Source organism: Boleophthalmus pectinirostris, unplaced genomic scaffold (genome assembly GCF_026225935.1).
Source record: "Boleophthalmus pectinirostris isolate CB_2022bp ecotype Guang Dong unplaced genomic scaffold, ASM2622593v1 HiC_scaffold_3, whole genome shotgun sequence".
Taxonomy (NCBI): domain Eukaryota; kingdom Metazoa; phylum Chordata; class Actinopteri; order Gobiiformes; family Gobiidae; genus Boleophthalmus; species Boleophthalmus pectinirostris.
The window spans coordinates 9,145,293-9,433,650 of NW_026571299.1; the positions used below are offsets into that span (position 1 = coordinate 9,145,293).

Consider the following 288,358-nt stretch of genomic DNA (forward strand, 5'->3'; position numbering starts at 1 on the left):
AAGAAAAAAAAACAAAACATCTCAATCACGAAATGTGGGGAAATCTGACAGCTATACTTTTGAATTTTTGACTTTTGATTGAGTTTTACAGAGGAAAACCTAAGAACCAAGTCCCTCGTGTCACCCAGAGCAGTGGCGCCATCTGCTGGAGAAGAAATACAAGAACCAGACCTCCGGATTCACAATACTCAAACACTGAACAAACAGAAATTCCCGCTTACAAAATAACATTGCATTTTTATTATTATTATTTTTTTTTTTTGATGACTGTGACCAAATTTGTGATTTATTGAAATTTCAGATACATTTAAATTGCCTTTATGTAGAATTTATTATTACTATTTATATTTTTTACTCATTGGTATTCAGTGTTGGGGAGTAACAGATTACATGTATCGGAGTTATGTAATCAGAGTACAAATTATGAGTAACTGTATTCAGTTACAGTTACTGTTTCAGTGAGTGGTAATTGGATTACAGTTACTTTGTTGAAATAAATGGATTACATGGAGGTATTTTCCTGTTTTTCATTTTGGGCTATATTCCCCTTTTCTTTTCTTTTTTTTTGTGGTAATTCCACTCATTGTCGGAAACAAAACAAGGTCTAAAACCAGGTCTAAACTAGATCTAAACCAGGACTAAAACCAGATCTAAACTAGATCTAAACCAGGACTAAACTAGGACTAAACCAGGACTAAACTAGATGTAAACTAGATCTAAACTAGGTCTAAAACAGGACTAAAATAGGACTAAAACAGGATGTAACAGAACTAAACCATGCTGGGCGGATGTGTCTCCTCCTCTTCTATCAATAATATTTTTTATACAGTTAAGTAAAGTCTGGGCTTTTTATTTTCTTTTAGCAGACAAAACATCTTATATTACGATATCCTCACTTTTGCTTCTCTACAGCAAATCAAGTAATCCAGAGTATTCAGATTACGTTACTCACTTTGTAATCCATTAAATTACTTAAACTACATTTTGTGGTATGTAATCTGTAATCTGTAGGGGAATACATTTTAAAAGTCACCTTCCCAACACTGTTGGTATTATATCATCTTGTGATATGTGAGATGTTGTGTCCAAATAATTTTTTAATTTTAATAGTAGAAGTCGTATTTGTCAATTTTGCGTAATATGGAACCTTTAAATTTCCTATTTTCAGCCCCAGCCTTCCTCTCTTTTTTTTTATTTGAAATGTTTTACTATTTATGTGTTTTTAAGTGATATAACATGTTTTGCAAGTCACATAACAAAACTATCTTTCTCAAACTTGCTCCAGACCAAACTTGTTCCGACCGTTCACTCCCCTCGGCCAATCACGTGTCTCCGTCGCGGGGCGGGAGGTGCGCTCGTCCAATCAGAGCCCGCGCCGAGCCCCTTGGACCCGCCCCCCGGTACGAGCTGGTTTGAACGGGGCAGTGGTGGTGAAAACTCCGCTCCCGGGTCCAGGTCCCTCCCTCTCTACCTCTGTCCGCTGGTCAGGCTGCTGCTGCTGCTCTCCCTGCCCCGCTGCACACCTCCAAGAACCAACCATGTCCGACAAACTGCAATACAAAGTTGGTAAGTGCCGATTTTGTGCGGTTTTCCTCGAGCTAGCTGCGGCTAAAGTGGCTAAAATCTCATCCAAACGCAGCTTTACGTGTGGTAAAAGCATACGCATGGTTAAAAACATAACTCAAACACCACGAATGCAATCAAAACTATTATTTGAGCAAATCCTGTATTTATTTAGTTGTCAGTATCTTGCTAATGCTATATAAAATGCTATTAACTACCGTGTTTTCCTGTATTTTCTTGCTTTCACTTATTTTGAGCACGTTTTTTTCCGTGTTACAAATCGGGCAACGCGTTTCTTGCAAAATGGCGTTTAAATTTTAACTTTTATCCGTGCTTTTGCTCAAACTTTGACTCACGTTGTCAATGAATCGACATGTTACAGTCGGACGCACACGCCGCTGCAAGCATGGGCTGCTGAGCGATCCAAAATCCACCCTCGGCGTGTCTGGGGATTGTAGTTTTTTAACCACGGTGAAGTCCATAGGCGTTAATGTGTAGCGCGCTGTTTGCGGACTACATTTCCCGTGAGGCATAGCGGCTCTCGTTTCACACTTGACTGACAGGAGCAGATAAAGCTAGTAATCGACACTGTAGTAGTAAAATACACGTGGTGTGCTGCCAGAAGTAACTTAAGGATAAAATGTTGGATTTTATTCTTAAATTATGAGTAAAATTGCGAAATAATTTTATCTTATAGTAGCGTTAAATTATATAAAAACCTTTGGGTTCATCGTAGAATAAATCAATGCCTAAAATTTGGATTTGAAGATTAGAATACGATGTGGAATTTGCAGTTTGACCTGATTTATGGTTAATATTTCAGTCATTACTATCTAGCTCAAATTGTTTTTCTTTGTAAGCAAAAATAAACAGAAGTGAAATTTCAAAATGTTTTCAGGAGGCTGAAAGGTCCTAAAAGTCATATGATTTTAATATGACAAGTTTGTGGAACCAACGAGTTCAAAAGTTGAACATTTGCGGATCTTAAAGCCACAGTATGTAACTTTTTAGCATTTTATTTTCCTTCATTTGTTTGTTTTTTAGTTTAAAACATTGGAAAAACATGCGTACCGACTGTGAGCAGGCTTGAATTTCCACAAACCTGACTCTTTATTTGGCGGTGTCCTGCTTGTCTCCACGGGAATGTTCCTTTTGGCCATAATTTACCGCAGAATGGCATAAAACGAATCTGTCTCAATTGCGAATGTTCCGAAGTATGGTTTTAACTTTCTATTTCTATGATATCATGCAAGTAACACGTAATTTCCACACCCAGGGAGTTGTGTTATACCTTTTTTTTGAAGTAAGTTTGGGTATTTCTGCGTATCATTCACTTGCATACGCCTCTGCCGTCCATCTGAAATTATGACATGAGCTTGACCTTATTTAGTACAACTAGGATAACGATGACTTGCTCTGTTTGGTCAGTAAATATTGTGCATGCCAACCCTAATTTGGATGTATTGGTAATGGAAATGAATCAAATGGGATCGATATTTCAACAGTGCAGAGTTCAGACCAAAAGATTAAAGGTTTGGGATTTGGGGAGTGGCCGTATTTAAGCATTGTAAAACTGTATTTCCAGAAGATCGACCTGCTTCAGTGAGTCTTTGTTCCTTCAGTCTTAATCTCACGTATTTGGTCCTGTATGCTTAGGGTTTAGTCTGCAAGATAAAGTCAATTTGAGTGATCACGATTAGCGGATCACAATGAAAGCAGCTATTTGAACATGTTGTACTCTGCAAACAAAATGCCCTCTCCTGTTATGTTAAAAAAAAAAAAAGTCAACAATGTAGTTTAGACTTACACAAACATGTTTTAAATGAATGGGACTCTCTTGAATGCTAATGTTTCAACTCAAATGTGAATGTTCTATTATTATTTTTAACATAAATTAAAACTCTAATAAAGACGCTGGCCGGTCAGTTGCTACTAGACATTCATTCAAATGTCACAATAACAAATTTTGAAGTACAATTTACTAGGCCTGTAACGATAACAGATTTTGCTGGACGATTAATTGACCAAGAATTTATTGCGATAAACGATAATATTGACATTTTGAGACCAATTTCTACTAATATAATGACCATGGAATAAAAATGCAAACACATTCTCTCAATGATCAATAAACCTTACTTTTTAAATAACATTTAACATAGGAACTGTAAGACAAACAAAAACAATAGGCCTAAATAAAATAGACTTGTTAACATAAGAATAGCCTAATGTAGTCTGGCTCACAGCAAGGAGTTGTTAACAAAAATGCACTTGATTAAACCATTGCTGAACCAAACACAACCAAAACGACAATAAATAAAATGGATTATTAAGTCTCTGTCACAAAATTGCCCTTAAAAGTGATTTTAGTCATTGTCTTACATTGGAATATAGTGGCCTCTCTCTCTGTGGCTGCTGCTGTGGCTTCGTCATTTTGGTCATTTAAATGTTCGTATTAACCCTCGACACAGGATGCTGTTTCGCTATGAGGGAGCCTCTGTTCTGTCTGGTGTCGTGTCGGAGTCCTGTGGGATTTCAGTGGATTTCGGGATCTCCCGGAGGCTAGTTGTGTCACTCGGTTTGGGTTTATCGGCTGTTGGGGTTTGAGACATTTCTTCTCGTCGTTTGCATTTGCTGATAAACACAGCGGATGTTGGTTCAAGCGTCATGATGCTTCTTCAACGAGAGGAGTCAGACCGACAGAAGCGTTCTAACATTCACCCTCTCTGAGAGCGAGCGAGAGCGAGGAAAACAAACAAGCATGCAAATGGAATTTATCGTGTCCGGAAAAGTTATCGAGCTCGTTAAGTTATTGTACGATTATTGGTCGTTACAGGCCTACGATATGCGAAGTACGAGAGATGCGAAGTACCAGAGATAACTGAATGGGGATGAGACGAGACACAATTTTGATAAAACGAGACACAATTTTGACGAGATGAGACCAGACACGAGATTAGGTCCATGAGATTGAGACAAGATTTTCTCATAATCTATAACTTAAAACGTGTGATCCCATTTGCAGTTTTGGTCCAATATTTTTGTATTTAACTTTATTTTTTGTAATTGAAGACCTACTTTTGGAAACCACGGCCTTGTAAGAGATTTAATTTACCAATCCTTAAGTCTTTAATGTCCAATCTAAATGTAGACTAAATGGAAATAAATCTCACGAGATCTTGTCCCATCCTTGTTGCTGAAGTAAATCTAAACAATAATATAAACTGAAACTAATTTATGCCACTGACACAATAAGCAAACGAGCAGATTTAAACCACAAAAACTATTCCAAATGTGTAATATTTAAATAAAATCATGAGCTGTAATAAATAAACAGCAGAATCAAACACTTCAGTAGTTAATTTGCATCGGTAATAAGACGTAGAAGTCATTAATTCAACATATTACTTCTTAAATCTTACCATATTACCAAAAAACAACAAAACAAAAAATTTCTCATTAATGCAAAGAAAATGTACACACGGTAAATATTGTTCCAGATTTCTTCTATTGAGCGATAAGTCGATATAGTATAGTATAGATATAAGCACAATTCGTACACAAAGTAATTTTACAGAATAAGAAATGCATTAAAATCAACAATTCAAACCAATCGAAACATAAATAAAGGTCATAAAATTAAAATGGAGAGAGCTTTTAGCATGTGCCTGTTGTTCAAAGATCAGGTAAATGTAATTACTTAAAACAGTCCTGCCCCAAAGGCTTTTCTAGTCCATGTACCGACACTAAAACACAAGATGGAGGTGATAAGAGGCTCTCTGGTTTGGACACCGCAGATGAATTATACTGGTGATAAAAACAAATATTAAAGCAGCTATGTTTAGTGTTTGACATGGATTTAAAAATAAGTCTTGTGCTTATTTGCTTCATCTGTGGCCTAAGATCGATTTAACTGGTGATGCCGGTTTACATTGGAAGTTTAGGCCAAATCTGTCATACTTACTTTATGAATATTGGAAAAAAAAATAACTAAATGGTATCAAAGAACTTTTTTTTTTTTTTTAAATAAATAATAAATAAACAAATAAAAATGACTAACTCTTAAAAGTGGTCATGTCTGGATTATCTATGTGCAGTTTTTGGGCGCGTGAAATGGCCAGAATCAAATATTTTGTTTTATATAAATTTATTTTCCCTTCACAATATTCAGACAGTTTTATGACAATTTATCAGAAACGTCCTTAAATTGTGAGTATGGTTTAGGCTGAAGTATTGAACAAAATGTACAGCGGAAATATCATTTTATACTACTACTACTACAATACTACTACTACAACGAATACTACAACAATACTGCTATTGCTACAACTACGCCGCCGCCGGCACCACCACCCAGTGTTATAATGTTGCATAGGAAATCAGCTGCAAAGTCTATGGTTAAGTTAATCTATATACATATTAGAGCCCGACCGATATGGATTTTGTTGTGGCCGATATGAAACGGATATAATGGGAGTTGGAGCTGCCGATAGCCGATATATTCACCGATATATTTAGTGATGAAAAAATTCACTGTAAATCTTGAATTGTTTAAAAAACTTAGGTTTGGCTCTAGTGGATTCTAAATTGGGTTTATTTAGGCAACATTTATTGTTGTTCTGACTCTTTGCATCATATTTACATACAGTAGATTGGCCTAATGGCATTTTTGCATCACATTCTAGCTACTAGTGATGGGTATTCCAGTTTTTTTTTTTTTTTTTTTTTTTTTTTTTTTTTTTCGGAGAACCGGCTCTTTTGGCTCGGCTCACTAAAGCAGCTGGCTCTTTCGGCTCCCAAGCGACTCTTGAGATTGTTTTGTTGCAAGCAGGACTAAACCAGAACTGAACCAGGACTGAGTGTCGGGACTCGGTTTCGTATCTCTCTCCTGCACTCGAGCCCAAGATTAGTCCTGGTTTATTCATTTTATGCTGAACTGCAGCCAAATATGCACTTTTTTTTTATCCTATGCACACGCAGATTTCTGAAAGTTTCGTTTTCAGCCGCTGCTGCTGTCAAACTACGGGTCTACATGCAGCTTGAAGAGAAAAAATGAGAAAAAGAGAAAACACGGCTCCCTATAAGAAGCAGGCTCCCGTTGTTCGCTCTTAGAGCCGCTTCGATCGTGACCGACCCATAACTCCTAGCTAGTAAACTATCGCTATTAGCCTTTAGCCGTAAATGCTGCGCACCGTCTGCAGACAGACGTAATAAAACACAACTCCAGGTATGTTTTTGATGAAGTAACCACATTATAAAATGGAATAAAGCTCACAAGATTCACTTTTTCGTAATATGGGACCTTTTTAAAAACGCCATTGATTTCAAATTGCATAGCTGTGTATTTGACCAATAAAATGTCACTCGATTGTAATCAATGAATAGTAGTGAACCAGCGATCTGTTATCAGTTGCATTGAGTATTCATCCTCACGTTCTTCTGCTTTCTGCGGCGTCATAAACGACTTAAAAGAGTTAATCAACGGCTCACGGAAGATAACTCCAACCAAAGTCCAAGCTATCCACGCACACGGCGCTTCACCTCTGCCACAGAAAGCTCCCATTCAGACTCAAAAAAAGGAAAAAAAAAAAAAAACGAAAAAAACTAATCGAGTCATGCTGACACAGATCGTTTAAGTAAACAACATGATAATCCACATCGTGTATTTATTGTTTGAGCTGGATTTTCAAGAGCACTACTGTTATTTTTAAGGCGTGGCACTTGAATGACCTCTTGAAATGAATGGAAATTATGACTTTGCAATATGGAAAATCGATTTGAGCAGTTTCTTATTAATGAAGATAATTACTATACCAACTTGGCAATATACAAGCAATATTATGTACATTTTTTTTGCAATAGTTGGGAGTTTTTGGTTATTTTTTGGGTATATGATGCGATTTAAGGTGTAAAAGTTGGAATAAATAACTTCTGTGACTCATTCTACATCTACAATATTTAAAAAAAAGTATTTTTTTTGTTTGGTCATTAGTAAGAAACTTAAAACAATCACAAAATCAGTATAGGCCTGTCAAGATAATACTATAGCAACTTAGTAATATTGAATGTATATTTTCTTTGCAATATTGGGAAGTTTTTGGTTATTTTTTGGGTGTATAAGATTTAAGGTGTAAAAGTTGGAATAAATAACTTCTGTGACTCATTACAAATAAAAATTAAGGACTAAAATAGCTTTATTCTCCTGTTTTATGTATTGCAGTTCATGTTTTTCTTTCTTTATTATTATTATTTTTTTTAATAATAATAATATTGTAGATGTAGAATATTTTTTCTTTGGTCATTAGTAAGAAACTTAAAACAGTTACAAAATCACTATTGGCCTGCCAAGGTAATCACTATACCAACTTAACAATATTATGTACATTTTCTTTGCAATACTGGGAAGTTTTTGGTTATTTTTTTGGCTACATGAAAAGATTTAAGGTGTAAAATTTGGAATAAATTACTTTAATGACTCATTACAGATAAAAAATTAAGGACTTTAGTGCTTCATTCTCCTGTTTATGTATTATAGCTCATGATTTTCTTTTAATAATATTGTAGTAATTGTGTATTTTTTGTGTGGTTTGATACTGCTTTAGGGTTATCGTGTCAGTTTTATGAATGAATAAAAAGGGATGGGTCAAGATCTTGAGGCAAAATTTCAACAAAACTGTGCACACATGAGGAAAATGATCTTGAGATTTTTTTCCCCTAATTTTTTTCACATTTGTGTAAAAAAAGGGGGTTAACTTTGCTGAGTAACTCCTCTTGAGAAGCTGTTATTCCAAAAAGCAGAGCTAAAATGACACCAAAACTATAAATTATAATAAATAAAATAATTGTGAAGCCAATTTTTTTTTTTTTTATCTGAATGACAGTTGTTAAAAATTAGATCAAAATCTCGTCTTGTCTCATTCTCGTGGACAGAATCATGACGTGTTTCAGCCGTGGGGAAAAAAAATAAAAATTACAAATTCTTTTACTCATTTAAAGGTGCACTATGTAACTTTTTGGTTGGGCGTCCGTCACCTCCTTGTTTCTTTGGAGATGTTTTACTTTACATTTATTCAATTCCAGGTGGTTTTATAGCTCAAAAATACTCAAAAAAACAAACATTCTGACTGTGAGCGGGGTCGCCTCTCCGCAGATCTGACCTGTAACTTGGTCTGTTTTGGTCTCCATGAAGATGGAAAGGTTAAATGCCATACTGTGAAACATTCCAGGCAAAGCAATAACAATTTCGATAAAGAAAAGCATTTGTCAGACCCTCCACCGCCGCAAAACTTACACAATGCACCTTTTTAAACAATTATTGTGACAGGCCTAGATCAGTCTTGGGAAAATATTTATTTACAAATTCTTACACAAAAATAGTCAATGATCAATGTGCGGTCACCTATTCACGGCAGCAACATTTAATCTTTAGTCAAACTCTCGAAATTAAAGGTGTATTGCGTAACATTTTTAGGTAGAAGGTCCACTATTTGTTTGTTTCCATGGTGAAATCCTTGAATGTTGCTTTGCCAGAACGTTCCACAGTTTGGCATTCGACTTTTCGATCTCGATGGAGACGAGTGATGCCTCCAGACCAAGTTACGGGTCAGATTTGCGGAGAGGCAAGCCCGCTCTCGACTAAGACTGCATTTAAACGTATATTTTCAGTGTATAAAAACTGAAATTGAATAAATGTTGGATGGATTCAGTAGTGTAACCTCAGTTGGAAGAGATGCACAGTGCACGTTTTAAGGAAGGTCTTTTAATGTGCTGCTCCTTGAGGCGTTGCAGCCCCCCCTTGTGGTGGTGCTGTGTCATTAGGAGCACAGAGAGACGGTGGAGGTCTGCACTGGGACTCTGTCTGAAGAGAGATCTCAGAGTGAAATCGACACCAACAAACAACATCGAGGAAGCTTTTAAAGGAATATTATATTAGAAGATACACATGTTAAAGGTGCATTGTGTAACTTTTCTGGTGCAGGGTCCATCAAACGCTTTTCTCCATGGACATATTATTGCTTTGTCGGGAATGTTTCACAGTATGGCATTAAACCTTTCCAGACCAAACTAGTACAGGCCCCATCCACACTATTCGGATGCAGTGTTCGTCCACACTAATCTGATGGAAAACGGCTCCAGAGACGGAACGATCTGGTGCCGCCAGCTCCCACGAATTCATCTGAGTACAGATCTGGTCCGGCACTGTGTGGACGCCTGAAAACACTGATTCGCTGATGTAGGAGCTTTTATTTGCGTTCTTATTGGACCATGTCACTGTGACCTGCGTCTTTCTGATTCCCTGGTTTGTGACGTCGGTCATGTGACGCTATTTCGGAAAACAGTTTAAACAAACCATAGAGAAACGAGAATCAGTGGAGCTAGAACAACTATGCTTATCTTTAAAATCCAGTGTTATGTTCAGTACCAACTGAATCTCGTCGTCGATTCACAAAAATACTTTTAATGCTTGCCATCTTCCTTGGCTCAAATTAGCTGCTGCACCTTCAGACTTGATGCTCCACTTGTTTTTACCGCCCACGTGATATCCTAACTTCGTGACACCAGCCTAGTTATGTGACTAGCGTTTCAGGCGGTTTCGTGTTAACTTTATGGATAAGGAAGGCTTTGATTGCGACACAGAAACGACGTGTCTGGACTGGATTCTGTGCTCTCAGAATGTCATGTTTAATGTGATTAGGCCTACCTACTGTCTTTTAAATATGACTGTAAAGCGGCAAAATAACAGTAATTGTAGCCAAAATAAACCCAACTTAAAATCTAATAGAGCCAGACCTAAATTTTATAATCACTTGAATATTTACAGTGAATTATTACGTTATTAAATATATCAGCTATTGTATCGATTATGGGCACCTCCAACTCCCCTTTTATCTGTATCATGTCTGTTCTTAAAAAATCCATATTGGTCGGGCCCTACTCTGCAGCTCAGTGAAGGAATTCTGGAGAATCCGTGTATCATTCGTTTATTCGTTTTTCGATATAAAACCAAAAATAAGAAAATGAAAAAACAACAGTTTTCTTCATTATTTGTCTCCAAAACCAAAATGAAAAAACAGATGATTTGTTTTTTTCAGTTTTCGATTTTGTGTTTAAATGAAAAAAAAAACGGATAATGGCCCGTGACTGCGATGCTGGACTTTTGCGCTGCATACGGACTGAACCAGGACTGATCCAGGTCCGGGACTGAGACCGGAGGGACTGAGACCGGAGGGACTGAGACCGGAGGGACTGAGACCGGAGGGACTGAGACCGGAGGGACTGAGACCGGAGGGACTGAGACCGGAGGGACTGAGACCACGGCAGGGTCAGAGCTTGAAGCTGAGGCTCGGACCCTGCAGAGGCTCTGGTCCCGTTCTGGTCCCGGTCTCAGTCCCGCTCTGGTCTCGGACCTGGATCAGTCCTGGTTCAGTCTGTATGCAGCGCAAAAGTCCGGCATCGCAGTCACGGAAGTCACGTAAATGGAAAATGGCTGTTCTTTGCGTTTTTCATTCTTCATTTAAACACAAAATCAAAAACTGAAAAAATGAATCATTAACAGTTTTTTTTTCATTTTGGTTTTGGAGACAAATAAAGAAGAAAACTGTTGTTTTTTCCATTTTCTTATTTTTGGTTTTATATTGAAAAACGAATGATACATGGGTTCTGGAGGTTCTGAACTTTCACATGTATTCTATCTGCAGGTTAAGGCTCTGGAAACACAGGGTCAGTTGTGAGGCTTGTACATTTTCTACACTGTAAGAGCAGGCTACATACAGATCCATTTAACTAATTGATTTTCATCTTTATATTACTGTAAGAAACAAATCATTTTCTTAAAGGACATTAGTTGTACATAAAAGATAATGTCTAGAAATTTTTTTTATTACATTACGTTATTATATCCACACACCTGCCTGACCTGTCCCCCCTCTGTCCCCCACAGCCGACATCAGCCTGGCTGAATGGGGGCGCAAGGCCATCGACATCGCCGAGAACGAGATGCCCGGCCTGATGAAGATGAGGGAGCTGTACGGCGAGTCCAAGCCCCTGAAGGGAGCTCGTATCGCCGGCTGCCTCCACATGACCCTGCAGACCGCCGTGCTCATCGAGACCCTCACCGCTCTGGGGGCCGAGGTACGAGCGTAGTTCAGTTGGACTAAATCTTCAGAAGTACACGACTGGAAACTCTGATCTATGTTTGTGTTAGTGTTTCCTTGTCACAAACAGACCTGGAGTTTGTGTTTTGTTTGATTCACACATATTTAACACACAAACTCTGCATATTTAGGAGTTCTCTCAAGCAAAAAAACACTACGTTCGACAAGAGAGAAGGCAGAGTCAGATGAAATTAAATGTATGTCATGCATTTTATAAAATCAGAGACCAGGAACTGACATTTCACGTTGAAAGGCAAATTATAGTAATAACAATAGAACAGAGAACAACAGACGGTTAATGTCACATATGAACAGTTCTTCAGATTAAACTATAACATAAACAACAGAACAACTTTACCAAACTCTCCGTCTCACTCCATTCAGTTCTTCATCCTCGGTGCCGCTTCCTCTTCGATGTAGCTGTCGTCGGACTCTGCATCAGTTCCAGTTAGAATTAGGGGTGTGCAAAAATATCAAAATATCGATATATCGTATCGTTGAATGTGATGATACAGTATCGATATCCTGGGCTGCTGAATCGATACATCTCCAACAGTATTTTTTGATATATTTTACCAAATTATTTTGTTACAGTTACAGTTTTATTGTTTGTTTAGAGGAAGGAAACTCATTTATGCGACATATTTGACATTTTGATGATTAAAATGTTTGTGTTTCATATAAAGTTTGCACAAGAAGTGGTTTAACAAAAACTTTTTGTCTTACAGCCATGATTTAGCCTTTAATTTTTTATTGAACCGTATCGAATCGATTTGAAATATATCGTATCGAATCAAAAGTGCACTGTATGGAGATATGTATCGTATCGTGGCCTCTGTATTGAGGTATGTATCGTATCAGCAACTTCTTAATGATACTCAGCCCTAGTTAGAATTATTCCGGCCTTTCTGAATCCCGACAGGATGTTTTTTGTTGTTACTGAAGTCCAGGCTTTGTCCATCCATCCAGTGACTTCCAGGAAAGTTTCATGGTGCATCCTCCCAATTGTCGTGAAGCTGTCCTCTCCATCCCCGCTTTCCTCCAAGTTTCTCGCTCACTCCAGACTTTCTTTCTGCTGCACGATTACAGTTTTTGGCTGAATATTTCACTACTTATAGCAGGACACATACAGGAGACATGAGCAGTAGAGTGAAGTGACAGTGGTACAGGAGGAACAGGAGCAGCAGATATTGACACACAAGACTAGAACCTCTCGTGGCTATCAGTCTGAAAATTTTAATATGTAGACTAGGGATGGGCATGATTAGTCGATTAATCGATAATTGATCATTAAGAATTTCATCGATTATGTTAATTTTAATTGACAAACCGAATGTAGGTTGTTGTGTGTAGTGTGACCAAACAGGTCTGTACATGTGTCTCTGCATCAGAAGGAGCGAGACACAAACATTCGGTCAGTCTGCAACGTACCGAAGCACAAATGTGTATTTAACGAAGACTTGTACAAGAAATTCCACGCTTTCCGTTGTGTCCGGGACAAGTGTGAGTCCGTGTGCACAGTGTACAAAGCAGGCACATATGTTTCAGTGTCCAGTGGGAAAAAGTTTTGCCAGGTGAGAGAAGCACAATGTCGATGACGAGTCCCCACCTCCCTCCCCCCGTACAGTGTCCTGGTTTTGACAAACGCAAATATGATCACACTAACCTGTATTCACTGAGTCATGTCTTTTAATCCGACAGAAGACACAAGAGCTGTAGTTTTATCTTCGCTTAGTTTATGCAAATTAGCGATGCGGTTTTAAGTTTCGTTTCTGTGAGAGTTGCGCAAAACTGCATTAAACACATTATAATGTCAAACGGGCTGATGTGGCTCTAGAGTCGTTACGGTTTATATGTCGTAAAGTTGAATTTATTTATGCAGATTAGTAGTGCAGATAGTAATAATAATGATGATCATTTTAATATAATGATTAATCGATAATCGATCGTTAATTCTTCCGACGATCGATTTAGAAAATTTCATTGAATGCCCATCCCTAATATAGAGACCACCCAAACCATGAAAAAAAAGTGCCAGTTATAGTCCGAAAAATACGGTAACCCAAGTTTTAAGTTCAGCTGGAAGCATGTTTGAGTTTATTTGCTGTGAAGATCGGGCAAAATAATACAACCCCTATGACGAAAGCGGCCCACTGTAACTTCCGGAATAAGGTGAATAAACTCCCAGATTCCAGGTGACGGGGATCGCTGGTTTGTTTGCCTTGAACTCCTCACTCAGGGTCTTATCTGAGTCAGTTTGGGCAGGAACAGACCGGTCCCCTCTGCTCCCTAAATACACTTTAAATACTCCATGTTTACCTGGGAAATAGTGGGTGAGGGACGGCGTTTAAACAGATCTCATTGAAGTAGTTCAAAACATGTTTTAAACAAGGCTTCTATTGGTCTGCAAATAGTCGTAGTAGTTGAAAGTAAGTAGCTCTAAGAAAGAACTGTGTATTTTAAGATTAGACCAGTTAAAAAGTACATCCAAATCGAGTCATGCGTCAACAAGGTTATCTAAATTTGGGCAAATGTACGACTAAAATACAGTGTTGAGTCATGCTCTTGTACTAAAACATAGTTGATGTGGATGGGACAAGATCTCGAGCCACAAGATCGTGCACACGTGAGGAAATTAATCTTGTGAGGCTGTTTTCCATTTAGTTTACGCTTAGATTGGACTTAGAAGGGTTAAGGGCTTGAAAATGACATCTGTTGTGGATCTGTGGTTCCAAAAATAAGGTCTACAGCAGGGGTGTCCAAACTTTTTTCATCAAGGGCCACATATCTAAACACAGATGAAGCAGAGGGCCGATCAAGGGCTGTAGACTGATGCTCAGTACAGGGAATAATTCAAATATGTGCATGTTTAACATGTTAGAATGAGCCATCAGTCTTTATTCACGCTGAGATCCTTAAAACCACAGTCTAAATATTAAATATTAGCTTTATCAAAGTAGATTTTCAAAAAACTTGCAGTAAAAAAGTATTTTTTAATTGATACAAGGTCATTTGGGTAAATTTACCTGGAAGTCTGAGGGCCAAGAAAAATTTGTCTGAGGGCCGCATTTGGACCCCGGGCCATAGTTTGGACATGCCTGGTCTACAGTGTTGCCCACAGACCAAGTAGACAGTGTTTTTATAAATCTATCTCCATCTGATTAATGTTCATAAAATATGTTCTAAAATGTTCTAAAATAAGCCAAACAACCTGTACTGCACTGAAACACTTACTCCTGCGCTCCTTTTATTATGCAAAACTTCAGCCTTCTGTGTGGAACCTGTAGCATAAATTTAGTGAGTCGGGAAGAAAGTTGGGACATTATTTTAATATTAACTTGAGGTCCGAGTTGCTCTTGGGTTGGTTGGAAACATCGGGCCAGTGCAAGTGTTTTGTAAGTCTATGTATGGGAAACACTGGTCTACTACTATTACAACAAAAATATTAAATTAGAGAATGTTAGGCCAAAGCTGCGAACAGAATCGGACATTTATTTTAAGTAATGTCAAAATCTCCGTCTCATTTTTGTGGAAATAATCTTTTGTCTCGAGTTATCTTGGGGAAATTGTCTCGTCCCATCCCTAATAATTGACATAAATATTTAAAATTGTACTAAAAATTTAGCATTTTTTGGGGAAGGTAAATTTCACCTACCATTGAGATATTTTTGCTTTGCCTGGAATTTTTCGCATTAAGATATTAAACTTATTTATTTCCATGGAAACAAGCACCAAGCCAATTTACAGGTCCGATTTGTGGAGAGGTGGTCTGATTACAGGACAATGCGTATTTTTCAAGGTTTTGTTTTATTGTAAGAACATCCTATAATTAAATAAAAAAGCTAGTTTAATGCCATACTGTGGGACATTCCAAAACCTGGTGCTGGACCCTTACTACAAAAGTTACACGGTGCATCTTTAATGGTTTGACGCTCGGCTCAGACATGACAAACACGTGCCTCGTCTCGTTTCTCTTTCCACGCTTCCTTCTCCTCGATTCCTCTTCTCGATTCTGCAGGAAATGGGTGAGGAAGTGAGGAGAGAGGATCTAAACTCCTCACTGAGACCAATAAAGTTTGATTTTATTTATTTTTTTCCTCCAACGTCTGCTCCTGAAGGTTCCCTCTTGTTTACTCCTTTGATTGACAGCGGTTCGAGGAGAGGAATCGAGGAGAAGGAAGCAAGGAAAGAGAATTGTTAGCGGCCAATGTAATACTGAAGTGCTCCTTGAGGCGTTGCAGCCCCCCCTTGTGGTGGTGCTGTGTCATTAGGAGCGCAGAGAGACGGTGGAGGTCTGCACTGGGACTCTGACTGAAGAGAGATCTCAGAGTGAAATCGACACCAACAAATTAATCTTTTTAGAAACTGAATATAAGACAATTTAACTTAAAACAAGAGAATTAGGCTACGTTCAGACTGCAGGGCTTAATGCTCAGTTCCGATTTTTTTGTGAAATCCGATGTTTTTGCGAGGTCGTTCACATTTCCAATTAAATGCGACTTGTCTGTGACTTCAGTGTGAACGGTAAACGGCCCGAAAGTGTCCCGCATGCGCACTGGAGACACGATGACGTCAACCCCATGCGTCAACCGCAGCGATCGTGCTCTGTGTTTACGGAAGTTGTCCAAATATGGTCGCGAGCATTGAGCACCTGGCGATTTTACAGTTCCGGTTTCCGCCTGCTTCAGCGCAGAATAGTGACGTTTGTCGATTGTTGATGACGTGTAGGTCGGATGGATGCGCTTTGGCCGTTCAGACTGAAGTCGCATGTCAAAAGATCGGATATGTATCGGATTCAGGACCACATATCCAAGTGTGCTGGGTCGCATTTGAAAAATTCGGATCTGTGCCGTTCAGACTGTCATTAAAAGATCGGATACAGGTCACATAGAAGCCAAAAAATCGGATTTGGGTCACTTCAGGCTGCAGTCTGAACGCAGCCTTAGACTGTATTGCTATTTAGAACAGATTAACTACTATTTCTGTTACATAAAGTCATTTTAAAGTACCTTTTTACTGCCTTAAAACATGAAAAACTGTTCATTATTATTTGTAGTGATCCAAAGTTTACCCCTCACTTAAAAAATGCTCTGTTCCATCTTGTGATAACTTGAAGATTACAGCTTCATGACAAGCGCTTCCTGCATTATCACACGACATCACAAGGTGGAACAGTGTTTTCCCTTTGAGAGAAGAAGTCCATCTAAATATGCAGTGTTTGTGTGTCGAAGATGCACTGCGCAACTTTTCTGGTGGCGGGTCCGGCACCTGTTTGTCTCCATGGAGAAGTTATTGCTTTGCCTTGAATGTTCCGTTAAACGCATTTATTCATTACGGGTGTTTTTATTGCTCAAAAATACAATAATTCTCTCAGTGAATGGGGGCGACCCTCCACAGAGCTGACCTGTCATTGCTTTGTCTAGAATGTTCCTCAGTAATCATCTCCGTGCAGACGAGCAGGTGACGGACTCGGAAAAGAAAAGTTGCGCGATGCACCTTTTTTTTTTTTTTTTTTTTTTTTTTAAGTGTGAATGAAGCAAAACGCAACTGGTAATGATGTTTCCTCATCAAAAACATACTAGCATAGATCAAAAAATGGTATAATATGAGCCCTTTAAGACCAGATCAGAGTTTTGCCATCACAACGATAACAACTAGCATGCTCACCGTGCACTTCCAGATTCCCCGACATGCAGACAGCACACAGCAGACTTATACTTAGCTGTATCTTAGCCGTATATTGTTCCTGTTTTTAAGTTTTGAGTACAGAGATGTGCATTTTTTTGAGAATGTGTAGTCTCAAAAAGCAGAGCTACAGTGACAGCAGAAATATTTAATAAAGTAAATTGTGAAAAAATTAGAAACTGAATTGCACAATGTATTTATTTTAGCCTAAATATAAAAAAAAAAAAAACTCTCTCGTCTTGTGGAAATTGTCCCATCCCTAAATACTAACCCTTTTTAAATGCAGTGTTTTTGGGCCCTGATGTTTTAAATGACAAAGTTTCATAATACGTACATTTTTTCTTGTGTCGATTCACAGGTGCAGTGGTCCAGCTGTAACATCTTCTCCACTCAGGACCACGCTGCAGCTGCCATCGCCAAATCTGGAGTCCCAGGTAATCTTCATCTGACCGGATTAATGCATCTTTAATCTCACCGCTATAAGAATTTACTCCTATTAGTCTTAATTAGCACTCAGGCTCAGAAAGTGGGTTATATAAGTCTACATGTGAAGTACCAACCAGTTTTAGATTATCTGGTTGCAGTCCTTGTGTAACGAGATGGATTTTTACGTAATTTTAACTATTTTAGAAAAACATGAATGAACAGTAACAACGTATGTCTTTGTAATGTTATATTTGCTTTATACAATTTTTACTGGCTGTTATCTGCACAGCCTTGAATTCAATTATTACTGTATTCTATTCAGTTCACAGAATTGTTATCAAAATACAATTAAAGACACTGTACCTGATTTTTTTGTTTTTTTGTTTGTTTCTGTGGAAAACCACTGGGACAACTTTTCTGAATGTAAAAATGCCAGTGTTTTTTCTTGTGGTTTAGCCTAGAAGTGATTATTTTTCAAAGTCAGTAGACATTAAAGTGGTATTTCTAGTAGTAGTAGTAGTAGTAGGTATTAAATACTGCTCCTTGAGGCGTTGCAGCCCCCCCTTGTGGTGGTGCTGTGTCATTAGGAGCACAGAGAGACGGTGGAGGTCTGCACTGGGACTCTGTCTGAAGAGAGATCTCAGAGTGAAATCGACACCAACAAAATATTCTAACCACAGTGATTTCCTTACAGCTTTTCCCCTTTGACTTTCCTAAACTCCACACTTTGTTGTTTGTTGTCGTCGTACAGTTTACGCGTGGAAAGGAGAGACCGATGAGGAGTACGTGTGGTGCATTGAGCAGACCATTTACTTCAGGGATGGGCAGCCCCTCAACATGATCCTGGACGACGGAGGAGACCTCACCAACCTGGTGCACACCAAGTACCAACAACTACTCCCAGGTACCACTACTGCTATTACTAATACTTAGGGGTGTGCAGAAATCTCAAAATATTGATATATTGCATTGTTTAATGTGATGGTACAGTATCGATATATTGCCAGGAGTATTTTTTGGTATATTTTACTAAATTATTTTGTTAGAGTGCTACAGTTTTGTTGCTTGTTTAGTCACTGTTTTGATGATTAAAATGTTTGTTTCATATAAACTTCGCAAAAGATGTGGTTTAACAAAGATTTTTAGTATCACAGCCATGATTTAGACATTATTTTTTATTGAATTGTATCAAATCGAAAGTGCACTGGATTGAGTTATGTATTGTATCATGGCCTATGTATTGTATTGACAACTTCTTAATGATACTACTAATACTACAACTACAGCTGGTGTTATTACTAGGGCTTTTGATGTGTTCATGCGATTAATCAAAACGCATTGTCACATTTAATTATCAATTATTGTTAATTAATCCTTCGGCCCGTTTTGCCCAAAGAGACACACAAGGCAGGCTGGAGGACTCGCCTGAAGGAGTAACTACGCTTATAAACCTGTTATAAACCTGTTTTTGGTCAAGTATTATTGTTTCCCGCAGAAAGTTGGTTAGACAAGGCACAGAGAAGAAGTGAGGGGTACGGGGGGATTTGTGAAATTATTAAATAAGAACGTTTTCATGAAAAGAGAGGGAAAAAAAGCCCTACTTTAAATTAGAAAGTCTCATAAAAGAAATTTTGTTTTGTAATATGAGTAATAGTTTGGGATACTTCGTGGGTCGCGGTCAAACTACTCCAAACAACTTGGTATAACTACAAATGTCATTACTAGTATTACAAACCCAGTACAACATGAGTACCCCTCTACTACTAAGTATTTTTTACATGAATTAACTGAAAATATTCTAAAAATGTGCACTTTTGTACAGGAACAAACTCAAGAGTTCATTGTAAATGTTATTTTCAACATCCAAATAAATAGCCAACTTAATAAAAATGTAGTAACAGTATTCAACCACTAGATGGAGACATTGACTTGAAACTACTCATCTAAATTTTGCTGGAATTTTGCTGGATTGAGAAATATAGCTTTATTTATATTTGTTAAATCTACAGAATAATTGTTTACAGACATAGAGCCAAAAATGGAAATGAATTAGTGCAGTTGGATTCAATAAAAGCCTCATACAAATCTCCATGTAGCAGTTTTATTGCATAGAGCTGTTTTAAGATTTTACCATAGTGCTCCTTGAGGCGTTGCAGCCCCCCCTTGTGGTGGTGCTGTGTCATTAGGAGCGCAGAGAGACGGTGGAGGTCTGCACTGGGACTCTGTCTGAAGAGAGATCTCAGAGTGAAATCGACACCAACAAAACGCAAAATTTAAAACGATATTTGTAACTAAATGACAAAACGCAAACGCTGTGATCTGAATCTTATATTAAAGCTGCAGTGTGTAACTTTTCTGGAGGAAGGCTCGTAAAATACAGTACTTTTCACCATGGAGATGTTATTGCTTTGTCTGGAATGTTTCACAGTATGGCATTAAGCTTTTCTATCTTCATGGAGACCAAACCAGGCAAAGTTACAGGTCAGATCTGTGGAGTGGCAACCCCACTTCTAGTCAAAATACCGGTTTTTCTCAGCATTTTTGAGCTATAAAACCACTTGTAATTGAATAAATGTAAGTTGGAGCTGTTTAATGTCATACTGTGGAACATTCCAGGTTGACCAGTTGCTCATAGAAACAACCAGGTGACAGACCCTCCAATAGAAAAGTTACACAATGCACCTTTTAAACCGTGAAGCAGCTATGAAAGATTCAAACAAGTATTTTTTAAATGTTGGCCTAAATGTTATCAGATTTTCAAGGTTATTCACACTTTGCCTTTGTTTTGTCGGCTCGAATCTTTTTTTTTTTTAGCTCATATTTTTGATGGATTGGACTAAATGTTGCTCTTTTAAACGTTTTGAGGAATCCGTGGCGTGTCTGAGGAGACCACGACCGGAGTCCACAACCTGTACAAGATGATGAAGACCGGAGACCTGAAGATCCCGGCCATCAACGTCAACGACTCCGTGACCAAGGTGCTTTTTACAGACAGTTATTTTTAAAATCATCCACAGCAGCTTTTACGTTTTTTTACGGCTTTTAAAAACCTTTGCAGATTAATCCTAGAGCAGATGTGGAGTTGGGGTAGAACAGACACTTGGTTGGGGGTCCGTCACCTTCTTGTTTTTATGATTATGTGATTGCTCTGTCTGGAATGTTCCACAGTATCACATTAGACTGCTCTACTTTACATTGTTTTTTATTACAGGTGGTTTTATAGCGCAAAAATACCTAGAAAAACAGGCATTCTCACTGTGAGCTGGGATAACTCTCCACAGATCTGACCTGCAAAGTTTGTCTGGTTTGGTCTCCAAGAAAATAAAAAATGAATGGCATACTGTGTAACCATTTTTACTCCTACTTATGTATACAACAGAAGGGTACCTTTTTACTGTTTTTGAAAAAATTACTGTTTTATACTTCTACTTGAGCAGTGGTATTTTGAAGTGCTTGAGTACAACTTTTGTTTTTTGTTCTGTCCAAATAATTTCATATATTAATCACATTTGAAAACTCCCAGCTCCTCGCCTCATTTAATATTTACCTGTCTGTCTAATAAGCCTAGTAAAATGTAATGAAATGTTATCTTTATTTATTTATTTTTGGCCATATAACAGGTTTACTCATATGCTTTATTATTAAAATGTCACTAAAAATAGTCACAAAAAGTTATTCTGTCTGGGTATTAAGTCCTATAATAATACATAACACTAGTATAGACACTTGCGTCACACAATTCAAAACAGACAAAACACAAATGAAGAACCAGAAATAAATTGGATGCAGTTAAAGGCAGTTTTGAATAGCTGACCGTGTACTGTTCCCATGTAATTTTAGTCGTATATTTAGTCCTGACTCTGTGCTCTCCCCGTGTGTTTTCAGAGTAAGTTTGATAACCTGTACGGCTGTCGCGAGTCCCTGATCGACGGCATCAAGAGGGCCACAGACGTCATGATCGCCGGGAAGGTCGCCGTGGTAGCCGGGTACGGAGACGTGGGCAAAGGCTGCGTGCAGGCCCTCAGGGGGTTCGGCGCCAGGGTCATCGTCACCGAGATCGACCCCATCAACGCTCTGCAGGCCGCCATGGAGGGTGAGACGCTGTGGCTGAGTTTGACACAACATCATCACAATATTCTGTAGCAAAAGGTTTGGCTTGCAGAGTACCACCGGATCAAAACCAGGTCTATAACAGGACTATACCAGGTCTTAAAGTGGACTACATTAATTCCACTGTAGTTCTACATAAGAAATTATCCAAAGGAGGGCAAAAAATAGGTAAAATGAACTGTAATTTAGGCAAACCCACAACCTAAAGAGCTGTCCCAGTGTCACCTGAAGGAGCGCAACACCACAAACTGAGAAGCACACTGATCTACCGGACAGTAATTTATAATACTGGCAGTGCGATTCCTGCTCTAACCCAGGGTTCCCATGGTCATAGAAATCCTGGGAAAGTTATGGAAATTGAAAATGCCATTTTCCAGGCCTGGAAAAGTCATGGAATTTTAGTATCTTTCACGCAACTACAGTGTTCTGTTAAGTTCTCATTAGACTATTATGATTATTTCCAAACAAATGTATTTCTTATTTATTTGTAAAGGGACAGCACATATTAATGAACATTAAAAATGTAAGTATGTAAAGATTATAGCCAGCATGGCCAATTTCCATCTTCAGTCCCTCAGCAGGTTGATGTAAAATCATCTACAGGACGAGGAAAAGTACAGCAAGAATCACACAAAAGTACATAACACCAGCACCCTCTCTCTATATATATAAATTAAATTTCAATCAGTTCATTTAAATGCGCCTTTTGTTTAAAAGGGACGACAATAAATGCACTGACAGTATTTTGAATGTTAAAAAACTATAATATCAAACCATAAAGCTCGGGTCTCTAACCTTTTTCCTCAAGTGAGCTACTTTTACAAAATGAAAATGCCAAAGAGCTCCTCTTCTTAGCGGTCAAAAGAAATTGAGTAAATTTAAGAGCCACTGCCTTAGATGGGGCACAGTTAGATGTTTATACGTTTATAGAGTTGGCGGCAGTAGCTCGGTTTGTAGAGCATTCGCCCACTGATCTGAAGGTTGGTGGTTTGATTCCAGCTCTCGACATAAACATCACAGGTTGAGCGGTCAGATCCACTGACCCACAGGTTGGCTGGTGTGATTCCAGCTCCCACAGATGAATGCTGTCGTTGTGTCCTTGGGCAAGACACTTAACCCACCTTGCCCACAGTGTCTGTGTACACTGGTGTGTGAATGTGTGAGTGGTTCCTTGAGTCCCTTGAAGGTGGAAAAGCGCTATAGAAAAATGTGACCATTTACCATGTAGTGCACAATGTTAAATATCAAATTATACATTTACAATGGTAATAGCCTTTTAATCAGTCCAATTTTAGTTATTCACCTCAATACATATAATTCAGAAATCCCTGAGTGGAAAGGGTTAACATTTCATAATTAGCCCTAAATGTGTGATCAATTCTACACATGTAGGTGCTGTAAAGTCATGAAAAATTCACTTTAGGTCATGGAAAAGTGTTGAAATTTTGTCAGTGAAAAAGACTGGGAACCCCGATGAATGCTGTCTCTGTGTCCTTGGGCAAGATACTTAACCCGCCTCGCCCCTTTATCTGTGTACACTGGTGTATGAATGTGCGTGAATGGGAGAGTGGTTCAGATGTATAAAAGCTGAGACCACCGTCAACATTTCATTAGTAAACACACGTACTAACAGAAACAGATGTTTGGTAGGGTTTTTGTTACTGCAGCCCATGCGACACAGTGTATTTGGTTATTAACAGTGAAAGCCAGCTTGCTGTAATAAATAATTGTTCAGCATCCAGATTTTTGTACGGACAATGATGTTGATGATGAAGTTAGGCAAACATTTCATCTTTAATGTTATATTTTAGTTTCTGAATCAACGTGTAAAGGCTCGTCATACTGATCATATTGTTTCTAAGGTGGAAAAGTGCTCTATAAAAATGTGACTTTTTAATATTTGTCTGTCTGTAGGTTATGAGGTGACCACAATGGATGAGGCCTGCAAAGAGGGAAACATTTTTGTGACCACCACCGGCTGTGAAGACATCATCCTGGGACAGTGAGTCATGTTTGGAGCTTTTAACAATACTCCTTTCCCCTCCTCAAAAACATATGTAGAGTTGTACATTTACTTTAATCCATTAGTTTAAAGTCGTCTTCTCTGAGAACTCAGAAATGCGGTTTGGATTTTTACCTGTGACGAAACAATCCAGGCAAAATGCAGACTTATCCTGTGGACTTTTTAAGACTGTAAACTATCATCAGACAGCAGAAGGAGCTCCAACACCTACATTTTTAAAGTGTTTTCCAAATATAGACATTTTTACCTGGTCCCCGAAGGGTTGACCAGGTTTTGTGTTCACCCTGTGTGTCTGTCCACCTGCGATAATTCCACCATTTATGAACCGACTGTCACCAAATTTGGTACGTGGGTCAAGCCCCCGTGCCCGATGCTGCTGCTGCTGCTGCTGCTGAAAAAAAAAAAAAGTTTGGTGACGATGCGAGGTCGTTTGAGGTCACACGGGTCAATTAAAATGTCACGCCATTATAAAGGATTGGCAATGTCTGCAATTTCTGAACCATCTGCGGGCTAAAATATTCACCCAATTATCACACAAGTTGGCACACACATAACTGGGGTACACTGGATGTTACAGGTTGAAACTGGTCAAGGTCAAATATGCGTTTTTGGTCATAGCTCCGTGAAGGATCGAGCTCGAGCAACAGGAGTGGTCTCAAAATCTCAGAAAAATTATTATCTATTCATAATTCTATTCATTTGTATAGTAAAATATTAATAGTTTTCCAGATAGTCACAGAACAGTTCCTTTCTCTTTCAGTGTTTGCCCTTAAAATTCAAATTGGAACGAAAATAATTTCCATTTCTTCTTTTCTGGTGATACACAACACACTGATCTAAGTAAACACAGACATTCTCACACAAATGTTCATGGGCCTGTACAGATACACACATTACATTGTGGATATAACGATCATGTAATATGGGCTGGGCTCCTCATAAGCTGCTTCTGTGGTGATGAACTGCCCCCACCGATGCCTCATGGGGACCAGGTTGCCGTCTCTGATTGTGCTTGTTTAAAGGTTGTATAGAGGATTTTTTAAGGGAAGTGAAATACAGCGACCATCGTAGAAACATCTCCTCCTCCCGCCTCTTTACTCTAGAAATCACGTTTGTTTACATCCAGTGCATGTTCAGAATTACCGTTGAAGTGACCTGCCTAGAAATATTTTAGCGACCGACGCGTCAGTTTTTAGACCCTTCGGACTTTCTTTTGCGGCGAACTGGTCGTGGATTCTCGTCCACCGTTGCAACAAACTTTGTGCGAAATGCGAGGGAGCTGACAGTATGAAAAAGCCTCTAAGAACCGCCGCATAAACCACATAATCCCCGAGCGCCGACGACTCAGTTATACTAGGGAGTTTGATTGACAACCTAACAGATAAACATCAGCCAATAGAAAATGAGGGAGCCTCGTTTTCTATTGGCTGATGTTTATCTGTCCTCACTACGTCCACAACTGATAGATTTTCATTCTTTTTTTTTCAGTCATCATAATTAAAAAGCTGCTGCGTCTCTGTAATGGCATTTTAAACTTTCAATGACAATTTTAAACAAAAAAAAAAATCCTCCATACAACCTTTAAGTTAGAAAATGTGAAATATTTATCCATACTGTGTTTTTTTTCCTAGTCATTTCGAGCAGATGAAGGACGACTCCATCGTGTGCAACATCGGACACTTCGACTGCGAGATCGACGTGAGCTGGCTCAACAAGAACGCCGCCGAGAAGATCAACGTCAAGCCACAGGTGAAGAAACGTCTACGTAAATACAGCGTGATCGTCAGTGCTGCTCCTTGAGGCGTTGCAGCCCCCCCTTGTGGCGGTGCTGTGTCATTAGGAGCACAGAGAGACGGTGGAGGTCTGCACTGGGACTCTGTCTGAAGAGAGATCTCAGAGTGAAATCGACACCAACAAATTAACACAGAATTATCCACGAGATTTGGATTAAAATGAAAATAATAGTGGGGTTGCCAGGTTGAATATTTAGTGTGAATTCTGTCAGTTTGCAACTTTATGATTAAAAAAATGTCTGTTTATTTACACAAACATGAAACAATCTCTACATAATCTCGGTCCCTCACTAAACAGACTTGTCTTGTTCTCTCCCTCTCTTTCCCTCTTTCTTCCTTCTTTCTCACTCCTTCTCTCTCCCTCTCGCTTTCTCTTTCCCCTTTTCTCCCTTTTTCTCTTTCTCATTCTTTCTCCCTCTCTTCCTTGCTCCCTCTCTCCCTCTTTCTTTCTTTTTCTCACTCTCTCCTTCTTTCTGTCTCTCTTTCTCCTTCTTTTTCTCCCCCTCCTGCTTTCTCTTTCCCTCTTTCTCTCTCCCCATTTCTCACTTTCTCCCTCTTTTTCTCATTCTTCCTCTCTTGCTTGCTCCCTCTCCTTCTTTCTCTCTCCCTCTCCTTTTCCCTCTTTTTTCTCCCTCCCTCTTTCTCACTCTTTTTTTTCTCATTCTTCCTCCCTTTCTTTTTCTCACTCTCTCCTTTCTCCCTTTCTCTCTCTTCCTTTCTTTCTTCTCCCTCTCGCTTTCTCTCCCTCTTTTTCCCTCTTTCTTTCTCACTCTTTTTTCTCATTCTTCCTCCCTTTCTTTTTCTCACTCTCTCCCTCTCTTCTTCCCACTATCCCCCCTCTCCCTCTCCCTGCCCTTTCGCTCCTCTCTTCCTCCCTCCCCTCCCTGCCCTCTTTCTCCCTTCTCCTTCTCTCTCCCTGCTTCTCCTCTCTTTCTCTCTCTCCTCCCTCTCTCTCTCTTCTCTCTCCCTGCCCTCTTTCTCCCTCTCTCCCTCTCTCTCTCCTGCCTTCTCCCTCCCTCTTTTTCTCTTTCTCTCTCTCTCTCTCTCTCTCTCCCTGCCGTCTTCTCTCTCCTCTCTCTCCCTGCCTTCTCCCTCTCTCTCTCCCTCCTCTCTCTCTCTCCCTCTCTCCTCTCTCCTCTCTCTCTCCTCTCTCTCTCCCTGCCCTCTCTCCCTCCCTCCTCTCTCTCTCCCTCTCTCTCCCTCCCTCTCTCAGGTGGACCGTTACCGTCTGAAAAACGGCCGTCACGTCATCATCCTGGCCGAGGGTCGCCTGGTGAACCTGGGCTGTGCCATGGGCCACCCGTCCTTCGTCATGAGCAACTCCTTCACCAACCAGGTTCTTCACACACGTGGACGCGACACAGAGCACCAGACTCTCAGCGCTTTGATTTTGTTCTGTGTGCGGTGATTTTATTATTATTTTTATTTTTTATTTTATTTTCCCGCAGGTTCTGGCTCAGATCGAGTTGTGGACAAACACCGACAAATATCCTATCGGCGTTTACTTCCTGCCCAAGAGGGTCAGTACACACGACTTTTTTGATTCTTACAAAACTGAAATTGTGTGGATGATCAAACGGCAACACTTTTCGAGAAGTGACCTGTAATACAATCTGGATTTGAAGTGTTAGTGATATTTGCCACATTTACATGAGAGCTTTAATTCCGAAAATCATTCTGAAATAAAAATTAATTCCGAAAAAAAAAAAAAAAAAAAAAAATAAATAAATAAATCATTCTGAATAAAAATTAATTCCGAAAAATAAAAATAAAAAATCTGAATAAAAATAAATAAATAAATCATTCAGAATAAAAATTAATTCCGAAAAAAAAAAAAAAAATCTGAATAAAATAAAATAAATCATTCTGAATAAAATTAATTCCGGAAAAAAAAAAAAAAAATCTGAATAAAAATAAATAAATAAATCATTCTGAATAAAAATAATTCCAAAAAAAAAAAAAATGAATAAAAATAAATAAATCATTCTGAATAAAAATTAATTCCGAAAAAAAAAAAAATCTGAATAAAAATAAATAAATAAATCATTCTGAATAAAAATTAAACACCCCTCTGTCACAGAAAGAACACTCATATTCCACTGAGTCGTGTCCTTTAGTCGACAGAAGCTGAACCGCATCAGCGCACAAGAGTTTTTTTTGTTTTTTTTTTTCTTTCTCACTTTGTTTATGCAAATTAGCCGTGCGGTTTTAAGTTTCGTTTCTGTTAGACTTGCGCAGAGCTGCATTAAACACATGATATTGTCAAACGGGCTGATGTCTTTCCAGAGTTTTTATGGTTTATATGTTGTAAAGTTGAATTTATTTATGCAGATTAGTAATAGTAATAATAATGATGATACTTATTATATAAAAACGTTAATGATTAATCAAAAATCTATTGTTAATTCTCCCGACAATTTAATAAAATTTTATCGAATGCCCATCCCTAGTTCAGTAGAGATCAGCAATTCCAGGTCTGAACTTAACCAAATGATTCTACTGAAGTTTAAAAGCACTTCCTGTATTGCCAAATGACACAATCACAGGATCAAATGGAGTGTTTTCCATTTATGGGAAGAACTCAGCTTAAATATGCAGGGTTTGTGTATTAATATGTGTGAAGGAAACAAAAAAAAAAAAAACACTCCAGGTCTGTTTGCGATGAGAAAACATAACATGGATCGGAAAATAGCGTAATATGAACTCTTTTTTTAAATCAACAATTTGCAATGACTGCAAATTTAAAACAAAAATACTAAAAATGCATGATTTAGTTCCTGACTGTTCTAATTTGCACTTTCTGTCTTTCCTCAGCTGGACGAGCAGGTAGCGGCAGCCCACCTGGACAAACTGGGCGTGAAGCTCACCAAGCTGACAGAGAAACAGGCCAAATACCTGGGACTGCCCAAAGAGGGACCCTTCAAACCAGACCACTACCGCTACTGAGCTCCCCCCTCCACCACCCGCGGAAACGACCAGAACGACCATCAGCCAGAGGAGAGGGACAGGAGACAGGTGAGGCAGGGTCAGACAGGGACACGGCGACAGGGGCAGAGCAAAAAAAAAGAAAAAAATGAAAACGTTAACGGTCTTAAATTAATACACACATCAATCAATCCTGTTTATTTTAAGTGTCTTATTACATCATCTACGTTAAGTGCACTTTTCAAGATGAAATGTGTAACTTTTGGGAAGGAGAACTCATGGAATGTTCCGCAATATGGCGTTAAACTACCTTCATATCTTCCATTTATTCAACAAAAATGTATTCTTTACCGTAGACAGAAGGATCGCCGCTCCACAGCTTCGATTTTCTAACTTGCGCTCGACAAGTTTAACGGCATGACATAGACGACTCAGACTGCGCCGGAAAAGTTACGCAGTGCAGCTTTAATTTACAGCTGTGTCTTTCTTCTATTCAAAAAAACTCGCCACATCTGAATGACTTTTGAAGTTTTTTGTCCGTAAATACAAGCCACGGTTTCATAACTTTGTGTACCTTCTGCCTACGTGGTAACAAATCTGGACAATTTAAATTACCGTTTTTCACTATATCAAATTGCTCTGTCCGTTCACTTCGTCTCCTCCCTCTTCTTCTCTATATTTGTCATTCCCTGAGGATCTAAGTGAGCTTTTCCAGAGAATATTTGGCGGAGTTGTTGCTTCTGATTTCTCCGGTTTAACAAAAAGAACTTGAAATTCTCCGATGAATTTCAAAACGCCAAAGCTCGGTTTAATGTGATTTTAAAAAAGTCTTATATTCTGTTTCTTTTTCTTTTTTTCGTTTATGTAATTATTTAATTTGACTTGAAGGGCCAAAATTAAGCGCAGTGCCCCTCCTTTTGAATCTCGTGGATTAATCGGATCAGTGTTGCCGGGTGTGGACGCTAGGGGGCGGTGTGGAGTCGGTTTCAAACGGTTACAGTGGGGTTCAGAAGTGTTAAGATGAAGCTTGATGATGAAATGTGGAATAAAAAAGTGTTGAGTTTAACTGTGTGCTTGTGTTTTTTTAGAACATCGACATTATCGTAAGACTCATTCCAAAAGTTTGTTAAATTACTTTAGCCAAGATACCGAGTTTACGTTTATTTATTATTACAAAATGACAAAATAGACAGTAAAAATAATGTAAACAAGGATGACTAGTGGTTAAAAACATCCAGTAGTGGAAGTACTCAGTTTTGTTAAGTAAAAGTACAGATACTGGTGCAGAGGAGGCATCTTGGAAGGACAGGAATTTAATATAAAAACCTGACTGGAAGAGCACATTGTTTTAATCGATAAGCTCTATTCACACTTGCCAGAAAACGTTTGGAAACATGCGGATGACGACTTCCGGTATAGTTACAACACTGGGAAGTTGATAAAACCATGGATTCAGCAGCATTAAGAAAAAAAAAAAAAAAAAAAGAATACAGTGACTTGTAGATGAAGAAAACCAGATCAGGTTTTCCCAGATTTTGTCAAAGTTACTCTCGCCGACAGCCCAAAGGACGTCATCTTCATGTTTCCAAATTAAATCTTTGGGTTTTGTGACGTAAGCTTGAATAGAACCTATTTATTATATTTTAGTATGAAGATTCAAATATTACATAATTTTGCTGCAGTCTAGTCTGTTTAGAACATTGCTTTTAATATTTGAGTCTAGATTTTAATTTAAATAAGCTAATTACCATGTTTATTTAGTATTTTTCTTTTACAGATAGATTTTATTTGCACATATATGAAAAACATTTTGAACAAAATTAGAAATGACTGTGCAGGAGAGAATTAGAAATGACGTTATTAGTCGTATAAGATCACCTCCCCTATAAACATGATGTTAAGAGCTGTGTAGTTAAGTCCTACATAAATCCATTTAAAAAATTTACATGAATTCAATGGAATGAAGTATGACCCATGAATCTTATCATTTACACTCCCAAACACACTTCAGTGCAGAGCGTGATGACAGATCAGGTTGAAGGCATTTGAGTCAAATAAGTATAAAGTGTAAGTGAACAGGCTCTCTTTTCGTTTACCAGAAGACGTTTAGAAACATGTGGATGATGACTTCTTTTCATTTACAACCTGTCAAAGCTTTCCACAGGGGACGTGATTCTAATCGCATCTTCAATGTCACTTACAAACAGCTGGTTGTAACGTTTCATCTGCTGAACACGATGCAACACAACAATGACATCTTGTTTTAAGTTGGACAGATTATAATACACTAATTAATTGGCAATTTATAAAAGGGAAAAAGAAAATACATTGACATCTAGAGCAGATATGTCAGATTTGGGCCCGGGAGCCTAATTTGGCCCACGAGATCATATCAAATATGTATTCTAGCTGGCCCACTGGCTATAGAGACGTTATTTAAAATTTTGTTATTTTATATTATACTTGTTCTAGATTCAATGTTTAAGCAAAACTATTATCAATCATTTATTTTGATAAGAAAATTTAACTTTACACATCTTGAAAGAAGAGAAAACATGTGGATGTTGTTGAAATTTTTCAATAAGTATTTAGTTTGGCCCACGACTTAGATTCACAGAGGGCCAAAATTAAAAACTGGGACTGAGTTTGACATCCCTGATCTAGATGAAGTAATCCGGGCCATTTTTTTTTAAAGATTTTGTTAGTTACTATCGCCAACAGAGCCCAGAGGAAGTCGTCATCCACATGTTTCCAAACGTCTTTTAGGTTTTGTGACGTGAGCGTGAATAAAGCCTTATACAAGCCTGCACCTGCAACATCTGTGACTGTCCAATCAGATCTGTCCTTCAGAAGCAAACTCGGGTTAAACTCCGGGTTAGAGTTATTTGTTTATTTCATTTATAAAGTCTAACAAGACATTAACAGTGTCAAAGCATTAAACATACAAGAAATGAATGAAACGGAGGAGAAAGAAGCGTCATCTTGTGTTATCTACCCCCTAAAACCTGCTCTGGACCAGGTGAGGTTCACAGTGTGTTATGAAACAGAAAACTCGGACTAGAGAAGAGGCTAACTCAGAGTTTGGCCTGAACCAGCTTCTTGAAACGGGGCCAGTCTGAGCAGCTGCTAAACCTGTACTTAAGCGTTTTTTTGAAATTTGTGTATTCCTTTTGTTTTTCCTCTGCATGTTCATTTATTGTCCATAAAGATGTAGAATGAGGTGGAAACATGAGACCCTTTAAACTTAACAAATCAAAGGGTGCCCAGATGAATTCAAATAGGCGAGTTTCAGCTGACGTCATTGTTATTAAAAGCCCGCGTTGCATGCTGGGAAATATTTTGGTCGGAGGCAAGAAACACGGTAGCGGTCAAACACAGTGCGTAACCTCGCGTATTTATCCCCGATAATGGTAAATTCCCGCTGCATTATCGGATGCACAAATAGAAGCACGGAAGAAGGAAAATGTCTTTTTCGTATTCCAAGCTAACGGTGAATTAAACGGCTTTCAAACATTCACAGAGCAAACGTAGAAGATCCTAACAAACCGTGGACTCCAACAAGTTCAACAACACATCGAGACTCTTGGAGGTTTTCATCTTTTCTGCTGTGAATGGCCCAGGAGTTTCCACCAAGTCATTGTGGATATCGCCCAAGTGAATATTTGTCCAGGTAGTTGGTGATTCAGACCAGAAATTTGGTTTGGTCCACCTTTTGTCGGGGTTGAAAAGGGTGATTTGTCGTCCGTCGATGCTTATGACCAATTTCTGGTCAAATGGTCTTGGGTCCTCTGCCGTTAGAGTGGATAAATAACCGGGATCAATACCCTTTACGTGCTTTCTCGCTCCGTCCGTCATGTTGAATTAGTGTTTCTTGCCGCCGACCAAAATAATTCCCAGCATGCAACGCGCGCTTTTGTCAACAATGAAACTCGTCTATAAAATCACACCAGATTATAAACTTACAGGAGGATGTTGTAATCTTACTGAGCTGCTTGGATTCACTCTGGTCCAAATAAAATGGCAGTAATCTGTTTTTACAAAGGATTTCCAATTTCCCCAACAATGATTTATACACAATGTGAAACCAGATAGAGACACGGGGAATTTATCAAATCCTGTCCAAGAATAAAAAGGCTTTCTCTTAAAACTGTCGAAACATAACGTCTGATTTATAATTTGACGTTAATGTGATTGGAGGGAAAAAACATAACACAATACACCAAAAAATTTATTTTCAAAGGCACAGAAATGAAATCATATATGAATGAGTCAAGCAAGAAACACGAATGTTCAAATCATTTATTTTCAACATGAAACTTTAGTCACTTGTCACTTGCTGACAGTGGAGGAACCAGAACTTAACATTTAAACTCATGTGTTTTTATAAAGCAATAACAGATTTTTTTAAAGGTGCACTATGTAACTTTTCTGATAATGTGTACATAACCAACTTGTTTAGATAAATATGTTGTTAAAATGTTATATAAAATGGCTTTTAGCATCTAATTAAATGCGCTGAAATGCCTGAAAAATCTGCATTCAGGGTCGCCTCTCTACAGATCTGGGGGTTTGTTTACACAAGATTATGAAGACATTTTCCTAAATAAGTGGCCACAAGAGGCACACTCCACCCAAGCTCCTGATTTATAAATCCCCCTCCACACTCCACCTGCAGCTGGAACCTGCACGTGTCAGAACGCCTGAGCCCTCCTGTGGACAATGTAATGAGCTCATGCATATTCACGGGGTTTAAAGTCAGTCCAGTGCGTTTTCCTTTCAACACAGCAGTCTACATGACAACCCCAAAGAGAAAGTTCACAGAGACAGAAGTGGAGGTGCTGGTTCAGGAGGTACATGTGTGAAAAATTGTATTTGCAAGACACAAATAAAGAAAAACTACTGAGTGGGAGCACACAGCTCAAGCGTGCAGTGTCGTCAGTGGGACGGATTGCACCATGGATGAAATTATTTTTTTTTTTATAATTTGCAATTTATTCAGTGCTTTTTTGTCCACATAAATCACAATATACATGCCCTATTTTTTTTCCCCCACACATAATCTCAATATAAATGTAGAAAATAGATAAAAAAATTACAAAAAAACTAAATAATAATAAAATAAATAACATAATAGCAATAATAATGATGATGATACTTAATAATAAAAAGGACTATATATGTATGTATATAATACATACAACTATATATATTTATATATATACATACACATACACCTATACACATACACACAATAAGCATACATACATTATATACACCATACATACATACACCACATTTTATATATGTATATATACATATACACATATATACACATACACCAATATACGCACATATATACATACATACATATATACATACATACAAATAGATAAAATAAATAAATTATAAGCTAATAACTAAAAAGGAGGCAGTCGGGTTACACATACAGTACATTTTAGAATACACATACGTATGGACGAAAAAAAAAAGTACCGGTCTCAAAGTGAAAATGTGTTCATGTCTGGCACTATAGCAGGCCCTGACACTAATGACCCTGGACAAAGGATGGAGTCCATTCAAGGTTCAAGGCCGAGAATGTTTTATGTGACAGAAGAGGAGGGGGACAGACATGCCGACCCAACAGCCAGGTACTGTTTAAGAAACGGTAGCTCCGGGGGAAGAGATTGGTGCTCCTGACGAGGCGGACACAGGGGCAGTAGGCCGTCCTCTGGCCACACAACAGGGATAGTCCAGATGATGCCCGCCGGGTGCTGCTCCTGCCAAATCAGAGGGAAGCCAGGTGCTCACAAATGCAGTGCTGCAAACCCAATGCGATATAATCAGTGCCATCAATAATGTGACAGGGGCTGAGTGAAATCAAGAGAGTTTTAGGGGAAATCTCTAGACACCCTCAAAGAGCTTTTCTAAAAATAAAGTTCCTTTTGAAATGTCTGTGTGAGCGTGTGGGAGTGTGTCTGATTATAGTGAACCTGTGCTGTGTCCTGTGGGCTGAACAGACACAGGGTGAAGTCTGTCACCCACTATGACTCCACAATAGTGAATATTAAGCTACGTTCAGACTGCAGCCTGAAGTGACCCAAATCCGAATTTTTTGGCCCCTATGTGACCTGTTTCAACAACACAGATCCGATTTTTTCAAATGTGACCCAGGCCACTTGGATCTGTGGTCCTAAAACTGATACATATCTGATCTTTTGACATGTGACTTCAGTGTGAACAGGCCAAAGTGCATTCATCCCACCTACACGTTATCAACAAGCCACAAACGTCACTATTCTGCGCTGAAGTAGGCAAAAATTGTTAATGAACTCCGTGTCACTGAAGCGAAGCACATCACCACTCACCACTCTTGGCTACGTCTCCACATCCACACGTTCCTTTCAACGGACCCACTGCCCCACAAAACACCACGACCAAAAACCTCGTCCTTCTCCTTGTCAATCTCCTCCTTAAAACAAGTAAGTTGTTCATGTTCAGGCAACTGCAGTTGACGTCATCGTGTCTCCAGTGCACATGCGGGACACTTTCGGGCCATTTAATGTTCACACTGGAGTCACATACAAGTCGCATTTAAATGAAAATGTGAACGACCTCGAAAAAACATCGGATTTCACAAAAAAATTGTAATTGAGCGTTAAGCCCTGCAGTCTGAACGTAGCCCAAGTGGCCTGGGTCGCATTTGAAAAAATCGGATCTGTGTCATTCAAACTGTCATTAAAAGATCGGATACAGGTCACATAGGGGCCAAATCGGATTTGGGTCACTTCAGGCTGCAGTCTGAACGCAGCCTTAGTAGTAGTATAATAGTAAATTGTTAAATAATAATAGTTGCAGTTAGAATTAACTCTCTGAGAAGCTGACCCGTCTCTGACCGCCCAGCGTGTAATCTTTATACTCCTCTTCTTCAGTATAAATGGGCCGAATCATTCAACCAAATTTGTGATTATCAAACTGGAGTCAAATTATGTAGGTGCGGCTGCTCCTTGTTGGACTTCAGACAGATCCAGGAGCACAGCTCATCGGAGTGTGAATCAGCTCATTAACCATTCATCATCTTCATTGGCCAAGAAACCAAAAGGTATAACTTGGAACTTTTATGTGACAAGTGAATTAAAAATACTCTGCTGTTTTGAGCTGAGGTTTTCACTACAAATAAAGTGCACTGTTTTTTTTTTTTCGGCTGTTCTTCAGATAAAATATGTCAAAAGGCCAGATCTGTCTTTTAGATTATATTTGGTCTCATTGTTACAGGGACCTGAAACTACATCCAGACCAGCTTTCTATTATAAAATGGCAGAATTTGGACTCTCTGCCATAGCCTTTCAGCTCATACTGTCACAACATTCATTGACCATTAAAGCTGCAGTACTTTTTTTTTTTATTCAGTGAGTGAATTCTGGAGGTTCTGAGCTTTCACATGAGGCATGACCTGAGAAAAACGTGTATGTGTCCTCTGTCTGTTGGTTAAAGCTCTGGCAGCACAACTTCATTTGTGATTGTAATGCATATTAGGACCACAGGGTTCAGTAATAGGACCAAAGCTGTTTACCTTTACTACTTAGCAAGAGCCTTAACGGACTTAATTAGACTTAATTAGACTTGTGGCCGTAAATTTGAAGTATGTCAGTAATTGTTTAATAAACCTACCCCAAATCATGCCTTCATTCAAGATTTTAAGTATTATAATTCCTTTACCTTCAGTTTTAAAGAATCCTGTGCCCTACTTTCATATCAACCTTTTGAGCTTATTTTCCCTTCAAATATAACAGCCCTTTTATTTGGAATCTTGGCCTCTTGTGTTGACAGAAATGTAGTAATAACTTGTCATGACTATGCAAAGCCTGTAAGTCCCCAGTGAATTTGGATTTGAGCTGAAAATGTTCAGGCACGATTCCTAGAAAAATGTCCGTGGAATGCCCTTCTCTTCTGAACACATCTGTGGGGATCAGAAAACACTTTAAAGAGTTCAAAAGTAGAAACCTTTTTTTTTATTGATCACTGACCAAGACAAAAACCAGAGCATGGCACTGGACGGATTAGGAGCAGCTTATCTTCAAAATACATCAGTTTAACTTCTGGCAGAACTTAAATCATTTTATTCATTTTCTAAACTTGTTTTGTAGCGCTTCATTACATGTTGCTCACAGGAGTTACAAAGACACGTCGACTTGAACAGCTCGGAGCTATTTATTACCAGTGTTGGGAGTAACGCGTTATAAAAGTAACGAATTACAGTAATGCATTACTTTTTGCTGTAACGCAGTAATGTAAGGCATTACAGGGGAAAAAATAGTAATATTTTACTCGGTACAAATGTGAGTAACGCGCGTTACAGTGTTTTTTTTTTTTTACCTGGATTGAAGTGGTGGGTTTTTCTTCATACAAATTCGCTAAAGTCACCTCGATATCAGCAGCGGTGAAACGCCGGAGATGCGCCCTCATAGACCTTCAGGTAACCGCGGGCGAAAGGACTGACAAAGAACTCCACGCTGTTTAGACCTGGGTCAGTTTTGGTTTAGACCTGGTTTAGACTTGGGTCAGTTCTGGTTTAGACCTGGTTTACACTCGTCCCTCCCTCTATCGCAGTTCACTTTTCGCTGTCTCGCAGATTTTTTATTTTTTATTTTTTGTGCAATTTTGCATGCCCTGTTTTTTTTTTTTTTTTTTACATTGTATGAATGCGTATTGCGTTCCTCCCGCTGCGTCCTGACTGGTCAAGGGACTCCTGTCTCCTGTACAGTACAGTACAGAATGTGTTCAGCTGCCAAATTTAAATACATGTTCAGTCTCTAGCAGTGTGATTCTGAAGTGCTGTACGGTTGCAAGTTTTCTCCCCGACGAAACCCACAACGTCGACGAAACGTTCTGCACCGACAAAGGCTCCTGCGCTCACACCCAAAAGGCAGAGGAAGATGCAAACAATCACACAAAAAGTTGGACTTCTGGACACGCTGAAGGAAGGTAGAAAGTTACGCGCTGTAACAGACTCTTGCACCGGGTCTACATGTACCTGCAAATAGTTGCTGAAATCAGGGTCGCGAGCCCGAGCAGCAGGGTCCATAAAGAGCGATCGGGCGACAGCCGCTCTTACCTCCGTGAGGTGCGGAGCAGAGCCGCTCCTTTCTCCTGCGGTCACCTTCTAGCCCGTCCCGACAGTGAGTCCTGTTTTAGTCCTAGTTCAGTTCTAGTTTAGTCCTAGTTCACTTCTGGTTTAGTCCTGGTTTAGACCTGGTTTAGTCCTGGTTCAGTCCATATACAGCGCAAAAGTTATTTTGGTGAGAGTAACTTAAAGTAATGCAATAGTAATGTAATGCCTTACATTTTAAATGCAGTAATATTGTAATGTAACAAATTACTCTGAAATGACAGTAATAGGTAATAAATAACGCATTACAGTTTCAAAGTAACTTGCCCAACAGTGTTTATTACTTAAATTCAATGTTAAAAAGAGATTCAGGACCTTTAGTGACCTGCTGTATGTAGAAATAATGTATGTATGTCAATATTTTAATTAAGTTGTATTTGTGGTGCTGATGAGCGGCTCCCTCTGCTGGCGATCGGATGTTGGTAGCGATGTAACGATATCCAAATCTCTCGGTACGATATTATCACGATATGCATCTCACGATATGATATTTTAAAGAGACTTATATAATTGTAGACAGTGTTGGGAAGGTTACCTTTAAAATGATTGCAGATTACACACACCATAAAGTAGTTTGTAACGTAATCCATTAAATTACTTACAGTGAATAATGTAATATGAATACTTTGGATTACTTGATTTGAGAATCAAAGACCAGGAAATCTTCACATAAGATGTTTTGTCTGCTAAAAGACAATGAAAAGTCCAGGCTTTACTTAACCATATTAAAAATACTTATTGGTAGAGAAGGAGACACGTCCGTGCAGCATGGTTTAGTCCTGGTTTAGTCCTGGTTTAGTCCTGATTTAGTCCTGGTTTAGTCCTGTTTAGTCCTGTTTAGTCCTGGTTTAGTCCTGGTTTTAGACCTGTTTTAGACCTGGTTTAATTTCCTGCAATGAGTGGAATTACCGAAAAAAAGCCCAAAATGTGAAAACAGGAAAACAGAAATACCGCAGTGTAATCTGAATACAGTTACTCATAATTTGTACTCTGATTACAAAACTCTGGTACATGTAATCTGTTACTCCTCAACACTGATTGTAGATGGGATACGTTTTTGCTTATAAAATCCCCTGACAAGATTTTGGTGTGAATTATTTCCGTCATAATCCCTAAGAATTCACGTAAAAACACATGTATCTTCATGTTGTCTGCGCTGAAATGAATCATGGGATATGTAGTTTCCAATGTTTATACACTATTGCTGCTGTAAAACCGTACATTTAAGCAAAGAAACTTGTAAATCGATCTATTGTGACAGTCCACGATATTATTGTGAGACTTTTGATGATACAATATCACGATATTTCGGTTACTGCTACATCCCTAGTTGTTAGTGTTTGTTTTTTTTTGCATTTTTGTATTTTAAATGTTACTTGGACCTTTTTATGAAGTACCTGCAAACTACTCCCTGGTGTTACTTTGACTTTGCCCAGAGATTTCACGTAAAAATGCTCTTGTAGCTAAATCTGGTCTGTGCAGGACATTTATTGCAATTAAATACAATTTTAGCCTAAGCCAACATCTTATTGAACATTATGGTGCAACAATCTGATAATTAAGGCTCTAAACCAGAAGCACTGATTCATGATAAACTGAAGATGCTGGGTTTTAGGTAGTGAACTTTCAGATCAGAGAGAGACATTTTAGGTTTAAATACACAGAATTTCTAGCCAGGCTGGCATCACCTAGTGCCTCCACTCAATTTCATTTCTCTCCAGCGACTAGGTCAGGAATCGGAATACACTAGACTGTTTACAAGAACCCCGGAAGTGTGAGTCCGGGTACCGGCCAATCAGCGAAGAGACATACATTCTGTGTTGGCAACAATTCCCGAGATCGAGGATTTAAAGCCGGAACAAAGAGAATGTTTGGTGAATTTTATCAAGGGAAAAGACGTCGTTGTCCTTCTTCCTACGGGATTTGGCGCATTACATATGTCACGATCAAATAGCAGAGATTGGTTAAATAAAAAAAGTACCCGCCTACCATCAAGTGACCAAATCCTAATGCTGCGAGGTCAGACGGTTTCCATGAAGTAAAAACGGCTGATGAATCGGGCTACTGAATTTCAGCATTGAAACTGCTTTCTGACTGGATAATCATCTTCAGAAAAAAAAAAAAAAACATCTTACCGAAACAACTTGGTCATCATGTCCAATGTTTTTGTAATTATGAATAAATCAGCATCACTCGTTACCCGTAAATGCTTTTTCACACTTAAATATCGCCCCAAGACTATCCCTAAAACAGTCAGGAACCGTTGAGTTAGTGCTATATCATACCCTTCATGTTACAGTAAAACAAAATAACAATCTTAACATTGACAGTATCTGAAAGTGTGGATGTAAAACCTGAGTAAACCATTAAAACCAGTCTTATTTAAAAAGCCAAATCCTTAAAAGAACTCTCCAGACATGCTTTTTCTTCCAAACAGACAGAGCCTTAAACTCAGTGTGAGTCCCACTCAGATCCACCTACTGCTGCTGCTGAACTTTTTATTGTGTTTGTTTGGGACCAAGAAGAAAGTAGAATCGCCTCAGTGACTCCCAACGACCAGAATCACCCGCACCATTGAACTTCGACTTTGAAATTTACGATCTAAGAAGTTACATAAATTTTACAGAAGATATTGGGTTTTTCAGTGTTTTTTTTTTTTTGCCACCGTTTCAGATAAAGATCTTTTTTTTCTGGTATATGTTGCATTTATACTCATATTCAAGACGTCAACGCATCATTAACCCCTGTAGTTTCTTTCGTTAGGTTGTTTTATAGCCATTTTGTGATTTAAAATGTCCATAATGACCCATAGGAATAATATTTTTACACAGAGGGAGATCAGTCTTGTCGTTGCGTCTGGAACCAATTTTGTTCATGCATGATACAGTATGTTTTTTTTTCACTGGCCACCCATTATTTTGAACTAAATTACTCTTCTCTAATGCTTGGCCCACTGACTGATTCACACTTCTGTAAACTATTGAAGAGGTGTTTGTCCTGGCGCCCAGACAAACTCCTCTATACATCTGTTTGCTTTGTTAAGTCCTTCAAAAATAACCATTAGCTCAAAGTGAAATCTTGGAGCTGGACTGTCCCTTGATAACCCCATGTGTCAGACTGTGAAGGGTTTATTTTGAAAGGCCTCAAAGCAAATCCGGACGAGATGTTTCTTTCGACAAAACTGCAGAGAAGGCCGGTCAAAGTAGAGTTTAATCCAAAGCAGAGACGTTCGGAGCTAATGGAGGTTTGAAAGTCACTGCCCATAGGTCTTTAATCTGCTAAGAAAACATGACTGAATACCCGGGTCATTCTGTAATTCATGTCCACAGGATATAGCTATCAACTGGACGTTTTTTTTTTAATTGGACCCTTGTCTCCTTTAATCGCCTATAAGAACAATAAAAGCAATTTAAAGATGGAGTATTAAGCAAAAACAGACTTTTTAGAGCCAGAGCTTCAGAGTAGGACCAGATAGCAGTTCAATATCTTTAAGAATGTGTGCAGACCTCACATGGTCCTATAGAGGCTTTATACCGTCACGTGACCCCTATAGCAACAGTACCTACGCCGCCATGACACCGGGCACGCTATGCCATTGACTTCAGTAGCATCGGAGAAACATGGGCAGGTTTTGTTGTGTATTTGGTTGTTCTAGACGCTCTGAAAGGGACAAAACGATTCGTTTCTTCACTGTTCCTCTGGAAATTACTCATCAGGAGCTCAAACAAGGAAATTATTGGAAAAAAGACGTGGATTATATCTAGCAAAAATAAACTGCAAAGACATTTCCAATGGTCCCATCAAGACACCCGAAGTTTCATCAAGGTATTTGCTATTTAAATTGTTTCATAGATTATTTAATGAAAGAAGCACATTTACTGAACTAAAATTTCATTAATTTATCCAGGAAAACCCGCACTAATTTACGATTCACGAACCACACTGGGCTCCTATGATCAACATGACGCACGAGTCGAAGACTCTGTGAGCCGAACCCCTTTTTAAATTTTAGTTCAGTAAATGTGCTTCTCTCATTAAATAAGCTATGAAACAATTTGAATGGCAAATACCTTAATGAAAGTGACATGAGTGTGTCTTGATGATACCATAGGAAATCTCTTCGCGGTTTTATGTTCTCTAGCCATAATTCCTGTTTTTTTTTCGATAATTCCCTTGTTTGAGCTCCTGATGAGTAATTTCCAGAGAACAGTGAAGAAACAAATAATTTTATCCTTTTCAGAGCGTCTAGAACAACCAAATGCACAACAAAACCTGCCCATGTTTCTCTGATGCTACTGAAGTCAATGGCATAGCATGCCCGGTGTCATGGCGGCGTAGGTACCGTTGCTATAGGGTCACGTGACGGTGCAAAGCCTCTATTAACAGAATCGAGTGACAGATTATAACTGAAGACACAGTAAACAGTAAATGAGTGTCTCAAAACTCACATAAATCCAAGAGACAAACCAGAAACACAGACTAAATGATAAACTGGCCACACAGGCAAGTAGCCCCAAGCAGGTGTGTGAGGAATCTCCTTGAAGTAAGTTTTTATTTATATAGCACTTTTCACAGACATATGTCACAAAGATGCTTTACTGAGCATTATTTATTCACTCCAGACCCGATGGTGGTAAACTGCTATTGTAGTCACAGCTGCTCTGGGGCCAATCTGCACCATCGGCCCTCCAACCACCATCACTCAGGCACACAACACTTTAATATTAGGCGATTTGGGTGAAGTGCCTTGCCTACAGACACAACAAGAGTTTTTGTGACTGATGCCCAAGCCACGGGGTTTCAAAATGGCTGCCCATTCAAGTCAATGGGCCGAGCTCAATGGCGCATGATCTCAGATTCGCCTTTAACCCGGCGAGGTTTTTCAGGTGGCTGTGGCCCCGTGATCGCGTTGACCAATCAGAGCGAGCGGAGCTACAGCGAGCAGAGCATAGCTGGAGCTAATGATTATAAAGTGTTTTTTAAGACTTAACTGAAGGATTTTAAGCTGAGAAAAAGTTTATGATCTAAAAATAATGAGGAGAAAAATTCAGTTTGTCGACTGGACAAAAGTTAGTTTGGTTGAAGACGTTTCGCAGCTCATCCAAGCTGCTTCTTCAGTTCTGGTCAGACGCTGGTGGACACTTCCTTATATCTGCAGGGAGGAGCTAACTACACTGAAACTAACACACACTTGTTTACACTTTCTGTTTGTTTGTTAGTTCAGCCTATTGACCTGTACAGGGTGTGGGGTCTAATTAGCAGAACAATTCATGTCCATAATGGAGCTTCCACACCTCTGGACCTGACCTGGATACACCTGTTGTTCTCTTGTTTGTTTTGATTTAGGTTTGAGGATGGAGTTGTAAATAGGAGACAGATGGTGTCTGAGGCCTCCATTTCTGTTTAGAGAAGGATTCTCTTCTTTCACTCCCCTCTCAAACCAATTTTTCTCTCTGGCTAAAATTTGTATCTCGCTGTCCTCAAATGAGTGGCCTGTGGCTTTTAATTGGAGATGTACAGCAGACTGAGGTCCACTGTTGCTCTCTCGTCTGTGTTGGTTCATCTTCTTGTGAAGCAGCTGTTTATTTTCTCCAATGTAGCGTTCACCGCAGTCTTCACTACACTGAATGGAGTAGACCACATTGCTTTGTATGTGGCTCGGTGTTTTGTCCTTTGGGTCGACCAGTTTCTGTCTTAAAGTGTTCGTAGGTTTGAAACTGACCGGGATCTCATGTTGTCTGAAAATCCAATCCATCTAAAAATAAGTAAAAAGCGCCAACAAATCCGACATTTTCTAAAGTTGTAGGTGCCCTGTCAGCCAAACACGAGCAGTTTGTGATTAAATTGTGCTCTATGAGAAAAATCTTGTCTCAGCCCAGGGGATTTTTTCCACTGTAGTACCAGTGAGTGTCCACTACGTCAACTGGAGGCAGGTACAAGCAGCAACACCCTATCCAGTTATTTTAATAGATCCATGCTGATGCCCCACTGTGGCACCTGAAATTCCCAGCGGTCTCTCATCCATGTACTAACCAGGCCCTGACGGGATCAGGCTTTGACAAACTGGTTATAGCATCAAATTCGCGGAGGTGACTGCAGGTGTGGCACAGGATTGGCCAGGTGGAGCACCAATCAGAGGCCAGTAAACAGCAGCAGATCAGGAAAACAGTCCTCCAATAGACTATTCACGCTTACCAGAAGACACTGGAAACATGCGGATGACGACTGCCAGTGTAGTTCCCGACACTGGGCATGTGATAAAACTATGGATTCAGCAGCAGCGTCTTCACCACCTGCGAAACCTTTCCATGTGGGACGGGACTTTAATCGCATTTTCCATGTCACTTACAGACAAATTATAATACACAAATTATAAAAGGAAAAAAGAAAGAATACAGTGTTATCTAGATAAAGAAAACCGTGACATTTTTCAGTTTTCGCAGAGTTGCTAAAGACTAAAAGAGCCCAAAGGAAATCATCATCCGCATGTTCCGAAACCTCTTACGGTTTTGTGACATAAGCATGAATAGAGATAATTAACGTCAAGAGCTTAAACATCAAAGATTACAGGTGAAAAGTGAACAGAATTCAACCACATCGGAGAAATACTACAACTCTGTTACGTTAAAATCGGGCACATACCCTTTAACCTTACGAGGATGTTCGGTAGTGCTTTACTCTGAAGTGTAGGGGGAAATGAGCATGACCGCAGCAGTGTCACATGATGTATTTATAGTCTTTTGTCCTCAGACCAAACTGTGCTCCATAAAACTCAGCTCCTATCATCTGGTCCATCTGTGGTCTCTGCTCCTCTGTGGCCCACTGGCGACGTTTACAAGAACACCAAAAGTCTGATTGTTGTCTGATTTATGCACTTAATGTCACAGTTGGGAGGGAATTTGTGAAATATCATAAGGATTGTGCATTTCGGGAAAAGTTTATGGGCCTAAAGTTTTTAAAAATCCATGGATACAAGTTGGAGTGCGTCCCCTAGTGGCCGGTGTACATAAAATCCAAAATGGCCCCTGCCGAAAAGCGAAAAAGTTGTATCTCACCTTCCTTTTGTCCTTAATTGTTGTATAATGACACTTTTTCTACTTGACTTGACAAAAGGAATGTGATTTAAATACTTTCTTCCTATTTTAAGCCCATTTTCATGTCAAATTTATTGTCATGGTCGCTTCTTGCTTTATCTCTGAAATGAAATAACACACTGTATAAAGTTCATTCAGGCCTTTAAACCCACATATTCACCCTTAAAGGTTGTATAGAAGATTTTCCGAGGAAAGAGAAATGCAGCGACTGTTTGTCCTTTTTTAAATGTTGCGTTTCGCTCTTTTTCCCCCTCTCTTCTTCTTTCAGCGACATCAGAAACCGACTTTCTTTTGCGGCGAACTGGTCGTGGATTCTTGTCTGCCATTAAAACTAAATTTGTGCAAACTGAGAGGAAGCGACAGTTCGAAAAAGACGCCAAGAACCGCTGTGCTGGTTGAGTAAACGGCATCAGTGCGTGAGAGGCGAACATAAACCACGCAATCCCAGCGGGTCTGGCAAGTCAGAAACGTAGGGAGTTTGATTGACAACCCAACAGCCAATAGATAAAGAGGGAGCCTTGTTATCTATTGGCTGATGTTTATCTGCCCCCAACACGTCCACAGTTGATGGATTTTCATTCTTTTTTTTTTTTTTTTTTTTGGTCATAATTACAAGGCTGCTGCATCTCTATAATTCTATTTTGAACTTTCATTAACTATTTGAAACAAAAAAAAAATCCTCCATACAGCCTTTAAGGAATAATAATTAACATGTTTCCATAATTTTAGTGTGAAAAATCAAGCGGCAAGTGAAGGAACGGAGAAGTTAGAAACGTAAGTAAAAGTAATTTATTGTTTTATCATTATTCATTTCACGTTGTAGTTCTTCTTCTTCACTTGCCGCTTGATCGGTCGGAAAATAGAGTCCCGCGGTCATTTCCGTTGTGGCTTTTTTTGGTTTGTTGTGGATTTTTGTTGTGTTGTCGCATTTCTGTTTGTTGCGGCGTTTGCGTTTGTTGTGACCCCTCTCGGCTTCCGTACTGTACTTTCCTTAAGTACATTTTAAAGTGGTACTTTTTACTTCTACTTCACTACATTTGAGAGCAGGTATCTGTACTTTCTACTCCACTACATTTTTGAACTGGACTGAAAATTAAAAAGTACTTTTTATATGATTTTACAGGTTATGTTTCCCATGTTTGTGGTAACATCCTGATTGAAGCAGACTTGTTTCTTTTATTAAGTCATTTTAGATCAATATTGTAATTTTAAATGTCCAAATATAACATAATGATTCTAATTGATTATAACTTTATAGCAGACACAAGCATATTATCTGTCTTCTTTAATGTTTATCATCAGATGAACTCCAGCCTAGTTCCAAAATCGCTGAAAAGTCAGAAAAAAATACAATAAATAAAATAAAAACACAGGTCACAGTGAAACGCGACGCTGCAAAGCTTTTCTTCTCTTTACTGCCTGTCAGAAGTTTACGTCTCTCCTCACTTAAAATGCTCGGATTTCATGTTTTTTAACAGAAGTCACTGAATGCATCTCCACACGTTTGAACAGAAAACCACTCAAACTTACGCCATTAAAGATAACTGCCTCGGGACGTCTGGACTGTGTCTCAGGAACCTGTCTCATGTTGGACCTGCTCCAGCTGCGTCTCCTCCTGCCGTTTTGGACCATGTTTTTGTGTTTTAATCTCGACAGGGAGCTACCAGAGTCAGATTTGAGCAGTGCCGTTATTGTGAGAAGAACCAGGTCTATTTTATATTGGTAAATGTTGAATTCAGTGAAAGACACAGTATAAAGGTTTAGTGTTACTAGAAACTAAATCTAAATTAAACATAAATTAAAAGAGTTCAGTGGATAACGAAATAAAAGTCTCACAGCTAAAACAGTATAAAGTTGATTTGTGTAAAATGTTCATATTCACGTGCATCATTGCTGAACTCACCCCAGATTGAGCTGCAAGGCACTCAAAGGTCAAAGGTCACAACAGCACAGCAGGTTGAGTTTGTTTCGGTATTGTTCAGTTGGATTCTTGAGAGTTTGTGAAGTCATCATAAGTTTATTTTGCTGCTCAGGTTAACAGCCCTGTGCCAAATCAAACAATCATCATGATAAGGACGACGCCTGTGGCAACTTCCAGAATAAACTACATTAAAAATCTTCAAATCAGATAAAGGTTTTTGAAGTTCATCCTTTTTTCTTCCACTTTGTTGGGACAGCGGTCAAAACGGAGACGACTGGATTTGATCTCATAAAGAAGAAGACCTGAGGCCGTAGAGACATGATCATATAGTACAGGGAGGACACAGACTCCCCCCAGTGTGTCCTGAGTCTTCCCAGGGGGCTTCTTCCGGTAGGACATGAACATTTCTCCAGGGAGGAGCAGCGGCTCTACTCTGAGCTCCCCCTGAATGACTCGCTCCTAATGTTATTTTTAGAATAAAATTATACATGTGTTATATTTAGGGATGGGCATTCGATGAAATTTTCTTAATCGATCGTCGGAAGAATTATCAATCAATTATCGATTAATCATTAACATTTTTGTATTAAAATGATCATCATTATTATTACTATCTGCACTACTAATCTGCATAAATAAATTCAACTTTACGACGTATAAACCGTAACGACTCTAGAGCCACATCAGCCCGTTTGACATTATAATGTGTTTAATTCAGTTTTGCTCAACTCTCACAGAAACAAAACTTAAAACCGCATCACTAATTTGCATAAACTAAGCTAAGATAAAACTACAGCTCTTGTGTCGCTGATGTGGTTCAATTTCTGTCAGATTAAAAGACACGACTCAGGTGAATACAGGTTAGTGTGACCAGATTTGCGTTTGTCAAAACCAGGACAGCGTACGGGGGGAGGGAGGTGGGGACTCGTCATCGACATTGAGCGACTCTCACCTGGCAAAACTTTTCCCACTGGACACTGACACATATGTGCTGCTTTATACACTGTGCACATGGACTCACACTTGTCCCGAACGCAACAGAAAGCCTGGAATTTCTTGTACAAGTCATCGTTAAATACACATTTGCGTTGCAGACTGACCGACTGTTTGTGTCTCGCTCCTTCTGATGCAGAGAGACACATGTACAGACCTGTTTGGTCACACTACACACAGCAACCTACATTCAGTTTGTCGATTAAAATGAACGTAATCGATGAAATTCTTAATGATCAATTATTGATTAATCGACTAATCATGCCCATTCCTAGTTATATTAGCCAAGCTGATGATAATTGGCGACAGTTTGAACCTTTGTGAAAAATCCCTCAGTCGTCCAGGTAGAATCCTTGGTACAGGAGAAATTCAATTTGTCGACTGGACAAAAGTTTATTTGGTGAAATATGTTTTGTAGCTCATCCAAACTGCTTCTTCAGTTCTGCTTTTTTCCAGTTGACAAATTTTATTTCTCCTTTGCCAGTTTGAACACAGGTTGATGGTTAAATACTCTCAAACTCTCTCTCTCAAACAGTCTGACCCAGAGTTTTAAACTTCAGATGGATTAGCACTAAAATCTGAAACGCCCCAAATGCACTCCTGAAGGCTCTCTGTATGAGTCCATACAGCAGACACAAACACACGCTCGCACGATTCTGTATGTGTTGTTGAGTGTACACATGCACATATGGTGGTCATTATGAAGGCGGCCTGAGGAGAGGTGTGCAGAGAGAACAGATCAGACTTTAGTCCTGATGCATCGTCTCTGTGATGAATGGAGCTGGGTTCACCTTATAAGACCTGGTGTGTTGTGAACAGGAAATCTGACCGAGGACATGAACCACAGACTCCAAAAGCTGGAAATGCAGTCTCGATTTTAATAGTTTTAGACTGAAATCCTCCAAATGATTCTGGTGAAGGTGTATGGACGCTAAAACACAGTGGAGCAGTTCTTGTAAAACCGTGGAACATCACATACTTCTGACTCTTTTAGGGTCAGTAATGGAGTTCTCCAGGGTGGAATCCTGTCTCCCCTTCTGTTTAATATCTATGTTGATGACCTGTCTGTGCAGCTGAATGAATGTAAAATTGGATGTTTTGCTGGTGATTTTCTGTATAATCATTTAATGTATGCAGATGACCTAGTGCTGCTGTGTCCTTACAGTGCAGGTCTGCAGCAGCTTTTAAATATCTGTTCTCAGTTTGGCTTTGAATATGACATTAAGTACAATGCTCGGAAAAGTCACGTGATGATTGTTAAAACAAAAGAGGACAAAAAGTTGTCCTTTCCTGTTTTCTCTGTGTGCGGGAGTGCCCTCCAACTCACAGATGAGGTCAAATATCTTGGACATTATGTCACCAGTGAGTCTCAGATGATAGAGACATGTACAGGCAGCAGTGTAAGCTTTATGGCCAGGCCAATATGCTTGTCCGTAAGTTCTCTATGTGCTCCAGTGATGTCAAAATTGCACTTTTTAAATGTTTTTGCTCACCTTTGTATACTGCGCATCTTTGGCGTAACTATAAGAAAAAGAGTTTGCAGAGTTTGACAGTGGCGTATAACGACTCTTTGAGAATATTACTGAAAGGTTTTGTAGCGCCAGTGAATTGTTTGTAAATTGTGATGTGAGACCCTGTGCTGTCATAATCAGGTGTTGTATTTATTCATTTATGTGTAGAGCTGTGAATCTGAGTAATCAAATCATTGAAGCTCTAGTGTGTCCTGTGAGGAGCTCTGTCAGATTCACCTCTAAGCTGTGGAGACACTGGCGCTCTTGTCTGTATACGTTATAACATGCACTGTAACTTTTTATTCTTACTATTGTTTTTTTTTTTTTTTTTAATACTATGAACCAGATATCATGTGTTCTTAATAAAGATTGAATTGAATTGAATTTCCTCAAAGCTCAATGATTGACAGAAATTGTGTGTGTGTTTTGTAAAGTTTCACACTGTAACTGCTGAAGAGAGGTGCAGTGTTTTGCTCAAAGACACAACAACACAATGCAACCCGACTGAAATCCCCCCTTCCCACTTTATTACAATATGAATGTTTATGTATTTACCACAGATATGAAATATGCATGTTCGTACAGCAAAGCGCCTTGTGTGTTGTATGAGGTGGATTTTTAAATGTAAAAATATTTGAAACCACACCAGAGTTAAACACAGGGTTTTCAAAGTCATACGTGTCGTGCATGACAAGAATAATTCTCATTTCAAATTCTTACAGCAGAATTATTATGCAAAGTGGACTTTTCAGCATGTTACAGTTGTTTCTCCTGGTGGAAGTTGTCATCTTTCATTGCTTATTTTCAAGACGCCATATTACTGACGAACAGCTGCTTTCACCGCCACCAGTGCGCACGCTTTGCTCTCTACTTTTGTCATTCTTCAGTTTTATTTTCTTGTCAGCGTCATTTTGGTAGTGTGATGTGCGGCTCGGGTCTGACAGCTACTCTGCACTTTGTCGTGATGGTTTTTACGGTGACGTCAGCTCCTCTACAGCTCCATCGCAGCTTTCCAAAGGGGAAGTCAGAGGAGTTGTTTCTTTTATTAAGTCGTTTTAGATGAATATTGCGATTTTAAAAAGTGCAAATTATAACACCAGGTTCCACAGGTGTCGTAGATTATAACTATAGAGCCGACACATGCACAATAGATCTGCTTTAATAAAATATACCGTATTTTTGCTCCGGAATATAAGTCGCACCAGCCAAAAAATGCGTAATGAAGAAGAAAAAAACGTACTTAAGTTGTGTGAAGAATCCCTCAGTCGTCCAGGTAGAATCCACGGCGAGGAGAAAATTCAGTTTGTCGACTGGACAAAAGCCAGAGAAAAGAATTGGTTTGAGAGGGGAGTGAAAGAAGCCATTTTTGTTAAGAAAGAGAATCCTTCTCTAAACAGAAATGGAGGCCTCAGACACCATCTGTCTCCTATTTACAACTCCATCCTCAAACCTAAATCAAAACAAACAAGAGAACAACAGGTGTATCCAGGTCAGGTCCAGAGGTGTGGACGCTCCATTATGGCCATGAATTGTTATGATAATTAGACCCCACACCCTGTACAGGTCAACAGGCCGAACTAACAAACAGAAACTGTAAACAAGTCGGTGTGTTAGTTTCAGAGTAGTTTCAGTGTAGTTAGCTCCTCCCTGCAGATATAAGGAAGTGTCCACCAGCGTCTGGATGAGCCGCGAAATGTCTTCAACCAAACTAACTTTTGTCCAGTCAACAAACTGAATTTTCTCCGTGCCATACTTGAGTTGCTTTTTTTTTTTTTTTTTTAGGAAATTTACTTTATAAAATCAGAGACCAGGAACTGATATTTCATCTTGACCGTCAAGTTCTAGTAAAAACAATAGAACAGAGAACAACAGACTGTTAACGTCACATATGAACAGTTCTTCAGATAAACTATAACATAAAAAACGTAAAAAAAATTTTAAAAAAGTTCGAGGATCCCCCATTTTTCTCCAGTCCTTCACTAGTTTCTCGCTCACTCCAAACTTTCTTTCTGCTGCTCGATTACTGTTTTCGGCTGAATATTTCGCTACTTGCATCTTGTAATCTGCAGAATATGATTAACAGTTTATTGCCATGTGATAAGTTATGTTATGATAGTTATGATTAACATGAGTGAGTGGGATACGTCTTAATGACCCGTGTGTGTTACATGTAGGTGAGTGTGTAAATGACGAGAAGAAACGTCTCAAACTTCAGTAGCCGCACGGTGGTACAGGAGTAACAGGAGTGGCAGATACCAGAGGTGGGGACTTGCAAGACTTGACTTGGGACTCGACTCAGACTTGAATCACTGTTTTTATGATTTGAGACTTGACTTGATAAAATGGACTAAGATTTGGGACTCGACTCAGACTTGAAGGTCGATGATTTGGGACTTGACTCGGAGTTAAGCCCTGTGACTTGAGAAGACTTCATACTTTTCCTAAAAATATGTCTTTAGTAAATACTTTTCTCTTTACAGTTGATAAATGTGGTTCTTAATTTCGCAGGAACAAACTGGAACATGCCCCTCCCACTTCCCTGATCGTTACTTTGGATGGAACTGAAGTACTGTGAAGTACTGTGAAGTACTGTGATGTGTATCCTCATATGTACTACAGTAATTTACAGTACAATACATGACAAAATAACTGTTATTTCACTTTTAAATCTGAATTCTTTCTGTTCTGACCGTAATGATTCACACTAAGATCTTGACAAGACGTTTCTACAACTCTTATATAAATACTCATATATAAAAATGACTTTTTAAGTACAATTTAGTTTAAAATTCATATAAATTGTAAAAATCTAAGCTATATTTGGTACTTTTTTGGTTTAAAGACTTGAAATGACTTGAAGCTCAAAGCAGATGACTTGAACTTGACTTAGACTTTTGGGCCAGCAACTCGAGACTCGACTTGGACTTGCCTGTACTTGGACTTGGGACTTGACTTGGACTTGAGGTCAAAGACTTGAGACTTACTTGAGACTTGCAAAACAACGACTTGGTCCCACCTATTGCAGATACCGACACATAAGCCTAGAGCGCCGTCTCGCAGCTGTCGTGTGAAAATAACAAAAATGTGAAATTACATATTTTAATAAATACATCACTCCTGAGTATAAGTCGCAGCACCACCCAAAGCAGGAAAAAATGCAACTGATAGCCTGAAAAATACAGTAATGTAGTGAGAATATGAATTATGAATGAAAAAGCGGAATATATTTACAAGACCAAAATGGTGCACTGGTCTGTCTGTCTCCTCCTCTCAGTCAGGAGGTTGTGGGTTAGACTCTGGGTCCAGTCAAGCAGTAACGGAGGGAAACAAGGGTAGATTTTTAACATTCAAATGTCTCTTATTCAGAAACTAGAGGGACTATTGAAATAAGTAAAGTATCAGAATGTAGGAAAGAGTTACACTCCAACAGGGTCAAGTTAAACCTGTGATATTCTTTCAAGTTGTTGACAAAAAATTTAAAAAGTCATGTCGGTAACGGAGGGAATGAAATATGCAGCACTTTTTGGGCAATAAATCCAAACAGTGATAACTCTTGGTTCTCACTTACATATCCTTAACAAACTGGTTTGAATATTTGCTTCATATAGTTTTCTACCATATGGTACAAGATTAGGTTGAAAAACCTCTTACTTTTTGAGTAATGAGATTTTTTATTAAGAAAGGTCATGGTAACGGAGGGAAAATTGTGCAAACAAGTAGAAGGTGCAGGATTTTACATAATTTGTCACTTTTTTCTTCCAAATACTTTAATATTACTTCAAAATGAAAGGAAACTATTTCTATAAAATATGTCGGTCCTTCCAAGCAAATTTTTATCATTTTAAATACATAAAAAAATAAAATAAATCATGTGCCTTCATCAACAGTTCAAAGATGGAATAACACAAGATATGATGAAATACATCCATTTATTTACATGATTTGCAGATCTTTGAAATTTGGGAAATAATTTTTGTTCCATGTTTCATACATGGTCTGTTTAAAATATATGTAACTTTAGAACCAAAAATGGTACAGAAAAAAGGTGAACAGTTTCATAAACTAGAGTACATATGTATCTGTTCAATACATTTTTATATCAGATGCATTAACTTGAATTTTTGGCCTTGCTGTTTACTTCTTGACCGGGCCCCTCTCTGAAGCTCTGGAGTTTGCATGTCCGCTCTGTCACTGTGCTTATCAAACGTGTATTTTAGTTTCAACACAAGAAGGTGGTAAAATAAAAGTGTTTGTTGTGAGGTCAGATTGATTTACAGTTGTGGACGTTGTTGAGAGGAGAGAGCGTGCGGTCTTCGGTCACGGCTCTCACCACCTGCAGCTCAGGACTAATGCAGCGTGGGAGCAGGGCAGTGTAAACAGACAGGACCTGCCCCAAAAACTCAGACGTAGACCACCGCTGTGAAACAACCGCTGCTCCAAGATGAAAAGCACAAAGAGGAAACAGAGCTGTGGCTTGCGGGTGGAACTGGCTCTTATCGTGACAGATACAAGCTGCTGGAGTTGGCCTGGGGTCTTCCTGTGGTCTGTAGTAATTTGGTGAAATATTTGAGCTCTGATGAATCCGATGAGAAACTGTAACGTGATGTGTGTAACCAGCAGCAGAGGAACAGCTCCTGAACACAGCCTTCATCCTGTCAACCTCATACACACGTGTTTGGTCAAAACCATGTGATTGATTCACACTAATTTAGCCCAATGTGACCATTTGTTTTGATCAGTCACGTGTAGGACTGGGTATCACAGAGAACTTGTATACCTTGATACAAAAGTAAGATACAATACATTCAAATCGTACAACAAGAGCAGCTCTAGAGGCGACTGCTCTGTGCCGTTTAGGAAAAGTGCCTTTGGGCAATTCTCTTTTTCTTATCGAGCAGCTCAAACATGGAACACAGTGTCTGCTCATATACGACAACTTTAACACTGGCAGCATTTTCTAAAGCTTTAAAACGGTGATGTTCAATGGCCAAATATGTCTCCATGTATAACCAAATTACACTGTCCTTTATATTATGGGGTTGTTGGTTTAAAACTCTTAAACTCTTGACTTTGAACTTCAAATGAGCTGTTTGAAATGAACTGTGTGTACGGTGAGTGTGTTGTATGTATGAGTGAGTGTGTTGTGTGTACAGTGAGTGTGTTGTGTGTATAGTGAGTGTGTTGTGTGTACGTGAGTGTGTTGTGTGTAGTGAGTGTGTTGCGTGTACGGTGAGTGTGTTGCGTGTACGGTGAGTGTGTTGTGTGTACGGTGAGTGTGTTGCGTGTTCGGTGAGTGTGTTGTGTGTCGGTGAGTGTGTGCGTGTGTGAGTGTGTTGTGTACGGTGAGTGTGTTGCGTGTGAGTGTGTTTGTGTGTGTGCGTGACGTGTGAGTGTGTTGTGTGTGTACGGTGAGTGTGTTGCGTGTACGGTGAGTGTGTTGCGTGTACGGTGAGTGTGTTGCGTGTACGGTGAGTGTGTTGCGTGTACGGTGAGTGTGTGCGTGTACGGTGAGTGTGTTGCGTGTACGGTGAGTGTGTTGCGTGTACGGTGAGTGTGTTGTGTGTAGTGAGTGTGTGCGTGTACGTGAGTGTGTTGGCGTGTACGTGAGTGTGTTGCGTGTGTCGGTGAGTGTGTTGCGTGTACGGTGAGTGTGTTGCGTGTACGGTGAGTGTGTTGCGTGTTCGGTGAGTGTGTTGCGTGTTCGGTGAGTGTGTTGAGTGTGTGCGTGTGGTGAGTGTGTTTACAGTGAGTGTGTTGCGTGTACGGTGAGTGTGTCGCGTGTACGGTGAGTGTGCCGCGTGTACGGTGAGTGTGTCGCGTGTAGTGTGCGGTGTACGGTGAGTGTGCGCGTGTACGGTGAGTGTGCGCGTGTACGGTGAGTGTGTGTACGGTGAGTGTGTGCGTGTAGGTGAGTGTGTTGTGTACGTGTGACGGTGAGTGTGTTGTGTGTACGGTGAGTGTGTGCGTGTACGGTGAGTGTGCTGCGTGTACGGTGAGTGTGTTGCGGTGAGTGTGTGCGTGTACGGTGAGTGTGTTGTGTACGGTGAGTGTGCTGCGTGTACGGTGAGTGTGTTGCGTGTACGGTGAGTGTGTTGCGTGTACGGTGAGTGTGTTTACGGTGAGTGTGTTGCGTGTACGGTGAGTGTGTCGCGTGTACGGTGAGTGTGCCGCGTGTACGGTGAGTGTGCCGCGTGTACGGTGAGTGTGTTGCGTGTACGGTGAGTGTGTTGCGTGTACGGTGAGTGTGTTGCGTGTACGGTGAGTGTGTTGCGTGTACGGTGAGTGTGTGCGTGTACGGTGAGTGTGTGCGTGCGTGTACGTGTGTTGTGTGTGTGTACGGTGAGTGTGTCGTGTGTGAGTGTGTTGCGTGTAGTGAGGTGAGTGTGTTGCGTGTACGGTGAGTGTGTTGCGTGTACGGTGAGTGTGTTGCGTGTACAGTGAGTGTGCTGGTTTTATGTACTTTTGTGTGATTGTTGTTGTACTTTTCCTCGTCCTGTAGATGATTTCACATCGACACTGGAGATGGAAATGAGCCACGCTGCTATAAACTTTACATATTTACATTTTAAATGTTCATTAATATGTGCTGTCCCTGTTTAAATAAATAAAATAAGAAACGTATCTCGATACAATAGTACGATAAAATACATACCTTGATACAAAAGTGTGATACGATACATATCTCGATACTGTGCACTTTCGATTTGATTCGATACGATTCAATACGATATATTTCAAATTCAATAGTAAATAAAAGTAAAATATACCAAAAAATACCCTTGGTGAAATATCGATACAGCAGCCCACAATATCGATATTGTATCATCACATTAAATGATACGATGCATCAATATTTTGCACACCACCAATCATGCATTAATTCATAAAAGTTGGCAGTAAATGTATAAAACACTTTCATCTTCTATTGATGTCACAATTGTGTTTTTATTGTTAGAGGAAAGATTTTTGAAATTGTTATCGTCTTTGTGTGTCTGAGGTCTCAGTGCAGTTTAACAGAAGCACTGGTCATGTGGTGGCAGCAGGTTTGAGGAGAGGAACAGTCCTCAGGACAAACATGTCTCTGTGTGTCCTGCAGCATCACAGCCAGTGTCCAGGGCGAGCAAGGTCAACAGGAAAACCTTTTATTTTATAAGAGCTTTTCATACTTTTCAGAGACCAGAACAGAGTTTTCATGTGACAGTAAAGTCAGCATGCTAACAGCGCACTTCCTGATTATTGAACAATGTTGTACAGTACCGGTCAAAAATTTTAGAACACCACACTTTTTCCAGTTTTTTACTGTTTACTTTTTACTTTTTGACCAAAACTTATTCTAAACTTTTGATTCATGAAAGTGTCGACCTTTGGCAGATATAACAGCTGAACACACTCGTGGCTCGTTCTTTTCTTACAACAGAAATAAACAAATATTCTTGAGAAAGTTCTTCCTAAGTCTGTGGTAGAAGTTTCCATAAATGTGTGGCACTTGTAGGTTGTTTGACTTTTACTTTTCTGTCCAGTTAATCAAAAACCAGCTCGATGGGGTTTAAGTCTGGACACTGTGCTGGACGCTCCATGTTTTCAAACTTTACCATCTTGTTCTTTTTTCCTGAGGTAGTTTTGGCAGAGCTTGAACTTGTGTTTTGTATCTTTTATCTTTTTTTTTTAACCTCTGTCTGTTCAGTTTTTACCTTTGTACCGTTTCAAACTCTTCATTGGACTTGAATCGCGATAAATAACCGGAAAAATTCAGGTGTTCTAAAACTTTTGACCGGTAGTGTATGTTCTAAATTAAATAATTCAAACCAAAAACATTTTCCAGTTCAGTTTATAATAACAGTGCAACATATTCTGAGCTCTCATTTTTCACAAACAGTTCCCAGTCAAACCGCACGCTTCATTTAGTGTAACGAAGTCATTACACGGCTCAGTCAAAAGGCAAGGCTCCCAGTCCACAGCCGGTCCTTTGTGGAGAGGGGTTTTTACAACGTGGATCATAAAATGTGCGGTTTACAGACTAATCATTTCATCACTGGGCTCCGTGGAAAACAGTATTATTCTGAAAGATTTTGTGAAAGAGCAAAGGTCAGTTTAAGGGGAGAGACTTCAGCGTTTTATTTGTTTTTGCTGATCCTCTCCTCTGCTCCATTCTGGTTTAGTCCTGGTTTAGATCTGGTTTAGACCTGATTTGGTCCTGGTTCAGTTCTGGTTTATTCTTGGTTTAGTCCTGGTTTAGTCCTGTTTTAGACCTGATTTAGTTCTGGTTTAGACCTGGTTTAGTCCTCGTTTTTGACCTGGTTTTTGACCTGGTTTAGTCCTGATTTAGACCTGCTTTGGTCCTGGTTTAGTCCTGGTTCAGTCCTGGTTTAGTGCTGGTTTAGACCTGGGTTAGTTTTGGGTTTAGACCTGGTTTAGTCCTGGTTTAGTGCTGGTTTAGACCTGATTTGGACCGGGTTTAGTCCTGGTTTAGTCCTGGTTTAGACCTGGTTTAGACCTTGTTTAGTCCTGGTTTAGACCTGGTTTAGTCCTCGGTTCAGTCCTCGGTTTAGACCTGGTTTAGTCCTGGTTCAGTCCTTGGTTCAGTCCTGGTTTAGTCCTGGTTTAGACCTGGTTTAGTCCTGGTTTAGACCTGGTTTAGTCCTGGTTTAGACCTTGTTCAGTCCTGGTTTAGACCTGGTTTAGTCCTGGTTTAGACCTGGTTTAGACCTGGTTTAGTTTTAGTCCTGGTTTAGTCCTGGTTTAGTCCTGGTTTAGACCTGGTTTAGTCCTGGTTTAGACCTGGTTTTAGTCCTGGTTTAGACCTGGTTTAGTCCTGGTTTTAGTCCTGGTTTAGTCCTGGTTTAGACCTGGTTTAGTTTTAGACCTGGTTTAGTCCTGGTTCAGTCCTCGGTTTAGACCTGGTTCAGTCCTGGTTTAGTCCTGGTTTAGACCTGGTTTAGTCCTGGTTCAGTCCTCGGTTTAGACCTGGTTCAGTCCTGGTTTAGTCCTGGTTTAGTCCTGGTTTAGACCTGGTTTAGACCTGGTTTAGTCCTGGTTCAGTCCTCGGTTTAATTCAGTGTAAAACATAACATTAGAAAACAGTTCATTAATATAAACATTTCTTCTGACGTCCTGTTTTGAAGTTTCCTGACAGCTCCACATGTTACCGCGTATTTTCTTTAATTTGACGTCTGTGTTCATCGAGAGGAACCATCTGTTTGAGGTCTGAGAACAAATCAGTAAATCACCAATAGACACGAGTTTGGTTAAAATGATTATTTACGACGGAGCTGTGAGTTTGAGGTCCGTGGCAGCGCAAAGAAAGACATAAAACCAAATAAGAAACAGGACCATCGCTGAAGCTGTTTGTCGTCTCCCACAGAGGAGCAAATTGTCTCACTCCAGTCTCCGTCATAAACAGATTTATGTTCAACAGACGGCGGCCGCACACACACACACCCTTATTTGAACTTTTCTAATCTCAAGAGGGAGTTTTGAAGGTGAGAAACTGCTAGATAAAGATAAATAAAAGAATGTTTGTGTAATGTTTTCATTCTGAATCATAGACTGATGTTAATTATATTATTATTAATAATTTCAAATGTTCTGTCCGATTCCTTTCAGAGTTTTTCTGATGCTTGTGCTGCTTCCACACATGTATTTTCAGATTAAAGCATTTGACCAATCACGTTTCAGCCGTCACTTTTTGCCTGGCAGAGTCAAAGTCAAAGAAGTCTGCTTGAGGCCTTCACTATCTGTTCTGCAGGAACTCGAACACAAAATAAATGTCCATGAAACTGTTGCTTCAATCAGTCAGATTTTGAGTTGGTGTCACCGGGGACTTTAGCAGACGTACGATATCACCGGATTCAGACCCGCTGATTGGACGGTCAGAGAGCGAACCAGCCAAAGCAGCAAACTGCATCTGTAGCGGAACCAGGACTAAACCAAGTCTAAATCAGGACTAAACCAGCGCTATTCTTGGACTTGAGAGGGAGTGAGAGAGCGGAGCCGAGCCCTGGCGTGGTCCTTTTCGTCTGCGGTCACCCAACGGTCTACATGGGCGCAGGTTCGGGCCCGTCCTGGTTTAGTCCTGGTTTAGTCCTGGTTTATCACCCCAGTGCTCCTCATTTCTTCTCCGTGCGCGGAATCTCCACGGCTCTATATACTGTGTTTCTGTGTAATAAGATGCTTTTAAAACCATAAAATAGTTGAGGAGTGGATTGTTTCAGACGGAGCACGACTGGAGGCCGAGGTGTGAAATCCACGCTTCACCACTGGATTTCAAATATCTTATTTAGTACAATTAAGTTAAATTTCAAGTCATATTTTGGACTATAAATGTCTTATATATAAATATATATAAATATTTGTATATAAAATATATACATTTATTTATATTTTATATTTACATTTATATATAAAATATATATAAATGTCTTATATATGTCTTAAAATTGCGCTTCAATAAATCCTGTACAATCCTTCATAATATTGTAAAATACATTTTGATGAAATGGCCTTTGAGGTTACAGTAAATCTGTGGATGCAAGTTCATTAAATTAAGTAAAAAAAAAAAAGTCTTTAAGTTTCAGATTAGATGTTGTTGTTTGTATTTTGAAAGAGCAGCCTGACCTGAGAAATAAAGTTTATAATGTAATGTAAAATGTAACACTGAACGACATCTAAAAAGTCTTAATAAAAGGAACAACTCTGCTGACTAACGTCATAGTGCTCAAGATAGTTTTTTTTACTTGGTCTCTTCTCAAACTCAACCAGGTATGGACTCGGTGTTGTCTCGGTCTTGAAGGCGCTTGGACTCGTGGACTCGGTCTTGGACTCGGTCTTGGACTCGGTCTTGTCACAGACGCGAAGTCTAACTCCAGTTAGAAACTTGAAAAAACAGGTTTAAAAATCCTGCCCACTTTCTGCTTCTTTGCAGTTTTCCATAAAGTGGAAGTGGACGTTCTCTTAATTAAAGAAGGGGTTCCAAAAAAGGGGCGCAGAGTGTTTCGGTGCAGTACAGTTTGCTTGGCTTATTTCAATCTTAAATTAAGATTTATTAGATAAAATGGAGACAGATTTATAAAAACATTGCGATATATGAGCCTAAATAACTGTAAAATACAAATAAATATTGAAAATGACAAAGATGGTCTCGATTTGGTCTCGATGGGCTGTGGGCTTTAAAAGTCTTGGTTTTGTCTCGGTCTTGACTCTCACAGGTCTTGGTCTTGTCTCAGTCTCAGGACCCTGTGGTCTCGGACAGGTCTTGATCTGGATTAGTGTGATCTTGATTACAACACTACCCCTGATTTTTGCATTAGAAAACTGTGACGGCCAATGGGAGCTGACGTCTCTTAAACGTCATCACAACAAAGAGCTGTGAAGTTGTCCGCACCTCTGATGGATAGTTGCACATCACCCCCCCATAAATGTTCATAAATATTACAATTTATGAACAAATGAGCTGCACTACACTAATAATCTGTGTGTCATATAACATACCAATGACTAAATACAAGAAATAAAGCTGATTCTTTCTGTGGTTTTAATGTTATGGCCGATCCTCGGTTAGAAGTTACTTTCAGAGCTCTCCCGGTTTGTTTGTGCGTGGATCTGTGCGCCGCAGAGAAACCGTGGAGCCTTTTGAAGCCTTCAGGACGAGATTATTTTGATGGTCCAGGGAGAAACCACATTCTTGAGTGAGCTCTACTCGGGGCAGATCACATGCGACATTATAAACATTATAAAGATTAAGATAAAGGGTTTTGTTTGTTTATGACGTGGTGAAAAGAATCAGCGATGGAAATAACAGTAAACGTCCAAGCTTCCAAAACACTACCAGTCGAAGGTTTGGGCACATCTTCTACTTTAATGTTTTTGTACATTTTAGATACAATTGTAAAGGAAAACTCACCGTCACCGTCTTTATTTTAATGGAAATGTCATTGTTTTTCTATAGTTTACTTGTACAAACACACAGCCACTCTATGATGAACACTTCAACACTTTACTTTTTCCTTTTTTTTTTCAGATTTTAAGAACACTGTGGGCTCTTGTGCAACAGAAAAACATTCCAGATAACAAATAACATTAGCCTGTAAAATTCCTGCTCTCAAAATAAATAATACAACTGCTGCATTATTGAATAACAAAAACATTCCCCTTCTAAGACGATTCTTTAGTGGATAACAGTGATGTAGAAGCAGTGTTGGGAAGGTGACTTTTAAAATGTATTCCCCTACAGATTACAGATTACATACCCCAAAATGTAGTTTGTAACGTAATCCATAAAGTTACTTAAAGTGAGTAACGTAATCTGAATACTTTGGATTACTTGATATTGTCATGGTTTTTAAAATGACATGAATGTACTGACCACATCCTTAAAAGTCTTGTTTGTTTTCTTCAAATTGTCTGTTGAGCCCAAGTCTCCATGAACAGACTTTTGTTTGTTGTAGAGAAGCAAAGACGAGGAAATCTGAACATGAGAAGTTTTATCTGATAAAAGAAAATAAAAAGCCCAGTTTTTGCTTAACCAGATTAAAAATATTATTGATAGAGAAATGATTTTTATATGAGATCACTGCTGCCTTAAATTATGTCCACCTACTCTTATGTGTCATATTTTTTAGACCTGGTTTTAATCCTGGTTTAGTCCTGGTTTTAGACCTAGTTTAGACCTGGTTTAGTTCTGGTTTAAACCTGGTTCAGTGCTGTTTAGTTCTGCTTTTAAACCTGGTTTAGTCCTGGTTTAGTCCTGGTTTAGTCCTGGTTTAGTCCTGGTTTAGTCCTGGTTTAGACCTGGTTTTTTTAGAGTCCTGGTTTAGTCCTGGTTTACCTGGTTTAGTCCTTTAGTCCTGTTTAGTCCTGTTTAGTCCTGGTTTAGACCTGGTTTAGTCCTGGTTTAGTCCTGGTTTTAGTCCTGGTTTTAGTCCTGGTTTAGTCCTGGTTTAGTCCTGTTTAGTCCTAGTTTAGTCCTGCTTTTAGACCTGGTTTAGTCCTGGTTTTAGTCCTGCTTTTAGACCTGGTTTAGTCCTGGTTTAGTCCTGGTTTTAGACCTGGTTTAGTCCTGCTTTAGTCCTGCTTTTAGACCTGGTTTAGTCCTGGTTTAGTCCTGCTTTTAGTCCTGGTTTTAGAGTCCTGGTTTTTAGTCCTGGTTTAGTCCTGGTTTAGTCCTGGTTTAGTCCTGGTTTAGTCCTGGTTCCTGGTTTAAGTCCTGGTTTAGCCCAAAATATGAAAACAGGAAAATACCGCCGTGTAATCCATTTATTCCAACAAAGTAACTGTAATCCAATTACCACTCACTGAAACAGTAACTGTAACTGAATACAGTTACTCATAATTTGTACTCTGATTACATAACTCCGGTACATGTAATCTGTTACTCCCCGACACTGTGCAGAAGTTTGTAGCAGATTTCTCTTTGCTTGTTGGTGATGAGACATTTGTGAGGTCAAGTCCGGACATTTTTTGATGGAATATTGTCAGTCGAGTCGACACGCGCTGGGCTCCGTTTGTGAGGGGAACTCGTGGAGACAGTCGCTCTTTTTCCATTATAACACAAGTTTAAGTGAGGATGAAGCCAGGTAAGTTCCTTTTGAAAAGTTTTCCACCTCTTTAGGCTCCTGGCTCCACTAATGACATCACTGTGTTGCAGGAGTGATGTTGTTGTTGATCTTCAGGCACAGAAACGATTCAGATTCAGTCTTTTCCACAAGGGACACACACACACACACACACACACACACACACACACACACACACACGAGTCTAGTTCAAGGCACACAAACAAAACCAGTGCGGGGCGTTCAAATGCACCTCGTAAAAAACAACAGTGTTCAGAATTTAAAATAATAACACCATAAAACAATAGGGGGTGTTCGTGAACCTCAAAACAATTAAAGTTTAATCATGTATAACTGTAAATAAATGAATCACGTTTCTCCCACTAAACAAAATGTGAACTAAAACGTGTTCAATTAATCCTATTGAGTTTGGAAAAATATCTGAGTAAATTTATATTTTTTGTTTATTATCAGTGTTGGGGAGTAACAGATTACATGTACTGGAGTTAAGTAATCAGAGTACAAATTATGAGTAACTGTATTCAGTTACAGTTACTGTTTCAGTGAGTGGTAATTGGATTACAGTTACACGGCGGTATTTTCCTCTTTTTATATTTTGGGCCTATATCCCTTTTTTTTTTTTCCTTCTTCTTCTCTTGGTAATTCCACTCATTGCCGGACACTAAACCAGGTCTAAACCAGGTCTAAACCAGGTCTAAACCAGGTCTAAAACAGGTCTAAACAGGTCTAAACAGGTCTAAAACCAGGTCTAAAACCAGGTCTAAAACAGGTCTAAAACCACTAAAGGTCTAAAAACCAAAGGTCTAAAACAGGTCTAAAACTAGGTCTAAAACTAAACAGGTCTAAAACCAGGTCTAAAAAACCAGGTCTAAAACCAGGTCTAAAACAGGTCTAAACTAGGACTAAACCAGAACTAAACCAGGACTAAACTAGGACTGAAACCAGGTCTAAACCAGGTCTAAACTAGGTCTAAACTAGGACTAAACCAAATCTAAACCAGGACTAAACCAAGACCAAAGCAGGTCTAAACCAGGACTAAACCAGGACTAAACCTAAACCAGGACTAAAACCAGGTCTAAACTATGTCTCAAACAGGATTTAACAGGACTAAATCATGCTGCGTGGACGTGTCTCCTTCTCTTCTATCAATAATATTTTTAATACGGTTAAGTAAATTCTGGGCTTTTCATTTTCTTTTAGCAGATAAAACTTCTTATGTTACGATTAGGGATGGGCATGATTTGTTGATTATGATCATTAAGAATTTCATCGATTACGTTAATTTTAATTGACAAACTGAATGTAAGTTGCTGTGCGTAGTGTAGTGTGACCAAACGTCCGTGTCCGGGGACAAAAGGGGGTCTGTACATGTGTCTCTCTGCAGGAGCGAGACACAAACAGTGGGTCAGTCTGCAACATGTCGAAGTGCAAATGTGTATTTAACGATGACTTGTACAAGAAACTCCCTGCTTTCTGTTCCGGTCGAGACAAGTGAGAGGCCATGTGCTGCTTTGTGCACGTGTTTCTGTGTCCAGTGGGGAAAGGTTTTTCCAGGTGAGAGTCGCTCAATGTCGATGACGAGTCCCCACCTCCCTCCCCCCGTACGATGTCCTGGTTTTGACAAACACAAATCTGTTCACACTAACCTGTATTCACCTGAGTCATGTCTTTTAATCTGACAGAAGTTGAACCGCATCAGCCAAAAGCGCTGTTTTTTTTCTTCACTTAATTTATGCAAATGAGCCATGAGGTTTTAAGTTTTATTTCTGTGTTGAATAAAACTGAATTAAACACATTATAATGTCAAACGGGCTGATGTGGCTCTAGAGTCGTTACAGTTTATATGTCGTAAAGTTGAATTTATTTATGCAGATTAGTAGTGCAGATAGTAATAATAATGATGATACTTTTAATATAAAAAAACGTTAATGATTAATCGATAATCGATCGTTAATTCTTCCGACGATCGATTAAGAAAATTTAATCGAATGCCCATCCCTAGTTACGATATCCTCGTCTTTGCTTCTCTACACCAAATCAAGTAATCCAAAGTATTCAGATTACGTTACTCACTTTAAATAATTTTATGGATTATGTTACAAACTACATTTTGGTGTATGTAATCTGTAATCTGTAGGGGATTACATTTTAAAAGTCACCTTCCCAACACTGATTATTAGAATAAAATGAATAAAAATATTGGAAGGGACTATTTTGTCTTCCCCAAATATTGGTTGTGACATGTCCCCACCGTTGTCCCTGTGCAAACCTACGCTCTCGTCGCCTCTCCACAGATCTGACCCGTAGCTTGGTCTGATTTGGTCTCCGTGATGATAGAAAGGTTTAATGCCATACTGTGAAACATTTCAAACAAAACAATAACACCTCCGTGGAGAAAACCATCTGACGGACCCTCCACCAGAAAAGTTGCCCCTTTTAAATAACTGTAAATGTGTTTTTTATTTCAGATTCAGATTCCTCAGAGTAGTCACCCTTTACGTCGTCGACAGCTCTGAAACAAACAGCTTTCCCGGTGACGCCTTCTGAAATGTCTGCGTGCCAAAAACATGCCAAAAGTGCAGATCAAGTAGTCGATTTCACACGTAATACAAACACCTCAAAATATGTGTGAAACAGACTTCGAATTTAATGATTAGACTTCAAATGTAGTGGTTTTGATAAAGAATTGTGCTGAACAGAAACAACTAAACTGATTGAACTTCTAATGTCCTAGCGTTTTTTATTTGTATATTAAAGTCTGCTGAAACTCCAAATGTGTTAAAAATAAACCCCTGATACCTGCTTTCAAATGTAATGAGGTAAAAGTAAAGAGTATCCACTTTAAAATCTACCTAAAGGTGCATTATGTAACTTTGTGGTTGGGGGTTTGTCACTAGGCCTGTAACTATAGGATGGGCATGATTAATCGATTAATCGATAATTGATCATTAAGAATTTCATCGATTACGTTAATTTTAATCGACAAACCGAATGTAGGTTGTTGTGTGTAGTGTGACCAAACAGGTCTGTACATGTGTCTCTCTGCATCAGAAGGAGCGAGACACAAACAGTGGGTCAGTCTGCAACGTACCGAAGCACAAATGTGTATTTAACGATGATTTGTACAAGAAATTCCAGGCTTTCTGTTGCGTTCGGGACAAGTGTGAGTCCATGTGCACAGTGTATAAAGCAGCACATATGTTTCTGTGTCCAGTGGGAAAAAGTTTTGCCAGGTGAGAGTCGCTCAATGTCGATGACGAGTCCCCACCTCCCTCCCCCCGTACGGTGTCCTGGTTTTGACAAACGCAAATATGGTCACACTAACCTGTATTCACCTGAGTCATGTCTTTTAATGACAGAAATTGAACTCAGCGACACAAGAGCTGTAGTTTATCTTCGCTGAGTTTATGCAAATTAGCGATGCGGTTTTAAGTTTCGTTTCTGTGAGAGTTGCACAAACTTGAATTAAACGGACATTATAATGTCAAACGGGCTGATGTGGCTCTAGAGTCGTTACGGTTTATATGTCGTAAAGTTGAATTTATTTATGCAGATTAGTAGTGCAGATAGTAATAATATGATCATTTTAATATAAAAACGTTAATGATTAATCGATAATCGATCGTTAATTCTTCCGACGATCGATTAAGAAAATTTCATCGAATGCCCATCCCTACCTGTAACGATAACAAATTTTGCAGGACGATTAATTGACCAAGAGTTTATTCCGATAAACGATAATATTGACATTTTGAGACCAATTTGAACTAATATAATGACCATGGAATAAAAATGCAAATACATCGTCTCATGGATCAATAAACTTGACTTTCTAAAGAACATTTAACACAGGAACTGAAAGACAAACAAAAACAACAGGCCTAAATAAAACAGATTTAACATAGGACTAGTTTAACATGTGGCTCACAGCGAGGACTTGTTTACAAAAATGCACTTGAATAAATCACTGCTGAACCAAACACAACCAAAACAATAAATAAAATGGATTATTAAGTCTCTGTAACAAAATTGTCCTTAAAAGTGATTTTAGCCACTGACTCTCTGTGTCTGCTGCTGTGAGACTCGTCATTTTGGTCATTTAAATGTTCGTATTAACGCGCGACACAGGATGTTATTCCACTATTCGTGTCCTACCACAGTTACGCAGACGACACTCAGATCTACGTCTCTCTGGCAGCAGGAGACTATGGACCAGTGGACTCACTTGGTCACTGCGTCCAACAGATCAGTGTGTGGATGCAAAACAACTTTCTCCAGCTAAACTCTGACAAGACTGAAGTCATAGTGTTTGGTCCACAGAAACAAAGGGACAGTGTCAGCAGTCACCTCCAGTCTCTCTCTCTCTAAAACCTTCAAATCAGGCAAGAAATCTCGGGGTAATAATGGACTCAGACTTGAACTTTAACAGCCACATCAAATCAATAACATCTGCAGCCTTTTACCATCTAAAAAACAACGCAAAAATCAAAGGTTTACTGTCTAAAGCAGTGTCACGGGTTCGTCCGAAATAAATGATGGCTCAGTCAAAAAACTTCACTTAAGTGTTTTTTTTATTCACACCACAGCTCCAAGTGCAGAGTGGAAAAGAGGTGGTAGACAATATGTACAATAATCACACTTACAGTTGCCATCACCCACGTAGTCAGGCCAAATACCAACTCCAAATGACTGGAGCTCCCTCCTTTTATACCCCCTTAGCCCCTCCCCCCGGGCTAACCAATTAACGAAAATGGGGTTTTAAGGAATTAACATAAGCAAAACTGTATTGAGGAACACAAATCAACTTGGAAATAAACATAATAAAATAACTTAAAGAACCCCTCATAAGGTTAACATAAGTTCCATTAAACAACTTCAAAACCCACAAATGACCCCCAAATAGACCACAATGGTTGAGTCCATGATCACATGTCCCCCTTGAGCGCGCCACTATGCGCTATTTAAAGCACAACCAGGAAGTGCCTCGGTTTGGCCCCGAACCCAAGAACGGCGCGGAGGCTGCTGCAGGTAAGAAAGCGGCGTCGGCGTCGAGTGTGCCCCTCGAAACGCACCAGCCGGGAAACCGTTCAGATGTTGGGGGAAAAAAACAGGACCGCGAGACACACGAGCGGTCCTGCATAAACCATCGGAGCTTGGCTCCGCAAAACCGGGAGGGAAGGAAGCGTTGTGCTCTTTGGCCAGATGCAGACGCGCCAGTCGGGAGATGACGGGGCAACACAGGCGCTCCGTCACAAACAGACTTGGAGAAACTTATCCATGTGTTTGTCTCCAGTAGGTTAGATACTGTAATGTTCTGCTCACTGGTCTCTCCAAACGAGCTGTGAGACGCTGCAGAACATCCAGAACATCCAGAACATCCAGAACGCTGCAGCTCGGGTCCTGACTCGAACTAGGAAGTACGAGCACATAAGTCCTGTGCTCAGGTCTCTGCTCTGGCTCCTGTGGCTCAGAGACTTTAAAGCAGCTCTGCTTGTACAAGTGTCTCCATGGCCGAGCACCAAAGTCCATCTGTGACATGTTAGTGTCATATGAACATCTCACACTCTGAGGAGCTCAGGGACCAACTCCTGCTGGTGCCCAGAGTCACGACTAAACAAGGGGAGTCAGAGTTTCAGGTTCATGCAGCTAAAACCTGGAACAGTCTGAACATGTGAGACAGACTCTTCTGTGACGCTGTTTAAATCCAGACTCAAAACATTTCTGTTTAACTGTGCATAAAACTGAAAGGTTTTCATTCTGCACTCTTCTCTCCAATTTATGTCTCTCTTTTTAAATTTTAATCTTCATGATTATTTATGTTTTGATTTGTTTTTATTATGATTTTAATGTATTTCTTATTCTGTAAAGCACTTTGAAATACTTTGTGTACGAATTGTGCTATACAAATAAACTTGCCTTTGAGGGAGCCTCTGTCCTTTCTGGTGTCGTGTCGGTTCGTTTTCAGGATTTCAGGCTCTACCAGGCGCTAGGCTAGTTATGTCGCTCGGGTTTGGGTTTATATCGGCTGTTGGGGTTTGAGACATTTCTTCTCGTCGTTTGCGTTTCGCTCGCTGCATTTGACGTATGTGGATGTTGAGACGTGTCCCGCTCACCAGTGCTGATTCGGCATCGTGACTTGTTTTGGCGATGAACGGAGATGAACAGTTTTGTCACTCTGACAGCGGCGCCAGCTTGTGTTTCTGCACTGAGGCTACGTGCGCTTCCGCTGGGTTGATAAACACGGCGCACGTTGGTTCACGCGTCATTACACTTGTTAAACGAGAGGAGTCAGAGAGCGATAGAACCTTCTAACATTCACCCTCTTTTGAGAGCGACAGAGAGCGAAGAAAACAAACAAACATGCAAAGAGAATTTATCGTGGCTGGAAAAGTTATCGAGCTCGTTAAAAGTTATCGTACGATTAATCGATTTATTGATTATTGTTACAGACCTATTTGTCACCTGCTTGTTTCTATGGAGATGTCATTGCTCTGTCTGGAATGTTCCACAGTGTGACTTTAAACAGTTCTACTTTACATTTATTCAATTACAGCTGGTTTTACTGCTCAAAAATACCTAGAAAAACAGGCATTCTGACTGTGAGCGGGGTCGCCTCTCCACAGATCTGACCTGTAACCATGGATCTGTTAAAATAACTGGAGGGTGTTGCTGCTTGTAGCTGCCTCCAAGTTGACGTAGTGACACTCACTGGTGCTTCAGCGAAAAAAATCCCTGGGCCGAGACAAGATTTTTCTCATAGAGCGCAACAAACTGCTCGTTTTCGGCTGACAGGACACTACAACTTTAGAAAATGTCGGATTTGTTGTCTATTTTTAGATCATAAACTTTTTCTCAGCTCAAAATCCTTCGGTTGTCTTAAAAAATGCTTTATAATCGTTCGCTCCGGCTCTGCGCTGACTCCTCTCGCTCTGATTGGTTAAAGCAGGAGGGTCAAACTCAAATTCACAGAGGCCAAAATTAAAAACTGGGACTAAATCGTGGACCAAACTAAATATTTATTGAAATTTTTCAACAACATCTATATGTTTTCTCTTCTTTCGAGATATGTAATGTTAAACCTTTTCTAATTAAAATAAATGTTTAATAACAGTTTTGCTTAAACATTGAATCCAGAACAAGTATAATTTAAAATGATAACATTTTAAATAAATTATGTCTCTATAGTTTATCTGTAGCCGGTGGACCAGATCTAATACAGATTTGATATGATCTCGCAGGCCAAATATAATTATATTGGGAGCCAAATTTGGACTGAATTTGACATGTCTGGGTTGAAGTGATCGCGTGATGCATGAGTCTGAGCTCCATGTGTGCATAGGTGCATTGGCATGTGCAGTGTTGGGAAGGTGACTTTAAAAATGTATTCCCCTACAGATTACAGATTACATACCCCAAAATGTAGTTTGTAACGTAATCCATTAAATTACTTAAAGTGAGTAATGTAATCTGAATACTTTGGATTACTTGATTTGCTGTAGAGAAGCAAAGACGAGGAAATCATAACATAAGAAGTTTTGTCTGATAAAAGAAAATAAAAAGCCCAGACTTTACTCCAACCAAATTAAAATTAGTATTGATAAAAGAGGAGAAGACACGTCCACACAGCATGATTTAGTCCTGTTAAATCCTGTTTTAGTCCTGGTTTAGAGTCCTGGTTTAGACCTGGTTTAGACCTGGTTTAGACCTGGTTTAGTCCTGGTTTTAGTCCTGGTTTTAGTCCTGGTTTTAGTCCTGGTTTAGTCCTGGTTTAGTCCTGGTTTAGTCCTGGTTTAGTCCTGGTTTTAGACCTGGTTTAGTCCTGGTTTTCCTGGTTTAGTCCTGGTTTAGTCCTGGTTTTAGTCCTGGTTTTAGTCCTGGTTTTAGTCCTGGTTTTAGTCCTGGTTTAGTCCTGGTTTTAGTCCTGGTTTTAGTCCTGGTTTTAGTCCTGGTTTTAGTCCTGGTTTAGTCCTGGTTTTAGTCCTGGTTTAGTCCTGGTTTTAGTCCTGGTTTAGTCCTGGTTTTAGTCCTGGTTTAGTCCTGGTTTTAGTCCTGGTTTTAGTCCTGGTTTTAGTCCTGGTTTTAGACCTGGTTAGACCTGGTTTAGTCCTGGTTTTAGTCCTGGTTTAGTCCTGGTTTAGTCCTGGTTTTAGTCCTGGTTTAGTAGACCTGGTTTCCTGGTTTTAGTCCTGGTTTAGTCCTGGTTTTAGACCTGGTTTAGTCCTGGTTTAGTCCTGTTTAGTCCTGGTTTAGTCCTGGTTTTAGAGGTCCTGGTTTAGTCCTGGTTTAGTCCTGGTTTAGTCCTGGTTTAGTGAAACAGGAAAATACCGCCGTGTAATCCATTTATTCCAACAAAGTAACTGTAATCCAATTACCACTCACTGAAACAGTAACTGTAACTGAATACAGTTACTCATCAATTTGTACTCTGATTACATAACTCCGGTACATGTAATCTGTTACTCCCCAACACTGGGCGTTGTTGGGCGGGAGAAAAGAGCATTACTGCACATGTTCAGTCGGCCCAGAGCCACCAGAAGCTGAACTCTGGAATCATGCACTCACCCCATCGACTTGAATGATCCTGTATCATCACATTAAACGATACGGTATATTGATATTTTGATACTGGAATGTTTAAGATTGTCTGTTTGTGTCTAACCCAGCCTGTCACTTTAATGTTCTGTATGAGCAACTTGTTAAACAGCACAAATCATCTCACCTGTTGTGGTCAGCTCTTTCTGATCACATTTTGTTACAGTAAAGTTCAGGTTAAAGTCTAACAAAGCCTGAGTGAAAAGCATCAATACATCTTTACAGAGTTGCCTTGAAACATTTACAATGACCCTCCCCCTCAACATTTTTAATAAAAGACAAAGAAAAGCGAGCAGACGACCTGAGGCGCAGCACAAACGGCCCACATATGAGACGCATTGTGTAGAGTTAAGCCGCCACTGACACAAGACAGAGCCCACCAACACCACCCGAAATACCACGAGAAATCCTTCCCCGAAATCAAATGTTTACAGAGAAACAATAAAGATATGTCCAGATGTGAGGAGGGTCTGTGTATGTGTGTGTATGTGTAGGATTATGACAGGCAGGTCTGGAGAATGTACTACACAACTGTACTCATGTGTCTTTATGTTCACCATATAAAAATATGTATGTAATATGTACGTTTAGAATAAAAACATCGACTTCTGTTTGAAAATGGCACACTTAAAATGATTTATGTAGTATAAATATGATTAAAAGAGACAAGTTTAAGTTTTTGTCTTGTTCCACTGCAAAAAAACTTGGCCAAAATTCAAGATATAAACTTAAATCTATCAGAAAATGACTTTAAAAGTAGAGAAATTTAAAAAATAAACAACCTCTAGACTAGAATTAATCACTCTCAGAACTAGTAAGTCAATAATAAATCTGAAAATGAGATGGATAACCTGATATAAGTTGTTAAAATCAGAGAAATTTGCAGTGCGGTAACTTCTTTTGTCTAGAAGAGACAAGCCCACAGTGCCTCCAGGCCAAGTTCCAGGTCAGATCTGTGGATTTGTGAATCTCTTTTTGATCATCTACTGCATCCCTTCCATATACATCGAACCTATAAATTAAACCTCGGTTACAAAAAATGAAATTACTTTTAAATGTCTAGAATATTAAAGCTATATAACTTTTTTTTTTCACCACATTATCTCTTTCCCCCTTGGACGCCTAATAGGAACAACATTTTCTGCACTATACGGCGCTCTGGATTATAAAACGCACTGTCATTAAATGGTCTATTTTAGAATTTTCTTCACAAATAAACCGCACCGGACTTTAAACGAAACACAACAGTGTGATGGTGAGTGGTTTTGTTTGCGTTCACGCTCTGGGCTTTGTTCAGTTGAGGCGTGTACTGGGATTTCGGGCCGTTTAACGTTCACACAGGGGATCGCATACAAGTCGCATTTAATTGGAAATGTGAACGACCTCGCAAAAACATCGGATTTCACCAAAAAAAATCTGAATTGAGCGTTAAGCCCTGCAGTCTGAATGTAGACTTACTTGTTTTAAGGAGGAGATTGAGAAGGAGGACGAGATTTTTGGCATTTTGGGCAGTGTGTTGAAAGGAACGTGTGGATGCAGAGATGTAGCCAAGAGTGATGAGTGGTGATATGCTTCACTACAGTGACACGGAGTTCATTAACAAATTTCACCTACTTCAGCGCAGAATAGTGATGTTTGTGGCTTGTTGATAAAGTTTAGGTGGGATGAATGCGCTTTAGCCGTTCAGACTGAAGTCACATGTCAAAAGATCAGATATGTATTGGTTTAGGAGCACATATCCAAGTGGCCAGGGTCACATTTGAAAAAATCTAATCTGTGTTGTTCAGACTGACATTAAAGGTTGTACAGAGGATTTTCCAAGGAACGAGAAATCCAGCGACTGTTTGTCCTTTTTCAAATGTTGCGAATGCGTGAAACCAGCCCCCCTCCCCTACAGCTCCTACGTAGAAACGCCTCCTCCCTCCTCCTCTTTTACGCCAGAAACAGGTTTGTTTACAGCCGGTGCTGCACATGACTTGTAAACAACTAACTACAGTGTTGGTTAGGCAAGACGGAGAAGTGAGGAGCGGGGGAGCGGGTGCGCGGACATTTCGTTCGCGGACGGAGAGTGAGGAGCAGGGAGCAGGGAGAGAGGAGCGGGTGTGCGGAGATTCCGTGCCCGGAGAAGTGAGGAGAAGGGGGAAGAGTGGATCGGGCAGCGGGGACAGGAGCAGGAAAGGGGTGCAGAGAAGGTTGCGCGGAGATTCAGTGCGAATGAACTAGCTACAACACGCAGCAGCAAGCGGACTCTTTCTTTGCCTTGAAAATTACGTTTTCAGACATAGGATATCGCTTTCGTGTCCTGAAAAACGTTTGTCTAACTCTTGGAAATAAAGTACGTTTTCATAATAAGCAGAAGTTTCCTGTCCAGGAGTAATTTGTGGACCAGTGCGTCAGTCTTTAGACCCTGCGTCTGCTTCAGTCGCGCCATCGCTGGAATGAATCTTCAAGAATCACCTTAGTTTGGCTTCGCTGCTTTTCCCCTTGTCTTCTTCTTTCAGCGACCTCAAAAACGGACTTTCTTTTGCGGCGAACTGCTCCTGGATTCTTGTCGCCATTGCAACAAACTTTGTGCGAACTGCGAGGAAGATATAGGTAAAAAAAAGCCGCTAAGAACTGTTGCGTTGGTGGAGTAAACAGCGTCTGTGCGTCTTGCGTCTGTGGACTGCGTGACAGTCGTACGTAAACCACGTACCGGCGGCGCAGGCAAGTCAGTTACACTAGAAACGTAGGGAGTTTGATTGACAGCCTGTCAGCTCACAGATAACGAGGCAGTGTCGTTATCTATTGGCAAATGTTTAGCCCCACCACGTCCAGAGTTGATGAATTTTTATTCTCTTTTTTTGGTCATCATAATTACAAGGCTACTGCATCTATAATCTATCACTGACAACTTGAAACAAAAAAAAATCCTCCATACAACCTTTAAAAGATCAGATACAGGTCACATAGGGGCCAAAAAAATCGGATTTGGGTCACTTCAGGCTGCAGTGTGAACTTAATATAAATAATTTAAGCCCATTTGCTAATCGTGAAAATTCTAATTATGAAATCGATTCAATTGCGATGCCTCTTTCAGACTTATGTCGTAAATGATGCACGTAGACCCCAGGTGCGGACAGGTTTTCCATCACTTCTATGGACTCGTTTTTCTTTCTGGACGGTGCATTCTGATATTCCGCTCATTATTTTTGATTCACAGACACGTTAAACTACCTCCTCTGTGACCACCTGCCATTTCTGGTCTTGTAGCTCCAGATTCTCCAGCTCCATTTCGTCTTTCCCCAACCGAAATGTGTTTTGGGTTTGCGCTCTCCCCCGTTATTGGCCCAGTTGCCGTCTGACAGTGCAAATGTGTCAGCCGTTATGTAGTCTGTGCCAGGAATGTGGTGAGGGCTAATCGAGGCTCTCAGCTAAATGACTTCATTCACAAACCAAGACGCAGAGATCACGATCCTGCACGAAAATATTAGCGTTGAGTCAATTTCGAGCAATGTGTTTTGGTTTGGGACAATGTTGTTTACAATAGTTTGAAGGTTCACGCAGTGTTGGGGAGTAACAGATTACATGTACTGGAGTTATGTAATCAGAGTACAAGTTATGAGTAACTGTATTCAGTTACAGTTACTGTTTCAGGGAGTGGTAATTGGATTACAGTTACTTTGTTGAAATAAATGGATTACATGATGGTATTTTCCTGTTTTCACATTTTGGGTTTAATCCCTCTTTTTTTTTTTTTTTTTTTTTTTGTAATTCCACTCATTGCCGGAAACTAAACCAGGTCTAAACTAGATCTAAACCAGGTCTAAACCAGGAATAAACCAGGACTAAACCAGGTCTAAACCATGTCTAAACCCAGGTCCAAACCAGTTCTTAACCAGGTCTAAAACAGGTCTAAAACCAGGTCTAAACCAGGAATAAACCAGGATTAAAGCAGGACTAAAGCAGGACTAAAACCAGGTCTAAACTAGATCTAAACCAGGACAAAAATCAGGTCCAAAACAGGTTTAAACCAGGACTAAAACCAGGACTAAACTAGATCTAAACTAGATCTAAACCAGGTCTAAAACCAGGACTAAACAGGACTAAAACAGGACTAAAACAGGTCTAAAACCAGGACTAAACCAGGTCTAAAACCAGGTCTAAACCAGATCTAAACCAGGTCTAAACCAGATCTAAAACCAAGTCTAAACCAGGACTAAAACCAGGACTAAAACCAGGCCTAAACTAGATCTAAACCAGGACTAAAACCACGACTAAAACCAGGACTAAAACCAGGCCTCAACTAGATCTAAACCAGGTCAAAACCAGGACTCAAACCAGGATTTAACAGGACTAAATCCTGCTGTGTGGACGTGTCTCCTCTTCTTCTATCAATAATATTTTTAATTTGGTTCAGTAAAATCTGGGCTTTTTATTTTCTTTTAGCAGATAAAACTTCTTATGTGAAGATTTCCTGGTCTTTGTTTCTCTACAGCAAATCAAGTAATCCAAAGTATTCAGATTACATTACTCACTTTAAGTAATTTAATGGATTATGTTACAAACTGCATGTTGGTGTGTGTAATCTGTAATCTGTAGGGGAGTACATTTTAAAAGTCACCTTCACAACACTGTTTGTCCGTCACTTGCTTGTTTCTATGGAGATGTCGTCGCTCTGCTTTGTCTGGAATGTTCCGCAGTGTGACATTAAACAGCTCTACTTGACATTTATTCAATTACACTCAGCTCAAAAATACCTAGAAAAACTTGAATTTTGACTGTGAGCGGGGTCGCCTCTCCACAGACCTGAGCTGTAACTCGGTCTGGTTTGGTTTCCATGAAGATACAAAGGTTTAATGCCATACTGTGGAACTTTCTAGACAGAGGAATAACATCTTCATGGACAGAGGAATAACATCTTCATGGAGGATCCTCATATGCCAGAATACTGTTCATGGATTTTAGCTCAGCATTTAATACAATATTACCGAGCATTCTGCTGAAGAAGCTGTTAGATCTGGGTGTTAACAGTCATGTTATTAAGTGGTATTGGGCATTTCTTACAGGGAGACAGCAACAAGTTAAGGTTAACTCAGCACTGTCAGATATTCAGGTTGTCAGCACTGGGGCACCACAGGGCTGTGTTAGCTCACTTTGTACACCAATGCATGCAGGAGTAGACAGGTAAACAACTATATAATTAAATTTTCTGATGACACAGCTATTCTTAGTTTACTCAGTAAAAGCACAGATGCCATCAGCTACAGGACAGGAATTGATGAAGTGGTGCATTGGTGTGAGGAGCATAACCTTGTCTTAAATGTGGAAAAGACAAAGGAGATCATTTTTTGATCCCAAATCTGTCGGGGACCACAGCCCATTAATATCAGGGGGAGGGACATAGAGCAGGTGACATGTTATAAGTACTTGGGTGTGTTATTTGATTCTCAGCTCCAATGGAGCCAGCAGGTACAGTCTGTCTGCTCAAAGAATCAGCCAGCGTCTCTATTTTTTAAGACGACGGCTTAGGTTACATGGAGTTGACACCAATGTAATGCTGTTGTTTTATAAAGCATGCATAGAATCTATCTTACGCTATGGCATGTCAACAGTGTTTGGTAACCTCTCAGTCAAACTTAAAGCACAGATTTTTACCTTGACTAAAAGAGCAGGTAAAATAATGGGTGTGGCCCCAAGCTCACTTCAGCAAAATTTTTGAGGAGACTGTTAGGAACTCAGCAGGAAGGTGATCAATGACCCAACCCATGTTCTTCACAGTCAGTTTTGAGTTGATGCCATCAGGCAGAAGGTTCAGGGTCCCAAACTGTAAACTGAACAGATTCAAACATTCTTTTGTGCCACTAGCTGTTAAACTGCTAAACTCAGATAATGCAGTCAAAAAATAATTATAAAAGGCTTAGGGATTGTGCAATCAAAACTGCACATAGGTGTAGGGAATGTGCAATTAAAGCTACACATAGGCTTAAGGAATGTGCAATAATTAAATCTGCACATAGGCTAAGGGAATGTGCAATAATTATAACTAAAACTGCACATAGGCTTAGGGAATGTGCAATCAAAACTGCACATAGGCTTAGGGAATGTGCAATAATTATAACTAAAACTGCACATAGGCTTAGGGAATGTGCAATAATTAATAGAACAGAAGAATGCAAGGGTTTGCCTGTTAAGGATAATTTAAGGGTCGTGTTGGTGCATCACTCGTGGTCATACTGGTCTCATATTTACTTTGTTTTATGGTGTTTGTTTATGTGCTGCTTTTGTGTTGTGTTGTCCTGTTTTTTTGATAAAAACATGTTACCCCCTGTCCCAAGACAAATTTCTCCCATGGGAGACAATAAAGGATTATCTTATCTTATCTTAAAAGTATTTAATAAGAGTTGTATTTTAATTGATTCATGCGTGTTTGAGTAATCCTGCTTTTTTTCTACTTTTGAAAATTGGCGTTTTCACTTCTGCCATGTTCGAACAAGAAGTCAACAGACAGTGTTGGGAAGGTGACTTTTAAAATGTAATCCCCTACAGATTACAGATTACACACACCAAAATGTAGTTTGTAATGTAATCTATTAAATTACTTAAATACTTAATGTAATCTGAATACTTTGGATTACTTGATTTGCTGTAGAGAAGCAAAGACGAGGAAATCTTCACATAAGAAGAAAATGAAAAGCCCAGACTTTACTGAACCAAATTAAAAATATTATTGATAGAAGAAGAAGAGACACGTCCACACAGCATGATTTAGTCCTGTTAAATCCTGTTTTAGTCCTGGTTTATTCCTGGTTTAGACCTGGTTTAGACCTGGTTTAGTCCTGGTTTAGACCTGGTTTAGTCCTGGTTTAGACCTGGTTTAGACCTGGTTTTAGACCTGGTTTAGTCCTGGTTTAGACCTGGTTTAGACCTGGTTTAGACCTGGTTTAGTCCTGGTTTAGACCTGGTTTAGACCTGGTTTAGACCTGGTTTAGACCTGGTTTAGTCCTGGTTTAGTCCTGGTTTAGTCCTGGTTTAGACCTGGTTTAGACCTGGTTTAGTCCTGGTTTAGTCCTGGTTTAGTCCTGGTTTAGTCCTGGTTTAGACCTGGTTTAGTCCTGGTTTTAGACCTGGTTTAGTCCTGGTTTAGACCTGGTTTAGTCCTGGTTTAGTCCTGGTTTTAGACCTGGTTTAGTCCTGGTTTAGACCTGGTTTAGTCCTGGTTTAGACCTGGTTTAGACCTGGTTTAGACCTGGTTTATTCCTGGTTTATTCCTGGTTTAGACCTGGTTTAGACCTGGTTTAGACCTGGTTTAGTCCTGGTTTAGACCTGGTTTAGTCCTGGTTTTAGACCTGGTTTAGTCCTGGTTTAGACCTGGTTTAGACCTGGTTTAGACCTGGTTTAGTCCTGGTTTAGACCTGGTTTAGACCTGGTTTAGACCTGGTTTAGACCTGGTTTAGTCCTGGTTTAGACCTGGTTTAAGACCTGGTTTAGACCTGGTTTAGTCCTGGTTTAGTCCTGGTTTAGACCTGGTTTAGACCTGGTTTAGACCTGGTTTAGTCCTGGTTTAGTCCTGGTTTAGTCCTGGTTTAAGACCTGGTTTAGACCTGGTTTAGTCCTGGTTTAGTCCTGGTTTAGACCTGGTTTAGACCTGGTTTAGTCCTGGTTTAGTCCTGGTTTAGTCCTGGTTTAGACCTGGTTTAGACCTGGTTTATTCCTGGTTTAGGGTTTAGTCCTGGTTTAGTTCCTGGTTTAGTCCTGGTTTAGACCTGGTTTAGTCCTGGTTTAGTCCTGGTTTAGACCTGGTTTAGACCTGGTTTAGATCTAGTTTAGACTTGGTTTAGTTTCGCCTTAGATCTTAATCCCGTGCGAATGCTCCATGTCTGTAATTTGTAAAGTAAAAATTCCACCACAAATTACTGACTATATTTCACCAAACACAAACTAGTCCCGTGTGAATCTGCATCTCGGTGTTTGTTGTGATATTTGCCTCGCGCCTTTTCTGTCTCTTTCTGGCTTGAATATGGAGGCTGTGGTAGAAATTTTGATTAGCAGTTTTGAGCTTTTCAGGGGCAAATTCTAATACGGCCCCATGTCGCACTATATGTAAATCAATCTGCAGAAACGGGAAGAGATCCAAGAAGGGAGCCAATTCTTGCAGGATGATGGTCTGGATGACATGTGTGGCAAGTGGTAAGGAACATTTTAAATAATATAACTAATATAACTTCATATCGGGGGGCGGGGCTGATCTAGTGCCCACTAGATCCACACTGAGAACCGGGGGAGGGGAACGATCTGCACAACTTGGCCGCTAGATCGACACCGGTTTAGTCTTGATTCAGTTCTATACCAGTCCCGGATTAGTCCTGATTAGTCCTGGTCTAGTAATCGTCTAGTCCTGGTCTAATCCTGGTCCAGTTGCCTTTATACTAACTGCCCTTCCTATTTTTATAGCTGATGTTACAACATATCCGGTCATATTATCAGTAAAACAGAGTCATTTACAGACTTGGTTTGTCCCGTGCGAATGCGCTGCAAGTAACACAGATGTGGGGCGGTAATTTACAAATTATGCATGCGAATAGGGTTTTGGTAGTTGAAATAATCGTTCAGTTTGTGGTACAAGCATCAGATTTGGAGTGGAGATAGATAATAACACGGTCTTTATGAAAAGTCCGTGTGGTGGTAGTGTACACTGGATTTGTGTAAAAAAGTTATGGAAAGCGGTTGCATGCAATAAAATTATGTTTAGGCTTTGAAACATCACTTTTTCATGTTGATGAAATCTGATCAAATCATGCTGAATATGTATATTTATCTCATGTTACCTTATTGTGAAATGTATAAGTATGTATAATTTAATTTAATTGATCTAAATTCTGTACAATAATACAAAAACAGTCTTTAGTTTTCCACAGTTCTGTCTTGTCTTAAACAGAATCAAACACACAGAGAGGCACAAGTACAGAGACACACAGTTTGGAGCTGGACAGTGTGAAGATTTATTCCAGTGAAGAAGCTCTGGTCTCTGTGGACACAGGAATAACACATGATGATCACATTCTGATGATCTACTCTGTTCTACATGTTTAAATACATTTAAAGTACCTATAATGGACCAGAACAGAATCACAAGAACATTAGAACTGTATCTGCAGAAACAAAACTCACCGTGTGCTGCTTTTCTTCCTCTTAATGCAGTAACAGGGAGGGCATCTGGTATAAAGTCTCCTAGTGCCACATCACCCTGTAGAAACATGATAACTGTTTCAATAGAAGTTCATTTTGAAAAATTTGTTTAAAATCATTTTAGTTGGTTTACTTACTTTGTTTGAGAACCAACAAACCTCTGTGTTTTGTTGGTTCTCAACATCTTCCTTTTTTCCTGAAACATCAGCTGTAACATTCATGAACTTCCCCACAGCTCCAGCAGAGCTCTGGACGTCACTCTGTGTTTGTAGACGACTCTGAATGCAACACATTTAAATCTGAGTACAACTGTCACACTTGTAGATGGACAGTCAAATACAATTTGTTTCATGAAAACAGTCCTGACATTAACTCTAATTTCAAATAAAACACCACAAACATGTTTTAATAATGACGACATTCTAGTCCGGAGAAACATATAAAATCTTTGAAAAGCCTCACCTCCAGATGAGCTTCATAATCCTCCTGCTCCACACTGTGTTTCCTCTGCTCCTGGATCTGTCCTGTGTCCTGTTACACTTGAATTTTCCCTCTAAAAGTTTTGAGGAGGAGAATTCCAGAGGGAGGAGCTTCACCAGAGATTAAATAAAGTCATGTTTCCTCAACTTGATTAAAACATGCAGGTCTAACATCGGCCACAATCAAGTGACCTTTGTAAGATTTAAACATGCTGGACAGAGAATCATTAAAAAAGTCATGTTATTGTTGTAATTTTATTTTTTTTTGCAATTTGAGCAACCCCTCTCGGACCATTTTTTCAGTGTAGTGCAGTAGTATATATTGGTATAGTAGTATAGTAGTATAATAGTAGTATAGTAGTATAGTATAGTAGTATAGTAGTATATTGGTATAGTAGTATAGTAGTATATAGTATAGTAGTATAGTAGTATAGGTATATAGTAGTATATAGTATATAGTATAGTATAGTAGTATATAGTAGTATAGTAGTATATATTGTATAGTAGTATAGTAGTATATATTGGTATAGTAGTATATAGTAGTATATTGGTATATAGTAGTAGTATAGTAGTAGTATATAGTAGTAGGTATAGTAGTATAGTAGTATATATTGGTATAGTAGTAGTATAGTAGTATATATTGGTATAGTAGTAGTAGTAGTAGTATATATTGTATAGTAGTATAGTAGTAGTAGTATAGTAGTATATTTGGTATAGTAGTATAGTAGTATAGTAGTATAGTAGTATATAGTAGTATATAGTATATAGTATAGTAGTATAGTAGTATATATTGGTATAGTAGTATATAGTATAGTATATATTGGTATAGTAGTATAGTAGTATATAGTATAGGTATAGTAGTATATAGTATAGTGTAGTATAGTAGTATAGTAGTATATAGTATAGGTATAGTATAGTAGTATATAGTATATATTGTATAGTAGTATAGTAGTATATAGTAGTAGTATAGTAGTATAGTAGTATAGTAGTATAGTATAGTATAGTAGTATAGTAGTATATATATATAGTATAGTAGTATATAGTAGTAGTATAGTAGTATAGTAGTATATAGTATATATAGTATAGTAGTATAGTAGTATATATTGTATAGTAGTATAGTAGTATATATATATAGTATAGTAGTATAGTAGTATGTAGTAGTATAGGTATAGTAGTATATATTGGTATAGTAGTAGTATAGTAGTATAGTAGTATATGGTATAGTAGTATAGTAGTATAGTAGTATAGTAGTATATATTGGTATAGTAGTATAGTAGTATATATTGGTATAGTAGTATAGTAGTATATATAGGTATAGTAGTATAGTAGTATATATTGGTATAGTAGTATAGTAGTATATATTGGTATAGTAGTATAGTAGTATATATTGGTATAGTAGTAGTATAGTAGTATAAGTATATAGTATATAGTATAGTAGTATATAGTAGTAGTATAGTAGTATAGTAGTATAGTAGTATATATTGGTATAGTAGTATAGTAGTATATATTGGTATAGTAGTATAGTATTATAGTATAGTATAGTAGTATATATTGGTATAGTAGTATAGTAGTATATATTGGTATAGTAGTATAGTAGTATATATTGGTATAGTAGTATAGTAGTATAGTATATAGTAGTATAGTAGTATATATTGGTATATAGTAGTATAGTATAGTAGTATAGTAGTATATATTTGTATAGTAGTATATATTGGTATAGTAGTATAGTAGTATATATTGGTATAGTAGTATAGTAGTATATATTGGTATAGTAGTATAGTAGTATATGTAGTATATAGTAGTATATAGTATAGTAGTATAGTAGTATATATTGGTATAGTAGTATATAGTAGTATATATAGTAGTATAGTAGTATATAGTAGTATATATTAGTATAGTAGTATATAGTATATATTGTATAGTAGTATATATTATATTGGTATAGTAGTATATAGTATATATAGGTATAGTATAGTAGTATATATTATTGGTATAGTAGTATAGTAGTATATAGTTAGGTATAGTAGTATAGTAGTAATATATAGGTATAGTATAGTATAGTAGTATATATATAGTATAGTAGTATAGTAGTATATATTGGTATAGTAGTATAGTAGTATATATTGGTATAGTAGTATAGTAGTATAGTAGTATATATTGGTATAGTAGTATAGTAGTATATAGTAGTAAGTAGTAAGTATATAGTAGTATAGTAGTATAGTAGTATAGTAGTATAGTAGTATAGTAGTATATATTGGTATAGTAGTATAGTATATAATATAGTAGTATAGTAGTATATATATATAGTATAGTAGTATATAGTATAGTATATATATAGTAGTATAGTAGTATAGTAGTATATAGTATATAGTATAGTAGTATAGTATTATAGTAATGTAGTATAGTAGTATAGTAGTATATATTGTATAGTAGTATAGTAGTAGTATAGTAGTATATATAGTATATAGTAGTATAGTAGTATATATGGTATAGTAGTATTGTATATAGTATAGTATGTATATTGTAGTATATAGTTAGTATATAGTAGTATAGGTATAGTAGTATAGTAGTATATATTGGTATAGTAGTATAGTAGTATATATTGGTATATAGTAGTATAGTAGTATATATATGGTATAGTAGTATATAGTATATATTGTATAGTAGTATATATAGTAGGTATAGTAGTATAGTAGTATATAGTATGGTATAGTAGTATAGTAGTATATATTGGTATAGTAGTATATATTGGTATAGTAGTATAGTAGTATATATTATAGTAGTATAGTAGTATATAGTATGTAGTATATTTAGTATAGTAGTATAGTAGTATATATATAGTAGTATAGTAGTATATAGTTGTATATGTAGTATATGTATATAGTAGTATATAGTATATAGTAGTATATATTGTATAGTAGTATAGTAGTATGTATTGTAGTATATATAGTAGTATATAGTATAGTATAGTAGTATATATTGGTATAGTAGTATAGTAGTATAGTAGTATAGTAGTATATATAGTATATATAGTAGTATAGTAGTATATAGTATAGTAGTATATATAGTATAGTAGTATAGTAGTATAGTAGTATATATTGGTATAGTAGTATAGTAGTATAGTAGTTATAGTAGTATAGTAGTATATATTGGTATAGTAGTATAGTAGTATTGTAGTATATTGGTATAGTAGTATAGTAGTATAGTAGTATAGTAGTATATAGTCAAAGCTGTCAACAGTTCACCAAATGTGGTTGTAAAGGAGACTGTTGTGGTCGGTGTAAATGTTTTCATCTGGGTTTAAATTGCACACAGCTTTGTGGTTGCAGTTGCAATGATTAAGGTCAACAAGCAAAGTTTAACAAAAATGAAGAAAAAAAAAACGTTATTGTGTTTTTTCGATTGTTAAGCACATACAGCACTATGAATGGTTCTATTTTAATGGCTCTATTTTTGAAATGAACCTGTCAATATGTTAAATTTTATTTTAATTTTGCTTGTTTTTATTTCTACTTTATTGGGATACTTTTGGTTTCAGACTGCGAGAAAATTTTATGAATTTTGTACAAAATTAAATATATTTTGGTGTAAAATTTGTTGAATACCTGACATTGCATTACTGTATATGTATATATTTGTGATTTATTCCATTAATTTTGATTAAGAACATGATGACTTATTGTCTTTTAGCTCATACTTATATGAAATCAGTTGTTTGGCCATGTTGAATATTTCAGGTGGGTTTTTCTAAAAGAGCCTTGGAGACCTAATCTGCTCCACTATTTAGACACTTAAGCCCTATTTTCATTGCATTATTATTACCCGTAGACCTCTGGTGAGTTATAATCATTGCAAGAGATTCCTGAGGAGAGGTGGTCAGTCGCGGTCAGTAATTTGCAAATTACCAAACATCAGCAGGTTGTATTTCTCCCGTGCGAGTAGGGCTTTAGATTTTAGACATTCGCGCAGGATAAGTACAACCTGGGGACGTCTGAGAATTAAATTACCGCCCCTTCTCCGTGTTACTCGCATTCACACGGGGTAAGTGAAGTTGGTAAATTACTCTGTTTGCTTCTGTGGTACATCGTCGCCCAAATCGCCCATTTTCCAGTAAGTGTGGCTGCAAAATAATACAGCATGTTTCAATGATTTTTGGTTTTACATTTTATTGGCAAATATCTGACTAGTATGACTGGGGCAATTCAAATCCAGACAAGTCGAGAATGAAGACATCACTTTATTTAATTCGTTTTGTGACGATACAAGCTCAGTTGCATTCATTTTCACACTGCTAAGATCCCGTTTATTTCTGTTTTGTATTAACTGTCTAATATTGAAACACACCCATTTTTTTGTTTGAGAGTTGAAATCGCTCCAGAACCAGAACGGCCAAATTTACAGTAATATTCTTCTTCTAAAGCGGCCTTTTCCTTTCATTGCCAGATGTTTGATGAGTTCCTTTACTGGAATAGACAACTGGATTTTTATATTTCAGAGATTCAGAGACTTTTTGTAATCTGGACAATTACATTCAAGATAATTCAATACAGGGTTTTATGATTTGAGTTTTAATCCTTCTCCATGGAACAAGGCAAAGGCAGACGTGTGAGATAAATAAAACTGTAGAAAATTAAATCCATTATAAAAAGTTATTCTCCTGTTGGACTGGTTGGTTTGTTTGTTACAAGAATCCGTTTTTTATTGTCACATATAAAACCGCAATGATATAAAGTTGGCAACCACAGTTTCATTTTATAGGGCCCATCTCATGCCAAATCAACTTCTCAGAGCTTTTTACCTTCTAAAACGCCTTGACGCCTCTTTGGACGCCTTTGCATTTGAGTTTAGACGCCCCCGACGTCCGTTGCCCTGGAAACAAGAGCCCGGTCATGGTCTTTTCCCGAAACGATGTCAGACCAGACTGAGAGAGACTTTAGTGTTTTTATGATTTAAAACATCAGTGGAGGAGATCGAGTCGATGACTGGGGTGTATATATATTTATACTCTGCTAATGACACTGGATCAGTCCTGGTCTAGTCCTTGTTTAGTCTCGGTCTAGTGTCAGTCTAGTTTTTGTTTAGTCCTGGTCCGGTCCTGGTTTAGTCCTCGCGATCTGCTTGGTGATTGTGGCGTATATATTCATGCTCCGCTCATGTTTGTGGTTCTCGCTCTGGTTCTCGGGTTTTTCTTCCTGATAATAACGTCGCTGCGTCACTGGATACTCGTCCCTGATTGGTTGACGCGGCGCTTCTGACGCGAAAAGTTAAGCATTTTCAACTTCTTGACGCTGACGCCTTGGACGCGCGTCTAGAGCGTCCACGTCGACGGCAGATTCGCGCCGCGCTGACGCAGGACGCTCTAGTCACGCGTCCACATAGACTTTACATAGAAACTGGACGCTTTGACGCTCTGGTGTGAACGGCCCTTAAGAGTGATGTCTGGGCCTTGTATTTGTCGCCGAAGTGTTTTTAGATTGATTCGGCGTTTTAACAAATTGCAGCGTATTTCTGCCACCCTCCCACGTGACTACGAACTAAAGCTGCTACAACGATGACGCGGCAGATACACCAATGACGAGTCTGACGTAGCAGAAAGCGATTTGCACCCGCCCCACTCCCCCGCTCCACCGCCTCCGCCCCACATCGGCGACAATTCCCACATGAACACCTAAACAAAAGCGACAGCATGAGCTCATTGTTCTACACTGCAGTGAACACGATATAATAAGTTTATCTACTCGTGTTTATTAATACTTTACCAATCAATAATGTTCAGCTGATGTCGACGCGGTGCTTGTGCTTCATGCAACTCCAAGTCCTCCTCCGGGTCCAACACATAAGACTGAACATGCTGTATCACCATGATGAATAAAAGTTTATTCCTACTAGGGATGGGCATGATTAGTCCATTAATCGATAATTGATCATTAAGAATTTCATCGATTACGTTCATTTTTAATCGACAAACCAAATGTAGGTTGCTGTACGTAGTGTAAGGTGACCAAATGTCCATTTTTCTCTGGACATGTCCATTTTCCATGTCCTGTCCTGGCCGTCCGTTTTTTTTTTTTTTTCATAAAGTGATGCAAATGTCCGTGTTTTCATGATCTTTCATTGGTCCATTAAACTGAGCGGCTCTTGTAGCTCTCTGCACTCAGAAGGAGCGAGCAGACACAGTCGGTCAGTCTGCCGAAGTTGACTGCATCAGTGCACAAGATCAGTTTTTTCTTCGCATAGTTTATGCAAATTAGCCATGCGGTTTTAAGTTTATTTAAGGGGTGAGCAATAGTCGGCCTTTCATAGTTCCTGGTCTGTGACGCCTCCAATAAATCAGTAAGATTTCATAACTATCGTGTAATGGATGTTCCAAAACCCAAATTGTGCTTGTGTATTTGCAGAAGATCCAATGTGAAAAGAGTTATTCTACATGAGATGATCCATCCATCCATCCATCCATTTTCTTCCCCTTATCCGGGGCCGGGTCGAAGCAGGGACTCCCAGACTTCCTTCACCCCAGACACGTCCTCCAGCTCCTCCGGGGGGCAACCGAGGCGAGACATAGACCTTCCAGCGTGTCCTGGGTCTTCCTCTGGGCCTCCTCCCTGTGGAACATGCCTGGAACACCTCCCGAGGGAGACGCTCAGGAGGCATCAGGAACAGATGCCCGAGCCTCCTCAACTGGCTCCTCTCGACGATGAGATGGGCCCTTTTGACTTAAAAGTTTGGACACAGGTTTTCATTTAAGTTTCTTGTTTATTTCCATGGTTATTTACAGTTTAGATTCTCACTGAGTGCGTATACATGCACATCAGTAACCCGGTTATGATCGGGTTTTTTGAGTATCCCGGTTTCTTGATGGTGCATGTAAACGCAGTAACCCGGTTTCAGTAACCCGGTTATGGCAGTATCCCGGTTATTAGAAACCGGGTTACTGTAGCTGGTTTATTCCGATAGTAACCGGGTTACTTGTGGCATGTAAACGCAGTACCCCGGTTACTGCAACATAAAGTTGAGTGCGCATGCGTCCAAAAGACACTTTCCAGCCTTTCACCACAACAGTAGTCACATAAATAAATTGACCAACATAAATAAAGTGACCAAACGAGTGAAATGACTGTAAAATAAAGAGCTGCGCTAAACCTGCACATGTACAATCTGCACTCGTACGACCTGCACTCGTGTGACGCTGAAAAGCTAAAACATGAACTATCTCCTATACTCTATACGCACGGAACACACTTACCATCATTAGCGCCTCTTCTGTCACAGAAATAACACACATAATCCACAGAGTCGTGTCATTTAGTCCAAAAGAAACTGATCACATCAGCGGCGCAAGGAGCGAGTTGTTTTTATCGCCGCTAACAGTTTATGCTAATTAGCCAAACGGTCTTAAGTTTCGTTTCTGTAAAACGTAAACAAATGTGATCACAGCTGAATTATCTGATCAAACGGGCTGATGTGTCTATAGTGTTTATGGTTTATATGTTGTAAAGTTGAGTTTATTTATGCAGAAGATTTTAATGAAGAATCTGCACAGTGGATTGTGGGAGATCTCGTAGCTCCTTAGCTTCTTATGCTAAAGGAGCTCACGGTTTGTATTTTTCCTGGTTTATGAAATTGATTTAAGTTAATTTTTGCGCCTGCGCATTTGTAAGATTATGTCAAGAAACCGGGATACTCCATTTGATCATGTACACGCGGATATGAGTGTCCCGGTTTCTCATGCGCATGTAAACGCAGTAACCCGAATACTGACATAACTGGGGTATGGCTAATAACCGGGTTATTGATGTGCATGTATACACACTCACTGAAGATGTCTAAACTATGTAATGTAGGAAACAAAAAATAAACCAAAAAAATAACTAAAAACCTGTTTTAAAACTGTCCTTTGATGACTTTGGGTGAAGCAAGACACTTCACCCACACGCCTGGTTTGAAGAGTGGTGTGAGCTGAATGATGTTGGTGATTGGAGTGTGGAGAGACTGAATAATGCTCTCGAAAAGGGTCCAAAACAGCACTATAGAAATCTGATCCATTCACTGGAACAGTTCATGTGAGGCTGAGGCATCTGACACATCTGGACTTCCCTGGCGTTCTGCACAGAGTCCAAATTAAGTCATAAACACCAATTAATGTCAGCGAGCTTTCTCCTCTCTCTGTTTTTCCTATTACCATCAAAAGCACTCAAACAAGATGCTGTTTTCGAACGTTCCTCGCCAAAAAATATAAAAAACCAGGCAACGGTTGTAAATAAATAGTGTTTAGTACAAAGGTTAATGGTGAGATCTGGTACTCGCCGTGTGGAGCAACATTACATTACAATTTATTTAACAATCAAAACGGTCTGAGCGCAGCCAGAGGCACGAATCCTGCAGGAAGAGAACGAGTTTTACTGGATTGAATTTTGGGTTGTAAAACAGCACGACAAAGTGTAGGAGATTAAAAAGGACAGTTGCAGTCCAGCGAAAATGAATGAAGCATTGTGTTGGGAAGTTTCCTTTTAAAATGTGTTCCCCTACAGATTACAGATTACAGATTACAGATTACAGATTACAGATTACACACACCAACATGTAGTTTGTAACGTAATCCATGAAGTTATTTAAGGTGAGTAAAGTAATCTGAATACTTTGGATTACTTGATTTGCTGTAGAGAAGCAAAGACTGGGATGGTTTAGACCTGGTTTAGACCTGGTTTAGTCCTGGTTTTAGTCCTGGTTTAGCTCTAGTTTAGACCTGGTTTAGATCTAGTTTAGACCTGGTTTTAGTCCTGGTTTAGTCCTGGTTTTAGTCCTGGTTTAGATCTAGTTTAGACCTGGTTTTAGTCCTGGTTTTAGACCTGGTTTTAGACCTGGTTTAGACCTGGTTTAGACCAGGTTTTAGTCCTGGTTTATACCTGTTTTAGATGTAGTTTAGACCTGAATTTAGTCCTGGTTTAGTCCTGGTTTAGACCTGGTTTTAATCCTGGTTTTAGACCTGTTTTAGTCCTGGTTTTAGTCCTGTTTTAGTCCTGTTTAGTCCTGGTTTAGACCTGGTTTAGATCTAGTTTAGACCTGGTTTTAGTCCTGGTTTTAGTCCTGGTTTAGATCTAGTTTTAGTTCTGGTTTAGATCTAGTTTAGACCTGGTTTTAGTCCTGGTTTTAGACCTGGTTTAGACCTGGGTTTAGACCTGGTTTTAGACCTGGTTTAGACCTGGTTTAGACCTGGTTTAGCTCTAGTTTAGACCAGGTTTTAGTCCTGGTTTATACCTGTTTTAGATGTAGTTTAGACCTGAATTTAGTGCTGGTTTAGTCCTGGTTTAGACCTGGTTTTAGTCCTGGTTTTAGACCTGTTTTAGTCCTGGTTTAGTCCTGTTTTAGTCCTGTTTAGTCCTGGTTTAGACCTGGTTTAGATCTAGTTTAGACCTGGTTTAGATCTAGTTTAGTCCTGGTTTTAGACCTGGTTTAGATCTAGTTTAGACCCGTTTTAGATGTAGTTAAGATCTAGTTTAGTTTCCGGCAATTAGTAGAATTACTGAGGGATAATTTGTACTCTGATTACTTAACGCCGGTACATGTAATCTGTTACTCCCCGACACTGGTGAAACATTGTGGAACGTTTTGTGTTTGGTTTGAGGAGATGTTGAGAGATAATCTGGAGGAGAGTAACGTCCTGCTGGTTTGTTGTTTTTCTGGTATGGGGCAGTTGTTGTCTGACCATAACCGCTCCACAAACCGCTGCAGCGTGCGATGTGATTGGTTGTTCAAAACGGCGAGGGAAGAGGTCGTAAAAAAAGACACATTTCAGAGGAATTCTTCACATTTATACTTGTTGGTTATTTACAATTACATTTAAAGGCAGCAGTGACCTCAGAAAAATCATTTTTCTATCAATAATATATTTATATGTTTAAGGAAAGTCTGGATTTTTTAGTTTTTCTTTTAACCCTCTCCAGGCAGACGTTGCAGATTTGCAACAGCTAAATTCCAATTACCTACTTACTCCACATCCATATTTTATGAGCTTTTTTTTTTTTTTTTTTACTCAGGAGCCTTTTCTCCCATCGGTGCTGATAAACGTGGATGATGCATGTGTAAGAATGACTCCACGCAAACGGCCAGAAGTGCAAAAAGTCACAAAGGATAAAAAAGTCAGGATTGTATATTACATATTATAATTTTCCCCAAATATCTGATTTTTCCTGATACTCAAAATTTATTTGAGCCTGAGAGGATTAACAGAAAAAATATCTAATGTTCAGATCCTCGTCTTTGCTTCTCTACAGTAAAACAAAAGTCTGTTCATGGAGACTTGAGCTCAACAATTTGAAGAAAACAAACATGAATTTTCAGGATGTGGTCGCTACATTCATGTAGTTTTAAAAAACACGACAATATCAAGTAATCCAAAGTAATCAGATTACATTACTCACTTTAAGTAACTTAATGGATTACATTACAAACTACATTTTGGGGTATGTAATCTGTAATCTGTAGGGGATTACATTTTAAAAGTCACCTTCACCAACACTGGACAGGGGGTTAGAGGGAAACAGGAGATTTTTTTTCTGAGCACTGAACCCTGTGTGAAAGATCAGAACCTCCAGATTTCTGAGATCAGAGTGAAGCGTTTTAGGTTTAAACACGCTGGATTTCAGCTTTGAACCTGGCAACCCAAATAAAAGACTCGTGTGAGGCTCCGTCTGCTTTCTGATTGGATAATTGTCTTGTACCAAAACACCAAATAAATGACCAATCTTTTTGTAATTCAGAATAAATCAGTGTTACAATTGTTAGAGTGTATGTTATATTGGACTGGAAGGTCTTTACCTCGTGCAGTGTTGGGAAGGTGACTTTTAAAATGTAATCCCCTACAGATTACAGATTACACACACCAAAATGTAGTTTGTAACGTAATCCATTAAATTACTTAAAGTGAGTAATGTAATCTGAATACTTTGGATTTTGTGATATTGTCGTGCTTTTTAAAACGACATGAATGTAACAACAACATCCTGAAAAGTTCTTGTTTGTTCAGTGTTTATTTGACCAGATTAAAAATATTATTGATAGAGAAATGATTTTTATATGAGGTCACTGCTGCCTTCAGTTATGTCCACCTACTGTTAGTGTCATATTGTGTTAGTTTAGTCCTAGTTTAGACCGGGTTTAGTCCTTGTTTAGTGCTGGTTTAGATCTAGTTTAGACCTGCTTTAGTCCTGCTTTAGTCCTGGTTTTAGTCCTGGTTTAGCTCTAGTTTAGGGATTTCGCCCAAAATGTAAAAACAGGAAAATCCCTCTGTGTAATCCATTTATTTCAACAAAGTAACTGTAATCCAATCACCACTCACTGAAACAGTAACTGTAACTGAATACAGTTACTCATCATTTGTACTCTGATTACTTAACTCCGCCCACTCATCTGTTCTTATGTTTTCTGTTATCAGTTCACTTGAGATCGAATGTTTTTTCAAATGTTGGGGGAGAATAAAGTCCGGCGCAGGTGGACTGTTCTCCTGGTCTCTGGTCTGGTTCTGTCTTGTGTCCTCTTCTCTAAATGTGAAGCGTCCGTGTGTAGAAATCATTTGGACATTTCTTTTTAAGCCTAAACCTTCCCACCGGTGAAACATAAATTATCAAAATGAAGTCATTGGAAAAAGAGCACGGAGCGAACTCTCGTAAATCACTGCACATGTTTCAGACGGACGGAGCCTCCACCTCAGCAGCGACTTCAAAGAGTGTTTATTTTGACGTCACGAGCGCTGGTATTTATTATTTTGATTATATTTTAGGTTTGGTTCATTACACAGCTCATCAAAAAGCTTTTCTGCAAATAGTTTTTGAGCTTTTAAACGAGTTATGTTGTTGTCACTGTTGGGCAACTGACTTTAAATCTGTAATGTGTTATTTATTTATTTATTTATTTATTTATTTATGACGTGTTTCTGTCATTTCAAAGTGATTCGTTAAATTATAATATTAATGTGTTGGTTTAAAATGTGAAATATTACACGACTATTGCAGCACTTTCAGTTACTGTCCAACAAAATAACTGAAGAAGCTGAAGAAGCTGAACTTTTGCGCCGTGTATGAACCAGGACTAAACCAGGACTAAACCAGGACTAAACCAGGACTAAACCAGGACTAAACCAGGACTAAACCAGGTAACTAAACCAGGACTAAACCAGGACTGGAACCGTGACTAAACCAGGACTAAACCAGGACTAAACCAGGACTAAACCAGGTCTAAACCAGGACTAAACCAGGACTAAACCAGGACTAAACCAGGACTGAACCAGGTCTAAACCAGGACTAAACCAGGACTAAACCAGGTCTAAACCAGGTCTAAACCAGGACTAAACCAGGACTGAACCAGGACTGAAACCAGGACTAAACCAGGACTAAACCAGGTCTAAACCAGGTCTAAACCAGGACTAAACCAGGACTGAAACCAGGTCTAAACCAGGACTAAACCAGGACTAAACCAGGACTGAACCAGGACTAAACCAGGACTGAACCGTGGACTGAACCAGAACTAAACCAGGTCTAAACCAGAACTAAACCAGACTAAACCAGACTAAACCAGGTCTAAACCAGGTCTAAACCAGGTCTAAACCAGGTCTAAACCAGGACTAAACCAGGTCTAAACCAGGTCTAAACCAGGACTAAACCAGGTCTAAACCAGGACTAACCAGAACCAGGACTCTAAACCAGGACTAAACCAGGTCTAAACCAGGTCTAAACCAGGTCTAAACCAGGACTAAACCAGGTCTAAACCAGGTCTAAACCAGGACTAAACCAGGTCTAAACCAGGTCTAAACCAGGACTAAAAACCAGGTCTAAACCAGGTCTAAAACCAGATTTAACAGGACTAAATCCTGCTGTGTGGACGTGTCTCCTCGTCTTTTATCAATAATATTTTTAATTTGGTTCAGTAAAATCTGGGCTTTTCATTTTCTTTTATCAGACAAAACTTCTTATGTTATGATTTCCTCGTCTTTGCTTCTCTACGGCAAATCAAGTAATCCAAAGTATTCAGATTACATTACTCACTTTAAGTAATTTAATGGATTACGTTACAAACTACATTTTGGTGTGTGTAATCTGTAATCTGTAGGGGATTACATTTTAAAAGTCACCTTCCCAACACTGATTACAGTACTTCGTTACTTTTATAACGCGTTACTCCCCTCGTAAAAAACAGACCCCAGATCTGCGGGGGGAGAGTGCGTTTTTATTTCCAGGTATTTCTGAATAATAAAAACACTTGTAATTGAATAAACTAAGGTTCATTGTGGAACATTCCGGTCCAAGCACATTCCCGCGGAGATGGTGTAATCCTCGGTTCGTTCAGGTCCCAGTGTCCGACGCCGAACGCTCCTGGAATCGTTTCTTTCGCTGGGGCCTAATGACCTTTAATGATGTTCTGTGTAAACGAGGTGGGTGCAGTTTCACTCTGAAGCTTCTCCCTTTGGAGCTGCACTTCATTCACGTAATGAAAGTGGAATAAAGTCCAGCGCCTCGGGCCGGAGCCGTCGTGAAAATGACTTCTGAACGGAGCCGCTGCAGCTGGAGTCCAGAAACAATGTCCAGATGACTTGAAGAAATCTTCTCTACGTGAATCACCATAAAAGTTACACAGTGCGGCTTTAGTCAGACTCTGAGTGTTTGTCTTCTTCTTCTTGTCCCGGTGCGTGAACGGACTGTGTGTGTAAATGATCTGAACATGTCTTTTTCTTTTTAAGCCCGACTCGTCTCACTGGTGAAACGTAAATTATTAAAATGTTGTTTGAGTACTATTTTAGACCTGGTTCAGTCCTGTTTTAGTCCTGTTTAGTCCTGGTTCAGTCCTGTTTTAATCCTGGTTTAGTCCTGTTTTAAGTCCTGGTTTAGTCCTGTTTTAGTCCTGGTTTATAGTCCTGTTTTAGTCCTTTTAGGTTAGTCCTGTTTTAGTCCTGGGTTTAGTCCTGTTTTAGTCCTGGTTTAGTCCTGTTTTTAGTCCTGGTTTTAGTCCTGTTTTAATCCTGGTTTAGTCCTGTTTTAGTCCTGTTTTAATCCTGGTCCTGGTTTAGTCCTGTTTTAGTCCTGGTTTAGTCCTGTTTTAGTCCTGGTTTAGTCCTGTTTTAATCCTGGTTTAGTCCTGTTTTAGTCCTGGTTTAGTCCTGTTTTAATCCTGGTTTAGTCCTGTTTTAGTCCTGGTTTAGTCCTGTTTTAATCCTGGTTTAGTCCTGTTTTAGACCTGATTTAGTCCTGTTCTAGTCGAGTTTTAGTCCTGATTTTTAGTCCTGTTTAGTCCTCTTTTAGACTTGTTTTAGTCCTGATTTAGTCCTGTTTTAGTCCTGGTTTAGCCCTTTTTTAGTCCTGGTTTAGCCCTTTTTTAGTCCTGTTTTAGTCCAGTTTTAGTCCTGTTTTAGACCTGTTTTAGACCTGGTTCATTCTTGTTTTAGTCCTGTTTTAGTCCTGGTTCAGTCCTGTTTTAATCCTGGTTTAGTCCTGTTTTAATCCTGGTTTAGTCCTGTTTTAGACCTGATTTAGTCCTGTTCTAGTCGGGTTTTAGTCCTGATTTTTAGTCCTGTTTAGTCCTCTTTTAGACTTGTTTTAGTCCTGATTCAGTCCTGATTTAGTCCTGTTTTAGTCCTGGTTTAGTCCTGTTTTAGTCCTGGTTTAGTCCTGTTTTAGTCCTGGTTTAGTCCCTGTTTTAGTCCTGTTTTAGTCCTGTTTTAGTCCTGGTTCAGTTCTCTTTTTAGTCCTGGTTTAGTCCTGTTTTAGACCTGATTCAGTCCTGATTTGGTCCTGGTTCAGTCTTGTTTTAGTCCTGGTTTTAGTCCTGTTTTAGTCCTGTTTAGTCCTGTTTTTAGTCCTGTTTTAGTCCTGTTTTAGTCCTGGTTCAGTTCTCTTTTTAGTCCTGTTTAGTCCTTGTTTTAGACCTGATTCAGTCCTGATTTGGTCCTGGTTCAGTCCTGTTTTAGTCCTGTTTTAGTCCTGTTTTAGTCCTGGTTTAGTCCTGTTTTAGTCCTGATTCAGTCCTGTTTTAGTCCTGTTTTCATCCTGTTTTCATCCTGTTTCAGCCTTTACCTTCCTTCTTCTTATTCCAGTTTTTATTTCACTCTTCTGTTTCTTCTTCTTCTTCTTCTTCTTGTGTCTAATCCTGCTCGTCACTTGACTGTCACACAGCGTCACCCTTGGGCGTCTCTGCGGTGGCTTTTTTATCTCCTCGTCCATCACATGCCTCACCAACGCGTCCACACTCGCTTAATCCAATCTGGGTCCGTCCATAAACCTAGGCCCGCTGCCCGCATTGTTGTTGACGCCGTTGCCGCGGAGACGGACACGCACACGCTCGCCATCACATGACTCTCTCTGAGTCGGGGGCAAATAATAAAATAAATCGATTTCGAAAATGGATTTATGTGTGAAGGAGGAACAAAATGTGTAGGCTACGTGGGGTATTTTAAAGGACGCAGATGACCCCAAATAATGTCCTAAATATATCGTTGTTGCACTGTCTTCCCCTGACCTCTTGTAGATTTTATATTTTTATTTTTGTATGTAGCTCAGATTTTATATTTTATTACTTATTTTTCAATGTTATTTTGACTTTTACATAATTATGCCTTATTAATCCGTGTATCATTCCTTCATTCGTTTTTCAATATAAAACCAAAAATAAGAAAACGAAAAAACAACTATTTCCTTCATTATTTGTCTCCAAAACCAAAATGAAAAAACAGATAATGATTTGTTTTTTCAGTTTTCGATTTTGTGTTTAAATGAAGAATGGAGGCGGGACCTGGTCTGGTCCCCGGACAAGCAGAAGAAAATGGATGGATGAATGAATAGATGTAAATTATTTGAATGATTCTAGTGAAGGTGTGCGGAGTATAAAAACATGTTCGAGCACTTCCTGTATTGCCACATGACATCACAAGGTGGAACAAAGTATTAACTGTTTGAGAGAAAAACTCTGTCAGCCTAAATCTGCAGACAAACACGTTCTGGAACACACGGGATTCTTGGATTAGTTTAAAAGTTAATATTTCGGTCTTAAAATGCGTACTTTAAAACATATATTGCAAATCCAATCACAATACTCAAAGTATTGTGATTGGAAGGAATACTTTAAGGATGTCCTCAATCCCACAGTCATGTCTTCCGAGGAGGAGGCCGAGGCTGGGGACTCGGAGGTGGACTCATCCATCACTCTGGCTGAAGTCACTGAGGTGGTTGGAAAGCTCCTTGGTGGCAAGGCTCCGGGGTTGGATGAGATCCGTCCTGAGTACCTTAAGTCTCTGGATGTTGTGGGTCTTGGCTGACACGCCTCTTCAACATCGCGTGGCGGTCGGGGACAGTACCTCTGGACTGGCAAACCGGGGTGGTGGTCCCTCTGTATAAGAAGGGGGACCGGAGGGTGTGTTCCAACTATAGGGGGATCACACTTCCTCAGCCTTCCCGGTAAGGTCTATGCCAGGGTACTGGAGAGGAGAATCCGGCCGATAGTCGAACCTCAGATCCAGGAGGAGCAGTGTGGTTTTCGTCCTGGCCGTGGAACACTGGACCAGCTCTACACTCTCCATCGGGTGCTCGAGGGTTCATGGGAGTTTGCCCAACCAGTCCACATGTGTTTTGTGGATCTGGAGAAGGCATTCGACCGTGTCCCTCGTGGTGTCCTGTGGGGGGTGCTCTGGGAGTATGGGGTCCGGGGCCCTTTGCTAAGGGCTGTCCGGTCCCTGTATGACCGGAGCAGGAGCTGTGTTCGCATTGCCGGCAGTAAGTCAGACCTGTTCCCGGTGCATGTTGGACTCCGCCAGGGCTGCCCTTTGTCACCGGTTCTGTTCATTGTGTTTATGGACAGAATTTCTAGGCGCAGTCAGGGGCTGGAGGGGGTCCGGTTTGGGGACCACAGGATCTCATCTCTGCTGTTTGCAGATGATGTTGTCTTGTTGGCTCCATCGAACCAGGACCTGCAACGTGCACTGGGGCGGTTTGCAGCCGAGTGTGAAGCAGTTGGCTTCAAAAAAGGTGGCTTGCCCTCTCCGGGTGGGTGGGGAGTCTTTGCCTCAAGTGGAGGAGTTCAAGTATCTCGGGGTCTTGTTCACGAGTGAGGGGAGGACGGAACGTGAGATTGACAGGTGGATCGGTGCAGCTTCGGCAGTGATGCGGTCGCTGTATCGGACCGTTGTGGTGAAGAGGAGCTGAGTCGAAAGGCGAAGCTCTCGATTTACCGGTCAGTCTTCGTTCCTACTCTCACCTATGGTCATGAGCTCTGGGTAGTGACCGAAAGGACGAGATCGCGGATACAAGCGCTCGAAATGAGTTTCCTCCGCAGGGTGTCTGGGCGCTCCCTTAGAGATAGGGTGAGGAGCTCAGTCACACGGGAGGAGCTCGGAGTAGAGCCGCTGCTCCTCCACGTCGAGAGGAGCCAGTTGAGGTGGCTCGGGCATCTGTTCCAGATGCCTCCTGGGCGCCTCCCTCGGGAGGTGTTCTGGGCATGTCCCACTGGGAGGAGGCCCCGGGGAAGACCCAGGACACGCTGGAGGGACTATGTCTCTCGGCTGGACTGGGAACACCTCAGGATTCCCCCGGAGGAGCTGGAGGACATGTCTGGGGTGAAGGAAGTCTGGGAGTCCCTGCTTAGGCTGTTGCCCCCGGCCCCGGATAAGCGGACGAAAATGGGTGGATGGATGGATGTTGTACAGTTGTAGGGAGTATTATCTGTTACATCAGGGTGAGATGTTGTACAGTTGTAGGAAGAAAACTAAAAATATTGCCAAACTGGAAAAACAAAAAACGCTAATGCATTTTTGTAAAATTTTAAATATGACGATTTTAATTGTGTTTTAGTCCAACTTGTCATAGGCATTTTAAGTCCGTTTCTAATGTTCGAGTTGTGTTTAGTTTGAGTCACAACGATCAGGAAACAGCGTAATATGGGCCGTGTTGGGGAGTAACAGATTACATGTACCGGAGTAATCAGAGTACAAATTATGAGTAACTGTATTCAGTTACAGTTACTGTTTCAGTGAGTGGTAATTGGATTACAGTTACTGTGTTGAAATAAATGGATTACATGGCGCTATTTTCCTGTTTTCACATTTTGGGCTAAATCCCCCTTTTCTTTTCTTTTTCCATAATTCCACTCATTACCAGACACTAAACCAGGTCTAAAACCAGGTCTAAACCAGGTCTAAAACAAGGTCTAAACCAGGTCTAAACCAGGTCTAAACCAGGTCTTTAACCAGGTCTAAAACGGGATTTAACAGGACTAAATCATTCTGCATGGACCGTGTCTCCTTCTCTTCTGTCAATAATATTTTTAATTTGGTTAAGTAAAGTCTGGGCTTTTTTATTCTCTTTTATCAGATAAAACATCTTTTGTTACGATATCCTCGTCTTTGGATTACTTGATTTGCTGTAGAGAAGCAAAGTATTCAGATTACATTACTCACTTTAAGTAATTTAATGGATTACGTTACAAACTACATTTTGGGGTATGTAATCTGTAATCTGTAATCTGTAGGGGAGTACATTTTAAAAGTCACCTTCCCAACACTGAATATGGGCCACTTCACACTCATTTGTAACACAAGTGGCGCAGCAGTAGCTTGTCTCTGTGGACGTGTTATGGTTTTGCCTGGTATTTTTCCTTAAAGGTAATTTTTTTAAGGTCCAAAATGCGGAGAGTTCAGCATCGCACGGACTTTCGAACCGTTGCAACAAACTTTGTGCGAATCCATAAAAACCTTTTTCTAATTCGTGCTTGTCATAATTAAAAAGCTGCTGCGTCTCTGTAATGGTATTTAAACTTTCAATGACAATGACCAGCGGACATCGAAATCATTTACCAATGATTATTTAATGGACCAGAAACAATTACGACATCGGGACATCTGACTTAAATGAAGTAATTACCGACCGACTTGCCGCCCCGCAGACCCGTCTCCACATCTGAGCCTTGATCTTCTTCAGAAATACCTGCGTTTAGTCAACTCTTCATCGCTGTTGATTCTGTATTTTACATCTGGACACAAGAGGAGTGAGTCTGTGTGGGGCCCAACTCAAATCAGAGAAATAAGCGGTAGATTGGTGCTCAATACAGCGAATAAATGAAATGTTTGCATGTTTAACACGTTAGAATGATCCATCAGTCTTTATTCATGCTAAGATCTTTAAAACCACACACTAAATATTAAATATCAGCTTTATCAAGGTGGATTTTCAAAATACTTGCAGTAAAAAGTATTTAAATTGATGCAAGATAATTTGGGCCAATTTACCTGAAAGCCTGAGGGCCAAGAAACATTTGGGCCATAGTTTGGACATGCCTGTTCTGTGTAGTTCCTTGTTTTATTGTATATTACTGTATTGTACTGTACTGTAGTATATATTACTGCAGTACACTTCATAGTACTTCATAGTACTTCATAGTACTTCACCTAAAGTCCCAAACAGAGAAGTGGGAGGGACATGTTCCAGTTTGTTCCTGTAAAATTAAAGGTTGTATGGAGGATTTATTTTATTTTTTTTTTTTTTGTTTCAAATTGTCAATGAAAGTTCAAAATAGAATTATAGAGATGCAGCAGCCTTGTAATTATGACCAAAAAAAATAAAAAAAGAAAGAAAATCCATCAACTGTGGACGTGTTGGGGGCAGATAAACATCAGCCAATAGATAACAAGGCTCCCTCTTTATCTATTGGCTGTTAGTTTGTCAATCAAACTCCCTACGTTTCTACGTTTCTGACTTGCCGACCCGCTGGGATTGCGTGGTTTATGTTCGCCTCTCACGCACTGATGCCGTTTACTCAACCAGCACAGCGGTTCTTGGCGTCTTTTTCGAACTGTCGCTTCCTCTCAGTTTGCACAAATTTAGTTTTAATGGCAGACAAGAATCCACGACCAGTTCGCCGCCAAAGAAAGTCGGTTTCTGATGTCGCTGAAAGAAGAAGAGAGGGGGAAAAAGAGCGAAACGCAACATTTAAAAAAGGACAAACAGTCGCTGCATTTCTCTTTCCTCGGAAAATCTTCTATACAAACTTTAAGCACCACATTTATCATCTGTAAAGAGCAAAGTATTTTATAAAAACATATTTTTTTTTTAGAAGCATCGAGTCTTTTCAAGTCACAGTCTTCGAGTCCAAGTCAAGTCTCGAGTCTTAGTCCATTTTATCAAGTCAAGTCTCAAGTCCTAAAAAAAATAGTGACTCAAGTCTGACTCGAGTCCAAGTCACGACTTGCAAGTCCCCACCTCTGGCACTAGGGGTCAGTCTGTCCCAGGGCAGCTGTGGCTACAATAGTAGTTTGACACCACGGGTCTGGAGTGAATAAATATGATCTGTAAAGCGTCTTTGAGTGTAAAAAAAAGTGCTTCATAAAACTGAAACACAGTGTTGGGGAGTAACAGATTACATGTACTGGAGTTACGTAATCAGAGTACAAATTATGAGTAACTGTATTCAGTTACAGTTACTGTTTCAGTGAGTGGTAATTGGATTACAGTTACTTTGTTGAAATAATTGGATTACATGGAGGCATTTTCCTGTTTTCATATTTTGGGCGATATCCTTTTTTTTTTTTTTTTCTCAGGAATTTCACTCATTGCCGGACTAAACCAGGTAAAACCAGGTCTAAACCAGGTCTAAACCAGGTCTAAACCAGGTCTAAACCAGGTCTAAACCAAACCAGGTCTAAACCAGGTCTAAACCAGGTCTAAACTAGGTCTAAACCAGGTCTAAACCAGGTCTAAACCAGGTAAAAGGTCTAAACAGGTCTAAACCAGGTCTAAACCAGGTCTAAACTAAAACCAGGTCTAAACCAGGTCTAAACCAGGTCTAAACCAGGTCTAAACCAGGTCCAGGTAAACCAGGTCTAAACCAGGTAAACCAGGTCTAAACCAGGTCTAAACCAGGTAAAACTAAACCAGGTAAACCAGTAAACCAGGACTCCAGGTCTAAACCAGGACTCTAAACCAGGTCTAACCAGGTAAACCAGGTCTAAACCAGGACTAAAACCAGGACTAAACCAGGTCTAAACCAGGTCTACTAAAACCAGGAAACCAGGTAAACCAGGTCTAAACCAGGACTAAACCAGGTAAACCAGGTAAAACCAGGACTAAAACCAGGACTCTAAACCAGGAAACTAAACCAGGTAAACCAGGTAAACCAGGACTAAACAGGTCTAAACTAAAACTAAACCAGGACTAAAACCAGGTCTAAACCAGGACTAAACCAGGACTAAACCAGGTCTAAACCAGGAAAACCAGGTCTAAACCAGGACTAAACCAGGTCTAAACCAGGACTAAACCAGGTCTAAACCAGGACTAAAACCAGGTCTAAACCAGGTCTAAACCAGGTAAACTAAACCAGTAAACCAGGTCTAAAACCAGGTCTAAACCAGGTCTAAACCAGGAAACTAAACAGGTCTAAACCAGGTCTAAACCAGGTCTAAACCAGGTCTAAACCAGGTCTAAACCAGGTCTAAACCAGGTCTAAACTCTAAACCAGGTCTAAACCAGGTCTAAAACCAGGTCTAAACCAGGTCTAAACCAGGACTAAACCAGGTGGTCTAAACCAGGTCTAAACGGTCTAAACCAGGTCTAAACTCTCCTCCTCTTTTATCAATAAACCAGGTATTTTTAATTTGGTTCCAGTAAAGTCTGGGCTAAACCAGGTTTTTATTTTCTTTTATCAGACAAAACATCTTATGTTAAACGATTTCCTCATCTTTGCTTCTCTACAGCAAATCAAGTAATCCAAAGTATTCAGATTACATTACTCACTTTAAGTAATATAATGGATTACGTTACAAACTACATTTTGGTGTGTGTAATCTGTAATCTGTAGGGGATTACATTTTAAACACTGGTAGTTGGGCCACACGCACAGACTCGCTCCTCTCGTGTTTAGACGTCAAACACAGAAGTGACACAGGTTTTACTGACGTGTTTTTACAGCACAGAGGAGAAGAAGAGACGGACACTGCACCATCGATCAATATTCAGTTAACTGCTCGATCAACGACGATGAAGATGAGACTAAATAAACACGAGTATTTCTGAAGAAGATCCAGGCTCAGGTCTGGTCTGCTGGCTGCACGTCGCTCGGTAATTACTTCATTTAAGTCAGATGCCCCGATGTCGTAACTGTTTCTGCTCCATTAATAATAAGGCATCAGTTTTATAAAGGTTTTTTTGGGATAGTCAAAGGTGGAAAACTGCTATTGTAGCCACAGCCGCCCTGGGGCAGACTGACGGAAGCGAGGCTGCCAGTCTGCGCCATCGGCCCCTTGTACCAGAGTTGGGGACTTGCGAGTCGTGACTTGGACTCGAGTCAGACTTGAGTCACTATTTTGAGGACTTGAGACTTGACTTGATAAAAAAGGACTAAGACTTGGGACTTGACTTTCATTTGTTTTAAAGTTATGATTTTTGAAAATAGCCTCACGTGGCATTTCTTGACCCTGAAGTGGTAAAGCAGTGAAGTAAAAACCATTTCAGGAGACTGTGTACACCTTAATAATAATAATAATAATAATAATAATAATAATAATAATAATAATAATAATAATAATAATAATGATAATAATAATAATAATGATAATAATAATAATAATAATAATAATAATAATAATAATAATAATAATAATAATAATAATAATAATAATAATAATGATAATAATAATAATAATAATACAATAATAATAATAATGATAATAATAATAATAATAATAATGATAATAAGATTGGGAAGGTGACTTTTAAAATGTAATCCCCTACAGATTACAGATTACACACACCAAAATGTAGTTTGTAACGTAATCCATTAAATTACTTAAAGTGAGTAATGTAATCTGAATACTTTGGATTACTTGATTTGCTGTAGAGAAGCAAAGATGAGAAAATCATAACATAAGATGTTTTGTCTGATAAAAGAAAATAAAAAGCCCAGATTTTACTGAACCAAATTAAAAACATTATTGACAAAAGAGGAGGAGACACGTCCACACAGCAGGATTTAGTCCTGTTAAATCCTGGTTTAGACCTGGTTTAGTTCCTGGTTTAGACCTGGTTTTGGGTTTAGACCTGGTTTAGACCTGGTTTAGACCTGGTTTGGTCCTGGTTTAGGGTCCTGGTTTAGACCTGGTTTAGTCCTGGTTTAGTCCTGCTTTAGTCCTGGTTAGTCCTGGTTTAGTCCTGGTTTAGACCTGGTTTAGACCTGGTTTAGACCTGGTTTAGGTCCTGGTTTACCAGTGTCCTGTTTAGTCCTGCTTCAGTCCTTTAGTCCTGGTTTAGTCTGGTTTAGACCTGGTTTAGACTGGTTTAGTCCTGGTTTAGACCTGGTTTCCTGGTTTAGACCTGGTTTAGAGTCCTGCTTTAGTCCTGTTTTAGTCCTGTTTAGACCTGGTTTAGAGTCCTGGTTTAGACCTGGTTTAGACCTGTTTTAGTCCTGGTTTAGACCTGGTTTATCCTGGTTTAGACCTGGTTTAGTCCTGGTTTAGACCTGGTTTAGACCTGGTTTAGACCTGGTTTAGACCTGGTTTAGACCTGGTTTAGACCTGGTTTAGACCTGGTTTAGACCTGGTTTAGTGTCTGGTAATGAGTGGAATTATGGAAAAAGAAAAGAAAAGGGGGATTTAGCCCAAAATATGAAAACAGGAAAATACCGCCGTGTAATCCATTTATTTCAACAAAGTAACTGTAATCCAATTACCACTCACTGAAACAGTAACTGTAACTGAATACAGTTACTCATAATTTGTACTCTGATTACATAACTCCGGTACATGTAATCTGTTACTCCCCGACACTGTCAACTACATAAAACTAAATCACTCAGAGAAATAAGCAGAGTTTTTCATCCTAATAATAAACCTGCTGATATTTTCACCGTGTGTCCTCGATCTAATGCACATTGTAAATAAATAAATATAGAAAAGTGAAACAGAAGGATGTGGTGAAGCGCAGTGAGCACAGCAGCGCCCTCCTCTGGCACATGATGACACTGCACACAGATCTGCTCGTCTGGACAAACAGCAGAGAGACGTGTGCTCTGCTCTGTGGCTCAGAAAGTGTCACGTCTGAGTGTAAAAGTGAAGCGACCGTGTACAGACAGAGTAGTTCTTCACGTCTGAACTGAAATCTGAACATGCAGGTTTGAAAACTCTCAAAATCTGGTGATAGCAGCGACTAAACTGCTCCTGAAGAGGTGAAGCGTGGGTCAAACGCAGAGGACAAATTTTCTGACGTGGAAGGTAAAGAGCACCTCTAGCCAAAATATTTAATAAAATAAAAGCGTGTTTGTTTTTTCATTCTGGGTGTGTTTATTTCTTTCTTCGAACCACCAACCTTAAGAGTAAAAAATATAAATGGTAATAATAAATTCTAAATAAGCAGCAAAAAGAGACAGGTGCCAAGTAAGACATGATTATATAAATGTAAATGTACAAGTAAAAATAAAATAGAAAGATAAGTAATAAAAAATAAAAATCTCAAGATAAGTAATAAAATAAAATATACAAATTTTAATAAAATAAAATATAAAAATTAAATAGAAAGATAAGTAATAAAAAATAAAACTAGATAAATAATAAAATAAAATATAAAAATAAGTAATAAAATAAAATATAAAAAAATAAAAAATAAAATCTCAAGATAAGTAATAAAAAATAAAAATAGATGAGTAATAAAATAAAATATAAAAATCTAAACTAAAATAGAAAAATAAGTAATACAAATTTTAATATTAAGATAAGTAATAAAAAAATAAAATGTAAAGATAAGTAATAAAATAAATATAAAAAATAAAAAATAAAATAGAAAAGATAAGTAATAAAAAATAAAAATAGATAAGTAATAATAAAATAAAATATAAAAATGTAAAATATAAAGATAAGCAATAAAAAATAAAAATATTAAGATAAGTAATAAAAAATAAAAATCTAAAGATAAGTAATAAAATAAAATATAAAAATAAAAAATAAAATAGAAAGATAAGTAATAAAAAATATTAAGATAAATAATAAAAAATAAAAATCTAAAGATAAGTAATAAAATAAAATATAAAAAAATTAAATAAAATAGAAAGATAATTAATAAATATAATTGCTGCCTGTCTCCGGGTCCGGTCGACATTGTCATCCCCGTGTATTGTATTGTTTGTTTGTAATGTACGGATGGGGAAGATTTCCAATTTTCCAATCATTCATTCATAAAAATAACAGCTTTATACATAAATACTGTCACTGTGTCCTTGCGCAAGACACTTAACCCCCCCCTCGCCCCCGGTTTCTGCGTACTCTGGACAATAGGGGAGTAATTCCTCGTTGTAAAGAGCTTTGAGTCTTGAAGGTGGAAAAGCGCTGTATAAAAATGTGTTTTAACTTAATCGAGAATCAAGAGTTTGGATTTTGATGGAAGAAATCATCTCTTGTGTTAAATGGTTTTGATTTAAAGTCTGTATTGTTTTGTGTATTGTTTAGGAAATCAGTACTGAATCATTTTATTATGTTTTGAAAAGAAATAAGAAACTGAATCAGAAAACAAGGCTGGTCATTATGGGAGTGTTTTTAAAGAAAACTCAGTGACGCACAGTGTTTCTCTTTTGATTTTTCCTCGAGGGAAGAAGCTCTGAGGGACCGAAACGTCGTACCAATGAAAGAAAAATACTAATTTCTGTGATTCTTGTATTTACCTGACTGGGCGACAGGTGCGCTGGAGGAAATACGGTCATTAAAAAACTCAAAAAAACCCCAAAACAAAACACTGTGGTACATGTTTTTGTCATGTTTTTGCCCTTTTACATTTGTATATCTATTCTGTAAACTCTTCTCAACTCATTTACCAAAAGACTAAACAATTGTGATCAAATATGTTTCAGTATTTTACAAATAATATTCTGTTTTGTTCAAATTTACTACTACAATTTTAATTCAGTGTTATTTCTTTTAGTACTAGTAGTAGTTTATTTGATCATTTTGCAGCACTACAAAACAAAACAGAACAAAACATAAACGACAACCGCATGGATCATGACCGAAAGGGTTAAGGCTGAAGTAAAAATATTTATAACACCAAACCCTGTTAAAGAATGACACAATTCCAAGAAAGAAATCTTTAGTTTTACCACTTTTCTACGTTTTTGATTCTGAAGACTTCATCATGGTGCAAAGACGAGGTGGGACCAAGTCGTTGTTTTGCAAGTGTCAAGTGAGTCTCAAGTCTTCGACCTCAAGTCCCAGTCAAGTCCCAAGTCAAGTCCAAGTCAAGTCTCGAGTCACTGGCCCATAAGTCCAAGTCAAGTCCAAGTCGTCTGCTTTGAGCTTCAAGTCATTTCAAGTCTTTAAACCAACCTTAAAACAGATTTTTGCAATTTATATTAATTTTAAACTAAATTGTACTTTAAAACTCATTCTATATTTGTATAAGAGTTGTAGAAATGCAATATTTTTATCTTTGTTAAATGTTTTGACAAGATCTTAATGCAAATCATTAACGGCAGAACAGAAAGAATTCAGATTTAAAAGCTTAATAACAGTGATTTTGTCATGTCGTCTGCACTGAAATGGAAGGATCGTGGTTTATGTCAGCGGTGTCCAAACAAGGGCCACATGTCTAAACACAGATGAAGCAGAGGGACGATCGAGGACCGTGAATAACTGAAACATGTGCATGTTTAACACGTTAGAATGAGTCATCAGTCTTTATTCATGCTAAGATCTTTAAAACCACACACTAAATATTAAATATCAGCTTTATCAAGGTGGATTTTCAAAATACTTGCAGTAAAAAGTATTTAAATTGATACAAGGTACTTTGGGCCAATTTACCTGAAAGCCTGAGGGACAAGAAACATTTGTCTGAGGGCCGCATTTGGCCCGCGGACCATAGTTTGGGACATGCCTGTTCTATGTTCCTTGTTTTACTGTATATTACTGTATTGTACTGTACTGTACTATATATTACTGTAGTACATTTGAGGACACCACTTCACAGTACTTCACAGTACTTCACAGTACTTCACAGTACTTCACAGTACTTCACAGTACTTCACAGTACTTCACAGTACTTCAGTTCCATCTGAAGTACCAAACAGAGAAGTGGGAGGGACATGTTCCAGTTTGTTCCTGTCAAATTAAACACTGCATGTACCAACTGTAAAGAGAAAAGTATTTTCTAAAAACATATTTTTTTAGGAGACGCATCAAGTCTTCTCAAGTCACAGGCCTCAAGTCAAGTCCCAAGTCACTGACCTTCAAGTCCAAGTCAAGTCCCAAGTCACTGACCTTCAAGTCCAAGTCAAGTCCCAAGTCAGTGACCTTCAAGTCCAAGTCAAGTCCCAAGTCAGTGACCTTCAAGTCCAAGTCAAGTCCCAAGTCACTGACCTTCAAGTCCAAGTCAAGTCCCAAGTCTGTGACCTTCAAGTCCAAGTCAAGTCCCAAATCACTGACCTTCAAGTCCGAGTCAAGTCCCAAGTCAGTGACCTTCAAGTCCGAGTCAAGTCCCAAGTCACTGACCTTCAAGTCCGAGTCAAGTCCCAAGTCACTGACCTTCAAGTCCGAGTCAAGTCCCAAATCTTAGTCCATTTTAAGTCAAGTCAAGTCCCAAGTCCCAAGTCAGTCCAAGACCTTCAAGTCCAAGTCAAGTCCCAAGTCAGTGACCTTCAAGTCCGAGTCAAGTCCCAAGTCAGTGACCTTCAAGTCCAAGTCAAGTCCAAGTCCAAGTCAGTCACCTTCAAGTCCGAGTCAAGTCCCAAGTCAGTCACCTTCAAGTCCGAGTCAAGTCCCAAGTCTTAGTCCATTTTATCAAGTCAAGTCCCAAGTCAGTGACCTTCAAGTCCAAGTCAAGTCCCAAGTCACTGACCTTCAAGTCCAAGTCAAGTCCCAAGTCAGTGACCTTCAAGTCCGAGTCAAGTCCCAAGTCAGTGACCTTCAAGTCCGAGTCAAGTCCCAAGTCAGTCACCTTCAAGTTTGATTCAAGTCCCAAGTCTGTGACCTTCAAGTCCGAGTCAAGTCCCAAGTCAGTGACCTTCAAGTCCAAGTCAAGTCCCAAGTCACTGACCTTCAAGTCCAAGTCAAGTCCCAAGTCAGTGACCTTCAAGTCCGAGTCAAGTCCCAAGTCAGTCACCTTCAAGTTCAATTCAAGTCCCAAGTCTGTGACCTTCAAGTCCGAGTCAAGTCCCAAGTCACTGACCTTCAAGTCCAAGTCAAGTCCCAAGTCAGTGACCTTCAAGTCCGAGTCAAGTCCCAAGTCAGTCACCTTCAAGTTCGATTCAAGTCCCAAGTCTGTGACCTTCAAGTCCGAGTCAAGTCCCAAGTCACTGACCTTCAAGTCCAAGTCAAGTCCCAAGTCAGTGACCTTCAAGTCCGAGTCAAGTCCCAAGTCAGTGACCTTCAAGTCCGAGTCAAGTCCCAAGTCTTAGTTCATTTTATCAAGTCAAGTCCAAGTCACTGACCTTCAAGTCCGAGTCAAGTCCCAAGTCTTAGTCCATTTTATCAAGTCAAGTCCAAGTCAGTGACCTTCAAGTCCGAGTCGAGTCCCAAGTCAGTGACCTTCAAGTCCGAGTCAAGTCCCAAGTCTTAGTCCATTTTATCAAGTCAAGTCCCAAGTCAGTGACCTTCAAGTCCAAGTCAAGTCCCAAGTCAGTGACCTTCAAGTCCGAGTTAAGTCCCAAGTCAGTAACCTTCAAGTCCGAGTCAAGTCCCAAGTCAGTGACCTTCAAGTCCGAGTCAAGTCCCAAGTCAGTGACCTTCAAGTCCGAGTCAAATCCCAAGTCTTAGTCCATTTTATCAAGTCAAGTCCCAAGTCAGTGACCTTCAAGTCCGAGTCAAGTCCCAAGTCTTAGTCCATTTTATCAAGTCAAGTCCCAAGTCAGTGATCTTCAAGTCCGAGTCAAGTCCCAAGTCACTGACCTTCAAGTCCGAGTCAAGTCCCAAGTCTTAGTCCATTTTATCAAGTCAAGTCCCAAGTCAGTGACCTTCAAGTCCGAGTCAAGTCCCAAGTCACTGACCTTCAAGTTCAAATCAAGTCCCAAGTCAGTGACCTTCAAGTCCGAGTCAAGTCCCAAGTCAGTGACCTTCAAGTCCAAGTCAAGTCCCAAGTCACTGACCTTCAAGTCCAAGTCAAGTCCCAAGTCTTAGTCCATTTTATCAAGTCAAGTCCAAGTCCTAAAAATAGTGACTCAAGTCTGACTCGAGTCCAAGTCACGACTCGCAAGTCCCCAACTCTGGTCCAAGGGGCCGATGTCGCAGACTGGCAGCCTCACTTCTGTCAGTCTGCCCCAGGGCGGCTGTGGCTACAATAGTAGTTTTCCACCACCGAGTCTGTCCAAAAAAACGCTTTATAAAACTGATGCATTATTATTATTATTATTATTAAGGTTTTTATTTCACTGCTTCAGGGTCAAGAAATGTCACATGAGGCTATTTTCAAAAATGATAACTTTAAACCAAATGAAAGATAAGTAAGTAAACACGTTTCTTTGAACACAAACTGAATGTTGTAGACTCGAAATAAAGTCAGTCACAGTTTTGATGCTTTGGTCTGGTGTTGGATCAAACTTCTCTTTAGTCCATACATCAGAATATATCAGCCCCCCCCCCCCCCCCCGCCTTCTGTCTTTAGCCCCGCCCCCTGAGCTCCGGTCTGATCTGGGACTAGGACGTGAGCTCTGAGGTCCAGACGAGACCAGACGAGGAGCGGAGACACTTCAGCAGCACCGACTCTGCAAACAGCACAGGTACGAAAACACACTCGGACTTCGCTTTAAATCTTAATCTCGAAGCTGCAAACTTTTATAATAACCACACAACAGCTTAATCATCCTTAACTCAGAACGAAGAAAGAGTTTAGAAAGGTTTTTGTGTAGTTATTATTTTTTGTTTTTGGGCAGTTTGGGCTCTAAACACACAAACTTCACTGAAAGATGTTTTAAAATTTAGTTTTTGTTTTCTCCAAATGCTTTTTCCGCTGACAGAACCGTAAAGTTCAGCCTTTAAAGTTGCAACCACACACCAAATTTTCCAGTTTTAGACTTGATAAGACAAATTTGACATCATACTGAAAGAGTTTTTTGATGTCTAAATCCAAGTTTGGTTGGTTAAAGTTTTAAAAATTTTAAAATGAGGTGACAAATTTTTTGGGCAAATTTTCAGTCAGGATCTAGTTTACTCAAATAGTTAGTTTTCGTTTTCTCCAAATGCTTTTTCCTCTGATAGAAACGTAAAGTTCAGCCTTTAAAGTTGCACCCACACACCAAATTTTCCAGTTTTAGACTTGATAAGACAAATTTGACAAAGTTTTTTGATGTCTAAATCCAAGTTTGGTTGATTAAAGTTTTAAAAATTTAAAAATTACTTGAAATTTTTAGGCAAATTTTCAGTCAGATCTAGGTTTACTCAAATACCAAGTTTGGGCTCTAAACACACGCAAACTTCACTGAAAAATGTTTTAAAATTTTGTTTAATCTTCAACTTTAAAGACTTTTTTCTCTAAATTCTTTTTCCTCTGACAGAAACGTAAAGTTCAGCCTTTAAAGTTGCACCCACACACCAAATTTTGCAGTTTTAGACTTGATAAGACTTTTACAAATCATACTGAAAGAAGTTTTTTAATGTCTAAATCCAAGTTTGGTTGGTTAAAGTTTTAAAAATTTTAAAAATGAGGTGAAATTTTTGGGCAAATTTTCAGTCAGATCTAGTTTACTCAAATACCAAGTTTGGGCTCTAAACTCACACAAACTTCACTGAAAAATGTTTTAAAATTTAGTTTCATCTTCAACTTTAAAGACTTTTTTCTCCAAATTCTTTTTTCCTCTGACAGAAACGTAAAGTTCAGCCTTTAAAGTTGCACCCACACACCAAATTTTGCTGTTTTGGACTTAATAAGACTTTTATAAATCATACTGAAAGAGTTTTTTAACGTCTAAATCCAAGTTTGGTTGGTTTAAAGTTTTTAAAAATTTTAAAATGAGGTGAAATTTTTTGGGCAAATCTTCAGTCAGATCTACTAAATAAGTATCCAGATTCTCCTCTGTGTATTTTTTAGTATTTAATATGTCAACAAAAAGAAGCAAGACATTTAAATTTTTTTTTTTTTCATGTTTTTGTTTTGAATGTGTCAGAAATTGTCAAGTTTGTCCATTTTTACTCATAAAACGCCTTATTTTTTATATGAAAACCTGATACTTGATACGTGATTTCTTACATTTATGTGACTAAACTACAGAAGAAGATTTAAAACGATATCTCTAAATTTAAGATTTTGTTTTCCTTTTCGCTCGCCTTTATTCATTTCTGTTTGCTGAGCTTTTCATAAAAACTAAACTCTCAATCTCATGGACCTGTTTTCTCCAAACTCAAATTCACAGACAAAATTAAAACCTGGGACTAAGTCTTGGGCCAAACTAAATATTTATTGAGGAATTTACTTGTTTTCTCTTCTTTCGAGATATGTAATCAGTGTTTTGAAGGTGACTTTTAAAATGTATCCTCCTACAGATTACAGATTACACACACCAAAATGTAGTTTGTAACATAATCCATTAAATTACTTAAAGTGAGTAATGTAATCTGATTACTTTGGATTACTTGATTTGCTGTAGAGAAGCAAAGACTCAGAAATCTTCACATAAGAAGTTTTATCTGATAAAAGAAAATGAAAAGGCCGAGTCTTTACTGAACCGTATGAAAAATATTATTGATAGAAGACGATAGAAGTCCTGTTAAATCCTGGTTTAGTCCTGGTTTAGTTCTGGATTTAGACTTGGTTTAGACCTGGATTTAGTCCTGGTTTAGACCTGTTTAGTCCCTGGTTTAGGTTTAGTCCCTGCTTTAGTCCTGCTGGTTTAGACCTTCCTGGTTTAGATTCCTGGTTTTAGACCGAGTTTAGACCAGGTTTAGATCTGGTTTTGAATCCGGCAAAAAACAAAACAAAAAAAACAACAAAAAAACTGAATAGCCCAGAAATATGAAAACAGGAAAACACCTCTGTGTAATCCATTTATTTCAACAAAGTAACTGTAATCCAATTACCACTCACTGAAACAGTAACTGTAACTGAATACAGTTACTCATAATTTGTACTCTGATTACTCCAGTACATGTAATCTGTTACTCCACAACACTGTCTGTAATGTTAAACCTTTTCTTATATAAATAAATGTTTAATAATAGTTTTGTTTAAACATTGAATCCAGAACAAACTAGACTAAACAAACTAGACTAAAACCAGGTCTAAACCAGGTCTAAAACCAGGACTAAAAACCAGGTAAACCAGGTCTAAAACCAGGTCTAAAACCAGGTCTAAAACAGGTCTAAACTAGATCTAAACCAGGTCTAAACCAGGACTAAAACCAGGTCTAAACCAGGTAAACTAAACCAGGTCTAAACCAGGAACTAAACCAGGTCTAAAACCAGGACTAAAACCAGGTCTAAACCAAGTCTAAACTAGATCTAAACCAGGTCTAAACCAGGACTAAAACCAGGTCTAAACCAGTAGGTCTAAACCAGGACTAAACCAGGTCTAAAACCAAGGTCTAAACCAGGTCTAAACCAGGTCTAAAACCAGGACTAAAACCAGGTCTAAACTCCAGGACTAAACCAGGTCTAAAACCAGGTCTAAACCAGGACTAAACCTAAACTAAATCTAAACCAGGACTAAATCCAGGTCTAAAACCAGGACTAAAAAACCAGGTCTAAACCAGGATCTAAACCAGGACTAAACTAAACCAGTCTAAACCAGGTCTAAACCAGGTAAACCAGATTTAAACCAGGACTAAAACAGAATTTAACAGGATTTAACAGGACTAAATCATGCTGCATGGACCGTGTCTCCTCGTCTTCTATCAATAATATTTTTAATACGGTTTAAGTAAAGTCTGGGCTTTTCATTTTCTTTTATCAGATAAAACATCTTACGTCTCTACAGCAAATCAAGTAATCCAAAGTATTCAGATTACATTACTCACTTTAAGTAATTTAATGGATTATGTTACAAACTACATGTTGGTGTATTTAATCTGTAATCTGTAGGGGAATACGTTTTAAAAGTCACCTTCCCAACACTGAATATTTATTAGTGCACAAAGTTAAGCGTCAGAATGAAACATGTACAATAGTAAAACGCATTTAGTTCATCAAATTTTACTTATTCAGGACAATACGAGTAATTCAGGAATCCCTTGGCGAGCGACTTGGAAGGAGGTGGAGAGCTACATGTTTATGGAACAAACCACTGCACTGGAGCTCTAACACTTTATTTTGTAATTGTGTTTTTATACGTGTTTTGTGAATGAATGAAATGTGAAATGTGAAATGTGGAACCTGCCTCTTAAATCTGCAAAGCAAATTTACCTACGGATACGAATAAAGCAACTTAACCTAAACTACAGACAGTGTTGGGGAGTAACAGATTACATGTACTGGAGTTATGTAATCAGAGTACAAATTATGAGTAACTGTATTCAGTTACAGTTACTGTTTCAGTGAGTGGTAATTGGATTACAGTTACTTTGTTGAAATAAATGGATTACACGGCGGTATTTTCCTGTTTTCACATTTTGGGCTGTATATATTTTTTTCTTTTTTTTTTTTTTCTCAGTAAAAACTCCATTGCGGAACCAGGTCTAAAACTAGATAAAACAGGACTAAACCAGGACTAAAACCAGGATCAAACCAGGATAAAACAGGACTAAAACAGGTCTAAAACCAGGTCTAAACCAGGACTAAACCAGGATTAAAACAGGACTAAAACAGGTCTAAACCAGGACTAAACCAGGATAAAACCCAGGAGTAAACAGGTAAAGTAAAACCAGGACTAAACCTAAAACCAGGACTAAAACAGGACTAAACCAGGACTAAACCAGGATTAAAACAGGAGTAAAACAGGTCTAAAACCAGGATCTAAACCAGGTCTAAACCAGGACTAAACCAGGACTAAACAGGATAAACTAAAACCAGGTCTAAAACCAGGTCTAAACCAGGACTAAAACCAGGACTAAACCAGGACTAAACCAGGATTAAAACAGGAGTAAAACAGGTCTAAAACCAGGACTAAACCAGGTCTAAAACCAGGTCTAAACCAGGTCTAAACCAGGACTAAACCAGGACTAAAACAGATCTAAAACCAGGTCTAAACTAGATCTAAACCACGTCTAAACCAGGACTAAAACAGGATTTAACAGGACTAAATCATGCTGCGTGGACGTGTCTCCTCTTCTTCTATCAATAATATTTTTTTTAATACGGCAAATCAAGTAATCCAAAGTATTCAGATTACGTTACTCACTTTAAGTAATTTAATGGATTACGTTACAAACTACATTTTGGTGTGTGTAATCTGTAATCTGTAGGGGATTACATTTTAAAAGTAAACTTCCCAACACTGTCTACTGGTAACTCCGAGCTGCAGGTTGGAGACTCCTGATCTATATTCTATCTGAGCCAAATTAATGATATCGCAATCAAATTTAGGCCCCGAGCTTGAGTGTGACATGTTTGTCCGATCCATACAGTTCTACTATTCGACTATTTTGTTCTAATATTGTTGGTTCAATTGAATGTTGAAAAGAAAAAGAAATGAGCGACATTTATTTCCAAATTGTCGACTTATGGATCCTTTTTCTGCTGCTTCAATGACTGTTTTTCATCGTTTAAACTTGAGTAATACTAATTGTTCAGAGAAACGATCACTAAGTCAACAATAAAATATCCTCATTAATGTTCAATAATGGTCAAATCCAACTTTATTTTGTGATTTATGAATAATGTCTATTAACTTGGGTCACGAAGGTTTGTGATTTTTTAAATATTGGTTAGGGTTAGAAGAAAAAAAGTTTGGAAAACACTGATCTAACCCACGTGTGACTGAAGTTCTAAAGAAAAAGTATTCAGCATTTCAATAAATAGTAAATAAATAAAAACATCAAAAATAATACGTGTTTGTGGTATTTTGACCAGAGGGAGTACACACAGAGAAGAGAGGAACACGGATAAAGTATGATTGAAATCTGCTGCTGTGAAATCACCAAAATTATCACTGCCGATGCTTCAAAATGTGTCTTTAAAAGTTATAAAAGTTATTTATTTATTTCTCAGGACAATATCTGGCTGATCCAAACAGCTGGACTAAATCTTGTTATAGTAAATGTCACAATATCTCGACATCTCTGCATGATCCTGGTGTTTTTATTTCGCAATTTTGTCCATAAAAAAAAAAAAAAAAAATAAATAAAAAAATACTAAGATTACTACAAATATAATAATAATAATAATAGATATTTCCAGTATTTATAAAGCAAAAAATAGAGAGAACAATAGAAAAAACAAAACAAAACTAAATAAATAATAAATAATAATAATAATAATAAAAATAAATATTTCCAGTATTTATAAAGCAAAAAAAATAGAAAGAACAAAAAAAACAAAAATAAATTAAATAAATAAAATAATAATAATAATAATAAATAGATAAAATAAATAATAATAATAATATAATAATAATAATAATAATAAATATTTCCAATATTTATAAAGCAAAAAATAGAAAGAACAATAGAAAAAACTAAAAAATAAATAAATAATAATAATAATAATAATAATAATAATAATAATTTCCAGTATTTATAAAGCAAAAATAGAAGAACAATAGAAAAAATAAAAAAATAAATTAATACAATAATAAAAAAAAATAATAATAAAATAATAATAAATATTTCCAGTATTTATAAAGCAAAAAATAGAAAGAACAATAGAAAAAAATAAAAATAATAATTAATAATAAATAATAATAATAATAATATAAATATAATATAATAATAATAATAATAGCATACAGAAGGCAGACAAAAACAGATAATGATGCAAACAATCCAAGTAATTATAATAAATAAATAAAAATACAAGGCAAATCAGGACTAAAATCAAGTTAAAAGCAGTTAAAGGAAGACCAGCCGATGAAAAATGAGTCTCAAGAAGTGATTTATTTTCATCTCCTCAGGCAGGTCGTTCCAAAGCCGAGCGCCCGGACAGAAAAGCCTCGATCAGCCTTCGTCGGAGCCTGGACTTTGGGATCTTCCTGAGGATTTTGGCTTGTACGGGGTTAAAAGTTTTGAAATGTAACTTGGCGCGTGACCTAAATGAGCTTTAAAAGTGTTCAGTAGAAGCTTCAAATCGATTCTGAAACACAAAAGTGACCAGTGAAGGGAAGATAAAACACCGGGAATGCGTGGAAGTCGTTTTCCTGAAATGGACCTGGTTCCAAATTCGCACGAAACCGCCAACGGCACAAGCTTCTTTTGACACTCGCGCAGTTTTAGATTTCACTTTTCAGCGGCTTTTTGCTTTCACTTTTACTTTTGTAGCTAAAATTGCCGATACAGTGCCTCAAATCAAGCTTAAAAATACCAGTTACAGCTTTGAAAATTACAAATTTCTACAAAAAAATCCTAATTTTGTTTTGGGAAATAATTACACCATAATACTAGTCAGAAATGTACTCGAGTAAAATTGTGCTTTGTCCAGATGCATATTACTTAAAGGCCTGGTTCAGTCTGGTTTATTCCTGGTTCAGTCCTGGTCTAGTCCTGGTCTAGTCCTGGTTTTGTCCTGGTTCAGTCTTGCTTCAGTCTTGGTCTAGTTCTGGTGCAAACCTGGTTTAGTTCCGGTCTAGTCCTGGTTTATTCCTGGTTCAGTCCTGGTCTAGTCCTGGAGTTGCCCCGGTCTAATCCTGGTCTAGTCCTGGTGTAGTCCTGATGTAGTCCTGCTTCAGTCCTGGTCTAGTCCTGGTGTAGTCCTGATGTAGGCCTGCTTCAGTCCTGGTTCAGTCCTGATTCAGTCTTGGTGTAGTCCTGGTCTAGCCCTGGTTTAGTCCCGGTTTAGTCTTGGTGTAGTCCTGGTGTAGTCCTGGTTAGTCCTGGTCCTGGTTTAGTCCCTGGTCTAGTCCTGGTTTAGTTCTGGTTAGTCTGGTAGTCCCTGGTCTAGTCCTGGTGTAGTCCTGGTGTAGTCCTGGTCTAGTCCTGGTTTAGTCCTGGTCTGGTTCTGGTACTGGTCTAGTCCTGGTCTAGTCCTGGTGTAGTCCTGGTGTAGTCCTGGTGTAGTTGGTTTAGTCCCTGGTGTAGTCCAGGTCTAGTCTAGTCTGGTCCTGGTGTAGTCCTGGTTTAGTTCTGGTTCTGTACTGGTCTAGTCCTGGTCTAGTCCTGGTGAGTCGTGGTTTAGTCCTGGTGTAGTCCAGGTCTAGTCCTGGTCTAGTCCTGGTTTGGTCCTGGTTTATCCCTGGTCTAGTCCTGGTTTAGTTCTGGTTCTGTACTGGTCTAGTCTTAGTGTAGTCCTGGTCTAGTCTTGGTGTAGTCCTGGTCTAGTCCAAGTCTAGCCTTGGTGTAGTCCTGGTCTAGTCTTAGTGTAGTCCTGGTCTAGTCTTGGTGTAGTCCCTGGTTTTCTAGTCTTAGTGTAGTCCTGGTCTAGTCTTGGTGTAGTCCCGGTCTAGTCTTGGTGTAGTCCTGGTCTAGTCTTAGTGTAGTCCTGGTCTAGTCTTGGTGTAGTCCTGGTCTAGTCTTAGTGTAGTCCTGGTCTAGTCTTGGTGTAGTCCTGGTCTAGTCTTAGTGTAGTCCTGGTCTAGTCTTAGTGTAGTCCTGGTCTAGTCTTGGTGTAGTCCTGGTCTAGTCTTGGTGTAGTCCTGGTCTAGTCTTGGTGTAGTCCTGGTCTAGTCTTGGTGTAGTCCTGGTCTAGTCTTAGTGTAGTCCTGGTCTAGTCTTGGTGTAGTCCTGGTCTAGTCTTAGTCCTGGTAGTCCTGGTCCTAGTCTTGGTGTAGTCCTGGTCTAGTCTTAGTGTAGTCCTGGTCTAGTCTTGGTGTAGTCCTGGTCTAGTCTTGGTGTAGTCCTGGTCTAGTCTGGTGTCTTGTGTAGTCCTGGTTCTAGTCTTAGTGTAGTCCTGGTCTAGTCTTGGTGTAGTCCTGGTCTAGTCTTGGTGTAGTCCTGGTCTAGTCTTGGTGTAGTCCTGGTCTAGTCTTAGTGTAGTCCTGGTCTAGTCTTGGTGTAGTCCTGGTCTAGTCTTGGTGTAGTCCTGGTCTAGTCTTAGTGTAGTCCTGGTCTAGTCTTAGTGTAGTCCTGGTCTAGTCTTGGTGTAGTCCTGGTCTAGTCTTAGTGTAGTCCTGGTCTAGTCTTGGTGTAGTCCTGGTCTAGTCTTGGTGTAGTCTGGTGGTCTCTAGTCTTGGTGTAGTCCTGGTCTAGTCTTAGTGTAGTCTGGTAGTCCTGGTCTAGTCTTGGTGTAGTCTGGTCTAGTCTTGGTGTAGTCCTGGTCTAGTCTAGTCCTGGTCTAGTCTTGGTGTAGTCCCTGGTCTAGTCTTGGTGTAGTCCTGGTCTAGTCTTGTGTAGTCTTGGTGTAGTCCTGGTCTAGTCTTAGTCCTGGTCTAGTCTTAGTCTGGTCTAGTCTTAGTGTAGTCTGGTCTAGTCTTAGTGTAGTCTGAGTGTAGTCTTGGTGTAGTCCTGGTCTAGTCTTGGTCAGTCTTGTGTGTCCTGGTCTAGTCTTAGTGTAGTCCTGGTTAGTCTTAGTGTAGTCCCGGTCTAAGTCTTAGTGTAGTCCTGGTCTAGTCTGGTCTAGTCTTGTGTAGTCCTTGGTGTAGCTAGTCTTGGTGTAGTCCTGGTCTAGTCTTGGTGTATCCTGGTCTCTAGTCTTGGTAGTCCGGTCTAGTCTTAGTGTAGTAGTCCTGGTCTAGTCTTGGTGTAGTTGGTCTAGTCTGGTTATCTTAGTGTAGTCCTGGTCTAGTCTTAGTGTAGTCCTGGTCTAGTCTTGGTAGTCTGGTCTAGTCTTGGTTAGTCTTTGGTGTAGTCCTGGTCTAGTCTTAGTGTAGTCCTGGTCTAGTCTTTGTGTAGTCCTGGTCTAGTCTTGGTGTAGTCCTGGTCTAGTCTTAGTGTAGTCCTGTCTTAGTGTAGTCCTGGTCTAGTCTTGTGTAGTCCTGGTCTAGTCTTGGTGTAGTCCTGGTCTAGTCTGGTGTAGTCTTGTAGTCCTGGTCTAGTCTTAGTGTAGTCCTGGTCTAGTCTTGGTGTAGTCCTGGTCTAGTCTTGGTGTAGTACCGCTCTAGTCCTGCAGGAGGACAGAGTTCACTTGATGCGGAAGCTCAGCTCTTTTAATGTGTCGTCTAACATTTTACATAATTTTTATGATTCTTTTATCGAAGGTTTGCTGACCTTTTCTTTTATCTGTTGGTTTTATGGATCATCTGTGAAAGACGAGAACAGTCTGAACCAGATTGTAAAAGTTTGCAGCAAAATCAGTGGTGTTCAGACGGAGGATTTGGCCTCTGTGTGGAGACATCGGGTGTTACAAAAGACTAAGGCCAAACTGAGCCAAACTAACCATGTTCTGCGCTCAAGTTCATGAAATGCCTGTGAGGCGCTTGTCACCCACAGCAAAAGATAACCTCTGCCATAAGGATTTTAAATGGAAAGTGAATTTGTTCCTGTGTCCTTGATGCTCTGTGGTTTGAACGTCTAGTGTCTGTCTTTCTTTTCTTTATTATTTATATTTATATATTGTGCTTGACCAGAGATGTAAGAACTGAATTGCCCTTTGGGATTAATAAAGTTGTTGACTGATTGATTGATTGATTGATTGATTGAGGACCATGTGGAGATGAGTTTATGGTCCAGGCTTTGGTTTAAGAGCTGATGTTTGTTTACACTCTGGTGGTCTCGTACTTTCACTTTCACTTTCACTTTCTCTGCTGTTTTTGTCTCATTTATCCAAATCTTACTGAAGTGTGACGTCGCTGTGAACAGATTTTATATAAAGTTTTTGTTCATTTATGGAAAATTGTTGTGTGGAAGCGTGGGTGATGTTGGCTTGTGGGCGGAGCCTCGTACAGGCTCTTCCAGCAAATTATAAGGAAGGTTTGAATAGAGATCACTAAATTACTCAAACATGCATGGATGATTTAAAACCTCTTTTAATGAGAGAATGACGTTATAACATGGTAGAAAACTAAAAACAAAAACAAAAAAAACAACTTTGCTTAACACCACCTGTGATCTCATGCTTTTAACTCATACTTTTTCTTTTTTATTTATTTTCTTTTTGTGCGTTTGCGACGATAAAATGCTGTTTATGTCTTGAAATCTGTAAAATATTCTAAAAACACTGACTGTAACAGATATACTGAAGAAAGAAACATAATGAAGAAAGGAATTAATTACCTTAAAATGAAATAATAATATAACTATAACAGCAGTACCCAAGTAATAGTTAGTAGTAAAAGTAGTTTCAAAGTTTTATTTAAGTTTGTCAAAGATAGAAATTTGATTCATTATAGTTACTTTGCTTTAGTTATTTGATCACTGTTGTTATTAGTATTATTATTATTATTTTATTTATTTATTTTCTTATTTTTTTATTTATGTTTTTATTATTAGTAAGTCACATTTCAGTTCACACACAGTTGCACCATAATATTAGTCAGAAATGTACTCGAGTAAAATTGTCTAGATTTAGTCCAGGTTTAGTCCTGGTTTAGTCCTGGTTCAGTCCAAGTTTAATCCTGATTCAGTCCAGGTTTAGTCCTGGTTCAGTCCTGATTCAGTTCCGGTTTAATCCTGATTCAGTCCAGGTTTAGTCCTGGTTAAATCCAGATTTAATCCCGATTCAGTCCAGGTTTAGGCCTAGTTTAGTTCTGGTTCAGGCCAGGTTTAGACCCGGTTTAGTCCTGATTCAGTTACAGTTTAATCCTGATTCAGTCCAGGTTCAGTCCAGATTTAATCCTGATTCAATCCAGGTTAAATAGTGATTCAGTCCAGGTTTAGTCCTGGTTCAGTCCTGATTCAGTTCCGGTTTAATCTTGATTCAGTCCAGGTTTAGTCCTGGTTTAGTTTTGGTTCAGTCCAGGTTTAGTCCCAGTTTAGTCCTAATTCAGTTACGGTTTAATCCTGATTCAGTTCCGGTTTAATCCTGAATCAGTCCAGGTTTAGTCCTGATTCAGTCCAGGTTCATTCCATGTTTAGTTCTGGTTCAATCCAGCTTTAATCCTGATTCAGTTCAGGTTTAGTCCTGGTTTAGTCCCAGTTCAGTCCAGGTTTAATCCTGATTCATTCCAGGTTTAGTCCTGGTTTACTTCTGGTTCTGTCCAGGTTTAGTCTTTCTTTAGTCCTTTCGTCTTGGTTTAGCCCTGGTTCAGTCATAGTCTAGTCCTGCTCTTTTCATTTTTTTTCATTCGTTAGAGATATTAATTTGATGAACAGGACTTGATTAATTATAGATATTTTTGATTTAGTTATTTAGTTATTATGTTTATTTATATTTTTGTTGTTAGTAAGTCGCGTTTCAGTTCACACTCCTCATCAGGTGGTGGCGGTAGAGCACTATGAATCATTTCCACACCGCCGCCGATAAAACTACAATAAAAGAAGAAGAGGAAAAGGAGAAGGAGACGAAGAAGAAGAAGCAGCAGCGTGAGGATACGTCCGTTCATATTTACACTCTGCGTTTTTTTTTTAGTATTTTTATACATTTTTCCACAATGGCATCGGTGGTAACTTCTCACTACGGCCTCTCTGCCCAAGAAGCTTTAAATATGACAATGAGTGACCCGAGTATTGATGAAATACCGATGGATTCTTCTTATGAACTACCCCCAGAAACAAGGTATTTATTTATTATTTTATTATTTATTTTTTATTGTATTTGCAGTTTTCAGTTTGTAATTCAGCTTGTTTATGTGACTAATGCAGCTTCTTCTATATTTTATTTATTTATTTTATTGTATTTATTTATTTATTAAGTGTGGGTGCATGAAATAATGAAAAATGCACATTGCAAAATTGTGTATTCTGCTCCCTGCACTGCGTTTTAGGTCAATATACCTCCCCCTAACCTTGGATTTAAAGGTTGTATGGAGGATTTTTTTTTGTTTCAAGTTGTCAGTGATAGATTATAGAGATGCAGTAGCCTTGTAATTATGATGACCAAAAAAAAAGAGAATAAAAATTCATCAACTCTGGACGTGGTGGGGCTAAACATTTGCCAATAGATAACAACACTTGCCTCGTTATCTGTGAGCTGACAGGCTGTCAATCAAACTCCCTACGTTTCTAGCGTAACTGACTTGCCTGCGCCGCCGGTACGTGGTTTACGTACGACTGTCACGCAGTCCACAGACGCAAGACGCACAGACGCTGTTTACTCCACCAACGCAACAGTTCTTAGCGGCTTTTTTTTTACCTATATCTTCCTCGCAGTTCGCACAAAGTTTGTTGCAATGGCGACAAGAATCCAGGAGCAGTTCGCCGCAAAAGAAAGTCCGTTTTTGAGGTCGCTGAAAGAAGAAGACAAGGGGAAAAGCAGCGAAGCCAAACTAAGGTGATTCTTGAAGATTCATTCCAGCGATGGCGCGAACTGAAGCAGACGCAGGGTCTAAAGACTGACGCACTGGTCCACAAATTACTCCTGGACAGGAAACTTCTGCTTATTATGAAAACGTACTTTATTTCCAAGAGCTAGACAAACGTTTTTCAGGACACGAAAGCGATATCCTATGTCTGAAAACGTAATTTTCAAGTGCAAAGAAAGAGTCCGCTTGCTGCTGCGTGTTGTAGCTAGTTCATTCGCACTGAATCTCCGCGCAACCTTCTCTGCACCCCCTTTCCTGCTCCTCTCCCCGCTGCCCGATCCGCTCTTCCCCTGCTCCTCACTTCTCCGGGCACGGAATCTCCGCGCACCCTCCCTCTCCTCTCTCCCTCTCTCCTGCTCCCTGCTCCGCTCTTCTCCCTGCTCCTCACTTCTCGTCCGCGCACGAAATGTCCGCACACCCCTCCCCCTGCTCCTCACTTCTCCGTCTTGCCTAACCAACACTGTAGTTAGTTGTTTACAAGTCATGTGCAGCGCACCGGCTGTAAACAAACCTGTTTCTGGCGTAAGGAGGAGGAGGGAGGAGGCGTTTCTACGTAGGAGCTGTAGGGGAGGGGGGGTGGTTTCACGCATGCGCAACATTTGAAAAAGGACAAACAGTCGCTGGATTTCGTTCCTTGGAAAATCCTCTATACAACCTTTAAAACACAACGTGGGGAGAGGTACTATTTTCTTAAGCACAACAAAAGCTTTTGTGATTTGACGGGTTTTTTGTTGCTCAATATACTCAGGATGTTAATTGTCGGTGATTTTAACATGCATCTTTGTTGTACTTCAAAGCCCCCTGACCAGAGAGTGTTTAGATTTGTTTGACTCTTTTAATTTGGCACGATATGAGATACACGGACACGCTTTGCACCTGGTGTTGTCCTGCAGATTTCCTACTGACAGTGTTATTGTTGGAAATGCAGTTTATTCTGACCGCAGTCCTGTCATGTTGTGATTTTAACTTGGGCAGAGACGTGTTGCAGCCCTGCTCCTGTGCGTAAAAGTCGCGTCATTAAGTCAGATCCAGACGCTGTTTTTACTCTCCTCTGTTTACTGCTCCTGTCCCCCTCCCCCTGCAGCCACGCGCATGGAGTATTAAAGGTTGTATGGAGGATTTTTTTTTTCAGTTTCAAATTGTCAATGAAAGTTTAAAATACCATTACAGAGACGCGGCAGCCTTGTAATTATGATGACCAAAAAAAAAAAAAAAAAGAATGAAAATCTATCAATTGTTGACGTAGTGAAGCCAGATAAACATCAGCCAATAGAAAACGAGGCTCCCTCATTATCTATTGGCTGTTAGGTCGTCAATCAAACCCCCTAAATTTCTAGTGTAACTGAATCGCCGGCGCGCTGGGATTACGTGGTTTATGCAACGGTTATTAGAGGATTTTTTAAACTGTAGCTTCCTCACAATTCGCACAAACTTTGTTGCAATTGCAGACGAGAATCCACGACCAGTTTGTTGCAAAAGAAAGTCCGTTTTTGAGGTCACTGAAAGAAGAAGTGAAGAGGAAAGGAGCGAAGACAAACTGAGGTGATTCTTGGAGAATCCTTCCAGCGATGGCGCGACTGAAGCAGACGAAGGGTCTAAAAACTGACGCGTCGGTCGCTAAATTATTTCTAGACAGGTCACTTCAACAGTCATTCTAAACGCGCACTGGCTGTAAACAAGCGTGATTTCTAGAGTAAAGAGGTGGGAGAAGGTGTTTCTACTGAGGGAGCTGGTGTCACGCATGCACAACATTTGAAAAAGGACTGTCGCTGTCTTTCTCTTTCCTTAAAAAAAATCCTCTATACAACCTTTAATGAATCTTTGGACTTTTACAGTTAGGCAAGCAGACCTGGGGTGGACATCAGTAGTTAGTCAATAACAATTTAATAACGCAGCTTTTTATGCAAATTACACTGCAAATTATTTATTTTACTCACATTAATTGCATGTATACAGAGGCATTTTGGAGTTAAATTAGAGAAACCCTAGACCACAGGTGTCAAACATACGGCTCGGGGGCCAGATCCGGCCCTCCAAGACTTTTAATCTGGCCCTCGGGTGATTTTCTACTAAAATATTTTAATTATATTTTTCTATTAAAATATTGGTAATTTTCTGTGGTTTATCACAGCAGCGTCTCCAGCGTCTCTGTACGTGGCCCTCCCACCAGAGCAGCACAAATGAAGACTTGTCTCTTTCCAAACGCTCTTAAAGGACGATCGTTTTGACTGTTGACCGTGACACCCTCATCAGAAAAATGTCCAACATGAGAAGTGGAGCCGAGTGCAGGATTTTACAAGAAAAATGTAACTTATTCCTATTTACATACAAGTTCAAGTTAAAACATTAAGAAAAATGTAATTTCAACACAAAGTTTCAGGTTCATAATATTATAATATTTTGTAAAAGAAAGAGTTCATCAATTAAAAAAGATTTCTGTAATAGATTTGTGTTTCTCTGCACAAATATTTGAACTTATTGTTATTTTTGGGGTTTATATGACATGAGTTTTCTGATCCGGCCCCTTTAGGATCAAAGTAGGTTGGATACGGCCCCCGGACCAAAATGAGTTTGACACCCCTGGTCTAGACCATATATCCATCCATTCATTTTTTTCTGCTTATCTGGGGCTGGGTCGCGGCGGGGTAAGCAGTCTTAGCAGGGACTCCCAGATTTCCTCCACCCCAGACACTTCCTCCAGCTCCCCCAAGGCGTTCCCAGGCCAGCTGAGAAACATAGTCCCTTCAGTGTGTCCTGGGTCTTCCCCGAGGCCTCTTCCCGGTAGGACATGCCCAGAAAAACCTCCCCAGGAAGGCACCCAGGAGGCATTCGGAACAGTTGCCCGAGCCACCTCAGCAGGGGGGCAGCGGCTCTACTCCGAGCTCCTAAAATCTAATCATTACAAACGCGAAACTACAAACAGTGACTTGTCATTAAAAGCGGGTTATTTTTAGACACTTGTGCTGCCGGTGTCGTCTCCTGACACACACATATGCACTCACGTGGAATCGCTGCACATCTCCGGTTCCCGTGAATGATGATGTGGGTTTATTCAGCGCTGTTTGAGCTGTGGTCCTTAGTAGGCAAACCTCTTAAACATCCGGCTGGACTTTCTGGTTGTAAAAGTGCATTTTTACAATACTAGCCTCCAGACCTCCGCAGAAGGGCAAAATAACACAAGTTTGAACGTTCAAAATCAGAGTTGTTTCAGTTTGTTCAGGGACCAGAAGACTGACAGAAGTGAAGGGAAAACGTGATTATTTGGTTATGTGCCCCACAGTCACCAACCTCAGCGATTTTAAATTTGACACAAACAGATCAATGCCGTTTTTAAAATCTCATTTTTATCATTTGCAGCTTTTATCTAAAGCCAAACCTTTTTTAACATTTAAACTTTTTTTTCATCACGTAACCCACTTTATTCTGGCATCTCACAAAACGCACTTTACTGACTGCAGTTGGTCCAAAACTCTGCTGCACGATTTTTAACAGGACAAGAAAGCACATTACCCCAATTCTTGCGTCTTTGCACTGGCTTCCTGTTCATTTTAGAACTGGTTTTATTTTTATTAAGTGCAAATATTACAGTGCAGTTTGTATAACACTCTTATACAGCTCAGGGCTGCAGAGAACGTTCATGTTTTTAAGAGCAGCTCAAGACCCACCTTTTTAGTTTAGCTTTTGAATGAAATATCATATTTTTTACTCATTTCTACTGTACACATTTTAATTATATTTATTTATTTTAGGCATATTTTTAGGATATCCAGTGTTTCCTCTGTAGGAGCCTCTGCATCAGGAGCAGAGGTCGGCTGTAGCTGTCGGGTTCTGTCCCGTGGGCTCCTGGTGGAGAGTTGGTGCTTATGCTTCATCTCTCCCCTGGCTCCTGTGGTGGTTCCTGGTGGTGGTGGACGTCTCTCTGCTCCTGGTGTAGACGTCTCCTCTGATGATGCTTTCTCAACTGGTTCGCCTGTATTCAGCCTCACATCTTACTATGTGTCGTTTTATGTATTTTAGCAGGTTAATGTGTGTGTGTGTGTGTGTGTATGTGTGTGTGTGTGTGTGTGTGTGTGTGTGTGTGTGTGTGTGTGTGGGTGTGTTTGTGTGTTTGTGTGTCTGTGTTGTTTGGTTGTGTCGAGTCGGGCAGCTGTGGGGGTTGGGTGTGTGGGTGGGTGGAAATGTGGGATTGTTTTTAATCTGTGTAAAGCACTTTGTGTTACATTTTTGTATGAAAAGTGCTTTATAAATAAAGTTTGATTGATTGATTGAGTATATTTTACATTAGATAATTTGTGTTTTCTGGTTTTCTGAAGCGTGTTTTTTGTTTTACAGCGGTGACGATGACGATGACTATGTGCCCCCCTCTCAGAGCAAAGCTGCGTCGGAGAGGTGAGGAAACATGTTCAGAATTTACTTTTACAAATTGGTGCCATTATTCCACAACAGATGAATGACTGACTGCTCCTGATACTGTAGTTTTCAAATATTCATTTTATTTCAGCTTTTATGAACGAAGGACTATTGCTGTGTTTTACAGAAGTGAACAGGGATGAAAAATGCACATTATCAAATTGTGAGGGTCTTCCTCCCTGCACTGGGCCTTAGGTCAATGGTACCTCCCCCCACACTGGAGATAAAACCCAAGGTGGGGGGAGGTAAAGCATCGCCCTAAGCAGAACAAAGACTTCTCTGATTTTATGGCTTTTACGTTGACTCATTATGACAAGATTTTAACTGTCGGTGATTTAAATGTGCATGTTTGTCGTCCTTCAAAGCCCATGGCCCGAGAGTGTTTAGATTTGGTTGACTCTTTTAATTTGACACAATATGTCACTGATCCTAATGAGATGCACGGACACATTTTACACCTGGTATTGTCCTGCAGCTTTCCTATTGACAGAAATGCAGTTTATTCTGACCACAATCCTGTCATGTTTGATTTTAACTTGGTCCCTGCTCCTCTGCGCAAAGGTCGTGTTATTAAGTCCGATACAGCCGCTGCTTTTGCTCCTCTTTTTACGACTTCTGCACTCACCCTCCTTCATCTACATCAGAATTATTAATTTAAATCTTCTGCATAAATAAACTTTACATTACTGAACTTTACAACATACAAACCAAAACTACTTTAAAGCCACATCACCTGTTTGAGATAATAATATAATGTGTTTAATGCAGATTTGAACACATTTCTTTATGTTTTACAGAAACAAAACTTAAAACTACATGACTCAACTTCTGTTGGACTAATCCAATCCACTCCACTTTATTTGTGAAATGTGCTATATAAATAAACAGTTTCCAAAGTGCTGCACAAATACATAATAATATCAAGATATCGCCCACCCCTACTAAATCTGAGCGTTTATTTTATCATTCTATTATTGTTATTATTATGTATTTGTGTAACTGGAAATGAAATGTGCTCTATAAATAAAGTGGATTGGATTGTATAAAATCAACTTGACTGAACATAAGTGCAAATGATACAGAACAGTTTGTATAACACTGTTATCTAATGTAAAATATACTGTATAATTTGTGTTTTCTGCTTTTCTGAACTGTATTTTTTTGTTTTACAGCAGTGACGATGACGACGATGACGACGATGACTTTGAGCTTTCCTCTCAGGCCAGAGCTCCACGGGGGAGGTGAGAATAAATACATGTTCAGAATTTATTTGAAAATTGGTGCCGTTACTGTACAACAGGGATGTAGATTCAGATTAGTGACTGACTGCTCTTGATATTGTAGTATTCAAATATTTATTTTATTTGAGCTTTTTTGAACTGAGGACTATTGCTGTGTTTTACAGAAGCCGCTCCCCCTGTCAGGTTCCTCCCTTGAATTCCTGAAACCTGTCAAGACATCAACCCCTCAGAAGAGGAGACTGTTCACCCAGTCAGGGTGAGTCTGTCACCTAAATTGGTGACCATTACTGAACAACATGAATGAAGCTTCAGATTAGTGACTGTTTATCCTTTGTTTTGTAGTTGACCTGACGATCGCTGGAGAAACAGAGACGAGGAGGACACCGCACCAAAAAGCTTCCGCTTCTGTCCATCCAAGACCCCTGGACCGGTCTTGGACACTAAGTGTCCTTTTTGCAGCTGTTTCATCTTTTTTTTTTCATCCTCCACTGTGAAGACGATCATAGACAATACAAACCTCAACGCTCAGAGGAGGAAGCTTGCTGGGATGAAGTATAAATGGCATCCACTCGACATCAAGGACTTCTACATTTTCATGGCAATCATTGTCTATGCTGGACTCTGCGAACTTCATGAACTGCCTGATTACTGGAAGAAAACCTTCCCCTATAGTCACCCTTTTCCTGGCAACACAATGTCCCGGTCCAGATTCGAGGCCATTTTATGGTCTCTTCATCTCAGCGACCCCGCTAAAGACGAGGAAAATGACCGCAAGAGAGGCACCCCGGAGTACGATAGGCTTTTCAAGCTAAAGCCACTGTACACCGACATCCAGACGGCTTGCATGGCCAGTTTTCAGCCGAACAAGAACATCTCCATTGACGAACGGATGGTTGCTACAAAAGCCAGGATAGGAATGAAACAGTACAACAAAGACAAACCGACAAAGTGGGGTTATAAACTGTTTGTTTTAGCTGACGCCATCACAGGCTACACATGAAATTTTTTCATCTACTCTGGTAAAAGTGACACTCCGTCCAAACACGGCCTGAGCTACACCTCCGTCATGGACCTTCTCCCGTTCCGTCAGCTTGGCACCGGTTACACGCTGTATGTGGACAACTTTTACACCAGCCCGGCTTTGTTTTTGGACTTGAAAGAAAAGAAGATTGGAGCCTGTGGAACGATCAGAAGAAACCTGTCTGATTTTCCCTCAACAACAGTGAACGACCTCCCAAAAAACGCTGACAGGGGCGATGTTCGCTGGATACGCAAGGACGGCCTGTTGTTTGTCAAGTGGCTGGACAAGCGGGAGGTCAACATGTGCTCTTCGGTGCACAAGGCTTACAGCGGCCACACGGTGCGCCGGAAAATAAAAGTGCAGGGTGTCTGGAGCTCTGAAAATGTCCCTGTGCCAGACGCTGTGCTGGACTACAACAAGCACATGGGTGGAGTAGATTTATCGGACGCCCTCATTGGCTATTATACCGTCCGCCATAAAACAATGAAATGGTATAAAACGTTTTTCTACCACTTTCTGGACATCGCAGTCGTCAACAGTCACATCCTGTACCGTGCGATCGAGCGGTCGAAGGGAACTGGCCCTGGTGTGAAACTACCGTCACAGAAGAAGTTCAGAGAAATCTTATGTGCACAGATGGTAGAGTTCGCAAAGGGCTCTGTTCCAGTTGCGGCACCGCCCCCTCCCCCTGCGGTCACCTGCATGCCCGCTCACTATGAGGCAGACGTCAGAAAGTACTGCAAGAGGTGCTTCGAAGCCGGGGAGAAGAGGGTCAAGACGTCAATGCACTGTCGAAGGTGCCAGGTTCCTCTGTGTTTGACCTCCCAGAAGAACTGCTTTACCCTGTGGCACGATGAAAAACAATAACTGTAGTGTCGTAGTGTCAAGAGTTTGTTGCAGTTTAACTTTTTTTACTTGTGTAAGCTGTTGCATAAAAGACATGACTGTTTTTATATATATGTATATTGTATTATAATATATATTATATATTATTTTAGATTATATTATATTATGTTAAGCTGTTCCATAAAAGATCTGACTTTATTTTTCATATATTATATTATATTATGTTATATTACTGTATTTTCTGAACTATAAGTTGCTCCAGAATGTAAGTCGCACCAGCAAAAAATTGCGTAATGAAGAAGAAACAAACATATGAGTCGCACCGGACTATAAGTCGCACTTTTTTGGGGAAATGTATTTTATAAAATCAGAGACCGGGAACCAGCATTTCATCTTAAAAGGCAAGTTCTAGTAAAAACAATAGAAGAGAGAACAGCAGACTGTTAACGTCACATATGAACAGTTCTTCAGATAAACTATAACATAAACAACAGAACAGAACAAGTTTAACAAACTCTACATCTCACTCCAAATCACTAAATCATTAAATTCTTCATCCTCGGTGTCACTTCTGAGCAACTCCACGACCTCCAGAGGTAAACAGAGCGCCGCTTCCTCTTCTGTGTCGCTCTCGTCAGACTCAGCATCAGTTCCACTTAGAATTATTCCGGCCTTTCTGAATCCCGACAGAATGGTCCAGGCTTTTTCCATCCATCCAGTGACTTCGGGAAAGTTTCATGGTGCATCCTCCCGGTTACCGTGAAGCTGTGTTCTCCATCCCCGCTTTCCGCCAGTCACTCACAAGTTCCTCGCTCACTCCAAACTTTCTTTCTGCTGCTCGATTACCATTTTTGACTGTAAATTTCACTACTTGCAGCAGGACAGAGGCTCTTTCTGCAGGAGACATGCGCAGTAGAGTGAAGTGACAGTGGTACAGGAGGAACAGGAGCAGCAGATACTGACACACAAGACTAGAGCCTCTCATGGCTTCAATGTGAAAATTATAATATATAAGTCAGAGGAAACACCCAAACCATAAAAAAAAGTGCGACTTATAGTCTGAAAAATACAGTATAATATTGTAGTATATTATGTTATGTTCATGTTGTATTGTGTGTAAAAATGACATCATCTGTGGTCAAATAAAGCCCAAACATGTCAAAACTTAACTGCTGATTTCCTATTTAAAACACACACACACACACGTATAATGTGCCAAAATGATGACCGATGACACAGACTGGTGTCCGCCTGAACTTTTTCCAGTCAGAGCTGCATAACTTTTATCTGGTTTGTTTTATACATATGTGTATATGTGTTATGGGGTTTATTTACAAAAGTTTTTACAATGATCTCACAGTGAATATTAGTTTTTTTTTTTTATGTCTGTCAAAAACAACAAACAACAAAAACAAAACAAAACAGTGTTTCAACTTCAGTTTCTTTTACCCAGTATGATTTATGTGCAGAATTTCACAACTACAGAAATTTACAAGGTCTTATCTTTTATACGACACCTTATTCGGCTGTGTGGACCATGTATTTACAGTTCAATACCTTAAAATAAAATACTGTACACTGGTAATTTCGAGAATAAGGCTCAGGAGGTTAAGATAATTTCACTTCTTTATTTTTTGTGACATGATTTTAAATTTCAGGCTAAATTCTGTTTGTGGCACAGCTGTGTACAAACAAGAATTTTACACACAAACACTCCCACGTGTTTGTAGTTTGAGACCAGAACCACCTTTATCTACACGCACTTTATCTGAATGAAGACCAGGACTAGGACCAGACCAGGACTAGGACCAAACTAGGCGTAGAACCAAACCAGGACTAGGACTAGACCAGGCTCCACAGTTTTCCAAAGTGATAGTCAGCGGATATTTGGAGATAGCCAGGGCCGCGTCTCATTTCTCTTTCCTCGCTTCCTTCTCCTCGATTCCTTCTCCTCGATCCTCCATTTTCCTGCTGTCAATCAAATGTGCCGTATTAAGCGTCGTCCCAGAAGAAAACCACAGAAAGAAGGAGTAAACATGAGGGAGGCTTCAGGAGTAGACATCAGAGAAAAGAATCAAACTTTATTAGTCTCATTACACATTCCAAAGACCAGACTGTGGTAAAAGTCAAGATTTTCAACAATGATGAATGGTTAGAAAAGTTAATAAAAAAATTTAAGTTTTGGACATTTGATTTTTCACACTAAGTTCAGCCCAAATACTACACATGAAATCAATACAATCTGATCCTCTCATACATCCTGGATCTTATTCTTTGCTCTTAGTTCATTTCATAATGTTTTATAGAAGTATCGAATCGGGACTCGGTATCGGCAGATACTCAAAATCAAATGACTCGGACTCAGGGGCAAAAAAATGTGATCGGGACATCCTTACATTACAGTAATTTGTTACTTTTATAATGCGTTATTCCCAACATAAACTCTTGTGTGCTGTGGTCGAAGTCAAGAGGGATGTCTGACCTGATTGTTTTTAATCACTGTAAAGCACTTTGTGTTACAGTTTTGTATGAAAAGCACTTTATAAATAAAGTTTGATTTGATTTGAAAGCTTTTTTTGCTGAATCGTTGTTTTGAATGTGGGGAAGATTTTGGACATCGGCCATCTGAGTGTGCTGTGCGTTTTTTCGCTTTTGTTATAACAAAAACTCTTACCAGTCGTACCAGCTCGTCAAAACAAAGATATTTACTGCTTTTTATAAAGAAATGCAGTTAATATTAAGCAGAATCGCGTTAAACATTTTGGCCTCCACAATATTTTCTGTTTCTTACGGAAGCCCTGAGAGACACGAGAAAATAGAAAAAAAAAAAAAGAGGCAGGTCATTTGGGCTCTAAGTGTTTTTTTTTTTTTTTTTTACCAACTCAAAAAAAAAAAAAAAAAAAAAAAATCTACACAAAAAAAAAAAAAATTCTTAAAAATAACCAAACAAAAATTTTTTTTCTACAATTTTTTTTTTTCTAAAAAAAAAAGTTTTTTCTACATTTTTTTTTCCTCTTGTGTTTTTTTTTTTTTTTTCCCCCGCTGTTCATGTGGCTGACGAAAAAAAAAAAAAAACACCACTCAGAGCTTAAGTGTTTTCCTGGTGTATTTCTACAAGCCGCTGGAGATTTGACTTATGGCGTTCGGTTCTGGGTTGGGACACAGGAGGCCGGGGTTCGAAACTCACCTGGTCCGGGTTGTGTGTTTTTATTCTAGCTGAATTTTCATAAGTTTTATGTTTTATGTTCTCTTTTATGAGTAATATAAGAAGTAAGATTGATGCATCACTGATCCACTGTCATTCTGTGAGAGCGAGAGTGGGGATCACTGCTCCAGGCTGGAAGACAGAACGCCACACTGCCTCTGGTTTTAACGGGACTGAGGTGTGTGGTACTTATAGGAATACACCAGGAAAACACTTAGGCTCTGAGTGGTGTTTTTTTTTTTGCTTTTCGTCAGCCACATCAACAGCGAAAAAAAAAAAAAAAAAAATTGGAGACATTTTTTTTTTTTTTTTTTTTAAAAAAAAAAACAGTTGAAAAAATATGTAGAAACACTTTTTTTTTTTTTTTTTTTTTTTTGGATAATTTTTATTTTTATTTTTTTTTGAGTTGATGAAAAAAAAAAAAAACACCAGCCTCTTTTTTTTTTTCTTTTCTCTTGCCTCTCAGGGCTTCCGTAGTTTCTCATGTGGGCCCCATGGAAAAAAATAAAATAAAAAATTGCCCATCCCTGCTCTAGACTGACAGAAGTTAGGCTGTCAATCAAACAATGACAAAAACTTGGCCCAAACGGAAACTGAACACACTAACCTCTGAGTTATCGCCGCCTTATATTTCTTATTCAAAACGTTGCGTCTTTACTTCATTAACTTTTTGAAATGTTTGATGTATGTCCTGATACAAGTGCGTGCTTCAGTCAGGCATAAAACTCTCCTCATTACTCACATGTTTTATAAAGTGGAAGGTCCTGAAAAAATGAGCTGCCAGATCCGTAACACGCTGCAAACTCAAACAAGATGGCCGCCGACGCTGCTACACGCCATTTCTCTCTTTTCTGTCTCTTTTATTTTATCTTCTGGAGCACTCATCCTCTCCGACACATGAGAGACGGTTTGGACCTGCGTGAAGTTGGACCCCCATCAAACGTCAGTCATTTGTGCTTCGTTTGTGTTGCCAAAAGTTTAGTTTGTGCTGTTTTAATTTTGGAGATATTAACGATTCTTTTATAGGTCAAATTGGTGTTGGCCAGCCCCCAGGAAGCTTAAAAATGCTCTAAAACGGCTCAAAATGGTGCCAATTGATATTAATAGTTTTATTTTCAGCCGGTGACGTCATCCAGCCTCTTAAAATGTTAAATTGCTCTGTGAAACTCTGTATCAGTCTTTAGTAACTTGCTTTAGATCAGGGGTGTTCACTTTTTCAGCATGCGAGCTACTTACAAAATGACCAAGTCAAAATGATCTACCTGATGCAAAGCCAAGCAAACTGCACTGAAACACTCTGTGCCCCTTTTTTGGACCCTCACCCACAGTTTGAGAACCTCTTCTTTAAGAGAACTTCCTCTGGCACTTTACACAAAACTGTGAAAAAAGTGAAGGAAGATTTTTAAACCTGTTTTTTAAAGTTCCAAACTGGAGTTGCATTCTTTTCTGGTTTTGCAGTGATATTTACCAGCCTCTGCACGTTTACCAAACCAAACGCACATCGTGACAAACACAGATGCATTTGTGCACTTTTGTTAGACAAACTTCAGCCAAATGTGGCAGTAGGTCTGTTCTGTAGATCCGCTCTATGCTGTAGACCTGCTTTGTGCCAACACTGTAACACAAATTTAGACTGGTTTTTGCTTCACGTTTGGTCTTGCTCTTCTAATCAGCGCACTGTGGGAGGGGCTTGTGTTGGCTGTACGCAGGAAGGAGCGAGAGCGTGAAAAGGCGAGGGGCGGCGTGCTGACGTGAGGCAGATGAACAGGTAGGATGTTTAGGAAGTTGAACCTGCCCTGTGATGCACGCTGGTACACGAGGGCACACGCTGTTGCAGACGAGCCGTGCATAGGGAGCGTGTGTGTTTGTGATGCGCCGTAGAGTCTCCGCGGGTTTCAAATGAGCGCACAGGCTGCACTGAGACGCCCCACACGCTCCTGCACCCGCTACAAGTTTATTGCCAACAGCAGCAGCCGTAATGAAATATGATCACACTTGTTGAGTGTCAGACCTCGAGTGAGAGACAAGACCGAGTCCGAGACGAGACACGGCGATCTACCCACACGACCTTGGCGATCGACTGGTAGATCGCGATCGACATATTGAGCACCTCTGCTCTAGATTCATATTGTATATAATAACAGACTTTTCCAGAGTCTGAGATCGTTTATCTTCTCTAGTTTTGCTAAAGCCGCTGCTGCCAATTGAGCGGAAATGTCATATAATTTCCACAAAAAATGTGAAACATCTCTAGGATACATTTTGCTCAGTTGTTCACATCTTTCTTACCCTGATAGTTGTGGTTAAATTCTTCATGTTTATCCTTTGTGGACCTTGTTGGTTGAAGATTTGGTAACGGGGCAGATTTATGAAGCTGATGGAGAATACGCCAGATATTTACATAGATATTTTGCCAAAGAAAACCTTTAACCTGAAGTTCTGAAAAACCCTACAGTGCGAGACTTCCGGCCGTTGTGAAAAAGGTCTGTTGTGTTTGAAAAATGGAGGATCTTGGCTTGGTTAGTGCTGTGAGGAGCTGCTACCGGATTTGCGTCGCTTAGACCCTGTGAGTCGTGCACACTGTCAGTGACGTGTACAAGTAGCTCAGTGTAGTGTGGAAAGAGGGGTGCTGTATGGGAGATTTTGTTTTTTTAAAATTTGATAGTTTCAGAATTCAGAAAATATAAAAATATAACAATAATAATAATAATGGAATTCCAACTGTTAAATTATAAAATATGGGTTAGAGGTACCAGCTATACCTCAAAATGACACACACTGAAATATGTTTGGTGTTTTTGAAATGTTTTTTAAAAAAGTGCAAAGGTGGCGGGGTCTGTCACCTGCTTGTCTCCATGGAGATGTTATTGCTTTCCCTGGAATGTTCCGTAGTAAGACATAACAGGGTTCACACTCTCTTTCACTGACAACACTTCAAAACTTTTCCATGACTTTTTGAATTTGACTGACTGACTCCATGACTTTACGACACCTACATGTGTAAAGTAGATCATCATTTTAGGGCTAAATATGAAATGTTAACCCTGTTTTATAGTTTTTTAACATTCAAAATATGCAAAAAATCCTCAGGCGTCCAGGTAGAATCCATGACAAAGGAGAAATTCAGTTTGTTCAGTTCAGTTCTTCAGATCTGAAGAAGCAGCTGCTGCCAAACGTATTCGACCAAATAAACTTTTGTACGGTTGACAAATAGCATTTCTCCTTTGCCAAACATTCCTTCTTCTTCCTGTCAGATCCTCTCAGTCCATAACGCAGTTTAAGACGAGACTGAAAACTCACCTGTTCGCCCTGGCATTTAGTACGAGCTAGTCAGGTTATCTTGGTGTTTTTATTGTAGTTTTCATGTTTTCTGTGTATATGAATGTGTATATGTATTCTTCTTCTATGTTGTTGACTTGTATGTGAAGCACTTTGGTCAGCTGAAGTTGTTTTAAATGTGCTATATAAAAAAACTTGAATTGAACATTCAAAATCAGTGAATTTATTGTCGTCTCTGTTAAAGAAAAGGCTCATATGTTCTGAAATAATCATAATAGTCTAATGAGAATTTAACAGAACGCTGTAGTTGTGTGAAAGAGATACTAAAATTTCCAAAACTTTCATTGAATTTACAAAATTCCATGACTTTTCCAGGCCTGTAAAATTACATTTTCAAATTCCATGACTTTTCCAGGATTTCCATGACTGTCGGAACCCTGGACATTAAACACAACTATCTTGCATTTGGGTCCAGGTCAAGCTGTAACGGAGGGAAACAGGGGCAGATTTTTTACATTCAAATGTCTCTTATTCAGAAACTAGAGGGACTATTGAAATAAGTAAAGTATCAGAATGTAGGAAAGAGTTACACTCCAACAGGGTAAAGTTAAACCTGTGATATTCTTTCAAGTTGTTGACAAAAAATTAAAAACTCATGTCGGTAACGGAGGGAATGAAATATGCAGCACTTTTTGGGCAATAAATCCAAACAGTGATAACTCTTGGTTCTCACTTACATATCCTTAACAAACTGGTTTGAATATTTGCTTCATATAGTTTTCTACCATATGGTACAAGATTAAGGTTGAAAAAAACTCTTACTTTTTGAGTCATGAGATTTTTTATTAAGAAAGGTCATGGTAACGGAGGGAAAATTGTGCAAACAAGTAGAAGGTGCAGGATTTTGGATAATTTGTCAGTTTTTTCTTCCGAATATTTTAATATTACTTCAAAATGAAAGGAAACTATTTCTATAAAATATGTCAGTCCTTCCAAGCTAAGTTTTATCATTTTAAATAATAATAAAAAAAAAATCATGTACCTTCATCAACAGTTCAAAGATGGAATAACACAAGATATGATGAAATACATCAGTTTATTTACATGATTTTCAGGTCTTTGAAATTTGGGAAATAATTTTTGTTCCATGTTTCATACATGGTCTGTTTAAAACGTATGTAACTTTAGAACCAAAAATGGTACAGAAAAAAGGTGAAACAGTTTCATAAACTAGAGTACATATGTATCTGTTCAATACATTTTTATATCAGATGCATTAACTTGAATTTTTGGCCTTGTTGTTTACTTCTGCTTGACTGGGCCCAATTATTCATTACTGGTGTTTCTGTTGCTCAAAAATAATGTCATGTAGCTGATATTTATACTGTGGAACATTCTAGACAAAGCAATAACATCTCCATGAGGACAAGGTGACGGACCCGCTGCTAGAAATGTTACGCAGTGCACCTTTAAGGACTCTACACTCAATCACACTATGTAATTATCATATACTCATCATGTAATTTCCTCATCCTGTACCAAAGTGTATTCACACACACACACACACACACACACACACACACACACTCTCGTCACCTGAACTCAGACCGAACGAAGCATTTCCCAGAACACATCAGCTCAAATGGCCGTCCAGTTTTTTGTCAATAAAAAAAAACATAATTCCAGTTCATAAAGTCTAGTTCCTTGTATTTGGACATAAAAAATGAGGAAGCTGTCTGCTCACCTTCTGTTCTTATCAAAGCTTTTATGGAGTTTTATGTCTTATTTTTCCTGAGTTCACCTCGGCAGGTTTGAGTTTGTTAAAAGTGGCAATGTCATATAATCATGAAACAACAACAAAGAATTCTAATATAATGAAGAATACTGCAATATAATTAGGGGTGTCAAATTATCGCGTTAATTGCGATTAATTAATTACAGTCATATTTAGCGCGTTATGTTTTTTAATCGTGTTAATCTAATTTTTTATCTCTAACTTTACTGTTTCTGTATGCGAGTTGCTTTATTATTAAACCAGTTTTTATGTGTTGTTGGGACAACAACACACACACACACACACACAAAAAACACATTTATACATTTTTTTATTTCGGTAATTCCACTCATTGTCGGAAACCCACACAAAATGCGCGCAGTAAGAGCGATGTAAACGTCACATTGGCGGCGTCAGTCGCACAATGGACGAGGTGGAAGAGCCAGTAGAACAGAGGCAGCAGTGCACAGGTAAAAACACATTCGTGTCTTGGAAATTATTCTCCCGACGTGAAATATAAAAGAAAATAACAAATATAAAATCGCCTGAAAACAACCTGCATAGACTCATGATGTCTGCACTACTGTCCTATAGTGACCTGCCACATGAGGGGACACGCACACAAACACACACAAACACACACACACAAAACACACACAAACACAAACACACACAAACACACACACACAAACACACACACAAAACACACACACACACACACACACACACAAACACAAACACACACAAACACACACAAACACAACACAAACACACACACACACACACACACAACCTTCATCATCGTCATTAACCTGAGAAACGCGGACCACGTTTCCTTCCGTAGTTACTGCGCGGACACCGACGTGCTCCTGCGTGAGCCGCGTGTGGATCGTGTTTTCTCGCTACGCTGCGTAAACCGCGCTTCCTCCTGTGCCTCTAAACCAGAACTAACACCAAGACTAAAACCAGGACTAACCAGTCAGTCCAGGTCTAAACCAGGACTAAACCAGCTAAACCAGGACTAAAACCAGTGATCTCATATATAAAGCATTTCTCTATCAATAATATTTTTAATATGGTTAAGGAAAGACTGGACTTTTTATTGTCTTTAAGTCGACAAAAGTTATTATGTTCAGATTTCCTCGTCTTTGCTACTTTACAGCAAACAGTTTCTTATTCATGGAGACTTGGGCTCAACAGACCAATTTGGAGAGATTTGTTAAACAATAAATGACTTTATAAAGTCACTTTTTTTAAATCTATATCAGTCTTTTGATCTGCCACAATAATGTAATAATGAATTTAAATGAAAATACCTCAAATTGAAGGCTTTTCTCAGCAATTTTTAGGTGAGATTAAAAAATGAATTAATTCACATAGGGCCAAAAAAAAATCAGATTTAGGTCACTTGAGGCTGCAGTCTGAACGTAGCCTGTGTTCCATCTGAAATGATCCAACCTGTTGACTCAGGATTCGGGTTAAGCAAAACGACCCAACTCTGTGAAAATAACTCAATAAAATGACCCCCTACAGCACAGGTGTCAAACATAAGGCCCGGGGGCCAGATCCGGCCCTCCAAGACCTTTAATGTGGCCCTTGGGTGATTTTCTACTAAAATATTTTAATTATATTTTCTATTAAAATCTTGTTAATTTTCTGTCGGTGTTTATTATATCAGCGTCTCCAGCAGCGTCTCTGTACGTGGCCCCTCCCACCAGAGCAGCACAAATGAAGACTTGTCTCTTTCCAAACGCTCTTAAAGGACGATCGTTTTGACTGTTGACCGTGACACCCTCATCAGAAAAATGTCCAACATGAGAAAAGTGGAGCCGAGTGCAGGATTTTACAACAAAAAAACTGACTTATTCCTATTTGCAAACAAGTTTCAGGTTGTTCATAATATTATATATAATATTATAATAAGAAAGAGTTAATCAATTAAAAAAGATTTCTGTAATAGATTTGTTTTCTCTGCACGAATACTTGAACTTATTGTTATTTTGGGTTTATATGACATGAGTTTCTGATCCGGCCCCTTTGGGATCAAAGTAGGTTGGATACGGCCCCCGGACCAAAATGAGTTTGACACCCCTGGTTTACAGTAAAAAAAAACCCAAAAACCCCAGCATCTTTTAGGGAGTGTGGTCTGAAGTACGGTGGGTAATAATTCTGTAAACAACTCTTCAAAACTCCTATAAAAGTCTTGATAAGAACAGAAGGTGAGCGCTGAGCTTCCTCATTTTTTATGTCCAAATACAACGAACTAGACTCAGGGCAAATATGTTTTTTATGGACAAAAAAACCGAGGGCCATTCAAACTGATTTATTTTGGGAAATGCTTCAGTCTGAGTTCAGATGACAGAACATGCACACATTAAAAGTGAAAAATTGCATAGCTCACTCAGTATAAGGGTCAGATAAAAAAAAACAAAAAAACATGCTGGCGCTACGAGAATAAAGTCGTAACATTTCAACATTAAAGTCGTAATATTATGAGAATAAAGTCATAAGTTTACAGGAATAAAGTTGTAATTTTACAGGAATAAAGTCGTAATTTTACGAGAATAAAGTCGAAGTTAAAATAAAGTCGTAAAATTATGAGAATAAAGTTACAATATTACGAGAATGAAGTCGTAATAAAATCAAAGTCAAAGTGAAAAATGTGGCTGAAGAAGAACCTTGTTTTTCAATATAAAACCAAATATAAGAAAACAAACAACAATTTTCTTCATTTTTTGCACCTCCAGACTGAACCAGGACTGAACCAGGACTAAACCAGGACTAAACCAGGACTAAACCAGGACTAAACCAGGACTGAACCAGGACTGAACCAGGACTGAACCAGGACTGAACCAGACTGAACCAGGACTGAACAGGACTAAACCAGGACTAAAACCAGGAAACCAGGACTAAACCAGGACTGAACCAGGACTAAACCAGGACCAGACCAGACTAACCAGGACTGAACCAGAAACCAGGACTAAACCAGACTAAACCAGGACTAAACCAGGACTAAACCAGGACTGAAACCAGGACTGAACCAGGACTGAAACCAGGACTGAACCAGGACTAAACCAGGACTAACCAGGACCAGACCAGGACTGAAACCAGGACTGAACCAGGACTAACAGACTGAAACCAGGACTGAACCAGGACTAAACCAGGACTAAACCAGGACTAAACCAGGACTGAACCAGGACTGACCAGGACTAACCAGGACTTAAACAGGACTAAACCAGGACTGAACCAGGACTGAACCAGGACTGAACCAGGACTAAACCAGGACTAAACCAGGACTGAACCAGGACTAAACCAGGACTAAACCCAGGACTGAACCAGGACTGAAACCAGGACTAAACCAGGACTGAACCAGGACTGAAACCAGGACTAAACCAGGACTGAACCAGGACTAAACCAGGACTAAACCAGGACTAAACCAGGACTAAACCAGGACTGAACCAGGACTAAACCAGGACTAAACCAGGACTAAACCAGGACTAAACCAGGACTAAACAGGACTGAACAGAGGACTAAACCAGGACTGAACCAGGACTAAACCAGGACTAAACGAGACTCCGGGACCAGACCGAACTGAGACCAGGATTGAGACCGGGAACAGGACCAGGACTGAGACTGGGACTGAGACTGGGACCAGACCAGGACTGAAAATGGTTCAGTCCTGATTCAGTCCTTGTTCAGTCTTGTTTCAGTCCTGGTTCAGTCTTGGTTCAGTCCGTATGCGGCGCATTAGTCTCGCATTTTAAAGTCACGGAAACGCCATCTCCCATTTCCGTGACTTAAACCAGGACTAAACTAGGACTAAACCGTTTTCAGTCCTGGTCTGGTTCTGGTCTCAATCCTGGTCTTTCTGGTTTAGTTCCGGACCTGATTTAGTCCTGATTCAGTCCTTGTTCAGTCGAATGAACGAATGATACACGGTTTCTTCTCCTTTACAAAATGCTCCAAATTCTCCATTCTTCCACTCGTTCAGACTTTCCGAGCAGCTGATGTTCTCATAATATTACCACTTTATTTTGACTACGACTTTATTCTCATAAAATTACTACTTTATTCTCATTTACGACTTTAAAAATTACTACTTTATTCTCATAAGTTTACGACTTTATTCTCATAAAATTACGACTTTATTCTCATAAAATTACTACTTTATTCTCATAAGTTTACGACTTTATTCTCATTAAATTACGACTTTATTCTCTTAAAATTACTACTTTATTCTCTTAAGTTTACGACTTTATTCTCATAAAATTACTACTTTATTCTCTTAAGTTTACGACTTTATTCTCATAAAATTACGACTTTATTCTCATAAAATTACTACTTTATTCTCATAAAATTACTACTTTATTCTCATAAAATTACTACTTTATTCTCATAAGTTTACGACTTTATTCTCATAATATTACGACTTTAATGTTGAAATGTTACGACTTTATTCTCGTAGCGCCAGCATGTTTTTTTTTTATTTTTTATCTGACCCTTATACTCTGTCGCAGATGGCCGACGTCTAAAAGCTTTAAAAAAAAAATTTAAATAACGTTTTGTCAAATATTTTCTTAGTTTGGACCACAGTACACCTTGCATTTGCACCTCTGCAAGAACTTTGGTGTCCGTTTTCTGTTTCATTTGATTCAACTTTCCTGTGAACAGCACCAAAGAAATGACAAGATATCTCTCCAACCAAAACTGCAAAAAAAATATCTGACAAAGGCTTTGTTTTTTTGCTGAAATTTTCTCAAAAAAAAAAAGCTTTTCGACAGTGTGCTATGCATTTTTTCCCTTGCGTTTGCATCTCTACAAGAACTTTGGTGTGCGTTTTCTGTTTCAATTAAGAACTTGCACACACATACACACAAGTATATGATAATTAAATAGTATTATTGAGTCTAGAGTCTTTAAATGTTCCAATATTACACATTTAATAGACAAAAAAGTCTAAGATGAACATTGTGGAGTCATTTTCCTGTCACATTTAGTCCATTTTGATTATAATCACTGTGTCAAATGTGATCAGAAAACATCATCAGATTATTATTTATCTTCAGAATCAGATCAAAAATGACTTCTGCATCTTAAACCGAACCTTTGCTCTTAGTGAAAATACTCCACAAATGTCAAATCTGAGCTGAAAATTGTATAGAAATCCCAGAGAATTCTACATAAAATCTAATTCTATTTCAGCATTGACTGAGGAGGTAAGTAATTTATGTCAAACAGGATCTACTGTAACAATGTGATGGGAAAATCTCCTCTAAATGGTCATTTTAGACCTTTTTTTGCCTATAAAACGTTGAATATTTGAAAACCTAAAGACTCTAAACTCAATAAAACTATTTAATTATCATATACTCATCCAGTAACCACTGTTGGGCAAGTTACTTCAAAACTCTAATGTGTTATTTATGACTTGATACTGTTATTTAAAAGTAATTTATTACATTACAATATTACTGCATTTACCTAGAACTGAACCAGGACTAAACCAGGACTAAACCAGGACTAAACTAGAACTGAACCAAGTCTAAACCAGAACTACATCAGGATTAAACCAGGTCTAAACCAGGACTAAACCAGGACTAAACCAGATCTAAAACAGGACTACACCAGGACTAATCCAGAACTAAACCAGGACTAAACCAGGTCTAGACCAGGTCTAAACCAGGACTAAACTAGGACTAAACTAGGACTACATAAGGACTAAACCAGGTCTAAACCAGGACTAAACCAGGACTAAACCAGGACTAAACCAGATCTAAAACAGGACTACACCAGGACTAATCCAGAACTAAACCAGGACTAAACCAGGTCTAGACCAGGTCTAAACCAGGACTAAACCAGGACTGAACCAAGACTAAACCAGGACTAAACCAGGTCTAAACCAGGACTAAACCAGGACTAAACCAGATCTAAACCAGTACTAAACCAGGACTAAACCAAGACTAAACCAGGACTAAACCAGGACTAAACCAGATCTAAAACAGGACTACACCAGGACTAATCCAGAACTAAACCAGGACTAAACCAGGTCTAGACCAGGTCTAAACCAGGACTAAACCAGGACTGAACCAAGACTAAACCAGGACTAAACAAGGTCTAAACCAGGACTAAACCAGGACTAAACCAGGACTAAACCAGATCTAAACCAGTACTACACCAGGACTAAACCAGGACTAAACCAAGACTAAACCAGGACTAAACCAGATCTAAACCAGGACTAAACCAGGACTAAACCAGGTCTAAACCAGGACTAAACCAGGACTAAACCAGGACTAAACCAGGACTAAACCAGGTCTAAACCAGGTCTAAACCAGGACTAAACTAGGACTAAACTAGGACTACATAAGGACTAAACCAGGTCTAAAACAGTATTATAAAATATATTTTTCCCCCTTTAATGCTGAAATGTAAAAAGCAACACATTACATATTAATTCTTTACTTTTATAACATGTCCGTCCCAACACTGCCTGTACCAAAGTGTGTGTGTTTGTGTTTTCATCATCTGAACTCAGACTCAGGCGTTTCCCAGAACACATCAGTTCAAATGACAGTGTTTTTTTTTTTTTTTTTTTTTTGGTCAATAAAAAACATATTTGCCCTGAGTCTAGTTCGTTGTATTTGGACATAAAAAATGAGGAAGCTCAGCGCTCACCTTCTGTTCTTATCAAGACTTTTATAGGAGTTTTGAAGAGTTGTTCACAGTATTATTACCCACTGTACTTCAGACTACAGAGTTCAACCAGAGGAAATGAAAATACACAGAAAGAGTGCAAATTTAACAAAGTATTATAAGTCTATGTCTCAATAAATAACAAGTAATTAAACCGTAACTTACACTGATGCTTCTATAAACTCATGTTACACTGACCCTTAAAAAAGACTTGACGTGGTATAAAAAGTGTAAAATACTGTTAAAATTATACAATACACTTCAAAGTCTGTGCCTAAAAAAACGTATTATTTATTATTTATTATAAAAAATTCAAATTCCACTCAGATAATATTTGGTATATACATATTCATCGTGACAATTAAAATCCATAGCAAATCTATTAAGGTTAAGTTGAATTTTTATCCTGAAATCCTGAAACTTTTTCCAGGAAAGGCACCATAAACATTCTAATTTATTGGTTTTATTTATTTATTGCTATTATTGCTTTTATTTTATTGTTTTAGGACCAGTATGATTAAATCTGAGCGTTTATTTTATCATTATTATATTATTATTGTTGTTATTATTATGTATTTGTGCAGCACTTTAGAAACAGTTTGTTTGTGAAATGTGTTATATAAATAAAGTAGGACTGGATTGGAAATGGCTGAGAATTTTACACTTCAGTTTGTCGTAGCAGGTGATCTGTTGGAGACACAGAGCTCATCTTGGCCTTAAAGGTTGTATGGAGGATTTTTTTTTAGTTTCAAACTGTCAGTGAAAGATTAAAATACCATTACAGAGACGCAGCAGCTTTGTAATTATGACGACCAAAAAAAAAAAAGAACGAAAATCTATCAACTGTGGACGTGTTGAGGCCAGATAAACATCAGCCAATAGAAAACGAGGCTCCCTCATTTTCTATTGGCTGTTAGGTTGTCAATCAAACTCCCTAGTATAACTGACTCGTCGGAGCGCGGGGATTACGTGGTTTACGCGGCGGTTCTTAGAGGCATTTTCGAACTGTCGCTTCCTCGCATTTCGCACAAAGTTTGTCGCGACGGCGGACGAGAATCCACGACCGGTTCGCCGCAAAAGAAAGTCCGTTTTTGAGGTCGGTGAAAGAAGAAGAGAAGAGGAAAAGGAGCAAAGCCAAACTGAGGTGATTCTCGGAGATCTCGTCCAGCGATGGCGCGACCGAAGCAGACGAAGGGTCTAAAAACTGACGCGTCGGTCGCTGAATTACTTCTAAACAGGTCACTTCAACGGTAATTCTGAACGCGCACAAGGACTGTCGCTGTATTTCTCTTCCCTTAAAAAAATCCTCTATACAACCTTTAAATTGGGAGGGTTTATATTTTCAAATGAAACTGTCATTTGCTGATGTGTCTTTTACCTTTAGTTCAGTAGAGATTGGCAGATTTTAAATGAACAAAATGATTCAAGTGAAGGTGTGTGGAGTTTAAAGCATGAATCTATAATAAAAACTGGATAAGACATTCCCCCCGACTAGTGGCCACTCCAGGTACTGCAGCTTCTGGGAGCGTGGGCCCAAAAAGAATTCTCCCATAGAAGTGCAATGGAATTTTTGGGAATTCAAACTACCCATGTTCGGACGACAGAGCATCCACAACTCTCATAAAGGTCGGATTTTGTAGGATTCTTTTCTATTTTCACAACATAAACCTTTTTACATTTTTAAATCGTCAAAGCCCCTAAATGTTTGCTTTGTAAGACTTAGCCTAGCCTCACTCTGAGCCCGATTGGTCCACACGCTCAAACGCTCCACGCCGTTCATGTTACAGACGTCACACGGGCGGGAGGAGCTCGAATGTACTGAGGAAATAAATGTGGAAAAGGAAAATTATTTTTGGGCCCGTGCACCAGTGTAGCCTGATTCATCAGACGGTTTGACTTTGTGGAAATTGTCTGACCTCGCAGCGTTCATTCACTTGACGGTAGACAGGAACTTTAAAAAAATTTAACCAATCTTTGCTATTTGGTCGTGACGTATGTAATGCGCCGTTAACGGGGCTAAATGTATATTAATCTTTTCCCAAATCCCGTAGGAAGAAGGACAATAACATCTTTCCCCTTGATAAAATTCACCAAATATTCTCTTTGTTCTAGTTTTAAATCCTTGATCTCGGGAATCGTTGCCAACACAGAATGTATGGCTCTTCGCTGATTGGCTGGTGCCCGAACTCGCACTTTCGGGGTTTTTGCGAACCGAAAATTAAATAGAGCGGAGGCACTAGGTGGCACCAGCCTGGCTACTACCAATGAACACAGACCACTGAAAACAACACAACGTCATCTTGGGTGCAGCTTCAGATTTTATTATACTTCCTTACGAGTCCTGACTCGAACTAGGAAGTACGAGCACATAAGTCCTGGTCTCAGGTCTCTGCACTGGCTCCTGTGGCTCAGAGACTTTAAAACAGCTCTGCTTGTACAAGTGTCTCCATGGCCGAGCACCAAAGTCCATCTGTGACATGTTAGTGTCATATGAACATCTCACACTCTGAGGAGCTCAGGGACCAACTCCTGCTGGTGCCCAGAGTCACGAACTAAACAAGGGGAGTCAGAGTTTCAGGTTCATGCAGCTAAAACCTGGAACAGTCTGAACATGTGAGACAGACTCTTCTGTGACGCTGTTTAAATCCAGACTCAAAACATTTCTGTTTAACTGTGCATAAAACTGAAAGGTTTTCATTCCGCACTCTTCTCTCCAATTTATGTCTCTCTTTTTTAATTTTAATCTTCATGATTATTTATGTTTTGATTTGTTTTTATTATGATTTTAATGTATTTCTTATTCTGTAAAGCACTTTGAATTACTTTGTGTACGAATTGTGCTATACAAATAAACTTGCCTTGAATTTTATAGTTCTATGTTTAAAACACAATGAAGCACTTACAGTATGACCACGTGACATCATAAAGTGGAACAGAGTGTTTTCAGTTTGAGAGAAGAACTAAAACAAAACATCTAAAACAAAATCATTTTCTGGTTCAGATTGACACAGGTTTGAACATGACAGAGGTGAGAGCAGATGATCTTCAGGGGCTGAGGGTTCAGACTCTTCACCTCACTGACGTGGCTTAACTAACCGATGTTCACACTTTTCACTCAGACGGAGATGAATCTGTTCCTGTTGCTCGGCTGTCTGCTCCTCATGGCCACGGAGTTCTCCCCAAGCTCCGCCCACATGGTCCCGGAAAACAGCCTCTCCACCAATCACGTGGTCGGATCCAACGCCCTGAGCCAGAGTCTGGACGCCCGCGCGCCGCCTGTGGTCATCGTAGGTCAGTCACACTCTCACACTGTTGGCTGTGGAGGATTATTATATTATGATTATTTTTTTTGTCATAAGTTAGAAGAAGAAACACACAGTTTGTTGACGTCAATGCTTGGCGTCTTTGTATGATTTTAAAACTTTGGATACAGTAATGAATTTCTGGCCAATTAAATAATAAAGAAACTATTTTTATTTTAAGATGATTGCCTCCCTTGGATTTGTTTATTTAGACGCCAGAGACAAGAGCATCACTTACTTTCTCTGGACCTTCATCTCTCAGCGGGGATTTAACCCCAACAATACTGGAATTTTGTTTTATTTCATTCACATGTTTAACGCAAACCTGAATTTTTAGGTGAAGTGTCAAACAGAAAACACTCTGTTCCACCTTGTGATGTCATGTGGTAATACAGGAAGTGCTCTACTGTGGTTTTAAACTCTTAACAAGATGTTAACTTAAAGTTTAGTTTATTTATTTAATGAGACAGGGACAGTGCACAATCTACATCTGGAGTGTCAAACTCAAATTCACAGAGGCCGAAAAGAAAAACTGGAACTAAATATTTATTGAAAAATTTCAACAACATCTGCATGTTTTCTCTTCTTTCGAGATATGTAATTTTAAAGCTTTTCTTATAAATGTTTAATAATAGTTTTGCTTAAACACTGAATCCAGAACAAGCAGAATATAAAATAATAACAACATTTTAAATAAATACCGTATTTTCCGGGCTATTAGACGCGCTCTTAAGCCTCTAACCGCATCAAAAAACAACTGCTCGCCCCTCAATCCAGAGCGCCCCATACACAAATCCACTCGAGTGTCCCAGCAGGACTTCAGTAAACTACAAAGCCGCACCACCCGCAGAACATACAAACACACACGGAGCAGACAGCGACCGCACAGCGAAAAACACCCACAGACACACTCATCACTCCACGCCGACGAGGAACAGAACAGAGGAACGAACCGAAAAAGCGAGTGCAATGTGCCACTTCTAGACACGACTGAACAACTGAGTCACTGCGAACACGCCGACAATCCAGCGATCCCAGACAGCACCTCCCTACACGCCACAACTGAACAAAGCCCAGAGTCACCGTGAACGAACAAACAAACAAAACCACTCACCCATCACACTGTTGTGGTTTCCTTTAAAGTCCGATGCGGTTTATTTGTGAAAAAAGTTCGAAATAGACCATTTAATGACAGTGTGTTTTATAATCCAGAGCGCCTAATAGTGCGGAAAATACAGTAAATACAGTAATGTCTCTGTAGACCAGGGGTGTCAAACTCATTTTGGTCCAGGGGCCGTATCCAACCTACTTTGATCCCAAAGGGGCCGGATCAGAAAACTCATGTCATATAAACCCCAAAAATAACAATAAGTTCAAATATTTGTGCAGAGAAACACAAATCTATTACAGAAATCTTTTTTTAATTGATGAACTCTTTCTTTTACAAAATATTATAATATTACGAACAACCTGAAACTTTAAGAAAAATGCAATTTCAACACAATGTTTTAATATGAACTTGTATGTAAATAGGAATAAGTCCATTTTTGTTGGAAAATCCTGCACTCGGCTCCACTTTTCTCATGTTGGACATTTTTCTGATGAGGGTGTCACGGTCAACAGTCAAAACGATCGTCCTTTAAGAGCGTTTGGAAAGAGACAAGTCTTCATTTGTGCTGCTCTGGTGGGAGGGGCCACGTACAGAGACGCTGGAGACGCTGCTGTGATAAACACCACAGAAAATTACCAATATTTTAATAGAAAATATAATTAAAATATTTTAGTAGAAAATCAGCTGAGGGCCAGATTAAAGGTCTTGGAGGGCCGGATCTGGCCCCCGGGCCGTATGTTTGACACCTGTACTGTAGACTAACTCTAATACATATTTGACATGTCTGATCTACATTAACCTTGACAGGAGAGATGCATGTACCAGGTTTTAACGCCAGGGCTAATTTCCCTGTCGTCCCTGGGCAGGTTGATGTTACAGCTCAAAGACAGATACAAAGAGAATGTCTTTATAATGTTTGGCATCTTAACAATTCTGTATCATTATTCACTCCCAGTTCTTTCAGCATCTTTAAACCATCATCCTTTATCAATATCATCATTCGGTTCATTCACTCCAGAACATCACACTCTCTCCAGACACTCATCAGTCCACACTAGGCCCAGGTTTTGTTTGAAATGGAGCCACTGTTTCTCCAGGTGTGAGAAAGTGCTGTAGTTTGTCCATGTGATGAGCTCTGTTGGCTTCGCATAAAAAGGCTGAGTTTCCAAATGCCGTCCTGCGTTTGTGGATAATCCGTGTATCATTCATTCATTTGTTTTTCAATATTAAATCCAAAAATAAGAAAACGAAATAACAACAGTTTTCTTCATTATTTGTCTCCAAAACCAAAATGAAAAAAACAGATAACGATTCCTTTTTTCAGTTTTTGATTTTGTGTTTAAATGAAGAATGGAAAAAACTGAGGTGGTGCAAAGCATCCGACTGACGCTTTCACACCAACGAAAACGAACCGAACTAAAAGCTTTTGGTTCAAATGGACCAGGTCCGAGACCAGACCGGGACCAGAGAGCTAATGAGACTGGGACCAGACCAGGACCAGACCGGGACCAGACTGGAGGCTCAGAGCCCACGGCAGGGCCGGAGCTCGAAGCTGAGGCTCGGAGTCAAAGCTCGGAGTCCGCTCTGGTCCCGGTCTGGTCCTGGTCTGGTCCTGGTCTGGTCTCGGACCTGGATCAGTCCTGGTTCAGTCCGTACGCAGGTGCAAAAGTTCGGCATCGCAGTCACGGACGTCACGTAAATGAGAAACGGTCGTTATCCGTTTTTTCCATTCTTCATTTAAACACAAAATCAAAAACTGAAAAAAACAAATCATTATCCGTTTTTTCATTTTGGTTTTGGAGACAAATAATGAAGAAAACAGTTGTTTTTTCATTTTCTTATTTTTGGTTTTATATTGAAAAACGATTGAACACAGATTGTGGATCCTGCACTCGCCGCTCACAGTGGATCGAGCGGCTCAGGAGGAGGTTTCAGAGCTAAAACATGACATCACAAGGTGGAACAGAACATTTTGAGCTTCGGAGATGCAGACAGACTCATAATAAAAATTACATAAATGTGTGAATGAAACAAAATGCAACTCCTGGTTTGTTTTTGAGGAGGTAACAACATTATTACATGACTTTAAGCTCACAGAAGTCAATTTTGTGTAATGTGGGATCTTTGAATATTTACCAAAGTGGGTCAAATTTACTCAGATACAGTTGTGGTTTTTAGGCAGTAGTTTTATTGCATTTTTTTGTATCGGCTTAAATAATTAGTTTTTGATCTTTCGTTACAGAATTACCAAAAGTAAAGAAAAATAAAGGAGCAAAGAAACAGAAAAAGGTAAGAACAACAAATAATACCATTTAAGATTTGAGTACAAGCTACAATCTAAATAAAAGTTACTGGTAAATCTAAGTAAATCTTGGTCGGAAGTTTCCCGCTGTAGATTTGCAGAACTTTCGGTTAATGAATTTTCTGTGGCAAAGTGTCTGTGGAAATGTTTTGCGTATTCGAAATCTGCCTCATCACCAAATCTTCAACCAGTAAGTCGACAAAGATTCAAAGATAAAAGAAAAATTTATCCACAACTATCAAGGTACAGAGTTCCAATAGTCATAGAAATCATGGAAAAGCCAATGAAGTTTGTAAATTCAATGAAAGTTTTGGAAAAGTCGTGGAATTTTAGCATCTCTTTCATGCAGCTACATCGTTCTGTTAAGTTCTCGTTAGACTATTATGATTATTTCCGAACTTTTGCGCCTTTTGTTTAAAAGAGACGACAATAAATGCACTGACAATATTTTGAATGTTAAAAAACTATAAACCAAACCATAAGGTGAGTGGAAAGGATTAACATTTCATATTTAGCCCTAAAAGTTTGATCAATTCTACACATTCAGGTGCCGTAAAATCTTGGAAAATTTACTTTAGGTCATGAAAAAGTCATGGAAATTTTGAAATTTTGTCAGTGAAAACGAGTGGGAACCCTGAAGACGAAAGACAAAACTTAATGTTATTGTTTCCTGTAGATGTCTTGTATTCGAACTGCACAAATCTCTCTGTCTCTGCTGATATCGACATCATGAAATCGATTTTTTATTTTAATTCTAGCATCAGTCTGAGTGAACGAGTTACTTATGTTTTATTCATGACCATAATGTGAGTTTTTCTCAGTAGTTCACTAATGCCGGGCGAACACTGTGCGATATTTTCGGTCGTGTCACTCTGCTCCAGCTTAAACTGTACGACCAAATCACAGGGTTTAAAAGTTCACGGCTCACGAATCATGTTCTCACACTGAACGAACCGATGCTCGGATGTGACCTGCCTGCGCACACTGAACGTTCACATAACGACCGGAGTTGTTGTTCCGGAAGAAGAAAACCACAGAATTAGAAAACCACAGACGTGCGGAGACACAACGCTGATCCAGGAAAAAAACAGACGCGCTGCCTTGGCAATTTGTGCCATTCTCTGCACAGTGTGGGAAATATTATGTGTTGGTCATGCTAATTCACCCAATATTATGGACTTTGGAATGACAACAGGGTGGAAAACACGTATGACTATCTATAGGTCTATATAACATGTTTTTTCTGTACTTGGAGTGCCATATAGAACATGTTTTTCTGGACTTTGAGTGCCATAAAGAACATGTTTTTCTGGACTTTGAGTGCCACGAAGCAGAAAAACTGACATATGTGGACCCCGTGGCATGTTCCCACCCATGATAAGGTGCACTGGGTCAGCAGTATTGTTCATTTTCTTGCTGTATATGCTAAATCAACAAGTTAATGTTTTGTCAAGATGTAGTATAAAGCTACCCCTGATTTTGAGTTGGTCAGAGGCGTCGTTCCGGGGTGACAGTTGTACTTGGTAATCAACTTGAATCCCTCTCAATGGAAAATGCTGAAATAAAGTGGCCTGTTCTCTCGGATTCTCCATCTCCTGTGCTTCTTTTTAGGACACGCATTGAACCTTCCGAAAAAACCCACAGCAGACAAGCTCAAAAAGAAGAGGCGACGAATATGGTCAAAGAAATGTCTGGGCAGAGGTGGGCAGACGTGGGCAGTACAGGTTGTCAGTTCTTCAGAAGGAACTGGTGGTAAAGTAGCATCAAGTTTTTCACCAAACTTGTGTTCTGTGTTGCTCGATTACCTGCGCCTCCACGTCCTGTGTCCAAAACACTCGAAGTCGACATCGTCCTCCACAATCTCATATCCTGCCTCTTCTTCTGTGTTCGCACATGTTCAGTCTGACAGATTCTGGCAAATCGGCTCGTGGAACGACTTCAACAGAGCGAAACCCTCACGAGAGGCGACGGGATTTGAAACAAGTTTGATTTTCTTGCGACCTACGAATGCCGATCGGGAGCTGGTCGTGAGGTATTAATCTGTTCTCTTTTATCCATGTTTATTACACAAAGCACGACACGCGATGAAGCCAAAACTCGGCCCGATCCCCAAAGTAATCGCACAAGTGAAAAATCATCCCAAAAAGGATCAAAAATCGTGAAAATGCTTGTTGTTGTTCACCTTTAAGCTTTCATTTTTCTCACATTTATAGTTGTGGACAGAACGATTATCCTTTGTCGACCTTGTTGGATGAAGATTTGGCGATGGGGCAAATTTATGAAGCTGGTGGAAAATACGTACAGCCTGATTCATCAGACGGTTTCACTTCATCGAGACGTTTGTAATGCACCAAATCCCGTAGGAAGAAGGGCGGTAAAGTCTTTCCCCTTGATAAAATTCACCAAACATTCTCTTTGTTCCGGCTTTAAATCCTCGATCTCGGGAATCGTCGGCAACACAGAATGTCTGTCTTCGTCTACATCAGGGGTGTCCAAACTTTTTAAATCAGTCCAAACACAGACGAAGCAGAGGCTGATCGAGGGCCGTAGACTGATGCTCAGTACAGTGAATAATTGATATTTGTGCATGTTTAACACATTAGCTCTCCCATCAGGCAGAAGATTGCGCCACCTACAGGCCAGGACCACGAGACTACGGAACAGTTTTTATCCTGATGCCGTTAGACAGATTAATTCTGTCAGAAAAAAACACTACAAAACAGCACTGACTTGGAACGCACTTTAGAAAATGGGGGCGGGTTGATATACAATATTTTTAACTATTTTATTCTTGTTATAACTATTTATTCTTATTGTTATCTGTGCTGCTGTTGACCTGGACCTGAGTGCATTGTTTCGTTTCTGTGTATTTTTTATACTGGAATGACAAATAAATCTGATTCTGATTCTGAGAATGAGCCATCATCCATCTTTATTCATGCTAAGATCCTCAAAACCACACACTAAATGTTAAATATTGGCTTTATCAAGGTAGATTTTCAAAAAAAACTTGCAATATAAAGTTAATTTTTCATTGATGTAAAGTAATTTGGGCCAATTCTCCTGGAAGCCTGAGGGCCAAGAAAAATGTGTCTTCCCATGGACCATAGTTTGGACATTCCTGGTCTACATCCATCTCGACCGCTTTGTTTACTGTTGTGCTGTTCCACAAAATGGACCCAGACAGACGCTTGAGTTTGACGTCATGGCTTCACAGCTCTTCTCTGATTGGTCGGTGCACAGTCTACAACTTCTGGGGTTCTTGAAAACCGTCTAGTGCACAGGTGTCAAACATACGGCCCGGGGGCCAGATCCGGCCCTCCAAGACCTTTAATCTGGCCCTCGGCTGATTTTCTACTAAAATATTGTTAATTTTCTGCGGTGTTTATTATATCAGCGTCTCCAGTGTCTCTGTACGTGGCCCCTCCCACCAGTGCAGCACAAATGAAGACTTGTCTCTTTCCAAACGCTCTTAAAGGACGATCGTTTTGACTGTTGACCGTGACCCTCATCAGAAAAATGTCCAACATGAGAAAAGTGGAGCCGAGTGCAGGATTTTCCAAGAAAAACTGACTTATTCCTATTTACATACAAGTTCAAGTTAAAACATTGTGTTGAAATTGGATTTTTCTTAAAGTTTCAGGTTGTTCATAATATTATAATATTTTGTGAAAGAAAGACTTCATCAATAAAAAAATGTTTCTGTAATAGATTTGCGTTTCTCTGCACAAATATTTGAACTTAATGTTATTTTTGGGGTTTATATGACATGAGTTTTCTGATCCGGCCCCTTTGAGATCAAAGTAGATTGGATATGGCCCCCAGACCAAAATGAGTTTCACACCCCTGGTCTAGTGTATTCCTGATTCCTGACCTAGTCGCTGGAGAGAAATGAAATTGAGCGGAGACACAAGGTGGCACCAGCCTGACTAGGATACGTGAGATATTTTGCCACTGAAAACCATTAACCTTAAGTTCTACAAAGCTACAGCGCAGAGACCAGACAGACCGTTGTAAAAAAGGTCTGTTGATATAATCTCGACTCTCTTCTTCTTTTCTCGTGCAGAATAAGAAACCGGCGCGTAAACAGCTTCCGCCGCCGCCGAACTGCATCCCTGTGGGCAGCAGCTGTAAGTCGGCGAACTCCGTGTGCTGTGATTTCTGCGCCTTCTGTCAGTGCCGACTCTTCAAGACCGTGTGCTACTGTCGCATGGGAAACCCACGCTGCTGAGACCAAGACCGGACCTGAGACTAAGACCGGACCAGAGACTAAGACCGGACCTGAGACCGGATCAAAGACCGGACCAGAGACTAAGACCAGAGACCAGACCAGAGACTAGAGACCAAGACCGGACCAGAGACAAAGACCGGACCTGAGACCGGATCAAAGACCGGACCAGAGACTAAGACCGGACCTGAGACCAAAGACCGGACCTGAGACTGGATCAAAGACCGGACCAGAGACTAAGACCGGACCTGAGACCAAAGACCGGACCTGAGACTGAGACCAGAGACCAGACCAGAGACTAGAGACCAAGACCGGACCTGAGACTGGATCAAAAACCAGACCAGAGACTAAGACCGGACCTGAGACCAAAGACCGGACCTGAGACTGAGACCAGAGACCAGACCAGAGACCAAAGACGGACCTGAGACCAAAGACCGGACCTGAGACTAAGACCGGACCTGAGACCGAAGACCGGACCTGAGACCGGATCAAAGACCGGACCAGAGACTAAGACCGGACCTGAGACCAAAGACCGGACCTGAGACTGAGACCAGAGACCAGACCTGAGACCAAAGACCGGACCTGAGACTGGATCAAAGACCAGACCAGAGACTAAGACCGGACCTGAGACTGGATCAAAGACCGGACCAGAGACTAAGACCGGACCTGAGACTGGATCAAAGACCAGACCAGAGACTAAGACCGGACCTGAGACTGGATCAAAGACCGGACCAGAGACTAAGACCGGACCTGAGACCAAAGACCGGACCTGAGACTGGATCAAAGACCAGACCAGAGACCAAGACCGGACCTGAGACCAAAGACCGGACCTGAGACTGGATCAAAAACCGGACCAGAGACTAAGACCGGACCTGAGACCGGATCAAAGACCGGACCAGAGACCAAGACCGGACCTGAGACCAAAGACCGGACCTGAGACTGGATCAAAAACCAGACCAGAGACTAAGACCGGACCTGAGACTGGATCAAAGACCGGACCAGAGACTAAGACCGGACCTGAGACCAAAGACCGGACCTGAGACTGAGACCAGAGACCAGACCAGAGACCAAAGACCGGACCTGAGACTGAGACCAGAGACCAGACCAGAGACCAAAGACCGGACCTGAGACCAAAGACCGGACCTGAGACTGGATCAAAAACCAGACCAGAGACTAAGACCAGACCTGAGACCAAAGACCGGACCTGAGACTGAGACCAGAGACCAGACCAGGGACCAAGACCAGACCTGAGACTGAGACCAGAGACCAGACCTGAGACTGAGACCAGAGACCAGACCAGAGACCAAGACCAGACCTGAGACTGAGACCAGAGACCAGACCAGAGACCAAGACCAGACCTGAGACTGAGACCAGAGACCAGACCAGAGACCAAAGACCGGACCTGAGACCAAAGACCGGACCTGAGACCAAAGACCGGACCTGAGACCAAAGACCGGACCTGAGACTGGATCAAAAACCAGACCAGAGACTAAGACCGGACTTGAGACCAAAGACCGGACCTGAGACCGAGACCAGAGACCAGACCAGAGACTAGAGACCAAGACCGGACCTGAGACTGAGACGAGAGACCAGACCAGAGACCAAGACCGGACCTGAGACCTAGACCAAGACTGGATCTGAGACCGGTCCAAAGACCAGACCTGAGACCAAGACCAGAGATCAGACCTGAGACTGGGCTAAAGACTGCACCTGAGATTGAACCAAAGACCGGACCTGAGACCAAGACCAGAGACCAAGAATGGATCTGAGACCAAAGTCCGGACCTGTGATTGGACCAAAAACTGGACCAAAGACCTGTGATTGGACCAAAGACCGGACCTGTGATTGGACCAAAGCCCGGACCTGAGACCAAGACCAGAGGCCAAGAGCGGACCTGAGACTGGACCAAAGACCGGACCTGTGATTGGACCAAAGACCGGACCTGAGATTGAACCAAAGACCGGTTCCGAGACCAAGACTGGACCTGAGATTGGACCAAAGACCGGACCTTAGATGAACACCAGAGACCAGACCAGAGAGACCGGACTAGACACAAGACCAGACTAGAGCCTGGACCAAAGACCAGACCAGAGACCGGACCTGAGACCAGACCAGAGATTGGACCAGAGAACAGACCAGACTAGAGACCAAAACTGAGATTGGACCACAGACCTGAGACTGGACCAGAGACCTGAAACCAGACCCAAGACTAGACCAAAGACCAGACCAAAGACCAGACCAAAGACTGGACCAAAGACCAGACCAAAGACCAGACCAAAGACCAGACCAAAGACCAGACCAAAGACCGGACCAAAGACCAGACCAAAGACTAGACCAAAGACCAGACCAAAGACTGGACCAAAGACCGGACCAAAGACTAGACCAAAGACTAGACCAAAGACCAGACCAAAGACTAGACCAAAGACCAGACCAAAGACTAGACCAAAGACCAGACCAAAGACTAGACCAAAGGCCAGACCAAAGACTAGACCAAAGACCAGACCAAAGACTGGACCAAAGACCAGACCAAAGACCAGACCAAAGACTGGACCAAAGACCAGACCTGAGACCAGACCAGAGATTGGACCAGAGAACAGACTAGAGACCAAAACTGAGATTGGACCACAGACCTGAGACTGGACCAGAGACCTGAAACCAGACCCAAGACTAGACCAAAGACCAGACCAAAGACCAGACCAAAGACCAGACCAAAGACTGGATCAAAGACCAGACCAAAGACCAGACCAAAGACTAGACCAAAGACCAGACCAAAGACTAGACCAAAGACCAGACCAAAGACTGGACCAAAGACCAGACCAAAGACCAGACCAAAGACCAGACCAAAGACCGGACCAAAGACCAGATCTAACACTGTGGAACCAGCTACTATGGACCAAACCAAAGACTATGGACCAAAAATTCTAAATATGTCACGTTAAATATAAAATCTAATATGTGATTTTGATTTAAAGGAAATAAGTTGGGAGATTCGCCGCTGTATCGAAACTGCTTCCCTAATCCGATTTTTTTTTTAAATTAAGAATTTCCAATGAGATCAGAAAAACCTACGGAGACGATGAAGGTCAAACCGCACTGATGTTCTGGAGGATGAAGGAGACACAATAATGTGATTTTAACTTATCCTGTTTTAGATTCGTCTTCATGATCCTGGTTTAAATACGTTTAGATTTTCATCGCCGCCGCTGTGAAACTATCAAAGATGAACTCGGTAAACTTTTCTAGAAACTGGATTTGTCGAGTTTTTGAGCATCACAAACCCCGATCTTCCAAGTCTGAGGTTTTGTGAAGAAAACAACGAACACAGAACACGAACCCACGAACTTTTGAGTATCGGAAAGTGGAAAGAAAAGTGACAGAGTTCATCTTTAACACCGGTAACCAACGTAATCCTGTGTATTATTTGACTTTGATCGGACCGTGATTGCGTACGTGTGTGTTTGTGTGTGTGAAGCATGAAGCACTTTATGAGGACTGCGGCGTCGGGACCTCGGGTGGGGGTCTCCTGTAGCACTGCACAGTTGTACTTCCAGCTTGTAGCAACGTAATTTACCGCAATGTGTAATTCTTGTTTTACCGTTGATTCATGTATGAAATGTTTTGAAATAAATAAATATGTTTATACGACTTTTTTCAGGTGCTCTTTAATAATTAATCACATTTATAACATTTATGAAATATAATAAAAACTAAAATAAAGAGCAGAGTTGTGAACCTTGGAGAAAATTCTTAAAAAAAAAAAAAAGGAGCTTGTAAAGTTCCTATATTACCCCAAAATTCACTCCTGTGAGCTTTAAGACATGTTATAATCAGTGTTTAACAGATTACATGTACCGGAGTAATCAGAGTACAAATTATGAGTAACTGTATTCAGTTACAGTTACTGTTTCAGTGAGTGGTAATTGGATTACAGTTACTTTGTTGAAATAAATGGATTACATGGCGCTATTTTCCTGTTTTCACATTTTGGGATAAACCAGGAGTAAAACAGGATTTAACAGGACCAAAACCAGGTCTAAACTAGATCTAAACCAGGTCTAAACCAGGACTAAAACCAGGTTTAAAGCAGGACTAAACCAGGACTAAAACCAGGTCTAAACCAGGACTAAACCAGGACTAAAACCAGGTTTAAAGCAGGACTAAAACCAGGACTAAACCAGGACTAAACCAGGACTAAAACCAGGTCTAAACTAGATCTAAACCAGGACTAAACCAGGACTAAAACCAGGACTAAACCAGGACTAAAACCAGGTCTAAACTAGATCTAAACCAGAACTAAAACCAGGTCTAAACCAGGACTAAACCAGGACTAAAACCAGGTCTAAACCAGGACTAAAACAGGACTAAAACCAGGTCTAAACTAGATCTAAATCAGGTCTAAACCAGGACTAAACCAGATCTAAATCAGGACTAAACCAGGACTAAAACCAGGTCTAAACCAGGACTAAACCAGGACTAAAACCAGATCTAAACTAGGACTAAAACCAGGTCTAAACCAGGACTAAAACAGGATTTAACAGAACTAAACGATGCTGCGTGGACGTGTCTCCTCTTCTTCTATCAATAATATTTTTAATTTGGTTCAGTAAAATCTGGGCTTTTTATTTTCTTTTAGCAGATAAAACATCTTACGTTGAGATTTCCTAGTCTTTGCTTCTCTACAGCAAATCAAGTAATCCAAAGTATTCAGATTACATTACTCACTTTAAATAATCTAATAGATTACATTACAAACTACATTTTGGGATATGTAATCTGTAATCTGTAGGTTAATACATTTTAAAAGTCACCTTCACAACACTGTTTATAATGTTGTTTCCTCCTCAAAAACAGACCTGGAGTTGAGTTTTGTTTGAGTAACACTTTATTATTAGTCCGTCTACATCTCCAGACTCAAAATGCTCTGTTCCACCTTGTGATGTCATGAATAGGGCTGGGGAGGGCGTTCTTTTTATGTTAGTTGAAGGACAAACGATCTTCATGTAAGGAGTATGAGAAGAAGTCTTTTCCTAAAGTTATGTTAAGGAATGTTTATGGATTTAAGTTAAGTTGTCACAGTTCACTTTTACGACCACAGCTGTTGCCCGACCATGTACTGATCACTGTGTTTGACATGAGCCTCACACCTGTCGTCCACCACCAGTCCTTAAAAACTGTCCTTTCCTGAGACTCGGCTCTGTCGTTGCATGTAGGCCGGAAGTGACAAACTCATTTTGGTCCGGGGGCCGTATCCAACGTACTTTGACCCTAAAGGGGCCGGATCAGAAAACTCACGTCATATAAACCCCAAAAATAACAATAAGTTCAAATATTTGTGCAGAGAAACGCAAATCTATTACAGAAATCTTTTTTAATCGATGAACTCTTTCTTTTACAAAATATTATAACAACCTGAAACATAACATGAACTTGTACGCAAATAAGAATAAGTCAATTTTTCTTGTAAAATCCTGCACTCGGCTCCACTTTTCTCATTTTTGACATTTTGCTGATGAGGGTGTCACGGTCAACAGTCAAAACGATCGTCCTTTAAGAGCGTTTGGAAAGAGACAAGTCTTCATTTGTGCTGCTCTGGTGGGAGGGGCCACGTACAGAGACGCTGGAGACGCTGCTGTGATAAATACCACAGAAAATTAACAATATTTTAATAGAAAATATAATTAAAATATTTTAGTAGAAAATCAGCCGAGGGCCAGATTAAAGGTCTTGCAGGGCCGGATCTGGTCCCCGAGCCATATGTTTGACACCCCTGGTCTAAGGTATCCCATAATGCTTTGCGATGTGATGTTAGTAAAATGTACAAATTAACAGCCGCTTGCACCGTAACCTGAATTAACCAATAGGCTTTTGTCGTGTCCTTGGGTAGTTCACTTAAAGGTTGTATGGAGGATTTTTTTTTGTTTCAAATTGTCAGTGATAGATTATAGATGCAGTAGCCTTGTAATTATGATCACCAAAAAAAAGAGAATAAAAATTCATCAACTCTGGACGTGGTGGGGCTAAACATTTGCCAATAGATAACGACACTGCCTCGTTATCTGTGAGCTGACAGGCTGTCAATCAAACTCCCTACGTTTCTAGTGTAACTGACTTGCCTGCGCCGCCGGTACGTGGTTTTCGTACGACTGTCATGCAGTCCACAGACGCAAGACGCACAGACGCTGTTTACTCCACCAACGCAACAGTTCTTTAGACCTATATCTTCCTCGCAGTTCGCACAAAGTTTGTTGCAATGACGACAAGAATCCAGGAGCAGTTCGCCGCAAAAGAAAGTCCGTTTTTGAGGTCGCTGAAAGAAGAAGACAAGAGGAAAAGCAACGAAGCCAAACTAAGGTGATTCTTGGAGATTCATTCCAGCGATGGCGCGACTGAAGCAGATGCAGGGTCTAAAGACTGACGCACTGGTCCACAAATTACTCCTGGACAGGAAACTTCTGCTTATTATGAAAACACACTTTATTTCCAAGAGTTAGACAAACGTTTTTCAGGACACGAATGCGATATCCTGTGTCTGAAAACATAATTTTCAATGCAAAGAAAGAGTCCGCTTGCTGCTGCGTGTTGTAGTAGTAGCAAGTTCATTTGCACGGAATCTCTGCCCCTCTGTGCTAGTGATGTTGAGATGAAGCCCCATGAAGCACTGAAGCGTTCCAGCCGTTTGCTCGACTCTTGAGCCGATGCTTCAAGGTGCTTCTTTTGCTCCACTGCGCCAACAAGTGTCCCCAAAAAAATGTGTAACAGGCAGAGTGACAATAGAACAATCAACATGATCATCGAGGTTCTGATGGAAAGATTTATACTGAATAAATGAACGATTAAATATATGAATGTTTGTGATTTCAACATAAAGTGTGAATGTATTAAACTGGAGTCTGTGTTCATGATATAAAGGTCGGGTTAAAAGAAAAAGTAGGAACAAATTGAAGATCAGGATGAAATGTGACTGTGCTCGTGTTACTACTTTACATCTGTGCTTATGCCACAATAAGGACGGCAAGATAGGGTCATTTTATTCATTTTTATTTAAAAATATCAATTTCTCCACAGTATTTGGACTTAGACGGTTTCTTTTTTATGGAGAATTTCCCCTGCTTTAAAAAAAATAAAAAAATAAAAATCTCAAATAGAATGTACCAAACTCGCAGTAACCCAAAACCACAAAATGTTTAGGGGGAATCCGTTGCGTTTCACTTGCCGCTGTTTCGAATCGCGCCAAATTCGCGAACCAACAGCGAGGCTTCGGACGTCATCATTTTTGGCTCCTCCCTCAAACGAAACAAGCCTCGATACACACTTCGCGGAAACACTCCCTTCATCACTCGACACAGGCTTCGAAGGACAAACAGTCGCTGGATTTCTCATTCCTTGGAAAATCCTCTATACAACCTTCAGTGCTCAGTCTATTATTGCCTGAGTGTTTGTGCATGAGAACAGCTTCATGGTTTCTTGCTCCAGTTTAGATTTGGAAAACAGTTTTGCACACATAAAAAAATAAATAAAAAATCATCCAAACTGCATACGCCGCCATTATACTGCGTTTTTACTTTTCCATCCACATATCTATCGCCCCTGGACCTGTCCTCCGTCGGCTGGTTCCTCTTACGCCAAAGATCGATTCCTCTTCTAAATCAGAACTAGTTGTCTTCACCCGATAACAAATCTTCGCGTCTCCTTCTGCACGTTGGATGTTTTTTGGGCCGGCGGCGCAGGAGCCGTGTGACTGTGAGAGCTCGTAATGAAGAGGGATTAGCAGTTAGTGCGCACTCTGACCCTGGATATGATTGCTTTCACGGGCGAAAGGTGACGAATGTGTGAACATGTGGAATAGTTTGTGCTGCAGAGAGGAAAAAGGCACGATCTGGACATTCAAACAAAGAGAGATGGTTCATACATCAAAACGTTGGATGAATATAGTCTGGGATTTATTGAATTGTTTTCTTTTTGCTTCATACTTTTAACTTTTATTAAATCTCTAAATCTTTTATTACAAGAAAACATCCTATCACTCATTCCATCGAGGTCATTGATTAAGATAGTCTTTCTGTTGTTTTACCTGTGACGCAACAATCCGGGGAAAATTCAAACATTTCTGAGTGCAACCTTGTACACAGGATTTTTAAAAAAGTCTTATTTCTAAGACTTTTCTCAGAATTAAACTCTAAGTCAAGCCATTTGTATTTTTGTACAGCATTTAAAAAGATGATTCAGAGTCATTCCAACCTCAGGTCCTTTGCACCATGAACCTTTACATTACATCTGTAGTCAACTGCTGCTGGGGCAAGGGTTGGGTGTAACTGACGACCAAATTGGGATAAATTCTGATGCAAACAGATGATAGAGGAAATGTGGGAACATATGGCCAAATTTTGAAAAGAAAAAAAAAATTTAAATAGAAATGAGAGAACATAAAGCTGTGGGAACAAAAACACATTCCTGGTGTACTAATTCCAAAAAGTATTTTTAATAGACCCTTCCTGTGTTTGTAAACAGAACGTTCCATTAGCTTCAATGCATTTTCAATGACATTGCAAACTATGAAAAAACGGAGCTGTTTTGGCAACTGACAACCACATGATCACAGGCTGGTGATATTAGAGCCTTGTTAGGAAACATTAGCATGTGCAGCATTTGCATAGATTATTAACATTAGTGATCAGCACTGAAATAAGCATACACGCTAACAACAACTAACTACTACAATACAAACATTTCTTAAAGTGAATATTATGCTGGGTCAGTTTGCATCAAACATGTAGTGGGCCACAACAGTTTAATTTGAGTTTTAGGTGGGTGGAGAATCCCTGAGATTGACAGGTGGATCGATGCAGCATCTGCAGTGATGCAGTCGCTGTATCTGACCGTTGTGGTGAAGAAGATTTACGGCTCAATTTATGTTCCTTCCCTCACCTGTGATCATGAGCTCTGGGTAATGACCGAAAGGACGAGATCATGGATACAAGCTGCCGAAGGGTGGGTGGGCGCTCCCTTAGCGACAGGGTGAGGAGCTCAGTCACACGGGAAGAGCTCAGAGTAGAGCCGCTGCTCAGGTCAAGAGGAGCAGTTGAGGCTCGGGCATCTGTTCCAGATGCCTCCTGGACGTCTCCCTCGGCAGGTGTTCATGTCCCACCGGGAGGAGGCCCTGGGGAAGACCCAGGAGACGCTGGAGGGACTATGTCTCTGGGCTCACATGGGAAAGCCTTGGGGTCCCCCCGGAGGAACAGGAGGAAGTGTCCAGGATGAAGGAAGTCTGGGAGTCCCTGCTTAGTCTGCAGCCCCTGCGACCCAGCCCTGGAGAAGCAAGAAGAAATTAGATGGATGGAATTTGACTTTTAATTCATCAAGCACCACAAGTCCTGCACACGTTAGGGGACTGGGGCTGTAAGTTGTATAAACTGACTGTTATTACTTGTTAGTGTAACAAACATGTAAACAAGAACCATTTGTCTGCGCTGTCTACATTCTAAACACTGGGTCTGTAGCCAATTAAAGTCACACGAATAAAATTAAAGTCACTGTGAGAGTATTGGTCCCCATAGTCCATGAGTGTGAATGAAGCAAAACACAAGTCCACGTATGTTTCTGATGATGGGACAACAATGTAACATTTGCATATAGTTAATCCTTAAAGTCAAAGTGTTTTTTTAGCCAACAGAGTATTTCACAAAGGACAAAGATTCTCTCCACATCTTGATTATTTTCCAAACGTTACCAGGCTCTTACAGTCGAAGTGTTCCCATATGTTTTGGTCTTAAATCGTGGTGTGTATGCGTGGAGCTGACATGATAACAGGCTGATGCTGGAGGTATTCTTTTGATGGGGTTTTGGCAGAGTCTTGTTTCACCTCTCTGACATATGTGCTGAGTGCATTCAGCTCATCTCTGCTCTACAGCTGAAACCAAACCTCCTCTTCTCTGTGTTAAGATTCTCAGAGTAAACAGCAGAACTGTCCTGAAACGTGCAAAGCAGAACATTTGAAATAAATAAAACAACAGATTTGTTTGTTCTTAGTTTGTTAGAGCTAATCCTGACAATTAGTTAATGTGTGCTGTCCATGGTTCTGAATTGAAAAAACACAAATAACCATAAACAAAATCATGAGAATCGCAACAATCGGCGTGCATCTGCTAACAAAACTACTGTAGCGCATTGTTCCACTTTGTGATGTACGCAGCAGACACAAACACAAAATGGCTTCTTTAAAAAAACATTAAACAGCCTCTCGAAGCTTTACTCTGCCCCTAAGCAATCTATAAATCCTCCAGAGCGGGTGGTGCTCGGTGGGTTGGGGCTCTGGAGCGATGACTGACAGCAGATTGACAAGCCACCACAATCCAACACGGCGCAGACCAGTGCGCTCCAGACTTTGAAAGCATAGATCTATAGTAAGAACTGGATAAGACATGCCCCTCTGTCCGCGACCGCAGAGTGATTTATGTGATTTATAACCACTCTGCAGCTCCGGCCTCGAAAGAATTCTCCCATAAAACACAATGCGTTTTTTGTGAAATCAAACTGCGTGTGTTTGGTTGACAGCACTGACAGCTTTCATGAAGGTCGGATTTTGTAGATATTCTTCTATATTTTTGCAATAGCCATCCATCATTTTCTCCCTCTTATCCAGGGCCGGGCTGCAGGGGCTGCAGTCTAAGCAGGGACTCCCAGACTTCCTCCACCCCGGACACTTCCTCCAGCTCCTCCGGGGAGACCATGAGGTGTTCCCAGACCAGCCCAGAGACATAGTCCCTCCAGTGTGTCCTGGTTCTTCCCCGACGCCTCCTCCCAGTGGGACATGCCCAGAAAACCTCCTGAGGGAGGCGCCCAAGAGGCATCCGGAACAGATGCCCGAGCCTCAGCTGCTCCTCTCAAGGCGGAGGAGCAGTAGCTCTACTTCGAGCTCCTCTCGTGTGACTAAGCTCCTCACCCTATCTCTAAAGGAGCGCCCAGCCACCCTGCGGAGGAAACTCATTTCAGCTACTTGCATCCATGATCTCATCCTTTCGGTCATTACCCAGAGCTCATGACCAGAGGTGAGGGGAGGAACGTAGATTGACGGTAAATCACAATGGTTAGATACAGCGACCGCATCACTGCCGACACTGCACCGATCCGCCTGTCAATCTCATGCTCCGTCCTCCCCTCACTCGTGAACAAGACCCCGAGATACTTGAACTCCTCCACTTGTGGCAGGGACTCTCCACCCACCCGGAGAGCGCAAGACATGTTTTTCCAGTCGAGAACCATGGCCTTGGATTTGGAGGAGCTCGGCTGCAAACCGCCCCAGTGCACATTGCAGGTACTGATTTGATGAAGCCAACAGGACAACATCATCTGCGAACAGCAGAGATGAGATCCTGTGGTCGCCAAACCGGACCCTCTCTGGCCCCTGACTGCGCCTAGAAATTCTGTCCATAAAACACTGAACAGAACCGGTGACAAAGGGCAGCCCTGGCGCAGTCCATTTTTACAATATGAACTTTAAATTTTTTTTACAACCGTCAAAGCACCTAAAAGTGAGCTTAGTAAGAGTTGTGCTTTGAGCCCGTGCTAGTTCCACTCTAGCAGCTCTCACTCTAATCAGGTCAAAAATGCATGTTTCTGATGTCACTCGTTGGGCAGTATTGGGCCAAAAATCAGGAAGTAAATGTGGAAGTAAAAATCTTTTCTGGGGTCATGTGTTAATGCACACAGAGAGGGGCTCCTCACGTGCCGCCCGTAGACGCCAGTGTCTGTGCTCGTCACGTAATAACCAGCATCTGACACATTGGCGGCCATTAGTCCAACACGAAAATGCAAATGTTCTGGCCGTAGTTGATCGTAAAGAGGCCGTTACAGACATGACTTTGACCCAAAAGTCAGATTTTTAACTAAACTAAAAAACACTAAAATGCCAAAATAAGGCCAGGGAGAAGTATACACCTCAATTTCAGACCCACTCACACAGATAATCAGTAGAAAAAAGTGATTTTGGTGTTTAGTGGCCCTTTAAAAAATGTAACATACGCAGTCCAACTTTGAAATCCACTGTGAAATCCAGCGTATTTGCTCGTTCTGGGAGGCTTTGTCCTGTTATGTCTTATTATTATTGTATTATTTTTAGTCCCTGTTCTAAATTTTCAGTGATTTCTCAGGTTTCCACTTGCTCAAACAAAGCTCAAACCGTATCAAACTCCACAGTGTATTTCTGTAAGAAGTGTTTATATTGGAGACCTGGACACGATGTTCAGAAAATCCCCGTAGTGTCCAGTGTGGGGATGGAGAGATACACGTGTTTTCATGGGCTGGGATATGGTGCAGTGGAGTTTCAGAAATCTCATCGCAGATTCTGGGCTTTAGTTGACTGTTAAAGGTCCTATATTATGCAAAATTGACTCTTGTGAGCTTTAAAGGTGCACGTTGTAACTTTTCAGGTTGGGGGTCTGCTACCGTGAAGATTTGCTTTGTCTATAATGTTCCACAAGTGTTATTTCATTTATTCAAATATGTGTTTTCAAAATACCTTCAAAAACATCAATTCTTACTGTGAGTCGGGTCACCACTTCTAAGATCTCACCTATAAAATGCGCTTGTGGCTTATTTCTATTTTAGATTCAAAATTTTAATGCCATACTTTGGAATATTGGAGGGAAAGCAACAACATCTCCAGAGTCATGTACCAGAAAAGTTGCACAGTGATGAAATGAATGAATGTTTATTCGGACTGTAATGCACAGAACATGCACAGAAAACATAAATACATTGATATAATAAAAAAAATAAATAAAATAAACACTGTATTTTTCAGACTATAAGTCGCACCAGCCAAAAAGTGCGTGATGAAGAAGAAAAAACATATATAAGTCACACTTTTTGGGAGAAATTTATTTTATAAAATCAGAGACCAGGAACAGACATTTCATCTTGAAAGTCAAGTTCTAGTAAAAACAATAGGCAAGGCAAGGCAAGGCAAGTTTATTTGTATGGCACAATTCGTACACAAAGTAATTCAAAGTGCTTTACAGAATAAGAAATACATTAAAATCATAATAAAAACAAATCAAAACATAAATAATCATGAAGATTAAAATTAAAAAAAGAGAGACATAAATTGGAGAGAAGAGTGCGGAATGAAAACCTTTCAGTTATTTGCACAGTTAAACAGAAATGTTTTGAGTCTGGATTTAAACAGCGTCACAGAAGAGTCTGTCTCACATGTTCAAACTGTTCCAGGTTTTAGCTGCATGAACCTGAAACTCTGACTCCCCTTGTTTAGTCGTGACTCTGGGCACCAGCAGGAGTTGGTCCCTGAGCTCCTCAGAGTGTGAGATGTTCATATGACACTAACATGTCACAGATGGACTTTGGTGCTCGGCATGGAGACACTTGTACAAGCAGAGCTGCTTTAAAGTCTCTGAGGCACAGGAAGCCAGTGCAGAGACCTGAGCACAGGACTTATGTGCTCGTACTTCCTGGTTCGAGTCAGGACCCGAGCTGCAGCGTTCTGGATGTTCTGCAGCTCACACAGCTCGTTTGGAGAGACCAGTGAGAGAACATTACAGTATCTAACCTACTGGAGACAAACACATGGATAAGTTTCTCCAAGTCTGAACAGAACAGAGAACAACAGACTGTTAATGTCACATATGAACAGTTCTTCAGATAAACTATAACATAAACAACAGAACAGAACAAGTTTAACAAACTCTCCATCTCACTTCAAATCATTAAATCCATTCAGTTCTTCATCCTCGGTGTCACTTCTGAGCAACTCCACGACCTCCGGAGGTAAACAGAGCGCCGCTTCCTCTTCTGTGTCGCTGTCGTCAGACTCAGCATCAGTTACAGTTAGAATTATTCAGAATTTGTTAGAATTATTAGAATTATTTTCTGAATCCCGACAGAATGGTTTCGGTGTCACTGAAGTTCAGGCTTTGTCCATCCATCCAGTGACTTCCAGGAAAGTTTCATGGTGCATCGTCCCGGTGTCACAAGTTTCTCACTCACTCTAAACTTTCTTTCTGCTGCTCGATTACCGTTTTCAGCTGAATATTTCACGACTTGCAGGCTTGTAATCTGCAAAATATGATTTTATTTTGGGGGCATTTGTGTTCAGTCTTCTCAGTGTCTTTATAAGTTTGTATAAATGTTGAATTTTTTGTGATACAGAAGTAATGGTGCGATCGACTGACATGATACAGACAGGACAGAGGCTCTTTCTGCAGGAGACATGCGCAGTAGAGCCAAGTGACAGTGGTACAGGAGGAACAGGAGCAACAGATACTGACACACAAGACTAGAGCCTCTCACCGCTTCACTGTGAAAATTTTAATATGTAAGTCACAGGATCATCCAAACCATGAAACAAGCGCGACTTATAATCCGAAAAACACAGTACTTCTTTTCTATAACAAAATGTAAAGAAAACAAACAAAAAAACAAGCAAAAAAAATATTCTGACACAAAACACAAGTTGAAATCTTTTATTTCCTGTATTTACAAACGTCTCACAGTGACTATAAACCGTTTCTGTTCACCATAAATAAGTCAAATTATTTTCCCAACATGCAACAAATTAAGAGACCAAATTATAATAAATATATGGAAATTTAAAGCAGAATTAAGGAACTATAGCAATAGAGCTCCCCCTGCAGCTCTGTTGTGATAATACAGACACAAAAGCTTTATAAGGCAGTTTAATCACATACAAAAAACACAAACACTCCCAAAATAACAACGTATGAAGACTTTTAAAGGGTCCATATTACACTATTTTCTCTGTTATCATGTTGTTTCCTCATCACAAACAGACTTGGAGTTGTGTTTTGTTTCATTCAAACACGAAAAACTCACAAACTCTGCATATTTAGCTTTTCTCTCAAACACTGTGTTCCACCTTGTGATGTCATGCGGTAATACAGGAAGTGCTCCAGTGTGTTTTAAAACTCCACACACCTTCACTAGAATCATTTCGGATTAGTTCAGCCCTGGAATTTCAAATCTCTACTGAACTAAAGGTAAAACGTAACTTGAAAACTACCACTTCATGACATCACAAGTTGGAACAGAGCATTTTGAGCTTTGGAGATGTAGACAGACTAATAATAAAGTTACTCAAACATGTGAATGAAACGAAACTCAATGTTTTTAAGGAGGAAACAACATTATAAGCTCACAAGAGTCAATTTTGTGTAATATAGGAGCTTTAATGAGGTAAAAAATGTTAATTAGGCTGTGTTCAGACTGCAGACTGAAGTGACACAAATCTGATATTTTCGCCCCTATGCGACCTGTATCTGATCTTTTAATGACACAGATCTGATTTTTTTCAAACGCGACCCAGGCCACTTGGATCTGTGGTCCTAAAACCAATACATATCTGATCTTTTGGCATGTGATTTCAGTCTGAACGGCCAGGTCACATTCATCCCACCTACACAAACGTTCTTCTCGTCAATGAAAATTGTGTGTGAACTCTGTGTCAGTGAAGCAGAGAAGCACATATCAAACCCACCGCTCTTGACTGCGACTCTGCACCTACACTTTCCTTTGTATGGACGTTGTTGCTGAAACTGCTTCTGGAATTTTACGGATGGGTATGTGGGCGGGTAGTCATTACTCACATGTGGGTCAGGATTAAACCAGGACTACACCAGGACTACACCAGGACTGATCTTGGACTTAAGAGAGAGAGAGAACCCCAAGCCCACGGAACAGGGTGTCTGCAAAGCGAGATCTGGTGACACCTGGTCTTACTTTCATGTGGCACAGAGCTCAGTGCCGGTCCTTTCACCTGTGGTCACCCGACAGTGTACGTGGGCGCACCTCTGAGCCAGTTCCGACAGTGAGTCCTGGTTCAGTTCTGGTTTAGTCCTAGTTCAGTCCTCCTGGTTCAACCCTAGAATCAGTCCTGGGTTAGTCCTGGTTCAGTCCGTGGCGTGATTTTGTGCTCAGTAAAAAAAGCCTGTGAATTGATGACAGTCGAGTCGCGTCTGTGAATTCGTATTTGTGCTGAAGAAAGAGTAAACGTTTCATTTCATTTTGTGACTATAATTCTTGAAGTCGTAACTTTTCAATTCGTATTCTGATGGATTCTTCAGTTAGAAAGCTTTTAATTTGTATGTGATTTATTAAGGGCACAGGCATTGGGTGGCATGTTAACAGGTTCGGGCGGATGCGGATTTAACTTTGATAAAATCACAGGTGCGGATATGAAGGTAAATATGTTGCAAAATGAGAGAGCGTGTAAACTTGATTTGAGAACTTGTAAAATATAATGTGAGAATGTGTAGAACAAAACTTTGAACTTGTAATTACCTATTTTCATCTACTTGTGTGTTGAATGTGCAGTCAATGTGCAGTGAAAAAAAAAACGTGCTTGAAAAAAATTTGTGCACTTGCGGACTGAAATTTTCACTTGTGAAAAATATTTACACACACAGGAGAAAAATATGAATACATGTGTAGATTGATATTTGTATGAACAGAGTGACATCTGCATCCATTATGGCAGATACAACCACAACTCAGCGACTGCAACTTCTCAGATGTGTCCCAGCAGGTTCAAATCTGCGCGCCTTGACTTTTGCAGCACATTTTGCGATGTGCATGTGGCAAAACTGATTTGCACTTGTAGAGAGCTGGGGGAGGAGGGGGGAGGGGAAGGAGGAGGAGTTGACCAGTCAGAAAGCGGGAAGATGAAGACTCCATGTATCATTCGTTTTTCAAAATAAAACCAAAAATAACAAAACAAAAAGACAACTATTTTCGTCATTATTTGTCATCAAAACCAAAATGAAAAAAACAAAAACGAATAATGGCCGAAATTTCCCGTTTAAACTGCGATGCCGTACTAATTCACCATATGCGGATCTCCAATAATGGGCCCGAGCAGGACTCTATGTTGCTGCCACTGCCCCACAAAACACCACGGCCAAAAACCTCGTCCTTCTCCTTCTCAATCTCCTCCTTGAAACAAATAAGCTGCACATGTTCTGGCTCCGATACAACAGCAACTTTAAAATGTCCAGGTGCTCAATGCTCGCGTCCATGTTTAGGCGACTTCTGTAAACACTGAGGACGCTCGACACTTTTAAAGTTCACACTGGAGATCACATACAAGTCGCATTTAATTGGAAACGTGAACGACCTCGCAAAAAAATCTGATTTCACCAAAAAATCCGAATTGAGCGTTAAGCCCTGCAGTCTGAACGTAGCCATAATTCTGTTTTGATTCTCATATTATACAACTTAAAATAATGTTCCAAAATGTGCTGGCAGTTTGAAAATATAAAATAGTACTGTGGCTTTCAACGTGACGCCAACATAGAAGATTTGCGGTGAGATCGAAACCTCATATTTAACTCAAATTTAACTCAAAATCTCACTGATGCCCTTCTGATACTGAACACTTACAACATTCTTTTGACCATTAAAACACAAAAGCTGCTTCGTATTTCCACCACGTCTCCCCGTAGACATTTTACTATTGTTTTCTTCACAATGTGTTGGACTGTAAACCTTTGAAACCTCTTTGTTTTGACTGTCCACTGTGTCCGTGTCGTCTTCGTGTGTGTATAATCGTGTGTGTTTAGTCTTTACTGCGCCCCCTGCTGGTTCACGGCCTCCCCGCGGCGTTGGTCGGGTGCAGCTCTGTCTCTCCTGGGCTTCTCGCTGGGTTCTCGCTGGGTTATGGTCTGCTTCCACTTTGGGTTACACTTTTGGACTCTTCCGGCTTCGAAGTGAAGACGGGCTGGAAAAGAAGAACAAATTATATAACTTCTTTTTCTCATGATATGATTGAATGTCACAGGAGGAGTTTCTCAGACTATAGACTGTATAAAAAAGTGGACTTAAGTGAATTTGGCTCACACTGCTATAGGAGTTATAGGATGAATTTGGAGATGAGTTTGGAATAGGAATTAGTGGGTTAACTATGTCCATTTACAGTCTAAGGCCGTGTCTCATTTCTCTTTCCTCGCTTCCTTCTCCTTGATTCCTCTCCTCGATCCTGCAGGAAATGGGTGAGGAAGTCACACCCACGGAGGAAACAAAGCGAGGAGAGAGGATCTAAACTCCTCACCTAAGGGCCTGTTTACATGAGAACACTTGCGGGTAAAAAAACCCAAAATATTTCATCTGATGTGCCTTTCTGTGACGACGTTTTTGGGGCTTAAAGGTTGTATAGAGGATTTTTTTAAGAGAAATACAGTGACCGTCCTTGTGCGCGTTCAGAATTACTGTTGAAGTTTCCTGTCTAGAGGTAATTTATCGACCGACGCGTCAGTTTTTAGACCCTTCGTCTGTTTCATTCGCACCATCACTGGAAGGAATCTCCAAGAATCACCTCAGTTTAGCTTCGCTCCTTTTCTCCTTCTCTTCTTCTTTCAGCGACCTCAAAAATGGACTTTCTTTTGCGGCGAACTGGTCGTGGATTCTCGTCCACCATCGTGACAAACTTTGTGCGAAATGCGAGGAAACTACAGTTTGAAAACGCCTTTAAGAACCTCTACATAAACCACATAATCCCCACGCGCCGACAAGTCAGTTACACTAGGGAGTTTGATTGACAACCTAACAGCCAATAGAAAATGAAGGAACCTCGTTATCTATTGGCTGATGTTTATCTGTCCTCACTACGTCCACAGTTGATAGATTTTCATTCTTTTTTTTTTTGGTCATCATAATTACAAAGCTGCTGCGTCTCTATAATGGTATTTTAATCTTTCATTGACAATTTGAAACAAAAAAAAAAATCCTCCATACAACCTTTAAAAATGCAAAAATCTGAAACCACCCTCCAGAGTGGAAAAGTCGAATATACTCCACTGTAGCGTTTCCGTCTACACTGCCCAAGACACAAAACTCTGGTCAGATCTGCTCGTGTCGTGCACGTGTTTACGTCACATACATCACCACCGAGCCGCCTGGCATGCATACACAATTGAATTCCACACACTTTTGCTTCACTGTACGCACGCAGATTTCCTCCCGAAAACCCTCGTCTAAACATAGAATAAAAAGTGAAGACGCAATGCTACTTTTGCCTCTTCTTTTCAGACCGTCGTCATATAAACGTAGCCTAAGACCAATAAATTTAGGACTCAAGCCAAGCCAAAAGTCAAGATTATCCCAAAGATCAGAAATCTTGCTTCATCGCAGATTGTGCAGTGGACACTTAAGCTTAAAACACAATACTGTATGTAGCTTGGACTCATTCACTCCACACTTGCTGGTAAGCCGCTACTGTAGCCGCAGCTGCCCTGGGACAAACTGAGGGAAGAGAGAGGCTACCAATCTGTACGATCAACACCACTTTTAGACCAGGGTATGTCTGTCTGTCACTTTGCCTAAGGACAAAGTGACAGTCTTTTCCACTGGTTCTCCACTGGTGTTCCCAAGTCTCCCATCTAAGTCCTAATCTGGCCTGGCTGCTTAACTTCTGAGATCTGATGAGATGTTTTATTGTCATATAGTTCTTGTTAGCTCAACTATGATGGCAAAACTCTGCTCTGGTCTTTGAAAGCTGTGAAAAGTGTTTGTAAACTCATTGCAGTAAATAATTAGGATGATCGGAGTAACTTTGGACCACTGCAAAAAATATATTTCATAAACTAGTTCTTTTTTTTACGTTTTAAAACCGCAAAAAACTGATACAGCTCCTTCGATTTCTTGTCAATATGAACACAGTTTTCTCTTCTTGCTTTTGCTTGTACCGTTTCTTGTCACTAAACCTCCGTATTTTCAGAGCGAGTCCGCAGATGCGCTGATGTCTTCTGCATTCTCCGTCATAAACCTGAGCAGGATTCTCCACACTTCCTCACATGGCTCACAGTCACCAACCCGATGACCAGAGGAACCGTCCCTGTGCTGTCTGCGGTCCTTCTCTTCGGCCCCAGGTGCAGGATCAGCTCCACAGATTTCCATAACTCACGGAGACAGAACAAGACGAGCTTCTGAAGTGATGTGTGGTGATTTTACTGGGGGATAAAATCTGTTTACTGCGGTCATAAATGGAAGACTCCCTTGGCTGCAGTTAAGTCTTTATGAGGAAGTACAGCCGTGAATCCTGTCATATTTGCACTGAGAGACCAAGATTGACAAGCATCTGCATATTGACTTTCTGAGCACAACTTGTAGGAGATTTTAAAGGTGCATTGTGTAACTTTTCTTCATGGAGATGTTCTTGCTTCGTCTGGAATGTTTCACAGTATGGTATCTCCCCCTAGCCTGATTCATCAGCTGGTTTCACTTTGTGGAAACCGTCTGATCTCGCAGCATTAGGATTCATTCGCTCGACGGTAGGCGGGTACTTTTTTATTTTACCAATCACTGCTATTTGGTTGTGACGTATGTAATGCGCCAAATCCTGTAGGAAGAAGGGAGATAATGTCTTTCCCTTTGATAAAATTCACCAAACATTCTCTTTGTTCTGGCTTGAAATCTTCGATCTCGGGAATCGTTGCCAACACAGAATGTGTGACTTCGTCTACATCAGGGGTCTCCAAGCTGTAGGTTGGGAGTAACCAATAGCTCTCCACCCTCTTCAAATTAGGGCAAGGCAAGTTTATTTGTACAGCACAATTCGTACACAAAGCAATTCAAAGTGCTTTACAGAATAAGAAATACACTAAAATCATAATAAAAACAAATAAAAACATAATCATGAAGATTAAAAAAAAAAAAAAAAGAGAGACATAAATTGGAGAGAAGAGTGAGGAATGAAACCTTTCAGTTTTATGCACAGTTAAACAGAAATGTTTTGAGTCTGATTTAAACAGCGTACAGAAGAGTCTGTCTCACATGTTCAGATTTCCAGGTTTTAGCTGCATGAATGAAACTCTGACTCCCCTTGTTAGTCGTGACTCTGGCACCAGCAGGAGTTGGTCCCTGAGCTCCTGAGATGTTTCATATGACACTAACATGTCACAGATGGACTTTGGTGCTCGGCCATGGAGACACTTGTACAAGCAGAGCTGCTTAAAGTCTCTGAGCCACAGGAGCCAGTGCAGAGACCTGAGCACAGGACTATGTGCTCGTACTTCTAGTTCGAGTCAGGACCCGAGCTGCAGCGTTCTGGATATGTTCTGCAGCGTCTCACAGCTCGTTTGGAGAGACAGTGAGCAGAACATTACAGTATCTAACCTACTGGAGACAAACACATGGATAAGTTCTCCAAGTCTGATTTAGACAGTAAACCTTTGATTTTCACTATGTTTTTTAGATGGTAAAAGCTGCAGATGTTATTGATTTGATGTGGCTGTTAAAGTTCAAGTCTGAGTCCATTATTACCCCTGGATTTCTTGCTCACCAAAGGATTTCTGAATCGTAAGTATTGTGCTGAATAACTAAAATTTGATTAAATGAAATGTCTGTTACCATTGTAAATGTGATGAGTATCTTTGTGCACTAATAACTGGACAATAGATCTGTAAATGTTTTACAGCCATCAAACTGTACCGCATCTAATATTATATTTACTCAATTTCTTGCGCGGCTAAAATGAGTGGCTCTCTCTCATTTTTATTCTGAAAAAGTAGCTCCCCCGAGGAAAAATGTTGGAGACCCCGGTCTTCATCTTCATCTTGGCCACTTTGTTTACTGTTGTGTTGTACCACAAAAGGGTCCCAGACCCAGACCTAGTGTATTCTGATTCCTGACCTAGTCACTGGAGAGAAATGAAATTAAGCGGAGGCACTAGGTGGCGCCAGCCTGGCTAATGTCCTTCTACTCTGATGTACAAATACTACAACACAAAACACACTGAGGCACTACAAAACAAAACAAACATCACATCAAACACAACACAACACAACATAACATAACATAGACTACAGCCCCATGGATCATGACCGAAAGGGTTTAGGCTGAAGTAAAAAGTACAATGACAAAATTCCAAGAAAGAAAAGCAGCGTATGAACAGCAAGTTTGCATTTACAATTTCACTTGTGAAAATTACGAAGTTTTGTATTTATGAATCTCTGCATTGGTTTTAAAGTAAAATTTGAAATGCTCAGGGATCGTAGTTGTAAAGAATATAAAGAATTTTATGCATAAAAGACAAATTTGATAAATTTTAGTATTATAAACAGTAAGAATGTTAAGTTTGATGAATAAATTAGCAGATGATGTTAGTGGCATGGAATTAATTGCAATTCAAACTAATTTTTTTTACCTTGCAAGATAAAAGATGGCTAAATTTAAAGCCCTGTTTTGATTTTTTTAGACTCTGATAATCTACAGACTTTTAGAACAAATCGTCAAAAACATGGAAGATCACTCAGACCCATACAAAGACTGTCTAGATGAAGTGTCCTGCACAAAAACACAACCTCAGTCAGCCGTTGTATTGGTTGGAGCTGGGATCAAACCTCCAATCTGTTCTTTCTGTTCTAAGAAAACTTCTGTACAACCCGAGAAAGTATTTGCTCTTGTTTCTTCGTCGTCTGTTAACATCTTTGTGCACTTTCTCTTATGAGCTCACCGTCTGAATATTACTGGAGATGTCTTCACGTCCTCTGGGCCTCCTGCCTGCTCCTGTCTGCACCTGCCTGGTTCTGTGTTGTGTTTTCTTGACCGTGTAACCTGCACCTTAACAAATGACCAATTCTCTCTGCACCTTCAGTCTCACGTTGAGTCTGGTCCTGGAATATTTCATACAATAATGTTTGGTTGAACCTGCGCGCAAACCGTTCAAATAATTCCAGTATAGTGTTTCATATTTGGACTACGAACTTTGTTTTTAATGATTATTCAATTGTGTTACTGTAAATATTGAAACTTGACGGCGCTCTACCTGAATTTTTCGTAAAAACACGGAAAACAGAACTCATTTGCAGTGGTCCAAAGTTGTTCTTCACTTACTTTATGCATCTATTTTCAGAGTTTTGGTGTCACAAGAAAGCCAACCTCAACTAGCATGCTAACAGCGCACTTCCAGATGATCCAGTTTTATGAATTTCTGTTGAGATATAGTGTTAAAAACTCCCTCACCTCTCACGGATGAACTCCAGCTGTCTCTGTTGAGTAGTTTTCCTGAAAAAACAACACAGACTTTAGATGAAATACATTTGACATGATACGATAAATATTTATAAACACTGCGGTTTCCAAAGTACTACACATTGAAGTACTGCACATGCTGTAGTTGTTATAAGCAGGATTTAAATGCTCTGTATCTGATTTGTACGGTCTTGAAACTTTAAAATGGTTTGCAGTAGAGATGGGACAAGATCTCGTGACACAAGATCTCACGAGACAAAATTTCCACGAGATTGCGAACATCTCGTGAGATTTTTTCTCCTAAATTTACCTTTGGCTTGGACAGAAAAAGAGTTTTAAGAAGGTGTAGTTTCAAAAAGCAGTACACAAGCACCACTAAAGGATTACATAAGATAAATAAAAGTAGTGAAGCCAAAATTGTGAAATGGACTGCACTAGGTTATTATTATTATTTATTACAAATTATTTCAAAATCCCGTCTTGTTTTGTTCTCCTGGCCCCAATCTTGTGATGTGTCTCGTCTCGTGAAAATTGTGTCTCGTCCCATCCCTAGTTAGTGGTCCAACTTTATTCCTCATTTTCCTTACTTCTTCATTACTCACCGTGATGAGTTTATAAGCAGTTTTCACAACTTAGGCTACGTTCAGACTGCAGGGCTTAATGCTCCATTCAGATTTTTTTGTGAAATCCAGTTTTTTGCGAGGTCGTTCACATTTCCAATTAAATGCGACTTGTATGTGATCTCCAGTGTCAACTTTAAATGCCCTTAAAGTGTCACTGGAGGACATGACCTGAAGATTTTAAAGTTGCTGTCGAGCCAGAACATGTACATCTTATTTGTTTTAGGGAGGAGATTGAGAAGGACGAGGTCATGACAAATGTATTCAAATTTCAATATTAAAGGTTGTATGGAGGATTTTTTTTGTTTCAAGTTGTCAATGATAGATTATAGAGGTGCAGTAGCCTTGTAATTATGATGACCAAAAAAAAGAGAATAAAAATTCATCAACTCTGGACGTGGTGGGGCTAAACATTTGCCAATAGATAACGACACTGCCTCGTTATCTGTGAGCTGACAGGCTGTCAATCAAACTCCCTACGTTTCTAGTGTAACTGACTTGCCTGCGCGCCGCCGGTACGTGGTTTACGTACGACTGTCACGCAGTCCACAGACGCAAGCGCACAGACGCTGTTTACTCCACCAACGCAACAGTTCTTAGCGGCTTTTTTTGACCTATATCTTCCTCGCAGTTCGCACAAAGTTTGTTGCAATGGCGACAAGAATCCAGGAGCAGTTCGCCGCAAAAGAAAAGTCCGTTTTTGAGGTCGCTGAAAGAAGAAGACAAGGGGAAAAGCAGCGAAGCCAAACTAAGGTGATTCTTGAAGATTCATTCCAGCGATGGCGCAACTGAAGCAGACGCAAGGGTCTAAAGACTGACGCACTGGTCCACAAATTACTCCTGGACAGGAAACTTCTGCTTATTATGAAAACTTACTTTATTTCCAAGAGCGAGACAAACGTTTTTCAGGACACGAAAGCAATATCCTATGTCTGAAAACGTAATTTTCAAGGCAAAGAAAGAGTCCGCTTGCTGCTGCGTGTTGTAGCTAGTTCATTCGCACTGAATCTCCGCGCAACCTTCTCTGCACCCCTTTCCTGCTCCTGTCCCCGCTGCCCGATCCACTCTTCCCCCTGCTCCTCACTTCTCCGGGCACAGAATCTCCGCGCACCCCCTCCCCTCTCCTCTCTCCCTGCTCCCTGCTCCCTGCTCCCTGCTCCCTGCTCCGCTCTTCGTCCGCGAACGAAATGTCCCGCACACCCTCCCCCCGCTCCTCACTTCTCCGTCTTGCCTAACCAACACTGTAGTTAGTTGTTTACAAGTCATGTGCAGCACCGGCTGTAAACAAACCTGTTTCTGGCGTAAGAGAGGAGGGGAGGAGGCGTTTCTACGTAGGAGCTGTAGGGGAGGGGGGGGGGGGTGGTTCACGCATGTGCAACATTTGAAAAAGGACAAACAGTCGCTGGATTTCTCGTTCCTTGGAAAATCCTCTATACAACCTTTAATTAACTCGCTAACCTCGCTTTCCCTCCGTTGATAAGACTCCGAGCCTTCAGAGCTGGAAAATTCTCTTGCATTGTTATCATGGTTGTGGCTTTCCTTCAGTTTCCGCAAACTTCAGGGTAGAATAGTGATGTTTGTTGCTTGTTGATGACCCATATTTTGGATGAACGTGACCTGTCCGTTCAGACTGAAGTCACATGTCAAAAGATCAGATATGTATCGGTTTTAGGAGCACGTATCCAAGTGTCCTGGGTCATTAAAAGATCAGATACAGGTCACATAGGGGTAAAAAAATTGGATTTGGGTCACTTCAGGCTGCAGTCTGAACGCAGCCTCAATCTCTAGAGCAGTTTCTCTTTAAAGCTAACAGCTAACAACAAATAGCATGCTAACACACACTCTCTGGTTATTGGACATTAAAATCCTTCATGATCAAATGCAGACAACTCGCAGCGGACTTATACATCCTGACCGACGTAATTACTCACCGTGATGAGTTTATAAGCAATTTTCACAACTCGCAGAGACCAGAGCTGGGTTTTGCCGTCTCTGTAAAGCTAATAACTAAAAACAACTAGCATGCTAAAACACTCCCTGATTATCAACAATAAAATCCTTCACAATTAACTGCAGACAGCACACAGCGGACTTGTGCATTCTGACCGTCGTGATTATTAACCGTGATGAGTTTATAAGCAATTTTCAGTTTCGCCGTCTCTTTAAAGCTAACGGCTAACAGCAACTAGCATGCTAACACACACTCCCTGATTACTGGACATTAAAATCCTTCATGTTTAAATGCAGACAGCATGCAGCAGCCTTTTTTTGACCTCAAGAGCTGCTTTTACAATTTATCTGTACTGGGGCAAGAAAAAATACGCTCAAACATGTGGACAAAATCAGGTTGTGGTACTTTTAAGTCTTGAACAAGCGCTTGGTCATGACCTCTCCCCCGCCCTCTTTCTCAGTTCGTAAAAACAGAAATGATGTGTTTATAAGGTTGAGCTCTGTAGTTTTTATGCGTTAGAAACTGTCTCCAATCGTTACACTCAATCCAGACTCTCTTACGATGCGATAAAATCTGCTCTTTTCACGTCAACACATCAAAAAAACACGTGTACGTTTGATAACGTTTGAAAACAACAGCGAGTTAAGAGAACAGATTCGAAGTTCATTTCTGTCTCTAATTGGCCTCAAATACCAGAGCTCCAAATGAAACTGTTTTGACCTGGACTGGACTTTTAAGAGGTCAATAAAAATGGAGAACTAATGAGTATGAAAGAAAAGGAGTTGGATGTGGCTCCTGTGGAATTAATGTGGCCGTAAAAGACATATAGACTGAAAGATGAATTGTTTCTTTTAGGAATTGTACCTGGAAAACAATATAACGTGTTTATAGAGGTTTGTTTTCATGAGGCGGAAACATAATGAGGAATTAAATCTAAATGTAAAGCAAAGACGTAAATATACAAGATTTTTACCTGCTGAAATCACTGTGAAAGGTGCATTGCGTAAACTTTCTGGTGCAGGGTCCGTCAAATGCTTTTCTCCATGGAGATGTTATTGCTATGTCTGGAATGTTTCACAGTATGGCATTAAACCAAACAGGTGATGGACCCCCAGCCAAAAAAAATTACACGAAGTACCTTTAAGAAATGAAAAACTACAGTATATTCCGTGCACTGGTGTTGTAGTCAAGATCTCACTAATTGAGACCAAGACCCGTCCAAGATCACAGGGTCCCGAGACCAGGACCAGACTATTACTCTACTACTACTCTGAGGGTCAAGACCAAGATTTTTAAAGGCCGAGACCGAGGCAAGACAAAGACCACGGCCCATCGAGACCAAATCGAGACCAAATCGAGACCATCTTGGTCCTTTTCCACTTTTATTTGTATTTTACAGTTATTTTGGTGCATTCATGTCAATGTTTTATAAATTTGTCTCCATTTTATCAGTCGTCAAGTGTCAGACCTCGAGACCGAGACCAAGACCGATCCAAGCACCGAATCGAAGACCGAGAACAAGACCGAGTCCAAGAGCCTTCGAGACGAGACAAGACCGAGTTCAAGCACCTTCAAGACCGAGACAGACCGAGTCCAAGCCTCGTAGACAAGAGACAAGACCGAGTCCAAGATCCAGACAAGACTGAGACAGACAGACCGAGTCCAAGCGCCGGAGACTGAGACCGAGTCCAAAGACTGAGACAAGACCGAGTCCAAGCACTTCAGACCAGACAGAGACCGAACAAGACCGAGTCCAAAGCACCTTCAAGACCGAGACAAGACCGAGTCCAAGCGCCTTCAGACTGAAGATAAGATCGAGTTCCAAGCATTCTTCAAGACTGAAGACCGAGTCAAGCACCTTCAAGAGAACCAAGAAGACAAGACCCGAAGTCAAGACCGAGACAAGATTCAAGACCTTCAAGACCGAAGACAAGACCAAGACAGTCCAAGCACCTTCAAGACCGAGACAAGACCGCGCCTCAAGAGAGACAAGACCAAGACTTAATCAAAAGTGCACCTTCAAGACCGAGAAAGACCGAGTTCGACCGACAAGCCCGTCAAGAACCGAGACAAGACCGTGTCCAAGCGCCTTCAAGACCGAGATGAGACCAAGTCTAAGCCCCTTCGAGACCGAGACAAGAATGAGTCCAAGCACCTTCAAGACCGAAACAAGACCGAGTCCAAGCACCTTCAAGACCGAGACAAGACCGAGTCCAAGCTTCTTCAAGACTGAGACAAGACCAAGTCCATGTGCCTTCGAGACCGAGACAAGACAGAGTCCAAGCACCTTCAAGACGAGACAAGACTGTGTCCAAGCGCCTTCAAAACCGAGACAAGACCGAGTCCAAGCGCCTTCAAGACTGAGACAAGACCAAGTCCATGTGCCTTCGAGACCGAGACAAGACCCAGTCCAAAAAAAACAAAACAAAAAAACTTGTGTGTGTCTATCTGCAGATTGAGGCTCTGGAAACACAGGTTCAGTTGTGATTGTAGAACATTTTTAAAGCAAAGACTGGAGGATATTTACAGTTCCTTTAAAGATGCACTGTGTAACTTTTTGGTTGTTGGTCTGTCACCTTCTTGTTTCTATAAATATGTCATTGTCCTGCCTGGAATGTTCCACAGTATGACATTAAACATTTCTACTTTACATTTATTCAATTACAGGTGGTTTTTATAGCTCAAAAAAAAACCTAGATAAACAAACATTCTGACTGTGAGCGGGGTCGCCTCTCCACAAATCTGACCTGTAACTTGGTCTGGTTTAGTCTCCATGAAGATAGAAAGGTTTAATGCCACACTGTGAAACATTCCAGACAAAGCAATAACATCTCCATGGAAAAAAAAAAAAAAAAAAAGCATTTGACAGATCTTAGACCAGAAAAGTTACACAATGAGCCTTATGTTTACGTTACAGAAATCACATACGTTGTCATCTTATAATGTATTTCTTTATTTTTCTTTTTACCGTGTGGTTTTCACAGTGGTGAGGCTGCGTGCTGTTATCTGCCTGATCCGTCTCTTCTTCTGATCCTCGTTCTTCTTCGTCTTCACTGTTTAGACTCACGGCTTCATCTTCTGCGTTTGACCCCAACTCCTCCTCTTCCTCCTCAGGCCACGCCCCATCCTCTGACTCAGCGCCGCACCCCTTTCTCGATTCTGTTAAAAGAAACACAGAAAGATGAAAATAAAATGTATACAAGTTTGTCTTATTTAGAAGAGTGGGGTGGGATTAAATAACTCTTCTTCTTCCCACTTCTTATTTGGGCAAATTTCTTGCTATGATTGAATGTCACATGGATAATACTCTTCCACTGTAAAAGAATGTCAGTTGCTTACTTGTCCAAAACTAAATAGCGTATTCTTCAGACTATATATCGCACTTTTTTTCATGCTTTGGGTGGTCCTGAGACTTATACTCCGGTGCGACTTATATATTAAAATGTATGCTCTATCTTGTGTGTCAGTATCTGTTGCTCCTGTTCCTCCTGTACCACTGTCACTTGGCTCTACTGCGCATGTCTCCTGCAGAAAGAGCCTCTGTCCTGTCTGTATCATGTCAGTCGATCGCACCATTACTTCTGCATCACTGAACAATTTAACATTTAAACAAACTTATAAAGACGACTGAGAAAACTGAACACAAATGCCCCCAAAAACAAAATCATATTTGGCAGATTATAAGATGAAAGTAGTGAAATCTGCAACCGAAAACAGTAATTGAGCAGCAGAAAGAAACTTTGGAGTGAGCGAGAAACTTGTGACACCAGAAGGATGCACCATGAAACTTTCCTGAAGTCACTGGATGGATCGACAAAGCCTGAACTTCAGTGACACCGAAACCATCCTGTCAGGATTCAGAAAATAGTTCTAATAATTCTAACTGGAACTGATGCTGAGTCTGACGACAGCGACACAGAAGAGGAAGCGGCGCTCTGTTTACCTCTGGAGGTCGCGGAGTTACTCAGAAGTGACACAGAGGATGAAGAATTGAATGGATTTAGTGATTTGGAGTGAGATGGAGAGTTTGGTAAACTTGTTCTGTTGTTTATGTTATAGTTTATCTGAAGAACTGTTCATATGTGACGTTAACAGTCTGTTGTTCTCTGTTCTAGTGTTATACTAGAACTTGACTTTCAAGATGAAATGTCAGGTCCTGGTCTCTCATTTTATAAAATAAATTTATAGTCCGGTTCGACTTATATCTGTATTTTTCTCCTTCATCACACATTTTTTGGCTGATGCAAATTATACTCCGGGGCGTCTTGCAGTCCGAAAAATACGGTACATAAAAACAATAAAATACAATTTAAATAAATCTCAGTTTATGGACAGGCCTCATGTGAAAGCCAGGAAACTCCAGAATTCCCTCCTTGATGGGCTGAAGGTGCTGGGGTTTAGGTAAAGACCATTCAGATCAAAGAGAGGTATTTTAGTTTTAAACAGCCCTCACCTGTTCCTGTGTTGTGCTCCTCCAGCGTCTCCAGTCGCCCCAGCAGAGCCTCGATGTTGGCCTTGATCTGGGTCAGTTCTGTCTTTATGGCCTGGAGCTCACTGCCTCTCACCACTGCGACAAAAGAGACGGACATTACGACGCTGCGGGGTTTATATGGTCATTTACTCTGTTATAACTCGAGACACCGCACTTTTTGTCTTATCTGAGTAGTTTTTGAGTTAGTTTTTCTCACAGTTAGTACGTTTACACATGACAAAAGGTTCATACTGACAATATTTTAAAATTACTCTTCAAACTCCTCTGTATTTCTGTATTCAGTGGTTTAATGGTCTCCATCAGCGTTCACATGTGTCTTCAGTCTGAGGAGGAGGTGACAGGTTGAGAGGGAAAACAGGCGCTTGGTCACATGACTCCGATCTGCGCTCTGATTGGATAACGGCCTCCAGATGTTTTTGGTAACAATACACCAGGATTATAGTGGAGTAAAAGGAACAAATTATAATAAATATGTCAAGTTAAACATATAGTTCCACTTAGGTTTCAATGTTTTTGTTTTATTTTATGATTGCATATATAAAAACTGAGAGTTTGGATCAGAATACCTTTTCAGAAACACGTAGAAGTGATTCATGTTGAAAAATGAAATGCCCCGCTCAGTTCAAACGGTGCTGTGTGTGAACTGAACTGAACTTGAGTATTTTATTATTACAGTTTCCAGTTTTGAATTCAGCTCAGGTCAGAGTGACACAGAACTTTCAGATGAGTGTCTATATACTTAGACTCGACTAGAACATCTCGCTCATCTGAAAATTCTGATCTGACCATTCCCTTTAAAGGGACAGTCCGGAATTTTGGACATAGGACCTCATTTCTTAGTGGGCCAAAGTGTAAGGCTAAGGATGTTTTTGCGAGGTCGTTCACATTTCCAATTAAATGTTACTTGTATGTGACTCCAGTGTGAACATTAAACGGCCCGAAAGTGTCCCGCATGTGCACTGGAGACACGATGACGTCAATCGCAGCGAGCGTTCTCTGTGTTTATGGAAGTTGTCCAAACATGGACGCAGCATTGAGCACCTGGAGATTTTAAAGTTCCTCTCGTACCGGAGCCAGAACATGAACAACTTACTTGTTTTAAAGAGTAGATTGAGAGGAGAAGGACAAGGTTTTTTAGCCGTGCTTTTTGTGGGACAGCGCAGTGACGTCCACTGAAAGGAACGTGTGGATGTGGAGACGTAGCCAAGAGTGGTGAGTGGTGACGATGATGAGTGGAGTTCATTGACAATTTTCACCTACTTCAGTGCAGAATAGTGACATTTGTGGCTTGTTGATAACGTGTAGGTCGGATGAATGCGTCTTGGCCATTCAGACTGAAGTCGCATGTCAAAAGATCAGATATGTATCGGTTTCAGGACCACATATCCAAGTGTCCTGGGTCACATTTGAAAAAATCGGATCTGTATCTTTCACACTGTCATTAAAAGATCAGATACAGGTCACATAGGGGCCAAAAATCGGATTTGGGTCACTTCAGGCTTCAGTCTGAACGCAGCCTTAGGCTACTGCAGTGACCCAGGACACTTGGATATGTGTCCTGAAACCGATACATATCTGATCTTTTGACATGCGACTTCAGTCTGAACGGCCAAAGCGCATTCATCCACCTACACGTTATCAACAAGCCACAAACGTCACTATTCTGCGCTGAAGTAGGCGAAAATTGTTAATAAACTCCGTGTCACTGAAGCGAAGCACATCACCACTCACCACTCTTGGCTCCGTCTCCACATCCACACGTTCCTTTCAACGGACGTCGCTGTCGCTGTCCCACAAAACACCATGACCAAAAACCTCGTCCTTCTCCTTCTCAATCTCCTCCTTAAAACAAGTAAGTTGTTCATGTTCTGGTTCCGATACAAGAGCAACTTTAAAATCTCCAGGTGCTCGAGGCGCCTCCATGTTTGGACAACTTCCGTAAACACAGAGCAGCTCGCTGCGGTTGACGTCATCGTGTCTCCAGTGCTCATGCAGGACACTTTCGGGCCGTTTAATGTTTCACACTGGAGTCACATACAAGTCACATTTAATTGGAAATGTGAACAACCTCACAAAAACATCAGATTTCACAAAAAAATCTGAATTGAGCATTAAGCCCTGCAGTCTGAACGTAGCCTTAGCAAATTCTCTCGTAAAGTCTGATTCCATAGTTCCTTCTGTAGTGTAGTTGCTATAGTGTATTTATCGGCTTGGGTGGTTTGCGCAATAGGGGATGGTGCAATCTAGCAGCACCTTGCACTTTAAAACATCTAAATTCTCAGCATTAACACCATGTACCTAGCACTTTACATCAAAAAAAAAAAAAAAAAAGAAGAGCACCTTTTTAATGTGTACTTTTGTCCTATGTTTGAGCCCCCCCCCCCCCCCCCCGCTACATTTGTGTAATATAGGACTGAAGCTGCATTTCAAAGCATCACTGTGTTCTGTCAGTGATTTAGACTTTAGACTCCAAACTGCGTGTACTTTTGAGAAATGGTCCACGCCACGTCTTATAATCTTTGAAAACTGTCATTGTTTGACTGGGTTCAGAGGGAGACGAGGCTCACGCACGCACAGCTTGACGGCACATTAAACTGCGAAACGTCTGCAAAGAATTTTAAATGAGTTGGTATGAATTCATTAGAATGAGACCTCTGACCCAAAATGGAGCCCTCCTGTTGAAAATAATATCCTTCAGAAACGTGTGGAGATCCCATGTGCGTATCAAGCGTACAGACGTGTTCAGAAAGCAAAGATTCTCTAGAGTTAAAGAATCCGCTGTTTTCTGATCTGTTATAATGTTGTTTTCTCATCACAAACAGACCTGGAGTTGTGTTTTGTTTCATTCACACAAGTTTAACTCAAATCGTACATATCTTGGCTTGATTCTCAATCAGAAAACACTTTTTTTTCCAACTTGTGATGCCATGTGTTATCACAGGAAGTGCTCAACTGTGTTTTTAAACTTCATACACGTTCATTAAAATCATTTAGATAATTTCAGCCCTAGAATTGGCAATCTACTGAAATAGGTAAAAGAAGCTATGGACTTGAAAAACCATCACTTAATGTCTTAATGGAGTCAATTTTGCGTAATCTCGGACCTTTAAATATTTGCACATCCATAACCCTGGGAGCGTCGGCAGTGATCAGTCGCTGTATTGGACCGTTGTGGTGAAGAGGAGCTGAGCTGAAAGGCAAAGCTTAGGCAAAGATTTACCGCTCAGTCTTCGTTCCTCCCCTCACCTGTGGTCATGAGCTCTGGGTAATGACTGAAAGGACGAGATCACGGATACAAGCGACCGAAATGCGGAGTTTCCTCCGCAGGGTGTCTGGGTGCTCCCTTAGAGATAGAGTGAGGAGCTCAGTCACACGAAAGGAGCTCGGAGTAGAGCCGCTGCTCCTCCACGTCAAGAGGAGCAGCTGAGGTGGCTCAGTCTGTTCCGGATGCCTCCTGGACGACTCCCTCAGGAGGTGTTCTGGGCATGTCCCACCGGGAGGAGGCCTTGGATTTGATGTCATGTCCGAGCTTGAAGCGTATTATTATGTTCCACGTTTCGGACTACACGGATTATTTCCTCATCTTATAAAAATGCTGCTATTTTAATTCATAAAATTTTTAAACATTTGATTTTATGATCTCCTTTTACAAAGGACGTTAACGCATTAATCAAGTATTTATTCAAAACTGGCCTCACCACAACACGACTACCAAACCCACAGGCAGTGATACGACACGGTTATGTATTACAGTGATACTGACGTGGTGATGTATGTATGTATTACAGTGATACTGACGTCGGTGATGTATGTATGTATTACAGTGATACTGACGTGGTGATGTATTGTATGGTATAGTATACTTGACGGCGGTAAAGTATGATTATTCAGTATTATGTGTATGTATACTGTACTGTATAATGTAGTGATACTGACGTGGTGATGTATTACAGTGAATATACAGTGATACTGACGTCAATACGCAGTGATACAAGAAAAACACTGTCATTTAAACCACCAAAGTTCCAAACACAACGAAAAACACTCATATTTACACGTCATCTTGGTGCTGCTTAACCCACTACACCACAGGACATGATGGGGGACAGATGGACAGATGTTGCACCTTTGACTCTGCTGTGCGGGTGGACAGATGTGTGTGGACGATGTGTGACAGATGTTGGGGACAATTGTGTGTGAGGACAGATGTGTGCGGGTGGACAGATGTGTGTGGGACAGATGTGTGTGGGACAGATGTGTGTGGAGGACAGATGTGTGTGGGACAGATGTGTGTGGGTGTGACAGATGTGTGGGGACACAGATGTGTGTGGGTGTGGGACATGTGTACAGATGTGTGTTGTGTGGGGACAGATGTGGAGGACAGATGTGTGGGACAGATGTGTGTGGGGGACAGATGTGTGTGGGACAGATGTTGTGGACAGGATGTGTGTGGACAGATGTGTGTGGAGACAGATGTGTGTGTGTTGGGAAGATGTGTGTGGACAGATGTTGTGACAGATGTGTGTGGGACAGATGTGTGTGGAGGACAGATGTGTGTGGGACAGATGTGTGTGGGACAGATGTGTGTGGACAATGTGTGACAGATGTGTGTGTGTGGGACAGATGTGTGGACATGTGTGTGGGGACAGATGTTGGACAGATGGTGTGTGAGGACAATGTTTGGGACAGATGTTTGTACAGGTGTGGGACAGTGTGTGTGGTGGACAGATGTGTGTGGGACAGATGTTGTGGAACAGATTGTGGACAGATGGGACAGATGTTTTGGACAATGTTGGACAGATGTTTGGAGACAGATGTTTTGAGGACAATGTTTGAGGACAGATGTTGTAGGACAGATGTTTGTGACAGATGTTTTGAGGACAGATGTTTGGAGAACAGATGTTTGGAGACAGATGTTTTTTTTGAGGACAGATGTTTGAGGACAGATGTTTGAGGACAGATGTTTGACAGACAGATGTTTAGGACAGATGAGGACAGATGTTTGGAGATGTTTTGAGGACAGATGTTTGAGACAGAGAGGACAGATGTTGAGACAGATTTTGGGACAGATGTTTGAGGACAGATTTGAGGACAGATGTTTTGAGGACAGACGTTTGAGACAGATGTTTGGAGGACAGATGTTTGGAGGACAGATGTTTGGAGGACAGACAGATGTTTGGAGGACAGATGTTGGAGGACAGATTTGTACCTTTCAGTCGGCTGTGCGGGTACAGATGTTTGGACAGATGTTTGGAGGACAGATGTGTGTGGGACAGATGTTTTGAGGACAGATGTTTGGAGGACAGATGTTTACCTTTCAGTCGGCTGTGCGGTTGGACAGATGTGTTGGACAGATGTTTGGAGGACAGATGTAATTTGGACAGATGTTTTTGAGACAGATGTTTGGAGGACAGATGTTGTACCTTTCAGTCGGCTGTGCGGGTGGACAGATGTTTGGTGTGGACAGATGTTTTTGAGGACAGATGTTTGGAGGACAGATGTTTGTAGGACAGATGTTTGTACTTTTGTGTCGTGACAGATGTTTGGAGGACAGATGTTTTGGGAGATGTTTGACAGATGTTTGGAGGACAGATGTTTGGTGGAGGACAGATGTTTGGAGGACAGATGTTTTGAGGACAGATGTGTGACAGATGTTTGGTCACAGATGTTTGGACAGATGTGGACAGATGTTGGATGTTTTGGAGGACAGATGTTTGTTGTAGACAGATGTTTGGAGGACAGATGTTGAGGACCTTTCAGGGCTGTGCGGGTGGACAGATGTTTGGAGACAGATGTTTGGAGGACAGATGTTTGGAGGACAGATGTTGTGAGACAGATGTTTGGAGACAGATGTTTGACAGATGTTTGGAGGACAGATGTTTGGAGGACAGATGTTTGGAGGACAGATGTTTGGAGGACAGATGTTTGGAGGACAGATGTTTGGAGGACAGATGTTTGGAGGACAGATGTTTGGTGGACAGATGTTTGAGACAGATGTTTGGAGGACAGATGTTTGGAGACAGATGTTGTACCTTTCAGTCGGCTGTGCGGGTGGACAGATGTTTGGACAGATGTTTGGAGGACAGATGTTTGGAGACAGATGTTTGGAGGACAGATGTTGTACCTTTCAGTCGGCTGTGCGGGTGGACAGATGTTTGGACAGATGTTTGACAGATGTTTGGACAGATGTTTGGAGGACAGATGTTGTACCTTTCAGTCGGCTGTGCGGGTGGACAGATGTTTGGAGGACAGATGTTTGAGGACAGATGTTTGGAGGACAGATGTTGTACCTTTCAGTCGGCTGTGCGGGTGGACAGATGTTTGGAGGACAGATGTTTTGAGGACAGATGTTTGGAGGACAGATGTTGTACCTTTCAGTCGGCTGTGCGGGTGGACAGATGTGGACAGATGTTTGGAGGACAGATGTTTGGAGGACAGATGTTTGGAGGACAGATGTTTGGAGGACAGATGTTGGACAGATGTTTGGAGGACAGATGTTTGGAGGACAGATGTTGTACCTTTCAGTCGGCTGTGCGGGTGGACAGATGTTTGGAGGACAGATGTTTGGAGGACAGATGTTTGGAGGACAGATGTTTGGAGGACAGATGTTGTACCTTTCAGTCGGCTGTGCGGGTGGACAGATGTTTGGAGGACAGATGTTTGGAGGACAGATGTTTGGAGGACAGATGTTTGCAGATGTTTGGAGGACAGATGTTTGGAGGACAGATGTTTGGAGGACAGATGTTTGGAGGACAGATGTTTGGAGGACAGATGTTTGGAGGACAGATGTTTGGAGGACAGATGTTTGGAGGACAGATGTTGTACCTTTCAGTCGGCTGTCGGTGGACAGATGTGTGGACAGATGTTTGGAGGACAGATGTTTGGAGGACAGATGTTGTACCTTTCAGTCGGCTGTGTGGGTGGACAGTGGAGCTCCTCAGTATTTTCATGGGGAGACCTTTGACCCGGTGGAGCAGGGGCAGGGCTCGGGGACGTTTGACCGGGACCACAGGCACCACCCGGGGAACGGGAGACACACGACTGCGGTACTCGAATAACCTACAGGCAGAGGGACCATGAACGCACCACGACACAACAGACACAGATAAATGTAAAATAAAATGAATAAAATAAGAGATTTGCATGAGGCTGATTCTGATTTTCTGATCGAATAATTCACCAAAACATCAAATTATAACGACGTGTCCATCATCTCTAATGTTTTTTGTAATAAATAATCAGTGTTGGGGAGTAACAGATTACATGTACCGGAGTTATGTAATCAGAGTACAAATTATGAGTAACTGTATTCAGTTACAGTTACTGTTTCAGTGAGTGGTAATTGGATTACAGTTACTTTGTTGAAATAAATGGATTACATGACGGTATTTTCTGGTTTTCACATTTTGGGCTAAACCAGGACTAAAGCAAGACTAAACCAGAACTAAACCAGGACTAAACCAGGACTTTAAAACCAGGACTAAACCAGGACTAAACCAGGTCTAAAAGAAGGACTAAACCAGGTCTAAAACCAGGACTAAAGCAGGACTAAACCAGAACTAAGACCAGGACTAAACCAGGACTAAACCAGGATTAAACCAGGTCTAAAAGAAGGACTAAAGCAGAACTAAACCAGGACTAAACCAGGTCTAAACCAGGTCTAAACCAGGACTAAACCAGGATTAAACCAGGTCTAAAAGAAGGACTAAACCAGGACTAAACCAGGTCTAAACCAGGACTAAACCAGGATTAAACCAGGTCTAAACCAGGACTAAACCAGGATTAAACCAGGTCTAAAAGAAGGACTAAACCAGGTCTAAAACCAGGACTAAAGCAGGACTAAACCAGGTCTAAAACCAGGATAAACCAAGTCTAAAAGAAGGACTAAACCAGGTCTAAAACCAGGACTAAAGCAGGACTAAACCAAGACTAAACCAGGACTAAACCAGGTCTAAAACCAGGATAAACCAAGTCTAAAAGAAGGACTAAACCAGGTCTAAAACCAGGACTAAAGCAGGACTAAACCAAGACTAAACCAGGACTAAACCAGGTCTACAACCAGGACTAAACCAGGACTAAACCAGGTCTAAACCAGGACTAAACCAGGTCTAAACCAGGTCTAAACCAGGACTAAACCAGGTCTAAACAATATGACACCTAACAGTAGAGTGAACATAATTGAAGGCAGCAGTGTCTCATATATAAATCATTTCTCTCTCAATAATATTTTTTATATGTTTAAATAAAGACTGGGCTTTTTATTTTCTTTTAACAGACAATTATGTTATGATTTCCTGGTCTTTGCTTCTCTACACCAAACAGTTGCTTATTCATGGAGACTTGGGCTCAACAGAGAATTTGAAGAGAACAAGAATTTTCAGGACGTGGTTGTTACATTCATGTAGTTTTAAAAAGCACAACAATATCAAGTAATTCAAAGTATTCAGATTACGTTACTCACTTTAAGTAATTTAATGGATTACATTACAAACAACATTTTGGGGTATGTAATCTGTAATCTGTAAGAGAATACATTTTAAAAGTCACCTTCCCAACACTGTAAATAATAAATCAGCATTGTAGTTATTATCAGTTAAAGTTGTATTTGATTCCAAGGGACACAGATATTGTAGCTCATGTTTGTAACTCAAAAAACAAATCTTACGCTTCCTTCCACTTACAGTCTCCTTTTGCTTTTGAATAAAACCTGTACGAGGCTTTTCAGGAGTCCACAGAGCGTCCGAGTGGAGATTATGGAGATGTACTGCTCCTGTCAGAACGGGATCAGGACAAACCCACCGACACAAAACTCCAAATCCTCTTCTCTGAAAAATGACGTTTGATACTTCCCATTGCTCCAAGAGTCAGGTGCAGTTTGAAACAACGTCATAAACTATTCCGATATTAAAGGTTGTATAGAGGATTTTCCAAGGAACGAGAAATCCAGCGACTGTTTGTCCTTTTTCAAATGTTGCGCATGCGTGAAACCACCCCCCCTCCCCTACAGCTCCTACGTAGAAACACCTCCTCCCTCCTCCTCTTTACGCCAGAAACAGGTTTGTTTACAGCCGGTGCTGCACATGACTTGTAAACAACTAACTACAGTGTTGGTTAGGCAAGACGGAGAAGTGAGGAGCGGGAGAGAGAGGAGAGGGGAGCGGCGCGGAGATTCCGTGCCCGGAGAAGTGAGGAGCAGGGGAAGAGCGGATCGGGCAGCGGGGAGACAGGAGCAGGAAAGGGGAGCAGAGAAGGTTGCGCGGAGATTCAGTGCGAATGAACTAACTACAACACGCAGCAGCAAGCGGACTCTTTCTTTGCCTTGAAAATTACGTTTTCAGACATAGGATATCGCTTTCGTGTCCTGAAAAACGTTTGTCTAGCTCTTGGAAATAAAGTACGTTTTCATAATAAGCAGAAGTTTCCTGTCCAGGAGTAATTTGTGGACCAGTGCGTCAGTCTTTAGACCCTGCGTCTGCTTCAGTCGCGCCATCGCTGGAATGAATCTATCAAGAATCACCTTAGTTTGGCTTCGCTGCTTTTCCCCTTGTCTTCTTCTTTCAGCGACCTCAAAAACGGACTTTCTTTTGCGGCGAACTGCTCCTGGATTCTTGTCGCCATTGCAACAAACTTTGTGCGAACTGCGAGGAAGATATAGGTCAAAAAAAAAGCCGCTAAGAACTGTTGCGTTGGTGGAGTAAACAGCGTCTGTGCGTCTTGCGTCTGTGGACTGCGTGACAGTCGTACGTAAACCACGTACCGGCGGCGCAGGCAAGTCAGTTACACTAGAAACGTAGGGAGATTGATTGACAGCCTGTCAGCTCACAGATAACGAGGCAGTGTCGTTATCTATTGGCAAATGTTTAGCCCCACCACGTCCAGAGTTGATGAATTTTTATTCTCTTTTTTTTGGTCATCATAATTACAAGGCTACTGCACCTCTATAATCTATCATTGACAACTTGAAACAAAAAAAAATCCTCCATACAACCTTTAATGTAGTGCTATGAAAGAATTCTTTTTAGACATTTTTTTGAGGACATTATTAATATCTGCCAGTCTCGATCTGGTCCGCATTTGTATTCGCAGGACGTCTCCATGTTGAGTGTCACGTTCAGTTGTTAAAATGGACCTGTAGGTTTATAGTTTTACTTTCTCCTTTTGTGGTTTGAAAATCTGGTGTCGCAGATTAAAGCGCATAGGCCCAGTGTTTTCTTTTCTACGGTGATATGGGAGGAGATCACGCCTATGCACACAGTACTTAATCATATAAAATTTATGATATTTGCAAAGCGAAAAGTACAAAATCATGTACAAATTATGCTCAATAATACACCACTAGAAAGAGTCTTTCAAAATATTTTTTTAGGAATAACCATAGATCATAATTTAAACTGGAAATCACACATAAATACAATTAGGAACAAACTATCCAAAGTGATCGCAATTATATATAAATATAGATATACCCTAGATAAAAACAGTCTTTTTATTATATATAACTCGCTGGTAATGCCCGACATAACCTACGGTATTGAGATTTGGGGCAATACATATAAGACGAATACAAAGCCAATCTTTACCCTACAAAAAAAGGCAATAAGAGCATCACATTATCAACTTATAACGAACCAACCAATGTGTTATTTATAAACCTTCAAACGCTGAAATTTTATGATTTAGTCGACCTTTACACTCTTAAAAATCATGTTCAAAGTAAACAACAATCTCCTGTCGAAATCGTTACAGAACATGTTCAAAATCCGAAAGAGCCGATATGAGCTCAGAGGCACGACCGTGTTTATTAAAAAGAAAATCAGAACAAACATTATGAAATTTTGTAAATCTGTTAAAGGGGTGGAGCTCTGGAACAACTGTACAGAAAACCTCAAATTGTGCACCACTTTCTTTCACTTCATAAAGAAGTTTAAATGTTTAACTCTGGACAGATACATGAAATATGAGACTTAGTTTGTGCTGTAGAACTTTGTTGTTCTGTTACTGATTAGTTTGTTTCTTCCTGCTGTATTTTTGAAGATGAACTGGTGTCAAGATGAAGCTCTGACAAAGGAATAAAGGGTAAAGGCAGAATAAGCTTAAGCTTCAGCCTGCACCTTTTCGGTCTGTATATGTTAAATATGACTGTTTATGAATTAAAGTCAAAATATACCTGTGACCGAAATAAATAAATAAATAAATTAAATATGAGGATAGATTTGAAAGTTCTTTTATTGGTTTATAAAGGTCTTAGTCCTATTTATTTATCTGATCTGCTTTATCATATGAGCCTCTCGGACTCTCAGGTCCTCAGGAAGTCAGTCGTCTTTAAACTGTCCCAAGAGTCCAAACCAAAACCCACGGTGAGGCGTCATTCAGCTTTTACGACCCCCGTTTGTGGAACAGTCGACCTGAGCATCTGACGTCCGCTGCGAGTGTTCATATTTTTTTTAAAGTAAACTCAAAACATATCTTTTTTAATTTAGCTTTTAATTGAAACTTTTACCTGTTTTAACTTCATCTCAAATGTATGAAAAGTGCTATAGAAATAAAGTTTGATTGATTGATTGATATGGTGACGTCGTATGGTGATGTCAGTGTTGAACCTGTGTGTGTTTTAACTTCTTAGGTTCTTTTTAAAGACAATGCAGTGAAGTGTATTTACCTTGTTGACATGTTTCGGCTGCTGGTTTGTTGGCTTCATTGACAGCCACAATAAGACCACAGGAACATAGTCACACTACCAAACATCAGAGGCATAACCGAACCCATCCAGAGACCCATGAACACAACATAAGCACTGAAGTAAAACCAGACACAAAACTCCGCCAACAGCTCGTACACCCCAAGGACAAAACCCCACAAGAACAAAAATGCAACACCATCTACGAAATCCAATGCAAATCATGCAGTAAATCAGGGGTGTCAAACTCATTTTGGTCCGGGGGCCGAATCCAACCTACTTTGATCCCAAAGGGGCCGGATCAGAAAACTCATGTCATATAAACCCCAAAAACAGCAATAAGTTCAAATATTTGTGCAGAGAAACACAAATCTATTACAGAAATCTGTTTTAACTGATGAACTGTTTCTTTTACAAAATATTATAATATTATGTAGAAACCTGAAACTTTAAGATAAATGCAATTTCAACACAATGTTTTAACATGAACTTGTATGTAAATAGGAATAAGTTCATTTTTGTTGTAAAATCCTGCACTCGGCTCCACTTTTCTCATGTTGGACATTTTTCTGATGAGGGTGTCACGGTCAACAGTCAAAACGATCGTCCTTTAAGAGCGTTTGGAAAGAGACAAGTCTTCATTTGTGCTGCTCTGGTGGGAGGGGCCACGTACAGAGACACTGGAGACGCTGCTGTGATAAACACCGCAGAAAATTAACCAATATTTTAATAGAAAATATAATTAAAATATTTTAGTAGAAAATCAGCCGAGGGCCAGATTAAAGGTCTTAGGAGGGCTGGATCTGGCCCCCGGGCCTTATTTTGACACCTGTGCAATAAATCATACGTAGGGGAAACAGGCCGGGCATTTCACATCCGAAAAAAGGAACACCAAAAGGAAACATCAGGGAGACTCACCAGAACACAAAAAGATAAAGCAGAACAGGAAAACCTAAAATCCACCATATCAGACAGTGTAAAAAGAACAACCACATTATGGATCTGGACGGGGCTCGGGTCATTGGATCAGAAAACAACAAGTTCAAACGCTGGATCAAGGAGGTCATTGAAATCAGGAAACGAGGCACGGACAGCATTAACCGTGATGACGGAGCGTTCCTCCTTTCACACACCTGGGACACCCTCCTCCAGAGACTCTCCACCGGGCGACGGGAGGCGTGGTCAGTCTGAGCCACCTGCAGGTCCATCAGGTCTGACCACGCCCACAGGAAGTAACAACAGCTGATATACGACACGTCACCACCAACACCGAGGACACTTCTGAAGATGTAGCAGCCGAAACATGTCAACAAGGTAAACACACTTTACTGCATGTCTTTAAAAAGAACCTAAGACGTTAAAGTACATAAGAAGACAAAATGAACATCATTGGCTGTGTGTGTTTTAGTTTTATTTATTTTATTTCTTCATTTATTTTAGTTATACCACACGAGTTACAGTGGTGATACTTTCAGATCACTTTCACTTCTGTCCCTCTGTGGCACCTGTGCACCCTGTGGTCTCCCATCCCAGGACTGCCCAGGTCCAGTCCCGTTCAGCTCCTGAGATCCGACCACATCGGACTTTGTGGTGTTCTGTGTGTGAACAGAAAAGTGATCTCACCTGTCGTAGAAGTCTTCCCTGTAGAAGTCGTAGTCCAGCTCATATCCACTGCACAAAAACAAACACAAACATAAACACACAAACACCACAGGCTTTATCAGATATTATTATTTTTTTTATCTCCCAGACCAAAAATCACAACAGTTGCTTTCATATTTTAGAGAAGAAAGTTCTGATGAAACATGAACCAACCTGTTACCAACTATTATTATTTTATTTCTTTTTATTTTTGACCAGTGGTGATTCTGTGGCTGGACAGGATACACATACAAAAATGTTATGAGATGTTTAAAATTGTAAAATTGTTGTTTTCTATCTCCTGGTTTATGCTCCCAGACATCACTTCATTTAGTGTCTGACTCCCTCTATTGGTGGCACAAACTGAATATTTGGTCTAGAAAATTTATAAGCCTTTTGGCCCAAAAACTGAAAAAAAAAAAAATAAAATAAAAAAAAAATAAAAAAATAAATAAATAATAATAATAATAATAATAATAATAATAATAATAATAATAATAATAATAATAATAATAATACTTTTAACTACTACACTAATTTGCTACTAATAAATAAATAAATAAATAAATAAATAAATAAATAAATAAGGCTTTTATCTTTTTAAACTATGGACACTTTTGCAGAAAAAAAAAAAAAAAAGAAAACATGTCCTTAAAGAGAGTGGGGCTTGTAACTAAGGAAAAAGTTATTTGTCTTCTTAATTTTGTTTTACCATCAAGAAAGTAATAATACTATAATAGAACATAAGACTAAATTAATTAATTTTATGGCCGACAGAATCTACATCGTGACATTTACCTGTAGAGAGACGCAGCGCTCCTCTTCAGTGCTTTGGCTCGACTCGGTCTGGGCTCTCCGGCCATGTTGATGTCTGAAAGAAAAAAACACACAAATAAAATAAAACTAACACAATATGTAGATTTAAAAAAAAGTTACGTGTTGTTGCTTTTTCTACATGTTCTTTTATTTAACCGTTTTGATCTTTTGGTTATAAAAAAAATAAAAATAAAAATCCCAAAAAGTTCATCATGCTGCACAGAAACATTCAATCCAGCTCCACTATCAGTGCACTTCCGTTTTCTTACCACTAGAGGGCACTGCTGCAACATGTTTACAGGGCATTTCAACTGGAGCACTTCTGACGTGGCCTTGTTCAGTCGAGTTTATGGCCAAGAACCGTGAGAGATTATTTTACAAATCAGGTAATACTTGCATATACACACTGTGACGGCATGTTTCATAATCCACAGATAAAAACTGGAATGATTTCAGTAGATCTTTGTCAGGAATACCTCAAAATAGGATTATCATAAACGGTGCATGTTTTAGGTCGATACTGACACAGGGAGAACATACAAACTCCACACAGAACCTTTGACCTTCTGGCCGTGAGGCGTATGAGCTATCAACTTTTCCTTTAAAGTGCCTATTAGAGGTTAGACTACTAATTTTACTAATCATTTTGTTAAAACTATGACATTTTTTTTCCAAGTTTGGCAAGATCTTAGGTTTATAATTTAACTTCCCAAGTGAAATGATTCTGCGCTCTGTAAGTGTAACCTAGAAACTGAGCCAAAACTACAACATCCATTCATTTTCTTCTGCTTATCTGGGGCCGGGTCGCAGGGGGCAGCAGTCTAAGCAGGGACTCCCAGACTTCCTTCACCCCAGACACTTCCTCCAGCTCCTCTGAGGTGGACCCCGAGGTGTTCCCAGGCCAGTCCTGAGACATAGTCCCTCCAGCGTGTCCTGGGTCTTCCCCGGGGCCTCCTCCCAGTGGGACATGCCCGGAACACCTCCTGAGGGAGGCGCCCAGGAGGCATCTGGAACAGATGCCCGAGCCTCTGCTGCTCCTCTCGACGTGGAGGAGCAGCGGCTCTACTCCGAGCTCCTCCCGTGTGACTGAGCTCCTCACCCTATCTCTAAGGGAGCACCCAGACACCCTGCGGAGGAAACTCATTTTGACCACTTGTATCCGCGAAACTACAACATTGTACATAGACAGTGTTGGGGAGTAACAGATTACATGTACCGGAGTTACGTAATCAGAGTACAAATTATGATATAAAAGACACAGATAAATGTAAAATAAAATAATAAAATAAGAGACTTGCATGAGGCTGATTCTGATTTTCTGATCGTATAATTCACCAAAACATCAAATTATAACGACGTGTCCATCATCTCTAATGTTTTTTGTAATAAATAATCAGTGTTGGGGAGTAACAGATTACATGTACTGGAGTTATGTAATCAGAGTACAAATTATGAGTAACTGTATTCAGTTACAGTTACTGTTTCAGTGAGTGGTAATTGGGTTACAGTTACTTTGTTAAAATAAATGGATTACATGATGGTATTTTCCTGTTTTCACATTTTGGGCTAAACCAGAACTAAAACCAGGTCTAAACCAGGACTGAACCAGGACTAAACAATATGACATTTATCAGTACGTGGACATAATTGAAGGCAGCAGTGATCTCATATAAAAATCATTTCTCTATCAATAATATTTTCAATATGTTTAAATAAAGACTGAGCTTTTTATTTTCTTTTAGCAGACAAAACAAAACTTCTCATGTTCAAATTTCTCCGTCTTTGATTTTCTACAACAAACAAAAGTCTGTTCATGGAGACTTGGGCTCAACAGAGGATTTGAAGAAAACAAACGAGAATTTTCAGGATGTGGTTGTTACATTCATGTTGTTTCAAAAAGCATGACAATATCAAGTAATCCAAAGTATTCAGATTACTTTCCTCACTTTAATTAATTTAATGGATTCCGTTACAAACTACATTTTGAGGTATGTAATCTGTCATCTGTAGGGGAATACATTTTAAAAGTAACCTTCCCAACACTGTTCATAGAAATATTTTATAATTAATTTATAATTATTTGACAATTATTATTATTTTATTAAAGTATGAAACTAATTGTATGTTGTGCCTTTCATTCCGCACTTTTCTGTCTAATTTATGTCTCTCTTTTTAAATTTTAATCTTTATGATTATTTATGTTTTGATTTGTTTTTATTATGATTTTAATGCATTTCTTATTCTGTAAAGCACTTTGAATTACTTTGCGTACGAACTGTGCTGTACAAATAAACTTGCCTTGTGCCTGAGTTTTGTTTGGAATTTTGTGTCTCCTGAACTGATCAGGAGTCATAGATGTGTTTTAAAACTGCTCAGTGTAACTTTTTTGGTTGCTGCTTGTTTCTGTGGATATGTCATTGCTCTCTTCAGAAAAGTACAAAATCATGTACAAATTATGCTCAATAATCCACCACTAGAAAGAGTCTTTCAAAATAATTTTTTTGGAATAACCATAGATCATAATTTAAACTGGAAATCACACATAAATACAATTAGGAACAAACTATCCAAAGTGATCGCAATTATATATAAATATAGATATACCCTAGATAAAAACAGTCTTTTTATTATATATAACTCGCTGGTAATGCCCGACATAACCTACGGTATTGAGATTTGGGGCAATACATATAAGACGAATACAAAGTCAGTCTTTACCCTACAAAAAAAGGCAATAAAAGCAATCACATTATCAACTTATAACGAACCAACCAATGCATTATTTATAAACCTTCAAACGCTGAAATTTTATGATTTAGTCGACCTTTACACTCTTAAAATCATGTTCAAAGTAAACAACAATCTCCTGTCGAAATCGTTACAGAACATGTTCAAAATCCAAAAGAGCCGATACGAGCTCAGAGGCACGACCGTGTTTATTAAAAAGAAAATCAGAACAAACATTATGAAATTTTGTAAATCTGTTAAAGGGGTGGAGCTCTGGAACAACTGTACAGAAAACCTCAAATTGTGCACCACTTTCTTTCACTTCATAAAGAAGTTTAAATGTTTAACTCTGGACAGATACATGAAATATGAGACTTAGTTTGTGCTGTAGAACTTTGTTGTTCTGTTACTGATTAGTTTGTTTCTTCCTGCTGTATTTATGAAGATGAACTGGTGTCAAGATGAAGCTCTGACAAAGGAATAAAGGGTAAAGGCAGAATAAGCTTAAGCTTCAGCCTGCACCTTTTCGGTCTGTATATGTTAAATATGACTGTTTATGAATTAAAGTCAAAATATACCTGTGACCGAAATAAATAAATAAATAAAATAATAGTTAGAGGTGGGTTTATTGTTCAAAATTACCTAGAAAAACAGACATTCTGACCGAGCGGGGTCGCCTCTCCACAGATCTGACCTGTAACTTGGTCTGGTTTGGTCTCCATGATGATTGAAAGTTTTAAAGCCATACTGTGAAACATTCCAGCCAAAGCAAAAACATCTCCATGGGAAAAAAAAAAAAGCATTTGACGAACTCTCGACCAGAAAAAAAATGCACATTGCACCTTTAAAATTGAAACATATTTTCCAAAATTTGGTCTAAAACTATCATTTATATTTATAAGACGTATTCACTGACCAAATTAAGTAAAACAAAAATGTAAAAAACCCACTTTAAGCTTGATTAGTATTTATATTTGATCCTGAGTTGAGCGGGTTCATCAGTATTTAAACCGAACTACAGAGAGTTTTGTTTGGAGGGTTTTTTGAAGGACACTGTTGTATTGATCTGACAGAGGAGAGGCAGGTGCAGGGACAGGCAGGACGCCTCTCACCTCTGGGACTTAAGCACCGCCCTTTACTGACTTTGACCCGGTCACTGAACGCACCACGTCCAGGACAAAGACTTTTCAAAGTGGTAAAAGAGCGAGAAAGAGCGACGTACTTAAAGGTCCAGTCTTACACAAAACAGACTCTTGTGAGGTTTAAGTCCTGTTATGATGTTGTTATTTCCTCAAAAACAGACCTGGAGTTGTGTTTTGTTTATTCACACATGTTCAATGTTGGGGAGTAACAGATTACATGTACCAGAGTTATGTAATCAGAGTACAAATTATGAGTAACTGTATTCAGTTACAGTTACTGTTTCAGTGAGTGGTAATTGGATTACAGTTACTTTGTTGGAAATAAATGGATTACACAGAGGTATTTTCCTGTTTTCACATTTTGGGCTAAATCCCTTTTTTTTTTTTCAGTAATTCCACTCATTGCCAGAAACTAAACCAGGTCTAAACTAGTGTAGCGGGTGGTGCCACCGGGTGTCGCTGCTGGGCCACACCCAGGCGGAATTTAAGGGGAAGTTGGCCGTGTGCCCGGGAGGGTGTCAGTTTCCGTGGGTGGCCAGGTAGACCGCTGTGTGCGTGCGTTTGGCTGAAGATACAGGTGGGTTTTTAGATGGTTTGTGTGTGAGGGTAAATGAAACTGTGTTTTGAAAATTGATTGTTGTGTGTTAGGGCGGCCACGCTGTTTTTAAAAGAAACTTGAGCGGTGCTACGGGGAAGCTGTGTGTGGATGTACGACACAGGTAGCAGCATTTTAAATTGGTTTTAAATCATTAAAGTTTATCAAGTTGTCAGTTTTTTGTAATTTGGGTTTTTGTTTTTTGCAGTTGTTATTGTCCCTGCTGTCCTGTAGTTGTTTGTTTTTTCCGGTCACTTCCTTCTTTTCCCTTGAGCTTGTCCATTCATATTAAATAAATAACCTCAACTGCATCCCCGGCTCCGGACCTTTATTACCACGGCTGTAACACTAGATTTTAACCAGGTCTAAACCAGGTCTAAATCAGGACTAAAACCAGGACTAAATCCTGCTGCGTGGACCATGTCTCCTCCTCTTCTATCAATAATATTTTTAATACGGTTCAGTAAAGTCTGGGCTTTTCATTTTCTTTTAACAGATAAAACATCTTATGTTATGATTTCCTTGTCTTTGCTTCTCTACAGCAAATCAAGTAATCCAAAGTATTCAGATTACATTACTCACTTTAAGTAATTTAACGGATTACGTTACAAACTACATTTTGGGGTGTGTAATCTGTAATCTGTAGGGGAATACATTTTAAAAGTGAATTTCCCAACACTGCACATGTTCGAGTAACACATAATTATGAGTCTGTCTATATCTCCAAAGGTGAAAATGCTCTGTTCCACCTTGTGATGTCATGAAGTGGTAGTTTTCAAGTTAGCAGCTCCTTTTTTTTACTTTTTATTTAGTAAAGTTTGGACATTCCCAACAACTGTACAACAACTCACCCTGTGTCCTGTCAATCATCTTATCATTTTTCCTGTGACCTCTTGTGTACAGCTGAGATTTTACATTTTCTTACTTATTCATCTATTTTGTTTTTTGTTTTTTATTGATTTGGAGAGGGTGATTGGTGCTTTTATCTGTGCACGTCTTGACTCCTGCAATGCCCTGGACACTGGTATCAGCCAAGTGAACCTGTCGCTCTTGTGGTGCGTTCAGTCCTGTTCTAGTCCTGGTCCGGTCCTGGTGTAGTCCTGGTGGTTCGGGGATTGTGTGAACGCTCTAGATGCCTCTGTTTGGACGCCTTTGCATTTGAGTTCAGATGCCCCCGGCGCACATCTTGGACGCTGTGAATGAACGGGAGAAAAATACTTGACGAGCGTCCGTTGCCCTGGAAACAAATGCCCGGTCCCGGTCTTTTCCCGGAACGATGACAGACCAGGTTGAGAGAGACTTTATAGTGTTTTTGTTACATAAAACCATCAGCGGCTCGACAGCTGCAGCGTATATGTATGTATACTCTGCAAATGACACTGGTCCAGTCCTGGCGATCGGCTCGGCGACTGCGGCCTGTATATATTTATACTGCGCTAATGACACACTGACACTGGTTTAGTCCTGCTTTAGTCCTGGTTTAGTCATGGTCTAGTCCTGGTCTAGTCCTGGTCCGGTCCTGGTGGTTCGGGGATTGTGATGTACATATTTATACTCCGCTAATGTTTGTGGCTCTCGTTCAGGTTCTCAGGTCTTTCTCTTTCTTCTGGATAATAACGTTGCTACGTCTCTGGATATTTGTACACGATTGGTTGAGGCGACGTGTCTGAAGCGAAAGTTCAGCATTTTCAACTTCTGACACCGACGTCCTGGATGCGCGTCTAGAGCGTCGACGCCAGAAGGCTCAAGACATGTTTTTTGCGGCGCATCTTCGAGCATCAACGCCAGATTCACGCCGCGCTGATGCCCGAAGATGCGCCGCAAAAACACAGGACGCCCCAGATGTGCGTTCACATAGACTTTACATATAAACTGGATGTCTTCACGTCCCGGTCTGAACGGACCTTTACAGTGTGTCCAAAATTCTGCAGCATGTCTTTTAACCGGCACATATCGTAGAGAACACGTTAGACCTACTGTATCCTCATTGCACTGGCTCCCCGTTCATTTTAGAGTTGATTTTAAAATGTTATTGTTTTTAAAGCACTTCATAGACTGGCCCTGACCTCATCGTTCCTACACTCCTGAGGTCTGAGGGACAGCCCTGACCTGTCGTTCCAAAAACGTGACTCACCCAGCGTCTGTCCGGCCAGAACTCGCCCGTTCTCGCCCAGCACAGCGGCCCGGGCGTGGCGTTCGCTGGCATACTGGACGAACGCGTAGCCTTTGTGCACGGAGCAGCCCAGGACTCTGCCGTACTGAGAGAAGATGCCCTCCACGTCCGACTTGTTCACCAGCGCCGTGTTCAGGTTCCCGATGAAAACGCGGGAGTTTCGGGACTTGGGGTCGGTTTTGTTGGTGATGTTGCTGGTTTGGACTTTCAGAGACATCGTGTTTGACGATAGTTCAACTGCTGCACAGATCTGAAATACAAGAAACACATGGAGATAGTTTTAAAAAATATTACATTTCAATCACAACAAATTTTAGATTTGTGAATACTTTGTTAGAAATAATGAAACATCGTTGTTTTCTGGGACTGGAGGGTAAGGGGGAACTGTTTACCCAGGGCCCAGAGCAAAGAGAGGCCCCTGACCAAGTTTATAATGACAGTTTTTCATTGTACAACTCGTAGTGCGGCTCATCAAGATAATTTGTACCCAGGGTGCAGAATTTGGTGCTACACCCTTGGTTATTTTGGCGATATCCCCAATTAGAATATTTTTCCAGTTATTTATTGCGAATCAAGTCATGCAAGTCCAGTGAAGAGCTTGAAATGGTACAAAGGTAACTGAACTAGCCAGGCTGGCACCACCTAGTGCCTCTGCTCAATTTAATTTCTCTCCAGCCACTAGATCAGGAATCAATATACACTAGACGGTTTGCAAGAACCCTGGAAGTTGTAGACCGTGCACCAGCCAATCAGGGAAGATCTGTGAAGCCATGACGTCAAACTCAAGCATCTGTCTGGGTCCATTTTGTGATACAGCATGTCAGCTTCTCCTGGAGGCAGCCTGAACAGAGGATCTTAAGAAAGAGGCTTGGAGAGTTAGAACAGTTCTCAGACATGTCTTCTTTATTGGTTCAGGCAGGTACAGGTCTCAAGATTCAAGTTGATTCAGCATGATTTTGCCTACGCGGCGTCTCTGTGCGTCGGTCGTCCCTCGACAACGCAGTCGACGTTCCCCAACTGATGCACAGAAAAACTGGGTGCCTTTTATACCAGCATAACTGTTGAGTTAACATCTTCATGGAAACATACACAGCAGTTTTGTCCCAACACGTGTCCCATAACAGACTGGCAGATGCTAAAGGTTGGAGACACACCCCTTATCTGTCCCATACACATTCACAGTCCATATGACATCATATCCCAACCCCATTGACACTCCAAAGTCCAGAAACATACACAGCATGTAACAGGGCAAATTAACATATGAATGAAACTTTAAAAACACAGGGTAGAAGCCCACAAGCACAACAGTAAACAAAGTGTCGAGATGGATGTAGACGAAGACAGACATTCTGTGTTGGCAACGATTCTCGACATCAAGGATTTAAAGCCGGAACAAAGAGAATGTTTGGTGCATTTTATCAAGGCGTTATTGCCCTTCTTCCTACAGGATTTGGCGCATTACATACGTCACGACCAAATAGCTGCGATTGGTTAAATGATAAAAGTACCCGCCTACCGTCGAGTGAACGAATCCTAATGCAGCAAGGTCAGACGGAGTGTCCAGCAGCACAGTGTCCAGAATTAAAGGTTGTACGGAGGATTTTTTTTTTGTTTCAAGTTGTCAATGATAGATTATAGAGATGCAGTAGCCTTGTAATTATGATGACCAAAAAAAAGAGAATAAAAATTCATCAACTCTGGACGTGGTGGGGCTAAACATTTGCCAATAGATAACGACACTGCCTCGTTATCTGTGAGCTGACAGGCTGTCAATCAAACTCCCTACGTTTCTAGTGTAACTGACTTGCCTGCGCGCTGCCGGTACGTGGTTTACGTACGACTGTCACACAGTCCACAGACGCAAGACGCACAGACGCTGTTTACTCCACCAACGCAACAGTTCTTAACGGCTTTTTTTGACCTATATCTTCCTCGCAGTTCGCACAAAGTTTGTTGCAATGGCGACAAGAATCCAGGAGCAGTTCGCCGCAAAAGAAAGTCCGTTTTTGAGGTCGCTGAAAGAAGAAGACAAGGGGAAAAGCAGCGAAGCCAAACTAAGGTGATTCTTGGAAGATTCATTCCAGCGATGGCGCGACTGAAGCAGACGAAGGGTCTAAAGACTGACGCACTGGTCCAAATTACTCCTGGACAGGAAACTTCTGCTTATTATGAAAACGTACTTTATTTCCAAGAGTTAGACAAACGTTTTTCAGGACACGAAAGCGATATCCTATGTCTGAAAACGTAATTTTCAAGGCAAAGAAAGAGTCCGCTTGCTGCTGCGTGTTGTAGTTAGTTCATTCGCACGGAATCTCCGCACACTCTTCTCTGCACCCCTTTCCTGCTCCTGTCCTCGCTGCCCGATCCTCACTTCTCGTCCGCGAACGAAATGTCTGCGCCCCCCCTCCCCCCGCTCCTCACTTCTCCGTCTTGCCTAACCAACACTGTAGTTAGTTGTTTACAAGTCATGTGCAGCACCGGCTGTAAACAAACCTGTTTCTGGCGTAAGGAGGAGGAGGGAGGAGGCGTTTCTACGTAGGAGCTGTAGGGGAGGGGGGGTGGTTTCACACATGCGCAACATTTGAAAAAGGACAAACAGTCGCTGGATTTCTCGTTCCTTGTTAAAATCCTCTATACAACCTTTAAACCCCATTGAGCCGGTTTGAGATGAACTGGACAGAAGAATGAAGCGACCTACAAGTGCCGCACATTTATAAGAACTTCTGCAACAGACTTGGGAAGAACTTTCTGAAGAATATTTTGATTTCTGTTGTAAAAAGAACGAGCCACGAGTGTGTTCAGCTGTTATATCTGCCAAAGGTCGACACTTTCATGACTCAAAAGTTAAGAAAACCTTTTGATGAACAGTAAACAGTAAAAAACTTGGTAGTGTACGCTGCAGCTTTGACATGAACATTGTCAATACCCCAAAAATGTTCAATCTGCTGTTTATTAGACCATCTCTCCAGACACCAGCGTTACATATTGTTATATTTATCCCTCAAAAAACAGGTGTAGTTATTTTTTCCAACGTGTAAAGCTTGTTCCCTCTTAAAATGAGCAACAAAACTACAAAGCATCAGCTTCACAAAGACTCCAGACGTTTGTTTGTGAGTAATTTTAGTCTGAAGTTTTAGAGGAAATTGGCCGGTCTGATAATTAAACGCATAACTCTTCCAAACTAAATATACTGAACATTCCATAATTTCCCATCTTATATCGTCTCTGTGCTTTCGTTTTTCTCCTCAGCTCTGCGTTTTCATTTTAAAATCCCAGAAACGGAAACGTCTGACGCAGCGTTTTGGACCAGAATCGTCTTTATTGGAAAAAGATTTGAGCTGCAGAAAAGTTACTGAGGTGAAAAGTCACAGTAACTCAGTCTGGAAGTGTCCGTGTGTGTGTCTGCGTTTGTCTGCCCCGACCCGCCCGGCGACAGAGGGGAGCTCAAATCTGATTGGTCACATTTTATTGAATCAAATAAACGTGACCTTCACAGACCTGAGCCCCGGAGGTTTAAAGAGAAACAGCAAGAAAAGGGATTAATTTATGTTTCATGAACGTGAAAAATAAGGAGTAAAACAGGTCTAAAACAAGATCTAAACCAGGTCTAAACCAGGACTAAAACAGGTCTAAACCAGGACTAAACCAGGTCTAAACCAGGTCTAAACCAGGTCTAAACCAGGACTAAAACAGGTCTAAACCAGGACTAAAACAGGATTAAACAAGGATTAAACCAAGATTAAACCAGGTCTAAACCAGGACTAAAACAGGTATAAAACAAGACTAAAACAGGTGTAAACCAGGACTAAACCAGGTCTAACCCAGGTCTAAACCAGGACTAAACCAGGTCTAAACAAGGACTAAAACAGGTCTAAACCAGGTCTAACCCAGGACTAAACCAGGATTAACAATATCTAAACCAGGTCTAAACCAGGACTAAACCAGGACTAAACCAGGATTAAACAGATCTAAACCAGGTCTAAACCAGGATTAAACCGAAACTAAACCAGATCTAACCCAGGTCTAAACCAGGTCTAAACCAGGACTAAAACAGGACTAAACCAGGACTAAACCCGGCCTAAACCAAGACTAAACCAGGTCTAAATCAGGATTAAGACAGTTCTAAACCAGGTCTAAACCAGGATTAAATCAGGACTAAACCAGAACTAAAACCAGAACTAAACCAGATCTAATCCAGGTCTAAACCAAGACTAAACCAGGACTAAACCCCCTAAACCAAGACTAAACCAGGTCTAAATCAGGATTAAAGACAGTTCTAAACCAGGTCTAAACCAGGATTAAATCAGGACTAAACCAGAACTAAAACAACTAAACAGATCTAATCCAGGTCTAAACCAGGACTAAACTAAACCAGGACAAACCAGTCTAAACAGGATTAAGACAGTTCTAAACCAGGTCTAAACCAGGATTAAACAGACAAAACCAGAACTAAACTAAACAGGACTCTAAACCAGACTAAACCAGGACTAAACCAGGACTAAACCCGGCCTAAACCAAGACTAAACCAGGTCTAAATCAGGATTAAGACAGTTCTAAACCAGGTCTAAACCAGGATTAAATCAGGAACTAAACCAGAACTAAAAGCTGGAACTAAACCAGATCTAATCCAGGTCTAAACCAGGACTAAACCAGGTCTAAACCAGGACTAAACCAGGTCTAAACCAAGACTAAACCAGGTCTAAATCAGGATTAAGACAGTTCTAAATGAGGTCTAAACCAGGATTAAATCAGGACTAAACCAGAACTAAAGAACTAAACCAGATCTAATCCAGGTCTAAACCAGACTAAACCAGGACTAAACCAGGACTAAACCCGGTCTAAACCAAGACTAAACCAGGTCTAAATCAGGATTAAGACAGTTCTAAACCAGGTCTAAACCAGGATTAAATCAGGACTAAACCAGAACTAAAACCAGAACTAAACCAGATCTAATCCAGGTCTAAACCAAGACTAAACCAGGTCTAAACCAGGATTAAACCGGAACTAAACCAGATCTAATCCAGGTCTAAACCAGGACTAAACCAGGACTAAATCAGATCTAACCCAGGTATAACTCAGGTGTAACCCAGGACAAAACCAGGTCTAAACCAGACTCAAAACAGAACTAAACCAGGTCTAAACCAGACTCAAAACAGAACTAAACCAGGTCTAAACCAGGACTAAACCAGGATTAAACCATGTTTAAACCAAGTCTAAACCAGATCTAAACTAGGTCCAGACCATGTCTATAGGATTGAGATAATAAGAAGCCTGAAAGAATAACAAAAGGTGCACTACGTAACATTTATGGTGGGGGACCCTGGATGCCTGGAATGTTCCACAATATGGAATTAAACATAAACAAAACAAAAGTACCTGCAAAATCATGCATTCTTATTTTTATTATGTGACGTACCAACACAAACACAGAATAGACAAGCACAGTCAAAATCACAATACAAGTACTTAAAAAAAACAACAAAAAAAACACAAAAAAAAAAACCCAGAAAACAATAAGATACTGAAAAACAAGAAATCTAATCTCCAATGGCAACTGGTTCCACAGAGAGTAAAAATCAGACACAGAAAACAGCTGCTTTAACATAAATTCTTGGATTATTAGAGAACTTTTTCATGTTAGAGCTGGTTTAAAACTTCAGCACCATGGACAGTTCACAGCAGGGGGCCAGGTTACGGTTTGGTGCGTTTGAAATGTAATGTGCTTTTTTCTGAACACTTTCGATAATTTGTTTTGCTTTTTTGATCTAAATGACGCGACATTACATCGGCTTTAATCTTCTTAAGGTCGTGTTTTACAGTGGAAAAGGGCGAGCAGCGATTTTCTTCATTTTAGTGCATTACGAGTTTCCAAACCTTTGTCTCTCAGCTTTCATCTACACCTGCTATTCCCACTTCAAAACAGATCTGAACCAGGTCTAAACCAGGTCTAAACCAGGTCTAAACCAGGTCTAAACCAGGTCTAAACCAGGATTAAACCAGGTCTAAACCAGGTCTAAACCAGGTCTAAACCAGGTCTCTAAACCAGGTCTAACCAGGTCTAAACAGGTCTCTAAACCAGGTCTAAACCAGGTCTAAACAGGTTAAACCAGGTCTAAAGGTCTAAACAGGTCTAAACCAGGTCTAAACCAGGTCTAAACCAGGATTAAACCAGGTCTAAACCAGGTCTAAACCAGGTCTAAACCAGGATTAAAACAGGTCTAAACCAAGTCTAAACCAAGACTAAACCAGGTCTAAACCAAATCTAATCCAGGTCTAAACCAGGACTAAACCAGGTCTAAACCAGGTCTAAACCAGGACTAAACCAGGTCTAAACCAGGATTAAAACAGGTCTAAACCAGGTCTAAACCAGGTCTAAACCAGGACTAAACCAGGATTAAACCAGGTCTAAACCAGGTCTAAACCAGGTCTAAACCAGGATTAAAACAGGTCTAAACCAGGTCTAAACCAGGTCTAAACCAGGACTAAACCAGGTCTAAACCAGTCTAAACCAGTCTAAAAACCAGGTCTAAACCAGGTCTAAACCAGGTCTAAACCAGGACTAAACCAGGTCTAAACCAGGTCTAAACCAGGATTAAAACAGGTCTAAACCAGGTCTAAACCAGGTCTAAACCAGGATTAAAACAGGTCTAAAACAGGTCTAAACCAGGTCTAAACCAGGATTAAAACAGGTCTAAACCAGGTCTAAACCAGGATTAAAACAGGTCTAAACCAGTCTAAACCAGGACTAAACCAGGTCTAAACACTAAACCAGGTCTAAACCAGGATAAACCAGGTCTAAAACTAAACAGGTCTAAACCAGGTCTAAACCAGGACTAAACCACTAAACCAGACTAAACAGGTTAAACCAGGTCTAAACAGAACAAACCAGGATTAAACCAGGTCTAAACCAGGTAAACCAGGACTAAACCAGGTCTAAACCAGGAAAACCAGGTCTAAACCAGAACTAAACCAGGACTAAACCAGGTCTAAACCAAACCAGGTAAACCAGGTCTAAACTAAACCAGGTAAACCAGGTAAACAGAACAAACCAGGACTAAACCAGGTCTAAACCAGGACTAAACCAGGTAAAACCAGGTCTAAACCAGGACTAAACCAGGTAAACCAGGATTAAAACCAAACCAAGTCTAAACCAAGACTAAACCAGGTCTAAACCAATCTAATCCAGGTCTAACCAGGACTAAACCAGGTCTAAACCAGGTCTAAACAGGTCTAAACCAGGACTAAACCAGGACTAAACCAAGTCAAAACCAGGACTAAACCAGGTCTAAACCAGGACTAAACCAGGTCTAAACCAGGACTAAACCAAGTCTAAACCAGGTCTAAACTAAACCAAGTCTAAACCAGGACTAAACCAAGGTCTAAACCAGGACTAAACCAGGTCTAAACCAGGACTAAACCAAGTCTAAACCAGGACTAAACCAGGTCTAAACCAGGACTAAACCAGGACTAAACCAGGTCTAAACCAGGACTAAACCAGGTCTAAACCAGGACTAAACCAGGACTAAACCAGGTCTAAACCAGGACTAAACCAGGACTACACCAGGCCCAAACCAAGTCTGAAGCAAATCTAACTCAGTTCTAAACTAGGACTAAACCAGGACTAAACGGGAAATGTCACATCAAGATTTGCTTTTATTGTTCAAAATATGAAACAAAATAAGTCAAATCAACATGAAACTAAAATACTAAAATGTAAGAAACTGTAAAAAAGCGCGGGGGGAAACACAGACTGTATAAAGAAGTGGACTTGGGGAACGATAACAACAAGAGAAAAAATATAAAATAGAATAAAATAGAAATAACTCCTAAAAATAAACGTTTAGGAACAGATTTTCGAGGATATGCAAACTCTGCTCATCAGACATCAGGAGTCTAACCCACAACCTCCTCCACGGCTGAATGAAGAGGCAGGAATCGATATGTTTGTGTGGGCTGGAGACTTTCTGTTGTAGCTGACACAAGCACTTTAAACTGCTACTACTGCACAATAAACAAAAAGTACTTCAGGAGATTTACAAATACTTTCTCAGTTCTATCAAGGTTTGGTTTAAGTTACACATAAATGGTTTCGTACATGGATACTTTTGTTATGTTTCATTCACACATGTTTAACACACAAACCCTGGATGTGTTATTAGGTTCTTTTTCAGACCAAGAGTTTGTTTTCGTACCTGACAATTTCGACTGTTCCCTGTGGTCTTCCTCAGAGTCACGTGATGTTGCCGTGACGTGTCGTTCAGATGATTTAAACAGGTTTTGGCGCTGTTTTCTACCGGTGGAGGCAGGACGACAGCGCCACCTGCAGTCCGACTTCCTCAGGACAGTATCCCAGGTGTGTGAGAGTAAAAAAGCCCCCTCGTCCCGGTTTATAGTCCCGTCTGTGGGCACGTTTCTGTATTTCGATAGGAAGACGGCGCCAAAACCTGTACAAATGAGCTGCCAGGACACGTCAAAGCAACATCAGTGACTCTGAGGAAGACCACAGGGATCAGTGAGTGCGTATACATGCACATCAATAACCCGGTTATGATCGGGTTTTTTGAGTATCCCGGTTTCTTGATGGTGCATGTATACGCAGTAACCCGGTTATGGCAGTATCCCGGTTATTAGAAACCGGGTTACTGTAGCTGGTTTATTCCGATAGTAACCGGGTTACTTGTGGCATGTATACGCAGTATCCCGGTTACTGCAACATAAAGTTGAGTGCGCATGCGTCCAAAAGACACTTTCCAGCCTTCTCAACACAACAGTAGTCACATAAATAAATTGACCAACATAAATAAAGTGACCAAACGAGTGAAATGACTGTAAAATTAAGAGCTGCGCTAAACCTGCACACGTACAATCTGCACTCGTACGACCTGCACTCGTGTGACGCTGAAAAGCTAAAACATGAACTATCTCCTATACTCTATACGCACAGAACACACTTACCATCATCAGCGCCTCTTCTGTCACAGAAATAACACACATAATCCACAGAGTCGTGTCATTTAGTCCAAAAGAAACTGATCGCATCAGCGGCGCAAGGAGCGAGTTGTTTTTATCGCCGCTAACAGTTTATGCTAATTAGCCAAACGGTCTTAAGTTTCGTTTCTGTAAAACGTAAACAAATGTGATCACAGCTGAATTATCTGATCAAACGGGCTGATGTGTCTATAGTGTTTATGGTTTATATGTTGTAAAGTTGAGTTTATTTATGCAGAAGATTTTAATGAAGAATCTGCACAGTGGATTGTGGGAGATCTCGTAGCTCCTTAGCTTCTTATGCTAAAGGAGCTCACGGTTTGTATTTTTCCTGGTTTAAGAAATTGATTTAAGTTAATTTTTGCGCCTGCGCATTTGTAAGATTATGTCAAGAAACCGGGATACTCCATTTGATCATGTATACGCGGATATGAGTGTCCCGGTTTCTCAGTGCGCATGTAAACGCAGTAACCCGAATACTGACATAACCGGGGTATGGCTAATAACCGGGTTATTGATGTGCATGTATACGCACTCAATGATGTGTGGGTGATGTTTGGTTGAGGGTGACGCCTGACCTCCTTGGGATTTTTCAATAATAAATGTATAATTAAATCCATCCAGCCTTACAGGATTGCAACTGGAAGAAAATTTTGTGTGTTTTATTTGGAAAACATACCAATCAAGCTGAAAAAAAAAGACTGATAACCTTCTTCAGATACAAGCAGCCAGCAAGAAGGCGATCGCACGAAAATGGCTACAAGACAAACCTCCTACTGTTTCAGAATCAACAATCAACAAAATTCAGATTATGGAACGAATAACATTTTCTTTAAGACGCTCCTCAGATGAAGGAGAACGTACAATCAAAATAAAACTTAATGTAAAAATTTTGTATACACCTTTGCAGATGTCACAAGCTTGATGGCCTCCTATTTTATTACCTCTGCCAAGGAGGTTATGTTTTTGCCGGCGTTTGTCTGTTTGTTTGTTTGTTTGTTTGTTTGTTTGTTTGTCTGTTAGCAACATAACTCAAAAAGTTATGGACCAATTTTGATGAAATTTTCAGGATTTGTTGGAAATGTGTGAAAAGGAACTGATTTCATTTTGGGGGTGATCCGGAAGAAATCCTGGATTCTGGATCACTTTGAAATTTTAGTTAACATTGTGGTAAATGGGGCCAAAAATTTTGTTTCTCAATATCTCGGTTAATTATTATTGACCAAACCCCATGAAATTTGACTCAGGGATGGACAATGGGATCCTCTTTCATATTCCAAAGGCTGATCCGGATCTGATCCAGAAGACTGATTTTATCGCAATTTATATAAAAAATGGGGGTAGTCCTTGGCGGAGGTCTGCGCTCTCTGAGTGCTTTTCTAGTTTTCTTTTTATTTCTTTTTAAAATTATCTTAATACCTTTTTTTTTGTTGGTCTGATGATTTGCTTCTGTTCTCACAATACTGGTGATTTGTGTATGTAAGTACGTGATATACGTAACTAAAACGTCCTAATAAAAATAAAGTTGCAGGGGCAGCAGTCTAAGCAGAGACTCCCAGGCTTCCTTCACCCCGGACACTTCCTCCAGCTCCTCCGAGAGGACCCCGAGACGTTCCCAGGCCAGCCCAGAGACACAGTCCCTCCAGCGTGTCCTGGGTCTTCCCCTGGGCCTCCTTCCGGTGGGACATGCCCGGAACACCTCCCGGAACAGATGCCCTCCCCTCAGCTGCTCCTCTCGACGTGGAGGAGCAGCGGCTCTACTCCGAGCTCCTCCCATGTGCCTGAGCTCCTCACCCTATCTCTAAGGGAGCACCCAGCCACCCTGCGGAGGAAACTCATTTCAGTCGCTTGTATCCGCGATCTTGTCCTTTCGGTCATTACAAAGAGCTCATGATCATATGAGGATAAGAACATAGACGGACGGTAAATCGAGAGCTTTACCTTTCGGCTCAGCTCCTTCTTCACCACAACTAATTAAATAATAATAATAATAATAATAATAATACAATTTCCAAAAAGGAGGTAAAAGGAGCTGGTCACTTGAAAACTACAACTTCATGACATCACAAGGTGCAACAGAGCGTTTTGAGCTTTGGAGATGTAGACAGACTAAAAATAAAGTGTTACTCAAACGTGTGTGAATGAAACAAAACACAACTCCAGGTCTGTTTTTGAGGAGGAAACAACGTTCTATGACAGTTTTGTGTAATACAGGACCGAGGGCACAAACGCTGTCAATCAACAAGACGCCTGGTTGGTCTGTTATTAAATTTGCACTTTAAAATAATGCACTTTAGTTCATGTAAATGTCAAAATGCTTATGTTATATCTATAATAGTACTCGCTCAGATGTACAGAATAAATCAGCTGTTAGTTACATTAACGTTTTATGTAAATGTGGATCCTCCTTTTGTTGGGCTGTTACTGTTAAAAAAAAAAATGTTTTACTGTTTGGGGTAAAACAAATGTTACTTTCCTATCACAAATATCAGACACTTTAATTCCTCGTCTTCTGTTGAATGTCGGTGGTGGATAAAGCCGAGTCAGTGTTGTAAATGCGTTTCATTTAAAGAGTTGGGAAAAATATGGAAGCCTGAGAAACTAAACCAGGACTAAACCAGGTCTAAAACGGGTCTAAACCAGGACCAAACCGGGACTAATCCAGGACTAAACCAGAAATAAAACAGGACTAAACCAAGTCTAAACCAGAAATAAACTAGGACTAAACCAGGACTAAACCAGAAATAAAACAGGACTAAACCAGGTCTAAACCAGGTCTAAACCAGGACTAAACCAGAAATAAAACAGGATTAAACCAGGTCTAAACCAGGTCTAAACCAGGTCTAAACCAGGTCTAAACCAGGTCTAAACCAGGACTAAACTAGAAATAAACTAGGACTAAACCAGGTCTAATCCAGGTCTAAACCAGGACTAAACCAGAAATAAAACAGGACTAAACCAAGTCTAAACCAGGTCTAAACCAGGACTAAACCAGAAATAAAACAGGACTAAACCAGGTCTAAACCAGGACTAAACTAGAAATAAACCAGGACTAAACCAGGTCTAAACCAGGTCTAAAACGGGTCTAAACCAGGTCTAAACCAGAAATAAAACAGGACTAAACCAAGTCTAAACCAGAAATAAAACAGGACTAGACCAGGTCTAAACCAGGTCTAAACCAGGTCTAAACCAGAAATAAAACAGGACTAAAACAGGACTAAACCCAGCCTAAACCAAGTCTAAACCAGGACTAAACCAGGTCTAAACCAGGTCTAAACCAGGACTAAACCAGGTCTAAACCAGGTCTAAACCAGGATTAAACAGGACTAAACCAGAACTAAACTAGGATTAAACAGGACTAATCCAGAGCTAAAACAGGACTAAACCAGAACTAAACCAGTCTCAGTCCTGGTCTGGTCCCGGTCTCAGTTCTGATCACCCGACAGTGCACGCGGGCGCAAAAGTCCGACATCGCAGTTTATTCATTTAAACACAAAATCGAAAACTGAAAAAAACAAAACATTATCTGTTTTTTCATTTTGGTTTTGGAGACAAATAATGAGGAAAAATTTTTGTTTTTTTGTTTTCTTATTTTTGGTTTTATTTTGAAAAACAAATAAACAAATGGATTTTTCACGTCCCGGTCCATCCAGATCAAAACATTAGCTTATTAGCATTTAGCTATTGTGGAATGTATGAAAAGCAAAAGGTAAATGAGGAATAACTCTGCGCCAAACAAACGTCCACTCAACTAAAACAAGAACCCAACTTTTATTTTTATCTTAATACAAAAGTTTGAATTTAACTCAGTCCAGATCAAATAGCATTAGCTTATTAGCATTTAGCTGTTAGCGGTGTGTGCTGTGAATGACAAGAGCGCGGTTACATTCGATCTGACTCTTCTTTCTCTTCTTTCTGTCGCTACAAGTGTGAATTAAATTAGGCTTAGCATGTGTAAGAGGCTCTGGAGTAAAACGGGAGGGCATCAGGACGCTTACGGATTAAGACTGAGTTATATTGAATTATAGAGTTTAGTCTTCAGAGGAGAGAAATGTACGATAAATGTCCCTATAAAGCCAAGTCACTTCTCCTGACATCCGTTGTAAATGCTATTCGTTTAAAGAGTTGGGAAAAATATGGATGTCCGACAATCTGTGTATTGTTCGTTCATTCGTTTTTCAATAATAAAACAAGAAAAAAATAAGAAAACAAAAAACTATTTTCTTCATTATTTGTTTCCAAAACTAAAATGAAAAAAACAGATAATGATTCATTTTTTGCAGTCTTTTTGCAAGACTGAACCAGGACTGAGACTGGGACTGGACCAGGACTGACACCGGGATTTGGTTTAGTCCTGGTTTAGACCTTGTTTAGTCCTGGTTTATTTCTAGTGTAGTCCTGTTTTAGTCCTGGTTCAGTCCCAGGTGTCTAAATTTTTGACCATTTTGATCCAAACCAGGACCAAACTAAGACTAAACCAGGACTACATCAGGTCTAAACCAGGACTAAAACAGGACTATCAAATTTTTTGACTATAATTTGATCCCTGCCAACAGTAAAGAGGAGCACAGAAATCAAATCTGTGTTTGCAAATGACCATAAAACAAAAAAATGCAAAAGCCCCTCACAATTTTATTTATACCAAACATCCCACCTGGGAGAGTCCCAGTTTAGAATTTTGAAAATCTGGTCGTCCTAACCCCAGAGAACGTGAATGACATCAGCTCCATGCACATATATATATCCTGTTTTAGTCCCGGTTTAGTCCTGTTTTAGACATGGTTTTAGACCTGGTTTAGACTTGAGTTTGTCCCTGGTTTAGTCCTGTTTAGTCCTGGTTTTTTTTAGTCCTGGTTTTTAGTTCTGGCTTAGTCCTGTTTTAGTCCTGGTTTAGTCCATCTTTAGTCCTGGTTTTAGACCTGGTTTTAGTCCTGTTTTAATCCTGTTTTAGTCCTGGTTTAATTCTGTTTTAGTCCTGGTTTAGTCCTGGTTTAATCCTGTTTTAGTCCTGGTTTTAGACATGGTTTTAGGCCTGGTTTAGACCCGGTTTAGACTTGAGTTTAGTCCTGTTTTAGTCCTGTTTTAGTCCTGTTTTAGTCCTGACGTAAGGGAGGGGGTTCGCACTTTCGCGGCCCGGTATTGGTCCACGGCCCGGAGGTTGGGGTCCTCTGTTTTAAATTACATTATTGCACTTGATCTTTCAATATCTTTGACAAAAACTATTCCATAAATTAACTCTTTTCACTGCAATGCAAAATTAGTTTTATTTAATTGTTCAATTGCGTGTTTTTATGTTGCGTTGGTTTTATTGTGAATTATTGTTCCTCTTAAGTGTTGTAAAGGGCTCTATAAATAAAGTTTGATGGGCTGATTGATTGAGAGAAGGAAAATCTGAAAAAGCTGAAAGAAACAAACGCCAGCGCTGGATCAGAGAGGCCCTCCAGATCCACAAACGAGTAAAATAAAAAATAGTAAATAGTACTTTTTTGGTGGTAGTAGTGGGAGGTGTGGGACGGAGAGAGAAGAGATGGAGCTGCTCTGAAGATGGATGAGAGACACTGGACTCATTCATCATCAACGAGAAAACAACAGGAAGAAATAAGCACTTGAAAAGAAGGAGAGAGGAAGAGGAGAAAGAGAGAGAGAGAGGGATCAGATGGACAGATAAAACACGTGAACGACTATTAATTATACTTTGAGAAACTTCAGACCGCAGACACGACTCTCACTCATTTCACTTATCAAGATGCTTAAAGTCACACGACACGATAGATTTTAGATAATTTACCTAAAATGAACATATTAAAGCCGCAGTATGTCACTCTTTTTTGCTTTTTTATGTTTTGATTGCGCTGAAAATCGTATAAAAACGTGTTCTTACTGTGAGCGGGCTTGCATCTCCGCAAACCTGACTCTTATTTAGTCTGGACTAGGGCCTCCTCCTGCTTGTTTTCATGCAAATTTGATTCCATTGGCTGTAATCTTTCACAGTATGGCATAAAACGTCAGTGGAGAATGTTCTGAAGTATGAGTTTAACTTTTCATTTCTATTGAATCATGCAGGCGACTTTGCACCTCCAAAAATTTACATCACAACTTGGTTCTGGTTGGACGGGTACCGTATTTTTTGGAATATAAATTGCTCCGGAGTATAAGTCGCACCAGCCAAAAAGTGCAATGAAGAAGAAAAAAAACATGTATAAATTGCACGAGGATATAAGTCACACTTTTTGGGAGAAATCTATTTTACAAAATAAGAGACCAGGAACCGACATTTCATATTGTAAGTCAAGTTCTAGTAAAAACAATAGAACAGAGAACAACAGACTGTTAACGTCACATATGAACAGTTCTTCAGATAAACTATAACATAAACAACAGAACAGAACAAGTTTAACAAACTCTCCATCTCACTCCAAATCACTAAATCCATTTAATTCTTCATCCTCGGTGTCACTTCTGAACAACTTTGGCTGCGTTCACACTGCAGCCTGAAGTGACCCAAATCCAATTTTTTGGCTTCTATGTTCCTGTATCTGATCTTTTAATGACAGTCTGAACGACACAGATCCGATTTTTTCAAATGTGGCCCAGGACACTTGGATATGTGCTCCTGAAACCGATACATATCTGATCTTTTGACATGTGACTTCAGTGTGAACGGCCAAAGCACATTTGTCCACCTACACGTTATCAACAAGACACAAACGTCACTATTCTGCACTGAATTAGGCGAAAATTGTTAATGAACTCTGTGTCACTGAAGTGAAGCACATCACCACTCACCACTCTTGGCTCCGTCTCCACATCCACACGTTTCTTTCAACGGACGTCGCTGCCGCTGCCCCACAAAACACCACGACCAAAAAACCTCGTCCTTCTCCTTCTCAATCTCCTCCTTAAAACAAGTAAGTTGTTCATGTTCTGGCTCCGGTACGAGAGGAACTTTAAAATCTCCAGGTGCTCAATGCTCGCGTCCATGTTTGGACAACTTCCGTAAACACAGAGCACGCTCGCTGCGGTTGACGTCATCGTGTCTCCAGTGCACATGCGGGACACTTTTGGGCCGTTTACTGTTCACACTGGAGTCACATACAAGTCGCATTTAATTGGAAATGTGAACGACCTCGAAAAAACATCGGATTCCACAAAAAAAAAACGGAATTGAGCGTTAAGCCCTGCTGTCTGAACGTAGCCATTTTGACCTCCAGAGGTAAACAGAGCGCCGCTTCCTCTTCTGTGTAGTTCTCGTCAGACTCAGCATCAGTTCCAGTTAGAATTAGTCCGGTCTTTCTGAATCCCGACAGGATGGTTTCGGTGTCACTGAAGTCCAGACTTTATCGATCCATCCAGTGACTTCAGGAAAGTTTCATGGTGCATCCTCCTGGTTTCACAAGTTTCTCGCTCACTCCAGACTTTCTTTCTGCTGCTCGATTACCATTTTCAGCTGAATATTTCACTACTTGCAGCTTGTAATCTGCAAAATATGATTTTCTTTTTTGGGACATTTGTGTTCAGTTTTCTCAGTCGTCTTTATAAGTTTGTTTAAATGTTAAATTGTTCAGTGATGCAGAAGTAATGGTGCGATCGACTGACATGATACAGACAGGACAGAGGCTCTTTCTGCAGGAGACATGCGCAGTAGAGCCAAGTGACAGTGGTACAGGATACTGACACACAAGACTAGAGCGCCCTCTGTCAGTATGAACATTGTATATATAAGTCGCACCGGGGTAGGACCACCTGAAACCATGAAAAAAAGTGTGACTTATAGTCCAAAAAATACGGTAAGTGGACAGGGAGTACAGGAAAGAGTCTGTGTGTGTACTACTGCTGCTGGGAAAAAGCTGTGTCTCGCAGATGACTCCAGCGTGATTTTTTTTTGTTTTTTTTACTGCTGACAACAGAGCTTTCAGAGGAAAATTGGACTGAATTGGATAAAATAAATATAACGAGTAAAAACGCCAACATTTCAGAATCTTCTAATAGCAGCAGCTCCAGCCTGTCTGCAGCCTCGTGGTGAACTTTGAGAGGGCGAGAGGGAGTGTGTGCTGTTCTTATATCTTTGTATGTGTGTGTGTGTGTGTGTGTGTGTGTGTGTGTGTGTGTGCTGCTCTCGTCTGTCTCTGTGTGATAGTGGACGCTGTGTCTCGCCTCAGGACCCTCGCTCCGTCCAGTCTGGTCCCGATGGACACCTGCAGCTACAGACAACACCACATGTTCAGATGTTTTGCCCCTGAGGAGAATCACAACTGCTGCTCACAAATACTTAGAAATACAGTTATAAATGACGAAAGGGCAGACGGAGGGAGTGGACAGAGCTGTGTTTTAGTTTAAAGAGCGGTTTAGTATGAAAAATCAACTTTTTGCAGCTGTCATGTTATATGTAAATTTGTTTCTTCATCAAATATTCCTGAAGAGGTTTTAGATATCATTCATGCATGTCTGAGTAATCTAGTGATCTCTAGATTACTATTCAAACCCTCCTTACGATTCATAGCTGTATGATCCTGAACAAGGCTCAGTCCAGAGTCTCTGAAACCCACCCGCTCCAGCACCATCATTATTCATAAATATACTAGAACTGTGGAAATACCGGTTTGTCAAAGTCTGATCCCGTCAGATCTCAGAAGCTCAGCAGGGTCGAGTCTGGACAGGACTTGGATGAGAGACACTGGGAAAATCAGGAGCCACAGGGGGGCGCCAGTGGCAGAAACTGTTGTTGTGTCCTTAAGCAAGACACTTTACCCACATCGCCTAGTATGAAAGTGGTGTGTGTGTGAGTGATGGTGTTGGTCGGGGGGGCCGATGGTGCAGACTGGCGGCCTCGCTTCCAATGATTAATTAATTAATTAGTAAAACAGGATACAAAACAATACAACTACAATTTGACAAACCTCATGTGATGTGCAGTTGTGTCATTAGTGAGATACACACTGATTGTGTTGGGATAGTGCTCTGGAGGGGGAGTGACGTTGCATGGAGAGCAAACGAAGGGGGGGCAAAACAAAACTGAAACTGATTAAACATGTACACAATACGCTGCTTTCGTCAAATAGCATTTTCAAAACAATAAAGGAGACTGTGAGCTTCAGGTGTATCAGTCTGCCCCGGGGCAGCTGTGGCTACAGAAATATCTCACCTCCACCGAGTGTGGAGGGAGTGACTGATGCACTTTGGGCGTCTTTAAAGGGACTATGGAAATCCAGTCTTTAATTAATAATGAACTCATTAATCAGACCTGTAAAGTCTGGATTTACAGATTCACATCCAGTCCTGCTCTAGTCCTGCTCTAGTCCTGCTCTAGTCCTGGTCTAGTCCTGGTCTAGTCCCAGTTTAGTTCTGGTCTAGACCTGGTCTAGCCTTGGTTTAGCCCTCGTTTAGTTCTGGTTGAGCCCTGGTTTGGTCCTGGTTTAGTCCTGGTTTAGTCCTGGTTTTGTCCTGGTCTAGCCCTGGTTTAGTCCTGGTTTAGTCCTAGTTTAGTCCTGGTTTTGTCCTGGTCTAGCCCTGGTTTAGTCCTGGTTTAGTCCTAGTTTAGTCCTGGTTTTGTCCTGGTCTAGCCCTGGTTTAGTTCTGGTCTAGACCTGGATTAGCCCTAGTCTAGTCCTGGTCTTGTCCTTGTTTAGTCCTGGTTTAGCCCTGGTTTAGTCCTGGTCTAGTCCTTGTTTAGTCCTGGTTTATTCCTAGTTTAACCCTGGTTTTGTCCTGGTTTAGCCCTGGTTTAGTCCTGGTTTAGTCCTAGTTTAGTCCTGGTTTAGTCCTGGTCTAGCCCTGGTTTATTCCTGGTTTAGTCCTAGTCTAGTCCTGGTTTTGTCCTGGTTTAGTCCTAGTTTAGTCCTGGTTTTGTCCTGGTCTAGCCCTGGTCTTGTCCTTGTTTAGTCCTGGTTTAGCCCTGGTTTAGTCCTGGTTTAGTCCTAGTTTAGTCCTGGTTTTGTCCTGGTCTAGCCCTGGTTTAGTCCTGGTTTAGTCCTAGTTTAGTCCTGGTTTTGTCCTGGTTTAGTCCTAGTTTAGCCCTGGTTTAGTCCTGGTTTAGCCCTGGTTTAGTCCTGGTTTAGTCCTAGTTTAGTCCTGGTTTTGTCCTGGTCTAGCCCTGGTTTAGTCCTGGTTTAGCCCTGGTCTAGTCCTGTTTTAGTCCTGGTTCAGTCTCGTCTCGTCCTCAGACTGTGGTTGTGATGAATCTGAGAACATCCCTGTTTTTTTTTTTTTTTTTTTTTCCTGTCAGACACATTTTTACACTAATCCATCAGGAGGTGAGGTGTCGGGGTCTGACCGTGTCACCGGCGCCTCCTCGGGGTCCGGACCTGCCCACGTCTGCCCCAGGACCAGAAATACGACAGCTCAAACCACGACAGAAAACAAGAGGACGAGAAAATGGGCGTCATTTTTTAAAATAATTTGTTTATTTTTTGTATTAAACCCCTATGATTTTAAAGGGCTCATATTACAAAAACAGACCTGGAGTTGTTTTTTGTTTCATTCACAAATGTTTAACACACAAACCCTGGCTCTTTTCTCACACTGAAAACACTGTTCCACCTTGTGATGTCACGTGAAAATACAGGAAGTGCTCCATTGCGTTTTTAAACCACCGCACTTTCAATAACATCATCACATTTTTGCATATTTATGGACAGTGTTGGGAAGGTGACTTTTAAAATGTATCCCCCTACAGATTACAGATTACACACACCAAAATGTAGTTTGTAACGTAATCCATTAAATTACTTAAAGTGAGTAAAGTAATCTGAATACTTTGGATTACTTGATTTGCTGTAGAGAAGCAAAGACGAGGAAACCTTCACTTAAATGTTTTGTCTGATAAAAGATTTAGACCTGGTTTAGACCTGGTTTAATCTTGATTTAGTCTTGGTTTAGTCCTGGTTTAGTCCTGGTTTTAGACTTGGTTTAGTCTTGGTTTAGTCCTGGTTTAGACCTGGTTTAGTCCTGGTTTAGACCTGGTTTAGTCTTGGTTTAGTCCTGGTTTTAGACCTGGTTTAGACCTGGTTTTAGACTTGGTTTAGTCTTGGTTTAGTCCTGGTTTAGTAATGATTTCAGATCTGGTTTTAGACCTGGTTTAGTCTTGGTTTAGTCCTGGTTTAGTCCTGATTTAGTCCTGGTTTAGTCCTGGTTTTAGACCTGGTTTAGACCTGGTTTAGTCCTGGTTTAGTCCTGGTTTTAGACCTGGTTTAGTCCTGGTTTAGTCCTGGTTTAGACCTGGTTTAGTCCTGGTTTATTCCTGGTTTTAGACCTGGTTTAGTCCTGGTTTTAGTCCTGGTTTAGACCTGGTTTAGTCCTGGTTTTAGACCTGGGTTAGTCCTGGTTTAGACCTGGTTTAGTCCTGGTTTAGACCTGGTTTAGTCCTGGTTTTAGACCTGGGTTAGTCCTGGTTTTAGACCTGGTTTAGTCCTGGTTTAGACCTGGTTTAGTCCTGGTTTTAGACCTGGTTTAGTCCTGGTTTAGTCCTGGTTTAGACCTGGTTTAGTCCTGGTTTAGACCTGGTTTAGTCCTGGTTTAGACCTGGTTTAGTCCTGGTTTAGACCTGGTTAGTCCCGGTTTTAGACCTGGTCTAGTCCTGATTTAGTCCTGGTCTGGTTCCGATTTAATCCTGCTCTCGTGCAAATAAACACCAGGAACTACATTTCCCATGATGCATTTCAGCGCAGACAACATGAAGTTATATGTTTTTACTTGAATTCTTGGGATTATGACAGAAATAATTCACACCAAAATCTTGTCAGGATATTTTAAAAGCAAAAAAAGCATCTTATCTACAAAATATCGCAATAAATATCGTACCGTGAGATGCGTATCGTGATAATATCGTACCGAGACATTTGTTTTGGACGTTTAAAGAGCAGATTTACACACGGCGCATTTAAAGGGTCCATAAACCACACCCCCCGTCTGTTTGATTGGATGTTTTACTGTCCACTGACTAAAAATCATAAACTCAACATGTCTAAAAGCTTTCACATTTTATCGCACGTGGACAGTTTTATGTGTACAGGAACATAAACTCCAACTGTGTGGGACGATAAAACAAATAAGACAGACGGGATGAAACTGAACTGAAATGTGCACGACCAGCTGATCCTCCAACAGGCACTACTGATAATTAAAGGTCCGTCTTAAACTATCTTCTGATCTTTGTTTTTTAATGTTTCCTCATCAAAAACTTACTCAGGATTTAGTTTTGTTTCATTCACTCATGTTTAACACACAAACTTTACATATTCAGGCTGAGTTCTTCTCTCAAAGGGAAAACAGTCTGTTCCACCTCGTGATGTCATGTGGTGATACGGGCAGTGCTCCACATACCAGAGTCCTGCACCAGGCCGGGTACCAGCGGGTCCTGGTTTAGACTTGCTTTAGTCCTGGTGTAGTCCTGGTGTAGTCCTGATCCAGTCCTGATGTAGTCCTGGTCCAGTCCTGGTGTAGTCCTGATCCAGTCCTGGTGTAGTCCTGGTCCAGTCCTGATGTAGTCCTGGTGTAGTCCTGGTCCAGTCCTGGTGTAGTCCTGGTGTAGTCCTGGTCCAGTCCTGGTGTAGTCCTGGTCCAGTCCTGTGTAGTCCTGGTGTAGTCCTGGTCCAGTCCTGGTGTAGTCCTGGTGTAGTCCTGGTGTAGTCCTGGTGTAGTCCTGGTCCAGTCCTGGTGTAGTCCTGGTCCAGTCCTGGTGTAGTCCTGGTGTAGTCCTGGTCCAGTCCTGGTGTAGTCCTGATCCAGTCCTGGTGTAGTCCTGGTCCAGTCCTGGTGTAGTCCTGGTGGTGTAGTCCTGGTCCAGTCCTGGTGTAGTCCTGTCCAGTCCTGGTGTAGTCCTGGTCCAGTCCTGGTGTAGTCCTGGTGTAGTCCTGTCCAGTCCTGGTGTAGTCCTGGTCCAGTCCTGGTGTAGTCCTGGTCCAGTCCTGGTGTAGTCCTGGTCCAGTCCTGGTGTAGTCCTGATCCAGTCCTGGTCCAGTAGTCCTGGTGTCTAGTCCTGGTGTAGTCCTGGTGTCCAGTCCTGGTGTAGTCCTGGTGTAGTCCTGGTGTAGTCCTGGTGTAGTGTAGTCCTGGTCCAGTCCTGGTGTAGTCCTGGTCCAGTCCCGGTGTAGTCCTGGTGTAGTCCTGGTCCAGTCCTGGTGTAGTCCTGGTGTAGTCCTGGTCCAGTCCTGTGTAGTCCTGGTGTAGTCCTGGTGTAGTCCTGGTCCAGTCCTGGTGTAGTCCTGGTGTAGTCCTGAGTCCTGAGTCCTGGTGTAGTCCTGGTCCAGTCCTGTGTAGTCCTGGTGTCCAGTCCTGGTCCAGTCCTGGTCCAGTCCTGGTGTAGTCCTGGTCCAGTCCTGGTGTAGTCCTGGTGTAGTCCTGGTCCAGTCCTGGTCCAGTCCTGGTGTAGTCCTGGTAGTCCTGGTCCAGTCCTGGTCCAGTCCTGGTGTAGTCCTGGTGTAGTCCTGGTAGTCCTGGTGTAGTCCTGATGTAGTCCTGGTCCAGTCCTGGTGTAGTCCTGGTCCAGTCCTGGTGTAGTCCTGATAGTCCTGGTGTCCAGTCCTGGTGTCCAGTCCTGGTGTAGTCCTGGTCCAGTCCTGGTGTAGTCCTGGTCCAGTCCTGGTGTAGTCCTGGTCCAGTCCTGGTCCAGTCCTGGTGATCGGCTCTGTGGTTGCAACATATTTATAATCCGTAGGTGTAGGTTTAGTCCTGGTTTAGTCCTGGATTAGTCCTGGTTTAGTCCTGGTTTAGTCCTGGTTTAGTCCTGGTTTAGTCCTGGTTTAGTCCTGGATTACTGGGCTATGGACTTTTTCAAAACAAAAACCAGTGAGCGACGTTTACAATAAAAAAATAAATAACACAAACTGCGTAAATAATTGTCGGCGTTAACGAATCAATTAGTTAACGCGAAATTAACAAAACAAAAACATTGACGTTTAAAGGCGGCGGCCGTAACACGTCCTGGGTTCCATCTTCCACCCGCCTGCCCGCCCTTCCCCCTCTCGCGCTCCCCCGCTCCTGTCACGATGATGGACCATCCCATAATCCCGTCTGATACGAGCTCCTACCCATAATGCACCGCTGCAGACGACGCCGGCCCCTCCATCCACATCACTCACGGGGGGAGGAAGGGGTTAATAAAGCGCAGTTGTTTACGGCGTTTGGCTCCGTCCGATGCGACGCGAGGTCCGGCGAGGTCAGCTGGGATGAGGAGTCTCGTATATTTGTGTAATTTAAAGCGCCGGACGTGATGTTTACTGTTTTTAAGACGGTGGGAAAACGGAGCCGGGTCGTTTTTAAAAGGTTTGCGTTTGCGTTCAAAACATCGTAATTATTCACCGACATGAGATTAGAAACGTTTTTCCACAACATTCAGAGGCCACAACTAGCATTCTAATGTGCTCTTCCTGATTCTCTGACAATAAAAAGACAAACAGACAGTACAAAGAAGACTTAGTTTGACCTCAAGAAATGCTTATACAATATATCTGTATGAGAAAGAAAAAAAAAATTGCTCAAATACTTTTTAGTCCTGTTTTAGTCTTGTTTTAGTCCTGTTTTAGTCTTGGTTTTAGACCTGATTTAGTGTTGGTTTAGTCCTGGTTAAATCCTGTTTTAGTCCTGGTTAAATCCTGTTTTAGTCCTTGTTTAGACTTGGTTTAGTCCCAGTTTAGTCTTGGTTAAATCCTGTTTTACTCCTGGTTTTAGACCTGGTTTAGTCTTGGATAAATCTTGTTTTAGTCCTGGTTTAGACCTGTTTTAGTCCTGCTTTACACCTAGTTTAGTCCTGGTTTAGACCTGTTTAAATCCTGTTTTAGTCCTAGTTTTAGTTCTGGTTTTAGATCTGGTTTTAGACCTAGTTTGGACCTGGTTTAGTCCTGGTTTAATCCTGGTTAAATCCTGTTTTACTCCTGGTTTAGTTCTGTTTTAGACCTAGTTTAGACCTGGTTTTAGTCCTGGTTTTACTCCTGGTGGTTTTAGTCCTGGTTAAATCCTGGTTTAGTCCTGGTTTTAGTCCTGGTTTTAGACCTGGTTTAGTCCTGGTTTAGACCTGGTTTAGTCCTGTTTGAGACCTGGATTTAGACCTAGTTTAGACCTGGTTTAGTCCTGTTTAAATCCTGTTTTAGTCCTGGTTTTAGACCTGGTTTAGTCCTGTTTGAGACCTGGATTTAGACCTAGCTTAGACCTGGTTTAGTCCTGTTTAAATCCTGTTTTAGTCCTGTTTGAGACCTGGATTTAGACCTAGCTTAGACCTGGTTTAGTCCTGTTTAAATATTGTTTTAGTCCTGGTTTAGACCTGTTTAAATCCTGTTTTAATCCTGGTTTTAGACCTGGTTTAGTTGTGTAATTTAAAGCGCTGTACGTGATGTTTACTGTTTTTAAGACGGTGGAAAAACGGAGCCGGGTCGTTTTTAAAAGGTTTGCACTTGTCCGGAGTTATTCCTCGCTTCAAAACATCGTAATTATTCACCGACATGAGATTATAAACGCTTTTCCACAACATTCAGAGGCCACAACTAGCATTCTAATGTGCTCTTCCTGATTCTCTGACAATAAAAAGACAAACAGACAGTACAAAGTAGACTTAGTTTGACCTCAAGAAATGCTTATACAATATATCTGTACGAGAAAGAAAAAACAATTTGCTCAAATACTTTTTAGTCCTGTTTTAGTCTTGTTTTTAGACCTGATTTAGTGTTGGTTTAGTCCTGGTTAAATCCTGTTTTAGTCCTTGTTTAGACTTGGTTTAGTCCCAGTTTAGTCTTGGTTAAATCTTGTTTTAGTCCTGGTTTAGACCTGGTTTAGTCCTGGTTAAATCCTGTTTTAGTCCTGGTTTTAGACCTGGTTTAGTCTTGGATAAATCTTGTTTTAGTCCTGGTTTAGACCTGGTTTAGTCCTGCTTTACACCTAGTTTAGTCCTGGTTTAATCCTGGTTAAATCCTGTTTTACTCCTGGTTTAGTTCTGTTTTAGACCAGTTGGGCCCAGCTTTTTTGTTAATAATTTGCCTAATTTGAGCCTTTGTTAAATTATATCTTTTTTGGCTTTATTAATTAAATTTAAACTTATTTTTATACCTTGTCTTTGCCTTTCTGTTTGGTCCACTACAGCCTTATTTCATGTTCTTATTTTCAAGTGTATTTTTTTCATTTTATGTTTTACACATGGCAAAACTGCTCTAAGGTTCATACTTGAAGCCTATATTTATTTACAATTTGAAAGTTTTGCGTAAATTATCAATAAAATAGAGAGAAATACTGAATAAATGCATTGTTTAACTAAAAAACAATCGTGATCATGATTTTTTTCCATGATCGGGTGATGTGTCCTCCGAAGGGTAGAAAAAAGTATCAAAAATCAGACACTAATAAATAAAAAAGCTAGTATGGAGACTAGATTTTCATTTTAGCAGGTATTGATACTAAAAAAGACACAAATGAACCTTTCCTGAAGCTTTAGAATGATCTTGAGCTGGATCAGAACAAGTATAAGCGCACACAGACGAGTCGACGCCCGTGGTTTGAGTCCTGCCCGCTCCTCCTCCTCTCCTCACAAATCTCTTCTCGTTCATTCATTTTTATTCTACTTACTGGAACAACGTACTTAGATCTTTAATATAATTTTACAAACCGTTTTCCGTGCCCGAGGGGCCATCAAGCGCTCACTCCATTAGCGCCGGAAAACTGCTGAAACGACAACTTTTCACTTACCCACAATCCCCCGGGGCACGGCGAACTTTTGACCCGGCGTGATGTTTTGAGACGAGGATTGGGTAATAGAAGAACAGCGATTACTCCACCTGATCCGCTCCTCTGCTCCTCTTTTAAAAGGAGAAATGTATAGTTCAGATTTTAGAGGAAGAATTTTCACTTTTGTTCTGTTTTTTGTTTTTATTTTTAATTATTGTAATTTTGGTTAAATGTTATTATTGCCTATATTTTTGATTATTTTATTATTTATTTATTTATTTATTTATTTATTATTATTATTATTATTATTATTATTTATTTTATTTTATTTTATTTTAATTTTTTTTATTATTATTATTATTTTTAAATTTTGACTAGTTTTGTGTTAAAGGTGCATTGTTTAACACATGTTTAACAGACAAACCTGCTTAGTTCAGAAAACGCCGTTCCACCTTGTGATGTCAAGGATGTACAGGAAGTGCTCCACTGTGTTTTTAAACTCCACACACCTTCACTAGAATCATTTGGATAATTTCAGCCCCTTGAACAGAATCTCCTGTCCTCAGTAGGGGCCATTCTTTCTACATGGGGAAAAAAAAAACACCAACAATATCTAGGTGAGTTAAAATGACTTAAATTAAGAATATTTTACTTTATTTAAGTCGATTCAACTTCACAAGTAAAATTATCCACCGATGGAGTAAGTGTGTTTTTCTAAATACAAGCAACATTACATTTTGTTTCTTATTTTAGTTTTTTTTTTTGTGTAGCAAGATGTATTTTCATATTTTAAAGGTTGTATGGAGGATTTTTTTTTGTTTCAAATTGTCAATGATAGCATTATAAAGGTGCAGTAGCCTTGTAATTATGATGACCAAAAAAAAGAGAATAAAAATTCATCAACTCTGGACGTGGTGGGGCTAAACATTTGCCAATAGATAACGACACTGCCTCGTTATCTGTGAGCTGACAGGCTGTCAATCAAACTCCCTACGTTTCTAGTGTAACTGACTTGCCTGCGCCGCCGGTACGTGGTTTACGTACGACTGTCACGCAGTCCACAGACGCAAGACGCACAGACGCTGTTTACTCCACCAACGCAACAGTTCTTAGCGGCTTTTTTTGACCTATATCTTCCTCGCAGTTCGCACAAAGTTTGTTGCGATGGCGACAAGAATCCAGGAGCAGTTCGCCGCAAAAGAAAGTCCGTTTTTGAGGTTGCTGAAAGAAGAAGACAAGGGGAAAAGCAGCGAAGTCAAACTAAGGTGATTCTTGAAGATTCATTCCAGCGATGGCGCGACTGAAGCAGACGCAGGGTCTAAAGACTGACGCACTGGTCCACAAATTACTCCTGGACAGGAAACTTCTGCTTATTATGAAAACTTACTTTATTTCCAAGAGCAAGACAAACGTTTTTCAGGACACGAAAGCGATATCCTATGTCTGAAAACGTAATTTTCAAGGCAAAGAAAGAGTCCGCTTGCTGCTGCGTGTTGTAGCTAGTTCATTCGCACTGAATCTCCGCGCAACCTTCTCTGCACCCCTTTCCTGCTCCTCTCCCCGCTGCCCGATCCACTCTTCTCCCTGCTCCTCACTTCTCCGGGCACGGAATCTCCGCACACCTGCTCCCCCCGCTCCTCACTTCTCCGTCTTGCCTAACCAACACTGTAGTTAGTTGTTTACAAGTCATGTGCAGCACCGGCTGTAAACAAACCTGTTTCTGGCGTAAGGAGGAGGAGGGAGGAGGCGTTTCTACGTAGGAGCTGTAGGGGAGGGGGGTGGTTTCACGCATGTGCAACATTTGAAAAAGGACAAACAGTTGCTGGATTTCTCGTTCCTTGGAAAATCCTCTATACAACCTTTAAGTCTTACTCCACAATTTTATTTGTCAAGTGAAATTTACTCAAACTGTCTTAATTCATGTCATCTTAACTTGGCTACTAGATTTAGTTTTGTGCAGTGTATGTTTATTCCTTTCACTACTACATATACTGTATGTGTGAACTGGGATTTTCTGTGCTCACAAAAATGAAAACAAAGCTCAGAAACAGACTGATCTGTGTGTCGCGTCTCCTCCTGCACCCGGACTGGAACACGCTACAGAAACACAGACAGGCCCAACTATCGCTTTAGAAATGTTGAAATGTTAAGACATGTTTTGTATCATTTCTAATCTTTCTGTAATTATTTTATTGACTATTTTGTTCCAATATTGTTGGTTCAATTGAATGCTGAAAAGAAATGGACAACACTTAATATCCAAACAGGCGACTTATTGATTCTTTTATTGCTGCTTCAGTGACTGTTTTTCATTGTTTAAAACTTGAGTACCGTATTTTCCAGGCTATAGGGCGCACTCTTAAACCTCCAACCCCATCAAAAAACGACTGCACGCCCCACAATCTAGAGCGCCCCATACACGAATCCACTCGGGCGTCCAGGCACGACTGCAGTAAACTACAAACCCGCAAACACGCACGGAGCAGACAGAGAAAAACACCCACAGACACACTCATCACTCCACGCCGTCGAGGAACGGAACGGAGGAACGAACCGAAAAAGCGAGTGCAACGTGCCGCTTCTAGACACGACTGAACAACTGAGTCACTGCGAACACGCCGACAATCCAGCGATCCCAGACACACCCTCCCTACACGCCACAACTGAACAAAGCCCAGAGTCACTGTGAACGCGTCAAACATTCGACAGTATCTCAGTTGGTGGAGCATTCGCCCACTGATCTGAAGGTTGGCGGTTTGAATCCAGCTCTCGACATAAACATCACAGGTTGAGTGGTCAGATCCACTGACCCGCAGGTTGGCTGGTGTGATTCCAGCTCCCACAGATGAATGCTGTCGTTGTGTCCTTGGGCAAGACACTTAATCCACCTTGCCCACAGTGTCTGCGTACACTGGTGAATGGGTGAGTGGTTCCTTGTTGTAAAGCGTTTTGAATGCCTTGAAAGTGGAAAGGCGCTATAGAAAACATATATACTAAACAAAGTCCCACTGACTCCATCCAACTGTTGTTCCATTCCATTTTCTTCTGCTTATCCGGGGCCGGGTCACGGGGGCAGCAGTCTGAGAAGGGCCTCCCAGACTTCCCTCTCCACACACACGTCCTCCAGCTCTTCCAGGTGAACCCCGAGGTGTTCCCAGGCCAGCCCAGAGACATAGTCCCTCCAGCGTGTCCTAGGTCTTCCCCGGGGCCTCCTCCCGGTGGGACATACCCGGAACACCTCCCGAGGGAGGCGCCCAGGAGGCATTCGGAACAGATGCCCGAGCCACCTCAACTGGCTCCTCTCAATGTGGAGGAGCAGTGGCTCTACTCCGAGCTCCTCCCGTGTGACTGAGCTCCTCACCCTGTCTCTAAGGGAGCACCCAGCCACCCTGCGGAGGAAACTCATTTCGACCACTTGTGTCCGCGATCTTGTCCTTTTGGTCATTACCCAGAACCCATGACCATAGATGAGAGTAGGAACGTAGATTGACGGTAAATCGAGAGCTTCGCCTTTCGACTCAGCTCCTCTTCACCACAACGGTCCGATACAGCGACCGCATCACTGCCGACGCTGCACCGACCCTGCCTCAAGTGGAGGAGTTCAGATATCTGGGGGATCCAACTGTTATGTTTCGTTTAAAGTCCGGTGCGGTTTATTTGTGAAAAAAGTTGGAAAATAGACCATTTAATGACAGAGTGCCTTATAATCCAGAGAGCCTAATAGTGCGGAAAAAACTGTAATACTAATTGTTCAGAGAAACATAAAACATCCTCATTAATGTTCAGTAATGGTCAAATCCACCTTTATTTTGTGATTTATGAATAGGTTTGTGACTTTTAAAATATGAGTCCCCTGAAAAAAGTTGTAAACAGTGTAATAATAAAGAATTACTTAAACATATAATGAAACAAAACACAACTCCAGGTCAGTTTTTGATGAGATACAACATGATAACATGACTTAAAGCTCACAAGAGTCAATTTGTGCAATATAGGAGCTTTAAGTTTCAGTTTTCCCGTTCCTTTTTAAAAACGAAGGTTGTGAGAGCTGGAGTTTTGCGTGCAGATGTTTTTAAATAAGACATAACCCGAGCTCATCTCCATACTGTTTACCTGTACAGACGCAGAGTTTGGCTTACACCGGGAGCCCTGTCTCTTCTCATCACCGCGGCGCTTTGTTATGTAGACGCATTTTAATTTGTCCTCGTGTTGGTGGACATTTGCAAACCAAATCCTGGTACTTTTGCATTCGAAAGTTTAAATTACATCCAGGAAAATAAAGAATAAACAAGGACGGAGCAGAGATGAAAACGCAAAACGCAATATCCATCAAAGTAAAGGCCAAAATCAGCAGCGTCTCCTTTGTGCAGGATTACAATGGCGAGGTCATTTGAACAGGAAATATTAAAGAAGACCTGCTGCGTGTGGCTCGACGTGGATCATTGTGTTTTACTTTGGACGTTTGAAATCGCAATATTCATCTAAAACGACTTAATGAAAGAAACTAAGAAAACTATGGTGCCTAACAGGAGCAGACATCGCCTTAAATATTATCACAACGAAGAGTCTGTGTCCTGCTGAAATGGCCTACCCGTCGATTTGAGCTCCTGAGGCAGAAGTGGAGTAACAAGACAACAGACTGCAGCCTGAAGTGACTCAAATCTGATTTTTTCACCCCTTTGCGACCTGTGTTACGACCCGGGTGGATCAAACATATTAATGAGGACACAGGAGGCGAAAAGGTTACAAAAGTAAAAGATGTTTTTATTTTTAAGTTCATTTTAATTCACTTTAAAAACGCTAAAACCCCTCCCGTGCCCAAAAACAAAGTAACAACTGAAAAGGTTGGGGCGGCAGTAGCTCAGTTGGTGGAGCATTCGCCCACTGATCTAAAGGTCGGTGGTTTGAATCCAGCTCTCAACATAAAAAAAAAAAAAACATCACAGGTTGAGCGGTCAGATCCACTGACCCACAGGTTGGCTGGTGTGATTCCAGCTCCCACAGATGAATGCTGTCGTTGTGTCCTTAGGCAAGACACTTAACCCACCTTGCCCACAGTGTCTGCGTACACTGGTGTGTGAATGTGCGTGTGAATGGGTGAGTGGTTCCTTGTTGTAAAGTGCTTTGAAGGTGGAAAAGCGCTATAGAAAAATGTGACCATTTACCAAGGTGGACCTGGTGAGCCAGTCAGAAACAGAACAAAATGATGCGGCACAGGGCCGTAGAAGCCGGTACCAACATCGCTAAACTAAAGGAAAAAAAGACGTCCCCAAACTAACCTGACCAAACAAAAGGTGAAAACAGGACAGCCGCTCCCACCAGGTCAAACACAAAAGGCTAACAGCTAAGACAAAGGAGCGTGCAAAGCGACGAGCGCGCTCAGGTGTGCGGAGGGCGAGGCGGTGCGTAGTGAGCGCACAGGAGCAAGAGCAAGAGAACGCGCCACTGATAAGCGGCCTATTTATACGCGAACTAACCACGCCCCAAAACAGACACAATTAAGAACACACACAATGCATACACGCAAACGAGCGCCAGCACGTAACAACCTGTATCTGATCTTTTAATGACAGTTTGAACGACACAGATCTGATTTTTTTCAAATGCGACTCAGGCCACTTGGATATGTGCTCCTGAAACTAGGGATGGGCATGATTAGTTGATTAATCGATAACTGATCATTAAGAATTTCGTCGATTACGTTCATTTTTAATCGACAAACCGAATGTAGGTTGCTGTGTGATGTCCATTTTCCCCTGGACATGTCCGTTTTTCACATCCTGTCCTGGCTGTCTGTGTTTTTTTTTTTTTTTTTTATAAAGTGATGCACATATGTTTCGAAAAACATTAAAAAGTTTTGCCAGGTGAGAGTAGCTCAATGTCGATGACGAGTCCCCACCCCCCGTACGCTGTCCTGGTTTTGACAAACACAAATCTGGTCACACTAACCTGTATTCACTGAGTCGTGTCTTTTAATCCGACAGAAGTTGAACCGCATCAGCGACACAAGATCATTTAGAAAATATTTTTCTCTTTACAGTTGATAAATGTGATTAATTTGACAGGAACAAACTTTAACATGTTCATCCAACTTCTCTATTTGTTACTTTGGATGTAACTGAAGTACTGTGATACTCAAATGTACTACAGTAATATACAGTACAATACAGTAAAACAGAAGGAACTACATAGAACATGATCCATTTCTGTTCAAACTACATGACAAAATAACAGATATTAAGCTCGTTTCAATCTTAATTCTTTCTATTCTGACCATAATGATTCACACTAAGATCTTGTCAAAACATTTAAAAAGGAATAATTATCATTTCTACAACTCTTATATAAATACTCATATATATATAATAATCACATATAAATATACCATGACTTTTTAAGTACAATTTAGTTTAAAATTCACATAAATTGCAAAAATCTAAGCTTTGGTTTAAAGACTTGAAATGACTTGAAGCTCAAAGCAGACGACTTGGACTTGACTTGGACTTGCCTGTATTTGACGTGGGACTTGACTCGGACTTGAGGTCAAAGACTTAAGACTTACTCGAGACTTTCAAAACAACGACTTGGTCCCACCTCTGATAGAGATCGACTGAGACGTGTTTTTCCAAGGCCATTGTCGATAAAGATTGTTTAGAATCCAGAGCAACCAATGACCGATAAGCTCTGCCGATATTTTTGGGTCGATATGTAGGACAGATTTAGATTTTTCAGATATTTTCGCCAAATTACATCATTTAAATTGACTAAAAACTCACCCAGAGCTCTTTTTTTTTTACCCCAAACCTTTAAGAAAACTGTTTAGTTACGTCTTAAAATGTTAATATAAAGCTTTGAGGGTATTTTTCGGCACTAAGTTTCAGATTCAAGACTGATTTAAGGCTGATATTTCGGTTTGTCTCGAGTGAAAATGGGACTGATCTGCAAAATGACGTGATTAAAGATTCCTCAAACACAAATCACTCCAAATACAACTTCAGGTGAGTAAATGGTGAAAAGAAACAACTCAGAAAACGGCTCTAAAAAGTAAATTTTTGCAAAGTTTAACCAAATATTTTCATTTCAAAGTCATTGCTACCACCTGCACATCTGTGACTAGTTTTTTTTTTTTATTAAAGAGTAACAGAAAAGACAAACACGAAAACCTTTCATTCGGAGTTTGAGCGTCACATCTGGCACTACACTCACTATATTTAATCGGTTTATTTTGGGGGAAAAGCTTTTGAATTTCAATCCAACTTCCCCGCCACAAATGTGTAATTATAAAAGACGTTTTTGTGTTTCCAGCTGCGCGTTTTCGATCCGTGAGCAAAAAAATAAAGAAATAAAATGAAATCCTCTCTGAAAACGCTTCTGTCCAGTTTGGGATTTCACTTTGTTTTCTGTCATTTAAAGGTGCACTGCGGAACATTTCCAGTGGAGAATCTGCCACCCGTTTGTCTAGAATGTTCCATCGCGGCACTACGCTACATTACAGGTCAGATCTGTGGAGAGGCGCCCCCTTTTCACATAAGGAATCAATGCATTTTTGAGCAACAGAAACTCCGGTAATGAATAAATGATAGATGTAAATGTTTAATGTCACACTGTGGAACATTCCAGGCAAAGCAATGACATCTCCATGGAGACAAGCAGGTAGCAGACCCTCCACCAGAAAAGTTACACAGTGCACCTTTAAACTTCTGTCTTTCAAGTGAAGCAGGAAATGGGAAAACTAGTGCTGTCATTGTAAACCAGTTATTCTCTTCCCACATAAATGCAATTATTTATTTATTTATTTATTTCTAATTACTTTAATTAAGATGTTTGGAAACAGATGTTTGCCCCATGTTCTTTGTTTGTACCTCATTCAAACTTGTGAATTAAATTTGTGAGTTTGCATCGTTTCTGTACTTGAAGCTGTTTTCTCCGACTGGCCGCCCATTCAAGTCAATGGGCTGAGTTTAAAGGTTGTATGGAGGATTTTATGGAGGAACCAGGACTAACCCAGGTCTAAACCAGGTCTAAACCAGGACTGACACCGGGACCAGACTGGGACTGAGACCAGGACTGAGACCAGGACCAGACCGGGACCAGAATGGGACTGAGACCAGAAATGAGACCGGGACCAGACCAAAACTAAGACCAGGACTGAGACCAGGACCAGACCAGGACCAGACCGGGACTGAGACCAGAAATGAAACCGGGACCAGACCAAAACTAAGACCAGGACTGAGATGGGGACTGAGACCGGGACCAGACCGGGACCAGAATGGGACTGAGACCAGAAATGAGACCGGGACCAGACCAAAACTAAGACCAGGACTGAGATGGGGACTGAGACCGGGACCAGACCGGGACCAAACTGAGACCAAACCGGGACCAGACAGGGACCAGACCAAAACTAAGACCAGGACTGAGATGGGGACTGAGACCGGGACCAGACCGGGACCAGAATGGGACTGAGACCAGAAATGAGACCGGGACCAGACCAAAACTAAGACCAGGACTGAGACCAGGACCAGACCGGGACCAGACCGGGACCAGAATGGGACTGAGACCAGAAATGAAACCGGGACCAGACCAAAACTAAGACCAGGACTGAGATGGGGACTGAGACCGGGACCAGACCGGGACCAGAATGGGACTGAGACCAGAAATGAAACCGGGACCAGACCAAAACTAAGACCAGGACTGAGATGGGGACTGAGACCAGGACCAGACCGGGACCAGACCGGGACCAGACCGGGACCAGACCAGGACCAACCTGAGACCAAACCGGGACCAGACAGGGACCAGACCAAAACTAAGACCAGGACTGAGACGGGGACTGAGACCGGGACCAAGACCAGGACTGAGACCAGTTTAATCCTGGTTTAGTCCTGGTTCAGTCCGGCATCTCAGTTAATGTCATGTAAACGGAAAACGACCGTTATCCGTTTTTTTTTTTCATTTTTCATTAAAACACAAAATCGAAAACTGAAAAAAAAAAAATCATTATCTGATTTTTTCATTTTGGTTTTGGAGACAAATAATGAAGAAAACTGTTTTTTTTTTCATTTTCTTATTTTTGGTTTTATATTGAAAAATGAACGAATGACACACGGATTGTAGTTGATCCTAACGACGCCGTTACAGACACGAACTTGAGCCAAAATAAGGCCAGAAATAGAGACACAATTCTATTTTAGACTCATTTGCACAGATAATCAGGAGAAAAAAAAGGGATTTTGGTGTTTAGTGGCTCTTTAAGGTAAGCGATGAATAACTTTGGACCACTGCAAACCCTTAAAAAACTAAATTTAAGACCGTAAAAATCAGGTAGAGCACGTTGAAGACCTTTCACACACACCACACAGAAATGAAGCACACGCTGATATTCATTCCCATATCTTGGAATACTCAAAACTCCGTCCGGTTTTCCTGCAGCGGGCCCAGAGCGCTGACTCAGGCTCACAGTATTGACAGAGCATTGCATTATGGGAAATGGAGGAGCATCAGTCACAGTAATGGCGAAGAAGATGGCTGATAATTAGCCGGGATCGTCAGGCGTCGGCTAATGAGCGCGAGCGAGCCAAACGAGGAAATGTCAGAGGGGCGTCCGGGGAGCCAGCTGTCAGTCAGACGCTCCCTGACGGAACAGTCCGGGGTTTTACAGGAGCGGGGGTAGAAAACGCACAATTCAAATGTCAATATGTTGATTACGAGACAAATGCTGCGGCGTTTTTTCATCAAAGACGAAGCTACAGGTCCTCCCCTTTAAAGGTAAATGACGCTGAATTGTGAGGTTTAAGCCAGTGTTCCCCAGTGGACTGGTTTTATGTCCCGACGATATTTTCGAGACAATATTTATACAGTTCGGCGGAGGAGGATGGTTTAGTCCTGGATAAATCCTGTTCTAGTCCTGTTTTAGACCTGGTTTAGACCTGGTTTAGACCTGATTTTAGTCCTTGTTTTAGTGCTGGTTTTAGTTCTGGTTTAGTCCTGGTTTTAGTTCTGGTTTAGTCCTGGTTTTAGTTCTGGTTTTAGTTCCGGCTTAGTCCTGGTTTTAGTTCTGGTTTAGTCCTGGTTTTAGTTCTGGTTTTAGTTCTGGTTTAGTCCTGGTTTTATTTCCGGCTTAGTCCTGGTTTTAGTTCTGGTTTTAGTTCTAGTTTTAGTTCTGGTTTAGTCTTGGTTTTAGTTCTGGTTTAGAAGCACGGGAAACACGGGAGGAGGCACGGTCCATGTGGGATGTTTCAGTCCTGGTTAAATCCTGTTCTAGTCCTGTTCTAGTCCTGTTTTAGACCTGGGTTTAGACCTGGTTTTAGACCTGGTTTTAGTTCTGGTTTAGAAGCCCCGGAAACACGGGAGGAGGCGCTGTCCAACTGGCCTGGTTTAGTCTGGGTTAAATCCTGTTCTAGTTCTGTTTTAGACCTGGTTTTAGACCTGGTTTTAGACCTGGTTTTAGACCTGGTTTTAGACCTGGTTTTAGTTCTGGTTTAGAAGCCCGGGAGGAGGTGCAGTCCACGCCGCGTATGCGAGAAGCGTCTGTCCACATGATTATAAAAACAGAAACAGACCTGGAGTTGTGTTCTGTTTCATTCACACATATTTGAGTAAATCTATTATTAGTCTGTCTACATCTCCAAACCTCAAAATGCTCTGCTCCACTTTGTGATGTCATTTTTATGTTATTTATTTATTTATTCAGTATTTTACCAGGTAAGTCAATTCAGAAACCTTCTCATTTGCAATGACGACCTGGTCAAGAGACAGAATAAAACAGCACAAACAAAACACTCGCACATCATCTGTAACATGAAGCAGTGAACAGAGACGTGAAACAAGTGTTAAAAACATCTGCAATGATCCTGTCAAATACTTTGGATAAACTCTCTTCTTAAAAGTCAACAGAGGTTAAAAAAAAAGTTTTAATAATAAATAATAATAATAATTGGTAAATAAATAATAATAATAATAATAATTGGTAAATAAATAATAATAATAATAATTATTGGTAAATAAATAATAATAATAATTGCGTCGGTTTTATCTTGCTCTTTTCTGGACACTCAAAGAGGCTTTACAGAGCTTTATTCATTCCCTCCACACTCAGTGGTGGTAAACTACTACTGTAGCCACAGCTGCCCTGGGGCAGACACACACACACACACACACACACACACTTTTATGCTAGGAAATGTAGGTGAAGTGTCTTGCCTAAGGACACAATGACAGTTTTTATGACTGGTGCTCCACTGTGGCACCTGATTTTCCCAGCGTCTCCCATCCAAGTATTAACCAGGTCCTGCTGAGGGGATCAGGCTTTGACAAGCTGCTACGACCACGTTAAAGTTTGAAAGTCTGTTGAAGGTGGCTCCAGTCACTTGCTGCAGAGAACAGAAATGAGGAGCGACTCAAAGCTGTGCGAGCTTTAGGTCGAGTCATGAAGCTGTAGTTTTCAAGTTAACAGGTACTTTTGACCTTTGGTTCAACAGAGACTGGAAAATGTTTTGGATTTTTTTGTTTTATTTTGTGTGAAAAGGAAAAGATATTAGAAATCTACACTTCTTTCTGCTCCTTTTCATTCACACAAAATAAACAAATAAAATGAAATGAAAGAAATGAAATCCAAAGATGAAATCGTCCAAATGATTCTAGTGAAGGTGTGTGGAGTTTAAAAACACAGTGGAGCACTTCCTGTATCACCGCATGACATCACGAGGTGGAACGTCACGAGTGTTTTCTGTTTTCAGACAAGAACTCAGCCTAAATCTGCAGGGTTTGTGTGTTAAACATGCGTGAAACAAATGAAACAAAACACAGCTCCAGGTCCGTTTGTGATGATAAAAAGCCTAATATCGGTATCGGCAAATATCAGTTTTCGATATCTGCTAAAAAAAAAATCCATATTGGCCCATCCCTACTAATATCCAGTTTTAATTTTCTCTCTTTACAGTGAACCTCTTCCCCCTGAACAGACGAGCAGTAAATATAGTGCAAAAATCAATGGCGGATCTGCATGTTAAATGAGTGTGAGGCACAAAGGCACGAGGGCAGTAATGAGTTCCACGCTCGGGCCGTTCATTCATCAGGAGACCGCTGAATTATTCACGGATCTTAAATCTCCTCGCCATCACTTCTTCTCCTCTTTTCCCTCGTCCGTCCGTACACAACGCCGCCGCGCTGGACTAATATTTGCACAAAACTCGAAAGCGGAAAGCAATTTTACTTTTATTTATTTATTTTTTTTGTCTGTTTTTGTTTCGTTAAAGGTGCGTTGTGTCATTTTTCTGGTAGAGATGTGTCATTACTCTGCCTGGAATGTTCCACAGTGTGACTTTAACAGTGTTGGGAAGGTGATTTTTTAAAATGTATTCCCCTACAGATTACAGATTACACACACCAAAATGTAGTTTGTAACGTAATCCATTAAATTACTTAAAGTGAGTAATGTAATCTGAATACTTTGGATTACTTGATTTGCTGTAGAGAAGCAAATACGAGGAAATCTTCACATAAGAAGTTTTATCTGCTAAAAGAAAATAAAAAGCCCAGACTTTACTGAACCAAACTTAAAATATTATTGATAAAAGAGGAGGAGACACGTCCACACAGCAGGATTTAGTCCTGTTAAATCCTGTTTTAGACCTGGTTTAGATCTAGTTTAGATCTAGTTTAGGCCTGGTTTTAGTCCTGGTTTAGTCCTGGTTTAGTCCTGGTTTTAGACCTGGTTTAGACCTGGTTTAGATCTAGTTTAGACCTGGTTTTAGTCCTGGTTTAGACCTGGTTTAGATCTAGTTTAGCTCTAGTTTAGACCTGGTTTTAGTCCTGGTTTAGATCTAGTTTAGATCTAGTTTAGACCTGGTTTTAGTCCTGGTTTAGTCCTGGTTTTAGACCTGGTTTTACACCTGGTTTAGACCTGGTTTAGATCTAGTTTAGATCTAGTTTAGTCCTGGTTTTAGTCCTGGTTTAGATCTAGTTTAGATCTAATTTAGACCTGGTTTAGTCCTGGTTTAGATCTAGTTTAGACCTGGTTTAGTCCTGGTTTAGATCTAGTTTGGATCTAGTTTAGACCTGGTTTTAGTCCTGGTTTAGATCTAGTTTAGATCTAATTTAGACCTGGTTTAGTCCTGGTTTAGACCTGGTTTAGTCCTGGTTTAGACCTGGTTTAGACCTGGTTTAGACCTGGTTTAGTCCTGGTTTAGTCCTGGTTTAGATCTAGTTTGGATCTAGTTTAGACCTGGTTTAGTCCTGGTTTAGTCCTGGTTTAGATCTAGTTTAGATCTAATTTAGACCTGGTTTAGTCCTGGTTTAGACCTGGTTTAGTCCTGGTTTAGTCCTGGTTTAGACCTGGTTTAGACCTGGTTTAGACCTGGTTTAGACCTGGTTTAGTCCTGGTTTAGATCTAGTTTAGACCTGGTTTAATCCTGGTTTAGATCTAGTTTAGACCTGGTTTAGACCTGGTTTAGACCTGGTTTAGTCCTGGTTTAGTCCTGGTTTAGATCTAGTTTAGATCTAATTTAGACCTGGTTTTAGTCCTGGTTTAGACCTGGTTTAGTCCTGGTTTAGACCTGGTTTAGACCTGGTTTAGACCTGGTTTAGTCCTGGTTTAGATCTAGTTTAGACCTGGTTTAGTCCTGGTTTAGATCTAGTTTAGACCTGGTTTAGTCCTGGTTTAGATCTAGTTTAGACCTGGTTTAGTCCTGGTTTAGATCTAGTTTAGACCTGGTATTAGTCCTAGTTTAGACCTGATTTAGACCCGAAACACAATGAACTCCAGACACTCCAGAACAGTAGAAAAAGTGAACACATCGCACGAGGAAAAATATAGTTAAAGCCCTAATTAAGCCCTGATGAAGACCAGTTAAGGCCATTCAAATAAAAGCCTTTTAACCATATTTTTCCTCGTGCGATGTGTTCACTTTTTCTACTGTTTTGGAGTCCCTGGAGTCCGTTGTGTTTGAGTTTTGATCCTTTTTTCCAAGCGCAGCCTCTACTTGCTCCTACTGATTGAAACACCTGCAGCAAACAGCCACATTTTTGTTCTTTCTGGTTTAGTCCTGGTTTAGTGTCCGGCAATGAGTGGAATTACCAAATAAAAAGTGTGAAAACAGGAAAATACCACCGTGTAATCCATTTATTTCAACAAAGTAACTGTAATCCAATTACCACTCACTGAAACAGTAGCTGTAACTGAATACAGCTACTCATAATTTGTACTCTGATTACATAACTCCAGGTACATGTAATCTGTTACTCCCCAACACTTGGACATTAAACAGTTCTACCTTACGTTTTCTTCAATTACAGGTGGTTTTAGAGCTCAAAAGCACTTAGAAAAACAGGCTTTCTGACTGTGAGCGGCGTTGCTTCTCCGCAGATTTGACCTGGTCTCCATGGAGATAGAAAGGCGTGAAACATTCCTGACAAAGCGATAAGAAGTCCATGAAGAAAAGCGTTTGACGGACACCTGAAAAGACACACACTGCACCTATTAGGTTAACTTCTCTTCTCGTCTAAATGGAAACTAAATCGTGGAAAATAATGATCACGTTCTGTCGGAGCAGGAGGAGGGTGAGGAAGAAGAGGCGGATAATGAGCGCCACAGCCACAACGCCTGTTTTTCTAAGTATTTTTGAGCTATAAATGCACCTGTAATTGAATAAATGTTGAAAAATATCATACTGTGGAACATTCCAGGCAGAGCAATGACATCTTCATAGAAAAAAGGAGGTGACAGGTCAGATCTGTGAAGGAGGCGACCCCACCTCACAGCAAAGTCCTGCGTGGGTCCATTTTTGGAGACCCGCACCCGTGATTTTATCGAAGTTAAACCCGCGTCCGCCCGGACCCGTTAACATTCCACCCGTTACCGTCCGTGCCCGCGATAAATCACACACAAATTAAAATCAAATTAAAATTAAAATCAAACACACAAATTAAAATCTGAAGCATCCATCAGAAAACGAATTGAAAAGTCTCGACTTTAAGAATTACAATCACGAAAATAAATAATAAAATAAATAAATAAATAAATAAATAAGAAAAATAAATAAATAAGAAAAATAAATAAATAAATAAATAAATAAATAAAAATAAATATAAATAAAATAAATAAGAAATAAAACGGTTAAGCTTTTTTCAGTACTAATACGAATTCACAGACACAACTTTACTGTAAAAAATCCGACATTACTTCACAGGCTTTAGCAGAAAAAACACTAATCGAGATGCTGGACTTTTAGGCTGCACACGCCACAGACTGAACCAGGACTAACCCAGGACTAAACCAGGACTAACCCAGGACTAAACCAGGACTAACCCAGGACTGATTCCAGGACTGAACTAGGACTAAAACAGGACTAAAACAAACAGGACTAAACCAGAACTGAACTAGTACAGTGAGTCACCAGAGGCCGCGTAGACTGTCAGGTGGCTCAGGGTTCTCTCTCTCTCTTAAGTCCAAGATTAGTCCTGGTTTAGTCCTGACTCACCCGTGTGTCATCACTATCCGCCCGTCAAATTCCAGAACATTAAAACCCGCCCGTTTCAGCAACTGTTTGCGGGTACCCAGTGCAGGACTCTCTAGCAGCTCTCGCTCTGATCAGGTCAGAACTACATGTTTCTGTTGTCACACGTTGGGCAGCGTTGGGTCATAAATCAGGAAGTAAATGCAGAAGTAAAAATCTTCTTTGGGGCCATGTGCCAACGAGCACAGGCCACTGAATATAATATGATGCCATCTTAGGCTACGTTCAGACTGCAGGGCTTAACGCTCAATTACGATTTTTTTTGTGAAATCCGATGTTTTTGCGAGGTCGTTCACATTTCCAATTAAATGTGACTTGTATGTGATCCCCTGTGTGAACATTAAACGGCGCGAAAGTGTCCCGCATGTGCACTGGAGACACGATGACGTCAACCGCAGCGATCGTGCTCTGTGTTTACGGAAGTTGTCCAAACATGGACGCGAGCATTGAGCACCTGGAGATTTTAAAGTTCCTCTCGTACCGGAGCCAGAACATGAACAACTTACTTGTTTTAAGGAGGAGATTGAGAAGGAGAAGGACGAGGTTTTTGGCCGTGGTGTTTTGTGGGGCAGCGGCAGCGACGTCCATTGAAAGGAACGTGTGGATGTGGAGACGTAGCCAAGAGTGGTGAGTGGTGATGTGCTTCACTTCAGTGACACGGAGTTCATTAACAATTTTCGCCGACTTCAGCGCAGAATAGTGACGTTTGTGGCTTGTTGATAACGTGTAGGGTGGATGAATGCGCTTTGGCCGTTCAGACTGAAGTCGCATGTCAAAAGATCGGATATGTATCGGTTTCAGGAGCACATATCTAAGGCTGCGTTCAGACTGCAGCCTGAAGTGACCCAAATCCGATTTTTTGGCTTCTATGTGACCTGTATCCGATCTTTTAATGACAGTCTGAACGACACAGATCCGAATTTTTCAAATGCGACCCAGGACACTTGGATATGTGCTCCTGAATCCGATACATATCTGATCTTTTGACATGCGACTTCAGTCTGAACGGCCAAAGCGCATTCCATCCGACCTACACGTTATCAACAAGCCACAAACGTCACTATTCTGCGCTGAAGCAGGCGGAAACCGGAACTGTAAAATCTCCAGGTGCTCAATGCTCGCGACCATATTTGGACAACTTCCGTAAACACAGAGCACGCTCGCTGCGGTTGACGCATGGGGTTGACGTCGTCGTGTCTCCAGTGCGCATGCGGGACACTTTCGGGCCGTTTACCGTTCACACTGAAGTCACAGACAAGTCGCATTTAATTGGAAATGTGAACGACCTCGCAAAAACATCGGATTTCACAAAAAAATCGGAATTGAGCATCAAGCCCTGCAGTCTGAACGTAGCCCAAGTGTCCTGGGTCGCATTTGAAAAAATCGGATCTGTGTCGTTCAGACTGTCATTAAAAGATCAGATACAGGTCACATAGGGGCCAAAAAATCTGATTTGGGTCACTTCAGGCTGCAGTCTGAACGCAGCCTTAGATTCATCCTCCTTATTTTATTATAGTTCCATGTCCTCGACAGATGAGTCTTTCTCATGCTGCGTTTTCAAATAGGTAGAAAGGACGAAGTGGGCGGGGCTACAGTTCACACTCAAACATGTTCCTCGCTCATGGTTTAAATTCAGGTATAACTGGTCACATTTTTATACAACGCTTTTCCACTTTCAAGTCTCTCAAAGCACTTTACCACAAGGAACCACTCACCCATTTACGCACACACACATTCAAAGGGGGAGAAGCGGGGTTAAGTGTCTTGCCCGACGACAGAACAACAGCATTCATCTGTGGGGAGCTGACATCGCACCGCCAAGCTATTTTTGTTTGGAAAGACAATCCATCCTTGAACAGAAATGGAGGACTCAGACACCATCTCCCTCCTGTTTACAACTCCGACCTCGAAACTAAATCTAAACAAGGAAAACAACAGGGATTTCCAGGCCAAGTCCAGAGGTGTGAAAGCTCCATTATGGCGCTGAATGACTATGTTAATATGTTCCCACACTCAGTTCAACAGGCCTAATGCCGGACACAAACTGTGCGATATTTTCAATTGTTTCACTCAGCCTCAGCTCAAACTGTACGACCAAATCGCAGGGTTTAAAAGTTCGCAGCTCGTGGAAATACTTCAACAGTGCCAAACGCTCACGAGAAGCGACGGGATTTCAAACAGGTCTGATATTCTCACGTCCTACAATGGAGCTGGTCGTGAGGTATTAATCGGTTCTTGGTTACCTTATTTTCCGCACTATTAGACGCTCTGGATTATAAGACGCACTGTCATTAAATGGTCTATTTTTGAACTTTTTTCACAAATAAACCGCACCGGACTTTAAACGAAACACAACAGTTGGATGGGTGAGTGGTTTTGTTTGTTTGTTCGTTCACGGTGACTCTGGGCTTTGTTCAGTTGTGGCGTGTAGGGAGGGTGTGTCTGGGATCGCTGGATTGTCGGCGTGTTCGCAGTGACTCAGTTGTTCAGTCGTGTCTAGAAGCGGCACATTGCGCTCGCTTTTTCGGTTCGTTCCTCCGTTCCGTTCCTCGTCGGCGTGGAGTGATGAGTGTGGCTGCGGGTGTTTTTCGCTGTGCGGTCGCTGTCTGCTCCGTGTGTGTTTGCGTGCGCTGCGGGTGTTTGCGGCTTTGCAGTTTACTGAAGTCGTTTTTTGATGGGGTTGAAGGCTTAAGAGCGCGCCCTATAGTCCGGAAAATACGGTAATCTCGGTTAATTCTTGGTTAATTGGTTTGAGTGTTCTCTGTTAACTACACGAAGCACGACACGCGATTCAGCCAAAACTCGTTCGACTGTTTTTGGCATCGGAACAAGAGAAAAATCGGCTCAAAAAGGGCCCAAAAGTCGCACAGTGAACGCTCGGCTTAACTAACAAACAAAACCTGTAAGCAAGTAGTTGTGTTAGTTTCAGAGTAGTTTCATTGTAGTTAGCTCTTCCCTTCAGACAGATATAAGGCAGAGTCCGTCAGCATTTTGACCAGAATTGAAGCAGCTTGGATGAACTGCGAAACATGTTTGACCAAAATAAACTTTTGTCCAGGTGACAAATTGAATTTCTCCATGTGTGAATGAAACAAAACACAACTCCAGGTCTGTTTGTGATGAGGAAACAACATTATAACCTGACTTCAAGCTCTCAAGAGTCAAATTTGGGTATCATAGGACCTTTACAAAAAATAAAATAAAAAATACAATTGCTATGCTTCACTAAAAAAGTCCAGAGTCGAACCAACAACCCGCTTATTGAGAGGAGGAGACCGGATAACAACTCTGCCACATCTTGATCAGCTTTAAATCTCACCAAAATCACCACCAACATCCAAAAAAAAAAGATTATAATTTCAAAAATATTAAACATGCACTATGTAACTTTTCCGTTTTAGAGTGTACACCACCTGCTCGTCTCCATGGAGATATGTTTGTTTTGCCTGGGGTATTCCACAGTACGGCGTTAAATGTGTCTTTAAAACATTTACTCATAACTAGATGTTTAACTGCATTGTATGGAAGATTATTTGTTTCGACATGTTTAGAATTTTAAATACAATTGAATTTCTCACTTGTTTGAATTTGTTTTATTCTGAATTTTAGCTGCTGAACTTTTCATTTTTTTCAATTTAAGTATAAAAATTACACCTTTTAAATATTCAACACAAATATTTTCAAGCCCTTAAATTCAACATTCAAAATTCAGAGAGCAAAAGTCGCAAGTGAAGAAAATTCGCAGGGAAGATTCAAGATGCCAAGGCAGAAGTTATCGAGCCAAATTCGTCCGATCGAACTTAGTAACAAACAGGAAATTGGATTGTTGGTTGAATTTTGACTGTCTGAGGAATTGAAAATAATTGTGCTGAATATTTAAAAGGTGAAATTCGTATTGTGAAGTTACAAAATATCGAAAAAGCCTATTCAAAATTTCAGCAACTAAAATAAGAAAAGTTAAAAAGAGTTAAAAGATTCAAAGCGAGAAATGCAGTGGTATTTAAAGGTTGTATGGAGGATTTTTTTTTAGTTTCAAACTGTCAGTCAAAGATTAAAATACCATTACAGAGACGCAGCAGCTTTGTAATTATGATGACCAAAAAAATAAATAATGAAAATCTATCAACTGTGGACGTAGTGAGGCCAGATGAACATCAGCCAATAGAAAACGAGGCTCCCTCATTTTCTATTGGCTGTTAGGTTGTCAATCAAACTCCCTAGTATAACTGACTCGTCGGAGCGCGGGGATTACGTGGTTTACGCAGCGGTTCTTAGAGGCTTTTTCGAACTGTCGCTTCCTCGCATTTCGCACAAAGTTTGTCGCGACGGCGGACGAGAATCCACGACCTGTTCGCCGCAAAAGAAAGTCCGTTTTTGAGGTCGCTGAAAGAAGAAGAGAAGAGGAAAAGGAGCAAAGCCAAACTGAGGTGATTCTTGGAGATCTCGTCCAGCGATGGTGCGACCGAAGCAGACGAAGGGTCTAAAAAGTGACGCGTCGGTCGCTGAATTACTTCTAGACAGGAAACTTCAACAGTAATTCTGAACGCGCACAAGGACTGTCGCTGTATTTCTCTTCCCTTAAAAAAATCCTCTATACAACCTTTAAAATTCTAAATCTGACAGAACAAATGATCTTTCATACATTGATTTTTCTATTTTTCTTCCATTTATTTGAGCAAAATGTGTTTTACACCAGCAGGAAGTGCACGTTATATTGCTGGTTATTGTCAGTTTTAGATTATACATAAAAAGTCGACGCTCTGAATGCATAAGGTAAGTGAGGAATAACTTTGGACCACTGAAAACCATTTGAAATGAACTAGTTTTTCAAGATTTAAGATGGAAATAAATCAGGTACGGTGCCGTAAATGCCGCACTTTGGAACATTCCAGGCAAAGTTACCATGGAGACGAGCCGGTGAGAAACCCTCCACCAGAAAAGTTACTCATAGTACATCTTTAAAATAAAAATAAAACAAAAAAAAACTGAAAGATCTGAAATGAATTCTCAGCTAAAACGTGTTGTTCCAAAGCACAAGAATCACAAAATCTAAAATCAAAAACAGAATATTCATCTCCAGAAGAAAAGAAAAGATAATTAAGAGGAAGAGAGAAGCTTCAAGACAAACAGCTGTAATCCACAAAGAAGAAAGAGCAGCTCCAGAAGAGGAGGAGGAGACAGATGGAGAGAAGCAAACGTGTGGAAGACCTACCACAGAGGACAGAGGAGCGAGGGGCCGGAGCTGTGTTCACTGTGAGGACGGATGAATGAAGCGCCCACTCAAATATACGAGAGAGGGAAAGAAAGAGGGAGGGAGAAAAGGAGGGAGAGAGGGGGGTCTTAAAGCGATGGTGCACTTAGAACAAAAAAACCTATCACCTGCTGAAATATGGAAGGAAGAGAGAGACGGAGAGAAGGAGGGAGGGGGGTCTTAAAGGGACAGTACACTCACAACAAATCAGTGTTACGCTTTTAGAGACGCACAAATATAAATGAATTACTTGCACAAGCAAAAAGCGGAGTGCTAAAAGTGACTCTCACAGAATCAATTTGAACATTTTCTTCGTTTTGGGCACGGGGTCTCCAGCCTTTTTCCTCCAGTGAGCTACTTTTACAAAATGAAAAGGACAAAGAGCTCCTGATTTCACAAGAAACTGAATAAATTTAAGAGCCTTGGCCTCAGACGGGGCACAGTTAGATGTTTATATGTTTACAACTTGCACAACGTTAGGCATCAAAATGACACATTTACAATGGTAACAGCCTTTTATTCAATCCAATTTAATTATTCAGCACAATACGTGTAATTCAGAAATCTAACGAGCCCATATCTTACAATTCCAAGAGCTACTTGGAAGGGGGTGGAGCTGTTAGGATTTGTGTTTTTGTTCTCTCCCTCCCTTTTCTGTTTCAGAGCTTGAGTGTGGCAGGGGGCGTGGCAGGGGGCGTGGCTTTTTCCGGAGCAGATGAGACACACCTGCAATCAGTCCCTTCATCTACCTCAGTATTTAGCCCTGGTCTTCTCATCACCACTTTGCCAGGTAATTCCGTCCTGTTCGGTAGCGTCACCAGGCTCTTGCTTATTGTTTGCCCTGGATTGACCTACTCCTGTTTTCTCCCAGGTGTCTCCTGGTCGTCTGCCGTTGCCTCCGGAGAAGTTGGCCAGCTCCCTGCCTCCTCAGCCTGCCTTCGTTTGTACAATAAACTGCTTAAACTTGACTGTGTTCTGATTCTGCTTTGGGGTCCCTCTTCCCCCACCTCAACAGGAGCGACACCGGAAGCTCCTGAGCTACAGGGTGAAGACTCCTGTCTTAGGCTTTAAATGAGTCCAATCTGTTCTAGAGTTAATTTAACATTTTTGGAAACACAAAACCAAAGTTCCTGTTTAAAACCAAAATGAAGAGTTACATTAATGTTTTGAGAGTTAATGGATAACACTTTGTAGGGTTATCCTGATTTAGCTAAAAAACACACAGAGGTGTTTTATTTTTACTCTTTAGTTTAGTTAATTTAAGATGAAAATATGTACAGAACTTAAAATTGTTCTTCTCTCATGAGAGTTTGAAGTGATGGGGGGAGGGGTCAAAAGGGAATTTGAATTAACTTTAATCATATCAACTCTGGCAAATAACACCAACTTTCAAATAGTTAAACTAACACTTTTTGTATTAAAAACAGCTCTGAAACAATTCAGCCTGAAATTGTAAGCCTATGTCATAATTGTGCTGTACAAATACACTGGCCTATTGCTCTTATGACATTTTTTCTGATACATTCTGTAGTTAGAAACATGACAATTATTAATATTGATTTAAAACAACATAATTCAATGATACAGGGAGCTGATTTCTATTTCAAAGCCACAGATCAGGAGTCTCCAACCTGTAGCTCAGGAGCTTACAGTAACTCTCCCATCGTCTTCCAAGTCACTCGCCAAAGGGATTTCCGAATTACACATATTGTGCTGAATAATTAAATTGGACTGAATAAAAGGCTGTTACCATTGTAAATGTGTCATTTTGATGACTGACACTGTGCAAGTTGTAAACATATAAACATGTAACTGTGCCCCGTCTGAGGCCGTGGCTCTTAAATTTATTCAATTTTTTGTTACCACTAAAATGAGGAGCACTTTGTGGCCTTTTCATTTTGTAAAAGTAGCTCACTGAAGGAAAAAGGTTGGAGACCCCTGTCATAGACTGTATATATAAATGGACATAGTTAACGCACTATCCGTAGCATTCCAGTTCACATCTGGCTCCTACTGACTCTGGCTCCCATTGACTTAAGGCTGCCACACACTACAAGATTTTTCGGTTTTAAACGAGTTTTGAACGTGCGACAAAACACACACACCACAGACACACAAGGAGAATCTTATGGGATTTTAAATCTCCGATCAAAAAGACTGCAGTGGGATCTGTCTGCGGATCAGAGGCTCTAAAGTCGTGAGCGCTGTTTCCTGTCTACAGCAAAACCACTCGATCTGAGACTCTTAAGTGTTCAAAAGACCAGAGCTCTGCACTTCTAGTTTAGATACAAGTCAAAACTGTGTTTTTATTATTTGTGAAATGTAGTGCAAAACTTCAGATACATGATTTTTAAAGCATAAATGATTGGAGATAAAGTCCACAGGAAGTAGAGTTACTATCGCAAATCTACAGCTTCACCTCGATCCGTGCACTGTGTGGATGTAAACAAACACAAGTGAGGAACTATTCTTGCATTTTTACTTTTAAATAATGATTCAAACTGGATTAATAGTGAGGTTTTGTGGACTGGATGTCGTTATTTGAGGAGGATAGTTTCTATGAATAATGTGGATGAGATGCTGCACTTTAAATGTACCACTTTTCGAGAGGTGAGGAATAAAGTCTTCTCGTTATTTTTGCTATATACAGAATTTTGCGTCTCTGTGTCCGTCACTCCGTCTACCACTGACGCTCTATTTTATTATCTGTTACCCAATCTCGGGAAGAAGCAAATCGCAGCCAAAATCGGGCAAATTCTCCTGTAGTGTGTGGTAGCCTTTACATTGGAATATTGTAACCCCTCTCTCTGTAACTGTCAGTTTCTTTCCCCCGGTCATCACACCTGTAAACAAACTCTCCCACTGAACATTTACATCTTTCCACACTCAACAATAGCTGTTTATATCCCCCTCTCCTCCTATAGATTGTTCTAATTGAATTCATAAACATATTCAGGGACACAAAGCCCCGTAAGACGCTCTAATCCAGCTCCTGCAGAAGAATAATGGGCCACAGATCCTTGGGTTTAATCCTGCAGACTCTGGGCCCAGGTTTGTTTATTGGAGGAAGTCTGAATAAAGTCTGTGCTCCGTACACGTCCAATACAGGAGGTGCTCTGAGGCGTTGCCAGGAGATGGATCTGCTTTACTCTGTTGCTCCTAAAGCTGCACTCTGTAAGTTTTCTCCTAAGTATGACAGTATGCGGCTTTCGGTTGTAATTTCCAGTCCAGAACCAGGACTAAAACAGGACTTAAATGGGACTAAAACAGGACTAAAAACAGAACTAAAACAGGACTGAATTAGGACTTAACCAGGACTACATCAGGGCTAAACCAGGACTGAATCAGGGTTAAAACAGAACTAAAACAGGAGTGAACCAGGCCAAAAACAAGACTATAACAGGACTGAACCAGGACTGAACCAGAACAAAAAACAGGACTAAAACAGAACTAAAACAGGACTAAACTAGGACTGAACTAGGACTAAAACAAGACTAAAACAGAACTAAAAAAGAACTAAAACGAGACTAAAACAGGACAAAAACAGGCCTAAAACAGGACTAAAGCAGGACAAAAAACAGAACTAAACCAGGATTAAACCAGGACTAAACCAGGTCTGAACCAGGACAAAAACAGTTCTAAAACAGGACTAAAACAGGACTAAACCAGGTCTGAATCAGGACTAAAACAGAACTAATACAGGACTAAAACAGGACTAAACCAGGTCTGAACTAGGACTAAAACAGGACTAAAACAGGACTAAACCAGGTTTAAAACCAGTACTAAACCAGGTCTAAAACAGGACTAAAACAGGACTAAACTAGGACTGAACTAGGACTAAAACAGGACTAAAACAGAACTAAAAAAGAACTAAAACGAGACTAAAACAGGACAAAAAACAGGCCTAAAACAGGCCTAAAGCAGGACTAAAACGGGACTAAAACAGGACTAAAACAGGACTAAACCAGGTCTGAATCAGGACTAAAACAGGACTGAACTAGGACTAAAAACAAGACTAAAACAGGACAATAAACTAGGACTAAAACGGGACTAAAATGGTACAAAAACAGGACTAAACCAGGACTGAACCAGGACCAAAAACAAGATTAAAACAGGACTGAACCAGGACTAAACTAGGACTAAAACAGGACTAAAATAGGACTAAAACAGGACTACTTGTGCCACTCTCGCGGGAGGAAACATATCTTCGGTGGCTTATTTCCGTGAGCAAACGTGTCGGCGTTGGGCTGTATTGGTTTGCAACAGGTGCTTGTTACCGCACAATAGCCAAGGCCACCGTCTGATAACGTGTAGGTGGATGAATGCGCCTTGGCCGTTCACACTGAAGTCGCATGTCAAAAGATCAGATATGTATTAGTTTCAGGACCACATATCCAAGTGGCCTGGGTCACATTTGAAAAAATCGGATCTGTGTCGTTCAGACTGTCATTAAAAGATCAGATACAGGAACACAGGGGCCAAAAAATCGGATTTGGGTCACTTCAGGCTGCAGTGTGAACATAGTCAAAGTGGTCACTGCAGACACGAGCATTTGTGGAGTCTGCTCCTTCCAACCGCAGGCTTGTAACCCACTTTTACGGCGTCTTTTTGTCGGCTTTTCCCAATTCTGACCTTTGCGGACGACTATCTCCAGTACTTTAAAAAAATCGCTTTTCCTTCTCTCGGTTAGAACGATTGGCACAGCCGTAAACTACTCAACACATCGGCATTTTCCAGACAAAGACGCAAAAATGTTTCACTAGCTTCCTCCAGTCACTTCACTTCCCGCCCTGCGTCTGATTTCGCCCTGTGTCGTCACGTGAAACCCAGCTATTAGACCTTTCTATCTCCATGGAGACCAAACCAGACCAAGTTACAGGTCAGATCTGTGGAGAGGCGACCCCGCTCACTCAGTTTGTTTTGTTTTTCTTGATATTTTTGAGCAATAAGGCAAGGCAAGTTTATTTGTATAGCACAATTCGTACACAAAGTAATTCAAAGTGCTTTACAGAATAAGAAATACATTAAAATCATAATAAAAACAAATCAAAACATAAATAATCATGAAGATTAAAATTAAAAAAAGAGAGACATAAATTGGAGAGAAGAGTGCGGAATGAAAACCTTTCAGTTTTATGCACAGTTAAACAGAAATGTTTTGAGTCTGGATTTAAACAGCGTCACAGAAGAGTCTGTCTCACATGTTCAGACTGTTCCAGGTTTTAGCTGCATGAACCTGAAACTCTGACTCCCCTTGTTTAGTCGTGACTCTGGGCACCAGCAGGAGGCCGGTCCCTGAGCTCCTCAGAGTGTGAGATGTTCATATGACACTAACATGTCACAGATGGACTTTGGTGCTCGGCCATGGAGACACTTGTACAAGCAGAGCTGCTTTAAAGTCTCTGAGGCACAGGAGCCAGTGCAGAGACCTGAGCACAGGACTTATGTGCTCGTACTTCCTAGTTCGAGTCAGGACCCGAGCTGCAGCGTTCTGGCTGGATGTTCTGGATGTTCTGGATGTTCTGGATGTTCTGGATGTTCTGCAGCGTCTCACAGCTCGTTTGGAGAGACCAGTGAGCAGAACATTACAGTATCTAACCTACTGGAGACAAACGCATGGATAAGTTTCTCCAAGTCTGATTTAGACAGTAAACCTTTGATTTTTGCGATGTTTTTTAGATGGTAAAGGGCTGCAGATGTTATTGATTTGATGTGGCTGTTAAAGTTCAAGTCTGAGTCCATTATTACCCCTAGATTTCTTGCCTGATTTGAAGGTTTTAGAGAGAGAGACTGGAGGTGATGCTGACACTGTCCCTTTGTTTCTGTGGACCAAACACTATGACTTCAGTCTTGTCAGAGTTTAGCTGGAGAAAGTTGTTTTGCATCCACACACTGATCTGTTGGATGCAGGGACCAAGTGAGTCCACTGGTCCATAGTCTCCTGCTGCCAGAGAGACGTAGATAAAACCATCTAAAATCGCATAAGTGACAATGACATCTCCATATAAACAAGCAAATGACGGACCCCCGAGCGAAACCTTCCACAGTGCAGCTTTAACCAAACCAAGTCGTACTCAGAAAAACTTTAAGGAGAACGATTCATTTTTATCTGGGTCCGTTTGGTCTCATAGTCTCATGGCAAAAAACGAGAAAAGTGCCCAAAATCCATCCTCGCAGCTCAGACGATTATTTCCAGTTGTGCAGTTTCAGTCATTTTTAATATCCTTCATAATTCATGGGCCCATCTGCAGTGACGCTCCTTTCACCCACATCTCCAGATTTGAGATAAGTCTGTGAAAGCGCTCAAATATTTAATGACTTTATTCCAACGCAAAAACGCTCCTGTTGCGTTTGAGAATGTAACCGCACCTTCAGTCGAAAAATCATATTAATAAAACTGCGTGTCGCCTGAGCTCGTATTGTTTTAAAAAAAGGAACTGGAAATCACAACTGAATCTAGACAGAAAGATAAACCTGTTAAATGTTATAATATTGACCTTAAAGGGCCCAGATTACGCCAATGTCTGATCTATGTTGGTCACAAACAAAATCCTGCATATTTAGGCTGAGTTCTTCTCTCAAACAGAATATATATACTCCACTTTCTGATGTCTGTGTGTATTTAAACTCCACCTGCGCTAGAGTAATTTGTAAGATTTCAGACCCATGTGGCGAGGCTCTATTAAAGGTTGTATAGAGGATTTTCCAAGGAATGAGAAATCCAGCGACTGTTTGTCCTTTTTCAAATGTTGCGCATGCGTGAAACCACCCCCCTCCCCTACAGCTCCTACGTAGAAACGCCTCCTCCCTCCTCCTCACGCCAGAAACAGGTTTGTTTACAGCCGGTGCTGCACATGACTTGTAAACAACTAACTACAGTGTTGGTTAGGCAAGACGGAGAAGAGAGGAGAGAGAGGGGAGCGGGTGTGCAGAGATTCGTGCCCGGAGAAGTGAGGAGCAGGGAGAAGAGCGGATCGGGCAGCGGGGACAGGAGCAGGAAAGGGGTGCAGAGAAGGTTGCGCGGAGATTCAGTGCGAATGAACTAGCTACAACACGCAGCAGCAAGCGGACTCTTTCTTTGCCTTGAAAATTACGTTTTCAGACATAGGATATCGCTTTCGTGTCCTGAAAAACGTTTGTCTAGCTCTTGGAAATAAAGTACGTTTTCATAATAAGCAGAAGTTTCCTGTCCAGGAGTAATTTGTGGACCAGTGCGTCAGTCTTTAGACCCTGCGTCTGCTTCAGTCGCGCCATCGCTGGAATGAATCTTCAAGAATCACCTTAGTTTGGCTTCGCTGCTTTTCCCCTTGTCTTCTTCTTTCAGCGACCTCAAAAAAGGACTTTCTTTTGCGGCGAACTGCTCCTGGATTCTTGTCGCCATTGCAACAAACTTTGTGCGAACTGCGAGGAAGATATAGGTCAAAAAAAGCCGCTAAGAACTGTTGCGTTGGTGGAGTAAACAGCGTCTGTGCGTCTTGTGTGACTGTGACAGTCGTACGTAAACCACGTACCGGCGGCGCGCAGGCAAGTCAGTTACGCTAGAAACGTAGGGAGTTTGATTGACAGCCTGTCAGCTAACAGATAACGAGGCAGTGTCGTTATCTATTGGCAAATGTTTAGCCCCACCACGTCCAGAGTTGATGAATTTTTATTCTCTTTTTTTTGGTCATCATAATTACAAGGCTACTGCATCTCTATAATCTATCATTGACAACTTGAAACAAAAAAAAAATAAAAAATCCTCCATACAACCTTTAAGAACTCAAGTAAGATCGAATTTCCAAGTGCAGATGGATTTACTGTAGTCAGTCTGGCGTCGCCTAGTGCCTCCGCTCAATTTCATTTCTCTCCGGCGACTCGGTCAGAAATCGGAATACACTAGACAGTTTGCAAGAACCCTGGAAGTTATCGACTGTGCACTGGGCGATCAGAGAAGAGCTGTGTGGTACAACAGTAAACAAAGCGCTCGAGATGGATGTAGACCAGGGGTGTCAAACTCATTTTGTTCCGGGAGTCGTATCCAACCTACTTTAATCCCAAAGGGGCCGGATCAGAAAACTCATGCCATATAAACCCCAAAAACAGCAATAAGTTTAAATATTTGTGCAGAGAAATGCAAATCTATTACAGAAATCTTTTTTAATTGATGAACTCTTTCTTTTACAAAATATTATAATATTATGAACAACCTGAAACTTTAAGAAAATAATAATTTCAACACAATGATTTAACATTAACTTGTGTGCAAATAGGAATAAGTCTATTTTTCCTGGAGAATCCTGCACTCAGCTCCACTTTTCTCATTTTTGACATTTTTCTGATGAGGGTGTCACGGTCAACAGTCAAAACGATCGTCCTTTAAGAGCGTTTGGAAAGAGACAAGTCTTCATTTGTGCTGCTCTGGTGGGAGGGGCCACGTACAGAGACGCTGGAGACGCTGCTCTGCTCAGCGACGCAGAAAATTACCAATATTTTAATAGAAAATATAATTAAAATATTTTAGTAGAAAATCAGCCGAGGGCCAGATTAAAGGTCTTGGAGGGCCGGATCTGGCCCCCAGGCCGTATGTTTGACACCCCTGATGAGCCATACATTTTGTGTTGGCAACGATTCCTGAGATCGAGGATTTAAAGCTGGAACAAAGAGAATATTTGGTGAATTTTATCAAGAGTAAAGATGTTATTGCCCTCCTTCCTACGGGATTTGGGAAAAGCTTAATCTACCAGTTAGTCCCGTTAGTGACACATTACATATGTCACGACCAAACAGCAGCGATTGGTTAAATTAAAAAAAGTACCTGCCTACGTCGAGCGAACGAATCCTAATGCTGTGAGGTCAGACGGTTTGTATGAAGTGAAACGACGTAAAACCAGCTGATGAATCAGGCTAAGTAAATATAGACAGACAGATAAACCTGTTAAATGTTATAATATATGTTATAATGTTGGTTACAAACAGACCTGGAGTTGTGTTTTGTTTCATTCACAAATATTTAGCACACAAATCCTGCAGGCTGAGATCTTCTCTCAGGACCTGTTTACTCGAGAACGACTGCGGGTAAAAACAACTAAAGAAGTGCCTTTGGTTTAGACGGTGACAGTGTTTTTGGGGCTTAAAAACGCTAAAATCTGAAACCACCCTCCAGAGTGGAAAAGTTGCAAAAAGACACAAATCTCTGGTCAGATCTGCTCAGGTCGCGTACACGTTTACGTCACATACATACAGTACACAGAAACAAATGTCCCAACAAATGTACAGAATCTGCAGAGATACGATTAGTGAACAGAGAAGGATCTGCAGTCACCTCTGTCAAATTCTGGATGCACCAGTCCGTCGCAGGCGAGCCAGACGGATACGGACGAGACCTGGAGAACCAGTCGACGGTGGGACGAGTTTGAGAAAGGAGATGATGAAAATGTGTCATGAAAACTTTCGTATGTCCAAAGACGCACTTGTTGCTTTAATTACAAGCAAACACAATCGGATTCCACACACTTTTGGGCCACCGTATGCATGCAGATTTCCTCCCTAAAACGCTCGTCTAAACGTGGAATAAAAAGTGTGGACCCCTTGCTACTTTTACATCTTCTGTTCAGACCGTCATTATATAAACATAGCCTTAGACAGAATGTACTCTGTTCCACTTTCTGATGTCATGGGGTAATACAGGAAGTGCTCCACTCTGTATTTAAACTCCACCTGCATTAGAATAATTTGTAAGATTTCAGGAATATGTTACACAATATGCAACTTTAACAAACACATTAAGCGTATTTGTGATTTCTTCATTATTCTAGAGAGCATTTCCTCCAGCGCTGGCTCCGGTTCGAGGAGACAGATCCAAGTTGGACGACTCAGCGCGGGGCCACAGATCTCGTGCCAACACAAGAGACGTGAAATATTGTGAACAAAATGCCCCAGTAAACAAAGCTCTGCAGTTCAGACAAAAGAACTCAATGATGTTAATAGAATATAATAATAAAAGTGGTCATTTTTTACAGCTCTACTTTACATTTATTCAATTACAAGTGGTTTTAAAGCTCAAAAATATCCTGAAAAAAAAAAAAACAGATCTGACCTGGAACTTGGTCTGGTTTGGTCTCCATGATGATAGAAAAGGTTTAATGCCATACTGTGGAACATTCCAGACAAAGCAATGAACATCTCTACAGAGAAAAGTATTTGATGATGCAGCTTTAAGAAGAACTATTCATTTTAATGTTTTTTTCTTTTTTTTTTAAAGCTAAATCTGGATCAGTTTGATGTCTCATATTCTCATCACAAAAACTCTGGATGTTGATGTTGTCAATAAAATACTCTAAAAGTGTCCATTCTTTGTTGATATATGCAATTGACATGTTTTGTTTTTTTTTAATGAATTTTGTCAGATTTTCATGCATTTTTTTTCTCAAAAATGTAAAATGTAGATGTAGGTAAATGTAATAATGTTTGTATGTTTTGTATGTGTAACTTTTAGTAGAAAACTAAATAAAAAAATAAAATAAAATAAAAGCATAAACCATTCTATTATTTTAAAAAAAGCTGATTAAAAACTCACTTAAAGGTCCTATATTACACAAATTTGACTCTTTTTGAGCTTTTGATATGTTATAATCCAGTGGCGGAGCGTGCATTTCACACTTAGGCCTTCAGTAGTGCTCCGTCTGAAACAATCCACTCCAGAACTAAACCAGGACTGTTTGTCGGGACGGGTCCGAAGGTGCGCCCACGTAGACTGTCAGGTGACCACAGACGAAAGGACCGCACTGCCACGTGGCTTCGCGCCGCACAGGGCTCCACAGGGCTCTTTGTAGCTGTCGTCCGATCGTGCTTTGTGTCCTGATTTAGACCTGGTGTAGTCCTAGTTTAGACCTGGTTTAGTCCTGATTTAGACCTGGTTTGTCCTGATTTAGACCTGGTTTAGTCCTGATTTAGACCTGGTTTCGTCCTGGTTCTGCTACAGATGCATTTTGCTGCTTTGGCTGGTTCGCCATCGGGTCTGAATTCGGTGATGTTGTCGTACGCTAAAGGCCCTGGTGACACCAACTCAAAATCTGATTGGTCGAAGCAACAGTTTCATGGACATTTCTTTTGTGTTCGAGGGCCTGCAGAACAGATCGTGAAGGCCTCAGACTTCTTTGACTTTGACTCTGCCTGGCAACAAGTGACGGCTGAAATGTGATTTGTCAAAAGCTTTAATATGAAAGTCCCAAGTTTGGAAGCAGCACAACCATCGGAAAAGCTCTGAAAGGAATCGGTCAGAAGTGTGTTTGCGTCTGCCTGTGGGAGAAAAGATCAGTACTGCGTATGTTCGGTCGGCCCACAGCCACTTGTACTAGTACCTCGCTGGGCTAAAGACGAAATCTAGAATCATGCGCCATTGAGCTCGACCCTTTGACTTGAATGCGCTGCCATTTTGAGACTGCGGGGCTTGATCTAAACAGTGAAGAAAAAGAATGAGGATCAGAAGAAGAGACGGATCAGGCAGATAACAGCACGCAGCCTCACCACTGAGAAAACCACACGGTAAAAACATTAAAAAACTAGAAAAGCACTCAGAGAGTACAGACCTCCGCCAAGGACTACCTTCTGGATCAGATCCGGATCAGCCTCTGGAATATGAAAGAGGATCCCATTGTCCATCCCTGAGTCAAATTTCATGGGGTTTGGTCAATAATTAACCGAGATATTGAGAAACAACATTTTTGGCCCCATTTACCACAATGTTAACTAAAATTTCAAAGTGATCCAGAATCCAGGATTTCTTCTGGATCACCCCCAAAATGAAATCAGTTTTTCCTTTTCACATTTCCCACAAATCCTGAAAATTTCATCAAAATCGGTCCATAACCTTTTGAGTTATGTTGCTAACAGACAAACAAACAAACAAACAAACAGACAAACAGGTTATAAGATGACAACGTATGTGATTTCTGTAACATAAACATAAGGCTCATTGTGTAACTTTTCTGGAAGAAAGTTCGTCAAATGTTTTTTTTTTTTCATGGAGTTCCACAGTATGACATTAAACCTTTCTATCTTCATTGAGACGAAACTAGACCAAGTTACAGGTCAGATCTGTGGAGAGGCGACCCGCTCACAGTCAGAATGTTGTTTTTCTAGGTATTTTTGAGCTATAAAACCACCTGTAATTGAATAAACGTAAAGCAGATCTGTTTAACGTCAAACCGTGGAACATTCCAGACACATCCATAGTAACGAGCAGGTGACGAACCCCCAACCGCGTTTTTATAGCCGACTTTTATCTGTATTCTCGTCCAATTAGAAACACAATACGGGCAGAGGCTTAATTACAACACGACATAATTGGACACGGATGAGGGGTTTCGGTTTGTGTAGATCCAAACACACCGGTCACCTGCGTACTGCATCATGCCACGGCTCCGGGTTTGATTGAGTTTGGAGCCATTTCATTTCAGCAACAACAATTATAATAAGTGATAGCTTCATATAGTAATTATGTGGAGACAATTATTCTCTAAAACTGATGTGAAAATGTAATATGTAAATGGAATTGGGGCGGTTTTCTCCAGACGGATTAATTTGAAAAACGTAAACAAAAGCTTTGCAGTTCGGTACTTTTTTCACATCTGCAAAAAAAAAACACTTTAAAGACGAGGTGTTTTATTTCTGTGGTGTATTAATTGCAAACATATAACATATTTAGATCAGTGTGTTAACCGTAAAGAAGGTCTGAATCGGGCCCGAGAGATCGCTATATTACTCAAACATGCATGTAAACTCTAAACCTCTTCAGGCATGTTTTTGAGGATGGAACAACTCTGTAACATTGTAGAAAACTAAAATACTACTACTACTACTACTACTACTACTACTACTACTACTACTACTACTACTACTACTAATAATAATAATAATAATAATAATAATAATCATGTTTTACTTTTGTAGATTCAGAGCTGATTTATTTTTTCACAATCCCATTATTTTCAAAAACGTAATAATATTTTTTGCAGTACTTCCTCTGCTTACAAGAGTAGTAGGAGTAGTAGCAGCAGTGGCAGTTGTAGTAGTAGAAGTAGAAGTACTAGTAGTAGCAGCAGCAGCAGAAAAAGTAGAAGTAGTAGTAGTAGTAGTAGGAGTAGGAGTAGTAGTAGAAGTAGTAGTAGTAGTAGCAGTAGCAGCAGCAGTAGTAGAAGTAGTAGGAGGAGTAGTAGGAGTAGTAGTAGAAGTAGTAGTAGTAGTAGTAGTAGTAGTAGTAGTAGTAGTAGTAGTAGTAGTAGTAGTAGTAGTAGTAGTAGTAGGAGTAGTAGGAGTAGTAGTAGTAGTAGTAGGAGTAGTAGGAGTAGGAGTAGTAGGAGTACTAGTAGCAGCAGCAGCAGCAGTAGTAGTAGTAGAAGTAAAAGTCAAAGTAGTAGTAGTAGTAGTAGTAGAAGTAAAAGTCAAAGTAGTAGTAGTAGTAGTAGTAGTAGTAGTAGTAGTAGGAGTAGTAGTAGAAGTAGGAGTAGTAGCAGTAGCAGTCCCAGCAGCAGTAGTAGAAGTAGTACTAGTAGTAGGAGTACTAGTAGCAGCAGCAGCAGTAGTAGTGGTAGAAGTAAAAGTCAAAGTAGTAGGAGTAGGAGTAGGAGTAGTAGGAGTACTAGTAGCAGCAGCAGCAGTAGTAGTAGTAGAAGTAAAAGTCAAAGTAGTAGCAGCAGCAGCAGCAGTAGTAGAAGCAGAAGTAGTAGTAGTAGTAGTAGTAGTAGTAGTAGTAGGAGTAAGAGTAGGAATAAAAGTAGTAATAGCAGTAATAGCAGTAGTAGGTGTAGTAGCAGCAGCAGCAGCAGTAATAGTAGAAGTAGAAGTCGAAGTAGTAGTAGTAGTAATAGTCGTAGTAGTAGTAGTAGCAGTAGTAGTTTCCTCCAAAAATCATCTTTCAGGCTTCATTTTGACAGTGGGACAAAAAAACTCAAATTTTTACATGAGCAGATAAATGTACAAACATCTACATTTACAGTTTAAATAAATTGTAGTTTTCTCCATCAGTATTAAATATTAATGACCTAAAGTAATACAAAAATAATCTGTACTTATCTGAAACAATTAAAACAACTCATAATGTGACTTTTTTTTTAATTCTGAAAAGAAATTAAACTGATCTCGGGACTTATATTTTTTTTTTTCAGTGTATTTTGGGATAATTTTACCACACAACTAGGTCACTGGTCGATCGTTGTGTATTAGTCATTCACTTCTCCGTCTCACATTCCCGTCACGCTGCCTTCACTGACAGTGGGACGTTTCCCTTGCACAGACCTGTCTAAACCCTCCCAGGTGTCCGCGCGCTCCCTGTACGTCTTCATCTGAAACACGCTAACAGCTCATGCATATTCAGAGGGACGGCCGCGGTCCTCCAGGGCACAGAGACGCAGCCGTGTGTGTGTGTGTGTGTGTGTGTGGGTGTGTGTGGGTGTGTGTGTGTGGGTGTGTGTGTGTGTGTCAGGGGCTGTGTATGTCGAGAGGAGGGGAAGCAAATGAGAGATTAAAGAAGCAATCCTCAACATATGGAAGGGCTGTCAAGAATAAATAAAAGATTATACCCACGTACGAAATCCGTGTATCATCCGTTCATTCGTTTTTCAATATAAAACCAAAAATAAGAACTATGCTCTTCATTATTTGTCTCCAAAACCAAAATGAAAAAAAAAAAAAAAAACAGGTAATGATTTGTGAGATTAATGACATGGACTTGAATGCTTTGTACAATGAGTGGACTTGCCTCTCCACAGATCAGACCTGTAACTTGGCCTGGCTTTGTCTCCATGGAGATACATACTACATTTTTTGCCTTATTGTACTAAATTCCAGGCAAAATTCATGGCTGGTGCCACCTAGTGCTTCTGTTCAATTTTATTTCTCTCCAGCGACTAGGTCAGGAATCAGAATACACTAGACCAGGGGTGTCAAACTCAATTTGGTCCGGGGGCCGTATCCGACCAACTTTGATCCCAAAGGGGCCGGATCAGAAAACTTGGCATATAAACCCTAAAAATAGCAATAAGTTCAAATATTTGTGCAGAGAAATGCACACACACAGAAATCTTTTTAATTGATGAACTTTTTCTTTTACAAAATATTATAATAATGAACAACCTGAAACTTTAAGAAAAATAAAATTTCAACACAAAGTTTTAACATTAACTTGTGTGCAAATAGGAATAAGTTCATTTTTCTTGGAGAATCCTGCACTCAGCGTCCACTTTTCTCATCTTTTGACATTTTTCTGATGAGGGTGTCACGGTCAACAGTCAAAACGATCGTCCTTTAAGAGCGTCTTCATTTGTGCTGCTCTGGTGGGAGGGGCCACGTACAGAGACACTGGAGACGCTGCTCTGATAAGCGACACAGAAAATTATAAAAATATTTTAGTAGAAAATCAGACGAGGTCCAGATTAAAGGTCTTGGAGGGCCGGATCCAGCCCCCGGGCCGTATGTTTGACACCCCTGCACTGGAACCCCTGAAGTTGTAGACCGCACACCGACCAATCACAGAAGAGCTGTGAAGCCGTGACTTCAAACTCAAGCGTCTGTCTGGGTCCCTCTTATGGAACAGCACAACAGTAAACAAAGCGGTCAAGATGGATGTAGACGTAGACATATATTCTGTGTTGGCAACGATTCCCGAGATCGACGATCTAAAGCCGGAAACAAAGAGAATGTTTGGTGAATTTTATCAAGTGGAAAGACGTTATTGAATTTCTTCCTACAGGATTTGGCGCATTACATAAGTCACGACCAAACCTACCATCGAGCGAACGAATCCTAATACTGCGAGGTCAGACAGTTTCCACGAAGTGAAACCATCTGATGAATCAGGCTAGAAAATTGGTGGAAAGGAAGAAACATTTCCATGGAAACGATCAGGTGGAGGACAAGGATCAAAGAAAAGTGACATAGTGCACCTTTAAATACATTTTTTATTTATCAGTCAAGTGATTTTTCAGTGTCTTTGCACTTTGTAACTTTTGTGGTAAGAATCTAGCACCTGGTGGTTCCCATGGAGATAAAAGGAGATTGTTTATCCTGTGATGTACCACAGTATGGCATTAAATATGTTTATTATTTAACCTGAAAAATAAAAATTCTACTGTAACCTGTCACCTGTAAATTGCCTCCGTGTTTGTCTCCATGAAAATAGATAAGTTTAATACCATACTGTGAAAAATCCCAGGCATCTCCATGGTGACAAACCCTCCACCTGGAAAGTTACACAGTGTTCCTTTAACAGCAGTTCAACAATCTTACCTCCCAAAATAATGTATAACAAAGTAAAAGAACATGTACATCAAACAGCATAAGAGCAGGATTTGGTCTCTGTCTGTTCACGGCTCTCGCTGGTCGTAACGCGCCTCCTCTGACGTCCCATGATGCATCTGAGCTCTGGGAGCCCGGGGGCGGGGCCACAGCGGGAGGAACGGGAAGGAGGAGTTATTTTTCTCTCCCTGTTGCATTATGAATAGGCGTGTTTGATAGGCCCACACCCAGAGCAGTGATGGAGACGAGCTCCTGCAGCACACGTCGCACTGAAACATGTCAGCTCAGAAAATACACAGTTATAGTACATGTTGTAGTAGTAGTAATAGTAAAATTATTTAGCTTGCAGTAGTGGCAGTAGGCCTAATAGTAGTAGTAGATGATGTAGTACAGTGGTCCCTCTTTTATCTCGAAATCAAAATCTGTGAAGTAGTCAACTTTATATTTTACAGTTATTTTATCTGTTTTAAGGCTGTAAAACCCCTCAGCACACACTTCATACACTTTTCTCAGACTTAAAACTTATTGCTGCCTTATGTTATTTTCCTCCTTCTTTATGTAACACACCGATGATTCATTAATTCCGTAATGTATCCCTACAGCGCAGAGTCCTGCACGGGTCCATTTTTGGAGACTCATCCCCGCGCAGGTCAGTGCAGTACTGCACCCGCCTGTACCTGCCCCCGCCCTCAAACCAGAGATTATATCAGACTTTTTGTGCTGCATACTGCACGGACTGAACCGAGAGGAGCCAGTTGAGGTGGTTCGGGCATCTGTTCTTGATGTCTCCTGGGCGTCTCCATCAGGAGGTGTTCCAGGCATGTCCCACCGGAGGAAGGCCCCGGGGAAGACCCAGGACACGCTGGAGGGACTATGGCTGCGTTCAGACTGTAGCCTGAAGTGACCCAAATTAGATTTTTTGGCTTCTATGTGACCTGTATCTGTATCTTTTAATGACAGTCTGAACGACACAGATCCGATTTTTTCAAATGCGACCCAGCACACTTGGATATGTGGTCCTGAAACCGATACATATCCGATCTTTTGACATGCGACTTCAGTGTGAATGGCCAAATCATTCATCCACCTACACGTTATCAACAAGACACAAACGTCATTATTCTGCGCTGAAGTAGGCAAAACTTGTTAATAAACTCCGTGTCACTGAAGCGAAGCACATCACCACTCACCACTCTTGGCTACGTCTCCACATCCACACGTTCCTTTCAATGGACGTTGCTGCCGCTGCCCCACAAAACACCACGGCCAAAAACCTCATCTTTCTCCTTCTCAATCTCCTCCTTAAAACAAGAAAGTTGTTCATGTTCTGGCTCCGGTACGAAAGGAACTTTAAATCTCCAGGTGCTCGATGCTCACGTCTGTCATGTTTGGACAAGTTCCGTAAACACAGAGCACGCTCACTGTGGTTGACGTCATCGTGTCTCCAGTGCACATGCGGGACACTTTAGGGCCTTTTAATATTCACACAGGGGATCACATACAAGTCGTGTTTAATTGGAAATGTGAACGACCTCGCAAAAACATCGGATTTCACAAAAAAATCGGAATTGAGCGTTAAGCCCTGCAGTCTTTACGTAGTCTATGTCTCTGGGCTGGCCTGGGAACGCCTCAGGGCCCCCCCATAGGAGCTGGAGGAAGTGTCTAGGGTGAGAAAGTCTGGGAGTCCCTGCTTAAACTGCTGTCCCCGCGACCCGGCCCTGGATACGCGGAAGAAAATGGATAGATGGAAGACAAATGCATTATTATTATTTATTATTGTTATTACTAGATGTTGTAATAGTATTTTGGTAGTAACATTTGTAGTTGTATGTGAAAAATCCCTCAGTCGTCCAGGTAGAATCTATGGCAAAAGGAGAAAATCTATGATGAATGATTCTGCTAATAAGACCCCACACTCAGTCCAGTTCAACAAGCTAACAAACAAGTGAGTGTGTTAGTTTCAGTGTATTTTCAGTGTAGTTAGCTCCTCCTTCAGACAGATGTAAGGAAGTGTCCTCATGCATTTTTACCAGAACTGAAGAAGCAACTTGGAAACGTTTTCGACCAAATCAACTTTTGTCCAGTTGACAAATTGAATTTCTGTACTTTGGTCATAGATGCTGTAATAGTCGACCTACATTGGCAATAGAAGTAGAACTTTGTAGTAGTTGTTGTAACAGTAATTTGGTAGTAACAGTTGTAGTAGTACTTTGGTAGTAGAAGTTGTAGTTCTAATTGTCATTGCATCAAAACAAAACAAAAAAGTGTTATTTTTTTTTCTGATGATCTTGAGCGTTGGTGTGTCGCAGCCTTCATGTCCCTTTATGCTCTGACTTGTAGTATTTGGACTTGATGTGAGACTTGTGGTATAATGTTTTGTCTGTTGGATTATTCATGGAGCGAGAGCCGTGTCCTTGTAGATCCTTTCTCACACATCAGAGCGAGAGGCCGGACCATCGCTCACTCCTCGGCCTTCAGCTCCACACAGGACTTCAGATAAATGCACTGAGAATATAATGTGTGTACTAATGTGTGTGTACTACTGTGTGTGTACTCACCTGTGTACTTCAGCTGTGGTGTCGCCTCAAGGACCAGAACTAGAATAAAATAGGTTAGAATAGAGGATATTTTCGCACTAATATGTAAGGACGATTTTGATTATTTTCGTCAAATTATGTAATACATTTACAACCTTAGTGGGTAACACTTTATAATAACTACACTTTATTTAGCCTTAAGAAAGCATGAACAAAGGCTTAATTAATAATAAACAAAGACTTAATTAATAACGATTCGCGCATAGTAACTACTTAATTACTACCTTAATTCACACTTGCACTTATTTTGCCTGTGCTGTAAATAGTTAATCATAATTATTTCATAGTTAATTACTCATGAACTAACCATCTGAGCATTTATTAATCATTAATAAGCTATGAGAGAATGATTTACTAATAATACAATGCAACGATAATTCAGGCAGCTGTTATCTGTTAGTTAAGTCTTTTTGAGAGCTTTTCTAAAGTGAAGATGAATTATGCTTTATTAAGCATTTACTAAGCATGAATCATTGTTAATTAAGTCTTTGTTCATTATTAATTAAGTCTTTATTCATGCTTTATTAAGGCTAAATAAGGTGTAGTTATTATAAAGTGTTACCCATTAGTGTCTTAGTGTGTTAGTTTATATTTAATAACTCAGGCATGTACAAACTAGAGCCCATGGGCCAAATGCGGCCCTCAGACTAATTTTTCTTGGCCCTCAGGCTTCCAGGTGAATTGGCCCAAAATGACCTTGCATTTGTGTATTTTTGTATTAACTTTGCTCCATCAGAAGAAACGACCGGGACTAACCTGTAGCAGTACATTTTAATGATCAGAGACATGATATTTGCTCTCTACGTTTCTGTGGCATTGAGCATGTCCCCCTCCACCCAGAGGAGGGACCATGACCGCATACTTAAACAAAGGGAAGCATTTTGGATTCACACTCTCCAAACTTTAGCTCCTAAAGGACTCAATGACGATTTTAATCTTAGCATCTTTTTGTAAACATTAGTTTACATCATTAGGACTCTTGTTTTGGGTGGGCTGTATATGGGCTACAGCTTAAGATTCATTGTGTATATATATAGATGTGTATATGGCACGACAACATTATTTTATAGTTGGGTGAATGTTTACTATGTCTATATGTATCCATATGTTCTTCTTATTATTCTATGATTGTTATATGATGATTTCATTATTATTATTTGTATTATTATTACACTATATGTTGACTGTCTTTGTTTTTTTAATTATGGGGTTTTGTGTGCACTGTTTCTTTATGACCTGTCACCCTTGGGTGCTTGCCACACCCTATTTAAGATGGCCACCTGAGCTCTCATTCTGTTTGCCTGACGAAGGCCTAGTGCCGAAACGTTGCACGGTTTGTCCTAATAAATTTCACAGTTTGCAAGTAAGACGGTGTGCGGGATTTTTCTGTATGTATTAACTTTGCTAAAATTTGGGATGTTAGCTTTAATTAATTATCGACATACAATACTACAAAGAGCACATGTGCATAAAATCCTTCCTGCGCAGGATTCTCTTCTGGTCACATGGCAATGACGGGGTCATGATGTCAACGTCTCCACTCTGGAACCCATTTTCAAAAACACCCTTTTTCGCCCACCTAAAACGCCGGCTCCGTGTGGACAAAAGGCCAAAACGAATAAAACTTCACTGTTTCGACCAAAAAAAAACTTTGTTGTGTGGACACCACCTTAGTCCACTTCTTTATGCAGTCTGTGGATGTAACTGAAGAGGAAGTATAAAGTTGTGGTCCAAGAAATTACTCAGGTAAGAGTAAAAACAAACCAAGAAAAATAAAAAACAAAACAAGCCACTCTGTCTATTTATAAAAGGCAAAGGAGAAATTTAATTTGTCAGTTTATTACATCTTGGTTAAGGACAAAAACAGACACACCAACATGTTACAGCCAAACCTGGACATGCCAGAGCTCAACGTCAAACATGCACCATCATAACATTTAGACCATTTTCAGTATTCTAAAAGCAAATACACAATATGCGAAGTGTATGCAATAACTTTGTAAATTGTGTATTGCAAAAGCAGCTCTTAGGGTAAAGAACACAGGGGATAGAACTTTTATATGAACTTCTCTGTGTACAGTCTGCTTCAAATTATAAATATAAGTTATTAGGGGTGTCAAATTATCGCGTTAATTGCGATTAATTAATTACAGTCATATTTAGCGGGTTATGTTTTTTAATCGCGTTAATCAAATTTTTAATCTCTAACTTTACTGTTTCTGTATGCGAGTTGCTTTATTAGAAAACAACCTGCATAGACTCATGATGTCTGCACTACTGTCCTATAGTGACCTGCCACATGAGGGGACACGCACACAAACACACACAAACACACACAAACACACACACACACACACACACACAAACACAAACACACACAAACACACACAAACACACACAAACACACACACACACACACACACAAACACACACAAACACACACAAACACACACAAACACACACACACACAACACACACACACACACACACACACACACAAACACAAACACACACAAACACACACAACACACACAAATACACACAAACACAACACAAACACACACAAACACACACACACACAACACACACAAACGCACACAAACACAAACACACAAACACACACAAACACACACACACACACACAAACACAAACACAAACACACACACACACACAACAACACACAAACACACACACAAAACACACACACACACACACACAAACACAAACACAACAAACACAAACACACAAACACACACAACACACACACACACACACACACAAACACACACAAACACACACAAACACAAACACACACAAACACACACAACACACACACACAACACACACACACACACACACACACACACACAAACACACACACACAAACACAACACACAACACACACACACACACACACACAACACACAAACACAAACACACACCTTCATCATCGTCATTACCCTGAGAACGCGCCGACCACGTTTCCTTCCGTAGACACTGCGCGGACACCGACGTGCTCCCGTGAGCTACGCGGCGTAAACTGCGCTTCCTCCTGTGAGCCTCTAAACCAGAACTAACACCAAGACTAAAACCAGGACTAATCCAGTCCAGAACTAAACCAGGACTAAACCAGAACTAAAACCAGAACTAAAACCAGGTCTAAACCAGGAATAAACCAGGACTAAACCAGGACTAAAACCAGAACTAAAACCAGACTAAAAACCAGAACTAAAACCAGGTCTAAACCAGGTCTAAACCAGGTCTAAACCAGGACTAAAACCAGAACTAACACCAGGACTAAAACAGGATTAATCCATTCCAGGACTAAAGTAGGACTAAAGCAGGTCTAAACCAGGACTAAAACCAAGGACTAAAACCAGTGATCTCATATATAAATCATTTCTCTATCAATAATATTTTTAATATGGTTAAGGAAAGACTGGACTTTTTATTGTCTTTAAGTCGACAAAAGTTATTATGTTCAGATTTCCTCGTCTTTGCTACTTTACAGCAAACAGTTTCTTATTCATGGAGACTTGGGCTCAACAGACAATTTGGAGAGATTTGTTAAACAATAAATGACTTTATAAAGTCACTTTTTTTTGTTCTATATCAGTCTTTTGATCTGCCACAATAATGTAATAATGAATTTAAATGAAAATACCTCAAATTGAAGGCTTTTCTCAGCAATTTTTAGGTGAGATTAAAATGAGATTAATTAGATTAATTAATTACAGATCATAATTAATTAATCTCTCAATTTTTTTAATCGCATGACAGCACTATAAGTTATATTGTCTGGGAATCAGGAAGTGTGTTGGTAAGCATGCTAGTTGTTTTCAATTCTTCTTTACCCTTAAATGTTCTTTATAGACTAGGGATGTTAAAAAAAATAAAAAAAATTGTCCAGATGTAAAACGCAGTGGAGTAGAAATGTAATCAAGTAAAAGTAAAAAGTGTTTCTGTTGTTGAAAATGGCTTCATGACAGTTTGAAAGTTCTGGACGGAGCAGAGATAAGACTCCCTCTCCCCAGACACTTCCTCCAACGCACCAGGACGAATACTGAAGACATACTTAGCCTACTTACTGAGATTTTTATAAGAATGTCTGAGTTTGAGTGACAGTTCTCCGCTTTGGGACGCGGTCTCCGACATGTGCCCAGATGTGTGCGTAAAAACTGGAGGATTACTGGACATTCGTGTTGGGGAATGAAAAATAAAAAAACCCACGTGTATTGTAAAGAGCAAAGGTGAGTTTCTAGACGTTTAATTGTCAGAGAGAATTATTATAAAATCTCCGGGAAGGGACTGCGCGGCTCTGCGGGATTTGGAGACGAAGTGACTGGAATATTCACAGTATATTGTGCGCACGAAATCTCAGACTTAGACAAAGTTTATTGATCCACAAGGGAAATTATTCGGACACAGTAGCTCAAACGTCACAGTATAATATAATAACAAAGACAAAAAATATAAATGGTGATAATAAATTCTAAAAAAAAGTATCAAAAATAGCAAGAGGTTGGTGTGCATAAGGCATAATTATAAAAATATATATGTACAAGTATAAATAAAATATATAAATGTAGTAATGCATATATATCTGGAGTTTGTAAGGAAAAACACTACAAAGATGAAATTACACAGTTGTTGTACAGTTGTAGGGAGTATTATCTGTTGCATAAGGGTGAGTTGTACAGTTGTAGGGAGTATTATTTATTATATAAGGATGAGTTGTAGGGAGTATTATCTATCACATAAGATAAGTTGTACATTTGTAGAAAGTATTATATATTAAATGATGGTGAACTGTTTCTATAGTTGTAGGGAGTATTATCTGTTACATAAGGGTTAGTTGTTGTAAAGTTGTAGGGAGTATTATTTATTCCATAAGGGTAAATTGTTGTACAGTTGCAGGGACTATTATCTGTTACATAGGGGTGAGTTGTACAATTTTAGGGAGTATTATTTATCACAAGGGTGAGTTGTAGGGAGTATTATCTATTACATAATGGTAAGATGTTGTGTGGTTGTAGGGAGTATTATATATTACATAAGGGTGAGTTATTGTACAGTTGTAGTGAGTATTATTTGTTACATAAAGGTGAGTTGTACAGTTGTAGGGAGTATTATCTGTTACATGGGGTGAGTTGTATGGTTGTAGGGAGTATTTTTTATCACAAGGATGAGTTGTAGGGAGTATTACCTATTATACAAGGGTGAGTTGTTGTACAGTTGTAGGGAGTATTATCTGTTACATAATGGTAAGATGTTGTGTGTTGTAGGGAGTATTATATATTACATAAGGGTGAGTTATTGTACAGTTGTAGTGAGTATTATCTGTTACATGGGGTGAGTTGTATGGTTGTAGGGAGTATTTTTTATCACAAGGGTGAGTGGCAGGGAGTATTACCTATTACACAAGGGTAAGTTGTTGTACAGTTGTAGGGAGTATTATCTGTTACATAAGGGTGAGTTGTTGTACAGTTGTAGGGAGTATTATCTGTTACACAAGGGTGAGTTGTAGGGAGTATTATCTGTTACATGGGGTGAGTTGTATGGTTGTAGGGAGTATTATTTATCACAAGGATGAGTTGTAGGGAGTATTACCTATTATACAAGGGTGAGTTGTGCAGTCGTAGGGAGTATTATTTATCACAAGGGTGAGTGGCAGGGAGTATTACCTATTACACAAGGGTAAGTTGTTGTACAGTTGTAGGGAGTATTATCTGTTACATAAGGGTGAGTTGTTGTACAGTTGTAGGGAGTATTATCTGTTACACAAGGGTGAGTTGTAGGGAGTATTATCTGTTACATGGGGTGAGTGTATGGTTGTAGGAGTATTATTTATCACAAGGATGAGTTGTAGGGAGTATTATCTATTATACAAGGGTGAGTTGTGCAGTCGTAGGGAGTATTATTTATCACAAGGGTGAGTGGCAGGGAGTATTACCTATTACAAGTTGTTGTACAGTTGTAGGTAGTATTATATATTAAATAATGGAGTTGTTGTACAGTTGTAGGGAGTATTATATATTAAATAATGGAGTTGTTGTACAGTTGTAGGGAGTATTATCAGTCATCATAGTGAATAATTGGAATGCTCAGAATACATAAGTTAAGTGAGGGATATAGATCTTTATTATTTGGATTACTTTTACCCAGGTGTAAAAAAAAAAATAAATAAATAAAAATAAATAGAAAAACCATGAGCCAATATGTATTCCCATTATAATTTATCCTTTAATTAAACCTCTTTTGGTGCTCACGTATAGGAGCCGTACTGTAAATTCTCTCAATGTTTTTTTTTTTTTTTTTTTCATGTATGTGTGCCGGGTCCCGTTGGTGCAGATTTGGCTCGGAGCCGTTTCCCCCCGCGAGTCATGTGACGTCCCCCCGCACAGGAAGTAACGGCGCGGTGCCAAAATCAGCAGGAAGTGGGTTAAAAGTGAACGTTGTTGTTGAGAGCTGTCAGGATCCTGCCACAGAGACGAGCTGAGCCAAACTCCGGCAGGTTATTCTCGGGCCACTTTGGAATAAATTGAGATGTGCCACTGACATTTTGAGTGAAAAAAACTGGGTTAGAAAGTTGAATTTGGATTGTATTTTTGAAACTCATGAATGTGCTGTCTGTAAAGTTTCCCTAAGCGCCTTTAAACTTTCTTGTAATCTATAATTTTGAGGAAAAATGGGGGGGGAGTGGAATATTTGAGATCCGGAACAAGAAGAGCCTGAATATGGTTACCTATCTGACAGGCCGGTGTCTATCCTCCACCAGAAAAGTTACCGCATAACAGTGTCTACTTTTGAGGCCGCTTCAAACTGAATATATTTTGTACAGACAATGAAATACACTGAAAATACTGCAGAGAATTACTGTGAAGGAACTGTATGTAGCGTTCACTTGTACTGTAAAAAAGGTTCTATAATCACAGCTAATCCGTGTATCATTCGTTCATTCGTTTTTCAATATAAAACCAAAAATAAGAAAATGAAAAAACTGTTTTCTTCATTATTTGTCACCAAAACCAAAATGAAAAAACAGATAACGAATCATTTTTTCAGTTTTCGATTTTGTGTTTAAATGATGAATGGAAAAAAGGATAACAGCCGTTTCCCGTTTACGTGACGTCCGTGACTGCGATGTCGGACTTTTGCACTGCATACGGACTGAACCAGGACTGATCCAGGTCTGGGACCAGAGTGAACTCTGAGCTTTGACTCCGAGCCTCCGCAGGGTCCGAGCCTCAGCTTCGAGCTCCGGTCCTGCTGTGGACTCTGAGCCTCCGGTGTGGTCCCAGTCTGGTCCTGGCCTGGTCTCGGTCTCAGTCCCGGTCTCAGTCTCGGTCTGGTCCCGGCCTGGTCCCGGCCTGGTCCCGGCCTGGTCCCGGCCTGGTCTCAGTCCCGGTCTGGTCCCGGCCCGGTACCGGCCTGGTCTTGGTCTCAGTCTTGGTCTGGTCCCGGCCTGGTCCCAGCCTGGTCTCGGTCTCAGTCCTGGTCTGGTCCCAGCCTGGTCCCGACCTGTTCTCGGTCTCAGTCCCGCTCTGGTCCAGGTCTGGTTCTGGTCTGGTCTCAGTCTTGGTCTGGTCCCGCTCTCAGTTCTGATCTCAGTCTCGGTCTGGTCCCGGTCTGGTCCCGGTCTGGTCTCGGTCTGGTCTCGGTCTGGTCTCGGTCTGGTCTCGGTCTCAGTCCCGCTCTGGTCTCGGTCTCAGTCCCGCTCTGGTTCAGGTCTGGTTCTGGTCTGGTCTCAGTCTTGGTCTGGTCCCGGTCTGGTCTCGGTCTGGTCCCGGTCTGGTCTCGGTCTGGTCTCGGTCTGGTCTCGGTCTCAGTCCCGCTCTGGTCTCGGTCTCAGTCCCGCTCTGGTTCAGGTCTGGTTCTGGTCTGATCTCAGTCTCGGTCTGGTCCCGGTCTGGTCTTGGTCTGGTCCCGGTCTGGTCTCGGTCTGGTCTCGGTCTGGTCTCAGTCTCAGTCCTGCTCTGGTCTCAGTCTCAGTCCCGCTCTGGTCTTGGTCTCAGTCCCGCTCTGGTTCAGGTCTGGTCCTGGACCTGGATCGGTCCTGGTTCAGTCCGTATGCAGTGCAGAAGTCCGACATCACAGTCACGTAAACGGCCGTTATCCGTTTTTTTTCCCATTCTTCATTTAAACACAAAATGTTAACGAAAACTGAATAAACTAATCATTATCCGTTTTTTTCATTTTGATTTTGGTTTTTAACAGTTGACAGGATTCCCACGGTCATGGAAATCTTGGAAGAGTCATGGAAATTGAAAATGTTACGGAATTCGGTAAATTCAGTGAAAGTTTTTGGAGAAGTCATGGAATTCTGATGCGCATGTAAATGCACTCACTGAATCTACCAGCCCAAATGACAAACAGAAACTCTTTATCAGATGGACGGCTTTATGTTGTGATGATGAGGAGAAAATTCAGTTTGTCGACTGGACAAAAGTTAGTTTGGTTGAAGACGTTTCGCAGCTCATCCAAGCTGCTTCTTCAGTTCTGGTCAGACGCTGGTGGACACTTCCTTATATCTGCAGGGAGGAGCTAACTACACTGAAACTAACACACACTTGTTTACAGTTTCTGTTTGTTAGTTTGGCCTATTGACCTGTGCAGGGTGTGGGGTCTAATTAGCAAAACAATTAATGGCCATAATGGAGCTTCCACACCTCTGGACCTGACCTGGATACACCTGTTGTTCTCTTGTTTGTTTTGATTTAGGTTTGAGGATGGAGTTGTAAATAGGAGACAGATGGTGCCTCCATTTCTGTTTAGAGAAGGATTCTCTTCTTTCACTCCCCTCTCGAACCAATTCTTTTCTCTGGCTAAAATCTGTACCTCGCTGTCCTCAAATGAGTGGCCTGTGGCTTTTAATTGGAGATGTACAGCAGACTGAGGTCCACTGTTGCTCTCTCATCTGTGTTGGTTCATCCTCTTGTGAAGCAGCTGTTTAGTTTCTCCAATGTAGCGTTCACCGCAGTCTTCACTACACTGAATGGAGTAGACCACATTGCTTTGTTTGTGGCTCTGTGTTTTGTCCTTTGGGTGGACAAGTCTCTGTCTTAGAGTGTTCGTAGGTTTGAAATAGACCGGGATCTCATGTTGTCTGAAGATCCTCTGTAGTTATCCCGAAACACCAGCCATGTACGGAATAGTAACCCACTTTCTCCTGGGTTCTGATTCTCTGTTGTCCTGTTTTTTTTAGTTCTCTTGGTTTTGTTGAAGGCCCATTTTGGACAAACAGAGAGGGCTTTCTGCATATGTTGTTCTTCTTTCTCCTTTCCCTCTGTGCTTGTAGGCACCACTTGAGCCCTGCGTTGTAGTGTCCGAATAACTCCAAGTATGTGTTGCAGTGGGTGGTGAGAATCAAAAAGCAGGTACCGGTCCGTGTGTGTGGGCTTCCTGAAGACCTCAGCCTGGAGTCGCCGGTGATTTTTGTTGTGATAGACTTTTTTTTTTTGTTAGTTTTTGCAACAACACGTGTCATTTTAGTCAATAATAAAATCATCTGTTGCTGCTGCTTAAGCTTCTACTGAGGCTGTCAAATAGTTACAGTAATATACAGCACACTGGCATTAAGCACTCGTAGTAATCTTGTTTGAGGTACTAAAGTAGAAGTTTTTATTAAAGTTTGTCAGTTCCCATCTCTGTTTTTCTATATGTTCCATTTATTTATTTACTTGTGTTTTTCTGTAACGATAAAAGCTTTTCTTCCTTTATCATTTGTGCTGCTGCTGTCAGAGCGTTTCAGTGATCCAGTCTCCGATTCTCCAGCCTGTTCCTGTCTTCCCCTGTCCTCTCCTCTCTCCTATAGCTCCTGTCTACTCCTGTCTACTCCTGTCTACTGTCCGCACCTGTCTGCTCCTGTCTGCTCCTCCGTCGGGTCCTGTATGTCTGTGTCCATCAGCGCCGTCCGCCGGGCTTCGTCTAAAAGGATTCTCGTGTTATTCTTCCATCTGTTCTCAAATCGCTGCCTTATTTTTGTATTTATTTATTTTTTTTATAAGAGTGACTGTTTGGGGAAAGCAAATTCTTTTTCATTGCGCGAGTGTACGGTAACTTTCTTTCTGGATCTGGACCAACTCTTCATCTCCGGTAACAAGAAACAAAGTGTAAAATGTGACTGTCGCTTATAGGTCCCAAATCTTCACTCTGATTTATTCTAAATTACAAAATGACACGAGCGCAGACGTGTTTATGTTATAATTTTGTATTTTGTTTGTCCAATTATCCAATCAGAAAGCAGAATGAGCCTCACACGAGTCTCTCATTTGGGTTGTTTACAGGAAATAAAGCTTTAAACAGCCCCGTATTGCTTTCACTGATAATAATTGTACTGCTGATTGACAATTACAAACTCTCTGTACGTGATTACCAAGGAGTTTATCTTGTAATTTGAGGTTTTGGTTCTCAAGATGATTATCCAATCAGAAAGCAGAATGAGCCTTTAATGTGGGTTGCCAGATTCGATGCGGAAATCCAGTGTGTTTAAACCTAAAATGCGTCTGAACGGTCTCTCCCTAAACCCCAGCTCCTTCAGCCCATTGGAAGTCAGTGCTAGTGCAGCCTCTGCAGCTCAGAGAGGGAATTCTGGAGGTGTCTGAGCTTCACATGAGGCCTAAACATAAACTGAGAATGAGACAAACGTTTATGTGTTTCCCCAAACTTTTTTTCTGGGGTCCCATATTTTAAAAATCACAAACCTTCACGGCCCAAGTCAATAGACATTATTCATAAATCACAAAATAAAGGTACATTTGACCATTATTGAACATTAATGAGGATATTTTATTGTTGACTGAGTGATAGTGTCTCTCTGAACAATTAGTACTTGTCAAGTTTTACAGCAATAAACGGATCAGTCACCTATTTGGACATTAAATGTAGCCTATTTTCTTTAGTCTTTAGTCTTTTCAACATTATATTGAACCAGCAATATTGGAATGAAGTAGTCATTAAATAATTACAAAAAGATTAGAAATTATACAAAACAAGTCTAAACATTTCAACATTTCTAATGAGATAGATGGGCCTGTCTGTGTGTTTGTAACGTGTTCCAGTCCAGGTGCAGGAGGAGACGCAGCAGCAGATCAGATCAGACGCAGTATTCAGTCTGTTTCTGTCTTCATTTTGGTGAGCACAGATGTGTCATGTGTCAGAACTCTATATTAGAGACCTAGATGCAGATCGTGACAAGGTGACCCCCTCCGAAAAAATTTCTTGCGACCCACCTGAGGGTTGTGACCCAGTCTTTGGGAAATGAAGTTCTACAGGGTAAAGCTCCTATATCCTATATAAAATTGACTCTTGTGAGCTTTTAGACATGTTGTAATGTTGGTATCTACTTAAAAACAGACCTGGAGTTGTGTTTAGTTTCATTCACAGGTTTGAGTAACACTTTATTATTCTTGTGTCTGCATCTCCAAAATTAACAGCTACATTTTTTTTTTGTTCAGTAGAGGTTGGCAATCCCAAGGCTGAAATTATAAGAATGATCCTAGTGAAGATGTATGGAGTTTAAAACCACAGTGGAGCACTTCCTGTATTAGCACATGACATCACAAGGTGTTTTCTGTTTGAGACAAAAACTCAGCCTAAAAACTCAGCTAAAATATACATTAGATCATATCAGAAAAGATCAGAAAATAGTGTAATATGGGTCCTTTATGGCAGCAGTCCCCAAATGTTTTTGCTTCACGAACCGGTTAAATGTCCCGACAATATTTTCGCAGACCGGCCTTTAAGGTGTGGCAGATAAATATGACAAAATAAAATGATACGACCAAATACAAAAACTGGTATTTTGTTAATATAACAATAAATGTTTCCAAAAGACGCCTGTTTTTTACTAATTTTGCAGCTTGTGAGTTTAATATTAACTTTAATGTTTTACTTGACCGAGTTATAGACAGATGTAACAGAGAGAATTTGGTCATTTTTCAAAATAAAACATTGTTCAGACTCGGATAATAAATAAAAAGGAAATAATGGAAACAATGTTGGGGGCCGCTGCTTTAAGGCACTAGCAGCCCAGGTTCATTTGTGATTGTCGTACTCTACTTTGTGTTTAAAACCCACTTCGAAAACAGCATTAAATTTTTTCAACAATATTGTTATAACAACACAAAATAGTTCTCGAATGTCTTACCCTTTTTCTCATGGTGCAGCCCTGGCCCCAGCTCTCCATCCAGCCTCCAGCATTTACATTTCTTTACTGTACTTCTTTTTTCTTTCCTCCTCGCCCCCTTCTCCTTTTGCCTTTTCATCTTTTGTGCTCTCATAATCAAACCAGTTCAAAGTATTTTCCTCATGTCAGAACAGGTATAGCTCTATGAAATATGAATGGAGCACATGTTGGAGGTCTGTGCTGTGTTCTTCTCTTTTAATTATGCATTAGTTCATGTTTTTTCCCCCAAGAGGGAAAAGTACAGAACGAAAAGACTTCTCAGGTCACTCATAAGAAAAAGTTTAAGTGTGAGTGGGTTTTAATATCGCTCTTTGAACACCTGCTGTGTCTTTGGAGATTGTTAAAGAGGGGCTATTATGAAAAGTGAACTTTTTTCGAACTTTCTATGAAATTATAACATTGTTCCTCAACAAAAAAATCACACTTTTCCTCCTGGATCTGAGGTTCAACTTTCGGTTGGATTCTCCTCTCCAGTCCCTGGCATAGACTTTACCGGGGAGTCTGAGGAGTGTGATTCCCCTGAAGTTCGAACACACCGTCCGGTTCCTCCTTCTTATACAGAGGGACCACCACCCTGGTCTGCCAGTCCAGAGGTACTGTGATGTTGAAGAGGCGTGTCAGCCAAGACAGCCCCACAACATCCAGAGACTTAAGATACTCAGGACGGATCTCATCCACCCCCGGAGCCTTGCGACCAAGGAGTTTGCCAACCGCCTCAGTGACTTCAGCCAGGGTGATGGACGAGTCCACCTCCGAGTCCCCAGCCTCGGCTTCCTCCTCGGAAGACGTGACGGTGGGACCGAGGAGATCCTCAAATTTTTCCTTCCACTCCCCAACAACAGTATCCCCAGTCGAGGTCAGCAGCTCTCCCCCCGCACTGTAAACAGTGTTGGTGAAGAGCTGCTTCCCCCTCCTGAGGCGCCGGGCGGTTTGCCAGAATCTCTTTGAGGCCGTCCGATAGTCCTCCTCCATGGCCTCCCCGAACTCCTCCCAGCTCTGAGTTTTTGCCTCAACACGCTTGGCCCATCAGTACCCGTCAGCTGCCTCAGGAGTCCCATGAGCCAACAAGACCTGATAGGACTCCTTCTTCAGCCTGACGGCATCACTTACTTCCGGTGTCCACCACCAGGTTTGGGGATTGCCGCCATGACAGGCACCACAGTCCTTACGCCCACAGTTACGAGTGGCCGCATCGACAATAGAGGCCGAGAACAAAGCCCACTCAGACTCCATGTCCCCAGCCTCCCCCAGAATCTAGGAGAAGCCCTCCTGGAGGTGCGAGTTGAAAGTCACTGTCTAGTACCTCTTCCAGGGTCTCCAAGAAGGCCGGGTACTCTGCACTGCTGTTCAGTCCATACGCCGACACCACAGTGAGAGACCTGCTCCCTGTCAAGAAGCTGAAGGTGCAGGGACTCGACCCTCTCATTTACTGAGGTGAACTGCAACACACGGCAGCTGAGACAAACATCTCAGCATTTATCAGAGCTGTAATCAACTCATTAAAATCTTGTTCAACTGAAGTTTACACAAAAAAGTACTATAACAATGTATTTATAAAAGAAACCCTGATGAAACAAATGATTCTCTGCAAAATAGAAATTTCACAATATCAAATGTCTGCGTTACGATAATTGTGAGAAGAAATGTGAACGTGATCTTTCAATTCTTCACGATTATTGACAAAAACCAAACAACAGTGAAATATTTACTTTTCTTTTATTTCCATTGTCCAACATTATTTTCTTCATGTATATAACCTGTTTAAACTCTGAATAATAACGTCAAGTTACAGCGGCCTAAACCGACAATAGTATGAATTGAAAAAGGCTTAATTTTGCTTCTAAAATGGGCACGATTATAATGTTTTAGCTTTTATGATTATATTGTGACCTGAATAATTCTCGATTAACCAAATATTATTAACATCCCTATTCACTTCCTTCTCTTTTTTTGACTAATAAAGGGATTACAGCTCTAACATTTACCCACGAAAGGTCATCTCGAGGTCACATCCGCGTCCTACGTTTCCCACAATCCCCTGCTGTTGATGAAGATGTTCTTAGATGAAGCCTGCTCAGATATTCCCTCCTGATTTAAATGTTCGGCAGAGGAGAAGGCGCTGGCTCAGCAGAAACGTGTCCCCCCGCTGAGTTTAAACCCCCACACTTATAGTAAACCTATGGGGGAGCAGTTATGTGGACGGATGCACTGCTCAGATTATGATGTTACTGCAAAATGTTTGTCTAATCAGCGCTTTTCTTACATCATTTAGGGGCGGAGATGGCAGAACTGTAGCGCTATCGAAAAAATACATATAACTTCAGATAGAGACGGACCGCTGACAAATGAAAGTGAGTCAAATAAACACAGGAGTGGATCTATAACCCGACTCTCACTGGACTGATATTTGTTTGTGTGACAGAGACGGGACAAGATCTCGTGCTATAAGATCTTAAAGGGCCCATCTCATTCAAAATAACTCTTTTCACATTATATCTTCTGCACATAAACAAGCACAATTTGGGTTTGGGAACATCCATTACACAATAGTTCTGAAATCTTATTGATTTCTTGGAGAGAGTCACAGACCAGGAAGTATGAAAGGCCGACTATTGCTCCTCCCCCCGCCCGTCCTGAGAAAGCACAGGCTCCGCCCTCCAAACGTGGCGTAGGCTCTGAGTGAGCCGCCCTTCCTCCGCCATCTCAGGGAGGGAGGGGGAGACAGACGTGCACCCTGATAGTGGTAGGAATAAACTTTTATTCATCATGGCGATTAGGGATGGGCATTTGATGAAATTTTCTTAATCGATCGTCGGAAGAATTAACGAATCGATTATTGATTAATCATTAAAGTTTTTATTTTAAAATGATCATCATTATTATTACTATCTGCACTACTAATCTGCATAAATAAATTCAACTTTACGACAAATAAACTGTAACCACTCTAGAGCCACATCAGCCCGTTTATTATAATGTGTTTAATTCAGTTTTGCGCAACTCTCACAGAAACTAAACTTAAAACCGCATCGCTAATTTGCATCAACTAAGCGAAGATAAAACTACAGCTCTTGTGTCGCTGATGTGGTTCAACTTCTGTTGGATTAAAAGACATGACTCAGTGGAATACAGGTTAGTGTGACCATATTT

The 288,358-nt window shown here is 40.4% G+C and overlaps 3 protein-coding genes and 5 non-coding genes across 8 annotated transcripts; 7 read left to right on the top strand and 1 right to left on the bottom strand.

Annotated features, from left to right (window-relative positions):
* Window positions 1-1,405: 1,405 nt before the first annotated feature.
* On the top strand, window positions 1,406-29,745 carry ahcy (adenosylhomocysteinase). The gene is made up of 11 exons (XM_020930407.2): window positions 1,406-1,566; window positions 11,504-11,694; window positions 17,761-17,836; window positions 18,580-18,732; window positions 20,694-20,806; window positions 21,714-21,921; window positions 23,853-23,940; window positions 25,593-25,710; window positions 26,968-27,090; window positions 27,203-27,274; window positions 28,569-29,745. Exons 1-11 carry the CDS (start codon window positions 1,539-1,541, stop codon window positions 28,698-28,700), a joined length of 1,302 nt encoding a protein of 433 aa, XP_020786066.1. The 5' UTR covers window positions 1,406-1,538; the 3' UTR covers window positions 28,701-29,745.
* LOC129411146 (small nucleolar RNA SNORA17) lies at window positions 9,330-9,459 on the top strand. Its single transcript, XR_008633170.1, has one exon. It is a non-coding gene; the product is annotated as a small nucleolar RNA SNORA17 (small nucleolar RNA).
* LOC129411142 (small nucleolar RNA SNORA17) lies at window positions 15,937-16,066 on the top strand. Its single transcript, XR_008633167.1, has one exon. It is a non-coding gene; the product is annotated as a small nucleolar RNA SNORA17 (small nucleolar RNA).
* Window positions 18,364-18,493, top strand: LOC129411145 (small nucleolar RNA SNORA17). The gene has a single exon (XR_008633169.1). It is a non-coding gene; the product is annotated as a small nucleolar RNA SNORA17 (small nucleolar RNA).
* On the top strand, window positions 19,963-20,092 carry LOC129411144 (small nucleolar RNA SNORA17). Its single transcript, XR_008633168.1, has one exon. It is a non-coding gene; the product is annotated as a small nucleolar RNA SNORA17 (small nucleolar RNA).
* On the top strand, window positions 25,750-25,879 carry LOC129411147 (small nucleolar RNA SNORA17). Its single transcript, XR_008633171.1, has one exon. It is a non-coding gene; the product is annotated as a small nucleolar RNA SNORA17 (small nucleolar RNA).
* An 81,088-nt stretch (window positions 29,746-110,833) lies between the features above and the next one.
* On the top strand, window positions 110,834-156,930 carry asip1 (agouti signaling protein 1). Its single transcript, XM_055160424.1, has 4 exons — window positions 110,834-110,886; window positions 149,104-149,275; window positions 152,640-152,686; window positions 156,766-156,930. The coding sequence occupies exons 2-4, from the start codon at window positions 149,110-149,112 to the stop codon at window positions 156,928-156,930; spliced, it is 378 nt and encodes a 125-aa protein (XP_055016399.1). The 5' UTR covers window positions 110,834-110,886; window positions 149,104-149,109.
* Window positions 156,931-179,913: 22,983 nt separating this feature from the next.
* raly (RALY heterogeneous nuclear ribonucleoprotein) lies at window positions 179,914-233,509 on the bottom strand. Its single transcript, XM_055160105.1, has 8 exons — window positions 233,410-233,509; window positions 207,715-208,003; window positions 201,099-201,171; window positions 200,283-200,330; window positions 193,884-194,041; window positions 186,944-187,048; window positions 185,459-185,649; window positions 179,914-179,952 (listed from the first exon to the last, which is right to left on the bottom strand). The coding sequence occupies exons 2-8, from the start codon at window positions 207,968-207,970 to the stop codon at window positions 179,914-179,916; spliced, it is 870 nt and encodes a 289-aa protein (XP_055016080.1). The 5' UTR covers window positions 207,971-208,003; window positions 233,410-233,509.
* Window positions 233,510-288,358: the final 54,849 nt, after the last annotated feature.

Excerpts from the sequence above, each read along its gene's own strand:
- ahcy (XM_020930407.2), top strand. The coding sequence starts at position 1,539 with ATGTCCGACAAACTGCAATACAAAGTTG. Across the intron at positions 1,567-11,503 it reads CAAACTGCAATACAAAGTTG|CCGACATCAGCCTGGCTGAA; the intron begins GTAAGTGCCGAT and ends TGTCCCCCACAG. Across the intron at positions 17,837-18,579 it reads CGCCAAATCTGGAGTCCCAG|TTTACGCGTGGAAAGGAGAG; the intron begins GTAATCTTCATC and ends GTCGTCGTACAG.
- asip1 (XM_055160424.1), top strand. The coding sequence starts at position 149,110 with ATGAATCTGTTCCTGTTGCTCGGCTGTCTGCTCCTCATGGCCACGGAG. Across the intron at positions 149,276-152,639 it reads GCCGCCTGTGGTCATCGTAG|AATTACCAAAAGTAAAGAAA; the intron begins GTCAGTCACACT and ends CTTTCGTTACAG. Across the intron at positions 152,687-156,765 it reads GAGCAAAGAAACAGAAAAAG|AATAAGAAACCGGCGCGTAA; the intron begins GTAAGAACAACA and ends TTTCTCGTGCAG.
- raly (XM_055160105.1), bottom strand. The coding sequence starts at position 207,970 with ATGTCTCTGAAAGTCCAAACCAGCAACATCACCAACAAAACCGACCCC. Across the intron at positions 201,172-207,714 it reads TCTGGCCGGACAGACGCTGG|ACATCAACATGGCCGGAGAG; the intron begins GTGAGTCACGTT and ends TTTTTCTTTCAG. Across the intron at positions 194,042-200,282 it reads AGGGAAGACTTCTACGACAG|GTTATTCGAGTACCGCAGTC; the intron begins GTGAGATCACTT and ends CTCTGCCTGTAG.